A 288,358-nucleotide genomic window follows, 5' to 3' on the forward strand; every position below is an offset into this window, starting at 1 on the left:
TTTGTCAAAGTACTTTTCTTTCTTTTGATAGTTTAGGGAAGTTTCAGGTTCATGACTTATAAGTAATACTGCCAAGTAAATGTGTTAGATTATTGGCAAATTTGGAAAAAAACTTCTCAAGTTTCTCACATGAGCTCTAAGGTTTCAGAGCAATGCAGTTGTTTTGTGCAGTGACTATTGTTTAACTGTCCATGAATTGACCCAACTCTTTGCTTTGCTAGGACCTTTCCCAGAGTCTCGCGAGTGCCTGGGGCAAATGAGAGTGCCTTGTTTAGCACTTGTTTAGCTTCTTGGTTATTCTACCTCTGCACCAGATCCTACCGGCAGGCTCAACCTTGGTTCATTTTCTAAGACCAGTCATGACCTAGCGAGGCTCACTGTTTGCCAGAAGACAACTCTACGCTTTACCCTTTTGGTGTCTGACTGAGTCTCTAGATATTCCCTGATCCTGGATCCCTGGTCACCATGCTTTGCTCAACTGTGCAGACAGAGAGCCCTGTTAACCTCATATAGGTTGCTATAGAGTCCATTACTGTTCTGTGAATACTTCGTTCCGCTGACACCTTGGATGCAGCCTAGACATCTACAGGAGGGCATGTGCCCCCACCCCCACCCACACACCTCAGGCTGACCTAATTCCAGTGGCAGGTCTGGTTGAAGGCCCTGCACCCTCCATGTGCCCGTCCTGCTAGACTTGGTTGGTGAGGCCCTGTGCAGCCTGATCACTAGAAATGACAGTAAGACAAGGTGGGGTGTCATAGGTGGTTTACTTATCCTTTCGGGTCAGGCTTGGGTTAGTGGTAGCGCTAAGGATGTCCGACTGACAGCTTAGGCCCACTCCCCATAGGCCTAAGCCATCAGCCAGACATCCCCCAAGGGCTCCCGGACTGCAAGAGGGTGCAGGCCAGGCTGCGAGACCCTCCCACCCCCCGAGTGCACAATTTTCATGCACCGGGTCTCTAGTGTGTAGATAAGGAAGGATACAAATAGAATAGAAAAATTTGAAGGGAAGGGGATAAAAGAAGATATGTATGTAGGGAGTTTGGATAAGGAATAATATATGAAGGCTGTGGTTGAGCTGAATGAATGAATGCATGAATTTAAATCATACACAGCATCTAGTGGTGTGCTTACCCATCATTTATTTTAAAACCAGTTATTTGCAAATTGTCAAAACAAGCAATATGATAATACAATTACCAACCATGAGAGAACTTTCTGTAATTCAAAGGACTTCAAAAGCTAATTAAAAATCCCAAGGCTATAAATGAAAATATTATTATTTTACAAGTAAGTTTAAAAAATATTTTTCAAAAATAACTTGGTGCATTACAACTATTATTACTTGCAAATAAAATAAATATGTCAAGAAGTTAATAATTAGATAATCCTTCTTTGCTCTTCTGACATTTGGAAGACGTACATGCCATATTTCCTATGGCACATCTTCGATAAAGAATTTAATTTCAAAGAACTAAATATTGTTCATTTTATTTAGTCACTGGAAATGAGCCTCTGCTTCCAGAGTCACTTACCATTTATTATTAAACACATATAAAATCAATGCTGCTTCAGGGAGTATTAAAAGCAAAGTCTTTAGCTTATATCACCCTTTGCTTGTAGGAGACTATTTTAATATCACTTTTAGATGTAGAACAAACTTAGAAACAAATCAATCTTGGAAACAATTCATAGAAACGGGTTCTCCTTTACAAATCACTCATAGGTAGGACACTGCCCATAATAACAGAGGCTTATCACAGTCGCACCTTTGTTTGGATACAAGGGTCTTTCCAGGGGCTGTTGTTTCTCTGTGCACTTTACTGGGAGAACTGGAGAGAGATTTTCAGTTCTCTGTAGCCTAAAACATTTCTCAGCTGCTGAGGACAGAGGAAATGGACTCGGCTGCTTCTTAAATTTTGGCTGTTTTTATCCCATTAGTGAAAGTTATCATTGAACGAAGGGATGAAATTTCATCAGGAATGAGAGGCTCTAGAATCTTTGACCTATTTTCCCCCCTTTCTGTCGACATTTTCCATGAATGTGTTCACAAGCTGTGACAAAGCAAACTTGAATGACAAAGGAGAAAAAAATGAATAATTAAAAAATGTTTTTTGACAAATAAAAATTATGATATATTAGCATCAAACTAAGTATTCAGCAAAGGAGAAATGGTCCTTATTTGTCAAATACCAAACCCCTAAACTTTGAGGTAGGAATGCTGGATGCATGTGGTGACCCAGATCACAGCACCTCACAGCAAAAGGTGACTGTCACCTTCACCTGAACTGCCCTTTCTCTCAAACTTCCTTTAACCCGCAGAACTGGTGTCTCCAGTCTCCTGTGACTTCCAGTAGTTGATATCCTCCATCCATCATTCTTTTATGATGGGACCAGCGATTTGGTGTTGTTGTTTTTAAGACTCAGCAAAACAGTAATTTATGACATTTGTCCAAAAACCAACATAGTTCCAAGTTCAACAGTAAAAAGAAAAAAGAAATCACCAGCAGTTGCTACTTTAGAGCTCAAGACATTGTTTCCTAGAGGATTTCATGTCTACTGTTTGGTTCTCTGTTTCAGAGCACGAATTGCGTTTCAGACAAAAAACCTGTAGTGGAGGGGAGTGTGGGGTGTGTTGGGGGAGAACCCACGGAGGAAGAATGCTGGGGAGTAACAAGAGGTTCATTTCTCTAGTCAGACACCCAAGTGAGGAGGCAGTGATTCTGAGAACATCTCACACAGAGAACGTGGTCCTGATGCACCGAGAGCTGGGGAAGCAGCAGGGGCTGCTTTGTGGTTTGAAGATGACGCAGAGACACTTCTCCAGGGACCTCAGGACCAGGTGTCAGTGCAACTTGACCAGGACTCTTCCCTGATGCCAGAACTTCAAAAGCACCTTGTTACATCACCACACAAGGCAACGCCATGCAAACCCGCACCCATCGTCACTGCTCTGGGGTTTTTTCACTGGCACTGCCATATTTCTCTTCCCAGGCTCTAGAAGGCATCTCCAGCATCGTGTCGGGTCCTGGCTGAGGTTCCAGTGAATGGAACCCCATAACTCTTGGGGAGTACATGGGCTTGTTTTGTGTCCACCTACCTTGTTGGCACACCACACTTGTTTCCTCTAGCACCGTAGGTGCGTCACCTGCATCCTTTGCTTGCTTACTCTGTTCCCTGTGGAGGTCAATATCTGCAGATGACTTGCTGTTGCTGATGGAAAATACACAGAGGAAGCCTTCACCTGTTCTCATGTACTGGTCTTCATGACACCGTACTCCTCTTGTCCAGCTGCATGTCCACAGACAGGCTTCACCATCTATCACCAACTGTTTTGGCAAGAATCCTCTATGGTGGGATCATATTAATCTACAAAGTGGTTCTGGATTGGTGGGATTGTCAGCACGCTTTTCCCAACACCTCCTGCTCCAAACACCACCAGTTTGCACTCAGCCATTTCACACAAGCAAGAACCTCAGGCTCTTGTGCCTTGCTGTGCAAGGTACAGGCATCCTCAAACTACGGCCCACGGCCCACATGCGGCCCGCCGAGGACATTTATCCGGCCCGCCGGGTGCCGCTGCCTGTCCTGCTTAGCAGCCGACTCATCCCGGGCCCGCAGTGCGCATAGGAATTTGTTCATAGTTTTTTTTTAAAACTATAGTCCGGCCCTCCAACGGTCTGAGGGACAGTGAACTGGCCCCGTTTAAAAAGTTTGAGGACCCCTGATAGAACCACCACTGGGAAAAATGTTGGAGACCCCGGAGCCGCCACGAACCGAGATTTGGTGGGTTTTCTCTTGATCTGGGACCCACTTGAGCAACTGCATTGCCTCCTGACTGCCGCTTTGGAGGGCTTTTCGTTTAGATGATCCTCATCGGTGCTTCCACCCTTCAGTACCTATTTCTGCTTGGTATTGCCTTTATTTGGTGCTTTAGATGTGGATTAATTACGACCATAGGGTTGCCAGATGGTATCCGTTGAGTTTTATTGTATTGGAATAGCATTAACAGTTGCATGACTTGACATTTATTGGGATGTGTTTATTGTTGTTGAAAGAAAATGGGGGCGGGGGGCCTTGTGTGAGGGTGGCAGGGAGTGGGAACCAGCTAGGAGAGATGAGAACAGAGGCTGGCCTGGCTGTCCTAGGTGAGGATCATGGCACTGAACTATTGAATGGGTTGAACTTGGTTGAGCACAATGAGGAAAAGGCTCCCTTTCCCCTCCCATCTCAGCCTTTAAACATGCTCTTCCCAGTTCCTCCTCACCACACTGGCTGGCATCTTGGTCAGACTTGATGGCTTTTCACTCACTTTCAGAAATCAGAAAAGTCTCATTTTGAGGTATAAAGAAGTCTGACTCAATGCGAATAACAACTTTCATCATATAGTCATGTCAGAACGTCTCCCCTCCCTGCCCGGGCTGACCTGGGAACCAGACAGGGGAGGGGTTGGCTTGTTCTTTCTCTCTGCCTCCATCACGTTCCCTCTTGCTCTGCATCCTTTCCTCCTTCTAGGTCAGTGGTTCTCTACCTTTCTAATGCCGCGACCCTTTAATACAGTTCCTCATGTTGTGGTGACCCCAAACCATAAAATTATTTTCGTTGCTACTTCCTAGCTGTAATTTTGCTACTGTTATGAATCGTAATATAAATATCTGTGTTTTCCGATGGTCTTAGGCTCTACAGCAGCGGTTCTCAACCTGTGGGTCGTGACACAGATATTTACATTACGATGCATAACAGTAGCAAAATTACAGTTAGGAAGTAGCAACGAAAATAATTTTATGGTTGGGGGTCACCACAACATGAGGAACTGTATTAAAGGGTCGCGGCATTAGAAAGGTTGAGAACCACTGTTCTAGGTTGAGGTCGACCCTGCTAACATTTTTTGGGACACTCAGGGTACACGCCAATCCAGTCTTTCAAAGGGCAAATCAGTCCTTCAGAGTTACAAGGTTACTTTCTCTCTACAACCTGGAATAAAAATAACATTTCTTAAAAAAAAAACTAAACAAAACAAAAAAAAAACCAACAACAAACAATTCCCAAGGCACACAGTTTAGCCCTCTAACATCAGATTAAAAACAATTAACTTACCTTTGGGTTTACCCTGGTCAAATCAATCAGGAAATTGAGCAATTCTGTGTGTTTGCTTAAATTATGTAGACAATTATCTTAATAGACCACATTGTTTTTGCTTTTGTAGATCCAACCCGGATCTGACTTGTGGTTTATTTATTTAAGTCCACAACATTTTGATGAGGCTATTTTGATGCAGCAATATTGGTGCAGCTCTTCTGATGTCAAGACATTAATAAAAAAAAGGGAAAAACCTTGTTAAACTTACAGTTTTAAAACATTACAATACGGGTAGAACAGACATCCCCATTCCTAAGTCTTGCCCCATCTTAACCCCATTCACAATGAAATGTTCCTTCTTTAAAAACAGCAGAAGAAATTTTAACAACTCTGGAGGGAGAAAACAAATGAAAATCAAAGACCTGAAAAAATAAATTCCAAGGAGTAGGACTCTTCAGTTTTTTTTTTTTTTAAAAAGCAATGCTCACTTTTTATTTTTTTATTTTTTAAAAAAAATATATTTTATTGATTTTTTACAGAGAGGAAGGGAAAGGGATAGAGAGTTAGAAACATCGATGAGAGAGAAACATCGATCAGCTGCCTCCTGCACACCCCCCACCGGAGACGTGCCCGCAACCAAGGTACATGCCCTCGACCGGAATCGAACCCGGGACCCTTCAGTCCGCAGGCCGACGCTCTATCCACTGAGCCAAACCGGTTTTGGCGGGACTCTTCAGTTTTAACATTCATTCTTGTAACACCCTCATCAGTGCAAATTTGGGTGAGTCTGTCTGATTTTGTGGAATATTGCTGAATGGTATGGTTCTTCTGTCCTAATACTCTTGAGTCTATAGAAAATTGGGGACAAATACCCTTATGAGAACTTTATACAATAGGCATATCAGAAAATAGAACGCAATGCATATGATGAATATTAACTGTGCAACCTGGATCAGACAAAAAGTACCATCACTTACAGAGTCCATTTATCTCATCCAAATGTGATTCAAGACTCCTGGCTTCTGTTCAGTTACAAACTCCTCTGAACTGCCTGCATCTCTTTCTTTCTGTGAACCTCGTGGAGCCTCTATTTATGCCACCTCGTCTCCTGAATGCGCCCTTTCAATCTCCCTTCTGACAGCTTATCCTGTGCTCTGTAGAGCTTTCTTATTTTTCCACTCATTCCTCCCCCAATTCAATGGGAAGTGGTCTTACTGTTTTCCTTTATTTCTTTTCTTCATTTTTTGTCCCTGTGTGGGTCAGAGATTTCCCATCTCCACTGAATTTCTTCTCCTCGGAATTAGACCTTCAAACTCAACTCTTCAAATGGTAACAGGCTATTATATTAAATCTTTTATTACTCTCTAGTGAAGTTAATTTGTATAATTGCAGTATAAGATACAGTAAAATAGGAGAGATAATTAACAAGTTAATAATTCATCAACAATTACTATGCATAGCACATGAACTAATTTTAAATGTCTGATTTGAATCCACTTTTAAGGAGATCCAAATGTTAAATAAGCAGGGCACATCTCTATAGGTCCATTCTAATAAGTGATTCATTAAAGTCACACCTGTTTGGAAGAATTGTGGCTAAATATACATCACTTGAAAGTTACCGTTTTAACAATTTTCAAGTGTACTGGGGCATTAAATACATTCACATTATGTGCAACCAGCACCCACCTCCCAAACAGAAACTCAGTACCCATGAAACACTCCCCATGTCCTTCCCCCCCAGCCCTTGGCAATCACCATTCTACTTTCCATCGCCATGATTTTGACTACTCAGGTACCTCAAATAACTGGAATTACACAGTACTTGTCCCTTTGTGTCTGGTTTCACTTAGCATAATGTCTTCAAGGTTCATCTATATAGTAGCATCTGTCAGAATTTCACTCCCTTTTAAGGTAGAATAATATTCCATGTATGCATATGGCACATTTTGCTTATCTGTTGATGGACATATGGGTTGTTTCCATTTTTTGGTTCTATAGCCACACCTTTTGAAAAATAATTGAGTTATAATTTACATGCAATAAAATGCACTTGTTTTAAGCTTATCGTTTGATAAATGTATACACCTACATAGTCACTGTCATAATCAAGTTATAGAGTATTTCTATTACAGGCCTCCAGAAGTTTCCCTCGTCTCCTTCCACAGTTAACTCTACTACCCCAAACCTTCACATGCGCCGGGTACCACCGAACTGCTTTCTGTAAACTATAGATTAGTTTTCAGGCCTTATTAGACCTGAAGGCTCTAGGTCAATAATGAGACAAAGAATGCAGAATGAAGGTACATACAATATGTACTTATAGTCCTAAAGGAAGCAAGAAAATTATCCTACAATTTTTCACACTCAGAGCAGCCTCTTCCTCTTGTTTCTTGAAAAAACTTTCCACATTTGTTCTTTGTTCCGTCATAATATGAATAGTAAGGACATGCAGTGCTGACCATCATAGAAAAAAAGAGAACATAGAGGGTTTCACCATCCCAAGATGCCTTGGCACATAGAACACTGAAAGTCTGCAAAAAAGAAAATAATAGATAAAATTTGGTGTATTCAATTCTGCACGCTCTTAATTTCAGATGAGAAAATTAAGAATATGCCAAAGCAGGAATTTAGGCTGTTCAGAGTGTTCACTGCTGCTTTCCATGAGAGCGTCCTTGAAGGTTACATTGTTAGAACTATCCTAACGTTAGGTAAGTGGCTCCTGCTAAAAGTTGTTTCTGTTCATCTTTCCGAGACCAGCATTTGACACCTAGAACGCAGCCAGGCCCGTGTGTGGCAGTGTCTCCCCCTCCCAGCTGTTCTGATACCTTGTAAGGGTGAGGCCATGGCCCGTGGGTCACCTGGCTACGCCCCTGGGTGGCCTGGCACCGCTTCTGCTCAGGATGGTTCCACCTAATCATGACCCTGATCTGATCGTTAAAATGAAGATTCATCCCCATCAAACTTGCATAATTAGGATTAACTATTCTTTACAAATACAAGCTAAGTTGTGATCTCTGACTATGCTAGTTTCTTGATTTTTTTTTGAAATGAGATAAATGGGAAGATAGCGCCCTTTCTTTTTTGTCAAGCAAGCCACCGATCCTTAAATTCTTAACTCACCATGTGGATTTCTAGATTCTTTTTGTTTTTGTTTCATCAGCTCTTTGTATAGCCCTAATCATTGAATAAAATTAGTTATTAGCTTAGCTTTTCTCAAGAAATTTTCACTCGTGTGCCTCATCATTGTCTTACTATTGCTTTATAAGGCTTTCCACATTCACTGTATGTGATACTTCGACAGATATTTTTCTGGTCCTGTATTCAGTAGTTAATTTATTTTTTTGCAGTTGTAATATTTTCTGATTATTTATACCCTTAGATGGTCTATATGCTGAATAATGTACTTTTCCATTTTTGGTTACTTAACTGTCACTGTGATATACTATATATGTGGAAAATTTAAATACATTGTTAAACAAGAGAACTTTTCCCATCTAAATGATTAATATGAACATAATGCTCAAGGGCTAGGAAGCACTCTTTAAAAGTAATTTATATTCTTTTTCTAATTTTAAACCAAGTGCTGAAAATTAATTCTATAGGTTAACTTTTCTAAATATATGAGTGAGCAAACATGTTTACACCTTCTTTCATCTCTTCTCTAGGAGTTGGTGGGAAGTAAAGGTCTGAAATAAATAGATTTGGTAGGACAAATTAGTAGAATCCGGCTGTGTGAGGTATACTGAAGTGTGTGTTGATGGACTGACCCAAGCAGGTGAGGCCAGGCCGGCAGGAAGCCTGTGGCTTTGCCAGATCGGCTGCAATGTTAGGAAGCTAGACTTTGGTGATGGGAAGGAGAGCTGCTGGAAAGTCAGGTAAGGTTGCTGACAGGAAATATTAAGTGAAGGGGTTTAGGGAATAGTAAGTGAGAGCTGGATTCTCTTCAAAAAGCAGTTCGACTCAGGTACCAGGAGCTAAAGGAGAGGGTGCGCATACGGAAATGGGGCCACAGCCTGGGGGGACGTGGTCGATGGTTGTCCTGGAAGCTGTGGGGCAACTTGCAGTTTCCGGGTGCCATGTGGGAGGAGAGGCGTGTGGAAGGCATTGAAGGGAAATGTTGCTACGTTATAATTTACCTGGTGACAAGCATCCTACAATTTAAACTGTTTTCTCCTGTTACTCTTTCATGTTTACAGTAATTATTTAAAATCTACAAAAGCACCAATTAACAATTTGTTTCACACCATAGTTTCTTGCTAATCTCATCACTATCCCCACAAAGTAGTATAATCAGTTTCCTCATAGGCATCTTCCTTTGGAGGACTTTTATAGATTGTGTTGAGCGCCCAGATTACTATAGGTGTGCAAAAATAAATTGACTAAGAAAAGTGATTTAAATCTTGTGTTTTGAAATGGTGTATTCATAATTAAAAAAACAAATCCTCGCCGAAACCGGTTTGGCTCAGTGGATAGAGCGTCGGCCTGCGGACTGAAAGGTCCCGGGTTCGATTCCGGTCAAGGGCATGTACCTTGGTTGCGGGCACATCCTCAGTGGAAGGTGTGCAGGAGGCAGCTGATCGATGTTTCTCTCTCATCGATGTTTCTAGCTCTCTATCCCTCTCCCTTCCTCTCTGTGAAATATCAATAAAATATATTAAAAAAAAAACACAAAAAAAACAAATCCTCACCCAAGGATATGTTTGTATTGACTTGAGAGAGAAAGAGAGAGAGAGAGAGAGAGAGAGAGAGAGAGAGAGAGAGAAAGAGAGAGAGAGAAACATCAATCTGAGAGAGAAACATCAATCGGTTGCCTCCCGTACATGCCCCCACCCGGGATCGAACCTACAACTCAGGTATGTGCCCTGACAGGGAATTGAACCTGAAGCCTTTTGGGATGCTGAACAATGCTCCAACCAACTGAGCCACCTGGCCAGGGTTGCAATGGAATATTCAAAGTGTCTGGGATGATATCAAGTAATTTGAATTTAATTAAAAGTAAAAAGCATTCTATGTGGAAATTTTCACTAAAATAAAATCCTGAGGCCACTAAAGCTAAACCAGTAGCAATTTATGTGTACTAGTAAACATATGGAAAATTTGAGTGTTACATGTGAGTCCTAAGAGTAAGTAATTTTCATTTCCACTAACACATACCGCACAGACAAATGGAGATACCAGTAAGGAAAAAAACCCACAATTTTGCTTTAGCTGTGTACCTAATTAGGAGAGTCTGAGTCACTTCGATACGTTTCCTAACTGTGTGTGTGTAAATACATAGAGAAAAATAGATCTTTGACACTTTTAGACTAGAGCATCACTTTTGAGTAATGTTCAGACAGGTGAGTATCAGCTAAGCTAGAATATTTTCGCGTCAACCCCAAACCTATTAGCCATCGGGTAATTAGTTCTAGCTGCTGGCCAAGCAGAGCACAACATCTGCTCATGAAAATAGAGAGGGAACAATGTTGCCTTTAAATAATTATCAACAGTTTCTTAGGCTCAGTCATAGATGTATTTTGTTTAATATGGAACAAATCATTGAAATAAGAGACAACATTCTTTGGCATAGTAAATAGGAAATTTTGGTATTAACATGTATTCTTGAGGATAGGTTTCCAAGACATGGACAAAGCATACTGAGGAAATCTTATATTATTAACTACAGATTTATTTTTTAAAATATAAATTCATCTTTTATGATTCAGCTACTTCCCACTTCCTAAATGAAGTATGTGATTACTACAGTCCAAAGATATAACTCCGGTCAACCCCGTTAGCCGTAGACCAGCTCAAACCATTCTGTTTGACAAGACCCAGAACCAGAGTTTAAACCTTGGATACGAACTCTTGTGAACCCTTAAAGTGCTACCTGTTAAAACCCCACCCCAAATCTTGGATCAGACAGATTTGAGCCTTACCTCCAGTCTTCTTGCAATCAACTGACAAATAAAGCTCCATTCTTTTCTCTAGTGCCACAGTATTGGCTACTATGTGCTTCAGGCAGCAGATCCTGTCAGGTAACAGTCCTAGGTATATATTGCCTCTATCACACTCCCTTATAATCACACTTACTTTTCTCCCCATTTTCTTTTATTATGGCAATATACACATGACATAATATTACCATCTCAACCATTTCAAGTATACAACTCAGGGTATTAAGTACATTCATATTTTTGTGCAACCATCCATCTCCATAATTCTTTCCTTCTTGCAAAATTTAAACTATATGCCCCTTAATTAGTAACTCTCCAGTCCCATTCACACCTTTTATTTCGTATAAATGGTTTCCTTTGGTCTTATCACTACAACTACATTGTAAACCTCTTGTAAGGAGCAGCTGTGTATTACTTATGTAACATACAGGTATGGTACTTACTGTCAGGCACTGTTCTAAGTGCTTTGCAAATATTAACTTACATAATTATTCATTTTTGCATGTTCCAGAGGGTCTAGCACGAGCTTTGCACGTGGGAGACCTTAGGTATTTGTGGAATGCATTTCGGTATCACTTAAGCATTTCCAACTGACTCGGCCTGTTATTCTGGTTGGAAAGATACAAAAGGAGCAGGTTACCCACTTGTGCATAATCTGACGCTAGGTCGCAAGTTTAAAGAAGCTCTTTATTTTAGCCTCATTTAGCCAGGTATCACTAAGGGAAGCTAAGAGGGAAGCTATTTCTGAATCACAGAGACTACACGAAGTGACTTAATGCAGTTAAGGTTATCCTTTCTATGGGGACCCACGGTCCATCCCGCGAAGATTCTGCAAAGACCCCAGGCCAAGCGGCCCAGGACAGACCCAAGCTTCCGCGCCTGGAGGGGCGGGGCCCGCGGGCGGGGCGGGGTTCCGAGGGCGGGGCCCGAGGACGGGGCGGGGCGGCGCGCGTCCGCACCGGGCGGCGATGGCGGCGGACGGCGACTGGCAGGATTTCTATGAGTTCCAGGAGCCGGCCCGCAGCCCCCAGGGCCAGGAGAACTATAACGCGGGCCCCGAGGCCGGGGCCGGGCCGGGCGGGGCAGGCGGCGGCTTTCCGGCGCTGGCCCGCAGCTTGGAGGAGAAGCTGAGCCTGTGTTTCCGCCCCTCGGGTCCGGGCGCCGAGCCCCCGAGGGCGGCTGTGCGGCCCATCACCGAGTGCAGCCTCCTGCAAGGGGACGAGTGAGTGCGGGCCCGGGCCGGGAGCGGGCGGGAGCCTCCCCTGCCCCTCGCCCCGTCCGCCGGCCCTGGGTCCGCTGCCCGGCGGGACCCCGGCGGCAGGCCCCGCCCCGCGCCCTCCTTCCGTCTCCTTGGGCCTCGAGTCCCGCCCCTCCCTGCTCGCCCTCCTCCCTCCCTGGGGCTCGGCCTCTGCTTGCCGGCGATTTAAATCCCCTGCGGCCTCGTTCCCCACCCTAAACCTCCGCCGCCGCCTCCTGCCTCGAAACCAGCCCAGTTTGGCTTAGGCGGAATCTCCTTGTAGAGCCCGTCGTTAGAGGCAGCACCTCCTCGGGCACAGGTGTAGCCATTCATTCATTCAACTAGCAGTTACGGAGTCCGTTAAATGCCGAGGCTGCTTCGCACTGGGCATACCAACCCTCGCACGCAGGGCACAACCGAGGCTGGGAGCTAGATTTGTAAACAGATATTTGTCTGAGTGTGACACATGCACTAATGGGTAGATGTAGAAAATTTAGGAGATTTAAAAGTGTGCGTGTGTGTGTGTGTGTGTGTGTGGTGGGGAGTCAGGAAAGACTTGATAGAGAAAGAAATGGGAAAATTGGATCCTGATGGGAGTGGGAGTTTGCTTGGCAGGTGAAGAAAGGTTTAGCATTCTAGCTCGAGGGTGCATCACGTGCAAAGGTACCAATGTTGCAGCAGCATTTAAGCCACAGCAATTTATTGGGTCCACCTGACAGCCCAGGTATGGTGCAGGCTTCCACAGAAGCAAAAAGGAAGAGCTGTGGTTATGAATAGCTGGGATCTTCCATTCTGGTGGGGAAAACCAGTACATAAATAAGGAATTATTACCGAATTATATAAGTGTAATGATGAGGAATTCACAGGGTCTTATGAGAGCTGGGAGAAGGAAGGGATAGAATTCCTGGGGGCACTTTAACCACTTTGAATCCCAATTATAATTTGTTTAAATAAGGATTGCAATTATGTACCACGGGACCAAAAGGGGGTTAAAAATGGCGAGAGCGAGAAAACTTCAGCAAACTGTAATAATGTCAGGGAGAGGCGCCCCTGGAGAGGCTGAGGGTGAAATCACTGGAGTGAATAACTGAGGACGTGGGTGTGGATGGGTGGGATGGAGAGAATAGAGTTTAGGGAAGAATCCTCATGAGATAAAGCTCCATGGGCTTAGAAAGGGGCTTCTAGCTTGATGATCTTTCCTCTTTGAGGCAGATTATCAGGAATAAGGTAGGAAGCTTGAGAGGGGGGTTGGGAATGGGTGCCTGTAAGCATGACTTAGCAGTGGTTTGCGCCCAGCTGTATTTGGAGACTATATCTCGTAATTTTACCTGTGTACAGTGCCCAGGTGTAGAGGGAGGAATTTATGATTAGATGTTGTACACAAAGATATGCACTCAGTGGCAATATATGACATTTAAGAAATTCTATTCCCAAAAAGGAGATAGTATTAAGTGTGTGTGTGTGTATGTATACCTGTCTATCTGTAATATAATATGTATATATATGAATCACTAGACTCAGGACATATTCTGGATTTAAAAATTATATTATGAGTTTGGGTTTATCAAGAGTAACTTCTCAAAACAGATTAGTGGTTTGTACACAGATAGTTAAAGTTCCTTATTTTTGTTTCACCTGTACTGTCTGGAAAGTAGTGTATTTTAGCCTTTGCTTAAATCTTAGGATGATGTAAAACTTAAAAACAACTTTTGTTACTCTTGAAAATGGTTTTCAGTAGATGATATCTTGGCAATGTGTGTGGCTTGCTTTAGGAATGCATGAGGAATCTCTCTTTTCCAGGGACTGGGCTGGTTACTCTCATTGTCCCCTTTCTATCGCATACATCTGCTTTGCATTGCTGTTAGAGTCCATTTCATGCTCCTTTCACCAGAGAGCTGAGAATTCTTTCACTCAGATACTGCCTTGAATATCTTCGGGCATGTTATTGAACTTTTCTGAGTCCCAGTTTTAGTTTTGGTTAAATACAGGGATTGTACTTATCTGCTAAGGCAGTGGTCGGCAAACTCATTAGTCAACAGAGCCAAATATCAACAGTACAACGATTGAATTTCTTTTGAGAGCCGAAAACCGACTTCTGCGCATGGGCCACGAAGTTTCAATCGCACTGTACGTGTGTGCCCACATGTGGTATTTTGTGGACGAGCCACACTCAAGGGGCCAAAGAGCCGCATGTGGCTCGCGAGCCGCAGTTTGCCGACCACTGTGCTAAGGCTTTACATTGGAAGGGTCTCCTTTTTTTTTTTTTTTTAAATATATATTTTATTGATTTTTTTACAGAGAGGAAGGGAGAGAGAGAGAAATATCGAACAGCTGCCTTCTGCACACCTCCCACTGGGGATGTGCTCACAACCAAGGTACATGCCCTTGACCGGAACCGAACCTGGGACCCTTCGGTCCGCAGGCCGACGCTCCATCCACTGAGCCAAACCAGTTAGGGCTGGAAGGGTCTCTTGTAGGATTCCGTGTGGTGGGACTTTGACCTTGGAAAGAGCTGTCTCGCCCGTTGTTTATGACTGCTCGTAATACTTGACGATAAGGATGAAGGCAAGTCCTGTCCTAACTGGAGAATTCTAGAAATCTTGCACTTCAGTGGGCCCGCCCTACTTCCTTCCAACTACAATTGTTCTGACCTTGGTGGCGATAGGGGACTATTGATTGTCCTGCCCCTTGTGGACAGATCAAATTCAGTCACAGTTACTTTTGCTAGGTGAGTATTCCAGTCCACTTGTCCTTTTATCACAGCCTCATGTATGTGAAGGGGCAAACAAGCAGTCCCCCAAAACTCTGGACTTTCTTCACCTTCTAGATTGAATATCCTACTGAGGTTTCTGACCAGGGTTAGGTATATACTCAGTGATTCAGTATTTGAAAATCTCGTACCCAGGAAGGTGTGGGCCTCAAACCCAGCAAATTTCACAGTCCAGAGGGTTGCTTCCAGTTTGAGCATGTTGGCAGGAGAGGAGATTATGATTCCAACAGAGAGGGGGATAGGAATGAACCAAGCATATGGGAGATCTGCTGGATAAACAGACCATTTTTCCAGAGCCTTTGGGTTTACATTTTCAATGAGGCTAATGTGAGTTCCAAAGCCAAAAACATCATGTTGGTATTTTATGGTTTTGGCAGTTGTGGTCCGATTGCTTCATCTCTTTAGCACCAAACCCCAATGCGTTAAATCAAGCATGTTGCTGCTTTATTTTGAAGCTTGTGTTCTTATTTCTAGGCCTCTAGGGGTCTTGCTTTTGTATCCTAATGGCTCACACACTTGTAAAGAACCCCCACCTAATTATGTCATGGCTTATTCACAGTTAGATACCCATTATAAATTTTAGGGTGTTTTTTCTTTAAGACATGTATGTGCATACCTCTAGCTGGCAAGTAGCTTATAGATGTAATGTTTAATTTCAACTAAATTTCATGTCATTTATATCTCCAAAGTCAATGTTTTTTCATACAAGGTCATGTTTTATTATGCTGGTTATTACCTTGGTACCGAAACCTGCATTTTGGTCGTGAAATTGGAGTTTGCTGTCCTTATCTAGTGTGCTTTGGGACTCAATACAACTCATTTAAAGCAGGGGTCCTCAAACTTTTTCAACAGGGGTCCAGTTCACTGTCCCTCAGACCGTTGGAGGGCCGGACTATAGTTTAAAAAAAAAAAACTATGAACAAATTCCTATGCGCACTGCGGGCCCAGGACGAGACGGCCGCTAAGCAGAACAGGCAGCGGCACCCGGCGGGCCGGATAAATGTCCTTGGTGGGCCGCATGTGGCCCGCGGGCCGTAGTTTGAGGACGCCTGGTTAGAGTAATTGAGCTGGAAGGAATGTCTGTGTTTCTTGTTCAAGCCTCTCATTTTATAGAAGGGAGGCTAATACAGAGCCGTTAAAGGACATGGCCAAAGACTCGTTTGAGGAAATGGAGACCAGAGTCTATGTTTTCCTGAATATCAGTCAAGTGCTCTATTGCCTCCCACAAGTGCTGCGTGAGGTGGGGTAACTGCACTGTGTAGCACCTGTGTGTATTCTATTTGAACTCCCTTTCTTTCCCCTTTCATTTTATCAGTTTTAGACCTTAGTCTATTATATTACAAATTAGATATTCAACCCTGATCTAACATTACAACCGAATCCTTTTTCCTAGAAGGGATAACAGATCTGCTAGAGAGATTATTTACTCTATGGAATAGTCTATATTGTTTGAAACTTGTAGAAAATTAAAGCACAGTGTATTTACTACCAGGCTGGGTTCTTCATAATACTGGCTTTTTAAAATATTGGTTTGACAGAGAGAGAAAGAGAGAGAAAAACATCGATTGGTTGCCTCCTGCATGTGCCCTGCCTGGGGATCGAACCCACAACCTTCTGGTGCAGGGGGCGACGCTCCATCCAACTAAGCCACACAGGCCAGGGCAGTATTGCTTTTGCGAAGTGAGTGAGTTAATATGTAAGTTGTTTAGAATAGTGTCTGGCACATGTTACCATGGAAAGTGTCAGTTATCAGCCTGGGAGCGTTTTCCATTTCACTCCACCTTCCCTCAGGACTTCTTGTCAGCCAATCACATGTTTTTCATTTAGTCTTATTTAGGATGCTCTACTTTGTTGATGTTTTTCTGAGAAACAGTGGGCCTTTTTTTTTCTTTGATATTTTTTGTTTTTCTTTCACGGTGGTACTGGATATTTATTTAATAAAAGACATACAGAATACTAACTTCCATTGACTGTAGTTTTCTTCTTTTTAAGGATTTGGAACGCCCTGACCGATAATTACGGAAACGTAATGCCTGTGGACTGGAAGTCATCCCATACCAGGACCTTGCACTTGCTCACTCTGAACCTCTCGGAAAAAGAGGTGAATTGGGAATTGGGCCAGTAGTTTCTTTTTCTAAAAAATATATTTTATTGATTGTTTACAGAGAGGAAGGAAGAGGGATAGAGAGTTAGAAACATCGATGAGAGAGAAACATCGATCAGCTGCCTCCTGCACACCTCCCACTGGGGATGTGCCCGCAACCAAGTTATGTGCCCTTGACCGGAATCGAACCTGGGACCTTTCAGTCCGCAGGCCGACGCTCTATCCACTGAGCCAAACCGGTTTTGGCCAATAGTTTCTTAATAACTGAGTCTGATAATGGAACTAACAAGGAGCATTTCTATTGAACCAGCATTCATGAGTGGCCTCTTATTTCCAAGCAATTGGACTGGCCCTCTATTGCCACAAACCACTTATTAACACATCCTCCACATCTTCCCCAGCACACACTCCCTTTTTTATGTTTAGCTAAATTTTCATCACCTGTGTATGAACATCAATAACCAGCCTGTTTTTTTCCCCCACCTTTAACACAATTTTGATTAGCTGAGAACACTCAGTGGGAATCCTAGCCTTTGGTTTAATACACAATCATGTGCTACTTAGTGATGGGGATGCATTCTGAGAAATGTGTTGTTAGATTTCCTTGTCGTGTGAACATCATAGAATGCCCTCACACACACCTGTATGGTATAGCTTACTGCACACCTTTGCTCTGATTAAATCCAGCACAAGAGAAAATGTTGTAATTAAGAGACACAAGAAACATGACATGTATGAGGTATAACCTGGCACACTGATTTACAGCAAACTTTTTTTTATAATTAGAATATATTCTAAAATAATGATAAAAAGTATACTGCAGTAAATATGTAAACCAGTATCGGAGTTGTTTATTATCATAATCAGGTAATAGTACAGATCATAATTATATGTGCTGTATTTTTATACAGCTGGCGGCACAGTAGGCTTCTTTACACCAGCATCTCCACAAACACCTGAGTAATGCGTCACTAGGCAACAGGGATTTTTCAGTTGTATTATAATCTTAGGGGACCACTCTGGTCTATGTGGTCAGTTGTTGACCCAAACATTGTTATGTGGCACATGACTGTATTGAGGTACTGGAATATCAACGGAGTTGACTTTTTGATGAATTTAATGACTTGCTTGTTGTTCAAAGGCTATGTACTGGGGAGATTGGGGAACTTTTGAAAGACATTTCAGTTCTGGGCTTTTAAATGTGTTCTTGGCTAACTGAGGTTGCTGTGTTTGCTTGGTGTTATAAAGTGAAGATGCCTGAGGAAGGAAAATGAGCACAGGTGATAAGGCAGCAAGGGGGACAGAAGAGGGAAGATAATTGCTTTAAGTGGAAAATCACAGTGTTGTTTAAGCTGAGGAGAAACGTAGCTAAATTATGTCAGTTTCAGGGCTGGCTGTTTAAGTTCCTCATCAAAGAGCAGTGCAAATCCAGGCCGGATATTTTGGCGTGCTCTTATTTCATTAGCGTATTTGTGCAGTTATTGGGAGCTTAATGCAGCAAGCCCGTCAGTATGTTAAATAGTATTAAGGTTTTGTGAAAATGGTTTTCTTAAACATGTGATTCAGAAGAGCTTGCTGCCCAGTATTTTCTAGTAAAATACAGAGTTCTAGTAAAATACTTCCCAGTTTTCAGGTAGATGTAGAATTCTTACTGTTTGTGCTAATTATTGACCCCATTAAGCTGTTTCACAGACTGACCTGACATACGTGTAATGAAAAGGAATGCAACCAAATATCTTATGCTCTGTTTTCTGTTTATTTAGAACCGAGCTATCATTTTGGACTTAGTTCCAAGTTTCCCTTCCTCTCTGAAGCTTCCTATTACTGATGTAGCTTTTGCTGACCTCATGGAATTATGATTTTAGACTCGAAAGGGACTTGAAAGAACACTTAATCCAACCTCTCACTTGGGGGGAATCCCCATCTGCAGCATGTCTGACAGATGGTCAGTTAGCCATGGCCTGAATCCTTGTACAGAAGGCAAATGTGCTCCTCTCTGTGGGAATCTGTTACAATTGTGGGGTGTGAAAACCCTACAGAACTTATTGGTCCCATAGAAATTTAGCCGCATTGTCTCCTAGGTGCTAATCCCCACAGACTCTGCTCATGTCTCAAATCACTATTGTGTTTCCTTATTAACCATACTAGAGGCCCGGTGCACAGATTCGTGCACCAGTGGGGTCCCTGGGCCTGGCCTGCACCCTCTTGCAATCCGGGACCCCTCTGGGGGTGTCAGAGAGCCGGTTTCGGCCTGATTCCTGCAAGCCAGGCTGAGGGACCCCACTGGTGCACAAATCCGTGCACCGGGCCTCTAGTATGCATATGAGATCTTTGGTTAATCTCTTGCCGCCCTCCCCACTTCCGAGATTCATCAATCTGTTCCATGTTTCCATGCCTGTGGTTTCTGCTCCTGCGTTGAGCATCTGCCCCCTGGTGGTCAGTGCGCATCATAGCTCCCGGCCAGTCGGCTGGCCGCTTAGGCTTTTATATATACAGTAGGTCCTCGGGTTATGTCAGAGATCCATTCCCACAGCACGATGTAACATGATTTTCGCTGTAAGTTGGAACCCACCTACATAAGCACTTATGTCACTCACATGGAGCACATACACAGCAGTAATGAAGTGAAACAGTAAAAAAAATTTAAAAGACAGATAATTCCTGACCTTTACTTGTGGTAAATAAATAATAAAAAACATAAAGCACATATGTACATACATCGAAATGACGGAACTTTTTTATATATATAAATAAATGGGAGATGGTGACGTAACCATGAAACGACATCGAGTCTGACGTAACCCGAGGACTGCCTGTATAGATGCCTCTGGGCTGTCACGTGACCTCCTCGTGGTGTCTTTGTCTCTTGAGTAACTACCACTGTGCCTGGCATGTCGTCAGCACTAAGACAAGTGTTGGTTTACCTCCTGGAAGCATTCTTTGGATTATTCCAATTGTAAAGGAAGGCCCATAGGAAATTATTTTGACAAAGGGAGAAGAAATTTGCTGGATCTTTAGGCATCTAGTACAGTCCAAATTCTTCTATGGGCACATTATTTTCCATTTGAGGCAGCTTCCTTTTCATAGAGGGATACAGCACCACCAGCTCTAACCCTGGCACTGAAGGAGTGATATTTGGCATGCTTGGCGAAGAGAAGGCACGTTGATGCCGAATGGGAGAGTGAATAATGATACCCATGAAAGACAAGGTTAGCTCTCAAAGTCCAAAAGGGATTCCAGCCCTTAACATGTGTCATCTCTGTGTGGAGTGGGCTTGGCTCCCTTTCTGGAATGATGATCTGGGATCATTATTTCTGTTGTCATGGAAATTTGTTCTTATGGTTTACTGGTATCACTCACATGTTTTGGCAATAGCTGTAAGCTTATTCTAAATACAGGGACTTCTTGATCATGCTTATATATAGAATGCTTCTGAGTCATTTGCCTTAGGAACATCTGTGCCATCCTTCCCCCACCATGAATATTTTTTCAAGGACTTCAGCTTTGTTTATGCACCTTTCTATCTTTAAGACTAGAAACAGTAAGAAGATAATAATCTTCCTTAGGAGTAATTTTCAAATTAAAACTTTCCTTTGCTTATAAGGGGCAACTTATCTATAAGGGGAAAAATAAAACTGTGGTCTTCAAGTTACAACATAGAACAGTGATGGGAGGGAGGCAGCTGTTACAATTTAAAGGTCAGTGAAGGTAATTGTTATGTCTACTCCATATCATCCATATGCCGTTGTGATCACACTATGGAATTTTTCATCTCCATGTCTCCAGTTTTGAAATCAAACATCCTTTCTCATCAAGAGCCTAATCTCTTGACCAAGTATGTCTAGCTCAAAGGCTAACATGGGCCAAATAAACGAGGCATGCAGTCCACGGGCTGCGAGTTTGACATGCTTGCTCTTGACCTTCTTACTTAAAAGGATAACTATTATAGCTTAAAAAGTAAACTAGAACTGTAGGACTTAACATGGAAAAGCACCCTCTGCCCTACTTACCCCATATTTGGTTCCCACTTACCAGAGGCAACCACTTTCAGCTACTTCACCTATTTCTTCTAACAGATAACATATCATTTTATTTGATTTTTCAATTCCCAGAGGGTGAGGGTTTAGCTGTCTCATAGTCTTCCCTCTAACCCCAACACCATAGCCCTCATAAAAATTTACCTTTCCCCTTTCTTCCCAATATATTTATATCAAAACATTGGGTTAAATTAATTGCCATTTATATTGATTATTTAAATATTTACAGGTGACCCATTTTACTCTACATTATGATTAAATTTTCATTTGTAATTTTTTTCTTAGGGTAATTTCAGTTGCCTTTTTGTGATTTATTTAGGTTATCAGTAGCTCACTAATTCAGCCTCAACAAAGCCATAAAAGTAATTTTAGTAATTGAAATACACTAGACAATCTACCGATCTCTCTTTCCTCTCTCTTAATGCTTTTCTTGATGCCCTCAGCATTTAACCATTCTAATCTGAACTAGTTACTCTAGTTTAGCTTCACAGCCATCATTCTGGGATCTTCACTATCATTACAGGAATTCCCTTCACCTCTTTCATGTATTAGATCCCATGACTCCTTCCTTTTTGGTTTTCCTCCTAGTTTTCATGGAGCATGTTCTGCAGTAGCTTTCTGAGAAAGGGTACATGAGAAGTCAATTTTTTGAGAACTTGAATGTCTGAAAATTTATTCTAAATTCTTACCTAGTTGTTTAGCTGGGATTCTAGGGTGGAATTAATTGAAATGCAGAAATTATATTCATTGTTTTCTAGCTTCTGTTGTTGCTGTTGAGAATTGAAGTGACATTTGATACCTGGTCCTTTTAATGTGACGGTTTTCCCCCCCTGGAAGCTTTAGGTTCTTTTTCTCACAGTGTTCTGAACTTCACAATGATATGCAGAAGGCCGTGGCCAGGCCTCCTAGGCTGACGGTGCATTGAGACACAGAATGAGCAGGTGTGCCATCCCTGTGGTACAGCATAGAGCTGCAGTCTGTGGGAGTAGACAGAGCCTGGAGTGCTGACGCGCTGCTCTCCCAGCCTCAGGTTCTGCAGGGCAGCACACCTGCGTTCCTTTGCGTGCCTCACTGGCAGGTGTCTTACTCGGTGGGCTTTGTTCACCATTAAACTTCCCATGGTCCTGTTTGAGGAGCTGGGGAGGAAGCAGGGAGCTACAGTATTCAATTGTATCCTCAATTTTATGTGTATTCTCCGCACTAGTAAATAAAATAACTCTCCCAGGTAAAGCACTATTTTTAAAATTATGTGCCATCTGATAGAAACACATGGTTGCTTCTTACATAGTCCATTGCTGCCCATTTGTTCTTTGGGAACTCAGTGTGTGCTACTCCTTGAAGAATGGAGTTCTAATTTTGGGTCTTTCCTCATCTGAATAGTCATGTCATGTTACCTAGGTGACAGGTAGATGATCACGTGCGCATTTTAATCTGCTGAGTTTTCCGGGCAAGGTCTTTACAATGACTACCAGTACTAAACTCTAAGTCATTAGAAAAGGGGCTGTTTCTGTTGGTATGGACAGGGTTAAGGGACACCAACCAGGCCTGGTGTGATGCCCCAGGCTGCCAATAGCAAGCATACCGGCACCATTTGGCATGAAGAGTTCAAGAGGGAAAGGAGTTACCAGATGCTGGAGAGAGTAGCTGCTTGACAGGAGCTGCGGCCGTTGGTCTGGCAGCAAGGGAGACAGCAGTATAAATGCTCAGCCCTCGTCTTCCCATCTTCAGTCTCCTGCTCGTGTCTCCCAGTGGTCTTTAACCCCCTGGAAGCCCGAGGTCACGGGCATCCTCTGATGTAGTCCATAAAGGTCGGCCTCCTGGGGCACAGAGCAGTGTGGAAAATGGAGTGGGACAGTCTCCAACGCAGTTAGGTGTAAACATGTTTTGGAACCCAGAGATCCTCTTTTTTATTTGGGAGAAGAGATGTTCCGCTGAAAGGGCTAAGTGCTACCCTCATGGACAGTTCCTGCCTGTCAGGGAGTTGATCACTTAGGCCAGTGGTCGGCAAACTCATTAGTCAACAGAGCCAAATATCAACAGTACAACGATTGAAATTTCTTTTGAGAGCCACATTTTTTAAACTTCTTCTAATGCCACTTCTTCAAAATAGACTCGCCCAGGCCGTGGTATTTTGTGGAAGAGCCACACTCAAGGGGCCAAAGAGCCGCAGTTTGCCGACCACTGACTTAGGCTTTACTCTGAATGCTAGAAGTTAGTTTGCAAGTAACTATGTTTTCTGTGGAATGTTAATGTATACCCATCTTACTGTTAGGGTGTTAACTAAGTAACACTTGCTGTCTGCTCCGCATTTGCTGTCATTCTCTGCAGCTTCTAACTAATGCCCTATCCCTCTTTTTGTACTCATCAGTCAGCTCTGATAGCACCCACTCTCGTGGGAAAAACAGCTAAGTGTGTATCTGTGTTGGGCACTATGGGATGCTTGCAGTTTCATTACTTATTCTGTACTGCTCTCATTTGCGTTGGAGGGGAATTTGTAAAGCACTCCACTCACTGCCTGGCACAGAGCAACTGTGATAACTTCTCCCTTTGGAGGGGACGTTCTCAGCTGATGCTTCCTCTGCCATCGTCTTTACCCAGACCCTTTGACTGTTGTGATCTGAAGGTCCGGCCTTTAATCGTGGGTTCTTTTGCTTTTAGATAAGTGACAGCTTGCTCTTCGATACATCAGACGAGGAGGAGTTGAGAGAACAGCTGGATATGCACTCGATCATCGTCTCCTGTGTTAACGACGAGCCCCTCTTCACTGCAGATCAGGTACAGAGGAGAGATTCAAGCAAAGGGAAAGGGAACCTTGAGCTGAAACATGATTTGTTACTGTGGCAACAGGTGATGGGTTGTTGGAATTTACTTGTTTTTCCTATATTTCCTGCTTATGTAGCTTAATAGTTGGCTCCTCCACCGAGAGGAGAAGAAAGTCTCTGAACTCTGAAGCAAGTGGGGTTATAGGAGTTGGAAGATTTTCCAATATAGGCCATTTTCCAAGCTAAGCATTGTTAAAACAGGACAGCGAGTTACTAAGGGAGGGTTATTGCTTATACTGAAATCACAAAAAGTATTGTGATTTTATTTTTTCTTTAGATCTAGCCAGACATGGGTGATCTATAATATATCTGTTAGACATCATCTCGTTTCTCCCAAACCTGTACAAAATCACTGGATGGACATGTGTGCTCTGGAAAGCAGTGGGCATTATTCCTATGGAATGTGCTATAATGTCAGCCCTGTATTCATTTAGAACCAGTCGAATCAGCTCTCTCATTTTCTGAATACTCTTCCCACCTCTTTTGTGTTGTCAAAATGCGATGCAAGAACTGAAATAAACGTTCCATGGCCACTTGGACTGTGACTTCTACCACACTGTATTGTTAGGCTGGGAAAGCAAAGGCAGTCAAGAGATATATTATGGGAGTTCATTAAAAATGTGTCATCTTGATGCTCCTTAGTCATATTTGTGGTTGGATTGTTCTAGGCCTGGGGAGAGAGCGAGGTGCTTAAAAAGCAAGGAATAGGTTAGAGGGCTGAGTGGAGTTGATCGAGATATTCCAGGGAAACGTGACCCCGAGAATCATCGACTCCTCAGTCGTCATCTTGCATGCCACAGGCTTTCCCTGCTTTTAAGAGTTAGAGAAGCAGATTGCACAGCCTAGCTCAGTGCCTCCTCTTGCTGTTTTCAGGGCCTATTTTTGGAAAATATTCTTGCTAATTGACATACTTCCCACCTCCTTCAGGTTTACTTTTGTTCTTCCTTATTATAAGTGTTACATGTGGATTCACATTGTATTTTTTCTAATGTTTTATTTTAAATTCTTAGGTCTGTTTTTTTTCTAACAAGTGATTTTTCTGGTTTTTCTTACATTTTCTCTTGAGTTCTATCTTTTTCTCAACTTGTGGAATCTGGAACAGGACAAGATACTGTTGTAAAATTTGAGCAACATTGCTTATGACAGTAGACAATTGCTTAAATTAAGGCAGATATATTTCTTTTAAAAATACATTTTTATTGATTTCAGAGAGAGGAATGGAGAGAGAGAGATAGACATAACAATGATGAGAATCATTGATCAGTTGCCTCCTGCATGCAACCCAGGCATGTGCCCTGACCAGGAATCAAACTGTGACCTCCTGATTCATAGGTCGATGTACAATCACTGAGCCATGCCTACCCGGCAAGGCAGATATATTTCTGAAACTTTTCTGCTTTTGTGCAGCTTTCTTTTTTCTCTTTAATCTTTTGCATTTTAAGTAACTTTTGAATATCCCTTCACCTTCCATTGAATTAATATATGAAAATTTTTTCCTGCTGTTAAAGGAGAATTTTGCTGCTACAGAGGTAATTTCTGGCTTTATATGTAACTTTTTTATACGGTTGTATTTTCTAAATTTTATGTCAACTTGATGAATTGGCTTTAGATTGAGCACTTGCTTGTGGTAGGTGATGACTTTCCTGTCCTTTTCTTTTGTTTGACTGTAACTAGGGTCTGTTTCTGGCATGTCTGAAGTAAATGTGTTTGCAGCACCATTTCCCAGACATTGCAAGATCTGGCAGGGCCTCCTGAATCATGATGGGCACAGTAAATCATATCCTATTTGTATGTGTTCAGTATACCGTACTTTTGTGGATAAACTGGGTTCATCCTTACAATCAAAACGTGATTACTGAGAGTGCCCACTGCCGCGCACTGTTGATTAATGGAGAATTCAGTGCACTTCTGCTCGGGTGGCCTCACGTGAGCGCCGTGTTTCAGGAGGACCGTTGTCCGTGTACATGTGATTAACAGTGGCGTGTATATTTTGGAAGGTTATTGAAGAAATTGAGGAAATGATGCAGGAATCGCCTGACACGGAAGATGATGAAGCACTGACACAGTCAGATCGGCTTTCGATGCTCTCCCAGGAAATTCAAACTCTGAAGAGGTCTAGCACAAGCAGTTACGAAGAGAGTGAGAAACCCTCCTTAAATCAGTGCTCTTTGTGCTCTTTTGTATGTTTCACACGTGGTGTGGCTATCCCGGAAACCTTTGATTCTCAAGGCTGGGTTGCATGGCCTTCTCCGCTTTCCACTAATGCTCGGGCATATTTTGATCAGGGACTAGGTCATAGTCACCTTTGAATCCTGTGTCATTCAGCTCGGGCTGCTGTAACAAAGTACCGCGAGCTGGGTGGCTGAGACAACAGACATTGGTGTCCTCACAGTTCTGGACGCTGGAAGTCCGAGATCAGGGTGTCAGCAGGGTGGGTTTCTTCCGAGGCCTCTCTCTGGGGCTTGCAGATGGCCGTCTCTCTCTGTCCTCTCCCGGACTTGCTCTGTGAGCATCTCTTAGTCTCCTTTCAGAAGGGCATCAGTCACGTTGGATTAGGGCCCACCCTCAGGACCTCATTTTCAGTTAATTCTCTCTGAGGACCCTCCTCCAAAACAGTCACAATCTGAGAGGTCCTGGAGGTTAGGACTTCCACGACGTCCTCTCTCACATGAGGGGATGGGCTGAGAAAAACTCAGATGGGGTTCCAGTGAATATTCTTCCTTTCGTCTTCGCAGTACTCAGTAACATGCACGCACTGGGGCCTGTGTGATTAAATATGCATTCAGTTTAACTCTTTCAAATGGACGTCTCTCTTCAGAAGTGCGCCAGAACCCTGCGAACTTGCTCGCGGTTTCTTGTCAGCAGGTAGTTTCTGTACTCTGTCAGCTTTTCCCTGTGTTCGTTCTTTCCTATGTACAATTTTTTCAGTCTTGATTGATGATTGATTTAGACAAGTAAAAAAGTTTCTTCTCAGCCCTTTAAGAAATAACTTTGCTCACCTACTTCTACTTTACACCTGCCCACCAGAAGTTTTAGGATTCTGAGATCACGAACAAGTTAATTGTTTAACATGGGTGGGGAACCTTTTTTCTGCCAAAGGCGATTTGGATATTTATAACATCGTTCTCGGGTCATAAAAAATTATCAACTTAAAAGTTACCCTTCTATATTTGGTCAAACATTTAATTAACTCACCCCTAGTGCCTTGGCAGGCCAGCCCAAATGATTTTCTGGACCTTAAATGGCCCACGGGCTAGACGTTCCCACCCCTGGCTTAGAATATGGCATCGCTCCTTGGCATGAAGCACCTGTGTGCTCACTTGAAACATTTTTGCCTTAGCATCTGCTGTGCTTTCCTTTTGGTCATAGGAGTAAAACGGCTCTCAGTATCTGAATTAAACGAACTCCTGGAGGAAATTGAGACTGCCATTAAGGAATACTCCGAAGAGCTGGTGCAGCAGTTGGCCCTGCGAGATGAACTAGAGTTTGAAAAGGAAGTGAAGAACAGCTTTATTTCTGTTCTCATTGAAGTGCAAAACAAACAGAAAGAGCACAAAGAAACAGCCAAGAAAAAAAAGAAACTCAAGAATGGCAGCTCTCAGAACGGGAAGAAGGAGAGAAGTCATATGCCCGGCACAGTAAGTGATGTTTTGCAGGAGGCATGGCGCAGTGGAAATGGTTTCCATGGCAATCCCAGCACTCCAGCCAGCTCAGGGGGTGGGGTACATGTGCAGGAGTGGGGTGCTTCTCCCCAGGGTGCTGATGGGATTCTGCTCAAGACCACCACTGTGTGAAGCTCCTTCAGAGGTGTTTTCATGGTGAAGGCATAATGCTTATCAGGGTAATCCAGTACTGAAATGTTTAGGAGAGAAGTAGAAGGAAGAGACAGAATAAAAAAGGCTGGGATTTTGTTTGTCTTAAAGAAACAAAGCTTTAGAAGTGACCATTTTAATACATCAGAATGTTGTTGGTGCTTATTTATGTATGGCTGGTGCACTTATGAAGGGCGATTTGTTTTCTTATTTTTGCTTATCTCTTATGGGTTGTAGAATAAAAAACGAAAAGGGGGTGCATTGAGAGGTAGCCGAGCTGCGCTGAGCCTAAAAGCACAGATTGGCTTGTAAACAGCTTCCTCCTGATTTGTCAATGAAGTTGGAAAATGCAGGTGGCAGGCAGTTATGTGACATCAGCCATCTGGCTGAGTACTTGATAGACTAGAATATTACTGACTGGTGAAAACAAGTTTGGAATATTTGATTCTTTGAGTCTGTATATTTTTTTGTTTTCTGCTTTTTCATTTTAAATGGTCCTATTTCACTTGATTAAAATTTATCATAAATATCAACTGTCAATTATGAGATGTATTTCCTTATTGATTTTATGCTCTTTCATTTTGCTTTGATCAGTTGAGACCTTGTATATTGCCCCTTCATTTTGTTTGTATGAAAGAATGTTAGTTTTATTTTTAAAGTCTAATGATTAGACAAAGGGATCCATTTTTCTAAAGGGCACATACCTTTTATGGTATTGATAACATGGCAATGCAAATCACCACAAACCAGCTATAATGATTTGTAATAATAGAAATTCTGTCTTTAAGGCTTGATTTGTTATTTCTAAAGAAAAGTTATCAGAACAATAGATCTCCTGGACCACATGCTGATGGAATCCAGGGAGCAGTTAATACAAACAAATGGAATCTTCCCATATATAGCCTCTTCATTATACTGTGTTTGGCCTGTGAGTAAATGGGTGTTTTCTTACTGTAATGTCTGTTTGTACATATAAAGGATGTAACTTACAAACTGACATTGAAAATGTTCTCAGAGAAATGGTACAAAGTATTTTCAAGAAATGGCAGTATTGACTGCATAGGTGTTTGATCACTTCCAGTGGCTACTCTTCGGAAAAAGATACTAAAAAACCCCAAAACATTTGTTTAAATATACAATCATGGAAAGTTTGCTTTAGAATATCAGGGACAATATATCTCTTATTTTAAAAATTGCACCCTTTAAATTACTCAATTATACAAATGTGATTAAATAAAATACTTAGTTTAAAGGTTACATAGCATGGTTGGTAATTTCTGTCTATCTGCTTTTAGAGATTACATGTAAATCCTCTACTTATTGGTGTTAACACTTGGCTTCAGAAAATAAATTTATCCCTAAAGGGGTTTAAAGGCTGCTTCTTATAACTCCCATATAAAAAGGGTTAGAGTGGATTCACTGTGTAATTTTACTTGGCATTTATATTGAGCAGTTAGTTCTTACTTGAACCTTTATTAGTCTTAAGATAGTCATAGTAACAGTAATTTTAAATATTTGAACTTGTGAAGTTGCCTCTTGAATCCTGATCTATTTGTTCAAAACCTTTAATCAGGCTAGAAATGGCATTGCTAAGCTTGTGGTACTCTAGCTTCTCAAACCTAAAATGCCAGAGAAAGACCGTCCCATCTGTGACACAAGGAGCCTGAAACCTGGGATTCTGAAAGTAGAGGTAGGGGGCTCAAAGAACCCAAAAGTGAAAGGGTCAGTTGGAGAAAGAGATCCCCCAGATAATGCCTTCCCACACATGTTATGTACATGCAGTTTTGGCAAGGCAGATCTCTCTGCCTTCGCTATTGTCAGTGATACTAAATCTAAAAATTGGTAGCTTTCCCAGCCCGTGTGGCTCAGTGGTTGAGCATCAGCCTATGATCCACGTACAGGGGTGGGCAAACTTTTTGACTCAAGGGCCACAATGGGTTCTTAAACTGGACTGGAGGGCCGGAACAAAAGCATGGATGGAGTGTTTGTGTGAACTAATATAAATTCAAAGTAAAGGAGCGGAGGGGAGAGCAAGAGAACCCTCCGCTCTTTCGGCTCCGCGGGCCGGATAGAACAGCCGAACGGGCCGGATCCGGCCCGCGGGCCGTAGTTTGCCCACAGCTGATCCAGGAGGTCATGGTTCAATCCCAGGTCGGGCACATGCCCTGGTTGCGGGCTCCATCCCCAGTGTGGGGCAGGCGGAGGCAGCCAATCAGTGATGCTCTCTCATCGATGTCTCTCTCTTCCTCTCCCTTTCTCTCTGAAATCAATAATGGTGACTTTTTACAGATAATCATATGTCATCTGGTTTCTAATTAATTAGTCATGTTTTTCTTTCTTCCTTAGATATTATTTTGTTTTATGAGCAGGACTTGGACTTTTTCCTTAAACATGGAATAGTTTCCTTTCATTTTTCCTTATGTATGTTTCAGTGAAACAGAACATCAGCTTGTAGTTGGTATAACACTTTATTCAGAATTGCTAGCTTGTTCTCTTTTAGCTTATTCTCTTTGCTCTAAAGATACTGTAATGAAATATCTGGGTAGAAATAGAGCAGAGGTAAACTTTGTAGCTGTTAATCTTGGAGACTTGTTTTGTTTCAAACATATTCTACAGTGAAAAAACTGGGGGCTTAGGGTTGCTATTTAGAGCATTAGAAAAATTCCTTGGGGACATGAAAATACGATTAAATATGGAGGAAAGCGAGTGTTTTATAGAATGACATGTTACCTTGATTTGTTTTTAATTTTACTTTTAAAAATAAATGTTGGGTAAACTAAAACAATACTCACTCACCGGCAGATAAGGTGTCTTCCTCGTGCCAGGCATGCTGTCGATGCAGCGCTGAATGAAGTGGCCTCCGGGAGCTCACGTCTAATGAGGGAGACAGGCAATAAACAAGAAAAAGAATGAGTAGACAGTGTAATATTAGGGATAGTAAATGTTACCAAGGAAATAAAAGACTGGGTGAGATGGTCCATAGCGACAATGTTGAGGAGCTGTTTTCAGCAGGGTAGTCACTGTGTCACTGCTCCTGACTGGCAGGGCAGGCTGTCCTGTCCCTTTGCCACTCGCTCTTTGGAGGGGTGGTCGGAGGAGTAGATCTTCTCTTTGAAAAGTGACACCCAAGAGAGCAGGAAACTTTGTATCTCCCTGTCTTGTTGGTCAGCATCTGGAAGAGCAGAGGGGGTGCGTAGAGACTGGAAAGATGCTGCTAGTCAGTGTGCATTTCTTCGAGCTGACTGCTGTTTGAGGCATTGGCGCTTCTGTGTATCCACTGCCTTTTTGTGGAGTGGCCCTCCTTTCTTCTTTCTCTGTACACTTGGGGGGATTTTTTTTTTAAAGCTCATCCTTCAAAATCGTGGTCAAGCATTGTCTTCCTCTCTTAGAACTTCCTCAAGACTCCCCCTCCTCCAATATGGGACTGACTCCTCTCTCCTTTTGGGTTAGTATTACTCCTTTAATGAGTTCTGTTAGCACTGTCACGACATAGTGTTTTTGTTTCGTTTGTTTTCTTGTCTGTTTGTGGTATGGTTTTCTAAGGATAGAAAATGTGACTTTGTTTTCTTCGTATCCTTAGGTCCAACATTAGGAACCTAATACATTTCTGCTGAATAAATGCATGAATGAAAGATCAACTTGCAAATCTGTATTTTACCTTGGGTCTTTTTGCTAGGTGCCAACCCGCTGGAGGCTGAATAGAATATTAAGAGCTGTTGATTAAGAGCTCTGTTTGAATCCTGCTTCTGCCACTGGGTACATACCATACCCTTTTGAGTTCCAGAGGGATTAAATGAAATAATGTATGTACAAGTCTAGCATTATCCTGTGTAAATGCTAGTTATTATATGTCCAATTGCCCACGAGACATTTCTACCTGAATATCTTGTAGGAATCTGAAATTTATCATATCAAACCAAGTTACCATTTTCCTAAAGTTGAAAGAAGGTAGCAGAGAAGTGGCAAAGGGGCTGATCCATACCTGCCCCCTCCTTTTCTAAGTAGTTGTGCTTGAAAGGGTGAAGTTTGCCTTGTACACATACTTGATAAATATTAACACATGTTCAATAATAATTTGTTGATATTTGGTATTACTCTGCATTTTACTTTATTGCAGAGAGCATTCCTAACCATTAGTGTAGGGCTATAAAATGGAAGGCCATTGTAGGGAGGAGAGAGTCATGGCTGTGTCATGTTATGTTTTAATAAATTACACCTATGAATTATGAAGTGAAACAAATTTATTTTATAAAAGATAGCATTACTTAGAGAAACACATATCCATTTTTTAATATTTTACCATTATCTATAGTTTGTATTTTGCAATGGGTTTTTGGTGTATCATGACCCAACAGTTAATGTAATAAAATCAGGAGTTGAGTTCTGATTCCTTGATGTCCTGGAGAGTTTTGTTAATTGTTCGTTAATATAATACATGTTTGAGTAAAGACCATAGTATGCCAAGAAATTGTATTATTATTATATACAGTTTAGAGTATCCGTAAGCATCAGGAAAGAAATTATAAATTTTTAGGATTAGTTATTTTACTCTAGTTTTAGTGTCTCTGAAATGTTTGGCAATACATAATTTAATTAGCATATTTATTAAATTATATAAAAATTTAAAAAGATATCTAGATACAAAAATATTACATTATTTGATACTATTTCACTTAACTCCTAACTGAAAATCTTCACATTACATCTTTCTGTTCTGAGACTGAATTTATAAAATGGTAGTTTAATAGTCAAGACATTTTCAAGTACTTATCTGTTTGGTATAATTTATATTTTTCTAGATCTGATTTTTTGAGAAAATTATCTTTTGTAGAATCTGCATTTATAATTGCTTTATAGTTCACATTAAAATTATTTGATTTGAAGAAGTGTCAAAATAAGCAAAATCAATTTTTACATCTTAAGTAATATCTTAATAATCATTTGAGTAATTTCACTTGGTAATTTTTAAAAAATAATTCTTTACTGTTGAAAGTATTACGTATGCTCCCTTCCCTGCCCTCCCCCCCCCCCCCCCCGCCCCATCCCAGGCCTCTTTCACCTTCCTATTGTCTGTATCCATGGGTTAAGGTCTTTGGTTGATTACCTCTCACCTCCCCATCCCCCCGTTACTTGGTAATTTTTTTACATTTAGCTATTGCTTTTAATTCTGTTTTCTCATGTTTTTTTATTTTAAGAATTTTAATTTATTAAAAATGAAAACTACTGTTTTATTTATTTTTTAAATATATTTTTATTGATTTCAGAGAGGACGGGAGAGGGAGAGAGATAGAAACACCAATGATGAGAGAGAATCATTGGTTGGCTGCCTCCTGCATGCCCCACACTGGGGATCGAACCCGCAACCTGGTCATATGCCCTGACCAGGAATCGAACCATGACCTAGGCTGATGTTCAACCACTGAGCCATGCCAGCTGGGCAAAAGCTACTATTTTATAGTCAAACTACTGACAATGATGTGATTTATAAATAATAATAATTATATTTTAATTTCACTTTATTTTAGAAGTCATGAGTATAAAGAATATTAATGGAGTAAGAGTATAGTTTTGATGCAAAGCATTTCTTAATTGCTTTTCTTAACCTTTTTTTCTGACATTGAGCTTTGATATTGAAAGTTTTAAAAGATTTTCTGGCTAGTTAGAGATCTCTACCAGCTGGTATCAGATGAGGCTAAAATTTGGTAGCAGAAATAGTCTGAATTTCCTGGCTTCCTGGTTAGTTTTGCTTCTTTGTCTTAGATCCTGCTTTCTGTGAAATTAGTTGACCTGTGCTGGACTCGATAAAACAATTAACAAACTACGACATTATGTCTGATTCTAGTTGCCTTTCAGTTTACGTAGAGTGTCCTAGCTGTATTCTTTCTGTTGTTAAGAAAGACCTTGAATTACCTAAAAGGGTTACTTGTTTTCTGTTTTAGCTTTTGGCTGATTTCGGTATTCAGTTATAGACAGTAGTGTCTTTTCTTCATGTTATCGTCATTCCTTAAGCTATGAGACTGTAATCAGGAACTTGTTATTTCTCAGTTGTCATTTTATTCAGTGAGGAGAAATTGAAATACTGTTTTTACTGTTCTGGAGAGAGGTAGAAAGATATGGTTATTTCTCCATGGGAATTTTGTCCCAAATGTTTTTCTAGCCTTTTTAAAGGAATAACCCAGACATTTTTTTTGAGTATTTAAATTTGCTGAACACTTGCTAAAATGCTTTCCCTGGATGATCTCATTGAATATTCACAACAACCCTATAAAGTAGACATTATTATTATTATTTCTGCTCTTTCATAAATGAGTAAGTTTGGATCACAGAACCAGCATGCATGGGAGCGCGGCTGTGCAGAGCTATGCAGGGGCCGGTGCAAGGATGACACCCCCTTTTCAGTTCTGAGTTACGCGGGCCTGTTGTGTATGGGCGTGGCGATCTTGGCTCATTATAGATTTAAAAATAACCATCTGTATCTTGTTTACACGTTGTTGCTCCTGGTTTTGTCTGAGAACAGTTTCTAAAGAATGGCTGATTTTGAGACTTTTTATACTGATGCACCCAGGGGAGGAAATGGTCACGGGACACTTGCGAGTATTCTCAGTACCATTGTGTGATTAAAACCCCTTGTTTGTGAGCCCCTTCCCCGTCACTTTGGCATTTTGTCAATGCCGAGGGGAACAATGAAGTGAATACCGTAGTGCTTAATCATTTTCCTGCTTTAAATGGGCTCCTACCAACAGTTCCATCCCGAGAGGCATGTTGCAGAGCTGTTAGCCGCTCATAAAGATGGGTGGGAGGGGTGGTCTTCCCTCTGGCCCAGTTAAGAACATGAGCGCCTCCTGTCACGGCACCGGCGCTCAGGGTAGTAAATGTAGTCTCTCTAAGTGAGGTGAAGGTTACCAAAAGGTAAACATCATCTGTCTCCGAGGCTTTATCTTTTTAAGATTCATTTTGCCTTCCCAAAGGTCGTGTTGTTTTTTACTGGGAGGTCATAAGGCAGACATAGTGTGCTCTTCAGGGCTCTTTCCCCATTTCTTCCTCGTCTCACCACCGCGTCTTTCCTGCCCTTAATCCGTCTGGTTCATTGATCTTCTGCTTGCTACTCTCTTTGTCATCCTGGGGGTGTGTGTTTCTCAGTCACACTGTCTTACAAACCAGGCCAACACACTGGCTAGTACTTCATCGTACTTCGTTAACCTCGCGCCGACTCCCCGCCAGGCTCTTCAGCGCCTTTTTCAGAAGTCCGTTGTTCACGCCTTTGACAAATTACTTTATATCTTGTCATGTCATCTTCCTCCTGTTCACCCTCAGATTATTTTTGCCTTTTAGCTGTTTTAAAAAATTTTCTCTCCTGCAAGACGGCAAGAGGCCTCATGATACGGTGATCCACAGGCTCGAAGACTCCTGGGCTCTGGTGTTAGGAGTGCGATAACGTTGGCGTAGCGCACCTAGACAGGTGCCTGCTAGGACCCAGGTCCTGTGCCAGTCACTGGGGTAGAGAGGGAGGTTAGTCTTGCTCCTTCCTCAGAGTGTATTCACTTCCTCATCGTGACATGGAGCCTTTGGAGTAGCTGTCTGTGAATAGCGCCTGGCCTTGCCATTCTGTCCTCCCAGAGCACTCACGTGTGACCTTTCAGTCCTCTACTGTGTGTGTGTGTGTGTGTGTGCGCTTTCGATTTGTCTTAAAAAAATAATCTGTCTTGGTTGAATTAATTCATAGATTCATAGGCTTTGCAAATAAGACCCTTAACGAGGATATTTATGCATCTGTTCTCCAAGTGAGGAAACAGGCCTGGCAGGAGGGCCTGCCGCCATCAGTTAGTGGGAAACCTGGGAGAGAGCCCGGATCTCTGATGTCTGGATTGACATTTTTCTATCCCAGTTGACTGTTGAAATATTTTCTGATTCCAAATACGTTTGACTATGGTGTGATCCTGGTTTCACAGAAAAATCTGGACGTGTAGTGGTTGGTGGTAATTGGTGAAGAATTTTGCAGTTTAAGCCAATGACTATCCATCACATGCCTCCTGTGTGCTGAGGACGGGCCTGTGCTTTGTGGGCGTGCAAAAGGAGAAGCCATTATTGCTGGCCTTAAAGACCTTGAGAATTGTTGAATTTAATAAAAAATTACCTATCTGCATCTAACTAAAATTTTTCTTTTTTTCCTCTGCTGTTTTTCTTTACATCTTGTGCCTCATCTCACTTTGACAAAAATATTGTAATTACCTTTTTTTAAACTGTTGTCAGACAGACATATACTGATCTTTAATTATGTGCCAGGCATGGGTGTAAAGGGTAATGAGTGAATCCCAGCCTCCGGGGCGAGCTGCCTGTGGGCTGGGGACCTGGAGGACACGCCCTTTACGACACCGAGTGCAGTGATCCTCGCCCAGGCCAGCTTGCCCACCAGGCGTTAGGCAGTGTCTGGAAACATTTGTCATTGTCACGCTGGGTGAAGTGGGGGCAGTGCCACTGGCATCCTGCTTAGTAGAGGCCAGAGGTGCCATTTAACACCCTGCAGTGCATGGGACTACCCGGGGCAGAGAATGACATACTCAGAATGTCAGTGGTGTCATGGCTGAGAGACGTACATGGAGTGTGATCATTGTTTTTAGTGCTTTTTGTGCCTGGCGTACATTGCTGTTGCCCCCGTTTGGGAGGCTGAGCTGAATCTGCACCCTGAGGACAGGAAGAAGAGTAAGGAGGGGCAGGCATTCTGAGCGTTGGGAGTGGTACGGGCAGCCACCTGGAGGTGACGTCTGGGGACCGCAGGTTAGGGACACCTGGGGGCCACAGGTTAGGGACACCTGGGGGCCGCGGGTTAGGGACACCTGGGGGCCGCGGGTTAGGGACACCTGGGGGCCGCGGGTTAGGGACACCTGGGGGCCGCGGGTTAGGGACACCTGGGGGCCGCGGGTTAGGGACACCCCGGGGGCCGCGGGTTAGGGACACCTGGGGGCCGCGGGTTAGGGACACCTGGGGGCCGCGGGTTAGGTACACCTGGGGGCCGCGGGTTAGGTACACCTGGGGGCCGCGGGTTAGGTACACCTGGGGGCCGCGGGTTAGGTACACCTGGGGGCCGCGGGTTAGGGACACCTGGGGGCCGCGGGTTAGGGACACCTGGGGGCCGCGGGTTAGGGACACCTGGGGGCCGCGGGTTAGGGACACCCGGGGGCCGCGGGTTAGGGACACCCGGGGGCCGCGGGTTAGGGACACCCGGGGGCCGCGGGTTAGGGACACCCGGGGGCCGCGGGTTAGGGACACCCGGGGGCCGCCTGGGAACCACAAGTTAGGACACCTGGGAACCGCACGTTAGGGACACCTGGGGGCCGCAGGTTAGAGACACCTGGGAACCGCAGGTTAGGGACACCTGGGAGCTGCAGGTTGTCCATTATGACTCGAAGTTGAGGGAGGGAGAAAGAAGGAGAGGAAGTAAGTCAAGAAGAGGGTGTGTTAGTTGCCAAATGGAAGCCAGAGAATGGATGGCGCCGTATGCCACGCTGCAGCATTTGGTCTTTATGGAGAGGCTATGGGAACCAAAAAGAGGTTGAAGTGGGTTGTTAAACACGGTCGGATTTGTCTTCGGAAGGGTAACGTCAGTGTTCCAGAGAGAACTAACTGGAAGGAGACAGCGAGGGACAGAGAGTTGATGTGGAGGCTGTGGCAGTCACTCAGGGAAGGAATGAGGCGAGGAAGTGTCAGATAGTTGCAGTTCAGCGATATTGAGGAGGTTGCCTGGATTGGTTTGGGCACCAGGGAAGGGAGGAGTTAGGGTCAGGTCACTGGTCTCTGACTTGGCAAATGCAGACAGAACACATGTTCCCTTTTCCCAGAGGGAGCTCTGCGGTATCGTCCACCGTGACTGTGCCCAGCCTCAGGGCACCGTCTTTGGGGGCTGGCCGCCCTTTCTGTCAGCCCTGGATGCAGCCCCTGATGGTCCCACCCTAACACACCAGCACACAAAGATGGAGAGGGACAGGGCTGCTGCAGTAAAAACTTCGGGGAGGAGGGCGGAGGGACATGTCAGTAGCTACAGTTTTGTGTCCTGCTGGAGAGGAGCAGGACCCTGTGCACTGGCCGCACAGGGAACTCCTAGGTCGGCCAGTTTGGCTGCGTTGGGTTTTGTTGTCGGAGAGGATCTTTTTTGTCCATTGTCCTTTGTAGCTCATCTGGGAGGCTGTGTACGTCACGTTTCAGCTCAGATGTCACCTCCTCAGAGAACTTTCCTCTGACCTCTCGGTACAAAGCAGGCATCCAGTTTTAACTGCCCTGTTGGAGCTATCGGCAGGACGCCGCTGTCTGTGGTTTTCTGTTCATGTGCTGGTGTTACTTTTGCTGCCTCTTACACTGCAATGTCAGCTCATGAGCGTGGGAGGGGTTGTGGCTGATGTGTTCACTTTGGATCTGTAATACCGCGGTATCATCGGGCTCAATATATTTTTTGAAAGAATGAGTAAATGAATGAGAATTATAGAATGCTGAAGGAGGAACAGGTTTCTTATTTTTTAAAAATATATTTTTATTGATTTCAGAGAGGAAGGGAGAGGAGGAGATTGAAACATCAATGATTGGAGAAAATCATTGATTGGCTGCCTCCTGCACACCCCACACTGGGGATTGAGCCCACAAGCTGGGCCTGTGTCCTGATCTGGAATTGAATCGTGGCCTCATGGTTCATAGGTGGACACTCAAGCTTGAGATTTTCTGAATTTATATCTGGTTTTAGTGTGCCCATAGACAGTGGAGTCAGGTAATATAGGAAATTAAGTAGTTTTCTCTTTGTTTTGTTGCTTTTGAAAATAACTATCTTTAATAAAATAAAAAAATGAGTTGACATTTACTTGAAAAGAGTTTCCTATTATTTTTATTATAGATTCTGGAGCCTACGATAAGTCATCTCTTTTGATAGTGTGTTTAAAAAGTGTGAACAAACTATATGACAGCATGTGAAAAATCTACACAGGTGGTTATCTGTAGGCTTTTCTTTTAAAACAAGCCAATTCCATCTAAGGTAACAGACCGCTGTCAGCAGAGTGAAGCATGTGCAGTCAAGGAGTCTTGCCCAGCCCTGATTCTTGCTAAAACGCAGCCTGGGAGGACGGGTTGGGGAAGGAGGGCGACTCAGGAGAAGCACAGCTGAGCGCAGGCTTGTCCGACGTGGTGCTCAGAACCTCAGCAGCGCCATTGCCCTGTGACTAATGCAGGCCCACTCTGCTCCTTCCGGGGTGGAGCCTTTCGGTGGTCTCAGCTTTTTGTTGTCTGGATTTCTTTATATTTGTAACGTTCATTGAAGACCTAAAAGTGCTTTTGTTTATGTAGGCATATTTTGGTTCTATAGGGTATATATTATATATTGAGGTTTATCATATCAGAAATTAAAACTCTTACGTATATATTAATTCATTAAAAATACCAATAAGAAATTCATTAATGCTCACATAAATAATATTTTCATGAAAAATAACTATTTCAAAAAGTTTAGTGAGCACAATGGCATTGCTGTGCATTTTTGTCAGTCTCATTAATATCTGGCTTAATTGAATTCAGCTAAATTTTCAAATCTGTTTCTGCATCCAGTCAGTCATTTGGAATATTTAATTCTAAGTTTTTAGAGAATGAGATTTAAAAAAACAAATTATGTGTTAGTATTTCTAAGAAAATAATTTAGCCTCATGGGCCCCTGGAAGGGTTTCTGGCACCTCATGGGGATTCCTTGGACCACAGTTTGAGAACCACGGGGCTAAACTATACATTTCTTGAGGGCAGAGACCATTGCCTTGGTTTCTTTTCTTCTGTTCCTGGGAGACTTATAAAATATTCATCTTGATTCCTCACATGTGTTTACTGAGTCAACTTTTCCCTATAAAATTGCAGGGAACGGAACCATCCGGTGAATCAGGACTGACCTTCCTTTGCAGGACGCCTTTCCCCTAGTTAGTCATCGTGTAAGAATTAATCTAAATCTTTTGACTCAGCAGCCATTGAGGTGCCACTGACGCTTTTCACTGTGTCTGATGACATGGTAGACTGGCTACAAATCAAGAGAAGACGTCTGGAAAGAAGTATTCCCTTCCCAGTGCCATGAATTCTAGGAAGTCTTGGAGGTTGCTGGGAGAAATAAGCTGGAATTGTTTCCTGGAAACGGAGTGGGAAAGTCCTTGCAGGAGAGTTAGGGCCTGGCTGGCACATGCGATCCACTGTGCTCCTCCGGGTGCATTTCCTGCGCCCAGGCAGGGGCAGGTGGCCCGGGAGCAGGTGGGAAGCTGCAGTCAGCTCTCCAAGGAACAGCATTTCATTTGCCAAGTGCTGTGTCAGGGCTCTCCAAACTCACAGCAGAAATACACAAACTCAGGCTGAAAACACTCGTACTGTTGGCGCCAAGTTTTCAGACTTTTGAGAAAATGTAGGTAAACGATATCAAAAGGTATCTTAACAACTGTGGTAAATTTTGCATAAAACAAATATGTGTGCAACTTGCAATGTTTACATTGGAGCAAATTTACTAACTACGTTAGGAAAAATCTTCATGAATACAGTGGCATAAAAGCAGTTGTTTTTGCATTTGACTTGCAAAGAAATGGAAGCAAGAACCTTTTAAAAATAGCATGAATTTGTCTGCTTTATCTGAATGAGTAGTGGCATTTTCTAACTGCTTGCCTCTTGGGCACGTCCGTTACTGTGGTACATTCTTACTAATAGTCTTTGAACTTCTTTCTCTGTCCTTCTCTTCCGGGCCGTATATTGCTGCCTTTAGCGCTTCAGCATGGAAGGGATCTCAAATGTCATTCAGAATGGCCTCCGCCACACCTTTGGAAATTCAGGTGGAGACAAACAGGTGCTCGGTTATCCTTATTTTCCTCATTCTCTGCTCTCTCATTCTCTGTGTAAGTGAAGGTTCTGAAAGCTGGCAGTTTTACTAACTTACTAAGACTGTTGCTTAAAAGAGAAATGCAAGTTCATAATATTTACAGTCTTGAAAATACATAGAATTTCCCGTTAGGAAAAAGCAGTGTGGACTAAATGCATTCTTAATGCATGTTTCAGAGCTCCGTTTTCCACTTTCACCTCTAAACAGATACTAACATGTACACATAATTAATTGCATGTGTAGAATATATAACCGTGAAAAATAACTAGACTATGCATGCTACTCTAATTCTAAAAGTTTAAGAAACAAGATCTTATTTTTGGGAAAGAGAATCAGGAGTTGGTATCTTTTGGATTAGTGTTCCAGCTCAGAAATGTCTATAGAGTATCTCTTACCTCTTTTTAAATGATACTCATGTGTTTTTAAGGTATATCATATAGTCTGCCAAATAGCTTGTTTACCAAAGGCATGAAACACTTTATACATAGATATGAGTATAGTAACTTGCTTTTTATTAACAAATTTGTATAATGATTTTAGAAATATCACGAACATGGGGAACATCTACATTGAATATGCTTAAAATGACTTTTCACAATTTGAAATTTTCACCTCAAAAAGAAAGCTCTTCAATTTAGCTCGTAAGTGAAGCAGTGAAAGTGCACAGCATGCAGCTTTGTAGGCAGTTTATCCAAAGAGGGCATTGGAGCCTAGGGTTTTACTGGAGGTAGTTCTGTATTCCTTAGGAAGGGAGATAACCAACATTAAATAATCCCTCACATTGACATTTGCAGCTTATAAAGGGGTTCCATGCAGGGACGGTTGAATTTTTAAATTTATTTTGGTGTTTCTCGTCTCTCTCAGACCCATAAGATGGCAAAATAACTTCCAAACTGACCCAGCACATGGGAGTGGGCAGGAAGGCTCGAAGGCGTAGCCGGGCTGGCACGCATGCCCAGGCCAGATTCCGGGTGCTTCTGCAGGTTGTCTGCCACCCTGCCGTTAGTGAAGGCCCAGGAGGGCACGCCTCCAGCTTTTAGGGCCTTCTTCCCAGGAGCTGTGCTCGGTAATGCAAGTGGGCGTCACCTGGGAGAGGTCTACACCAAAACGATGATGGAACACCAAGTTTCTTCAAGATTGAGCAATTCACACTTTTCTACTTTTCTGAACCTAGGGATCTAGTTATTATTAAGTAACTTTATCTTGTATTTTTGATTACGAGTGGGATAAAAATCACTCGGAGCATTAGGAATAAAGCTGAGATGTGGGCAGGGGCTAAATGGTGGAAGGAGCCGAACAGATAGCATGGAAAACTAGTGGATCTCTACATGAGCCTATGCAGACTGCCCTGAACTGTATGTTTTTTGGTGGAGTGGCCAGAATAGGAGAATCTGGACAATAATTTTTAGACTGTGCTTTCATGGGACATAGTTATAGGACATAACTTGATACTTGAGAGCCATTACACTGGTAAAGGAGGCAGTTTGTCTCAATTTCAGACATGAATTTTCATTGTTCATTTACGCTTAGGCCCTTCTCTTTCACTGTTCTCTTTTCCATTAATACCTTCAAACATTTATAACTACTTACACAGTAATTTAAAATAATAATAATAATATACACATCTTAAATTATTTGGGTAAATGTGTCTCTGTTAGTTTCTAAAAAGCTAGTGTGTGTGTTTCATGTGACCATTTTATTCAACCAGAAAAAAAGTGTCCTGAAACAGAATTATTTGGCTATTGGGAATTATTTTGTTTTGCAGAACTGTTACAACTATGCTTTTAGTTAAAATTACTATCTTAAAAATGCGTTGAAAATATGCAAGGAGAATGTTAGATAAGACTTCACTTTGAACACGTTGAACAAGTCATCCTCAGACCTACTCCTCTGAAATTTTTAATAACTGAAAAGTGAAAAAATGGGTATTTATGTTGACATTGGGCTTGGATGAAGCAGATAGAGGTGGGAAAAAATGAGCTGCAGCTGAGACATAAGATATATGTGTCCGTTACTAATGTAACTCGTGTCATGTTATAAAATAGACCTCTGGTAACTGTTTCTAATTTTTGCAGATCAGATAATTCAGATTTAAGTGACACTTCTTTTTTTTTAAATTTGGCAGTACTTAACAACAGTTATTCCCTATGAGAAAAAAAATGGACCACCATCTGTTGAAGATCTTCAAATATTAACAAAAAGTGAGTAAAGACCAAACTAAACTGTTACTTACCTTTGCTGATTCTAAATACTGATTTTAGCTGGCTGGCTACATTGCTGTGGTTCTTGTTTGTTTTATTGATTTAGGGTAGTAAATGATGGATTTCATCCTTTATTCTTTTGAGAATGAAACTATAAATGGTTCTGACATCTAACATAACCCTAAATCTAGAGTTGATTTATGGGTTTTATTTTTTTATTTATTTATTTTCTGGCCTCTTAAAATATGTACAACTTGAACTTTTGGGGAAAAAATGTAACTTGATTCTCCTTTTGTATGCTTAAGAACATACCCATTTATCAGTAAGTAAGGTGCTTCATGGATCTTACGTAAATATCACTCAGTAACTGAATAAGAAAGATTTAGAAGTACAGCTCCCGCTCCCCCCTCTTATGAATATAGACCCCTAGACAGTAGTTATGGGTAGACCATAAATTGATAGTGATATTTTAAGAATATTCATTAATTGAGCAAACATAAGGAAAGACCTCCTCTGTACCAGGTTGTGTTCTGGGCATTTGGGATACTTTAGTGAACAAAGCAGACAAAAATACTCTTAAGCCTAACAAAAGTAACTTGTCAGACTTAACAATACACGGTACCGAGTGTCTGGATAGCCATAAATGAGCCCTGAATTCTGGTTCTGTTCCTGTCATTTAGAGCAGCGGTTGCCAACCAGTGGTCTGTGGACCACTGGTGGTCCGTGAGGTCTGGAAGGTTGGCGACCGCTGGTTTAGATTGGCGACCGCTGGTTTAGAGGGAGATCCTTAAAAGACACTTGCCCTCTCTTGGTCACAGTGAAAAACAAGGCTGAAATAGTTGCTCCATTTACCTCATAGGAAGTAAGTTAATGTACAGGGTGGGGCAAAAGTAGGTTTACAGTTGTGATTATGCAAAACATACTTAAAAACATTTAATGCTTAAATATGGATAAATCAAGTGATGCCAGCCAGTCTAAAATAAATAATTAAGAGATCAACTGGGTGGACAGCCCTCTAATTTTCAGGAAGAATTTACGAAGTTTTGAGTGTCCAAGATCACACGGGAATGGTCAGTTACACGGCTGGACTCTTCATTCCCAGTCTGCTGTACTTTTAATGATGCTGGCTTTTAGTATGTGATTTTATATAGAATGGAAAACAAATTTAAAATGTGATTGGAAGCAGAAGTACTGGACATAGTAACCCTCTAAGATGGGACCATAAATAATGCCTAGAGGTTAGGAATTACTGAGAGGCCCCGCCTTCTCAGGTCAAGGACACACACTTACTTGGTCACACCAAGGCCATCAGAATGTCCTTGGGACGATTCTTAGGTGATATCTGCATAGTCGGACGAGCTTGGAAACTTTGGGTGAGTGAACGTGTGTAGGGTACGTAAGTGAATGTCCAAGTTAATATAGTTATGAGGATGGGTTGAGGTGAAGACAGTCGATGGAAGGATGGCCTCACTTTGAAAATAAGAAAGTGGTCACCTGAGAACTTGGGGAGAACCTGAGCCTCTGCCCCACTACCTGCCGATGGCAGCCACAGGGAGCCCCGGGGAGACAGTAGCCTTCCTGGTAAAAGCTATTGGAGGTGCTGTAATCATTGTTAGAAGAATTAGAATAATGTTAGTTGTATTAACAAATATGGCTAATGCTCACGCAGCATATATTATGTGCTAGGCACTAGTCCAAGTCCTCCCATCTCGGTTAGTAGCTGGACACGCACCACAAGCCTCTGAGACAGGTCTCATTACCGTTCTCACCTGACAGACAAGGGGCTCGGTGCCCTCGGTGGTTAAGGGACTTCCTCCGAGACTAGGAAGCAGCAGAGTCGGGGTTCACCCAGGAAGGCTGACCTGAGTTACACTGTGTGGTACTGTCGTGTCTGCGGGAGGAAAGGGGGGCGTTTTCCCCAGGAGGCTCTGGAGAAAATTTGCGTTGCCAGTCACTGCAGAAGAACAGGATTTGTGGGTTTGTCTGTACCTGTGTGGCCGAGGCTTGTGTTTTCTTAACCATTATAATAGTAGCTGTTTTTCCTATTTTGTCTTTGCTTCGAGACAGAATCCTCAGATTCCCGTTAGGATGAGGCTGATGCACCAGGTTCCTCGGGAGAGGAGGCGGCAGCCTGGCTGCCTCATGGAGTCTGGCCTTCACTTTGGTCTCCTCTTTAAAAGTTTCCAAGAAGGCTGGCAGATACGCTCCTTGAGGACAGCTCACTGTTCATTTATGTTTCTCCAGCTGTGGCGTCTGCAGCCTAGGTTCCTGTGCTCCGAGCTCACAGCCGTGCACTTGACGGGAACCTGCTTCCAGCCTTTATGGCAAAGCTGGGCTCTGTGCGAATAGCCCGGTTTCTCTCCCCTCCTCCACTGTTGGTGAAATCGGGGAAATAACTCTCAAGGAGCTGGGCTATCCTGCCCCGAATTCCTGAGCATTTGCAGGTGTATTCCCTTATCTAGAAGATAATAATTTGCATGAACTGGTTCTACCGTAATGAAGATTAAGGCTAAGTGATAGAAAATAAATGATATTTTGATCTGAATTTAGAATTGTTGCCTTTTCCTTTTCTTTTGTTTCCTAGTTCTTCGTGCCATGAAAGAGGACAGTGAAAAGGTTCCGAGCTTGTTAACTGATTATATACTGAAAGGTGAGTTTCATAATGGCTTCTGTGCAATGGTTGGCAAGTTGTGATTAGTCAGTAAATGCGTCGTCTTGCTAATAGATTAAAAGTAACTTTCAAAAGCACAACCTTCATTAATTTCATTTGTGCTGGGAGAGGATACATGGCTTAATTATGCTACCAACATTACAAATTATGGTTATGTAACATTTACCTTTACCTGAGGTCCTGGGCTGGAAATGATTTCCACGGCTACATTATAAACATCGAGGCGGGGAGTGGAAGAAATAGTATGGAAATATTGCCATAATTATGCGTAATTAGAGCACCCGCTGTTGACACTGGGAGGGTTTGAGAAGGTGGCCTCTGCCAGCTTGGGGACAGTAGGAAGAGGACAGGTTAGTGAGGATGCATGAAGGAGGGAGCAATCAGTTAACCGTTCCAAAGGACTGTAACAGGGATTGGTGTAAGGGACAGGGAGGGGCGCCGGGAAAAATGAAAGGAATGGACTTGCATGAACCCAGGACAGTGAAAAGTGAGCCATAAATCTTAGGAGCAAGATCAAGACCACACAGGATGGCAATAGTGATGGGGCAGATGATCGTTGGAGGAGTGAATGAGATCGCCTACTTTGCTCAGGGAAGAGCAAACTTGGGATGGTAAAGGGGACAGGAGAATTTAGTTATAGGCAAAACTAATACTTTTCAATGAAAGGACGTTTTGAAAAGCAGCAGTTATTCAGGTGACAGGTTTTCAAAGCATCACAAAATGTATCCTGTGGTATCTGGTTCACTTTCAAGAGCAACCTCGTCTGGTAGCTTTTCTTTTTGGGAGTTCTCTCTCTTCTCTACCACTTGTTAGCTGAACTTAAGGCAGGCTGGGATTTCTGAGATGTTGGATAACCTGATGGGACGTTTCCTCAACCATAGCTTCAGGGAGGGAATCCCAGTGGTAGAAACCGGGAGCGCAAAGGGGGTAACATGAGTTTCACCTGTAGGAGACTGGATTGATGGGGAGCCAGCCAGCCATTAGTTAACAGAGGGCAGAAAAGACCGTTTTTTTTTTCCATAAGCTGTTTTTCGATGGCATGCTTTGTCTTCTTACATTCTGAATGTTTAAAAAAACATCTGATGTCTTTGCTTTTGTGTCGTGCTAGCATTGGTATGAAAGCTGGAGGTTCTGAGGTTTGTTCTTATAGACGTGGAACAGGAATGAGATGAACATGAAGACATGTCAATTTTTAATTATCGTGGGTGCCCAGGGCCTTGCCATGCGGGGCAGAGAGAGAAGGAGCTTCTGAGGCATTCTCTAGCTATTGTATCCTCCGACCGCATGGAGGAATTTATGACCCAGAGAACAGTGCTCTGGGGGGAAATGATTTCTACTTTTTTCCTCTAACACTCAGGCTGTCCTGGGAACCTACACCGCATGCCTCAGGGAAGCAGCACCCATCCCTCCCTCCCCCCCTGCTCGGGCGTTGGCTCCTGTGCCCGGGGCTCTGTCCAGTACCCGCACTGCTGAGCTGCTCGTGGGCATGTGGTGGTTTTGTCTTGGCAGGACTGGGTGGAAATGAAGCTGGGGTTCGGATGAAAGTGGTGATACTTGTCCAAGAGAATGAAGGGGCGTGGAATGCTCAGGTGTTCAAGTGCACAGGAAGGTGTGGGTGTGGGGCGATTTCAGCGCGTTTCCACCCATCCGGGCAACCCACCGCCAGCTGGCGGCTCCTCCCCTCTAGGACCAGCAGAACATTTGCTTGCGAGGGGTGTTGCTCAAGGGAGAGCTTGCCGTCCCTTTTCTTGGTGGGCTTTCTCTTAGTTAGTTTAACACCAGTGACTGGGGCTTGGCTGCCTAAGTTAAGGTAACTTAAATGTGCAGGGGAGAAATGCCAGAAGGCAGGAAAGGGGCCTCATTTGGCCCGAGGAAGATGGGACGGGTGCTGTAGGGGCTACCTGAGCGTTCCTCACCCCCGCCTCAGCCAGCAGTTGTACCAAGGCCGGTGGAGTAGCTCCGGCTGCCTCTGTGCTGATCCTGACGCGTGTGCAGACGGGCACCTGTTGGAGTTCCCCGGGGAGGCAGTTTGCTCTGTTACAAGCCTGGTACAGGGCTCCCATGGGCTTCTCTCTAAGGGTGCCCTGGAGGCGTGGCCGTGTGGGATCTCATTTATGGCCGATTGGAACCAATATCTTAAGAGAACTTCCTTTGTTGGGTGTAGCCTTTCAGAACCTTTTTTAAAATTGCTGCTGTAGACCCTGGCATTAATATTTAGTTCTCCTTACTTAATGGTGTTTTTTATGTAGATGTAAATAAAGTGAATATACTTGTGTATACAAAATGAAGTTTTCTTTCTCTCCCTAGTTCTGTGTCCTACATAGGGCAGCCTCTGCAGGAGCAGCCTCTCGCGGCCTGGAAGCCAGATTTCACACAGCATTCCCCCGAGAGCCGGCCACCCTCCCTCCTGCTAGCGGAAGCTCGGCACCCTTGAACTTGGGTTTGTGACGCAGTATTAACAGACCACGCCTTCACCGATTCTTTGTATTACAAACCAAGAGAAACATGGCACTATTTTCAATTCTAGGGATTTTTTTTGGTTGAATATGAACAATTATGAATCCTTCTCCAACTTTTAGAGTCAGGGGGTGTAATATGAACTATGCATGTAACTGACCATATGCCCATTTGAGGTTTCATGGCGTTCTAGATATAAACTACACTGAAGAACAAGTTAAAGCAGCGGTCGCCAACCGGTGGTCCGTGGTCCGTGAGGTCTGAAAGGTTGGTGACTGCCGGGTTAAAGCATTGAGAAATTCATAGCACAGCTGTTCCTCAGTGACGGCAGAAGCCAACACTGATTTTGTAAGAGGACCGTCAGTATACATGTCACCTACCACTCTTGTCCAGAGACGGAAACTAAACTTGGGCTGTTCTCAGGATGAAATGAGTGTTATCCTGGTTTAATCCTCGGTGAGAACTGGAACTGCTGGCGATGACTGGTGTTAGAGGCTGCTGCGGGTTTCCCCATTGATCAGATTTTAACCATTAAGTTGCCATTTACTTTCAGAATCTTGTTGTTTAACTTCAGATGTTTGAGTTTTGTTTGCGTGTCTGTGGAGAGTGTCCTTCCAAGGGAGTGTGTTGTACCCTTAAGGTGCTTAAGAAAGTGTAAGCGCAGCTTTGCCCATTCCCCACTGCTGTTCTGTCTTCACGCCTGTGTGCTTCCCCAAGTACTGATCCTAGAAACAGCTGCTCATGGATACATCACAGCCAGGAAGCACTTCTGCCCATTCCAATCAAGTCAGTGCCCTTTAATAAATGTTGGAAAAAAGATAATGTATGCTTGAGAGCTTCATTTTTATTTTCCGTTTTTGGTGTAGTTTTAACCAGCTGTCTTCCCTTGCAGTGCTAGATTCTTCCCCTTACCATGCACACACTGTCCATCACTACAGGGCCTGAGCTGGGGACACCGCGATCGCCTCCTGACGGTAAGGAGTGTTTGGGGGGAGGGGGCTTTTCTGGAATGATAGGAGCTCTGTTCTTCCTGTGTCTAGGCACAGTCGCTGAGAGAGCATGGCACAGTAAGCGTCTGTGTAGCCGCCGACAACCTGAAAGTAAAGGACAGCTTGTCTTTCTGATCCCAAATGTGGAGTCACTTTGAAAATCACATGGTGGTTTAAGATTAAAAGTGTTTCTTTGTGGCCACGAACCAAAGTGCACACCATCCCCTACCGCCTCGGTTCTTGAAGAACTACGGAACACGCCAGGTGCCTGCCATAGATCTATTTTATTCTTCAGGAAATTATATTTGTTTTTCTTTTACAAGAGCACAACAGGAACCAAAGTAAAAGAGTAATAGATACAGCACTCAGGATAAACCATATCTTTAAAATAATAAAAAATTTACACCTTGTCCTATATCCTGTTAGTATTTTCATAATATGGCCATGATTGAAAAAGCAAGCATTTACAATTTTTTTGATAAAGACTTTTTATGCCAGGAATGGATTAATTGTCAACAAAATTTTATAATAATCAGGCTGATGTAAATCTTATTTTGGTAACATCATATCATTAACAAATTTATTTTGGAAATAGATAAAAATATTGCCCCTTGATAATAAATCTTTTTCTTTCTTTGATGCAAACAGCTAGAACACCTTTTTCTTTTTTTGATATTCTAAGACAAAGAAAATGGTTAATCTTCAGATTAATAAATTAGGACATAATAATAAATTAAAAAATTTTTTAAAGTTCAGCAATCTCTGTCCAAGTATTTACAACAATACTTGAAAGTTCCTTTACAAAACAGAACACATTTTCTTTTCACATTAAGCATACTGGGTATCTGTGTCTTTCACAACAAGCATTTTTAAAAGAAAAAAAATCAATGCACAAATGGGTAATTAGTATAAAAGTGCTAAGAGCTGTTTGAAAAGTTAACACTATAGTATACAGTCAGTTATATTTGAGGCAAACTACAACAAACTTCCAGCTTATTATGGACAATATTCCAGTAGTTGTTTCAAACAGTTGTTTGAAGAAGAAAAAAACAAAAAATCCAGGAGCTGATTGGTGATGCAGATAAACTGCCATCAGTGTTTCTGGCCAGTGGAGCAAATTGAAAACCGACTGAAAGCAAATCCAAATGAGTTAGGAGGTTTACTAAAGGAAGACCTTCTCCACAGCAGGTGTGATGTCACGGCCCGAGGCATGTACGTACACACTCGCCCACACACACACCTTTCTTCCCAATTAAACTGCAGGTAGAACGAGATTTCGTGTTATTAAAAAATTTGTAAGTGATCAAAAGTATTGATATGGAATGCCTGTTTGTCTTTGTTCTGGTTAAAAATCTCATAAAAATACATTCAACAGGAAAACATAAATTGTATGTGTATAAATATATATGTATGTATATATTATATACACACGCACACAAATACTTTTTTTTGAAGCAAAAGATAGTTACATAAATATTCCTATAATTGCTAAAGTTTAAAGAGGCATATTTTTTTTGAGCTTCAACAAAGGTGCTTGAATAATATACAATTAAAATGAAGTAGTTTTCTATTTTGTAGAATCAGTATATAATAAGGAAAAAAAATCCCCAATCAGTCTTTTTAAAAAGAAAAGTTTCTTCTTAAGCTAGAGCTTCAACAAAAACTGTGAACAACCAACAATCGAACAGAACGAAGCAACAGCAGACAATGAAGCGTAGCCCTGGGAATACCTGGCGCCTCCACCCTGCCCCGGGTGCCACGCGTCCTGGGAAAGCTCAGTGCTCGCGCCAAAAATGACTTTGGGTCCTGTTTACCTGCTGACTCGGCTAGGAACTGGCTGATTGGCTTGGAAGAAAACGAAAGCAGCAAAAAGTCTAACTGTAGATATGCTTAACAACCCGCTTCGGAGAAATGCGGTCCTCACCTTTCTCTCGCTTCCTGGCTGCCTACTGCAGCTGTGGCCGGAGGGAAGGAACTGTGGCTTTAGACCTGGGATGGCTATCGAAAGGTTCTGCCGCGCTTTCTGTGCTGCTAAGGTGGCCGCGGCGGCGGGATCACAAGGCCTTTGGCTTCCTGCTCACTCGGGCCCGAGCGCCGCAACCCTGCAGGCTCCGGAGCAACAGGAAGAGCATCCTCTGGGCCCCTGAACTGCTGCTGCTTCACGGGACTCCCCGAGCCAAGCTGACCAATGTCTTCCCAACACCACCCTCCCGCCCACTTCCCCAACCAAACTCGACTGTCCCCACCCCCAAATATCTCTACCGCTATATTACAAGCAAATATGTCTTAGCAACTTGGAAAACTTTGGTTCTAAGAAAACACTTGGTCAGTCATCTTGAGGAAAAGTGGGAATGCTTGTTCTGCACACTGCCGCCAACAGAGCCCATCCCAGTCAGTTCTTAGCGCTGTACACCAAGTTACCATCCAACACACCCCACTAAGCAAGTGCACAAATTCTAGTTTACTTTTAAGAGCAGATCGAGTCGCTTCTGGCTTCTATAACCTCATCAGACTTGCCTCCCTTCACACCGTCTGGTAGAACTTGTCTGCCTGTAGATGGTTCTGTTTCTGCATGCTGTAGAAGCCGCTGAACCTGGCGTCCGGCTCCGCAATCCTGAGCATTCTCTGGGCACTGTCCCCCTGGGCGCGGGCTCCTTTCTTGCAGTCCACAGATACCAGCTGATTGCTTAAGGAAGAAGGCTATTTAGTGAGGGAAAGAAAAACGGCAAAGAATTAGCTGCTTTGCGAATCCCAAATTAACACAAGTCTAGTCCCTGACTCAAGAGGGATGATAGCTTCACAGTAAGTACACTGACGGGCGGACTCTCGGTGGAGATTATATCGGTTCTGGAGCCAACGGCGGCTTCATGAGGGCACTGACTGACTTTACAGGTGAAACGTCAATAAATTAGGCCAAATGGAGTGGACGAAGGAAGGGGGGGGGGCGTGAAATTGGTGAGTGACATGACTGTTTTCGAATCCTTGAAGGCAGTACTTAAGAGGGTTGGAGAATGAGTGGAAATTGAGATAGGCAGAATTCTGAAGCGCTCAGGCTGTACAAAGGCCTGTGTCAGCCCTCCACGCCCTGTGGGAGCGGGGCTCCCTTTCCCGGCTCTGCAGAGGGGACTGTGCCCTGCTCATCCCTGCCGTGTCCTGACACAGCATGCGCCCAGCTCACAGGCTGTGCCCAGCGCATCTTTGTCTAAGGAAAATCGGAGGCAGGATAACCATCTAACAGACTTCATTGGGAGGGGTTATCTAGATGGTAAGGTGGATAAGATAATTATTCAAGGCTCCTTTAAATTCTTAAGGTTGTCTGATTTTTTTTCTGAGGGAAAAACTAAATGTAAAAGGTAGAATCAAGGTTGGAGAGCATCACAATATATTTCCTTTAATCAAAACGAATTGTCTTGCCTTTTAAAATAGGCAGATTTGACAATAAATGTGTCCCCCCAAAATGTATACACACAGTTTGAATAATTACGAAGGCAGGGTTTATTAAAATACATTTCATTTTCAAAATTGAGCTATCGGCTGTTAACGTGTATACATTTCTTGGGGACAGTTTGTATACTCTTTCTCCCTCAATATGAAATCTGCCCCTCTCCCTTGTCTAGTGTCACTTCCTGCAATTTCACCTCTTGCTCCCTTTCCCTCTCTGCTCGCCTCGGACACGTCTCTCTGACCTTTGACTTCTGTATGTCCCATAATCGCTAGCTAGCTCTCTTCCCGCCTCTCCTAACACCCCCTCCCTTGATGATTTCTCTCCCATTTCTAAGTTGACAGATCACTGAGAAACACCAGGTGATCAGTTTTTAATTCCTTATATAAGGACTTAGGAATCAATCCAGGAAGTTGGGCCAGTCCCAGATATCTGATTGCTACAGCTTGATGTGCATGTGAGGCTACGAAGAGCGAAGTAAAAATGTCACTGGCTAATATGAAACATGTCAAACAATTCAAGGAAGTAAGCCTGCAGGCTTTCCTAGTTTGACCCCTCAAGAGGCTGGAACGTTTGCAGGACGATACCTTCGTTGGCGTTCGATACCAGCAAAGCAGGGGTATCCACTGTTTCTTCTGGTTGACGAGCAGGAATGCGATGATGATGGAGAGGCCTATCACGACGGGAACCACGACCGCGGCTATGCTGTCCAGCGAAGACTCTTCCGCCGGGTGCCGCCTGTTGTTATCTCCGTAATCGACCTTGAGGTGACCTACGTCTAAGGAAAATAAAAGGATTGTAAGAGTATTATCTACTCCAGAATTTTTCAGGATTATTTTAATTACATTGCACACAGAAATCAGCAACGTGATTAAGGTCTAGTGTTGATCTGCAGAGCAATTAGGGATGGATGAAAAAAGTACTCGGGTGAGGAGGTTAATAATTGGGCATGATGATGCTCGTTCTAGCTAGTCAAGAAAATTCTTATGTAGACTTTAAAAGTGGCAAAAATTCAACTACTGAAAATATTTCAGTATTAACTTGTTGGCTTCTAACATTTTAAAGGAAAAATATTAGGTCTGTTTACTTGCAAGTAAGAGATTAGACAATGTATATTCTTGGACTTGCTAGGGAAATGGCTAAGACTAATTACTAGAGTAATAGTAAAAATTAAGCCAGAACCAAGAGCTTGGTGTTGTGATCAGTATTCTGGTTTACTGAGCAAGAATGCCTTTTCATAAATTTGTTGAAAAGTCACCAGGCCTATTAGGTCACTTCCTGCCTTGTTATTAATGTGCTGCCAGGGACAACCGCTAGTTTTGCTTATATGCATGCAAGTTTCTGCTCCTTTTAATCACCCTCGCAGTGAATACTGCAGACAGAGATGACAGGTTAAACACATACCAATCAGGAATACACGCTGGAAGTTTCCTTACTTTTGTTTCAAATAAGCCACTGTAGTCAGTTTGTCTAAATGCATCAAAGACCACGTTAGAGGAAAATGCAGGACACAATCAGGAGTTGCCCCTAAAATGTTCTGGAAACGCAGCTCACGAAGTAGCACATTTTTGTGACGTTCAGTGTGTACAGCTTAAAAATCAATTTTTATGAGTACGCTTCTTTGTGTATGTAGGGGATAGGAAGAAGAGAACTTTCCTAATCATTTTAGCCAGTGTAGGGAGAAAAAAGGAACTTTCATCAGCATCAAGAATAATGCCAAAGGTAAAAGTAACATCGATGAATTCATGTTTTAAATACACAGTAAAAGTAATGAATTTTTGGCTTACCACATTTCAAATGATGATGGAAATGGTTTTAGGAATATCTGCCACACAAGATTTTTAAAATGTAAACTAAGGAAAACCTTGGCGAAAGGAATATGAAACTTCAACTAGGGTCTGTTTACAAAATTCAGTTCTTAAGTTCTGTTTGGATGCAAGCAGCAGGCCATAAATTTAGCTTTGAGCCTTCCTAGCAGCCAAAGCAAAATAGAAATGTTGTACCATCAAGATTCATAATATCTTTAAGATTCAAACCAATCTGTTGCTTACGAGAAGCATAAAATTCCCTGCTCCTGACACGTGAGAAAATTTCTCCTATGTACTACATAGATCCTCAACATATTATAGTGAATAAGGCTGTTCTTATGACCAAGCCCAGCACCTAGAACAGGATGTGGCACAGACTAAGCACTAGTATCAATCGATTGAATGAGTATAAACATAATGCTAAAGCACCTCTCAGAGCAATTACACCGGGAGCCAATCACTGTGTCCGAGAGGCTGGCTCTCAGGTCATCTGGCTTGATCTCAGCATAACTTAGAATACCTACTACTAGAGTAACAGACCATTAATCTCTCAAGCAATAAATACTGCTTCTTCCAAAACCTATCATAAAAATTGTATAGCAGGGATCTTGAAAATGTCCTTGGAGTGGACAGGAGGCAGTACTGAGTCATAGCTAAGAGCAAGTGTATGCTATTTGGATCCAGGGATCTGCTTTTACAGAGAAGGCACTATTGACAGAAACGCTGCCTTGCTTTACCACTTAAGTACTGAGAGACAGAGTGACATCTTATACACAGCTGAAAGGACAGAGCAAGGAAAGTATAAAGCACGGAGTAAACCCGGCGAGTGGGCAAGTCACCACGTACCACACTGAACTCCCGTGGAGTGAAAACTACCCAGAAGCAGAGGGTAACCTAATGCATACAAATGCTCAGTACGGAACCCAAAGGGACAGTGAATGATTTGTAAGTCTGTTCACACAAGGAAGTATCACCGATGGCTTAGAAACTCCACCTGGGCCGGGAACATACTTTGTTTCGTCATCACTATGTCTCTGAACATGTGGGGCCAGAAGGAGGCAGTTTACCCCGTGGCCCGCAGACTTACTTTATTATTTGGGCGTCAGACGGGTTACAGCCAAGCAAGCCTTCTCCAGAGCAGTTATCTGAAGGCGGTTTTAAAAATGCAACAAGCCTGGCAGGAGTGGCTCAGCTGGTTGCACTACAAGGTGGCCAGTTCGGTTCCCAGTCAGGGCACATACCTGGTTTGCAGGTGCGATCCCTGGTTGGGGCACGCACGGAAGGCAACCGATGGATATTTCTCTCTCACGATGTCTCTCTCCCTTCCTCTAAGCATGTCCTCAGGTGAAGACTAAAAAAAAAAAATTAAGTAGATGCTACGTCAGACTAGACAGGTGCCAGCGGACTCTGCACTTACCTCTGCGGAGATGGACAATGTCGTTTTCACTAGGAGTGGGCCACCTGGGAACCTGCACGTCAGTCTCGCCGTGACGATTTATCTTCTCAATGGGCACGTTGGTTGGTTCCGGGACGTACATTTCTGAAAGACGGGACGTTTTTCATTAGAGATGGTGGAGGAGCTACTGTTGTTTCCTCTGCCCAAGTGGATGGTGCATTCAGTTCAACACAACATGTGGGGACGTGAAAGATCCAGGTTCTGCTCTAACATTATTGCTGGAGAGTCCCTGGCTTGGCAGGGGTGGGAAGCATATCTTAAAACCATTTAAAAGGAGGAAAAAGAGTTTTCTCTATCAGGGCCAGACACTCTGCTTTTCATGGCTGATGGTGTTTACTATGGTTTTGTGCAAGCATTGGATTGGCTGAAATGAAGGATTGTTTTTACTTTCCATCAGCTAAATACTGCACTCGAATAACTGTTGCTTTTTAACCCACGAGTGTTGAATCATTTACATGTCACAGGAAGTGAAAAAAATGAAAGCTTTTCCCACTCTTTATGCATTTCTTAGCCATTTTCCTCCCAAACTCTCCCCCTCAATGTGAATGCTCTGCTGTCTCATTTAAGTCTTAAACGTTTGCTGTGTTACCACTGGAACCGAGGTCTTTGGTAAATGCATTTCAGTCATATCAACACTTTGATCAATGACATACTACAAACATAAAACAAAATTCTCTGAGAACATTCTTGTTTCCAAATATCAAGCCTTTTTTCTTTTTTTAAGTCAAAGGAACCAGTGAAAAAAGTCAAAGCTCACCTTGGCTCCTACTAATATATTTATATATCCTTACCCCATCTGGCTAACAACCACCAGCACAACCTTCTAAAAAAATAATCCTTGCCCTGACCGGTTTGGCTCAGTGGATAAAGCATCAGTCTACGGACTGAAGGGTCCCAGGTTCGATTCCAGTCAAGGGCATGTACCTTGGTTGCTGGCACATCCCCAGTAGGGGGTGTGCAGGAGGCAGCTGATGTTTCTAACACTCTATCCCTCTCCCTTCCTCTCTGTAAAAAACCAATAAAATACATTAAAAAATAAAATAATCCTTAAGAACCTCTATTTTCAAAACGCAATGATAAAAGTCCCACGTCATCATGTATGTCTTCTTATAATAAGGTTATTCAGCATTGGTAATACTAAATACTAATAGCCTAATTTGGTCCCAATATAAAATACATAAAAAAAGAGTTAATCCTGTCTCCTGAGTGATCACTATCCCAAAGTTACCAGCTTTCAGGAAGTAAGCCATAAGATGAAGGTGAGAAGGAAAAAGCGATAGAGAAGACAGCATCTGCTAAGCTTCCACGGTGAGCTTACTGAGTGTCCGCCAGGGAGATGCACACTGAGAGGTTAGAAGCAAACTGCCCACGGCTGCCCGTCTGGGAACCGCAGAGCTCCGATTGTCCCCGAGATCCAAGTCCCTGTGGCCTCCATCCCAACTCCCGCTTTCTTCCTTAAACTACCAGGCCTCAGACATGGCAGGGCCTAGCCACTCATCCTTCCCAAAGGTTCAATGGGCCCTTGAAAGCTCTAGAAAACTCTAGAAATTAAGACGAGAATTTACTGAAAATGTCACCATTTACAGGAGCCAGGGCCTCTCCAACGTTCCTGTCTTATCTGAATCATCCAAAAGCTTATACACTGTGCTGATTCTCTCCGGTCCTCGTTCGGCAGATCTGGGCTGCGCGTGTCGGGGGACAGTGTTTAGCCCGCCCACTGAGAAACCCCGAGATATGATGTGGAGTGAATATCCTGGAGGGATTTGGGGAGAAAATGAACTTGACATTTACATGGCATGTTTAAGTGGCACTGCACCCCTGAGCCCTCCCCTGCCTGGGCCAGCACAGCCTTGAACCTTCCTAACCCTGCAGGCCAACCTGCCCTGCTCTGAGGCCTCGGCGGAAAGGCCTAAGGTGGGAGCTACTGCGCAGACCTGGGAATGCCAGCAGTGGGGAGCAGGAGGCTCTGCAGAGGCCCCGAGCTGGGGCCTCTGTGCGTTTCACCTCGGGTTTTCCTGGGTGAGAAGCACCTTTGGAATTCTGCCTCCCACCTGTGGATTTCCAGGGCAAGTCTGCCAACAAGAGAGACCGCTGTGTGCATCCTCTTCCCACAGGTGCTGAGAAAGGCTCTACCTGGCAAAGGCAGGGAGAGGTAGGAAGATCTGCCTGGGATGAAGCAGGAGGTCCTCTTGAGTGACGGACTGTCTCACTGTGTCCAGTAAGATTTTCCTGAGCATGTCCTCGGAGGCAGACAGTGGTCTGGCCTGGGGGTGCGGCTGTGACCAAGGCCAACCCTGCCCGCCGGCCTCCATCCCCACAGCAGCTCTCACCGTCAGAGCTCCCGGAGCCTCTATCAGTCTGTCCACTGAACTCATCCAGCTCTGATTAAAGCCCAGTCATACTCTCTATTTTAATCACAAAATCCTTAAAGCTCTAGTTTAGGGCCCTCAAGTCGAAGAAGAGAGGGTCATTTCCCTCTAATGCAAACTTAAACAGGAAACTACCTCTGAGCAGTTTGGCCAAAGATGATGTATTTTTCAGGGAAAACAAACTGCTTGGGGAAACAAGAAGTGGGGATGCTGCTGCGTTTCCATGCCCAGACCTAGGCCTTCCATGGCCAAGGCTGCATCCAACCACCTGTAACATGTAACCCTCCTGGCATTTACAGCCTGCCTAGCTGCCGGCCTCGTCAGGGGACAGGCCCAGCAACTGGAAAACATCATCTGGCCAGGCCTCCCGGGCAGAGTCACAACGACGAATTACCCCTGCAGTCGGTCAGATCTGATATGAACTTCAGAGGAACCCAAGACGACTTAGTGGGGGGTATGTGCCACATTCAGAGGTACCTGACCAGCTGTGAGAGCCACCTTCCTCCCTTAACGTGTCCTCCTCTGGACCATCTGGGCTCCCGAGCTGGATGCTCCGAGCTGAGGCGCCACTTTTTGGAGCTGGAGCCTGAAGTCCACGCCTAGGTTTTCTGCGAACTAGCTGCGTGACCCGACAGGTCACTGAACGCTTCTGTGAGGCGGGACAAGTAGAACCAGCTCACAGGTTCTGTACTTCCACCCAAAGCTGGCAGTGGGGGCAAGGGCTTTGTGAAGGGTGAGGCCAGCTGATATGGTCAGAGGACAAAGCAAGGCAGCAGGGGCTCTCCAGACGCGCACAGAAGCCCGCAGGCTCAGTGAGGAGGCAGGTCAGGGCGTGCGGGGAGAGCAGGGCAGGAGCCCGGCCTTCCTGGCAGGCGACAGATCAAACGTACAGTGGCAACAGCTTGACTGCTGGCCAAATGTGCAGAGCAGCAAGATGGAGAAATGACACATCAACAGTATCAGGTGCAGAAAGGAGAGTCACAGAAATTAAACTTCAACCCAGCAGTGACTCCTCACTGAGAAGCCACTGGAGAAACCTCCGCTAACGAACAAGGATGTTAGCGGTATCTCAGTCTCTCATTAAACCCACCCGCCGAGGAGAGAGAACCGACCTCTGTCCCTACCCCGTCACCTGGGCCGGGCCCTCACTGTCGCACACCTGGGATGTCTGCCCTGTGAGCGGGGATGCCCGGCCTTGGCCTGTCCCTGCTGCACACACCCTGCTGGGCTCCCCGAGCTCCTCTGCCATCACGTCACGCATCTGCTCAAAACGAGCCTCCCCACAGGACTCCGTGCACGCGCTTCACGTGACAGCGAAGGCCCTAAAAGTCTGGGCGTAGCTCTGTTTTGTCCTTCGCTCCTGCTACTAGAACCCCTGTCCAGGGGCATGAGGCCTGGAACTTTCCATGTCAGGGTCTTTGGTCAGATCACCCTCCTCGCTGCCATGAGAGCCCACCTGTCCTTCAGGGTCTAGCTCAGGCCCTCTCCTGCGACAGCCTCCGAGGCCACGTACCGCACGGAACACCTGACGTGAACTCGGCACTCGTGGTCTGGAACAACCACGGTCTCCACTGCACCCCTTCTCCTCCTCTCCTGAAGCCATTCCCTAGACTGCCCGCACCCCTGTACCGGAATGCCTCTGCGAGGGACTGTTACCCTGGAGGGCTCCCGCCTTCCTCCGGCCCTGCGGTTCCTCTGGGTCTCTGTAAACGTGGCCTCAGCAGGGAGGTGCTCCCTGACCCTCCCACGCGAAGCACCACCACCTGCCCCCCTCCCTGCCCGCCGCGTGCTGTGCTTTCTCCGCAGCCTGATCCGCACCCGTGTGCCGTCCACCCACTGGCACGCGCCTGCTGCCATCGCTCCCCACGCAGCCAGGCTCCGTGAGCACAGGGCGGGTCCCTGCTGTGCCCAGAGCCCACACAGTGCGTGTGCACAGCAGGCCTGAACAGATCTTTGCAGGACAATATGGTTGTTTCACCATTTATATCGTAAAACGCACATTCCTAGGAAAACTTAGGAAACCTGTGACACAAAGGTGACACGTACTAGACAAAACAACTCCAAGGAGAAATGCATTCTCATTGAAAACATGTAAGCATTTCATTCCCCACCATGTGCACACTGAGCGATGGCACCTCACAGCAGGGAACCCTGACTCAACCTGTACCTTCAACAAGGCCGCTGGGACGCCAACATGCAAAGTACCCGGCGGACGGCCTGAAAGGGTGTGGCCTCCTGACCTGGCAGAATATCCCACTCTCTTTGGGGGACAAGGAGACCCTCTTAGAGGCACTTCTGAGGGCTGGTCTGCACAGCGCAACAACCGTGATGTGTGCAGGACTCGGTGAAACGGGCCACGGCTCCCATGTCACACTGCACAGCATATGTCCCCTCGGTGGGCGTGACTCCTGGCCCGCTGGGTGGCACGGAGCAAGATTCTCTAATAAAACCGCAAGAAAACACGAGACTCGCGGCGGAGATGCAGAGGCTCCTGACTCGCCCGGACCTCATGGGCCCTTGGTGAGTCCGCTCTTGGGTCTGCATGGTCTGCACTGCCCCAGGCTGTCCTGCCAGGACGCAGGTCCCACTGCTGGGACCAGGGCAGAGGGAGGAGGAGCGGTTCTTATCCAGGAGCCACAGGCATGGAGACTATCAGAAGGGTCTGGGCAGCTGTGGGGGCTTAGGACAAACTGGGAGGTGAACGTAGCTTTCACGAAGGGTGGGAGGGGACGGAAAAACAGGCACGGGGTTGCACACAGGCCTCACGGATCGGGGAGGAACCTTGGGGTCTGCTCAGGTTTCATCTGCAATCAATTTACCGAAAGAGTGGCAGGACGAGGGCTTAGATACCTGGGCATATTGGGCAGCAGCTTCCTTCCACGTTGATGGGCTCCACGCAGGGCAGCGGCGGGCAGCTGACGGTGGAGCAGAGGGTCTGGCCCTGCAGGCAGTAGCAGTGCGTGCAGCTGTCTATGTCCCAGCGCTCCTCGTCAGCGTAGGCCTTCCCGCCGAAGTGGCACACCACCCTCTTCGCGATGCTGTCTTCTAGGGGCAAGAACAGGGCACTGTGGAGTGGCTTGAGGCGACAAAGCACCGTTCTTATTATACCCAAAGGGGAACCGCTCCATACAATCACAACAGGCTTCAGGAGTTCCAGAATCCGGGGAACTTTTGCTCCCCCAGACCCCTTGTGCCTCTTCCCGCTGCTCAGGAGACCCTCGTGTGGCCTGAACCTGACCAAGGGCCACTGCGGCTACGGCACGGTGGTCAGGATTACAGCCGGCCGGGAATGACGCTGAGCGGGGAGGGGTCACCAGGCTGTCATCACAAAACACACACATTCAATCCGGTGTGGCTGCTGAACATGCCACACAGAAACACCGAAACTGAAACAGAAGTAGGTAAAGACACATTCAGAGGTTTTATTCTACCTGGGAAGATTTTTTAAAAAGTCCAGCTGAGTATGTTTATGGAACTAATTCAAGGAATTCCCATTTTTTGCTGATCTTTTTTGTAGATGGTTCAGGGGAGTAGTAAGGAATGGACTGGCGTGTCAGAGCGAACCAGCAGGGTTCCGGGCTCTCCCAGAGGGACTCCTTCATTCCCAGGGATGCCGATGGCGTCCTTCTCCTTAGCAGAGAGATTTACTTTAAAAACCACCTCACTCATTTCAATCTATTTTCCAGTAATAGATGGTTTTGAGAACATGTTTTTAAGAGCTATTTTTAAGTATGAGAACTTACTCTTTTTTCCCTTCATTTCCCTTGCCATTATCACTTCTCCCCGCCACCGTTTTCCTTCAAAGTTCCCCTCTCTGACACAATGCCTTCTCCTGGCTTCCTGAGCTCACTAACGTCCTAGTGGTCACGCTGCCCTAGAGCTTGGGCACCGTGGCTCAGTGAGGCCCCAGGGAGCAGCAGAGCGGAGATGGCAGTCTCTGGGGGCACATGGGCGGGCAGCCCGTCACTGGACAGGCCAGTGACTGGATGACGCCTCAGAACCTGGTTTATGCTCAAATTCCAGGGGCCCTTCCATCACCACTGATGACTAGGAAATGGAAAACTGTACAGGAGTCGGGAACGACGTTCCTTAGGAAAGGAGTGGTGTCCGGGGGTCAGGGTTCTTTCTAGAAGGCCTCTGGGAAGCTCTCGCAGGATCATGTTCACCGCCCAGACGAAGCACGGAGCCCAGGGTGCTTGAGGGTGCAACGAGAGCCGTGCACGCGTGTGGGTCAGGAGCCGCCTCCTCTCCGCAGCCCAGACCCTGCAGCAGAGCGCCCAGGTGGCAGGAAGCCCCTCTGCAGCCCATGCTCAGGGCTCTGCCTTTGCCGGGGGGGGGAGGGGGAGCCCCAGATGGACATGCTCACGGATCTGTCCTCGGCACAGCATCCTGCTCTTGCCAACGACTCCAGCACAGGTGTCTCCTCAAGCGGCCCGGACAACGCCCTGTGTTTCTGCAGACGCATGCCTCAGTCCCTCAGTGAGAGCGCCGGAGCGAATCTACCTCAAGTGTTCAAATGCATAATCTGTTTCTCAGCACTTCCCATAATTTCTCTCATTCCGACTCCTTAAGGTCCAACAAGGGATATCAAGTAATCACAGAAAGTTCTAGTTATAAGCAGAAGTCTTTCCCAATACCTATTAAAACATTTTACTGTATTTGTAACGTTCCACCGAAGGCTTTCTGGTGCCCTGAATGTTCAGTTTGAAAACTCATTTGGAGGCTTTCAAACCAAATTCATGACAGAAGTGTTTGCTAACACGGAGTCCTTAGAGGAGGCAACTTCATCCAGATGTCCACAGCGCACGTGCCAAATGGCCGAGTCAAACCAATTAATGAACCTAATTCTAGTAATATTCTGACCGCCAGCCAACATTTCATTGAGGGCATTTGATTCACCATCAAATCTAGCGTCTTTTAAGCACAGAATTCTTTCTGGAAGAAAGCACTTCTTAAAGCAACACTGCTGATTTTATGCAGAGCTCAGGGGGGCACAAGCTCTAAGAACCACAGGACCAGCATTCTCAGAACTGCCCTCCTTGGAGATCGGAGGTCGGCAGAGGCAGGTGGCCGGCAAGAGAGACACCAGATGGTTCTGAAAGAAGATGCAGGTGCCAAGTCCTGCAGGAGAGAAGTGGCATCTGCTGAGCACCCAGGGTGCCCAGGCGCTGGGCCGAGAGCTGCACGTGGGTCAGCCTCCCGGGAACGGTAAGAGGCTGTGCGTCCCACTGCAGGAAAGCCAGGCGTACCGGGGGAGTGACTTAGTGCGGCACAGCCAGTGAGCAGCGGAACCCGCACGTACCTGGCTCCACCTGACCGCGAGGCCCACCTGCTCACCACGAACGCGACCCAGGGCTCCTTTCTCCCCTTCCTCTTCACGTGGTCTCCACAGCGCCTGGGCCTCGCCGGGAAAGTGGACAACTGTTCGGCTACCCGGCACTTTCGGGGGAAGGCCACGCCAGAGCCACTGCACTGAATTTTCCAGTAAAATGAATGGATTCTTAATTTTGGCAAAACCATGAAGATTCTTAATCTTCTCCAGGGTGGCTCCTACGTGGTCCCTTTTAGATTACAGTTAACGAGGTTTTGGTTAATAAGGCCTTACAGAACGATGTCCGCCTCTGACTACACTTCACCGGAAAGGCAAAGGTCGAAGCAGAGGCCTGGACGCACGAAGAGGATGTTGGCCGCGGAGCATCGCGGTGCGCCCTCCCCACCCCCACACACACGCGTTTCTTTCCCGGATGTGCCACCTCCTTCCACGGCTCTCTGGGTTTACCCAGGAAAGCGGCCAGGAAGCGTTAGGAGCTACCTCGGAGGCACGGTGGCTTCTATGCAATGTGAGGTCTAAGTAATAAATTAATAAAGCCACCGTCTTTTTTTTTGGGGGGGGGGGCACAGTAGAGTCTAATGGAAAGCACGTATAAAAGCATTTTAAGCACTCGGGCTGGAGAGGGTTTAGAAATAGAGACACAGGAAGAGCGACTAAAAGTAACTGGTTTCTATTTGGCTATCGAGTGAGCTGGGCCATTGACCGCTGTTATATTTATCACTCCAACCGGTCTGCTTACACGGACAACAGCGTGGGTTTTATTCTGTAATGCCTAGTAACAACCCTAACTGCCCCGGCTGAGTGCCTGCTCTGTCCTGGGCACCGTGCTGAGCAGCTCACATGGGCCAATTCCATTTGCTCTCATCAGCCCCAGGGACAGGGTGTTAGTCCAATCCCACACAAAACTGAGGGGCAGGGAGATGACATCACGTGGCCAAACTGCATGGCTGGGAAGTGGCAGGGCCGGGCACCAAGACCTCGGGAGGGCCCCATTCCTGAGCAGGGACCCGGGCCACACAACACCTACAGTTCGGTTTCCCACTGCTCGTATCTGCTGGGTCTTGAGGTCCTTGTCTCCCAAGGTACGTTACCCTTCGACTGACTGCACCACACACCTGCCCAGGTCTGTCAGGGAATGGAGACCAGGAAGGGGCCACCTCGGACCCACGGTCCTTCTGGGCCAATCTCTACTTACTCTATTTAGGAACCCTTTATCTCCGAGGAAGAGGAGAGTATTTCCGGGAAACGAGGTGTGACACCAATAATAAAGCTTATTTTTAAAACACACACTGCTGTTTGTCTGCTTGCAGTTATATGTCCAATCAAATGAGGCCCTCTTCTGCGCACTGTGGAGAGCGACAGACACAGCCCACGGCACTGCCCCTGCTTCACGCCTTCGGAATAGAAGCGACGTTGCCTTGCACGGCCGATGACTACAAGAAGAATATGTATGTCTTAACTGTGGTGGAGTTCGGAGAATTCAGTGTGGGTTTTTCTTTTTCTTTCCTTTTCCTCTGTTCTGGTTGAGACCAAAGGGGATGAAAAAGTGGCAAGGCCTTGAGATGCTAACTCCTTTCAAGCCGACATCTCCACCTGCTCAAACTTCTCTCTCCAAGATAAGATGAGAAGCCCGAACAGGCTATCAGCTGGACTCTGCTGCTCCTCTCGAGCTGTGGCACTAATGGCTCTATAACCCTAATGAACACACAGAACCTAGAAATGTGGTGCTTTCTTCCTCTAGAAGATCCCGGTCAGGCCTCCAAGAGGCACTGATGGGGCAGCCCAGGCTGCTCTGCATCGACCATGAGTGGCATATGTTCACCCTGGGAAGGAGAGCGTCTCCAGCCCACCCCCTCCCCGCTTCCTCCGCGGAGAATATAAAATCTACGCTCCGCTCGAATCCATATTATAGTTGGGCTTTTCTACTTCTGCCAGGGCACGGCTTCGGTGTATAAATACTCCAGGTCTAAATCGGGTTGTGTCTGCTGGTGGTGGTCATGTAGTCAGTCTTGGCGTAGGAGTGACTTCCTGGGAGGAAGTCAGGCAGCTTTAGAAACGGCATCAGTTCTTTCAAATCTCCAGCGGACTATTTCGATCCCAATGGCCAAGAAAGTAAATGCAGCTCCCACTCTCAGAATAAGTCCCAGCACAAAATAATCCCACACAGGGCAGGGGTGGGAGGGGAGCCGGCTCACCCCACACACAGCCACGGAGAGCCTTCTGAGCACGCCGTCAGAGGTCTCTGCCCTCGGGAGATGCTTCCTGACCAGGGGCTCCGTTTGTCCTGTGTGACTCCTTGAAAAGTTGTGGAAATTGCAGGCCCTGCTAAAATATTATACTTCAATTTGGTTTCTTAAGTTTGAGGCTTGAGGGACTAGAAGAAATCACTTAGGCAGGCATAAAATGGGACCGGGACCACTACGGGGACATGAGATTAAGAAGAGGGAGTGGAAAGATCAGCCACCTCTCCCTACAGACACGCTGACTTGGGTGAGAAGAGGGGAAGTACTTTTAAGAAGTTTGGCTGATAAACGGAACAACATGCATTAAGGTGACCGAGCAGCCATGGCCCATTCAAGCCAAGAGTGCGCAGGACGAGGCACACCACCAAAGCCTTATTTGAAGACCAGAGGCCCGGTGCATGAAATTTGTGCACTCAGGGGGCGGGAGGGGGGTCCCCTCAGCCCAGCCTGCACCCTCTTGCAGTCCGGGAGGCCTTGGGGGATGTCTGACTGACGGCTTAGGCCGCTCCCTGCAGCAGTCGGACATCCTTAGCACTGCTGCGGAGGCCGGAGAGGCTCCCACCACTGCCACTGCACTCGCCAGCCATGAGCCCGGCTTCTGGCTGAGTGGCACTCCCCTTGTGGGAGCACACTGACCACAAGGGGGCAGCTCCTGTGTTGAGTGTCTGCCCCCTGGTGGTCAGTGCGCATCATAGCAACTGGTCGTTCTGCCGTTTGGTCGATTTGCATCTTAGCCTTTTATTATATACGATGTCCTCGTCCTTCACACGCTTGTCACTGGGATGCTCTGTCCAGGCCTTTCTCCTGCAGAAAAGCAGCAGGTGCTCTATTTGATGTGGAAAACCAGCCTCCGCCTGACGCCCATCACTCACAACCGCTGCACCCGATGTCCGGGGAGCTGTGACTATCCACATGGCGCTTGCCACTCACCAAGCTGTTCACTGTGGATGACTAACTTTCACGGCACGTTTGTGAAGCACAGGACACAGGACAGCATTATTATTCCCACCTTCCAGATGAGGAAGCTGCGTCAGGTCACTGACATGCAGCTAGAATGTGCCCGAGGTGGGCTCATAACTTCCCTTCCCAACACAAGTTATTCATCTAAGAAAACATGTTGGGGACACAGCTGTGAAGACTCTTCCAGTGAATATGCCAGTATAACAACACTGTGGCGTGACAATGTACTACATGTAATTCCATGGGTTGTGTGTGTTAGGGATGCAATTAAATAGTATTTACTAGGTTTGATTCCTGGGCTGAATTAAATGTCCAATGATTGACCGATGTTCCCGAGAGACACTATATATACATTTATCTCCAGAAAAAGATACCTAAACAAACAAATCGAAGCAGAAATGAGTGCTGCATAACGGACTGGGGAGCGAGGGCAGACACTGCCTGTGTCAAGGAGAAATATTATCAATCATTTGCTAGTTGAAGATCACGATGGTATTGTAAGCAATTAGACAAAGCCGTTCACTTCACAAAATTAATCTTCAATCCTATTAATTATGCCTGTGTCACACATTCTACCGAATTAGCACACATAATGCGAGGCCTTCACACATCAGAGAGAGACAATATCACTGCATTAGCGACTTGATAATTTTGCTGAAAGGAACACAAAACTCATAATTACTCTGTTTTTAAAGGATCACCACTTTTCTCTTAGGGAAGAGAAAGGAATCCCTCACAGGGTGACAGCAAGCATGCTTTTGTGTAGGGGTTTTATCACCAAAAAAAGTGAGAGTAAAGGCAGGTTTGAGGTGTTTAGCGATCTCTGGTTGACTAATTAGGGAGGCCAGCAGGCTGGGGGGAAGCACGTGAGACCCTGGGAGCAGATTATCTGGGTCAGGAAGGAGCTGGGCTCAACCTGGGAGAGCCTAGGACAGGAGACGGTGCCAGTGCTGGTCCCCGGTGCCGCCTGGAGGAGCGATCGGGTGCTTTAAGACATGCAAAGCCATGGCTTCCCATCTTTTCTCTTTGCGAGGTGACCTCTGAAGGCGGATACAGGCTTTGCCACGGCGGCATGGTCACTGCCTGCAGGTGTGCTAGTGCCGGGAGGCTCGGTGCCTTCCGTACAGAGAGAAACTGCTAAGAGAACAAGCCTGGAGAGAGGGCGGGAGCAAACGGGAGCCAGAAAATCCCACCCCACAGGCAGGAACTGAACTTGACCTCGCACGCTTGGACACCAGGGGCGAGGACGGGTCAAGGCTAACGTAACAAGGCAATGTATGAGGACTGCGGAAGGGAGTGCGTGACTATTTCAGTAATAAAACAATGTGTGAAGCATTAAGGTGAAGGAGTGAACAGCAGCACACAGCAGGCTCAGCAAACGTTAAGTGTCCCCCAAAATGTTCCCCTGCACAGAAGCCTCAGGTTTATGTGATACAACTACACCCTGCCAGAAAGGAGCAGGGGCAGTTGTGGAGGGAGATGTAAGAGACACAAAGTTCCCAGCACACAATTGTGAACATATCTGAACCACAAGTTAGTGAAAGTGCTTGCACGTGAACTTAGAATCAAAATCACAACTTGGACCAAATTGTTATTTTCCTCCCTACACTAAAGAAGAATGTACAGTCTAAATGATGCAGAAGTTGAAATAGGAAATACAAAGAAAAGAGAAAAAAAAGCAAGGACACTCTATTATGACTTGCAGGCATCTTATCGTATGTTTGAATTTGTTAAACTGGTTTTGTGAGAAAGAGAAATGATTTACTATCATCATTTAGAAAGAAATTGACTAGCTGAGCAACTTACTAATCACAAATTTATCAATTACGTAGCACACCACCACAGGAGCTTTTACCTAAACAAAAGAATCCGCGAACACAGGCAAGATTGACCCGCTGAAGGGAACACGCAATTCCCGGCGCCCTGGGCCCGTTTCCTGAGTGTGACGCCAGCGCCTGGTGGATGCGTGGACCCTTCCTTCAGGACCGACGTTCTGATGTTTAAATGTGGTGACACCGGCTGTCCCTCCGCCTCTCCCGTCCCTGGCCTGACACAGTGGCCTCGGCATACCTCGGATTTAGACCTCACCAAAGGCAGTGCTATTTCCCGTAGGAATTTTGGTCAGTCCTTTGGAGAGGTCAGTAGCACTAAGTTGGATTGTATGCCTTGGTATATTTTTGGCTCCACTTAGGAGCTACAAAGCTCACGGGTATTACCGCCGAACCCAAGGTCGCAGTCATGAAAAGGTGCAGGGGTCCTCAAACTTTTTAAACAGGGGGCCAGTTCACTGTCCCTCAGACCGTTGGAGGGCCGGACTATAGTTTAAAAAAAAACTATGAACAAATTCCTATGCGCACTGCGGGCCTGGGACGAGTCGGCTGCTAAGCAGGACAGGCAGCAGCACCTGGCGGGTCGGATAAATGTCCTCGGCGGGCCACGTGGCCCGCAGGCTGTAGTTTGAGGACCCCTGATGGTAGGGCAACCACATGTCCCCATCTGCTTGGGACACTCCTGGTCTACAGCTCTTGTCCCATCACACAGACCCCCTTTCACTCTCCAAAGAACCATGGTTTGAAGAATAAATGACAGAGATGGTCAACCCATTAAAAGAGAATCCAGCTTTCACACATACATTTAAATACTCCCTAACCATGACGCAGAACATTCCTGAGAGCAGAAGTTATGTTTTCGGAATACCTTTCCATCTCTTGTATACCAACGTGCAGAATGAGACTCAGAGCAAGTGGCCCTCCGTCCAGTGGCCCGAGGCCACAGCCACGGAGAGGGAGCGTCCTGATGAGCTCGTGTCATGGCCTGAGCATCACTCCTGGGCTCACCCATGGCAACTGCTACAAAGCTCCGCGGCTAGATCTCTCCTCCTCAGCTATCACCCCAAAAACATGCACCGACTTGTCTCTAGAAAGCACACGAAAATCTCCAACAGAAGAGTGCACAACGCCTGCAATTAATACAGCTTGCCTCTTTTCCACCTGCTACTCCGAGTAGAGGGGCACCACTGGATGGCGACACACCAAGGTGTCTCACGTGACTTTACGAGCTTTCCTTGGTACAAAAGCAATAAAGGAGAGCTGAGAGCCTTGGGAGCGAGGGCTGCGCCTCTATCAGAGCTGCCAGCGGTCCGCGCATCGCCTCCTGGGCTCCGGGGCAGCACCTGGCTCGTGTCCGGAGGACTGGCTTTGGTATAGATTTCAGGGACTAATATACGTGTGTCCTCTGCTCACGAGCTGTCTCCCCTTTGGTCACTGGAAGGTGAGGGCTCTGTTACCCAGGCCCCACTCTGTGTCCCTAAGCCCTGAAGATGGACAACTGTGCAGCTGAAATGGAACCGATGAAGTGTCAGCAGACAGAGGAGGAAACTGGGAGGTAAGTCGGTATTTTGTAGGTAGTGACCTGAAGGCAGGGGCAAGCTTTATGCAGTAAGTGTGCTGGAACGAGACGGGGATTCCATGTGGAACAGAAGGCCGCCGTGAACGCCAGGGCGGAGGAAGGCAGTTGGGGTCCTGGGAAGTCTGAAATGGCCAAGCAGCCCAATAGGACAGGCCCACACGGCACCATCAGAACATCCTGAGGCATCTGATTCCAGTAAGGCCTAGCTCGGGAGCACGTTTTCCCGCCTGACATGACTCCTCTGACCGTGTGGCACGGCAACCAGAGAACCGGATTTCACAGCAGGAACGGATCCAGGCTCCGGGCTGTCGGTGCAGACGCAGTGGCCCCGGCGGAGCCGAAGGACCCTTACCTATGCAGTAGGGACAACACTGGCCCTTCCTCAGAACAGGCCTCTCGCAGGACACTGCCGGGCAGGACTCGGAGAAGCAGCTGATGAGGCTGTTCATGCAGACGCAGCTGGTACAGACGTCCGGCTTCCAGGACTCGGCGGCCAGGAACATGGCCCCCTCCTCGTTCCTGCAGTAGCTGGGCTCGCTGTCATTGCGGGAGGGCGAAGGCTGGAGAGGCGCGTCTGGAAAACGAACAGGAGGTCAGCAGGGAAAGGTGCTGCAGGCCCCCGTGTCCCACGGAAAGCACGCTCAGTCATGCGGTGTGTCATGGTCCTTAAAAATGTCGCAGTCACGTCTGGCCGGCGTGGCTCAGTGGTTGAGCGTCGACCTATGAACCAGGAGGTCATGGTTCAATTCCTGGTAAGGACACATGCTGGGTCCCCAGTCGGGGGGAGGGGGGAGGGACATGCAGGAGGCAGCCGACCAAGGATTCTCTCTCATCACTGATTCTCTCTCTCTCTCTCTCTCTCCCCTTTCTCTCTGAAATCATTAAAAATATACATTTTAAAAAATGCCTTAGTCACTGAACAGCAAGTCTGATTCCACCAGGGTTTGAATTTTAAAACAAAACGAAGAGGCTCTGTTAGTGCACAACACCCACTCTCCCCCTTCCTTGGGTTTCTGGGGGGTGGTTACGGACTCGAGTCACAATGGGTGTAACTCGAACAGGGCCATCCCTCTCCCTGCTTTTCCAGTTTCCCTTGCAACTGGGGGGAGGTGGGTGGCCACGTCACCTGTCTGTGGCGAAAATGCGACCTAATGGCTGGCCAGCCAGAGGATTTCTGCGACAGCTTCCACTTCCCTAAAAGGAGGGCGGGTGCGATGCCACTGCCCTCCTTCCACATTCTCCTGCCCGAAGGCGAGTGTGTTACCTGCAGCTGTAACATCCTCATCCCACGTGTGAGGGGCCTCGACGCCACGAAGACACTGCGTTAATGCGAATAAACACCTGCCGCCCAGCTTCCTGTGACGCGTGTCAAAGACAGCTCTGCCTGCACGCCATCCTAAGCAATCAACAGCCAGACAGATCCTCACTGCACCTCCCGCAAACACCGCTATACAACATGCCAACGTTCACACTCACAGCTGCAGGATGGTGGGAGACCCCCATCACTCATCAGGATGCGCCCCAGAGAAGTCATAAGCATCTTCCCCTAAAGACGGTGACCGGAAGGTTCCCAGATCCCGTTCCCGCTGGAAATGGACACCCAGAAATCCCTTTGGTCCTGTCCACTGAAATCACGTGACAACTGTAACTTCAAGCCAAAAAATGACGGGGATGGAACAGGGATGAAAATGTGCGTGAGAGATGAGAAATCTCACCATTCGCTGACCGAGGAGGAAGCTCTTCTAACCACTGCATGCCTCGAGAGGCCGCGACGGCCCACCTAGCAACCGTCTCTGCGAGCCTTGTTTCTCAGTGGATACAGGGTCTGAACTTTACAGGATTACCACGTGCTCCTGCCCATCAACGTAAGGAGCTGAGCGAATCAGAAGCTCTGAAGGCCACTCTCTCCTCGCACCCACCTCCAGCAGCTGTGTGATCTGACCACGAGAGCCCTGAGGCCGGAAGGACGTCAGCAAATGAAACGAGCCCACACCTGCTCCTCTACATTTGTAACCACATCGCCTACTCAGTCCCAAGGCGGTCACGACCCAAAGGCAGCCACGGGGTCCCCTGCTCCACGTGCCCGTGTCAGGCCTGGCTGCACGGACCACGTCCACGTGGCGCAGAGACCGAGGGCAGGTTACCCTCTCAGGGGCCTTTCTGGGTCAGCCGTGTCCAGGAATGATCTCTTCTTAGGAGACGGACCAATGCCAACGTTTGCTTTGGCTGGAAACGGGGACAACTCACACTCGAGACCTCACCAGGCTCTGCAAATCGCCACGAGGTTGCTGTGGGATAGGAGAGCTTAGCTCTTTGGAGCAATGCCGCACCGCGGCCTAAACACTGAGGAGAGCGAGCAGGATCAGCCCTTCATCTTTGGGCTGAGCCTCTGAGCCAACGAATCTGGGCCACAGGTGGTGGAGAAGTGCCCCGCCCCCATCCCCCTCCTTCCATCTGCTCCTGCATCTGTCCCCAGATCCTAGTACAAGCGGTAGCGAAGTACTTCCCACGTCAGCTGAAGGTTCCCAGGTTACACGTGCTCCTCGTTCTTTCCTTTGGAGGCGATCCTCTCACTTAGTCATTATTTACGGAAATGTCTAAGACCGGGTTACTGCTCCACAGGCCAGGAGTTGTGCCTGTTGCCGTCAACCTGGGGAACCCCACGGCGCAATACAGGCATTCCACAGCATTTGTAAGACGATGCCCTAAGTGGACACAGATTCCTGATCACCAAGGAAGACGCTGCTCCAAGGGGTCTCTACCCGGAGGACGGGAAGAGTCAGGGTTACGTATGAACACAGAATCATCGGCAGAATTTACATCTGAATAAAAGAGGGATAATGGTAAAAGCGTGGTAGGGACTGGGCCGTACATACCCTAACAATGGAGTACACATGAACTCCTTCTTATACCAGAAAAGATGCTGCACCAATTAAGCTTCTCAGATAACCACGGCTGCTAACTGCACGGAAGATCTTGTACTAAGACGGTCAGACCTCGGCAGCAGCCGACAAGTTAAGTGTGTGGCTATTCCTGTGAGTCCACCTGAGGCAATTCAAACGTGAACCCCGGAAGGGGCGGGGCCCTGACTGGACGGATGGAAGACAGTACGCTGGATTCCGGCCAGCCCACTAGATGATCCAATGTAAAAAAAAAAAAAAGTAGTAAAATGCAAGGGTTGATGTTTTACTGGGCAGGAATGCCCTAAGAATATACATTTAGAAGGTAAATGGTTACTGATTTAAGTTGAAAAGATAAAAGATTAAGCAACAACAAAATAAAACTAGTGAGCTGTCAACTTGGTAATTTTATATACACAAATTACCTTTTGGGAAAAAGTCATGTATTCTAGTATTCTTTTGGAAAATAGTCATACGTTCTAGTGTTAACTAAAGTGCTCCTCTAGTTACAAACCAGTAACTTATGTTTAAAATCCTGACAAAATTTGATTACATTTGTTCCAGGACCATAAACTTACCTGCTAAGGCCAGGTTATGTGAGAACGAGAAGAAAACAACACTGCTCTTTGCACAAGCCCTGCCAGTCACTTAATTCTTTTGGATCTTAAGTTATTAATCATTACAGGTGGGAGGGGGCGAGCATTGTGTGTATTTCAGTGATTCCCCTGTTCAACATTCTCAAAGTACCCTCCCACCCTTACATACCTCAGAGAATTTTATTGATATTATTCATCCATCTCTGCTCTTCCCATTTGTTAAAGACAGAGATGGCTTTTCACGTTAGCGAAATCATTTGGAATAATTGGTGCGGCAGGACTATCTCCTGAGTCTGTGATGTAGGGTTAAAAGAATGAACGGGGGGAAAAAGGCTCCTGTTTCTAAGTCACCTGAGGTACAAGACATATTGAATTCATAAATATGTGGTCTATGGAGGGGATGGATTTATTTATTTTAAATTTACCTTTATTGTTGAAAGTCCCCCCCATCAGTGAACCCCCTCCTTCCCATCCCCACCTTCCCCAGGCCTTCCCCACACCCCTGTCTGTGTCCATGGGCTATGCACGTAAGGTCATTGGTTAATCTCTCCCCACCCCTTCCCTCTGAAATTCGTCCGTCTACTGCATGCTTCCATGTCTCTGGATCTGTTTTGTTCATCGGTTCACTCTGTTCATTAGATTTAGAGGGGATGAATTTAGAAAGCAGGCTGCCAAGTGTTCGTGCCTGGGTTACAGTGACTGGCTCTGGGACCCTCGCACGTGGGGCGCAGCCTGCTGGTCCTGCACAGGGACAGTGCCTGAGCCGCAGCCTTCCCGCCCCGTGCGTCCCGGGGCCCTGCGCAATACCTGTACACTGTGGGCAGCAGGAGTCCTGGGTGCGTGAGGGGTTCTGGCAGAGCAGCGGCGGGCACACCTCCGTCTCACACATCACCCGCCCGCTGTGGCAGGTGCACTGAGTACAGGAGTCTATGTTCCACGTTTCTCCTTCCACAAAGTACTCTCCTCCAGGGGCGTGGCAAATGGAGGGGGCGCTGAGCTCGGGCTTCTGCTCCACAAGGTCATCTGGGAAAGGACACAGCATCCAAACACAAGAAGTTACTCATCAGCAGCCATACCAACGCCGAAGAGCCTGGTGCTGCGTGCGTAAAGGGACAGAGGATGAACTGACTGTGAAACGCCTCCCTCTGTTCTTCTCAAGAGAAGAGAAGGGGAATAGTCCATGCACAGCAATAAACATACAGCAACAGCAGAAGAGGTAGTTTTAGGAAGATTCAAGTGGCCTGAGTTTAAAAACAATGACCAGCCCTGGCAGGGGAGCTGTTGGTTAGAGTGTCGTTCCAATACATCAAAGTTGCGGGTTCGATCTCCATCAGGGCACATGTAAGAAGCCACCAATGAATGCATAACATACATAAGGGGAACCACCAATCGGTGGTTCTCTCTCCCTCTCAAATCAATAATTTGAAAATAACAATGAGGGAATCCAACAGGAGAATTAAATTACAGGAGCGCACTCCGACCACAGGAAAGAGAACTCGAGCCTCAGGGGAGCTCTGTGGAGGTGCAGGACTGTCTAGAATGAAGATGTTTTTCATTCCCTGAGTGCTTGCTATGATGGTCCAACTGCCATGCAACGTGCTCTCCCTACATGTGTTATTTCACTTCTTTACATCGACCTGGTGAGGACGCTCAGGGCTCAGAGTGTTAAGGGCAGACAAGGGATCGGAACCTAAGTCTACGTCTGGGTCACGGGTAGGCCTCCAGGTAAAACAATTTCCAACTGCTCCGTCCTCTCCATTATCCCTGGGACCCCAAGCATGCTGGAGCTTGGAAATGCATCCTGCTGCTGAGCTGGCCACTCCCCGGCCTAGATCCATCCTGCTGCTGAGCTGGCCACTCCCCGGCCTAGATCCATCCTGCTGCTGAGCTGGCCACTCCCCGGCCTAGATCCATCCTGCTGCTGAGCTGGCCACTCCCCGGCCTAGATCCACTGCCAGCGACCAAGCAGGAATGTTCTGCAGAGTCAATGGTCTGGAAACTCTCACCTGAGAATAAACACTTTTTGGGGGAATAGCATCATCAGGAGAGGAGAATGCTCAGAGGCGGGTGATCACTCTGATTTCCTTCCCGGGAGGAGAGGCAATTCTGACCCCTTGATGAGGTGATAATGACAGAGAGGGAATTTAATGTTGCAAATACCTAGGAGGTACTGGGAGTTGCCTCGAGGTTGTGCTGAGGAAATGAGACGTGTGAAGACATGAGCCACATTCGTGTAATCCAAATACAACAAGCATTTCAAGGAGGTGTTGACAGTGTCGAACCCCGCTGAGCGGCAGTCTGGAGACGCACGGCGAGCTCACGCCTGGAGCTCAGCGGAGGCCGGGCCCCAGGAGAACGCCCTGTCTGTGCAGATGCTCGGAGCTGAATCACCCAAGAGCTCACAGGCTGTCAATTTCAAAGGAGTGGCCAGCACCCTGTGCACGCTGATGAGATACATGGCGGGGGCTGAGCTCCAGTTGAGGAGGTCACTCTCCACTCAGCTCCAGCTCAAGGGAACTGGCAAGAATGGAACTCTGACTGAGTGGGCATGAACAGAAACCTGCCAGCAGCCAGGGGTTATATTCCTAAGCCACTGGACCACATAATGTAGGAGGAAAGGAGAGAGGAAGGCAAGAATGAAAATTGAGCTGGGGCGGGAGGACAAAGGGCCTTTCTCGTGGTTTACAGAGAAAACGAAATACTGTTCCAAAAAGCATCAATGAACTGATGCTGGAAGCGGGCTCTCCTCTGGGTCTCATTTGCTAATAACGCCCTTAGATCCGTGTATGTACTATGCACCTCGAGGCACGGCATGCGAGTGGCACAGAGATGGAGCTGAAGGAGAAACTGTAAGGTAAGGGTGAGAAAGAAAACCACCACCAAGGAACAGTATCAGTGGGGAAATCTTCCACCAGAAGGGTTTCGGACTGCTCACTTAGCCCAGAAAGAACAACAGCCGATCCTGGAATAGAAGAGGGAAGAAAATGTTCTTTGAAGGAGGAGACCATGAAGGCAACCAACCATTCTGGGGTCTCTAGTCAGAAGAATCCATATGTGGCAATCCACTAGGGTAACGGTATTTGGGAAAAATATACCTACATATGCATAGACAGGGGTGGGCAAAGCAGGTCTACAGTTGTGAGTATGCGAGGGTTTATGCATGTATTATTATTAATTATTGTATTATTTACTTGCATTAGGTAAACAAACTTTTATCCACCCCTGTATATCAACGTGCATGTGTTTTTACCAGTATACATGCACCCACAGTAACTCGGTGTGTGTTTGCATGAGCACTTTGCAGACCTCTGTAACAGAGAAAACCAGCTCTGACCCACTAACTTTCCGTTCTAGCCGAGCATCTGTCCTCAGACTGCCTGCATTTGCTCCAGCCGGACTCGCTGAGCGCATGTCCAGCAGAGACCCAGGTGCGGCCCGCACGCCACACTCTCTTGCCTATGATGAAAGCAAGGGGTCTGCACTGGAAGGCATTTTTCCTTCCCCAGAGAGTCAACACAGAGTTTTGTTTCACCAAATTGCTCATTGACCTTCTGTTGCCGTGGATACTTGGAGGTTTTCCCCTACTTAACTAGCAGAGCACGTGAAATAGTTTCGGGACAGAGCACACCTGACTGAGCTACGGGAAAAATACATCCAATACTGCAGCCGGTCCTTTCCGGGGCAGGAGGGCTGCCTGCACGGGGGGTGGGTGTGCAGGATCTCAGAGCTGCAAGAGAGGCAGGTGTCCCGCTCCCCGCCCCCAGGGCACCTCCCTCCAGGCTGGGCCTGCCTTGCAGCACGGACCAGGCCTGGGTTCCTGACTACCCTCCCCCTCCCCCCCCCGCCCCCCGCAGAAGCAGACACCAGGACACCAGACCAGGGCTGACCAGAGGGAAAATAGCCACGACTCCAAACTCTGACAAGTACTTTTTAACTTTAAGAGAAACCTGATGCTCCAAGGGGGCCTTCCCTTCTCCCTGCCTTCCTCCCAGCGGACAGTTTCACTCTGAGACAGTTCATCTCTGTGTCTGTTTGACAAGTGAAAACCGGCTAAGTGTGTTTTCCCCTTACTCCAGTGGCCTACACTGGGAAGAAATAATGAAGAGAAGGCTGTCTTGAGCTCCTTGGACAAAAGGCACTAGATGAAGCATTATGGTAATGATGACTGGTACTGACAACCGTAATTCGGACCCCCAGGAGTTATCGAGTCCCTTCTGCTCTTCTGCTAACGTATCTTGATGAGCGTTACTATATTTTAAATGTTCTGGATGTGTGGTCATTCTGAATTTCTCCATTTGGCAAGCATGCCACATATCCATTAATTTATTCTCTCGCCCCCTCGCTCCCCATCCATTACTTTTAAAAAGAGCAATAGCTGCGGACTTTAATACTCCTCTCCACCTCCAATATTACTTTTGTAAATAACAAGCTTTTATGGAACACAATTAATACCAATCTCTTCCAATTAACTAAGACTTCAGCCTTAATCCACGCTCCATAAAACGGACAGCTGGAACTGAAGAAGTGCATCGGCCCACAAGCCTTCACACAAATGTAGTTCAAAGACCAATATAACTGAGTGAGCCATTCAACAACGGGAGTCAGAGCTTTATTTTTCTCTGGTCTCTGGCTGAGCGGTGACAGCACCCGCTGACTCTGTGTCTGTGGCTGACCAGAACCACGGAGCGCTGACCTGTGTTCCAGGCCGTGCCCTGTGCCCTGCATCTCCCCCCACCCTCACCCCCACCCCCAGCACAGAAACCACCTCGTAGGGAGCACACTGGACGGCAGCCGGCTTTTACCTGAGCACGACGGGCAGCACTGTCCTGGGCGGATGGTGGGGCTGCCGCAGGCGGGCACCGGGCAGGTGATGAGCGCGCACATCTCCCGGCCGTTGTGACAGTAGCATTCCCGGCATCCGTCATGCCAGCTCTCCTCGTTTTTATGGTGATGGCCGTCCATGGACAGGCACGTGCCGGACAGGGCAGGTGAGGTGGGTGACGCGGGGCCCTCTGCACGGACACAAGGCAGCCTCGGTAAGTTCGACCACACAGGGCGAACTGCCCGCAGCGTCCCCGCAGGTAACGCTGCCCAGCCACCCAACGCCCGTCCACAAGCACAGTTCACTCGGGAAAAGAGTTTAAGTGAACGTGTCCGCAATGTTGGAAAAAATAACAAAAAACCTGCAAGTATATTTCTGTCCTATTTGTGGGATTACAGGTGAGTTTTTCTTCTTTCATTCAACTTCCTCATCTTTATACAATAAACAAGCATTGATTGCACAGCAAATGTTGCCCATATGTTTAATACATGCAGAGCAATCGCTCTAGAAGTCACCCAGGGGGCGAATCCCGGGCCCCTGGCAGCTGGCGCGGTTTTGGTCAGCAGCAGAGTTAAAGCAGAGACTAGATTTTTGTTTACTCTGACCCCCTGAAACACCATTAAGGTGGTTACTGTCCAACTTTGAAAACACAGAACTAGAGAGATCTTTTATTGCTTCATCTGTGGATCATGCTGACAACTAAAACACAGTGGGGGAGGGGGAGGAGGGCAGCGGGGCTGGAGCTGGGGGCGGGCGGGAATGGTGCCTAGGCGACGCTCAGGGGCTTAGGACCGGCCCTGGGGTGGGAGGGAGTCCCAGACCCAAGGTCCCCGTGATTCTCGCCTGTAACCACGACAGGCTGGCGTGTGCTTACGCACAAACGTCTAAATTCTCGTGGAAACAATGTGAGGGGACTGTTCAGTCACACCCACCTGCGGGGGTCTGACAAGGGATCTTTGCCGTCTCTACTGTACCCATCCACTGCGGACGGAGGGAGACCATGGAGGTCAAGATCAAGGTGCTTCAGGCTGAAGCCCTGAGTCAAGTAAACATGAAGAGCTAAGCAGTGGTCACCTCGGTCGGTGGGCCTGCCCTCGGTGCTTGCTTTAAATTCTATTGTGAGCTTTTCCTCTGTGAAGGTGACAGGACAAGGAAGGTCCCACAGAGAGGGACACCGTGTCCGAGTGGACAGCAATCACCGAGACTGTCATTTGCAGACGCCCTCCTGCCCCTGGCTGCCGAGCCCTGGCCGCCGAGGGGGGAAGGGCCACGCGGTCGCACCTACCTCGGCACCTGCAGGTCAGACAGCCGCGGCTGTCGTTCTGGAATCCCAAGAGGCAGGTTTCATTGCATGGGAGGTCTGGGCACTTCCTGCAGCGGCAGATGTCACAGCCGTGCTTATTCTTCCTGGGTGATTAAAATGTGGTCAGAGGTCAGAAACATCCCGAAGTCTGGAGTGATGCCCAAGCACTCACACCGAGGGTCAGGGACGCGAGATCGTTACTAAGCGGGAGGACCTGACTTCTGCTCTTGAGAGCTCCTGGAGTGGCGTGCGATGAGCTCCCTGTGGCCGCCACCACTCCCAGCCAGGCTCCGGCACGCATGTGCTTCCCCATGTCAGTGTCAGAACCCCAGTCACAGGGCTGTCCATCTAACCAGCAGCACCGGCACCACAGCGACACGGGGTGAAGGTGCAACTCCGTGAGCAGCATGGCGAGGGAAACACTGTCGGTCGGGGTTGGAGGCCAGCGGTGGGGGCAAAGGTCCTTTGGCAAGGGCCACAGGCTTCCTCCCATGACCACGGTCCCTGAGAAGTTGCAGCAAAATTATAACGAGAGATCTACTTATGGACACTTATGGAAGGCGGGAGGCGTGAAGGGTCTGCAGAGCTGGGATGTGACACCAACCCCGACTGGGAATAGGAGCCCTGAGAGAGCCTGCAGTCCGTGTCCAGGAGCTGCTCAGGCAAGAGCACCCACGGGGAGAAGTGCCGCCCGTGGGCGTGGCAGGAGCATGTGGGACAAAGGAAGAGGTTGAGAAACGTTTTTCCCCTTAATAAGCGAGAGCGCCTAAGTCTGTGCTGACGGGAAAGATGATTATTAAATAAATGAGTCTATGTTTACCAATATTATCACATGGTTTAAGTGGAGAGTTTTCTGGGCAAATAATTCCCCCCCCCCTTTTTTTTCCCCTGAAAAAGAGAATACTGACTGTCACAGAAGGAGCTCAATCACTCTGCCTTGAGGCCCAACATCTCATCTACACCCTCGGGGCTCTTCCCAATTAGCCGTAAGTGGCAGAAATAGTGTTCAACCTAAAAAAAAAATTCCCCTTCTCATCTTGGGCCAAGGAAGGGGCTCAACAAGACAGCCCAGTGGGCAAACCGGGGTACACCCCCTGGCTTACCACTGCCCAGGGAACAATCAAACTGCGATTTACTGGGCGAAATGGTCTACTCGTTTACTTTCACACAGTGAGGACAACGAATTAAATGAATTATTCATATTCATTCCACATACTGTGTCATTTTCAAGGCCTGTCAAGGCTTTAACTGATTTGTTTGCTCACTCACTCATTCATCCCGGCCGGCTCCTCCCTCCCTCCGCTCTGTAAGCACTAACATGCAGGCGTGATCACAGGAGCCCCAATGCTGCCCTCATCCTAACACCCCGCTGTGGTGTCTGGCAGGGATTCTCCTTCAGAGGCTGTCCTTGCGGAACAGCTACTCTTCTGGCTGAAGGGGTGCGCATCGTCCACGGTGGTCAACTTGGTCCTCCCGGATGTGCTGACCGACAGGAAGACCAAGGGACATCTCTAATCCTCTAGGACAGTGGTCGGCAAACTCATTAGTCAACAGAGCCAAATATCAACAGTACGACGACTGAAATTTCTTCTGAGAGCCTAACTTTTTAAACTTAAACTTCTTCTAACGCCACTTCTTCAAAATAGACTCCCCCAGGCCGTGGTATTTTGTGGAAGAGCCACACTCAAGGGGCCAAAGAGCCGCATGTGGCTCGCGAGCCGCAGTTTGCCGACCACGGCACTAGGATGAAGGCTCGACTCGAGCGCAGCCTTGACCCTGAACTGTCCTAACCCTGCACCAAGTGGCTGCAGCGACTATAACAATGCTCTCCTCTACATTAGCAGCGAAGCTAAGATATACCTTGCCTATTTTTTAAAAAATATTTTATTGATTTTTTTACAGAGAGGAAAGGAGAGGGATAGAGAGAAACATTGATGAGAGAGAAACATCGATCAGCTGCCTCCTGCACACCTCCTACTGGGGATGTGCCCGCAACCAAGGTACGTGCCCTTGACGGGAATCGAACCTGGGACCTTTCAGTCTGCGGGCCGACGCTCTATCCACTGAGCCAAACCGGTTAGGGCTACCTTGCCTATTATTGGTATCAGATTCATACTTTAGGGTTAAGAACAATGATGATGAGTTTACTTGGGGAATTTTTAAGAATAGTGTTCCCAACTCACGCAATTAAATTGAGAATTAAGATTCCTCACCTCCTTGCTAAGCTAGAATTTCCAAGAAGAATAAAAATGATGACGTTAATAAGATGGGCAAGATATGAAGGCTCTAAGTCCCTTAGGAGTAGTACTGTATAAATATATCAAATTGAAAAGGGAGAAAGACCAAGCGAAGGGAACCAAGGAAAGATGATAAGGTAACATTCTGAAAGGAGATTTTTAAAGGGACCAACCTGATATAAAGGCAGAAACAGATGCCAAGACAGACACTAGAGAACAAATGTGAAGAGTCTATCTCCCCCGCCCTGGAATAAGCTGATTTCACGGGGTTTGGCTCAATCAAAAAGTATTTGGAAATACAAGTCACGATCCTCGTGTTCAAGAAAATTCACAAAATCTACTGCTATAGAAAGAGAAAAAACATTACGAACTGTAGACTAGTACCAAGGTCAGATATGGAGGCAGGGCAGGTGCGGGTGCTCTGTAGTGCAGGTGGGTTCCTGTCAGCCGACCTCCCGAATGGGTTAAACAAGCCATCACAACTGAGTCCCCGGGACAGCTGTGAAAGGTACCCACCTGTCCAGCCCCGGGACTCCCGGCCACCCCAGCCCCTGCAGTGTCCAAGGGCCGTGCCATGGAGAGGTCACCCGTAACAGGCCCCCGGGCAGCGTCCTCACAAGGACACCTTCATAAAAGGGAAGAGTGAACTTGACTCTCATCTGGGGGGACCCCAGGCTAGCCCTCCTTCCTGATCCACCTGACAAAACCAGCACAGACGTTCGGGACTGGGTCCACAGCGGTTCATTCGCAGACACACAAAACAGCCGACAAACACAGGTACGTACCGACGCGTCACCAAGTCACACACCATTCAGAACAGATCTCCCGCATTCAGAAATACGTACAGGTATCCAAACGGGCAGCTCTTGTCACAGGTGGTGGGCCTGCACTTCTTGGGCCGGGGGCGGCAGCGACAGATCTCGCAGCTGTGGGCGTCCGTCAGGAAGCCGAAGGGGCAGTCCAAGGTGCAGCCTCGCAGGAGGCCCCAGCACAGCTCCTCCCCTGCGGAGACAGACAGCGGGTTCCTTCCAAAGAGGACCGGGCCACTCCCCTGCCTGCCCGCCCTCTGCACCCTCCCCGCTCCGCCACCACATCAGAAGGGCTGCGATCCACAGAGCGTGCTGTGCTGTGGTTGTCACCACACAACCCCACGCTCTGTACTAATACAGCAGGTCCTCGGGTTACGTGGGAGATGCGCGATGTAACGCGATTTCCGCCGGAAGTCGGAACCCACCTACGTAAGCACCTACGTCACTCACGTGGAGCACACACACACACAGCAGCAATGAAGTGAAACCGTAAAACAATTTAAAAGGAAGATAACAATTCCTGACCTTTACTTCTGGTAAGTAAATAATAAAAAAACATAAAGCACATATGTTCATACGTCGAAATGACAGAACTTTTTTTTTTTATATAAATAAGTGGGAGATGGCAACGTAACCACGAAACGATGTACGTCGAGTCCGACGTAACCCGAGGACTGCCTGTACAGACAGAATGAAGCCCAAACCTGAAAGCCAGATTATCCTCATCGGGCGCTGAAGAACAGGCTGTTTGCCGTGCGAAAAAAACACTGAGCAAATATTGTCATGAAATCTGATCTTATTAATCGCCTCACACTACTGATTACCATTCATTGGTCAAATGTGAGAATTAGAAACTTACACCTAAAATTTCATTATATATTTTGTTGCTACTGTATGACCATCATCATGCACGTTCTTAAATATTCACACGTTTACTCTGACAAGTTATCACATAATCCTGCCTATTATGTACTGAAGCGTACCCTATTATATACCCTTTTCTTTACAATATGACAAAATATTACACTTAGCTATTCTTCTCCACTACTGACGAACATCCAGGTATTTGGATACACTTAGTTAAATGACTAAAATAGACGTGTGTGCCAAAGGACTGTCCAGATTAAGAGTTAACTCTGCGCTGTTTGAAATGTTCAAAGTGTCCCCTATTGGTCAGTTTTAACTTCGTTTAGAAGGGCGGGGGGGGGGGGGAGGAGGGGGAAGCAATGGTGATTGGCAGGAGAAATTACTACAGATATTAGCTTAGCAAAAGACTTCTAAAAAGGCTGTAAAAGGTATGATACAAGGATTAACAGCTAATACAGAGAATATAAATGTGAAGGTAAAAAAAAGCATGCTTGGTGATGGAACAAAGCAAGCTGAGACGTGTCTGAATTGACTGGGGAATCTGAGTGGTGGCAAACGTCTGGGGGCGTTTGATTATTGTTCTTCATGGATTAGTAAGATGGGAAGCAGAGACGATTTATCGATGAAATAATAAATTAATCTTTATTGTATCTGGACATCCTTTAAGCCTATATATTGTAAATAATGCACACATTACTAGGAAAAACAGAGCACATTAGTCCCTTCCACATACAAATCTTCTAATCCAAAATTAAACCTAAACTACAATTAATAGGTGAAATGAGCTCATGTTTTTACCTAAGTGTTTTACGACAGCATCTTCCATGAATCTTAGCTGGTGATACACAAATGTTTAATTTGCTATCTTTTAAAAGGGAAAATGTGATTTATGGTATAATTTTCTACTTTGTCATGATCATAAACCTTTCGTTACATGTGTTTAATACAACCTCGTAGGTCTGTATTACACTGCGGAACAACTAATTACTAATTTGCATCCTTAAAAGCCACATTCTAAATGCCTCCCTTAAAAATTTGTAATTATGTAACCTGAAAGGCCATCATTTTTCAACCCTCCCCCATTCCCGTAGCAAGGGAACGGAGACGGAGGGAGAAGACCTCACAGTCGGTCACCTTCGTGCCTTTATTTTTCTAGTTCTTTAAAAGAGGAGTTTTTTTGTAGACCTTAATCCAGAATGGGCTTCACCCTTAGGGAAAACTGGTGCATCGCCAAGTTAAAAACATTGGATAAAAAACTAATTCTGACCTTAACCACCTCTGCTTTGCAAAGAGAGAGAATTTCAAGCTATGGCTGCTCCTTAAGCTCAAGTGGACAGCAGACTCGGTGCCACCAGGACGCTGTGGTCTGCTCCCCACGGAAGGGGCTGACGGATAGGGACCTATTTCCCTTATTTACACAGCCCAGGCGCTGGCCTGGTGTGCAGCCTGGAGTGAGTGTTCAGCATGCATTTGCAGAAGGGACCCATCAACCAATGTCCTTGCTATCTACTCCTCCACTCTCATCCAGGCTGGCCATATTCACAGAAAAAAATTACAGAATGAAAAAACTTACTTTAAAAATATATTTTATTGATTTTTTACAGAGAGGAAGGAAGAGGGATAGATAGTCAGAAACATCGATGAGAGAGAAACATCGATCAGCTGCCTCTTGCACACCTCCTACTGGGGATGTGCCCGCAACCAAGTTACATGCCCTTGACCGGAATCGAACCTGGGACCTTTCAGTCCGCAGGCTGACGCTCTATCCACTGAGCCAAACCGGTTTTGGCTTTTTTTTTTTTTTAATATATTTTATTGATTTTGAAAAAACTTACTTTAATAGTATTGAAAACTTTCCAAAATACTGGCACTTGTTAAACATCTCAAAATGCCACCTTTGTAGCTCAGAGACTCGGAACATTCAAGACGGCCTGGGAGGCAGTCCTAGATCCACATAATAATTATGGACTTTTAAAAAGAGAAATATCCCATTGAGGCAAACATTTACATAAAGAGCAGAAGAAAGAGATTAGAAGCATCTTATTCACAGATGGGTGGGGGTGTGTAAGTCTGTCTGAAAAGCTTTAGGACCTCACGTGAGGTGACCCCACGAAGAATGGTGGCTTTGTGTTCGTAATTTTTCAGCATTATATGACTTCACTGTGATCTGTAAGTGCTTTCTAACCCAGAGGGGGAGCTCGGCATTGAAGGGAAAGGTATAAATCACGGCCAAGTACAAGGCCTGTGCGTAGGGCTGGTTGATAGCAGCTACATAAACTCTCTGTTTCCTCTGGAGAAAAAGAGATCTTTGCTCCCAGGGCCAAGACGCGGCTCCACTGCAGGGAGCATGGTTCACACTTCATTCTAAGTGAACACCGTGTAACTCACAGGAGGGCACAAGGTGATGGCGCCCCCAGTTTCGCTGCACTTCTCTGCTACATACCTCACACTGGGCACTGGCAATGCCCACCAACCCACTAGATCCGTTACGTGCAACAGAAATCTCCTGAAACTATTAAAGAAATGCACGACTGTCAATGGGGGCTCCAACCTTGGCCCTAAGTGTTTGCTCAGTTACACGCAATAAACACGGGGAGCCCGCCTCCCGAATATTGCATGCTGCAACCTTCTGTAGATGCCTGATTCAGATAGATAAGCTATAAAAAATACGAAGGCTTTTTCTCCCTGCTACCACCATTCATTTTCTATGTTTGCATCCATTTCTAGATTAAAAGCATTATGAATTCCTAGAATTACAGCATGTTAAAAGTGGGAAAGTTGTAAATATTCCAGCAAATCCACTTGATTTAAAGATGTAGAAAATAAGATGCCAAAAGATGAATGGCATCTGATTCATATAGATGTCACCTGAGCATATAGTTCCAGTGAGCTGAAGCTGACAGCAACAAACATTTCAAGTTAAAAAGCAGTGTTATTAATAGTGTCACCACTATTGTTATTAGAAGCTTATCCAAATGACCTAATTTTTGTTGCCCCTGAACTTTCCTAAATATTTCCCACCCCGTTTTTCTTTATTTTAAATACTAGAGTCCTGGTGCATGAAATTCATGCATGGGGTGGGGAGGGTCCTTCAGCCTGGCCTGCACCCTCTCGCAATCTGGGACCCCTCAGGGGATGTCCAACTGCCGGTTTAGGCCCAATGCGGGATCAGGCCTAAACCAGCAGTCGGATAGCCCTCTCGCAATCTGGGACCACTGGCTCCTAAACGCTCGCCTGCCTGCCTGCCTGATTGCCCCTAACCCTTCTGCCTGCCTGCCTGATCGCCCCTAACCACTCACCTGCCTGCCTGATTCCCCCTAACTGCTCTGCCTGCCTGATCGCCCCTAACTGCTCGCCTGCTTGCCTGACCACCCCTAACCACTGGCCTGCCTGCCTGATTACCCCTAATCCTCTGCCTGCCTGCCTGATCACCCCTAACCGCCTCTGCCTTGGCCCCCGCCACCACAGCTTTGTCCGGAAGTCCAGTCTAATTAGCATATTATGCTTTTATTATTATAGATGTCATTGAGAACATGAGTCAGGGGTAAATTTCTCTGTGTGCACTCTCGATGTACTACTTCGCTTAGCGGTATTAAAAGAAGGGTATTTGTTAGAGGTTCAAAGGAAAGAATCCTCTGCCATCCCTGCCGTGGACTCTGAAGGACATGTTTCTACTGGGGTTTGATTTCAATCTTAGAAGTAACTGTCTAGACAATGCGATACCATCTCACACCTGTCAGAATGGCAATCATCAGCAAATCAACAAACGACAAGTGCTGGTGAGGATGTGGAGAAAAAGGAACCCTCGTGCACTGCTGGTGGGAATGCAGACTGGTGCAGCCACTGTGGAGAACAGTATGGAGTTTCCTCAAAAAAACTAAAAATGGAACTCCCATTTGACCCAGTAATCCCACTTCTAGGAATATACCCCAAGAAACTAGAAACACCTATCAGAAAGGATATATGCACCCCTATGTTCATAGCAGCACAATTTACCATAGCTAAGATTTGGAAACAGCCTAAATGCCCATCAGCAGATGAGTGGATTAGAAAACTATGGTACATCTACACAATGGAATATTATGCTGCTATAAAAAAAAAGGAATTCTTACCATTTGCAGCAGCATGGATGGACCTGGAGAACATTATGTTAAGTGAAATAAGCCAGGCAATGAAAGAAAAATACTACATGATCTCACTCATTTATGGAAAATAAAGAACATTATAACCTGATGAACAAAAAGATAGATACAGAGGCAGTAAAGCACCGAACAGACTGTCAAATTACAGCGGGAAGGCTGGGGAGTGTTGGGGAGGGGGGAAGAGATCAACCAAAGGACTTGTATGCATGCATATAAGCACACCAATGGACACAAGACACTGGGGGGGTGGGATGAGGGCATGCGACAGGGGGTAGGGGAGGCTGGGGGAAGGTCAATAGGGAAAAAAAAAAAAGGAGATATATGTACTACTATACGTAATACTTTAATTTAAAAAAATAAATAAATAAAGAAGTAACTGTCTATAATATGCTTGATTATGGTGCAATATCATTACAACATATTAGCATATTACCAGTATTACCAACAGTAGTCAAGATAAGGTCCATTTTTATCTTTTTCGTATCCCTAGTGCTTCGCACACAGTAGGCACTCAACAAATTCGAGATGAATGGAAGAAAAAAATGAGTGAACAACAAACCAATAAACAGGACAGAAATATTTACTTGGTGCTCCTCTTACTCTAGGAAACCTTGATGCCAGCGGCCTATATACTAGTATACAAGGCATGATCCCTAACAGAAAGCTTAGACATCAACTGTGAGGACCATTGCACGTGAACAGGCTTGTGGTGGGATGCAGAAAAATAACATGTGGGAGAAATTTACACAAAATCATTACTTATCAGGTGGCTGTAATGGGAAAAAGAACACATTCATGCCACCCTTCACTACAAGGAACTTGCTTTTTTCCTAAAACTGGGTAGGAGAAGGAGGGTGTCCTCAGAGACAGGAAGGACCGGAGGCAGGCTGGTGCTGGAACAAAGGGGGGAAGTTGGGGGCTGTCCACGTCAGCTTGCCTAGGCTGACTCAGAAATGGATGCTATACAACAGCTACGGGGTAGAGGAGACAAGTGCCATGTCAGTGAGTAATGCTAGCACTGCATGCGTTCCCTTAGTCCTCAAAATAACCCATTAGTTAGGCCTTCACAGATAGGGAGGGAGGGCACAGAGGCCCCGGGAAGTAAGGCAGGCCACTTGCTGTGATCACTCAGAGGCAGAGCCTGGGAGGAGTGCGGGGTGCATACAACCACAAGAATCTGACAGCCAAGGACCTGGCACACGGTTACAGCCGACTCACCTCCCAAAGGTGTGGCTGTCAAACATGTCGAATAATCAGGACTGCTGCTGGGAGGGGTGGGGGCAGAATGCCCTAGGACCAGACTTCTGATGCTAAGGTCAGGCTGACAAATCCCACGTGGTGTTTAATTATATATTTAGGTAAACGGACGGTGGCAGTGAGTGAGATGGCAAAAGACTAATCCAGGTTGATGAAATGGATACGTGGTGAGAACGGCGAGTCCACAGACAAGAAAGATGTCCAGTGGCATCCCTAGTTCTAATGGCTCCCTGCTCATTCACAAACCAACATCTGCCGTGCGCCGAGCCCCGAGCATGGGCTGGGAGAGGGGCCAGCTACTGCCCTACTCTGGGGTAAACGAGTGAGACTGGATTCTCACGGGACCGAAGTGTCCTCCTAATAGAATTGGCTTGAAATGCTATTTCAGTGGTGTGTCAGGTACTGGTTTTTTTGCTTAGGGCAGGCCTTTCGGTTTATTCATCTTTACGGCTTGAACACCTGCTCCAGAACCTAGAGCTTGGCAGGTGTTGTCTATATCAGGCAAAGGAAGAGAGAGGGAGGAGAGAAGAAAGACTAGACAGCCTTACAAATCGGTAAAATTTGCAAAGAATGCGTGGTGAGTGAAGATTTACATGTAAATCAAACAAACAAACAAACAAACAAGACAAAATGCAACTGTCTCCCTTACAACTACCTTTCTACATGTTAGTGAAATGGAGGAGCAGATATTCCTTTTAGGAAGCCAGCATGAGAGCCAGCATTTTCCTAATGGTCTCAATTTGCAAAAAGCCAGAGACTGGGGGAAACGCCTCTTTGGACGTCACTACAAAGGGCTCATTGTGGAGTGGCGGGGTCTTACGTAAGCACGACCCTGGGGACCAAACGTTGCTGACAGAAAAGCCCAGGTGAAGGCGGTAGGTGGGGTGACTAAGCACAATGACATTTATATTTTTAGACTTCAAAAAGTTCAGAAAAAAATGTCGGTTCCCTCCCATGATCTGAAAGGATGTGTCGCTCAAGAGAGATAAGAAGGATTAAAATATAAAGGCTTCACGATACAATCACTGATCACCTTCTTGTCAAAAAACAAAGTTGGCCATTTAAATAAACAGGCGCGGCTGCCAAGGCAGCTCCCTAATGCACCGGGTTTGGCTATAGAAGGCAGAGAGGTGTGGCCCCGATGACTGGAGGCTTCTGGGAAATTTACAGATGGCAATACCATAGTCACAACAACAGTTCTATCCACTCCGTTTCAGCACCAACTCCACCAGGCTGGCAGAGTGACAACGTGCAATTAAGAAAACTGAATTACTCAACTCCTACTTTGTATCCGAGTATCAAAGTATCCTCACAACGGAAAGTATGGGACAGTAAAGGCGAGGAGGCGCAGAAAGCCCGCGACAGCGGCTAAATCAGAAGGTGAGCCTCCATCTGCGTTTTGGAATTCCAAGTCTCTGAGCCAGGGTAACGATCCCCGGAGGCCCAGAGAACCTGCCGATTACAGAAGCGTGTCTGTGTTTAGGAGAGATCAGAGGGAATGGAGGGAGAGTTCAGAAAACGAAAGGAAGCCCAAAGGTCCATTCAAAAAAAGACAGAGCATTCTAGAACTACAGAAACTAAGCCTGACATTCACAATGGGAAACGGTGCAGGAAGAATGGTTAAACGTGTGGTTTGTGACATTTAGAAGAGAAAGGCCTGGCCACCAGGAGCCAGCGCAGGTTCAGGAAGAAGGAGCCGGGCCCCACTGACTTCATTTTCTGTTTAAAACAGGGTTTCCAGCAAAGGAATGCTTCCAAGACCAGGGACTCTGATTTCAGATAAGATCCTGGCCGCGTGTTTCGAGACTTCCGCGTGGAGATGGAGGCGATGTGTCGTCCGCTTTGCAGGAAGGTCTTTAGAGCGACAGGAATGTGCCCTTCGTTCTGTACAACTTAATTTTAGTCCAGTGTTTTAGAGGAGGACATGTAAGTGATGCTCACTTACATCTAAGCTGGAGGCATTGAGGTATTCAATCAGATGACCAAGACTAAAAAAATATCCCAACTAGTTGGAAAACGGCTTGAAACTCTCAGGATAATTTCTTGTCAAATGTGGCCTTGTATTTATGTTATTAAAGAAAAAACCGCTAATGTTCAAATACAGAGCAGATGAGAACCACCTAACACAGCAGCTGATGTAAGGGAAGCCGCTGGAGCTACAGCTGCTTATGACACAGGGGTCCTCAAACTACGGCCCGCGGGCCACATGCGGCCCGCCGAGGACGTTTATCCGGCCCGCCGGGTGCCGCTGCCTGTCCTGCTTAGCAGCCGACTCGTCCAGGGCCCGCAGTGCGCATAGGAATTTGTTCATAGTTTTTTTAAACTATAGTCCGGCCCTCCAACGGTCTAAGGGACAGTGAACTGGCCCCCTGTTTAAAGTTTGAGGACCCCTGATAGTGTGAGGGAACAGTATGTGATGTGCGAATGCAGACTCAGGCCACACTGGAACTGCACCGACCAGGCCAGATTCCAGAGCATTTTGTGTGTTTCTGGGCCACACGTTAATATAAGGACAAAGACATACTCTAAGGGGGTCAAAAGATGGAAAGGACCAAGGAAGTTCTAGGAACGCTATCACCAGGGGAGTGGCTGAGGGCGCGGAAGGTATTTAAGAATTAGGGGAATTCATAATCATTTGAAACGTGAAGGGTGATCGGTTTTGTGTGCGGAGGAAATGTAACAGACTCTACCAAGTGTCAGAGGTCTCGCTCGGGGACGTGACTGGGCTCCACATGGAAGTGAGCTGGAACCACACAGAGAAGCACATCCTAAGGGTCATGACGGGGTGTGACACCCTGTGTGGGCGACCCCCTTGTCACTGGGTGGCCCAGCAAGGTGATGCGAGAGGGAGAGCAACGGGGAGGTTAGAAAGATGTGCTCAGGGCTCTGAGGGCGGTACCCATGATGCATCTGAAGACACAGAAATGAAGATGAAAAGCCTTTCTTTTTTTTTTTTTTTTAATAAATCTTTATTCAGATTATTACAATTATTTCTCCTTTTTCCCCCCATAGCTCCCCTCCACCCAGTTCCCACCCCACCTTCTGCCCTTACCTCCCCACCACTGTCCTCATCCATAGGTGTATGATTTTTGTCCAGTCACTTCATGAACCCCCCATACCCCTTTCCCCCTGAGAATTATCAGTCCACTCCCTTTCTATGCCCCTGATTCTATTATATTCACCAGATTATTCTGTTCCTCAGGTTTTTAATTCACTTGATTTTTAGGTTCACTTGTTGATAGATATGTATTTGTTGTTCATAATTTTTCTCTTTACTTTTTTCTTCTTCCTCTTCTTTAAGAATACCTTTCAGCATTTCATGTAATACTGGTTTGGTGGTGATGAACTCCTTTAGCTTTTTCTTATCTGTGAAGCTCTTTATCTGCCCTTCAATTCTGAATGATAGCTTTGCTGGGTAGAGTAATCTTGGTTGTAGGTTATTGCTATTCATCACATTGAAAATTTCTTGCCACTCCCGTCTGGCCTGCATAGTTTCTGTTGAGAAATCAGCTGACAGTCGTATGGGTGCTCCCTTGTAGGTAATTAACTGTTTTTCTCTTGCTGCTTTTAATATTCTCTCTTTGTCTTTTGCTCTTGGCATTTTAATTATAATGTGTCTTGGTGTGGTCCTCTTTGGATTCCTTTTGTTTGGGGTTCTGTGCGCTTCCTGGACTTGTAAGTCTATTTCTTTCACCAGGTGGGGGAAGTTTTCGGTCATTATTTCTTCAAATAGGTTTTCAGTATCTTGCTCTCTCTCTTTCTGGCACCCCCATAATTCTGATGTTGGTACGCTTGAAGTTGTCCCAGAGTCTTCTTACACTATCTTCAACTTTTTGGATTTTTTTTTTTTTGCTTTTTGCTTTTTCGGTTGAGTGTTTTTTGCTTCTTTGTGTTTCAATTCTTTGACTCGATTTTTGTGTTCCTCTTGTCTGTTTTTGGGTCTCTGTATAATATCTTTTATTTCAGTCAGTGTATGTTTAATTTCTAGTTGGTCCTTTTTCATATCTTCGAGGGTCTCGTTATATTTATCGGCCTTTTCTAGGATATTCTTAAAAAGCCTTATAACCGTGGTTTTGAATTCTATATCCAGTCGTTTGTTTTCCTCCATTTCTTTCGTTTGTGATCTGATTCTTTGACGCCTCATTTTCACTGCTTCCCTGAGTTGGTAAGGTAGGTTTGTGTGCTAGGTTTCCAATATGGCCCAGTGGGTCTGCCTCCCCAGTTAACCTGAGGTGGACACTCTTGGTGCACCCCTTTGTGGACTGTGTGTACAGCCTTGTTGTAATTAAGTCTTGATTGCTGTTGGTATCACTGGGAAGAATTGACCTCCAGGCCAGTTGGCTGTAAGGATCAGCTGTGTCTATGCTGGGAGAAGTTCGGTGCTGGAGACAGCCTTATAGGATTAGACTTGCCAAATTGCAATAGCCTCTGTGCTCAGCTTGGATGGGGTGGAGTCTCAGTCTTGGCTTCCTGTCAGCCTTACCCTTGCACGCACGTGCGCGCCTTCAGACCTCCACCTTCCCTGGCTCCTGAGTCTCTGCCCGAGAGTCCAGACTCCCCCCACAAGAGCGTGGGCCCCCAGGGGCTCGCCTGGAACCGGGGTTCAGTGCAGTCAGAACTGGGGCCCAGTGGAGTCAGGAACCTCCGACTCCCTTTCACTAGGGAAAGCCTGTGGCAACCCCCGCAGCCTTTGTGCGCACTGGCCCGCGTGCGCCTTCAGACTGCCTTTCCCAGCTCGAGTCTCCGCCCGAGAGTCCAGACTCCCCCCGTAAGAGCGTGGGTCCCCAGGGGCTCGCCTGGAACCGGGGTTCAGTGCAGTCAGAACTGGGGCTCAGTGCATTCAGGAATCTCCGACTCCCTTCTACTAGGGAAAGCCTGTGGCAACCTCCGCAGCCTTTGTGCGCACTGGCGCGCGCACGCTTTCAGTCCTCTGCCTTCCCCGGCTCCGGAGTCTCAGCCCGAGAGTCCAGACTCCCCCCGTAAGAGCATGGGTCCCCAGGGGCTCGCCTGGAACTGGGGTTCACTGCAGTCAGAACTGGGGCTCAGTGCATTCAGGAGCCTCTGACTCCCTTCCACTAGGGAAAGCCTGTGGCAACCTCTGCAGCCTTTGTGCGCACTGGCGCGTGCGCGCTTTCAGTCCTCCGCCTTCCCCGGCTCCGGAGTCTCCGCCCGAGAGTCCAGACTCCCCCCGTAAGAGCGTGGGTCCCCAGGGGCTCGCCTGGAACTGGGGTTCAGTGCAGTCAGAACTGGGGTTCAGTGCGGTCGGGGGCTTCCTTCCCCCTTCCGCCAGAGAAAGTCAGCCAGGCTCTCAGCCGCCCTTCCTCTCTGCGCGCACAAAGACCCTTTGCCGTACCTCCAATTCTCTGTGAGCTTTTCTCTTTCCTTCTAGTTGTAGAATTTTCACTCAGCCAGCTTTCCTGTGGTTCTGGATGGTGTCCGTTCTGTCTTTTAGTTGTAGTTTTGAAATTGTTGTGCGAGGCAGCAGTTTAGGTGCTTACCTATGCCGCCATCTTGGTTTCTCTGTCTTACGTAGCTCTTTGAAAAGCCTTTCTATTTCGCCCCCCATGACTGTGTATTTGTCTGTGTTCAGTACAATTTTTTCTTCTTCTTTCAGGTTGCTCAGAGGATGTCATGAACGGCCAAAGACAGTCAATCACATAATGTGCTTTGACAATATCCAACCAGGCTCAGAAAAAAACCAAAAACCTGTTCCCCGTGTACTTACTGCTTTTGCACTGACAACTTCGACAGCCATTGTGGTCAAGTTTGAAACCGTAAACGCAGTCCTTCTCTGTCAGGGTGCAGTTGGATAGCTCCCCGCACGCTGGTGGATCAATTGTGATGTAGGTTGGTTCTAATCATAAAAGAGAGAAAAAAAAAATCAGCAAAACAGATGATTATCTCTTAGATGCTATTCAGTCTTTGAAATTCCACAGCGCAGTAAATTAACAAAAAACTAATCCATTTTCATCAAATCCTAAGCTTTTATACTTTCATGTCTTTTTTAGATTGAATTTAGAGGTGACATTGGTTCACAAATCATATAGGTTTCAACTATACAACTCAATAAAACATCATGTCTTTAACCTCTGAAAAAGAAAGTTTTTAATTTAGATTTTTGACAATCCAAAAACTCTCTTTATGTTTGAGCAACTTATGCATTTTTGGGTGCCCTCACACAGTACCTCTCTGAGGGTCACCACTATGGGAAGCAGGTAAGAAAGGGTAAGGTGAACGCCACTTAAACTGTTAACTGCTCTTCTACTTCTTCCTGATGTGTTCTGAGTTTACTTTTTTATAATAATCAAGACACTGCTTCCAATTGTCAATGACCTCACTCTCCATTTTGCAACATTTCTGAAATGTTAGCTTTTTTTTTTCCAAGTCACTAACTCAGAGATGTTTGAGAGTAGCTTGAAACATCTAGATTTCTCCCATCTTTCATGTGACAGTCCTTCACCTATTATAGATGGTACAATGGGTAACAGGGCCTAGGAGCTTCTACTCAGGGCCTCGGCTCATGCGTGTGGCAGAGTGAGGTACAAGCCTTTGGGAAGAAGAGTGAGCAGCCACCTGGGAAGAGATACACAGAAAAAACGCCACGGTTGGGCAATGCTTTACCTTCCCTGCCATATAAACAAGAACGAATGTTCTGGGCAATAAGAATACAGGGTCCTGTGTGTCCACATAATGTTTCCAGACCTCTTCATTTAATGCCTTCGAGCCTCATCACATTCCAATGAGATGGCTGCCATCATTTGTCCCATTTCACAGATGAGAGAATCTAGTCCACGGGCTTGCCCAAGGCCACAGAGTGAGTAAGGGGTGGACCCAAGATTCAAGCCCAGGCATTCTGGCTCCAAGGTCACACACTCTTGGCCTCTGTGCAATGCCAAGTCCGCTGTCCTGGCTCCTGCTTCGCCGTCCGTGCAGGGGGAGGGACAGTTTATGTCACGGCAGACGGTGCTGAGAGGGTTGTCAAAGGGAAGAGAGACACTCACGTATTTATGGAGCCTCTTTTCAACCCAAAGATACCCTGAACGTCTTCAGTGCATGCTGGTTCTCACAATATTTTTTAAGGAGCTAAGTACAGACTGTCTCTACCTATGTTTTCACAAGTGGAAAATATGAGGTGCAGAGTTTACATAGCAACCCAGGAGCAGGCTGGGAATAGAACAGCACAGAGGTTCCCGACCTCCTGTCCAACACTCTATCCATTAGTCCACACTGTCTTCTCGAGTTTCTGCCCCCGTTACCATGGAAGGGAGACCAAAATAAGGTTTCCGCAGCCACTGCTAAGATCAAGAGTTCTAAATTCCCATCCATCGTCTAAAAGGGGCCGGTGACTCAGCTCTCCACAGCTCGCAGGCAACGATGACTTTTTAAAGAGATGCTCTGCTCAGCATCCTCTGTGGGAATTCATCTGAAGAAGGCAGGGCACAGTCTCCGTTTTTATCCGAGCGCAAGTTTGGAGACCCTCTCCCTGAAACTTTATGTGAACGTCCCGATGCTGTAACGTTTCTAATTTCCTTCAATGATGACAGCATCCTTTCTGACAGGGAACTTTAGACATCAAAAAGTAGCTTAAGTTTAGGCCAGTTTCAAGACAACAGTGGATTAAAGACAGTAATACTGCTTTCCTACATTCTCTTTGAAAGTGCCATAAACACCTTCCGTTTTGAAACCCATGTAGTTTTTTCTTTTATCATTGCACTTATCGGCCACACAAAATAATGATTCTATTTCAGCATTTAGCCACAGGGCTGCCAAGGTTTTGTCGAAATTATTCTAACCACAAATATGAGAGCGAGCATTGGACCTGCCACATTTAAAGATGCCACACCACAGGTTATTACATTGAGGAAGGAGTCAGGATGGCATCTTAGAGCATTCAACCGGTGCCGCCAGTGTTTTAAAACATGCACTACCTGACCATTTCCTCGTGGGCACGGGCCTCTTTCCCCTTAGATTGTCAAATAGAAAAACGGCAACAGCCGGCACAACAGCCACCCAGTGTCAATGAATCAAAATTATACCTATTTTTTTGGTCAGATGGGCCAAAAAAACCATTTTTTTGGTGTGCCCCAGAATTTTAGTAATTAGTTTATGTGCGCTGTGAGAGACAAAGGTTGGAAATCACCGTTCTAGAGTCACTGGAGTAAGGATCAGGGTGGAGTCAGAAAGTCCAGTGCTGCAGCAAATGGCTTATCTACAGAGACCAAAACCTTGTATTCTTTACTGACACTGGGGTTTATGAGAAACTTCTGCCTTCAAAAATACATTATGGAAAAATATACATTTGGGCAGACTACACTGACACTGGAAATCCATAATAACCACAGGGCAGTATGGAATTTTACTTCGAAGTTTAGGGATTTGTTAAGAGAGTTAATAGTGATGCATGTGCTATTTGGGGGCACATATTCTGATTACTGGATGGGATTAGGATTATGATCTGTGGCCAGAAAGAAAAATTAATTGGTTGCCTGAGGATCAGACCCCAGCGCTGAGAACAGTCCCACGTTCTATCCAAGCAGCTGCGTCGGCTTAGGTACACAGTCCCAGGCGTCTGGCAGCGCAGTTCTCCGGGAGAGGAAACACGTCCAGTCTTTCCCTACAACATGCAGGATAACAGCTTTTGCTCAGTTTAACAAATGGAAAATCGTACATAGAAGGGCTGTGGCGTAGGCACTGGTCCTACAAAGCTGCCCTGTAAACATTTTAAGTAAAACAAGTCCTACTGGGTGTCTTCCGGGCCCCAGAAGAAGCGGTAGAATGCGAGAAGCCAAAAACCATGTGGTGCCTCTAAAACTAATATTTCCCCATTCATTTATGATGCACATGACACGGCAGCAATTGGGAATAGCACACATTTCAAATTCTAATTCCCTCCGTATTTAATATTAAAACAGAGAAAAAAACTCAACAACACTCACAGAAAAACTAAAAACTCAACAAACGTGTATTCATGAAAAGCATCCATTTGCTCTGGAACTATTCCATTTCCTCTCAGTCGATCAGGCAGAACACAACAACACTCACGGTGATAGAGTAAATGTAGAGAGAAGTCTAAATTAAAAAACAACCTTCTAACCCTCCAGTTATTATATTTAGCAAGTAAGTATTGCCTTCCTTTTCAAATACACACTGGAAGAAATTGTACAAGCCTCTGAGGGTGAGATGCGTGTGTTGGGGGCGCTCCTGCTGCTGCCCCAGGTCACTGCAGCCACTGTGGGCGTGTAACAGACATGTCAGCAGCCACCTCCTAACGTTTTATCTGAAGTCATACATGACTGTCCTTCCATCATTCTCTCGACGTTTTAGTGTTCGTTTTCCTACTGTGTTAGGCCATCTATCTGTATTAGATTTCGGTTAAGAATAATATTATGACAGAAATAGGCAACTATAAATTTTCTAGCAAAACTCTGATATCATCGTAAGCAGATCTGGGTTTGCTTTCAGTCCCATCGATTAATATGTAACCTCAGAACTGATCCTATTACTTTTTTGGGGCAATTTTTTAAGGAAGAAGTGGTGTGAAACTCATGATCTTATTCCAGATCATGAATGCCAGACGGAGACACATTTGATACCACCCTGAATTAGAGCATTTAGAAATCAACACTGCGCTCACAGTCCTTAAAGAGTAAGGACCAAGAGCTGGCTAGAGTCTTCGCACCGCTGCTATCCAAGGAAGGTCTTGGTAGGCGAAGAGTCATTTTAGAGAACCCAGAATCACGGTGCCACGGTTTGCTTGTTTCTAACCCAGCTACGTAAAGAAACTGGAGGTCGTGCCTGTGAGAGCGTCCTGCAAGCTGTGCCCCAGGAAGTGTTATTATCCCACACCTTCTCTAGTCGCTGCAACAGTGCTCTGAACATGGAAACTATCCCGGCGGGGCTTGGCCTGAGCACCAGAGGAGTCTATATCCTACATTTTGCTGCTCTTCTATTACATGGGGTACGGTACTGAAATGCTATGCCAGAGAATAGATGCCTTTCTACAAAGACTGAGTGATGGGTTGGGTTAGTGGTCGGCAAACTGTGGCTCGCGAGCCACATGCGGCTCTTTGGCCCCTTGAGTGTGGCTCTTCCACAAAATACCACGGCCTGGGCGAGTCTATTTTGAAGAAGTGGCGTTAGAAGAAGTTTAAAAAATTTGGCTCTCAAAAGAAATTTCAATCGTCGTACTGTTGATATTTGGCTCTGTTGACTGATGAGTTTGCCGACCACTGGGTTGGGTGATTGATTATCAGTTGAAGGAGATTCTGGGTAAGACTCTTGGAGACACGGATGCATCCCTGTGTGGTAGGCCTGCTGCCGGCAGCGAAGGAAACGGTCCCCTTTACAATGACCGGGCAGAGAAGTGTCAGGGGGCCTCTATCGAGGAGAGGCAGGGTCTTGCACGTCCTCACTTAGGAGGACGAGGGGACGCTTGCACGAGGGCAGGGATTAGGTGAGGGGAAATTCCACCTGCTTCCAGGATCTCCCTGAAATTCCACCTCCTCTTGGGCTGAGTCAGCTGAGGGATTAAAGAAATACCTTCAAGTCCTCCACAGGGAGAGGCTGGCACTGCACGGATTCACTGTCTGTGCCTACAACTCTCTCTAAGGGGAGCCCTGGAACAGCTTCTCTGTGGAGAAGAATTCTAGAAATATTTCTGAGCCTAGAAGCAACAAGAACAAAAATGGGTGTTTGCTACGTCTCCATCCGTCTGCTGTTTCCTACCCTGTGTCTGCTGGGGACTGCGCCTCTCCTCAACCCGCTGTTTCCTAGAATGGTTTTCAAGGACTCTCGGCATCTCCCTGGGACCAGCAGAGCACTTTTCCCAGGCCCCGGGGTGGGTGATCAGCCACCAGTTCTCATCCCAGGTCTTAGGGAACAAATTCTGGGAGGAAACCTGTTATTACAGGCAACAACATGAACACATAGTGGTTCATTATTTTACACTTATTTACAAGTTTAGGGAAGGATATTTCTTTCATTTCCTAGGAAGCACAACAAACCCCCCAGATCAGTGAAAACACATCCAGGAAAACGTATTTTTTCAAGATTTAGAGAGTGCCAGGCGCTACATTTCTAGACCACCACCAATATTTCATATTGATGCTCAAGCATTTCCTCAAAGGAATTTTATCTCCTCAATGGGGATATTATCAGAGGAATTCTATCTCCTCACTGTGGTCATAATTAACGTGGCCAACAGTATAAAGTTAAAACAAAAATCATTATTCTTATTCCGAGGCCACAGTACTGGACCATAAAATATATACGTGTTTATTTAGGAGGTATAAATGGGTTAAGCAAATCTAAGTAAGCTCTCTACTTTCTTGCTTATTTTATTTTACGCAAAATTCTCCAAAAAGGAGAAAGAAGTTGAAACTCAAGTTCAACCTTTTAAGAACAGATTTTTAAGTTTTAATGTCGGTCCTATTGTCATATTGGATAGTCTTAACATGTCTGGGACAACAACAGAACAAAAACATATATTTTGACCTTCAGTTATTTAAAAATGTGTTAAATTTATATAGTCACTGTTCTTTTCTATTTCAGGTAGATGTAACTTAGATAAAAGTGTTAACAGGTGCTTTTAACTCCGTGCTCATTTCTATTGCCCCGTTGGGATTCTGGTTTTGAATTAATACATAAAAGGTTCTTCTCATTACCTTGATTATGACCAGCTGGCTATCTCTTGCAAATAATACCAATTATCTCCATTGAGAAATGTGTGAAGTACTCTTTCTGATTAGCAACGCTGGGAAGGCTGACAGCCCTTTAGTAGCTCTTGAGGGTGGGTGGGTGATTCTGGGAAGTGCCCTTGTGGAAGCACTCGGAGCCATCCCTGCTGGGTTTGACTGTTGGGAAGGAGAGGAGCTCTGGGTCCAGATTTCTATTGTCTCTGGGAACGCTTTCTCCCTGAGCTGGGGGTCTGGGCACGTGGCTGGTCTGGAGGGCCTGGTTGCAGGTAGCAGCTGCCCATCAGCACCCTGGATTCCTACAAATCCTTATCAGCGTCCCCACGCACACACATGCACACTAAGAAAAGTCTTTGTGGAAGAACCTCACTACAGGCAAATTTCTAGAAGTCGTCGTTAAGGCAGATCCACTCTTACCTTTCTTTTGAAAGTTAAAAAACGTTAAGTAGAAAAGGATAAATGAAGCTCATTCCTATCTGTCTCTTCTCTCTTATTACCTCCCCCTTGGACTTTAATCATGGTTTCCTTACTTCATGTAGCTCCTCTCTGTGGATTCACAAGCCTGCTTATTTGATTGTGAGAGACTAAGATGAACAATTATGTCCTCTTTTCAGACCTAATTAAGGCACTTTCTTCCTTAAGATTTTTTGGGGTGGGGTAAGGGAGTGGGGGCTGCACTTGGTTAAGCCAGGCGAGTATCTGTTGAGCGGGACAATTCCGAAGCTTCACTCACTTTACGTGGCTGACCTATCAGGCCTCCTACAGCCCACCAGTTACTGGTAGTCTGTCCCAGGGCCATAAAACTGGAGATTAAGTTGGCCAAGACAGAACCAAAGGAGATAGCTTATCATTTTTACTGTCTTCATATGTCATTCTGTTACCACAGTTGCTACTCAAATATGACCGTAACGAGACAGAAAACCATTGGAATAAATCACCAAAATGTCAACGTAATTGCAGCCTGGGAAGAGAAATACTGTAAAGAGAAAATTTTCCCAATTGAAACTGGAGGAAAATCTCTATTAATGTAGACAATAAGAAAAAAAAAAAAAAAGGGAAGATATAAAAATTCCCTAATCTGGAAATGGGAATTTCCATGGTGTATGAATGTGTATTTAAGAAAGTCTCATTAAGTCATGGAAAAACATCTCCTACAGTTGGAGTCTTCAAATTCTTTCAGGCATTACACATTTAGTTATCCTTTTTCCCTTTGTATATATTTCTCATAACAACACCTACATCCTTGTAATTTCTAAAGTACTTATCTCTGAGCAGTTTCTTTATTTTAAAACGAATGGTGTGAAAATGTTCCCAAGATCTGTATTATTTTATGGTCAGATAGAGAAGAAATCATATATTTACTTTAGACCTATTTATTAACTTTGTATGCTTTTTCCAAGGAATCTTGGCGGTTGGAGATATTTTTCTTCCTTTACCAATCTCATATTTAATAGGAAAAGACAGTAGTATGATTCTGAGATTATTATTAAACGGCCACAAAAGGCAAATAAAAAACAAACTTTTTCTATCGAGTGGGATATCGTTTTCCAGGAATTCAGCTTGAGAAGAGCTCAGAAAATAACTGAGTTCCAAGAATAATCTGTGCCTTTTATGTTTGTCTTATATTTTATTCCTATGTATTTCCTGTTCATTTTCATAGAGAACATATCCTGGTAACCTTTAACTGGAAAAACACACGCCGTATTTGTAAGCATGTGTATGTGTGTCTATCTTAGCAACTATATTCAACGGGGGTGTCAGATGGTCAGAATTTGATTCCATTAACCCAACACTCTGAGAAATGGCTGAGGACCAGGGAGGAACGGTCCTCTCATTAGGGGCCATGGTTTATTCACTGTTTATGACATCAGCACCTAGCACAGAACTTGGCCCCAGTAATATTTAATGATGAACAAAGAGGGGGGGAAAGACACCTGTGCACCTTAAAGTTAGGGCACTTTTTTTTTTATGAAGAAAGGTCCCCATTCAATACTGTCCCTGACAAGCTGTCTCTCATTTCCCAACTTGGAGGCCTGGACAGTACGTTCCGTAGGGCCCGCCTCACTGCAGCAGTCCCATGCACATCGTAGGTTCTCAATAAACGAGACCCCCCGACGCAGCTCGCGAGACCAGCAGGCTGTGGTGAAGCACGGAGACTGAGTGAGAATCCCCAGATCCAAGCAGGACAAACTCAGACACTCAGATGCCTAACGTGGGGTAAGTGATGATCTGTACCTCTGACTGTGGAAGGCGGGGAAGTACACCAAGCATCGGAGGTCTCCCTTCAACATGCTTACCACAAAGTCTGACCCCTCCGAAATTTTAATTACCCGGAGAATTCACTTCTGTGACTACCTCGTTCCTTTATGGTGACAAGTAAGCACAGCATTATTAAAAGGGTCCTGAAAACAGCTGGGCACTCGCTCAATTCAGCAACTCACCTCGCACCGGATGCAGGACGAGCACGTTTGCCGACTGCTCAGCAGACTTCCTTCACGGTGAGGCAGAGACTGGCACGAGGGAGAAGGGACGAGGGGAGCGCTGGGACCAGAATGCACAGTGCTGGTGACGGTGGCTCAGTGCCTGGCACACTGCAGGGCTGAGCAGCCCATTCATTTACTCAGTGGGGATGTGGGTGCCACTGGCCAGGGCCCAGGCTCAGATGTGAATGGGGCTGGGCAAGGAGGCAAGAGTGAGGGCAGAGCTGGCTCAGTGGGGCACACCCCTACGTGGGGCAAGCAGGACCAGACGAGGGGGGAAGCAGGCTTTCCCAGAGGTCAAACAGCAAGGTCAAAATTCTAGCCAGAGGTCAGGAAAAGAGCTGGATCAAAGGCGAGGCCACGAAAGTTCTGAATCCCAGTACCTGGGTCTCAGCAATGAGAATGGAGCCAGGAGCAAGAATGGGTTTCGCATCCAAGCCATGATGATCAGGTATTTTCATATTCACGGCCTTATTTTCCTCCTCATTCCCACCCTCTCACGATGGTGGTCTACAGAGAAGCAATGCCAAGGACATGGACTTTGGTGGGGGGGGGGGGGGTGGTCAGAAGACTTAGCTTGAGTCCCTGTTCTCTCCTTATCATACATTTGATGCTCGACCTCTCTGGGCATCTATAAAATGGGAAAACCCATTTTCCCTACCTCACAGTATCACTACCTCAACGATGATCACAAAGAGGGGACCACTCTGTAAGTAAGGGCTACAGGAATACTGCTGGCTGCTTTAGTTATTGTTCTGATGACTATCCTGCTTGCTCAGAGCTAGAACTGGTCTCAGACGATGGCTGAGTAAGTGAATTACGTGCCCGTGTGCAGGCCTCAAACGTTCAGCTGATAAAGGCTATGACAACTGGATTGGCATTCTGGACCCTGTCCTTTGTAACTGAAGCATCATTTTCTATCTCTACTGATAACATGAAAAGCTTCTGGGATGTGGGTGGGCCCACATGGTCTGGTGAGCTGCGGAGCGTGTTAGTGGCCAGCCACTGGCGCCTTTCACATTTGCTGAGTAGCGGTCTGATGCCATTGTTTCGCTTTTTGACTGTGTCCATGGCGTCTCGAAGAGAACAGAAATCTCTTCATAATCAGCTTATCCAATGTGAGTAGGAACAATGGTTCTGTGTGCCTGGCTGGCCCCGTTCTTCCTCTCTCATGACAGGGGCCTGGCTGGGTCTTTGGGGCTGAGGGCAAACTCATCACAGTGTCACTTACACTAGGTTGGTGGCTTTCAGTAGTTCTGCCATCTCAACTTGAAAGAGGAGCCAGAAGACCCATCTCTAAAAGCTGCCTTTGATCAGCAAATCGTAGTTTCAGCACCTCAGGGATCTAAACCTTGTGTCAACAAGAAGAGATGGCTCCCCCAGGACTTTAACAACAACATTTGGGAGTGTTTCACTCCGAGAATAATGTCACCGGACTGTGGAGCGTCCCTACTGAACTCATCCGGCCTCACATCTCCTTGGAACCTTTTAAACACTTGGTTCCCAGAAAGCACGAGAGAGTCAGGGTCTTGAAAGGGGCTGCGCTTGCTGATGCTTCTCAGAATCCACGGCCTGAGGCCACCCCAAACTGACAGCTTATTATCTTTGAACATTTGTGCTTTTTTAGCTTCACTACTGAAATAGAGACTCCCTGAATTGTTCGAAAAAGTGAGCTGATATGCAGGGCCATGGCTTTCCAATTAAAGTGAGACAAGAACACCATCGCTTATCTACCTACTGATGCCCAACCTCAGGGTGGCATGACCTTGGGGTGAGGCAATGGGTAGGCCCCGAATGGATACACAGGCATCACATATACCCTGCCTGATTACAAAGCAGATCCAAGGCGGCCTCAGGCTGTAGCACGTGTGCATACATTTTTAAAGGGAGGAAATGAAGACCAAGGTAAATGTTAAGTAGGAAAGAGTATGCTGCAGCCAGGGAGGTGGTCCCCATACAGGGCACATGTTGGGAGGGCCTGCCTGGTTGGGCAGATGGCTTCACAGACTCGACTGTCAGTCTGCTCCAGGAGTCAACGTGAAAATCACACCCGAGCACTCCATGACCCCGAGGGTCCCCAAGGGCCGGCACTTGTTGGCCTGAGAGTTTTCTTGGGGATTCTCCGTCCTGATTCATGATGGTGCCGCAAGATCAGAGCTGGAGCCTTGACCTGAATCTTATTTTTAATGGGTGACTACCATTAAATTCTGTGGTCACCAATGGTCAGAACACCGGAATTGGGCCCTGTTTCAAACATCTGTGATAATCAAGCTACTCTCTCGGATGGGAAAGTAAAATTCACCTGATGCCTAACTAGGTATATCTCACAGACATAAATAGTCAGTAAAAATTTGGCCTAACGGCTCATTCAAGTCAAGCTCGAAACTGTGTAAAACGGAATGCGTCTCCATCCCTTTGTGCTTCCGACAAATTTCATAGAAGCGCTAAATGCTCACTATCACTCATCCTGTACCCAATTTAGGACTAATGATGGTATAACCCTGGGAAAAAGATGGCCTGGCTGAGTCTCCTGGTAACGAATTTCCCAGTCTGCACACCATGAGCATTTGGGAATCTCAAACGGGGAGGCGGACATGTGGGTTTGATTGGCTCCCTGCCACCTCGCAGCCACCTGTGAGGGGGGCCCACAAATGGGCAAGGGACACGCTTTATTAAACACTTTCATTCCTCCTGTCTGTGCTTTTATATTACAACTAGAGGCCCAGTGCACGAAATTCGTGAATGGGGGTGGGGGTGGGGGATCCCTTCAGCCCAGCCTGCACCCTCTCCAATCCGGGACCCCTTAGGGGATGTCTGACTGCCAGTTTAGGCCCAATCCCGGGGATCGGGCCTAAAACCAGCAGTCGGATATCCCTCTTACAATCTTGGACCGCTGGCTCCTAATTGCTCACCTGCCTGTCTGCCTGGTCACCCCTAACTGCCCATCCCCTGCTGGCCTAGTTGCCCCTCACTGCCCCTCCTGCTGGACTAGTCACTCCTCACTGCCCGCCCCCCCGCCCCACCCCCACCCCCGCCGGCCTGGTTGCCCCCAACTGCCCACTCCCCCTGCTGTGCCACACAGCCTGCTGTTCAGTCATTTGGTCATCCCTCACTAACCCCCCTGCTGGCCTGGTCACCCCACACAGCCTGCTGTTCAGTCATTTGGTCATCCCTCACTAACCCCCCTGCTGGCCTGGTCGTAGGCAGCCATCTGGTGAGGATGTGATGGTCAATTTGCATATTACTCCTTTATTATATAGGATAATATGGTGGCAGACATTTTATACGCCCGTGTGACATTTTATCTTCCACAACCAGACAGACACAGTGCAAAAAATACTTCTAAGAGGGCCTTTAAAAACAAGTTCGCTATCTCTAATGCTAACCCTCATGTATCAAACAGCGTGAAATCACTTTGTTCTTGTAAGATATACTTAAGGCTATGTAAGGAAACAGTTTAAAATGGTATACTCAGAAATGGAGTTTGACAACTAAATATTAGAAATCAATTATACAGGAGTCGCCACCTCTTTTTTATTTCTAAAAAGAGTTATTTCCATAGGGAAATTATTTTAGTCTTATTTGAAAATACATTTGAAAGGAGCACCTGCAATTTCACAAAAACGTTGTCATATAGTATGTGGCCATTTAAAGACATGCCTCTATCTAGCCCCTTGAAGTCATCCACACACTATGCAGGCAGTGAATTGATTTTTTAAGAAATAAACACATCACAAGTTATACTTACAAAGACACGTTACTGCTAAAAACACTCACTCACTCTCAGAGCGCCTTACTATGCCGCAGAAGACCAAATGCCTCTATTTTACTGTCACTTTTGCTTCCTCGGAACAACTTAACCAACTGATCACTCACCTTTGTCACCAGACCGAGCTGAGAATGACTTATCTCCTAGAGTCTGACAAACCTTTACTGTCAGGGGTTTACAAAGCTAAAAATATTCAAAAGATGTACTGCAAGCTCTCACATCAGCTAACAGAGAGGTACCCAAACCCTTGTGAATGATAGCATTTCTGCACTAGCTAGTTTTCCCATATAGCTACTGGAATGGAAGGCCACTTCACTTGAACATGCAAACTGTGATATGTTTAGAAATCATATCATTATGTTCCAAAATCATTTCCTTACTGTGTAGTGGGACCTTGTGTCATAGAAACAAACAAGGTTTACGGGAGAAGTGCTGTCACAGGTGCTTTAAATACAGGTGTGTTGAGACCAATCCATTCCTTAGCACAGAGGCAAACAGCTGAAGGAGATAAAAGATGAGAATCTGAACGTAAGATGGTCTCAGAGAGGCATGCTTAGGTAAAGCAGAACATCTCTTGAAAACTAGAAAATGCGATTACTAGTTAACATGATAAATTCTACGAGGCTGACAAAAACTCCCAGGAAACCAATTCTGCCACTTCTGGCCCACGGCTGTACCAGAAAGGGTCTTGCTTTCTGAAGTCGGCAGGCCTTTTCCGAAGGCATGTCTCTTAATGACCTTCATTAACTTCTGTGTGGTTGCCCAAGAGTTGTCTCTTCTCCAGAAAAGTTTAACACAGGCTCAGTGGAGACCGTGTTTATTTAAGTTTGTTGGAAAAACATTCCTATCATTTCAAGAATGACTAAATATTTTTCATTCACATAGTTAGCATTCCAGACTGTTTTCCTGCCTCTGTTGATTAGATGAAAATTAGCAGGCCCGGGTCTGAGCTATTAGCTTCAATTATTATCTTAGTAGGAGAATTATGAGACTCCCAGCAATAATGCCCCTTTAGGTGTGGGAAACGGAGAGCATGGAAAATAAAGAGGACCCTGTGCCCTTGCAGGCCACGTCCACAGGAAACACGGGGCTGTGGCGGCTGCACATCAGAGCAGAGGGCTGTTTCAGAGTCAGCTCTGAACAATGACAGGCTGACGTTATCTGAAATACCTATAGGCATTTTAAATTACCAGGTAAAACCCAAGCGCCGGGAAATTCACCCACGACAAATTTCTGATGCTTAGGTTCAAGCCCTGGGGTGACACATGCTCATCGGCTTTGCATTTGTTACTCTCCATATGACCTTATTCGGACAAGCAAAAAAACAACAAAAATAAACCAGACTGCGCTACTATGTGTTCACTGCCATTTATGGAGCTAGTTTCCAGGATACGTAGAGTTAAAGGGTGAACCAACATGCCTAAGAGAGTCTGAGATATGACGGGTATTTTATTACTTTTGGCCCACTCGTGACAGCAGTCTATGGGACTGAAGCAATACCACCCATAAACTGAGTTTTGATCCCTGGTATGTATCAGACTGTTAATATCATGTGACCCTGTGGCATCTCTGACTTCACTGCCTCTGGGGTCAGCCCCACTATGCTGGACTCCTCGCCACAGAAGCAGTAACTTAATCACTTGAGATACTGTTCAGTAAGGAAGTCTTCTGGGCTGCAAACATGTTTTCTTCTTTGAAGGAATTCCCACCCAGATATGTGCCTGGTACAGACTTTTCTGGCAGCCCGGTAGAAATCGCATTTCGAGGGCGGCTTGATTCAAACTCTATCATCAACATTTACAGGAAAGGATATAGGGTTCCTATAAAACGAAGACGGAGGAGGAAGAGGAAGAGGAAGGGGGGGGGGAATATTTGACAGCTCACAGACTTCCAGCCTGTTAGAGCTCAGAACACAGCATGCAGTCTCTTGAGTGAATTGACACTGAAGTGGCTACTAAATCCACAGAGTTGTCAAGAAAGGCCTAACACCCTCTCTTCAACACCTTCCTGAGTAGGACCAGGACTCCCCAGGTAAGGGATCCAAGAAGTGAGGGGGCAGGAAGAAAGAGAGCTGACTGTCTGGCTCAATCCCACTTCAGCCTAAATCCAGAGAATTAGAAATAATCCACACACAGGAAACGTCTAGTCCTCCACTTCAGGAGTTGGTTCAGCTCAGTTTCAGGTAACAGCTCTGCAAACACTCATTTCAAGCTTTCATCATGGAAAAATTAAAAAAGAATACTGAAGTACAGAGAATAAAATGATGGACACTCATATACCCATCACCCAGCTTTGACAATCTAAGAATAACTCTTTGATTTCCTGTCTGAAATGGGAAATGGATTTTGCTTGTTTCAGAGAAACAAATAGTAGAAAGGCAACTACCCATTCACCAGCCACAAGTACGGAACTCATTTACTGGCAACCAAATCATAACATTAAATGTTACCCTGCAAAATATTATCTACGTTGTTCTACGTTCTTGACAAGGGGTACTCTTGGTATTGGCTCTGAAATCCCCAGGGTCATAAAAACCACACCTGCTCCCAGCAGGAGCCTGCACATACGAGGCCTGAACCACGCAGAACACAGTGGCCCCCTGGGTGGATCCAGTCACAGCCTCAGGTGAGAGCAGACCAAGCCTGACATCAAGACGTCGGAGTGAGGATGAAATTCTTCTCTCTCGCATCAGGTGGCGCAGCCAAGCTGGCCTCACACCTGTCCACATCGCCTGCATTTTCCTTACTGAGTCATCATCGGCATGTCACATACATCTTGCAACCAAAAATTCCCTCCCCAACACCTTATCTTTATAAAACAAACTTTTTAACGGAAAATGGTACTCTGTCCCTAGGGTCCCTCTGACATTAAGAATCAGCTTAGGTAGCATTTATGCCTGATCTACTGGGGGGGAAAATTAGCAGTTAGCTAACTGTGATGTTAAAATAAAAATCCCCATGCACCAAAAGGTCGAGGGTTCAATTCCCCGTCAGGGCACATGCCCGGGTTGCATGCTCGATCCCCAGTAGAGGGCGTGCAGGAGGCAGCCCATCGATGTTTCTCTCTCCCTCTCCCTTCCTTTCTAAAAAAATAAAAAAATAAACAAAAACATTATTTGAAAAAAATATTAAAACAAAATCCTGCCTGTAGAAGTAGCTGAAATAACAATGCTGTGGCACCTATACACTCACAAGGCATGTCTTCCTGAAAAGCAGTCTATTAAACATGACAGTGAGCGTTCGCCTTCGAGGGCCTGGGGGAGCCCACTTAAACTCTGTGACTACACACTTCAGGGCCCGAATGGGGAGAGAATAAACCACACTTCACAAACGATCCTGGGAGGCCCCCCGGCTGCCGCTGGAAGCGGATGAAAGCTCAGGGCTCTCAGGAGGGGGAGCAGTCAATCTGACGCTAATTGGTCCAACTGGCCTTGGACAGGGGGACCCACGGTACCACACACACTTCATGTAACACTGTGTTCTGTTCTCAAAGCGTGTCTTCAAAAGCAAGTATTCGACCATTACTCTTTCTTCAAGGCCCAAAAGGCCATCAGCATCTGAGGCTCCGGGTAAGAAGCCCCATGTCAGGGCCTGCTGCCTGCCTCGGCGAGGAGTCCGGTGTGACTGCCTATCCGGTCCTCCCCAGCTCGCTCATGCATCCATTTTGAGCACCTATTGACATGTCAGGTGCTGCTTTAGGGATTCAAAATGATACGGTAAATTCCTAGCTCACTCTTCCACTCTACTGGCCTACAGGAGAGTGTCATGCCGTTTGTCTCACAGGCAGTGGGACACTGTCTGCCACCCTCCAGCTGCATGACCTTGGGGAAGTTCCATGACCGCTGTACTTTGGTACCTGGGACGGGAATTTGGGATACAGTATCTGTGAAAGAGGGAAGGTGTAAGGACCCAATGAGCTGATGCTCTTCCAGCACCTAGGCCTGGCTCGCAGTCAGTGTGCAAGAAACGTTAGCCACCGTCCTTCGGGGCTGCAAATAAGACAATGCCAACAGTGCTGGATGCTGAGGGAGACCTAACTGTGCTGCCTTCCCTTCTTGGTTTTTAGTTGTGAGGTAGATTAAGGACGTTAGCTTCCATACGTACACTTCAGTGGCAAACCTCGCATGCTATTCCATGCATGTCCATCCTAGCTCTTTACAAGAGCCAGAAAATAAAAAATAATGGGACTGACGAACAAGAGGAGGAGTAGAGAAAAGGCGGCAGAGCAAGTCAAGGACATGATCAGTGACAGACTTACAGACGGGGTGGCTTATCTGGATACCTGAATTGGGTGTTGACAAAAACATGGTCAGACTTAATCAGGAGAGGACTCAAGTGCCAATTTAAAAAGCACTGAGGTACTTGTGAAGGAGTTAGCTGTCAAGTAGCAGCCTAGCCTTTTAGGGCCCCCAGGCTCACGTCTCCAGGGCTCTCCCGAGCACATTATGCTGTCACTTGGAAGGTATGTATCTTTAATAACAACAGCCACAACAAGGAACTCCCTCCTTGCAAGTCCTAACACACCTTATTTGGGGATGCAGTAATTTATTTAGGAAAAAAAATCTAAAACCACAGTCCTGGTGTGGGGTCCTTTCATATAATTTCAGGCTCTGACTACGCACCTTGGGATTGTAGCTCATAGGGTGAGGGCCAAAATTCGTTATGCAATTGTGCGCAGAGGAATTTATTGTGTGGATAAGCTGCGTGAACACCAGTGTTTCTGTTTTTCTCTAAATAATGCTGGCTGGCTGTTCATTACACATTAACCTTGCTTTTATTCCATCTCCCCTGTTTGCCACTCTGAAATCACTTGAAATCCTTATTTAAGTATGCTGCTGAGAAAAATATCTCCAACTAGTTCTATAGACTTTTAGGTCCCACAAACAAAGTAAGACAATTCATTCACCTGGCATTATTTTGTAAGTTCCTCCTTATTATTAATAATAAGTTACACCTCGTAGCAGTGTCATGATCTTAAGCTGTGCACTGTTTTTCCACCCTACACCAAAAGAATCTGTCTTCCTACTACATCTTAAAATGAGAGGGTACTGGAGAGCAAACACCATCTTACATAAGACTCATTACTTAACTCAGTTAAAAACAAAGAACAAGAAACGCAACATAAATTAGTTCCCTGAGAACTAGACCGGGGAATCTCTGAAAAGGTTTGGTGCAGAGCACGAAGGAAGCTGAAGAGAGCAGGGACCAGAAGAACCTCACAACCCGAGGCCTGAGAAGCAGATGCAGGATGTGTCCCGAAGGCCTCCTTCCTCAGGCGGCAGGAGAGGCCAGGTGGGCGAGCACATCACCAACACCTGGGCGACCTACAAATGGCTTCCTTGCCGAGGCCACACTCCTATCTCTCCCAACACGGGGCCCAAACCAGAGATGAGAGAGAGAGGTTAGCGAGGGAACTAGAAGCCGGGGCGGCGTAAACAGAGCTGACATTGGGGAGCAGGGTCAACAGACAACCATGTAGCCGAATCTGACAGACTTCAGTGTATCCCAGCTCAGCCACATAATGGCAAGCGACCCTGGAAGAAATGATCTAAACCTCCCTGAACTCTTGTTTCTTCTCTCTAACAGGGACTCAGGAGCAGGCCTCCAGCACCGTGCTGCTGTGAGGATTCCCTGGAATCAGGTACACAAACAAAGCACTCGCCCCACACAATCGGAACGTGGACAGCCTTTGTCTCCCGGTTTAAATTCAAACAGCCTAAACATTTTCCGCGAAGCTAACTAGGAGTTGTCCCATACTCATCTTTGTGTCCGTGGTGTACGTGGATTATGGGAGGTTCTTGCTAAGTTTTACGGAACTAATGGCTAACCAGAGCTGTCATTCTTTTATCAAACAGTGGACGAGTAGATTACAATTCTATGCATACGTTGCAGACACCGAACTCCAGGGATCAAACTAGCATTCCCTTGCTATGCCAGCTATAGGGTGAGAATCAATCAGTTAGTTTCACATACATTTATTTGCACTTGCCAACTGCTCTCCTCTCCTCACCACGATAAATACACTAACGATGACGATGAGCACAAAAGAGTTGCCTTCCCTCCCTCCACTTTCAGAAGGGCCCTATACATTTTTTTTTACAAGTTTTCTCAGTTTTGCTTTCCATTGATTTAAGTCTTGTGAAGTTAAAGAGTGAGTTGCTTAGTGGATGCCGTATTTATCATGCACACATATACACTTAAATGTTTCAAGTTGACAACAGATTGTCCCTAAGAACAGATAGTCCCACTTTTATGTTTTGACAAGGCAGGCTTGTAAAGCTAACTGTCCACCAGGCACACATACACATCGTATAAAAATGGAAATGGGAGGACTCCAGTTCTATTGACCTCCCCAATCCCCTCACCGTTCCTCTACGCGGAGCACAGCTGCCACACTTCCGGGCTCCGGCTCCGGCTCCGGCTCCGGCTGAGTGGCAGTCACCCACTCCCTCACGTGTACGCTCCTCCCAGCCCCTGAAGGCAACGTGTCTGTCCTGGCACGCATATTTCTGTCCACTCCTTTTCCAGGACAGACACGTTGCCTTCAGGGGCTGGGAGGAGCGTACACGTGAGGGAGTGGGTGACTGCCACTCAGCCGGAGCCGGAGCCGGAGCCCGGAAGTGTGGCAGCTGTGCTCCGCGTAGAGGAACGGTGAGGGGATTGGGGAGGTCAATAGAACTGGAGTCCTCCCATTTCCATTTTTATGCGATGTTTAAGCTCTTCAATAATGCTAACCCCTCAGAGGTTAGGGAAGCAAGTCAGGCAGACTCTGACGTCTGCGTTTATGGAAATTTAGGTAGAAGCAAGACTTCTTGACGGAGGACTTAGTCTGCTGAATGAATTTCTGAAAAGAGCTGTCAGTTCCTTAATAGCTACTTTTAAAAATGCCAGAAGGATCCATCTTCAACACAGATTAATTTTTGACCCACTTTCGTTCACTTTACTATGCAAATGTGCTTCTTAACGACAAATACTCTCTACTGGGTCTGTCCGTGTAACTATCCCATCCCTTTTCTGTAGTAGCCGAGGTGGACAGAGGGTGAAGACCGACGTAAATCGGTGTGCAAAGAATCTTCCCAGGACGTGGGAAATGGAGGGAGATTGGGGTTCGGGACACATCACCAACACTTGGGCGATCTACAAATGGTTTCCTTGCCGAGGCCACACTCCTATCTCTCCCAACAGGATGACAGGGAGAGAATGTAAGAACCAAGATATCAGTAAAAGCCTGAGGGGAATGGCAAATCCACACTACTGTGAAGTTAGAAATAGAAAGGGTGCTCAGAGTGAGGGCAGCAGGCAGGGAAACCCTCCCCGTGGCTCCCGGTGCCTTTTCTAGCCCCAGGCTCCGGGGCGCCAGGAGGCATGACAAGTCGAACATGCAATGCTGGACTCATGGGCTTGTTCCCATTTTATTTCACTGCACTGACCTTTGGATGTTAATTAGACTTCAAGTGAACGGCATGAAAATGTATACATGCTTGTGCATTATTCAGATTAGCCTATCTGCAGCGGTAAAATAAAGACCCCATGATTCTCACTGTAAACGTGCAACATTTCTCCCAAATGATAAATTTATCTGCTACCGGTAACAGCAGGAAGCAGACGCATGACCGAGGAAATAAAAAACACACAAGAACACATTGGCAGAAGCTCATCCAACACGAGACATACGCCGGGGACTCATTAGAATCGGCAAGATTTACCTTCGCACACGGGGCAGCACTCCCCCGGCACCTTGACGGGGTTCATGCAGCTCTGCCCGCAGACCGTGGCCACGCAGTGGGGCTCCCCATTGATGCACTGACAGAACGTGCAGTCGTCTTCCCGCCACCGGTCTCCGTGGGCGAGGATCTGGCCGTTGGCATAGCAGCCGGCGGGATTATTAAAGGGATACACCGGATCTAAATGAAAACAAGAGTTCCCAGTAAAACCGAGGGCCTTCTGCATTGCTTCTCTGTCTGTTCCTTCAGGCGGTTTTCCCGGTTCTGCGTATCCGCAGTTCTTTTCCCGCTGTGATCCACGGACGCTCAGGGCTGCAGGAGGTGTCTCTTGGGGACCAGCAAAAGCTGCTGTCACACTGAATTCCTGTCCATCCATCCTGCTGCTACACCCAGGACAGGGGACATATGGCATAAAAACCAATGCTTGGTGCCCGGCCAGGCGTGGCTCAGTGGTTGAGCATCGAGCTATGAACCAGGTCACAGTATGACTCCCAGTCAGGGCACATGCCTGGGCTGTGGGCTCAGTCCCCAGTGTGCGATGTGCAGGAGGCAGCCAATCAATGATTCTCCCTCATCACTGATGTTTCTATCTCTCTCTCCTTCTCCCTTCCTCTCTGAAACCAATTTAAAATTTATATTAAAACAAAGAAACCCCAACAAAATAAAAACTCCATCCCCAAAAACAAAGTTGGACAACACTAGGCACAGAGCTGGGGGCTGGTAATCAGAAAACTCCGATCCACTGCAGGCTCTGACCACGCCTTCCGAGTTGTCCATTTATACATCTATCGCCCCGCAGTCTCACGGCCTGTGAGGCGGCAATGCCCGTCTAACTCAGGGAGCCACTGCTACTTCCAGGAGGAACAGAGCTCTGTCTCCTGGTGGCCGGAGGTCGGCGTGGACAACGGCGAGGAGCGGGACGGGCTCTCACTGTGGCCTTGCGCAGAACCAGGCTGGCTGAGGCTCAGCGGGGCCACTGCTTGCGCCTGGTGGGAAACTGTGAACCTCGCCATAGGTCTCCCAGCCAAGCAGTGACCCAGGTTGAAGGACAAAAATAGCCGAGGCCACTGTAACCATGTTTTCTGAGGTTACTGACCAGGACAGACATGCTGCATACAAGACCTCCACATATCATTATCATGAGAGCAACTAGACGAATCACAGACAATCTGGTCTCAACAAGCAAGTGCTGCCGTGCGGGGAGGGAGGTCCACGCAGGTGTGAGCATGGGTCTCTGTACTCTAAGGAGGTAACAGGGTGGTGTAAGCAAGAGGCCAACCCTGAAAATCAAGCAGCCACCGCTTTAGAAAGGCAATCTGCCAGAGATGGAGGCGGCCAAGAGAGCGGAGTCAGATAAGACTTCATACATTTCTTATGAAAAATATTACATGTCCACTCTGAGCCTGGGTCTAAGTCCCAGGAAATGAGACATACCGGGTCCGTGCCCAGACAACTCACTATGCTGATCACACAGAGGTTCCTATCCGTGTTTTCACACCACCCACTGCCGGGTGGTCTCAGAGTCTACTACCCCTGGGGGCGCTAGGGAACTCATCCACGGGGACGGGTCCAAGTTAGATGTGATTTTTAAAAATCCCCATGGCACCTAAAAAGTGAACCACCTTTCTCCCATGTTGGCTTAGATAGTGTCTACTAGGGGAAAGGATTTTGCTGCTATGAACCGTTGTTCGGTGTGAGGGATGCGGTTTGCATACTTTAAACGTTTTCAGATCTTCAATATGGTGTGCTAAATATCGCTCAAACATCGAAAAGGGTTCTAGGAAAACAGAGGGTTCTAGGTGTCACATGGCATGGCACCCTGTCCTCCCATTTCCTGTGTCAGACGAGACGGACACGTCCCGCTGCAGACAGAAGGCTGCGGTCCATCGGGACCAGCGGGCTCGCTGGCCTTCCTACCCAGGGACAGAGGCGTGTGTACAGACCAGAGACACAGGCAGGCAGGGCGTGGTGTTCTGACTTCACTGCAGACTCCGACCAGTGGCTACTTTTCTGAACGTTCGCATCCTAATCCCTAAGAGGCATGGGTTGTAGTAAATGAAGTTCAGAGTTATCATCCTGAAATGTTTATTATTTCTGAATAGCGGCCATGGGAGGGCGGCGCCTGGTGGGCAACATGGAACTATTACTTCTTGGGGGGAAGAAGGGAACATAGAGCAGGCTCCTGAGAGCCTTCTGTCCAGGGCCACACCTGATACTCGGCTGCCACCACCATGCCACAAATGACCCCGAGTTCACCTCCACACAGTCTCAAAGGAGGGGGAGCAGCAGGGTCCTGGTCCCACTGGGCAGGGCGTGGGTGATGGAAAGGACAGGGGTGAGCTCCTCTCTGAGCTGGCTGAGACTATGGGTGACAAGGGCTGCACCTGCCCTAGCTGAGCCATCCCAGGAGAGCAGGAGTGAAGTCTAGAGCACAGCGAGCAGAGGGTCCCCCAGGACTTGCCAAGGAACTGTGGGGACGCAGGGGAGGAGCTGCGAGCCCTCCTGGGAAATCTCCGATGCCCCGTGGAGGTGGGAGACAGGTGACCTGCTGTCTAACCTCAGGGCACAACTTCCTTTGGGGCGGTATTTCCACAGTCTACGTGGCACTGACAACTCCTAAAAGACAGAGCACAGTGTCCTGAGAAGGGAACTCCTATAATAGCCCTCTACTTGGGGGCGAGACGGAACTAGGCCAGTTTTGGTACCAGAACTCTGAGCCAGGAAGACGCGTATTCATCTCTAAGGAGCGCATCCCTCACCTTCACACACTGGGCAGCACTCCCCTTCGGGCACGTAGTACCTCTCGCAGTTCAGCTCCCCGCACTGGGCAGTGAAGCAGATGGCAACGCCGCCTTGGCATCGGCAGAACCGACACTTGTCCAAGCGAAACATGTCTCCGTCGTTGTACTCCACGTTGTTGAAGACGCAGGCTGGCTTTGTTTCTGGAGGGAGTTCAAACACACAGGGCACACTTAGAGTCCCTTCCGAGCAGGGTTCTTTTATGTTTCTCAAACGGCCTCTAGAAAGATCTGTCTCTTAGCAGGGGGTAATAACTCGAAGAAGACTTGCTAAACTTGATATAATTTTTTGTAACCCCAATAAAGCAATGTAAAGTAAAATACAAAAACACATTGTCATCCTCTCTACCCCGAGGAATAGAAATAGAAATTCCCTTAGGGAAATCTACACTGAGCCCCCCGCCCCCCCACCCCCGCCCCGCTGCTCACACACACACACTTGAAATAAAGGGAACCACGTGACCACAATGCTCACATCACCCATCTGTGCTTTAAAGGGATCACACCTGTTTTGTTAAACCATGCTCTGCCTCAAAAATTTACCTAGGTCTTTTTGGAGGCGATATTCTTCTGCCCCTTCCGTGTTCTTACCTGTGTTCTCTTTTCTCTCTCTGAGGCTAAGGAATTTGTAATTTTCATCATGCTTGGCATTAACAAAACTCTTTCTATATGCTTTACTTTATGCTTCCCAGTAACAAAACCTGCTGCTACCCCCAGTTTAGAAGGGAGGGGATCCTAGGTAATTGGCTGAAGTCACACATTTAGCAAATACAGCTCTTCAACTGAAACCTTGGGGACGTTCCATGTGTTCTAATAAGGACTGCGTGTCCTGCATGTAGAATTCTCATCATGACAACAATGATTAAAATCTTTTTCTCTGCCCTGCAAAACTCACCCTAAATTCATTCCTTACCTTCTAATTCTGGTGACTGACAAGAACTCCCACCAGACAAAGATATCACAAGAAAAAGAAAACTACAGATCAGTATTTCTTGTGAATATAGATATAAAAATCCTCAAAAAGTACTCGCAGACTGAATCCAGTAACATATAAAAATGATTAAATAGCATGACCAAGGGGGATTTATTCCAAGAATGCAACGTTGGTTTAATATCCAAAAGGCAATTAATGTAGTATGGCGTGTCAACAGAATAAAGGACCAAAAAATCCATACAATCAACTCAATGACACAGAAAAATCACTTGACAGAATCATATAACCTTTCATGATAAAAACATTCAATAACTTGGGAATAGAAGAGACCATCCTCAACTTGGTAAACAGCATCTTTGAAAAACTCACAGCTAACATCATACTTAGCGAAAGACTGAAGGCTTCCCCCTAAGATCAGGAATAAGACAGTGATATCCACTCTCACCACTACTACTCAGCATTGTATCGAGGTTCTCACTAAGGCAAGTAGGGAAGAAAAGAAAGAAAAAGAATCTAGATTGGAAAGGAAGAAGTAAAACAACTCTAGTTACAAATGACATGATCTTGTATCTAAAAAAAAAATAATAATAATTCTAAGGAATCTACTAAAACATTATCAAAACTAATTTACAACTTCAACAAAATTCCAGGGTAAAATTGCAACTGAAAGAAATTGTACATCTATACACTAGCAATGAACAATCTGGCAATGATGTTCAGAAAACAACCCCATTCACAATAGCATCAAAAAGAATAAAGTATTTAGTAACAGATTTAATAAATGAAGTGCAAAACTTGTACTCTGAAAACTATAAAGCATCGTTTAAAAAAATGAAAGAGGGCTTAAACAAATGGAGAGACATCCCATGTTCATGAATTGGAAGATACTATTGTTAAGATGATAATATTCCTGAAACTGATCCACACAGTCAATGCAATCCCTATCAGAACACTAGCTAGTTCTTTTGCAGAAAGTACCAGTCCATCCTAAAATTCATATGAAAATGGAAGGGATCCAGAATAGCCAAAACAATATTGAAAAGAAGAACAAAGTTAGAGGACTCAGACTTTCTGATTTGAAGACCTACTACAATGCTAGAAGACTCAGACTTCCGGATTTCAACACCTACTACAATGCAATCAAGGTAGTGCTGTACTGACGTAAGAACAGATTTATAGTTCATTGGAATTACTTACATTTATTGACTTTTGACAAGGGTGCCAAGACAATTCATTGAGGGAAAGAACTATCTTGTCAACAAATGGTCCTGGGACAACGGATATGCACATGGGAAAAAATGAGAATGAACCACTATGAATCACGTCGTATAAAAAAATTAACTTCAGATGAATCATTAGAGCTATGATCTTCTTGTCATAGCCACAACTACAGAGTCCTTAGAAGAAAACAGGAGTAAATCTTTGTGACTTTGGAGTAGGCAATGGTTTCTTAAATATGATACCAAAAATACAAGCAACAAAAGAGAAAAAGAGTTAAACTGGATTTCATCAACTTTTGTGCTTCAAAGAACATCATCAAGAAAGGTAACCCACAAATGGGAGAAAATATATGTGAGTCATATAAAGGAGATGCATCCAAAATATATGAAGTACTCTTATAACTCATCAACACAAAAATAATCCAAACTGAAAAACAAGCAAACATCTGTATAGACGCTGTCCCAAATAAGATACAGAAATGGCCAGCAAGCACGTGAAAAGATGCTTAACGTCACGTCATTAGGGAATACAAACCCAAGCCACAGTGAGACACCCCTGCGCGTGCTTAACGGCCGTGATAAAAAACAGAGATAGTGACAAGTTCTGATGAGGACGTGGAAAAATTGGAACTCTCCCACATGCTGGTGAGCATGTAGAGGGACAGCTGTTCTGGACAACAGCCTGGCAGTTCCTCAAAATAGTAAATACAGAGTTACCATATAACCCAGCAATTCCACCCCTCGGTATATGCCCCTGAGAAATGGAAATATATGCCAACATGAAAACTTGTATACCAATGTTCACAGCAGCATTAGTCACATGAGCCAAAAAAAAAAGGAAAGAGCCTCCATGCCCACCATCCGATGCTCGGATAAACAAAATGTGGTCTATATCCACACAATGAAATATTTCTTGGCCATAGAAAAGAACGCAGTTCTGACACATACTATTAACACAAACGACCCTTGAAGACATTAAGTGAAAGAAGCCAGTCACAAATGAGCTATTGTATAAACTATTTATGTGAAATGCCCGTAAGAGGCACATCTACAGAGACAGAAACGTGGATTACTAGTTGCCTAGGGCTGGGGGCTTTGGGAGGTAACAGGGAGGGCCTGCTTAATGAATTCCCAAGTGTCGGGGAAAATGGGCTGATGGAAGTGTTTTAAAAATTGTGATGAATACACAATTCTGTGAACACATTAAAAGAAACACACACGGAATTAACTGTACAACTTCACTTAATGAATTGCATGGTACGTGTTTCAGTAAATCTGGAACCACCAAAACCCTCCCAAGCTGAGGAACGTCTCCTGCGCTAACACGCCCTGCTTAATAAGGTGAGAAAAACCGGATTATGATACACACGTCTCCCATGGGCTCATCTGTCCAACATCATTTCTTAACACGTCACCTCGCATGTTCAAAACAGACTCTCACTGCGTTTTAATTTGAGTATATTTACATTTGTATGGTACTTAAGGACAATGACTTTCTCATTTATAACAATCCTGTAGAGAAGACACAACAAGAATGAACAGCCATTTCTGCAAGGAGGACCGTGAAATGTGAAGCGATTAGGGGACTCACCTAAAGTCACCTAAGTAGTCAGCGCTGAGCTGTGTGTATGTTGACACAGGTTGTGAATGTGTCTTACCTCTTCCCCAGTGCTTACTGGATGTAATATTTCTTTTTTCAGAAAATCAACGTTATTCTAAAAGAAATCGTCTCTTGGATCAGAATTCATCTTTATACATTTGCCACAAAATCTGGGCTGATATAGGAAGGAACTAAGCAGTTAGGCCATAAGTTCCAAAATATAACATGGGGTGGGGAGTGGGGGCAAAGTACCGGACTCCCACACAATGCTGAGCACCCAGTCAAACGGAAGAAAAACGTTTATCAACCCATCCCTAGTTATTCCTCAGGTGCATTCATCAACCACATCTACCACGTGAAGCCACAAGCCTGGTGTAGGAGTTGAAGTTGGGGGGAGGATTCTGGCTAGGGACACAGCGGGTCCCATGAAGCTGTTTTTTCGGTGAGGCGTGCAGAAGCGTAAGCAGGAGGGTGGGCCTGGGGCAGTCAGGTTTCACTAGCAAATGCCCAGAAAGCAAGGGAGTGGGATTTGGAGGCATGGATAGTCCCCAAAAACACGGCCTAGAAAACACAGTCAATCCCTTAGGATTAAAAAATAATAATTAAAAAAAAAATCACACAACGTAATGAAATGGCTGTCTGATGCTGAGAGACGAATAGAGGCTCTTCAGGAAAAGGCATGCCCAAGAGGCGGCTGTGGTCTCTGAGGAGCGGCCAGTCACGCCTTCACCTGTCGGGGAAGGGTGCGAACCTCAGCCAGCGTGGAGCCATCACAGCCCCTACAAGAGGGCCACTTAAATGGCTGCGGAGAAGGAAAAACACGGCAAAGAAGCAGTAACTCGCTGCGTCATCCGTACTCTTATCGCAGAGATGCGTACAAAGTGTCTTTTCAGCGACTTTCCGTGTCCTGTGTCTGCCCAATTAAATGTTGTTTCCCAGCTCCGAGACCTCCTCCTCCTCTCTAATATATTCCAGAACTCCGGAGGGGAGCCAGCCTGGTGGTACTGACTGTCAATAACCAGGACTGCCTGCCAAGTCATGCTGATTGGCAGCTGGTGAGAGGTGTATGATTTTAATGAAGGGAAGGCTGAAATGCAGAACTTGGTATCAGCAGTGAATAAACCCAAAGGGATACAGCGCTGCTTTTTCTCCTCAATCTCCCAGCAGAATCTCTCGGCTAGTGCCTCGCCTCTGCTCTCAGCTCCCGGGGTGAGCCGAACAGGAAGCCAAGTGGGTGGACATCATAAGCCAAAAGAGAGACCACTGTGGTCACAGAGGAGGAACCTTCGAGAATGTCTCTGCAGGTCAACAGCAAACAAATGCTCACAAAGACTGGGTTCACGGATACAAACCTCTCTTTCCCCCTATGGGAGAAGGGAGTTTGTGTGCTAGAGTACGCCAAGCAGATATTCTTTTGGGATAAGAAAAAAGGGAACAATACTTCTAAAGGACTGCTAAATACTGTATCACTCTTAAGCAACATGAGCTTGATAAGGCCCCAGGAACAGGCTGGGCGCTCAATACATGCATATGAGGTCGACTATGTTCTCTCAAAATGCCATATGCTTTCCATTACTCGGAAGAAAACAGTGTGTGCCCAGAAACATTACTGAGCATTATTGCTATACAGACGATGGATTCTCAGTAGATGTTTCTGCACTAATTTTCTTATTAACAGACTTCAGGTCGGAGTTTTCTAGGCCAAAATTTTACAGGCGGGTCACGCTGACTGGGTAAGGTTCTCCTGTGATGGCTCCGTTTTACGTGGTTGTTTCTGAGGCCGGAAGAGTCAGGGATTAGCGATGACTCTCAAAACAAAATGTTCTGTTTTATTTAGATTGTTGTCGTGCACCGTGGACCACTGGTCATATCTCAGGCACCAAATGGTATTTCACATTGGGCCCCTGAGATTTCCAATCCTAATGCCCCCCGGGAAGACAGAGGTGGGCCAGGGTGGGACAACAGGGTGCCCCGGGACAGAATTGAGAGCACATACCCCTCCGAGAGGAAGGCTGTCACTCAGCCAGGTGACGGGCGATGAGCACACCACCGACTGCATCTTCTCCAGTTTCCATAGGAGGAGAGCGTGGCCCTGCCCTTGTTTGTGGGCTGGAGCGGACCCAGAACCGGTTTTTGAAGGATGTCTGGGGTTGCTCCACCCCGGCTATGAAAACCATCCTGTAGGTGATGATTTTGATGACTTCTACGTTTACACAAACGCGGCTCAAGCACACCATCTGCTCCTCTGGTTTCTAAACAACAGGGCTCTCGCTCACCAACACCCCGCGCGTCCTGCCTTCGGCCCTCGTCCGAGAAGAGCAGTCGCAACCTGTCGCTATCTGGCTGGCAACCCTCCCAGCCTTCCGCCAAAACCAAACCAAAACAAACCAAACCGCAACGGGAGGTGATGTTTACAGAGGATGTTCTGTCCCATCTATTCGTCCGGGCGAGTGTTTTCGAAGCTTAGGAGCTCTTGAATTCTCTGTGACCGTTTTGTCACCTTGTGTTTTCACACACAAAAAAAATAACGTAAGCACGTGAGTCATCTGGATGGCAGCTCGGGAACGGAGCACAGCCCTATAACCTCCGTTTCTGCATGTGCGTTTGCTACACTAGGTCACCCGCCGCCCTCGGAGCTGGGCCTGTGCCACGCCTACTCCACCGTGCCGGGGAAATATCAAAGTCGAGAGACGATGCCACAGGCATCTAGGTTCCAGCTGTGTGTCCAAATGATCTCTGAGAACTGCTTTCCCTGAGCTGCATTTTCCTAGTTTGCTTTTGCTTTTTATTGAGAAGCGCAGCCACAGGAAACCGGTCTCCGCACTGGTGTTAGAGTCACAGAGCACACCACCGACTGCATCTTCTCCAGTTTCCATAGGAGGAGAGCGTGGCCCTGCCCCGTGGGCCCGACTCCATCTCCCTTTTCACTGCGGCAGCCGGAGGTCGGGAGCCTGCCTGGCGTTGAACTCCAGCAGCTGGACAGGTAGGGTGCTCACGGCCTGCTTACTTGCGGGCTCTATCTTTTTGCCTTCCACTTTCAGCCTTTATGCACTAACCTGTGGCTCCGATTCTCTTTTTTCACTCATATTTTACCACCACGTTATTGTACCTATTCTCATTGTAAAGTTGCCTCAAATCCTTTGTGGATAAACAAGGCTTTACACACACACACACACACACACACACACGCACACACACACACACTCACACAATAGACCTCTGCTTTTCTAGGTGATGATAATGAATCTTTGATATGCAATATCCTTTACTGGTAAACTTATAACAACAGTCAGAGTTTCCCGGGGCACAAGGTGGCAAATAAACATCCATACACATACGAGTATGTGTGTTTATGTGTATGTTGTGTGTGTGCAAGGCAGGTGTGTGTAATGTGCTTATATATGTCTAAAGAAGTCAAAGACAGATTTTGAGAAAGAATGTCCTTAAACAATATTCAGCCGGACTATGACTCTTCACAGTATTATAGTTCCTACTCTCATCTACAAATGAATGATTACTGGAGCAACAGAGACACTGATAGCAGGACAAGAGGAAAGACGAAGATCACCCAACAAGCTTATGATGGCAAGGAAGAGCGTGCCTGGAAACACTGTGACTGTGCTTTGTCGTCTCAACATCTTCTCCTGGCAGATGGCACGGCCTGTTCCTGAACTCAGAGCCCTATAAAAAGTGAGGCTCTACACAGGGCAGGCCCTGGAGGTGAGCCCAGGTCACTGAGGTGGGGGTGTGGCCACTAGCTGTCCGAGTCACGTCATATCGGAGCGAGATGTGACGTCCACTTCCAGAGAAGAAAGGCACAAGGCTTGGGTTCCTACATCCAAGAAGCAAGGCCACTCAGGGGCCTCAACAGCGAACTGTGTACCAGAGCTAGTACTGCCAGGGGACAAATGACTTAAGCTTAAAGTGTACGGCAGAAGATGGAGGACCCCCACAAACGAACCCCGCTGTGGGCTGGCATTAAAGCAGCCCCCTGTAGAGAGAACTAAGATGGTCTGAGTCAGATCACTCACGCACCCACCCAACTAAACCCGGGTGCCCTGCGTGAGGCAGACGGTGTGCTAGTAGCCCAGATGCGAGGACAGACTGCAAGGACAGATGCCGCCCTCTGGCAGCTCGGGTTCCAGAGTGAGAGACAGACGCCACACTTGCAGGGTGGTGAGCACATCTTAGATGCTGGGAGCCCAGGGTCAGGAGCTACTATTTCCATCTCAAATGGTACGAATTAAATATCCACAGAAAAGCACCTACAATCAATTAAACCGCAGTGGTACCAGAGAAAACGAGTCTGCTGGGCCATTTGCTGGTGTTCAGCAGACACTACTCCTGGCTGCATGACTGTATGGCTATGGAGAAGCATCGAGAAGAGAGGGATGGAGGCACATGGGACCTTTTCTGCACGTGAGGTCATGATTTATAAGGTCTTTAGGTCAGGAAGCTCACCCCACCTTCTCTAGTCCCTGGAATGTCCAGGACAGTGTCTGTGGATGTGAACAGGAGGTAGGAATACAACATAACAAGACTGCTTGCTCTTGAGGGACAATTCCAAGTGCTTCACGTGTAAAACCTCAATGTATGGTCGTTCATTCCATTTTACAGATGTGGAAACTGAGGTCATTTGGTTCCTGTCTATGTTCTCTTTTAACCACAAAGCCATCTTGCAAGTATTTCTTCAAAGCAAAACAAAACACCATGTGACCACTGGACAGAAAAACTACAGGGCGCAAGGGAACAGGACTCAATTGTCCCGAAACCTTTCTTGTGGGGGAGGGGAGGCTTGGGAGGAGGGCGGACAATCTTCGGAGCTGATTTCTTATGGGCGGGGTTGGTATGTGTCAGTATGTGCAATTCCGTGGCCTCTGTCCCAGTCCATCTTCACTTTCCTTGTTGAGTCTAGGTACTGACGAAGCAATGCGCTACAATTATTGACGTCTCACTGGAGTTTCACTCTTTGTGTTTCTTCTGGAAATCCTGATGGAGGGGCTGGTGTTGGGTTCTCCTTTCTTCCAGCATCTAAGTTCAATGGACGCCCTGTCCCCAAACACCGAACCCTCTCACGCAAGGTGAAAGGGAGAGGTGGATTCTATTTGAAGGAATCCGGTGACCGGAGAACCCTATTTCTGGGCCACAGGACTCGAACGGAAAGCAGGCCAATGCCAGTGACCACGCACCGGTCAGAGATGTCCTCTCTGAGCAGAAAAATGTGAGCCTGGGGGAACAATGTCTTTCCTGTTTCAAACTGCGGCAGCTCCCCCGGGTGTCAGTTCCATCCATTGCCTCCTGGCGGCCAGGAGAGGAGGGGAGGATGACAGGAGCAATATCATCACAGGTTCTATGATCTTCTCCTTCTTTTTTTTGTTTAAATCCTAAAATTGCCGTGCTCCTGAAACTGCAGAGTATGACAGCTCCACACCATTTGCTGTTACATTTCCAAAATTCTCTTTCGGGTGGCTGGGATGATGATTCATTCCCTAGTGTCCCTTACCGCTCGGCTGGGACCATAACCAAACCTCCTTTGGGAGGGAGTGTCTGTCATCAAGTCCCTGTGTATATCCCCTGCCCGATAAAAGGCAGAACCGGCTGGATGGAACCCTCCCTCCTCCTCCGGCACCAATGTCCACGCTCTGAGAACAAGAGACCCCACGTACCATTAACACATTCAAAGACATCACAGCACTTTCCAGGAGTCCCATCGCCACGGGAGACTATGCGGGGAACGGATCCCACCTCACACACGGGGAAACCACATAAGCCAGAGAGACACTCGCATCTGAAACCAAAGAAAAGGGAAGGAAAACCCCATGAATAAACAACAACACAGAAGTGGGGAGACCACAAAGTGGCTGTGGCCAGCGAACTCCACGGGATGACCCTGTTCCTGTGTATCAGGTGTCACTGGGGAGGCGGGAGGGGCTCCAACGTAATTTGCATTCCACAGAACTAAGGCTCATCTACATAACATACACCCAGATTTTAAATGTTTACCATTTGACAGAAATGTTCCCAAATAAATGCATGACTTCGTTTCTTATTTAACGAGACCGTATTGAGCATAACATCTTGCTGAGGACTCGGGGCCATTGTTATGGGCATGCATTACGTTACCCCACAAATCACTGAGGCCGCTCAGTCACCACTGAGGCAGGCTCCCCAGTGCCAGACTGCTGCTCTGTTGCTGACCTGAAGGTATTTTCCAGAGATTTTTCTGGCTCTCCTTTCAACTATTAAGTTATTGCTTTCCAGACTTTTTTCTTTTCTTCTTTTTCTTTTCTGTTTGTCTAGTAGCACCCTCAACACACTAATTAATTTGTAATTGTGTCGAACAGACTATCACGGGAGGCTGAGCCCCTCTTTCTAGATGAAGGGCCTGAGCTTCTGTAAGGGGGCTTTGTGATGCTATTTGGAAGAGGACAGTCTTTTTTTTTTTTTTTAATAAATATCTTATTGATTTTTTACAGAGAGGAAGGGAGAGGGATAGAGAGTTAGAAACATCAATCAGCTGTCTCCTGCACATACTGGGGATGTGCCTGCAACCAAGGTACATGCCCTTGAAAGGAATCGAACCTGGGACCCTTCAGTCAGTAGGCAGACGCTCCATCCACTAAGCAAAACCAGTTAGGGCTGGAAGAGGACAGTCTTAATCTGGGGTCTTCCATGCTGTGTGTGCCTTCCTCACTACTTGCACGAATGAGGTGCTCGAGGGCCTGAAGCTAGCTCTGCGGGCTCGCAACCACAACGTCAACGCTTGCTGTGAGACTGGCCTACACACAGGAGAACAGCGGCAGGTAAAAACCAGAGGAGAAAGGACCGTGGCCCACCGCCTGCTGGTCTGAGAGAATGAAACGGGAGGCAGGAAGGAGAGGCGCACAGCAGCAGGGTGTCAGGATGCAAACGTGATACCGGGGAGGAGCAGGGAGCCCGGCCCTAGAATCTCCGGGGGGCGCAAGTGCGGTCAGAGGATGGAGAGGATGGCTAAGGGGGTTCCGAAGTAGACGGCAGTGAAAGGAAGATCTCCTCAGAGGAGATACCTTACAGGAAGTGTGTGGGTGTTTCCCTACGGTGGGGGCAAGAGGCTAAGGTAACGTTGCCAGCAGGGAGGGCTTAGGAGCACATTCATGAACTCTGGTTTACCCCCTTCTTAGGTAAGTGATTACATTGCTCATCTATCGTTCTTGGGATCTTTAATAAATTAAAATATTCCTGGAGTCCACGAGAACCTCAGTATCAGGTCCAGAGGTTTAACTGCATTACTAGTGAACTGCAGAACTAAAAGGAAACAAATGGAAGTTAAAATCCGCATCAGAGACCATTCAAGCCACCGGGAAGGTGTGGAAGACCAAGGCCGGCATCTCAGGCTTCTTCTGCGGGGGTGACGGCTACACTGGATTCCTGGGAGAAGCGGGTGTTAGATAATTGAGGTTTTGCTGCAATGGTATTTCTGCTTATGGTTTAAAATAAACGTCTGCCTGTTTTCTGTGAGTGGAGCTGGGAGCTCTCGAAGTATAATCTGTCTTCCTACAGGACAACCACCTACTGGACCGAGTCAATACGAACTGGGCTTTTAGTCCCTAGTAGGGTTATCCTTTCGTCTTTCATTTTTAGGTGCCCCGCCACCGCAGCATTAAGCACAAAACCATAGCACTGCGATAGTCCAGTAGCAATACACTGTTTACATTAAAATGATTACATAAATTGTAATCATTGGGAGGCCCCACCCAGATCCCAATATCTGGATGTGAATACAATGCAGGAGTCCTACAAGAACAGCTGGGATTCACATTCTTGCCTAATCATTCCAATTTAAACTCCAAAGAGCAGACAAGCAACCAAAAAAATGTGTCTTCACATGTTGTCCTTCAAGCCCTCAGAGACCTTTCTACTGAACAGTATGTGCCCTTATGTGCCTGTCTCTCTGCCAGGCTATTAGAAACCACACCAACCTGAGAACCATGACTAAGTGGCTCTGCGTCCTCTCTTTGCCCTTGAACGTTTGATCCAGGTCCCAACATTCAAGTATCTCTCGTTTTCCTAGAGACTCACCTCGGTTGTCCGGTGTCACCAGCATGTTTCAGAAGACCTGACACTGCACAAAACTGCCCTCGAACCCACTGAGAAAAGGGAAACCCTTTCGCTGAAGTTTCGCTTCTAAACCAGAGTGACTGCATGGGAAAGGGCCAAGGACTGCATGTCCTGGCTTCTGCTTGCTGGCCTCCTCCCGGAACCGTCCCCTTCTCTGCATCTCCCTTGGCAAGCTCTCCCTACCTGTTGCCTTCTTTTGACTTCTCACAGCTTCCCCTGAACTTGAGACTTTATAGATGTTAAAGAGCACCTTAATAAAATTCTTCAGGAAAGGTGAAAAGTCTGAACTTATGGCAGATAACTATCAAGCAACTAGCTCTGGGGTTGAAACCTTATGGAACAGCCAGTTTTTTGCAGGTCGAAAAAGGGTCGAATAGCAATTTCACATAGTTCAGAATGCAGCGGACATGAGTTACCTTATGTCCTCACTCACTCTGTCAGGTAACAAATGGGGGACGCCACCAGGACCCTCATCTGCCAAGGAAATTTATTATGTCTACAAATTAGGTGAGTCCAATGTACTCTTTAAAAGGCTGTAATTATCCCAGATTCTCCGGTTTACCAGCACTGGAGGTAGGCATGCTTCCCTTTTCCAGATGAAAGTAAAGAAGACCTCCTGTCCTGTGTTTTCCACTAGAAGAGACTAGATTTTTTTCTATCAAGTCATGAAAAGGAAACGCTGAATTACAGAACCGAAGCCTGCAAACTATACCTTTTCCTCACCAACTTTTCTCTTCATTTTTATTCTTTTTTTTTTTTTTTGCACCACCCTTCTCCCCTCCCCCCTATCTTCCTCCTAACTTTTATCCCAATGCCTGAATAAAGAGCAAGCAAGGGGATGGAGAAAACGTGGATTAGTGGGAGGGACAGCAGACTAACTCGAGGAAGAGAGACACTTAGTAAACTGATGTCACCCCTTACCCTTCACGTTTGAAACCCTCCCTCCCCCTCAAAGTCTAGGCTCTAACTTGGTCCCCACTCACCCAAATCTCTCCTTTCCCCAAACTATGCCATATCCATCCTACGGCTCAGCGCCTGTACTTCGTAGTCAAAAACCTTCAATTACTCCTCACTTGACTGGTCAACTTCTCAGCTTTGCATTCAAACACCCTCAGGCTCACATAGGTTTCCCCAATCTCTCTCTCCCAGGATTTCTCTTCATTTTCCTTATGCTACAGCCACACTTTTATTCTCCAAACCAGCCCTGGCTGCACCGCCCACCCAGTCCCACTCTCCCCACCCCCTCCTCTCCAGCTGTCTGTCTAGATCCCATCTGTTTTTCCAGGCCAGCCTCAAATAACTCCATCCTTTTCCAAGGCCCTCCTCCCGCTGTTTTGTGGCGACTACACATTCGTCTTCCCACAAGCTCTCTTTGGATCTACCATGTAGATTCGTTAAAGAAATACTTTTTAATGATGAAACAGAACAGGAGATGAGTAAACGGGGGGCAATATTAACTAAACAAAACAAAAGAAAGTGAGAAGGAAAGCAGTGAGATTTCTATATTGTGAACTAAAAAAAAAGTACGCCAGGCATGATACCTTGAAGCAGAAGTGCCGAGAGCTCAAATTATAAATAAAACTACAAAAATAAAAAAATTTAAATAACAGCATTGAGATGAAACTCACATAGCATAAAATTCACCCCTTTTAAGTGTGTTAATTCGGTGGATTATATTCACAGGGTTGGGCAACCATCATCACTACCTAATTTCAGACCATTTCTATCACCTCGAGAAGAAACCCTGGACTCTCCACTCAGCCTCACCAGCCCCTGGCACACACTGGTCTATGTTCTGTCTCTATGGATTGGCCTATTCTGGGCAGTTCCTATAAATAGACTCATACAATATATGCACTGATGGCTTTTAAACAAGAAGCAAACTGTATTTGCAATCTGCCAGAAAAATCAAGCCTCTAACGTTAACCTCAGTATTAAGATAATGATCAATCAAGGTAGCATATCAATAAATGTTTGCATAATGTAATCACAGCTGCAGCCAGGTGGATTGGTTAAGCTGTCTTTTTCTCCCTCAAACAGGTCATGGATTCAGCTCACTGGGCATGTGAGTGCCCCGGAACAATGATGAACAGCACTCAGAAGTCATCGGCCCCTAGAGGGCACTCCCTTCCTTAGGAGGTTCCTGAGAGGCAATGCACACTTATGCTTCTTGTTTGCTCCCTGGTCCGCAGAGTCCCAGGCAGGCCAGAGGCCAGGGTCCTGGCACAGCTTACAAGGTGCTTCTAGTCCAGACTCTCATCTTTCAGCTTCCAGATTCCACGGGTTCCTCCTTATGCCCCACAGCTGAACACAATGGCAGCATGCCATTCACTCCATCTACCCACCCCTGCCCCGTATCACCCTGTGCCACAGCTCAGATGTCCACACGCCTAAAATCCCGGCCTCTTCTTCGCCCCGGTGAAGTCCACACAACTTATGACTTCGTATTCTACAAGGCCATCTCTGATCAATGAGTGGCCAGGCTTAACTTTCCCTCCTCTGACCTTCAGACGTACCCCGGGGTACTGAACTCTTGGAGTGTACCTGCTCATCCCACAACATCAAAGTCCTACTTTTTCTCCCGTGAATTCCCCTAGTGCCGGGGACACATCTTTATTTGTCATGTAAAGGAAAACAATGAATGATACAGGCATCCAAACAATAATCTGGAATGAGTATCTTTTCATGGTAAGTCAGAGATTAGACCATGCATTGGTTTTATAGTTTTTATTTTTATCAGTTTTAGATCGCGAGCTAGTAGGTGGAGGGAAAGACTATGGAATTGGTCTGGAACGCGGACAGCAGAGTGCCAAACACAAAGACTGTTCTTCTGCAAGTGGGGGCCAGGGCTCCAGAATCTGCCTGTATAACAAGCTCTCCAGGGGATCCCGCTGGAATCTGGGACCAACTTTCTGAGAAACTGACTCCTTGCCGGTGCAGGCTCTCGGTCACCATAGCTTAATGTGCACTTTCCACTGGAAAAGGCCAAGGTCAACTAGTTTGAACATCTTAACGAGATGATGATTTGGAGCATTTGCTCTCAATCGTTTACAATAAAGACTCCTTCCTGCGAATCAGGTGCAATGAAGAAAAGAACGACTGAATTTATTATCCAACACAATCGCCTCCCCCCACCCCCACCCCGAACACGGGTGACCACTAGCAAGCCACTTAAACTCTGGGATGCTCTGTGTCCTCAGCCATAAAACGAGATGGTTGGACCACAATGAGCTTTCGTCTAACTATAAAATCCCATGGTTCTCTTATTGCCAACCCCATTCCCATCACTGCCACAGTCCGTTTCTGGCCCATCCCTGCCTACTTACTGCCTGCACCCCGTCCCTGGAGCAGACCACAGCCTCATGCCCCATGCTGGTCTCCTGGCAGCAAGAACCTCGGCCTTCACACCCAGCTCAGGACAGGCCTTCTCTTTGAAGCTTTCTTGGTCTTTTTTTTTTTTTGGGGGGGGGGTGGGAGGAGATGGGAAAGTATACTTACACACTTAGACATCCGCTACTCTTTTTCCTTTCCTATGAAGGAAGACCGAGCTATGCAGGAGAAGAAGCAATATGTCCCGCATATTGTCTCGTATCGCTAGGCTGTCTTCATAACCAAGTTAGGGCTTCATTACTAAGTAGAAGAATCAATAGTTTGTTTTGCCAGAAGGACTAGAGAAACCGTAGAGGACAGTAAACTGTAGGGAACTGCCGGAGGGGCCGTGGGGCAGAAGAGTCCTCTGCTACTCCCATGCCATTCAGCAAAGCGCAGGGGCACCCTGGAATGTGCCCTCGTGGGGGGCGCCGTGCAGAGCTGATAGTAAAGTGTTATTCTAACATCCCCTACAGTTAACTCCTTGGGTAGAGGAGGGAATCTGGAAGCAGCAAACCATCAGACTCCTCACGTTCCCCAAGCACATCCAAATCCCTGCCCTTATCTGGAGAAAAAACGACTCTGTGGGGTCCTCTGTAAACGATGCCTCCCAACGCTGGCTTTCTCCCATGTCTGAACGGAGTGCCTGAGCCCTTCAAAAGGGGAGAACCACTGCCTATAAATCAAAACCACTCTTCATACGTGGGAGGTTAGGTCTCCTTTCAGTCAGGAAACAAGGATAAACACAGAGTTAAAAGGGCAAAGTACTTGTACTACTAGGATTCCACACGGTATATTAATGAAATAACTATCAGGAATGGAAAGTACAATGACACATAGAACATTCCTATTCTGTAAAAAGTAGCTCCAACTTTAATTAAATCTAATGTACTCTCTACCCATTACATTTATTAACTCTTTCAGGAATGTATTGTTTTTAAAAAGAGGCTGCCAAGAAAACATCCAGAAAGAATGGGTTTCCCACCCGAGGCTCAAACTACCATATGGAAAACTGTATTCCTCCCCATGGACGTTTCTTAGGGTTATACTTTTTCTCATGTCTCCCCGGGAGAGATTTACTACTCTCTACGTCACAAACCTCCTTCCCCTTTTCTCAAGCTAATTCCTAGATGATCTCCTTGCATTTCGCCCACTCAGGCAGAAATGGTGCATTCTTCACTTTCCTTTCAGAGTCATCAGCAAAACCACTCTGAATTTTGGGGTGTTATATTTTTTTCCCGGGGAGCAGGCGGGGAGTGGGGAGGGGGGGTTGGAGGATGTGCTCCACTACAGCGGAGGTATAAATGAGGGCTATTAGGTAAAGTGTTCCTTTGTGTTTCCTGGCATTAGTAATAATAACAACGCTCTCCTCTTCCTAGCTGTGTCAAGGGGTCGGTGATTATGACTCCCCGCTCCAGGTTAGGATGTGGCTCAGGAAACTTATGCTAAGGTGCTAAGTTAAAAGCAAAAGTGGTATAAACTGTAGGAGAATGGAAGTTGCAAGCCCACGTGGTTCCTGTAGGATTTATAAAATTATCTTCTAGAACCACGCCCCAGGGTCATGGATGTGGCGATGAGAAAGCGATGACACGCTGCACACGCTGCCCGGCCGCCTGGATGTGACCGGCTGGGGAAGAGAGCTGGGGACGCTCCCAAGGACTCAATCCTGGTGGCAGGAAAACCAGAGGCACAGAAACACGGCTGGAGAGGGACCCCAGGGCCCCGTGGAAAGGAAAACGGGACACGGTGGGCTTCCTGAACCACACTCCATTCAGCCCAACCACCTGTTAACGACCCAGACCCAGCAATGGGCTCTCGGCCTTTCCTTCCTTAGGCTGTGGTGGGCCAGAGGGCCTCAGAGGGTGGAGAGGGGGCAGGGGAGAGACGCAGGAAAGCCAGTCAGAAAAAGGAGGGGAAACTGGCATGGTGCACTCTGGGAAGGAGGAGGAGTGGGTTTGGATGTGGAGAGTAAGTTTTAACAGAGCAACATACAGCGTTCTCCGTTCGGAGCCAGGATTGCCAGCTGCACGAGATATGCTTGCTTTGGAACGTGGGGTTCGCTAGCGTGTGAGCGGGTGATTATTTTGTACCCATTCGCTGAGTGTGGACGTGTAGGAGGGCACTAAACTGCAGGGCGGCTGGGGCCACACAGGTCCTGCCTTCCCCTCAGGGAGGTGTGGAACACATAATCACAAGTGGGGGAACGTGGGATGTGGACTATCCCACCCCTTCCCAGGGCCGGTGGAAAACACCACCCTGACCTCAGGACGACGCGTCCATGAAAGCCTGAGCCAAGCGCTGCTGCCGGGGCTGCTAACGCTCCTCCAGAGCCTGCTGGGCCGGGCAGGGCTGAAACGGCTGCTTTAGGCACGTGTCCACTTGGGTGCACGGGGCTGTCAGGCCCCAGGCCTCTCATCCCTGTCATCAGTGCGGAGTGAGGACCCGCTGGCCTCCTATCCCCGAGGGAAAGTGCAGCCCAGAGTCCTGCTCTGCTTCCGGGCCTCGCCCTTCCACGCCGCCTTCTCTGCCTTCCCGATCTTTCCTGTGTGGACAACCTCTCAACACCTGAACATCACCGCCACACAGGGCACCCCTCAACCCTCTCCTACTCATCACCTGGTTCGCCCTGAAGACGCTGTTTCCTTGCAGCACCTCTAGGGAGACTGCAAACTGCCTCCCGCTCCCCCGCCACTTACTTGTTCACCTGGCTGACGGGAGGTGGACGTTCTCCAAGCTGGCCTCTGGCTAGCAGTCCCATGTGGTTGCTCTCCTGTCAGCCAAGCTCTCCCTTCGGGGTGTTGCCTCCTACCCATTGCCTATGGGGGGGAGGGGGAGAGGGGTTTCCAGAGAAAGCACTCTCACATCAGCCTTAGACTTGAGTTCTGGCCACTGAGGAGCCATATGGCCTTGGGCAAATTACATCCTCTCCCTAAGCCTCAACTGTACCACATGTAAAAACCAAGCTCATTAAAATATGTCCTAGGATTGCTATGTAGATGAAGTAAACGGATACATGCAAAGCACCTCGGACACAGAAGCATTCAACGCCTGCTAGCTATTTCATGTAATTCTAAGCTGGAAGGCTTCATGTCTATGTGGGAAAGGCATTTTCATCACCCTGACCTCACCCAATTTTTGGAATCCAGTGACTCTGGCTCCCGCTCCCCTTCAGCCGCTCACGCCAATGGCCACAACACTCTGAACTCTCTCAAGTGAAACATCCTACTCGCTGATCACAATGGCTCACCCAATTCTCTCATATGTATGCTCCCCCACACTGACTCATCACCCTCACAGCACCTCTCCTTCCCTTTTCTCCTCAGTCTGGGCCTCGTCCAGAGTGTACCTCCTTATTGAGACAGCCCCAAATCCCTGGGGCTGACCTGAACCACCATCCTCATGATGTCTTTAGATGTCCTGCCCCTTTAACCTGCATTTGCATCTGGTCCCTTGACCCCAACCCCAGGTTAGTTAAGCCCGGAGGCGGCAAACCTGAAGTCTGCAGGAGCTGGGCGGGAATCCTGGAACGCAGAGCAACTCCAGATGACTCAAGAGGGCCCCTGCTCCGAGGGGGCATCGCTACTCCTTCCGCATAGGAACGACAGGGGACGTGTTGCTATACCTTCCAAATGCTCCAGGGAAGCCAGGTTTTTACGTGAAGCCTCCCAGTTTTTCAATGTTGATGAGTAATCTAAAGATGCCCCACCCCACCCCCAAAAATAGGCAAAAGGAAACATGTCTAGGGGTCAAATACAGTCCCAAGGCTGCCGATTGCAAACTGCGATTCAAACCAAGGACCTCCTCCTCTGTGCGGCTGAGGGCTGCTGGGGAGGAGCACACGCCCAGCAATAGCTGTCCTACGTCCTCAACACTGAAGCTCCTCAGGTCCATGGCAAACCTCCACTCACCCCCAAGGATCACTTCTCCAGGATGCCTTTTCTGACCAGAGGCCCAAAGACAGACAGCTGATGCTGTGTGTACCCGTGGCCGGCAGTGGGAGGGCCACAGACTGCGAAGTGTCCATCAGGTGGGGAGGCGTGGGGGTGGAGGGGAGGACATTCTGGGAAGAGGGAAAAACCTAGTCAAATGTACAGAAACAAGAAAGGCTGCAGTGTGCTTAGATTGGAGCAAATAGTTCAGCCCACCAGGAGCATATTATGTTGGGAAGGGGACTGGGGGACCTTGTAGAGGGGCCTGCAGGGGACGTGGCTAGAGAGGCTGGCCAGGGATGGGTACTAAGGGATCCTGCATATCACACTGAGAAGCATCTTTAATGGAAAACATCTTAATCAAGGGATGCAGTCTTGCAAAGAGGAGGTCATCTGAGGAGAAAACAATTGTCATGAATTTCATTCTTCTTGAATCATAAAGATAGGTGGGATTAGAATGTTTTAAGTTGCAAAACATATTAAAAGTTTAAAAACCAATGACGCCAATAGCCTAGAATGCCCTTTCCTCTTTCTCCATCTGCCGGACTCTGACTCATTCTTAAAGATTCAGTTCAAAAGTCAAAACTGACAGTTTTCTGAAAGGGAATTAAGATCTCTTTGCTCTGTGAGCTTACTTTTCTCTTTCGCACACTTCTACTGCTCAAGCATGTGGCAGCTTAAATGCTAGTGATTTATTCATGCTCGCCTTCCCTTTAGACTGCAGGCTCCTTCGCATTGGTGACAACATCCGAGTCCCAGCAGGTAGCACAATGCCTGGCACAAGATAAACACTCAAATATTTGTTCCCTGGACACATCAAAACCACTGTGGGATCCTGATGTTAGGACTTGCCACAGGTGAACTGTCTAATAAATGTAGTGAAAAGCACATATTATTTACCTGGGTTAGGCATTATATAAAGTGCATCCTTACCATCAAAAACTACACAATCGCCGTAACTGGTTTGGCTCAGTGGATAGAGCGTCGGCCTGCGGACTAAAGGGTCCCGGGTTTGATTCCGGTGGGAGGTGTGCAGGAGGCAGCTGATCGATGTTTCTCTCCCATCGATGTTTCTAACTTTCTATCCTTCTCCCTTCCTCTCTGTAAAAAATCAATAAACTATATAAAAACAAAAAACAAAAAACAAAAAAACCTACACAATCTAATGTCTTAGGAAGTGTCAGAAGAGTCTTCAAGAAACCATGGTCTCGCTATGGAAATCAAAGCACTTGATCACGTCATCACGAGAGCCATGAGACACAACTTCTTTCCTTTCCAAATAAGGGCAAAGTCAGGAAGAGGTTGTTTAAAAGGCAGCTGTCTGTCTGATACACTGGACTAACTGAGCATGAAGTCCTAGAGAAACTAGCTGTCTCAACCTCTAGGGTCCCAGTTAAGCGGTTACGTATCTACTGAGCGAACAGAACCCGAAGCCCTCTGCACACCGTGTCTACACCACGAGGCGGAGCCCTGTCACTCCCACCCAACGTAAAGGTGCAAATGAAGAGTGAAACACATGCTATGGAATTTGGGGGTGCGTTGGGCATTTCCAGAGGAGGAGGATTTTAACATTTTAGGTTTGCTGATTTGGGATGTGGACAACTTCACAATACGCTTTTGTGGAGCTGCCTGGTACCGTGGTTCTGGTGGCCTGTGTCATGAGGATGATAACATCAATGGAGGTGGGCAGGGTTCATAGGGTCCATGCGGTGGAGTCTGCTTTCCAAGTTTACCGCAAGTGTAATGGAATTCACAGTTGAGTGGCTGTCTTTCAGCGACAGTCAGAGGGCCACGTACTTAGACTCTAGTGACGGCCAGGCCCATTCAGACCAAACTGTAAGCCACCAGAGGGAGAGCCCTGAGCTGTTTCAGGACTGAAACCGTATAAAATAAAACTATACACTATACCCTGGTCAAACCACGGTGAAACACAGGTCTCAGGCGAGTGGGAAGGAAGCGCAGGGCTTCCACATATGAAGCAAATTACTGACAGATTAACGTCTCTGCACGGAGACAGTTCATCTCCAGTGGGCAAGGGCTCTACTTCTAGGAAAGCATAGTTTCCTCCATCTGGGGACACGTCCAACAACAACATGGAATTCCTACAACTATTTTGTTTTAAAAACATCGGAGTTTAATATAGACTCTGGCTTTTTTAGTTATGAGATGACTTGCTCTTTTGGGCCAAAAATTACTGTGACAGAGGGCAACAGAATAGATGTTCTTTTCTTAGTTGAGAAAGAAGGGCTTCGAATACATTTCCAAACTTTCCCCCCAGCATGTGTTTAAAAACAGAGAGAACGCTACCATGATAGCATGTCAGGAGTCAGAGAAATGGTTTAAATCCGTGCTATGCTAATGCATACTTTACATATTGTATAATGTTACGTATCCCCTTAACAGCAGCTGGATAAATTATCCAAATGAACGGAAACCACCAAAAAAAGTGAACTACATGAGAGGAATTTGCCTACCAACAGACTGATCTTTAAACACAGGAAATGAAAACTATTATTGAGTGCCATCTTCTTTGAGACAAAGTTTTGGGAATAGATGAACATGATAATTAATTATAAGGTTTGATAATGTCCTTTTGAAAATGCATCTCTAGGGCCAATTTCCACTGGCTATTCAAGTAGGTATTATACAAGCAATTTAATCACCTAACATGATATTGAAAACATATGGGTCTACAGTATATATTACCTCATGATCTAAAGAGCTTAATACCATCTCAAAGAACTAGGGCGTGCTCCCAGTGCTATGACAAAAAAAACAACTGTCAGTTCCAAGCCACCCTCCGGATCACCCACCTATGTGCCTGGTTGGGCTAATGTGTCCATGTTCCTGTGTAATCTTCAACCCCCCAGCACACTCCTAGAGGCTTCAAACAGCAGAATGATGGGCCCAGGATCTGGAGATAAGAGCTGACTGAGGAGCTCTGGGAAGCTCAACCACCCAAGTGTAAGTAGGTTAGCAAACAAAGTGAAAGCACTCTTGACACTGTCCCCCCATGACTATTACTCAGAAGCAATGGATGACTCAGACGTTACTGGAGCAGAGGAATAAGAAAATCCACCCAGTTCTCAGTACGATAGGAACTGTGTGATTCTAAGATTTAAAAGTATAAGCAAATAGGGAAAGATATGAAAAATTATCATGAGCTATTCTGTTTTCTTTCTTTTTTTTTTTTAGGTCCTTGGTTTCTGACTTTGGACTTAAAGCTGGCATTATTACTTTATGGCTTTTTCTTAAATTCAGGTTTTATTATTTGGTACAAAGCCAGTCCATTAATTTTCTTGAGGGCAGACTCCTCAGTTGGTGTGTGTTCTCTTCTTATGACCTTCCAAAGGTCTGAAGCTGTTTTGAACTGGCTGAGGTGCTATCTGTTTAAGCTGTTGAGTTCCTTCCAGCCTGGGCCGTCTTATTCATCGCCGAACCCCACACCAAGCCCCGTGTTCTCCGTCTTCCATGAGCTCCCCCGTGAGTCGTTGCCATTTAACGGAGCCCTTTCCAATCTGCGCCCTGTTTTCACTCACTGTAGCTTTGAGGTTAGATTCATTCCGATTCAACTCAAGCACTTCTGAAGGGAAGAGATGATCTGCCAAAGATTCCATTCCGCTGGCTTCATCCGGTATGAGTCAACCTCAGGCTGTGAATTCTGGAACCCCTGAAAGCTCCTTTCTGAAATATCTGTATCCTTCCCAAGAAGCAGCGTACTAAGCAATCTGCTAAGATTCCATCATCAAAACACGGTATCGCACCAAGAAACCAGGACCAAGGAATGGGAATGAAGCATCCTCGATTTTCCACGTGAAGCAGCAGTATGAACTTGTGCATGTTACAGAGAAGGCGAGTTCCTCCCTGTTGCTCTGGTTATGGCCTGTATATCTGACCTATCCCAGCTACACTGGGGTTGGCATCCTTCCTTTTATCTTACTTCACTCCCTGGACCTACCGAGTTTGGAGCTATTATGAAAGATGACAGGGTATGAGTTGGAAATTGACTTCGAAAGTGAATGTCTTGTAAGAGAGAAATAAAACTGAGGCTTAAACAAAAACATGGAACTTAATTCAGCAGATTGCTTTTTATCTTAAGAGAAAAAGAAAGTGATGGTCCAATCAAAGTTAGGAACAAAGAATCTAAAACTCTTCCCCGAAGGCAATGCTGTGTGTGTCAATGTGTTTGTGTATAAGTTAGTGTGAAATACAGAACACTCCAAGAAGAACAGGGAAGAGCTGGATGAAGAGGAGTCACAGGGAAGAGAGACAAAGACAGAATCTCAGGGAAAGTACAGCTGGAAGAAGCAAGCACCCAGGTGGGTCCGGGAGCCCCAAGCACAGCATGTAGTTCATGCCAATCAAAGTGTGGAGGTATGAGAATGCTACACATCACCCTCCCCTGAGCACGCCCACCAGGGCAGGCCGACGGCAGGGACAGCCACTTTCTGTCAGAAAGCAGTTTCTGAGAGTAAAGCCTTATCACGTGAATCCAGCCTTTGGTCAAATCGCCTCTGCACCTGCTATATAAGGAACTATCTAATTATAGGTATATTTGAAAACCATAACAGGCAATCTATTTTATTGGATTATCACCCAGCTCTACAATTCAACCAGCGCTGATGACTGTGGTTTAACTCGTTAGTCCAATAGTTTATTTCATTTTGCCCTTTCTAAGGTTTCTTAGTGAAAAAATGAAAAAAAGAAAAAAAAAAAAAAAAGGAACCACAATTCTTTCATGACTTCATTTGGACTTTCTCCCCTTCCTCTCACTCTGCAAATCATGTATTTCCCCATTATCTGTGAGACACTGGGATTTTCTAAAACTTTCCTTCCCCTTCCTTTCCCAGGAGTCTTCTGTTGCCAGCGGCATGGGTTCCTCCCCTACTAAAGGGTTTGGGAAAGTCAACGAATGTAAAGGTCGAAGTTACTTTTGCGATCATCAAATCCCACCTCTCCTCCCTTCTCTCACAGATAAGAAAGCAGTCCCAGAGGAACTGAGAGGCGTGTCCAAGTTCATGCAGAAAGGGGCCTGGATTTTAGTGCTCAGCATCAGCCAGGTGCTCTCTGCACGGTGCCACGTGATGTGGAGGATTCTTCAGCCACTGGACAGTTTGTTCACGTGTACTTCGCTCACAGAGGACAACAACAAAGTAGAGGACATGGACTGGTAAGCCTTCTGAGTGGGGCTGGGGAGGAACTCGGGCTGACGGACAGCCTGGCTCTGCCACTCACCAGGCAGGGCCCTTCCGCAGGTGAGGATCCATCTCTGAAATGGGAGAGCCATGCAACCTGCCCCCTGGTGGAGGGGGAAGAGTGTGTGTGTGAGCGCCCGTGTAAGCGCTATGATTCAGGCTTGACTACATTTCCACTGCAAAGTCACACAGCAGTCAACATTTATCTAACATTATCACAGAAAATCTTTAATTCTTTTGGACTAATTCTTTTATTTTTTTAAAACATATTTTTATTGATTTCAGAGAGAAAGGGAGAGGGAGAGAAAGATAGAAATGTGATGAGAGGGAATCATTAATTGGCTGCCTCCTGCATGCCCCACACTAGAGATGGAGCCCGCAACCCGGGCATGTGCCCTTGACCGGAATCGAACCTGGGACCCTTCAGTCCACAGGTTGACGCTCTAGCCACTGAGCCAAACCGGCTAGGGCTGGACTAAGAAAACGTTTAACATGTTTCCCTATCTTGATTTAAAAATAAAATACAACCTGCCCCTGGTGAAGGGGGAAGAGTGTGTGTCTCAGAAAGCAAGAGATGTAACTGTTGTGGATACAGGTTCTGAAAGAGAACGGGACATTTTAGTCCGAGAGGCCAGAGCCAGGAAGGAGCTTGGGAGCCGGGCTCGAGCAGGAGAAACCCTATTTTAAGTTTGAACACTATAAACAATGACTTATTTCCACCACCAAACAATCCGGTTGGGTTTTTCTCCATAACTTTTAAGAAATGCCTATTTACAGACAGAAATTGATAACAGAATGTTTCAGAACAAAAAGTTTGGGACAAATCTAATTAAAATAAATTTAGAAAGGGTGACTGTCAGTAACATATTACCCTCATTCATCTTAATAAAAATATAAAAATAGTTATGTAACAAATCAAAATGCACAGGATACTAAAAACCTCATTTGAGTTACAGGGAAAGTGAATAATGTAGAGAGGTAATACTGTCTAGATTTTTAACTAGTTAATGTCTACCCTGGAAGCCTTATCTACAAAGACTGGTGAAAGTTACAGAGGTCCAGGGAAGATTCTGTAAAATCGGGCACACACACTGGAGATAGCGAAGAGTGAGGAGTGTAGAGAAAAAAACTGCGACCTGGGCGCTCTCTTGAGGAATAGCCCCGTGGGGCTGAGGGCAGGGCTGGTTGGCACAGGAGAACATGGGACGCCCAGGTGTACAGTCCAGGCTGGGTCTACCCTCTACCAATCTGGTGGGTCCATTTCCCTCAGACAACCATTACTGAATCAACCACTACAGAGGAGAATTTCCATGCAACACCCTTAAAAGGTTTCATTGTGGGTTTGTTTTGGAATTGACTTGGTTTCATTAGGCAGGTGTTGTGGCATTTCCTTCAGGTGATGAGAGTGGTCCATTCCTGAAGGAGAGGAGTTACTAAATGATGCCTAAAGCTGAGGTGGTGCTCCGAGGCTCATCCAGCATGTCTGCTCCCAGGTGAACTGCTGATGGGCACGGGAAGAGAGACCCAGAAAGGCAGGGAAAGGAGCTTAACGACCAGGTTGCTTGAAGGACACCCGAGGACCGGAGCCCCAGGGCCAGAAGGACGTTCACCTTGGGGAAGGGTCACATATCTGCAGCCCTCCACTTTCCACAACTAGAAAATGAAATGGAACGAGCACCTACATGACTAAATGTATGCCATGGAAGGTTAAAAATGGCCACAAATTCTTTGTCTTTCTCCTGTGGGACCTATTGTCTGCTCTTGGAATCGGGGCTCTCCTGGTGACTTGCTTTGACCAACAGAAAGTGGTGGGGGTGGTGCTGTGTGACTTGGAAGAGGTCTCTTAAGGCTTTGCTATTTCCTCTCAATTCTGCCTTCAGGTAACGAGGCCTCCCAGCCATCCCAGCTGAGTTCCCAGACACGTGAGTGACATCATCTCAGACCTCCCAGCCTCAGATGAGGACCTGTCAGCTGACTATAGAAGAACCACCCAGGTCACACAGTCGTGAGAAATAATAAATCATTGTTGCTTTAAGCTATTACATTTGGGGGTGGCTTGTTACACAGCAATGAGTAACTGAAGCATACATATATTGTGTTAATGTATACTATGCTGATATATATAAGTATGTTGATGAGATCTGAATTCATATTCATTGATATAGTTCCTTGACTTAACACACGCACACACACACACATTATCATCAAAAAAGCTGCAGAGAGAGCACAGGCCTTTGAATCAAAGAACCTGGGCTCAAGACTTGGGCCTGCTCTGTCCCTTGTACCAGAGAACATTTGTGATTTTGCACAGGTCACGTATTTCTCAACCTGTTTTCACGTCCATAAGTTCCTCATGGAGCCAGATGACAAGAGAATTAGAATAACCAAAGTGAATGCTTTGTAAACAGCAGGGCACAGTGCACAGGTAAGCTGTCTTTGGTACTGCTACCTACGTGCTTACAGAATTTTTTGTTTTTCCTTCTCTGCAAAGATGCCATTGGGATCAGAGTGACTACCCTGTCTGGGCTGTAAGTTTCCTTGAGCATGGAGGTGTTGGCACGCACACATACAAAAGGCTTTCCGAAGACTATAAAGTGCCATGAGCCACGTGGACAGTCCCATTTCTCCTTCTTGTCATCATGCAGTGCTTAGGCCCAATGTGAGGCCCAGCGCACTCCCTCCCTCTGCCACCGAGCTCCCATCACAGTCCAGTGCCAAGAGAAGAGAAAAGGATGGAAAGAATTGGCAGGGGGCCTGGAAACCTAAACCAAGCCGAGGGAGGGAAGGACTAAAAATGGTTAAAAGCTAATTATATCACACAAGAACACCGCAAAAGAAGGAAACACAGGATGATGGGCCATCAAGAAAAAGAAGAGATGCAGCAAGGAACGAAGGCATAACCTGTGCTTAGAAAGGGCAGAGGGAGGGGGGAAAACCAGAGTGGTCAGGGATAGACACGGAAGGGGATACCCACGTGTGAAAAGCACATCTAGAGGTCAGTGTGTGTCATGTGTGAAGGCTCACTTCATGAATGAATGAATAACTGAATGACTGAACGGAAAACAGAAAACTCTAAAATTAGCAAATTGAGCGAGGACTCACCCCGAAACAGGGCAGCGAGGGGCCTGAACAGGTGATATAATCTCCCTGGGAATGGCAATTCCATTCGGATGGAAATGAAGGAGGGAGAGGATTATTTTTTAAGATAAGGTGGGAGAAAGCCTACAGATTCCTTTTGTAGTCTATGGAAGGCATAATAAATCCTTACAAAAGGGTGGTTACTTTCACCTAAGATGAGTCTCTACTGCCAAACTTCGACATTTCATCTGACTTTGTCCTAACTGCCCCTCTGAATTCTCTACATAATCAGTGTTATCTAAGATGACTCTAAATCAGCCGTGGGCAAACTACGGCCGTGGGCCGGATCCGGCTGTTCTATCTGGTTCTCTTGCTCTCCCCTCCGCTCCTTTACTTTGAATTTATATTAGTTCACACAAACACTCCATCCATGCTTTTGTTCCGGCCCTCCGGTCCAGTTTAAGAACCCATTGTGGCCCTCGAGTCAAAAAGTTTGCCCACCCCTGCTCTAAGTTCTTAACAATGCTCTTTCCAATTATGCTGGTAAAAGTCAAACAATCATAATAGGATTTTACATGCTTATGAGAGCGAATTTTGAACATGGTTCATACATAGGAACAAAGTTACGTCGTTTTTGGTGTTTGTTTTTTTCTCTTAAAATACTACCACTATTACTACCTACTAGGCTCTCTTCTTTCTATTTCCATTTCCACATGATTGTTTGGGTTTTTATTCTCTTGTCAAGGTATGACTTGTCTATTGTCCTCCCTAGTAAGGAGTGAACCTACGTAATATGCTAAACTAGGTTAAGCCACAGTCTGAACATAATCTGTACTTAGCAATTATTCAGTATTTATTGCATGCACAGAGGAAAAGAAAGACACAATTTCTGACCTTAGAAACATCCTTTTGTTGGTGAGACAAGACTTAATGCATGTAACACCAAGAACAATGCAAGGAAGTATATGATGAACTGCAACACGGGAAGGTCTATTTTGGGAGTTCCTACGGGGTGGGGCGGGAGTTGGCTGAAGAATGAAGACCTTTGTGGGTAAAGTGGGATTTAATTGGAGTCCTACAGGATGAACAATATTAGGAAAGGTGGAAGGGAGAGATAAAGGAACCCTGTGCTTTGAAAGGTGAGCTTGGTGTTTGGAATGGATGGTTTATAAAGTATTGAGAACTGGGCCATTAAGAAGGGGGTTGGGGAAAAACTGCAAGGGTTTTAAAGTGAGCCAAGGCAGGAAGATAATTTTCCTCTTCCTCAACATGTAAGTCATTATGCCTAAGAGTGGGCACATTTGTTCGTTCGTTCGTTCATTCATTCATTCATCAATAAATTCATTCATTCAGCCGAAACCGGTTTGGCTCAGTGGATAGAGCGTCGGCCTGCGGACTGAAGGGTCCCGGGTTCGATTCCGGTCAAGGGCATGTACCTTGGTTGCGGGCACATCCCCAGTGGGAGGTGAGCAGGAGGCAGCTGATTGATGTTTCTCTCTCATCGATGTTTCTAGCTCTCTATCCCTCTCCCTTCCTCTCTCTGTAAAATATCAATAAAAAATATATTTAAAAAAATAATGAATTCATTCATTCATTCATTCATTCATACATCAAATCTTATTTCAGGTACTAGAGGCTCTAAAATATTCTCTTCCCTTGAGAATCACACAGAGTGGGAAAAAAACTGACAAAAAGAATCAATGATGTTATGTATTATTAAAGTGCTATAATAAAGTGACGCACGGGAATTAAGTTAAAAGGGAGCAGAGGAGGAACACCTAAGTCATCCGTTAGGGGCTGAAGACTAAAAACACTTTGAAGAGAGGAAACTGCAATCCCGAAGGAGGAGTGAAAGCTGTCGAAGGGGGAGAGGAGTCAAGTGCAAACGCAAAAGGCAGGGAGCATGAGAGCGCCCGGGGAGGGGCCGTGTCAGATGGGAACACAGGATGCGTGTGGAGAAGGGGGTGGGGGGGAGGTGAGCAGGGGTCACCGACTACCTAAAGCACAGGAAACTAAAGAGCTGTGAGAACATACCCCTTCCCTGCAAATAATTTACAGTGGGGCCCTGAATGACTTCCTTCTCCATGTCCCCCATTCCTTCATCAGAGGCACCTTTCACTGACCACGCCTCAGTTCCAAATGCAAAGTCAAAAATCACATCCCTACAATAATCATCATCCTAAGGTTTATGTTTACCAGACTCACGGAAGCTTGGAGAGAAAGACGGACGGCATCTAGCTGAAGCTCCTTTCCAACATCCCATTTCTTCTAAGCATTCCTGGCCGGTGGCCATCCAGACAGAAAGAAACGTCTCCAGCTCCAGGGAGCTCTGTCTACCTCTCAGGAAGCAGCCCAACTCATTACAGCACATCATTAGCTGTGAGAAAACGTTTCTTCTTCAACTGAGATTAAAGAAGTCTTCCCGTAGCTTCTACCCACTCAGCCCCTGGCGTGTCTCCTACGCGCAGATGGTTGGTCCTACACCACCCTGATCACAGTGAGGGAGAGCTGTCCCTTTTCCTCACCGAAGGACTTGTTCACTAACGACTGGCTTTGTTCTGATTAACTGGGTTCTCTAATATACCATGCCACCTTCCTTTTCATAAAGACCTTGAAGGGACATCTGTGGCTTTCAGCGATGCTCCACTCTCTTCCTTTATTGATTAGTAATACCCTATGTTTGCACGATAACTTCTCCCCTTTCCAAGCATCTGCACGCAAATTCTCCTATCGCAGTGGCATAAGAAGGGGCTGTGCCACTATTACGTTATCTTCACAGAAGCCTTTGTATCTGTTTTATGATACAGTGTGAAAAAACAGAGAAGTCATGTCAAATATGTCGGAGAGAATTTCAGAGTCTCGGACAGGACAAAGGTGAGGCGGTGTCACGTATTTTAAGACAAGAAAGAAGAAAGAAGTAATTGTCAGAACAGTCTACTCCAGTTACGGACAAATAACGGGTACTTACCTTCACTATGGACCCGAGATATTCCCAGATGCATAATCACAAGTATTCATGCAACAAACACAGGTGCTAAGTGCCTGGCACGGGGACTGAGGGAGACGGAGTGAAAGGAGGCAGTGTCTGGACAGTAAACGTAGAGCGGAAGTTGAAAGGAATGAGCTGACTTAGTCTAAATGACGTCTTAGTGGCCTGGGGAAGGTCTGGCAGAGGGAGAGGGAGCGTCTTAGAAGGAGAAGCAGGATGTAAGCCCCCTGTTTCCAGGCAGGGTCTTCCCAAAAGCCAAGCCCAAGGGCCAGCTCTACGGTGGTGCTAGGAAGCCCCTCAGAATAGACCTGCAGCCCTTCATGCTCCGGGACGAGCCGATCCTACAGGCTAAGTGGATGTCTTGCTGCTACAACTAGAATGCCAGCTCCTCTTCCTCCCCATCAAGCCAAAGAAAGATGTGTTTGTTACTCCATAAAGTATTGCAAAAACATAGACTCCTCTTTGCCTCTGCAAGCAATAGGTCTGGTAGATATGATTACAAATGTGAAGAATCCTGGCGGGGGCGGGGGGGGGGGGGGGAGAACTCCAGGATGCAGGGTTTCATCCTATTGGTCACAATGGTCAAGCTCCTGTAAGATTCACTGCAGAGGATCAAATGACATGCCAGCTATGGATGGACACCTCCCTGCCTCCCTGGCTACCTCCTGAGGGGCATGTTTGCCTGGACAGTTCCCGGCCTGCAGAAATGCACAGCACCCCGGCATGAAGGATCTGTGAGGATTCGTGACTGCACCTGGTAACACCTGGCTTGGATCCGAGGAACCACACAGGTAAATACCAAGTTGCGGTAACAGTTCAGTGATCTCTCCGCAGAAACGGGAGAAGACCGGGTTTCCCTAATTGTTGGGGAAGACAAACTGCATGCTTGAAACTGTGCCTCCCAGGATGCTAACACACAAGACAGGAGGAAGCTCATAAACTGAGGACAGACCGACCTTGTTGGCAGCGTGCAGCAACCGTCCGCTGTGAGTCTGACTTGAGTTTCGTAGCTATCCAGGGGGCACACGGCCTGCTGAACGGAGGGGCACTCCACAGTGCTGCAGTCCACGCTGAACACTGGAAGGGGCAGACAGAGGCACCGTTTACTGTGACATGTACTGGCATTTTGACTGAGTCCCCAAATGAAACCCTGGCTCGGGACACATTTCTGCAGCGGCCTGGCTTCCCAGAAGCCTGTCCTAACACGGGCATGTTCATTTTACTCAGTGTTCGAGAACGGCAATGCGTCCCAGGTCTTCGCACAAGGAGAGCAGGGGACAAGACACTCCAGAGTTCAGATGAAGACACAGAGAGAGCAGTAAGCCAATGGTGGTTACGTGGGTAGATGCGCTTCTAATAAAACAGTTCAAGAGATGCACAGAGGATGGTTGTGCCTGAAGCATTTACCCAGCAGTTGAAAGAAATCTGACTAATGGTTAGAGATTTGTAAAGAGGAAATCACTATAGCCCAGACCTATTCATAGACCACGCTAGATACACTGCCAGAAGACCAAGCAAGTTAGAAATAACCTAAAGCAAGAAACAGCCGGGGCACCACAGCAGATCACACGTGGCGAAGAAGGTGAGTGAGCAGCCAAAGGTGACTTAGCACATGCTATCAGAGCCAGCAGATGGATGCGGGGAACGGGCACGAGAGAAGACCGGGGCCGAGCACTTCGTTACGGAACGTCTGGCATTTGGATGCATGTATGTACCTAAAAATAACTTCCTGCTTTATGTATGACGGTTATGTTAAATGTGATCATTAAAAGTAACAGATAAATCTGCGAATGAAGGCTCGGGCCCTTTCTGGGGGGGAAGGAAGCAGCAGGTACCATAAATTTTAACCCCACCTCTCCCATCAAGCATACACCGAGGCGGGAAAAGAAGAAGAAAAGAGAGACAGACACAGTCCCTCCCTGGAGGTACTGTGGTACCAGGGAATCACTTCTCTGCTTCTCTGAAGAGGAGGCCAGAAGTCGGGCTCCTATAGCCCAAAGCGACAGACACGCAGCGCACCGATGAGAATGCCCATCTCCACGCGGAAGGAGAGACGGGGCTGCTGCGGAGGGACGCGGCTGCTGAGACGAGGCGCGTGCATACCTGGTTTGCACTCATAGAGGTCACAACACTCTCCCGGCTTCCCTGAGGCCTTGGACACTAGTATGTTCAGGTATCCCGGCTGGCAGACTTTGCGCAGACAGCCCGCAGGGTCGCACACGCAGCGGCTGGGTAAGGGGCAGCACTTCCCGGGGGGAGCGTAGCCCTCGATCAGGACGGAGTCCTCAGGACAGCGCGGGGAGAACTGGACTTCACAGCGAGCCTTGGAGCAGTCCGGCTTCTCTTCTGAATGGGAGAGACAAAGTTTAGCACGTGCCGGGGCGCTGTGGGGCGCTTTCCTCGGAAGCACACGCAGTCCTAACGAACCAAAGAGGACAGGAGAGAAAGAAATCTGGTGAAAACCCTCACAACCATGAAATCTCTCCTGAGATCTGCTCACGACACCAGGATGGGAGGCTGAAGTTGCCTCCGTCTTCACCTTCCCTCTCACTTGTGTGGAACGATCAATGTCCAACGCATTGGCCAAGAAGAAGACAGGCCAACAGGAGACGCCTACACGGCCTGGAGAATCAGAACACTGAACGCAGTCACTGACTGAATGAGAGATCCTTGCACTTAAAGGGAGTTTTGAGGGCTGTTCTCTGAACAGAGTGCACGCTTAAATAACGAAATAGACCCACAAATAAGTCATGGCTACTTCAGGGGCGAGACAAGGTACATGACAATCAGCATGGGAGAGCTCCACCTCCACGCTCTGATTGTTGAGGAGAGGAGCTTATTAAGATTCTATGATTCTGTGATGTGGAATCTCAGCAAGGTGGACGACGAGCCAAATTCCCATGTAATTTCCCTAAATGACATCTGGTATGTTTCTGTCTCCAGCAGAGATCCAGCAAATGTCTCGCATTCTCTTTTCTCTAGTAGGATGCACTGATCTATCGCTGCACCTCAATCTTACAAACAAAAACTGACCAAGCAAAGCCCTAGCTTCCGGAGCCATCATTCCACACCTCAGCTCATTCATTTACCTTTTTAAGAAACTTACACCAACATGAATGAGGTCCTTGAGGAAAGACTGAAATAAACCAAAAGCACATCATTGTAGCCTCAGGACCTTGGGGGGGGGGGGGGGGAAGGAGGAGATGGTACCATGTAGTATCAGGGTACGCTATCGTAAGCTCTGTCTTTCCTCGTGTAAAACCCACATAGAATCACGAAGCAGGGTTAGACCTAGTTCACAGTCTTCTCGTTTAAAAACGTTCACCTCTTTGTAGATAAAGAGGCTGTAGCCCCGAGTAGACGCGATCCGCCCGAGGTCAGTGGTAAACCTAAGGCGAGAATCCCGGTCTCCTCACTTTCAGGTCTCCTGGTGCTTCACAGCACAGAAGCAGATCTATTTCCCAAGCCACGTGTTCCTCGGGTTGTTTTCCACCTCAACTGCTGTATCTTTCATTTTACCGTCCATCTTCCTTATCTAACTCCTTCATACCCAATCAAAACATAGTACAGGAAAGTCTTCCTCCTCATAGCTGTAGTCCATTCATTCAAAAATCCGTATTGAGCTGCTGCTGTTCCAGCAGCCTGGGGTACCCCATAAAGCAGTGGTTCTCAACCTTCCTAATGCCGCGACCCTTTAACACAGCTCCTCATGTTGTGGTGACCCCCAACCATAAAATTATTTTCGTTGCTACTTCATAACTGTAATTTTGCTACTGTTAATGAATCGTAATGTAAATATCTGTGTTTTCCGATGGTCTTAGGCTCTACAGCAGTGGTTCTCAACCATCGGTAAACACAGATATTTACATTACGATTCATAACAATAGCAAAATTACAGTTATGAAGTAGCAACGAAAATAATTTTATGGTTGGGGGTCACCACAACATGAGGAGCTGTGTTAAAGGGTCGCGGCATTAGGAAGGTTAAGAACCACTGCCATAAAGAGAAGAAACATAGATCCCTGACCTCAAACAACTTACAATGCAGTGGAGGGTGACAGAAAATAAACAATAAACAGTATGCATAAGCAAACTACAGAGATAGTAGAGGGTGGTAAGTGCTTCAGGGGAAAGAAAAGAACAGAGCAGAGGGGAATGAGGATGCAGAGAAGAAGAGGGAGCAGTGAAAACCTGGGGAGAACAGGTATCGGTGGGAAGCTGATATGAACAAAGACCTGAAGGAGTGAGGGCTGGGCCCGGGAGAGGGCTGGGAGAAGAGCATCCCGCAGAGGTAGGCACACCCGTGTGTCCCAGGACCGCACGGGGGCCGGGAGGCAGCAGCAGGATAGATGGAGGATGCGAATATCTTCTTTTCATACAATAAAACTACAGGCAACTGCTGTGAGTCGTAAAGAGGAATTCCACTGTTGGATCCCGGTCAGAATGGGCAGAACAGAGCAAAAGGCTGAGGAGGAGAAACTGAATCTTGACTGTATGGGGACTGACAGAGATGGAGTTTGTAAACTGCACCTAGGAGACAGCGTATCTGGCTGACACAAACACATGGTCTCATAATTGATAAGAGTTCTGTGACTTCCATTGCAAACAGCTCTTAATTCCTACTCTTGTTAATGGGCCAAAATTAATTTTTTCTCTATCACATTTTATTACATTCTAATCGTGTAAAATAGTTGGTATCTATAATCACTTTTCAAACATATGCATCAATAAAACTTGTTTTCATTAAAACCCAACTTATTAGATCTTCCTACTTTGCTCTTTATGTTTCGTTAAACAGTCCCAACATTGTCATCTATTGATGTGTGTTTTGCAGGCAGGGCCTTAAGAAATTTGTTTACTTCTTAAGAACTGCCTTTGTAATATACTGGTGCAAAAAACACGCCTCGGAAAAGATTTAAGAATGTTAAAAATGAGGGTTAAATCTGATTAACTGCTTTTTCAACTATTCTCAAGATGATCACACTGGCTGGCTTTCCCTTTAAAAAATGTATAAGCTTGATTAATATTAACCTGTAGCTCTCTCCTTTGTGTGTGTGTTAGCTATATCCAGTCTTATTTTCAGAGTCACACTAACTTTTTCAATGAGCTGTTTCACAGTCTACCTCTTTCTCAGCTATAATATAGGAATTTTCTGTTTTATGATGTTTTCATAAAACCCACTTGTGAAACCATCTCAACTCAGTATTTTTATTTTAAAGTAGGAAGCGACAGATTTCTTCTTTGACTATTATTCACATGTTCTACCTCTTTTAGAATAATCTTCTCTACTAACATACTTTAGTCAGAAATTCTATCTGATTCATCTAGATTTTCAAATTCATTTTAGGCTTTATTGATCAAACTTTCTTATTTGTAGTTTATATGTTCAATACTTTTAAATTTTTAAATTTTAAATTTTCTTCCTTCTTTGCCTTTCTAACTATTTCATTGATTTTTCTTCTGTAGTATTTTAAGGTTAATGCTTAGTTTGCTTTTACTTTATTTCCTTAGAAATGTTAATAATTTTACTACTTTATTCAAATACTGCTTTGCATTCTAATTTTTTATATACATTACTCTCAATGTAACTCATTTCTAAATAATCTATAATTCAACTTTGGTTTCTTCTGTAATAAAGACTTTCTAGAAGAATGCTGTTGAATTTCTGCATCAATGAATTTTTCTTGGGGGGGTGGCTTTCCTTTCGATTTTTAATTTATAGTTATATTGTCTTATTGCCTGAGAATGTAGGCTATACAATGTTCTACACTTCTGTGAATTTTTTTATGTTTTGTTTTTTTGTTTGTTTGTTTGTTTTTGGCATGTGTGGTCTATGGCCAACTTTAAAATACATAGATATTTATAAAATACATTGATATTTATAAAGTTTGGATACAAACTTACAAATCTATCAAATCAAGCTTTTCTGACATTCAGATTCCCTGTATCTTACATTTTTAACCTAATTTCCAGGAAGGATCTAGAAAAATCTCCCACTATGAACCCGTAACTTCTCTTTGGACTGTTTCTAACATTAGGATTTTACTTTAAATTTTCAAGACTGGGTTGTTTACTTTATGACTAGCAGGCATAAGATTCAAGTTATACAGCGACTTGGCAAATTGTAAAATAATGCTTTCAAATAATTTAGATTTCTAAGATCTCTACCTTTCTTTTTATTTTGTAATTGTTAACCTTAGTTTTATTCTTCTCTTCCTTCAACCCTCTATTCACCTTTCAATAGAGTATCCAGAACCCTTACTCACCCAGCGTCTTCCCCTCCCCCAACCAGTCAGCAGCCTGTCACCTAAACCCAACCACGGTTACCACAGCATCAGGAATTGTTTTTCTGATGCCTTTTTTTCTCAGCCTGTTTCTAAATAAGTCTTCCAGTACATTTCATCTCTTCCATGGAGAAATTGAGAAGAAAAACTACAGCCACACCATGTATTTTCCATCATTAAGAAGGAAATTTTAATTTTATCCATTTGAGAAGCCTCTTCTCTCCTGACAGTTCCCCTATGATGTCTATTATAATACTTAAGTTAATTAACAAGCTTTGCAGTCTGGTTGCCCTGGCAACAACACTTTGAAACTGGAATCTTTAATAATAACAACAACAAAAAACACAAAAAACAAAAATACCAAAAAAAAAAAAAAAAAAAAAACCCACACACAACAACAAAAAAAACCAACAACAACAAAAACTGCCCTAGATATACCAAGACTAAAGTGGCAGTAGCACTTGCAGTAGCGGTAATTAAGGAACCATCCGCTGGTTTCATTATTTTAATAGTCTTCCTATAACAGGTTAGCCCTTAAAATATTGACAGGGTCACTATTATTAATTACAATAATACTGGAGAGTTCATACCACTCTTAGTCATTTTAACTGGTCTGACTACAGGTTGGCCAACTGTAGACCTCCAGGTCCGTATGTCAACAGGGAAAGTGTAATCATGATCTGTGCAATAAATGCATTCAAGAGTATTCAGTTTAAACACAGATTTAAGTAAAACCGAAGTCAAATGAAATACTACTAGATGGGAAGAGAAAAAAGAAGAGAAAAATTATACTGCCAGATTCTAATTATATCTACTTCATTTTTATAGAATACCACACATTTACCACCAAGTCTTCCTCCTCTTTCAAAATCTCTAAAAACAACAACAGATATGCTAACCACTTATTAATGGATAACAGGCAGCATAAAATGGGCTGATAAAATTCAGATAGGCAGCCACCAAGTCGATGCTGCTGGGTACTCGGTCCTTTCCTGAAATCCATCCTAATTCTCTCTCTCTCTCTCTCTCTCTCTCTCTCTCTCTCTCTCTCTCTCTCTCTCTCTCACACACACACACACACACACACACACACACACACACACACACACACAGTCAGGATCATTCTGAGATGATAGCTATTTCAAGGGACCCCAATTTGATTAGACCAGATAATGTCAGAATTTGGTAGGCAGAACACAGAATAAAGAGGGAAAGCGTCTGCGATGTTTTCCCCACACCTCACTCTGGTAATCTCCCTCCTTTAAAATCTGGAGTCCCCGAGTAGCTGGGCATCAGCCCTGGGTAGCACAGGGGTCACCTGGTGGTCCTGGGAGATAAGTCTCCTCAGGGTATCAGCTGAGGCGCAATCAGTGACGTCCTCTCCATTCCTTTCTCTCACTCATTCAACAGATACTTACTGAATGACCTCCACGGGCAGGAAATGAAACAAAGGCCTCGCCTTCCTGGATTTTCAATTCCAGAGGAGTTAGACAATAAACAAAGAGCCACACAGCCTAATGCCAGGTGGTGATCAATGCTCCGAAGCAGAAACAGTGACGAGGGTGGACTGCATTCGCCTGGCGGGTGAGGGCAGGTGTCTGAGGACATGGCACCTGAGCAGAGACTTGAACGAAAGGAGAAGGCACACAAAGGGCAGGGTGGGAATGTCCGGGTGCGGGGAGCAGCAAGAATGAAGGCGCAAAGGCAAGAATGAGCCCTAGCCGGTTTGGCTCAGTGAATAGAGCGTTGGCCTGCGGACTGAAGGGTCCCAGGTTTGATTCCGGTCAAGGGCATGCACCTTGGATGCAGGCACATCCCCAGTAGGGGGTGTGCAGGAGGCAGCTGATCGATGTTTCTCTCTCATCGATGTTTCTAACTATCCCTCTCCCTTCCTCTCTGTAAAAAATCAGTAAAATATATATTTTTTAAAAATGATCCTACTCTCCAAGTACAAAGATATACCTTATGACTATTAAGGAGAAATCTAAACTAGTATAATTCACCAGTAAAAATATATCAATAGAAAAATATTCTGATGGGCGTTTCTTATTAAGAATTCAATTCTCATAACATGCTAGAGAAATGAAAGCAATCTCTACTAACTGGGCACCTTCTATGTGTGAGGCATCATGCCTCTACTTGCTGTCACACCCCTATGCACTCCCACGTGAAAAAGAGATGCCATCTAGTTGGCAGAGGAGGAGGCAGGCACAGAGAAGCTAAGAAGCTTGGCCTAGGTCAGTGGTCGGCAAACCGCGGCCCGCGAGCCACATGTGGCTCTTTGGCCCCTTGAGTGTGGCTCTTCCACAAAATACCACAGCCTGGGCGAGTCTATTTTGAAGAAGTGGCGTTAGAAGAAGTTTAAAAAATGTGGCTCTCAAACGAAATTTCAATCGTTGTACTGTTGATATTTGGCTCTGTTGACTAATGAGTTTGCCGACCACTGGGCTAGGTCACAAAGCAAGTGGCAGACTCCCAAGCCCACCACAGTCTTCCCACGAAGCCCACCATGCTGGAAGCAACAGGAACTTCAACTTCCCTAGTCAGCTCTCCTGGAATTGGGATGCTTAGTCAATGGTTGGATTTTTGCTCACATACAGAATACAAAAGTGACTTTGTAAAGAAAACCAAGGTTCCACGTCTTGGGTGTGTCCTCATCTCTCCCCGGTGGGCCGCCCTCCCAACCTCATCGGCTCCCTGGCCTTACAGCCACCCCACAATAAAAGGAGGTATCCAGGATTATTTTGTTCTCAAAGCTTCTGTTACAAACGCAAGGCATATGCCACCCTTGTATTTTAAAATTTAGAGACTGACTCCTTTAAAGTTACACTGGGAATTCTTTTCATTCACATTCCATGATTTTATCATAACCTTTTTTGGCAAGCTTCGCAGTGAAGACTTGTTCCGCACAATCATAACCCCGAGGGGAAAAAATTAGGCTTGTTGATACAGTCCCAGAAATATTTCATATTTCAGCTCGTTCAGAAACCCCAGCTGTACTTTCCCAGCATTTTCTTTTACTCTGCTTTTAGGATTTTACAGCGATAGAACCTACAGAGCCTTTTCTTGGTGGTTTTGCTCAAGATGCCCTATTACATTGTTTTCAATGACCTAATGAAGTTATAGTTTGCATCCTAGTAGAACATAAATTAGCCAAATAGAAATTTAAAAGTTATGTGATTTGTAAAATCGCAGCATGTGACACTTTAGTGGTTCCCAATGCTGGCCGTGCATTAGAATCACTTATAAGACTTTGAAGAACCCCCCTCTCTGGATCCCACCTTAAATCAAACCAGAATACCTGGGGGAGGAGCCTGGGAATTAATATTTGGCTCCGTCGCTCCCTGGAGATTCTCCTGTGATCAGGGCTGAGAATCACTGTGTTAGTCCTGCGAGCAACCTGGGAATCTGTACAGTGAAGGTCCCTATTGACAATAGAGCTTGGCCAAGGGCATGTTCCAACGGCAGCTGGCCCTCCAGCTCTCTGCTGCCACCCCCGAGTGCTCCATGCTGTACGCTGAGCCCCGCTGTCCCTCTAGGAATGGCCCAGGATGTTACTGAACTCGGCTGAAAATGATGCTTTAGATTAGAGCTTTGCTACCAAAGGATGGCCTCCGGACCAGCCACACCAGCCTCCCCAGGGAGCTTGTGAGAGCTGCTGAGGCTTAGACCCCCGTGCCAACCTACTGCATCAGAGCCTGCATTTTAGCAAGAGTTCCAGGTACTTCAGCAGTTGTCAAGATTGAGACAAACTGCCTCTGGTGTGGTAGTAGCTCTCAAACTGTGGGCCATGGACCAGAGCATGAGCATCTCCTGGGCACTTACTGGAAATGCACATTTTAAGACCCCACATCAGACCTCAGAATTAGAAACTCCAGAGCCATGTCCAGCAATCTGAGCAACCCACTGCCCCACCCCCCCCACACACACACGTGATGCTCATGCGTGCTCCAGTCTGAGAACCACAGAGCTAGAATAATGATTCTCAAACCTGGCAGCATACTAGTATACGAATTCCGCCCCCGCCCGGGGAACTTTCCCAGCATTTTCTTTTACTCTGAAAAAGTGTTGGGTCTCAAATGTGCACGTAGGTATCCTACTGAATCTCAAATCACAGTTTATGAAAATTTATTAGAATTTTGAGCCAGAGACATTTTATTTCATTATCTGTTCATTCCCACCAGGAACGCGTATTCAATTTACTTCTAAAGGGATTTGCCATTCAAATAATTACATTTCTATATTCATACACAGCAACAAATTTTCAAAATGTAGCAATGTTTAAAAATCTGGCAATAAAATAGGCCAAAGGATGGTTTGGATAAATGTACAAAGAAGTAAAGGTTGACTTCAAAAAGATGATATTTTTACCTAATACACTACAGCCTTCTCTAAATACCTGTCCCCCCCCCCCCTTTTTGTGGTTCCCCACCCCTTTTTTGGGCCATAAACACAAGCCCACAAAAAAAAAAAAAAGGAATGAAAGGTATGAGAGAATAGGGCAAGTGACTAATGAGGAAAAACTTCAATGAACGAAATGTGTATAGTCAGTTCAGCGACATCTGAAGAGGAATCTTCATCAACAGCTTGAAAATGTCATAAAGGCATAAACACTCGGAATGAGGCACTCCGCAGGGTGGTGTTTAAACGGAAGGCAACATCCATTACAGAACACAAACAAAGCCTCTATTCTGCTGAGTGATTATGTGACTCTGGGTGGGTTCCCTTCAAATACTTCAAGGTTTCCTCCCCTGAGGAAAGGGATGCTTCTCCCATTGTGTAATGATGGCACTGATCTGAAAAAAATATAACCAAACGCCAGATTTTTAAGACGTGAGAATGAAGGGTCTGGTGTTCTTCACCTGCAGTTTGTGGATTTCTTTGACGAACATCCTCCAGCCAGAAGTGTGAGCCCTGCCTGTGGACTCAGGCCCCAGGGACTCCCAAGCCCTGAGGAGGACCAACCAATGATTTTTTAATTAAAGGAGAAGCCAGTTCTTTTTTCTTGAAACTCCAGTATTTGTTAGTACTGTGGAGTTTTAGCAAGTACAGTAGAAATGTGATCTTATTGTGATTCTAAAAAACGGAACAGTTACACCAAGGGTATTGTCAGTAACATTGTCAATAAACTCCTGAGTCCCTGAGGTGGTGTATGGATTTCCAACGTCTTTAGAAGGACTCCAAAGAATATTATGCACTGATCTGAGGTCTTCAGGGGTCCCTGGAAGTGACTACACTTACGCAATTAAAATGAGACACCAAGAATAAAAAGGGTGCTGAACAGCATGAAGGAAGGGCAGGTAGAGTACCGCAGAGCGCTGTTCTGTCGGTGCTGACAGCAGCAGCCACAACTGAAGAAGAGCAGTTACTTCACTGCTCAACGGTAGTCCTCATGAGGGTTTGCACATCTGAGAAAATCCCATAAGGATAAAAAATTTGAAAGTAGGCTTTTGAAAGAATATTTTGGCTGCTTCGTTTTTTTTTCTTCCTCCTTCCTTTTTAATTTGTTTTACTAAAAATAAGTTACTCCTATGTTGCACCACTCATTTGCAACTTAACAAGGGTTCCTAAAGGCCAGTGGTCGGCAAACCGCGGCTTGTGAGCCACATGCGGTTCTTTGGCCCCTTGAGTGTGGCTCTTCCACAAAATACCACGGCCTGGGCGAGTCTATTTTGAAGAAGTGGCGTTAGAAGAAGTTAAAAAAATTTGGCTCTCAAAAGAAATTTCAATCGTTGTACTGTTGATATTTGGCTCTGTTGACTAATGAGTTTGCCGACCACTGCTTTAGGCTAATTTTCATCTTTTATATGAGAGTCAGTGTAGTTACTAGTTGACAACAAAGGTTTCAGAGCCAGAAAGAACTATGTTCAAATCTTGGCTTTTTTACAACTAGCTGTCTGATCTTAGGCAACTTTCTTGACTACTCTGTGTCAGTTTCCTCAAGATTTTATAAGAGGTAAGTGAAAATATGTACATGGCAGGTAGCCATATGCCTGCCATATCTAAGTGTACAACAGATTGTTCATCATCAATTATTAGAAGTCGAGGCTTTGAGTCAGATCTCAGAATACTCCTATACTCATATAAATACTTATTCTACAAGATTGTTGGGGGGATTAAAAAATATACATTCTTTGACATAACAATGTTATACTTATAGAATATAAAATATTACATTATAGAAATAAAAGAATATTTCATATATTTTATATGCATATATGGGGTGGGCAAAAATAGATTCACAGTTGTGAGTATGGGAAACAGTATTCTTGTAGTATTTATTAATTACCGTATTATTTTTTCATATGAACACTGTAAACCTACTTCTGCCCACCCCTGTATGTGTGCATGTATGCATATGTAGACACACACACACACACACACACACACACACAGGGGGCACTCTTAGACCCTCATGTTAGCTCACTTCTCCCTCTCAGTTCATTTTAATAATTTTTTTTATATTTTATTGATATTTTACAGAGAGGAAGGGAGAGGGATAGAGTTAGAAACATCGATGAGAGAGAAACATCGATCAGCTGCCTCCTGCACACCTCCTACTGGGGATGTGCCCGCAACCAAGGTACGTGCCCTTGACCGGAATCGAACCCGGGACCCTTCAGTCCGCAGGCCAACGCTCTATCCACTGAGCCAAACCGGTTTCGGCTCTCAGTTCATTTTAAACACACTATCCCCAATATAACGTACAGCATCCCCAATATAATGCACAGATTCACATCATTAAATGTTTGCTATTGTTGATAAAAGTGAAGTTGAGTTATAAAATTCACACATATATCATATCTCCCTCCACACACACACACACACACACAATCATGTTAGCATGCCAAAAGTTTTCAAGTGCTGCTTTTCTGCCAGCCTCCAGTACTTTCTTAATTCCTTTTTTTTTATAAAAAGGGCTACTCTTTGAGAAAGCAGTCTTTGATCTGCCCAGAGAGAAGGAAGTGCCTTATACAGGTCGTTTTCCCTGGAGATTCTTCCCCAGCTGTTTCTGCATTCAAGATGTGTTGATGAGCCCAGCCCGGCTTACAAAGTCATCAAATGGACTAGATGGCGTGTAACGGTTATGAGTGACTCCCCACACAGAGGCCTCCTGACACTTAGACCTATGCAGTGAAGGTGCTCCCTGGTAAGAAAGTACTTCTTCATCGCCAACCACCTCTCAGAACAACCCCGTTCCCTTCCCACGACTCTTTCTCTGACCCACCCTTCTGACGGGTCCTTGGGCTCCAGCACCAACTTCCTAATCAGCCTCACTGGGGGCCAAGCCCCTGCAAAGGCCCCAGGTTTCTATGCCTTCTTTGTATTCTTTGTGTACCCACGGCGTCAACCCTAGGCCACTGCCACTGCCAAGAGGGCACCTGGAGACTACAAATATGCGAGCTGCAGCTGAGCAAAGGGATGTATTTACTTTCCACCCTGAACTACAACTTGACCTGCAGCAAAAACAAAAACACTGCAATGCTGTATTTTTTCCCAGAAATGATAATTATAGTACTCCAAACATTTTTAAACTTCAGCTACCAAAATGGAAAAAGCATTTCAAAAAATAATTTATTAAACAGGCACTTATATTCTTGGTAGCCCTTACATGGAAATTCTACCTTTTTTCCCCCCTTCATAGCCATTAAAGGGCTTGGCTCCTGGCTCGAAACCCTCTTCCAGGGTGAGGTGGGGTGCAGCCTGCGGAGCGGAGAGGTAGATGGCTAAATAAAGAGCCCTTCCCATTCCTCAGTCAGCATGGGTTTTAGCTCCCTTTTCCACATCAGAAACACGGTGATGTAAGAACCCCAGTGTGTACGTGGGGTGATACAAAGGCACTTCTGGCTGAAGACACACCTGAATCAAAAGCAGGCCTCCTCTCAGTATCACGTAAATCCCAGCTCGTTTGTACTCCTGTTTCCTCCCCTCATTCTCCACCGGGCCCTTTTCCTTCAGCCCAAGTTTTCCTGGACCCAGTATTCCGGACCTCCACTGCACTCTCAAGCTTTCCAACGCTCCGTAGGTCACTGGTTCTCACCTGAGCATGCTGGAGGACTTGTCAGGCACGGAATGCTGAACCTGACACCAGAGTTGCTGACTTAATTGGTCCGCCTTGGGACCTCCAAATGTGCACTTCTAACAACGTCACAGGTTACTGATGCGGCTGTCCAGGTATCATGCTTTGACAACTACTGCTTTTGACCAGAGCTGTTTGAACATTTTAGTGTCTCATAAGCTCTATCATCATCTCCCCCCACCACCAAGCCCCGTAGGCAGAACTGCTTCTGTCTGTGTAAGCCTTTGTCTGTCTGTCTTTACACATGCACTAGAGCTGACTCTAGGTACAAGAGGACAGTGACATGCTTGATGAACCTGACTGATGTAAACAATAGCAGTCCAGCCACTCTCATCCTCTTCTATATGAAACAGCAGTGTGCATGGAGCTGCAATCTCAGGCCTGAGATAAAATTCAGAGAGTAGCTTGTGCAGAGAGCAGGCAGACTGCTCAGCCCCATACGCTGGGCATCGAAGAGAAGTGAGGGCTGCTGCCACAGTGAACACTTGCTTAGTGTTGGGGCTGTTCCCACATTTCAGGGATACAGCTTATTTCCAAAACTTTTCGAATATAACAAAGGACATAATGATCCCATAAATAAGGCTAGCAAGAATGAATTAAAGGAGACAACATAGTCTGTGATGAGCCAATTCTCACAAATTCCTACTCCAGGAATTAGGAATTTGTGGGAATTTGGAATTAAGAGTGTCATGAAACTCAACTTTGCAAGTATTGCAGACACTGGGCTCCATAAAGTTGCTAGACTTAAGTTCCTTTTATTGTTTTGCTCCTCAATACCTACTGTATAGCCCTTACCCATATAGTATTCCAACCAGTGGGAAGGGAGAAAAGTGGAAGGGAAGGGCACAACTCTAAATGGCATAATCTGAAAAGTTACACTATTGAGTCTGCTCCCTTCATATGGCCGGGGCTTAGTCACATGGCTACACTTTCCAGCAAGGGAGTCTGGGAAATGTAGTTTTTATTCTGGGTGGCCATATCTCCTATTAAAATTTTCTATTTATGGGACAAGGGAATGATAGACACATGGACATGGGGACAACAAGAAATCTCTAAATCGGTTTCCTAAGAAAATAAACTGTGTAAACAAGGGAAGCACATTGCCCTTTGAAGAATGAAAGTTAAAGAAGCATCCTGAAGAATCACTTGAGAAACACTAAAATAAGCAGCAATACATGTGCTTCTTACCGAACATCTACATCAATGTGTTAAAAGCACCGGAAAGATTCTTAATCATTTAACAACTCCACAGACATTTAATCATCAACTACCATGTATGAGGCACTTAATGAAAGCAAGAAGATATTTATATATATCTATAACTCTTAGCCATTATTGAGCTAGATTTTCCATACTTATAAACTTTAAGCAGAAAGTCTGGGCTTCTTTTGAAATGTTCTATAATTGAAAGTTTTCAACAAATTAATCTAATCCTTCTTACAATTAAAGTATGAAAAAAAGGATTAGAGATTTGAAGATTTAATTACAGGGGATTGGAGGAATTAATATGCCTGTTCTTGCATATAAATGTTGGAACAGTTCAATCTATAGGACTTACTTGTCAAAGAACCAGTTTCTTTGTCAGAAATTCTGAGCTGTAAGTGGAGCAAACGGTGGCCTAGAGAAGACAATTGTCTTGGCCAAGGGTCACTCGCCTAATGAATGTTGGGGCAGGGCCAGAAGCCAGGTCTCCTGGAGAATCCCACGTCAGTTCCACCAGGACACAGTCGCCACCCCACCTTTCTCATCCTTTGATCTGCATCTTTCCCTGACAGTTACTCATCTCTTTCATAATAATTAATATTGCTTAGAGGCTAGCTTAAAAATCTGACCACAAAGCCCCTTTATCATGGTATCAGCTGAATATACAAACGAAACCAAACCCAAACTAACCCGTGGTAAGTGGAGTGACTAAGAAAGGTCAGAAGAGCAACCTCTGGTCATAGGGTGGCCGTGGTGCTGTCCACCACTCAGGTGCTGATAGGCTACGCATCCACACAGGCAAAGCCTTGCCCTCTGAGCCTCAGAGAACAAACATCCAGGGAATGGGTGGATGGCAGGCCTGCCCAGATGGACTACAAGGGCAATCTGTGTGCCCACAGGAGCCTTGGGACAAGACCCAGAAGGAGACAGCTCCCATGGGGTACACCCTAGTGCCTCATACCACATGCTTCTCTGTAACAACCTAATCCCCAGCAAGTAGACCTCGGGCAATTTCTCCTGGTCCAGTGGTCGGCAAACTGCGGCTCGCAAGCCACATGCGGCTCTTTGGCCCCTTGAGTGTGGCTCTTCCACAAAATACCACAGCCTGGGCGAGTCTATTTTGAAGAAGTGGCATTAGAAGAAGTTTAAGTTTAAAAAATTTGGCTCTCAAAAGAAATTTCAATCGTTGTACTGTTGATATTGGGCTCTGTTGACTAATGAGTTTGCCGACCACTGTCCTGGTCCATTCAGAAGAAGAGGCCCAGCCAGAGAAAAGTGGGAACTTTAAGATCAGAGGAGCTGGCAGTACCAGACAGGGTCTCTCCGCATTAAGGACAGGAGAAGCCTCGGGTGGAAGCTGAATATGGGCTTCGAGGACTTGCTTGGTGTAGCCTGTACCTGTGAACAAGCCCTTCATGCTGCCACAGCTTCCTCACCTTTTACACAGCGTTCTGTGCTCTTCGTGTGTGTGTGTGTGTGTTCTTATTGTTGTTGTTTTTCTAATTTATTTTTTAAAGTTGATTTCAGAGAGAGGAAGGCAGAAGGAGAATGGGATAGAAACATCAATGATGAGAATCATTGATCGGCTGCCTCCTGCATGCCCTCTCCTGGGGATCAAGCCCACAACCCAGGCGTGTGCCCTGACTGGGAATCAAACCATAACCTCCTGGTTCCTAGATCAACACTCAACCACTGAGCCACCCTGGTTTTATGGGGACCTGACTTACCTGCACCTGGTGATGGCTGAACTCTACTGATTTGCGTAGCCTCTGATATTTAGACTCTGCCCCGTTACTGAGAGGAGGCTTCCGCCTGCCCAGTCTTGTCAGGACACGGTGGACCCGTTGTCTAGCAAATGAGAGAGCCAGTCTTTTCTATCCATTCTCCACTCACTCCTCGTCCTTTTCTTACTAGTTTCCTGTTGTGCATGCACAGCCATCCTCATCCCTTGAAAGCCACTTATTAAAAGTCGGCGTTTATGTTAGCCCTGTCTTTTGTCCGTGTTATAAATGAGAACATAACAACTTGCCTTGGAAGGTGGAAAGGGAGCCTCGCAGAGGGTCAGATATGAACAAGTGGGAAAGGTAACCCCACGGATTTTCTTTGGTGATAATGGGAGCTTATGGCTGCTGTATGTGGATTTCGAGTTTCAGTATTAAAAAACCAAACACACACACACACACACACCCCTCAGATGAAGCAGCCATCCTTTCTCTCCGAGTTACTGTGCTATCTCAAAACCTCAGGATCTGGGTGGACTATTGTGCCAATTTCTAGTTCTAGTTGGAGATCACACTGTTTCCTTGCCCTCTCTGTTCAAGATGCTTTCTTCCTAGGAAGCTAACAGAATTGGATCGGCTAGATGTTCTTTTAGAAAGCACAGGCAGTATTTGATACAAGTGGCTATGGACATATGCTAGATTTTACCTGAGCTTAAAGCTTTAAGTAACAAGAGATGTGAGACATCTCAATTGACTTGCAAGAATAATGGTGTGTTTTTAAAAGGCTATTTATTCAGTCACCACAGCATTACTGGGCCTCCTATAAAAAAAGAGATGGAAGTACAGAAGAGACTAAGGATTTCCACAGGAGAATTCCCCAAGTCTTTGCAGACACGCTAATTGGTGCATCCTGCTGTATATTACAGCTGCCCAAGAATGCGATTTTACATGTTGGCCAGTACCCTCACGGAGGTATTTCTAGGAATTACTCTTCCTGCATTTCTGAGATTCAACCTACTGCCAAATACAGCATACCAGCTTTTTAATTTGTCCCAGATTTCAGTTTTCTCGTAAGGAACCATTATTTCTAAGACCTCTTTCCTCCTCTTCCCTCTTACCACCCGCCCTCGCAGCTGGCTTTCTTTTATAAAGAAAATTGTTTTGACCAGTTCATGAATGCCTACATATGCGATAATGAGCTAAGAACAATTGGGCAGCTGGCTTGTCACCAGCTAAGTGATTTGCTCCTGCTTAGGTACTTCACAGCACACCTGATTCAAATTACAAATTACTACAAGTAACAGATCTTCTGGGTCACTGTTTCATGAATAATTGAATTCGTGAATGTTCAATCAATGAATCACAAGGGTCTACTGTGTTGATTTCTGAGAAATGAATCTTGCATAAGTCATGGTTGTTCTTATTTAGCAATAACCTCAGACCGAACTCTTTCACCCCCTGCCCACTTAACAATGCACCCAGAAGGCTCCACCTCTGAGCCTCTGATGAGAATGTTGGGGAAACAGAGACTGTCACCAGGAAGTCTCCTTCTGAGTCAGAGAAGGATTTCTCACTTACCGATTCCAAGGGCACTGCCGGATCTAACTTCCATCCTCCCTTATGTCACCGCGAAGTAAAAATTATTAAATTGAGGAAACAATTTTTTAAAAAACATTATTTTTCTTGATTTCAGAGAGGAAGGGAGAGGGAGAGAGAAATAGAAACACCAATGATGAGAGAGAATCATTAATCGGCTGCTGCCTCCTGCAAGTCCACACAGGGGATCGAGCCCACAACTCGAGCAAGTGCCCTGACCAGGAATCGAACTGTGACCTCCTGGTTCATAGGTCAATGCTCAACCACTGAGCCACACTGGCCGGGCAAAACTGATTTTCTTTTACACTAGAAAAGAACTGAGACTAACTTCTAATCATAACTTAAAAATAAGCAGCCTAAGTTTAAACTGCCAGAAATATATAAAGCTGATGGATTTATTCAAGTGAGTTTTAAGTAAAGTAATGAATCTAACAGCCAGCCCCCTATAATGTATTCCTGGTAAAACAGTTTTAAGCAGGAAAACCTTGTCTTCTGACACTATTTCTGAACAAACCTATCTGATGGTTGAGGTCTTCTTACTCTCTGTACATTTAACCTCCTCAATGCCATTTTGTGAGTTGGGAAACATCTATCTGTACATTAGAGAGCCAACGTGGTATTCATTATTTCATGTGCAAATGTTTCTGGGAAACTCTGTAGCCCACAGTAAGTGGGACACAGGGTGTCTCACCTCCACTAACTCACTACTGAGTTTGGGGGAGAACAGATCATCAGTCAGCATGACTGGGTTCTGCCACAGACTCAGGCCTGAGCTTGCACTACCTGCTAAGGGATCTTGCACCATCCTTCTCATTTCTTTGGGCTTCCACTTCCTCTTCTGTCAATGGAAGGTGAGACGATGGTAATTCCTAAGGTTCTTTCCACCCCAAGGAGCAGAGAGCAATACAGGGCAAGTTAAACAGCAACACAAGACAGTAATTAAAGAGGCGAACCACGGCAGTATGTTAAGTGACAAGTGAGTGGCAGAGACAAAGAGGATGGTGACTTGAGAGATGCGTGGCCTCAAGGATAAAGTGTCATGTCTACCAAGGCCCTGAAACAGGAACAGGATTTAAAGCAGGTGGAGCGAGGAAGTTGGGAGCAGAGACTGCTGCTGGCAGGGGATGTGGTCCAGGTGAAAGGAGAGTGACCTGCGATGGAGACACCAGTCCACTCCAGACACTCGCCTTCCGAAGGACACACCCCAAGTCTCACTGAAGAGCACGCATGCCCTGCTGCCTCTGTGCTTTCAATGAGCGGTGGCCATCTCCGCCACGGCTCCTTCCCCACATCCCCAGCTAGCCAGACTGCCCCACCTACCCACGCAACGTTTACTGAGCACTTAGTACATCCTGGGCCCTTGGCCAGAGATGCACAGATATAATAGCATTCTGGTCATTTTCAAGCAAAAGTCATCTCCTCCATGCCCTATACCTTCACCTCTGTGTCCCCCACAAGTCTGGTTCCTTCCTCTAGTCCCGTGGTTGGCAAACTGCAGCTCACAAGCCACATGTGGCTCTTTGGCCCCTTGAGTGTGGCTCTTCCACAAAAAACCATGGCATGGGCGAGTCTATTTTGAAGAAGTGGCGTTAGAAGAAGTTTAAGTTTAAAAAATTTGGCTCTCCAAAGAAATTTCAATCGTTGTACTGTTGCTATTTGGCTCTGTTGACTAATGAGTTTGCCGACCACTGCTCTCATCTATTTTTTACAGACTCTGCACTATGTCAATTCTATAAAAATGTTCACATTGCATCACTAATTACTTATATTCGTATCTTGGCATTCCATGATCCAACCTGATTTCCCTGAGGACTGGACTTCTGAACCTTGTACTTCTGGGTTTGCTCAATGCCCAACGTAATACCACAGCAGGCAACCAAGGAACCATTACTTCTCTCACTAATATCCCTGTAGTGTCTCTACTTCCCATCTGTCTGCCTGTCTCTATCTATTTACCTACCTACGTATATAGTTCTAACATTTACTAGTAGTGTAACCTCTCTTGGGTAACCTGTAACCTCTCCTAGTTTCCCCACCTGTAAAATTAGGATAATAAAAGTCTCTACCTCTTGTGCTTGTTCAGGGGTTTGCCGGTAAGTGATACACAAAGACCTTATATTAGTATCTGGCATATAAGTAAGCAGCTCTTGTTAGCTCTGATTAGCATCAGCTGCTGACCTCAAAATAGTTACAAAAGGCTCTGGGATCTTTTTATAAGTTATGGAACCACACCAACAATGTAAAGTCAAAGAATCAAATGATATAAGGGTAAAGGACTCAAAAAAATTACCACAAAAGTCAGGTAGCACCAACCCAAATTAAGCAAAAATGTACAAGTTCCCAAAGCCTCCTTCTTTAGCTATACAACATTAGCAAAAGGCCGGGCTTTCTAATAGGTGTGTAATTGTTGTGTTACTTTAACACTGTCTGTGACAATGAACAGCGTATTACCATAATGCTGTACTTCGACCACACTGATTTTTAACAAAGGAACCATGTAAAAATGATACAGTGCTTAAGCAGCTGAGCAGAGGGTGTGTCTCAAGGTACAATTAACTTTATGGACTTTTTCAAAGGTCTCCAGATGGTAATTATTTTAAAGCGTTTTAAAACATGCTCTATCTGGCCGCTATGGCACAGTTGGTTGAGTGACATCCCCTGCACGGAAAGGTTCCTGGTTCGATTCCTAGTCAGGGCGCATACCTAGGTTGCAGGCTTGGTTTCAGGTCAGGGTGCATGCCGCAGGCAACCAATCGATGTTTCTCTCCCTCCCCTATCCCCCACATCTCCTCTCTCTCTAAAATCAATAGAAACATTACAAAACAAACATACCACCACAAAAAACACGTGCTCTATCAAAAGCCTTAAGTGGGCAGTGGTTCAGTGAGTCCTGGCTAACTCTGGCTTAGGGCACCCCAGCAAGACACTCATTACTTTAAGAAGTCAATGGAATTGTCAAAATCAATTCCAAAAACAAACTGCCTAAATTTATTTGTAATTTTTAAAGGGCTTTTAACATTGACATGAATTCTTAAGTACTCAAAAATCTGATTTACCCAATGAAGAGATTGTGTAAATACTCTAGCGTGGAAGTTTTTCCTTTCGTACCCAGCACTCTAAATATTGCTCCCATTACATATACACATGCTTAAAAGTTCATCAGAAAGAAAGTTAAAAAAAAAAAAAAAAAGGCTGAAATTTGATAATGCATTGCCTTGCTGTAACTAGTCCCCGAGTTGGACATATTTAAGGCAGCTGAGAAAATACGACAAGAAAAGACAAGGGACAAGAATCAAGAGAACACGTTTTTAGCCCTAGACCCATCACTGATTCCACAGTAACAGAACAGATCCTCGAGAGAACAAGGGTTTCCAAAGTATTAACTGGAGGATGCGGGGAGCTGCCCTGAGACAATCACAGAATAAAACCGGCTTCATTACATTTGGGATGAGAAAGTAGGGAAAGGGCAGTAGAATATTTAATTCATGAAGCTGACTTATTCAACATTATGTAAGAAATTTTTACCGCAGGTATTAGGACATTGTACGTAATACCACTGACTAACCAAATCTTTAGTATCACAGACTCAGGAACACAGCAGATCCCTTTCCACGCAAGTATACTACTACTTCAAGCAAGCATGAGCCGGAGGAGGGATAAATAGGGATATAACGTGTCCAGGATAATCCTCAGACTGTATGGTTATCAGAATTCAACAATCTTTCGGACATTCAGAATTTCAAATGGCACTTACAACTATTCAATTACACAAAGGAAAAAGGTTCACCCACCCACCTCCTACTTAGGGGAACTTTAGTACGTGGTACAGGCCTATCCCCACATGTAGAGCAACACACTAGCTACAGTTCAGAATAAACACTTAGAGCTATTCAAGTATCCTTAAGTTCTTTTTGAATTAAAACATCTTAACTACATTGAAAGTGTAAGATATGACAGTAAATAAAAGGACAAAGCCTGAGGGACAAAATGACCAGACGTACACATACATTTCAATCCTGTTGTTCTTCAAAGTCACCTTAGAAGTTATACAGTTATTCGGATTCTGCCATTTCTCAACACTTTTCTGTAATGTTTTTTTTGACATTTTCTTTAAAGGCAGGTCATGAGATATACAATAAAATCAGCCTCAGTGCCTAATAGTTCTCAGTTATGTTTTAGCAAAAATAGAATTCCCCAAAGTGTTCACCTATTTTATTAATCAGATATGACTCCATATGCCTTTTGGCTATTTCCCCAAATAAAATCTAACTTCAAAGAATGAAAGTTTGCCATTACCAAAGGCATTCAAAAGAAAATGTGGCAAATACTGAAGGCAACAAAAAACAAAAAGGAAGGGAAGGAGAGAGGGAGGGAGGGTAAAGGAGAGAGAGAGAGAGGGAGGGAATAAAGACATTTATACAGGGAATGCCTCACTAGGACAAGCGCATGGGCTTCCAAGGTAATGACGACAAAAGACCATCTTCTAGGCTTTAAAATCTGTTTGGAATTTGTTTTAAATAGTCCCCACCTAAGAATCTCAATGTGAGGTATGCCTTACTACATTTTATTCTACTTTTGTTGCCAGTTGGTAATTCCCTTAGCCAGAAAGCATGGGCATTATATTAGCATTCTGATGGAAATATTAATACCTTCTGATTATTTTTCTGATGGAAAGTGGGAAAGCAAGAATGAGTAAAAACAAACAAACAACTGGGTGCATATCTAATCATCTTGTTAAGACCAGAAACATGACTAATAAAATGTTTATGGAAAATAAAAACGCCATCGAGAAAGATGTTTGCTCTGCGAAGGTTAATTTTAAACAGTAATTAGCAGAAGTAAACAGCACTTGAAACAGCATTGATTACAGCTCTCCACAATGCCCAAATGCTTTTTCATAGCATCACTTAAATGCACAATTTCTCAAAAAGAAAAGCTGGAAAATTAATTAGGAAAAACAAATCATAATTGCATAAAAGCCATACTTTTAAGCTTACACAAAAACTTCTTTGGAAAATATCTCTGTATTAATCTTACAAGTTAAGGATATGAACACTGAAATTAAATATTTGTTTATAGCTCTGGGTTTCATTTAATTGCAGTTGTGTAGGACCAAGGATCAAAAGACTGTATGAAAACACTAGTTTTTACAATGCCACGGCAATAAAATTTCCTCTAAGCGGATCACTCGGAGTTCACAGCTACTGACTGTCAACACCACCATGGAGCTCCCAGGACTGCCAGGGCCTTCCATGGAACGAAGAATGGGGCCAGGAGGGATCTGAGGAGGTAAACCACGGTACGGTCCCACCACCTTCCCCATGACTGAAGAATCAAGCCCCACTCTGAACCTTGGCATCTGGGCTCCACAAGTCCCACGACACATCACCACCACCTGCCTCCTTCCCTTCACCCGTGCAGGACCCATGCCCGCCCCAGGTGCAGAGTGGCCACTTGCTCAGCTGTCCCAGGTTCTGTCCTATCTCATGTCTTTATGCCTTCTCTTCCTTTCCAGCTGGCAAACCCTCACTAACCTTCAAATCTCAGTTCCATGAAGGCGATGACTTCCCTGACTTTTAGAAAGAGTCATCTGGCATGCACAGGTCTGATGGACGTACCTGCACGTGCCTCTCAGCAGACTTTCTGAATCCAGCACTGCAAGAGAAAGGGGCCTTTGCTATAGTTCTCATGTCTGTGTCTAGCATGGCACCGTGACATCACTGGTGATCATCCAATCTTGATGGACTGAACAGACTAGACAAGTAAGAGAACTGATGAAGAACATGGGATTGAGAATGACACCATTTAGTTCCCATCATGGCTCTGCCTGTACCTGGCTACGTGATCCTGGGCAAGTTCCTGTAACCCTTCAACTTAATTCACAAGTTTTGTGGTGAGGATTAAATAAAATCATTTCTATAAAGTGCCTGGTGGCATCTGGTACAGAATAAATGTGCTGGAAATGTTAGTTACATTACATCATAGGTCCATTCTCAGAACCAAGAGACTTGTTTTTAAACAAATCAAACTAATACAGTTTGCTGGTGGGCAGGAGAACATTTTAACCATGGGAGAGCTGAAAGTCAAGATATGGACAGAAGAAAAAGGGCAGGAAAACAGAGACAGAATACATAAGCAAGCTAAGGGCTCAAACATCTAAAGAAAGACTAAGGAGAAATAGAGTCAGGAGTAAGTGATGAATGTTTAAAATGAGCAGAGGACTGAATGGGATTTTATAGCTGCAGGGTCTGTAGAACAAAGAAATCCATCACCTCACTGGGCTTTATTGCCATCGATTTGGTATAGATTAAAAATATTTACAAGCTGCCATCATGGTTCAATCTCACAGTGGAATATGTCCCCCGTACATGACTACATCCAGGGACTGAATATGCGCTGCTCAGAGCAGCTGGTGCCAGAATATTTCCAAAAATCCTTCTTTGATTTACTCGCCCATGAATTTCTCATCTTTAAAGAATAATTGGCTCCAGAGAAGATAAAATGAAGCTTCATGCTCAGGTTCTAACATAAGCTGCAGGGATGAGAAAAGCACTACTGAAAGAGCCAGCTGCCCTGGCACAAGACCTCCTTCGTAAAATCAGTGCATTCAGGCTCTTCAACATGACAAATAAGGTGTGTGTACCAAGAACTTGGCACATTACAAAGGACGTGGTATGGGAATGGCCTGGGTGCAGCCTTAACATGTTGCCAATATCAAAACTATGTGCTCTGGGATGCTAGTGGATCTGTTTCAAGTGGCAAGAAAATGTGCTCTTGTCAATGATGCAATAAGGAGACTATACATACTAACACAAGTACCTCATGGGGCTGCAGTTTTTACCAAACCATGTGGTCACCCCGACATCAGTCTCAACTTTCCAAAGAGGTACTAGATGTAGTCAAAAGGATGATTTAAAAAAAGCTATTAGTCCTAGCTGGTTTGGCTCAGTGGATAGAGCATTGGCCTGCGGACTGAAGGGTCCCAGGTTCGATTCCGGTCAAGGGCATGTACCTTGGTTGCGGGCACATCCCCAGTAGGGGGTGTGCAGGAGGCAACTGATCAATGTTTCTCTCTCATTGATGTTTCTAACTCTCTCTCCCTCTCCCTTCCTCTCTGTGAAAAATCAATAAAATATATTAAAAAAAAAAAAGCTATTAATGAAACTGACTGAAGTATAGGTAGGTACGTTTTGATATTACAGAGAGATGGTCAAGTCCTCTCTCCACAAAATTGCCATGCTGCCCTAAGAGCAAAGAGCATGCATATGAGTGGAACTTTAGCTTTAAACATTAGGAGACCTGCCCTGTGTTAGCAGATGAGGCAAGGAAGACAGGAAGAGGTGAAATGACTTGCCCAAGACCACAAATCCACAGAGACCTGGGGACAAGGCAGAACGGGAGCCGACGCACAGAAAGTCTGGGAACGAGGACTCAAAGGCAAGCCTGCTGTCCCACCTGGGGCCGTCCACTCTTGCTTTGGGCCTTGAATTTCTCCCTCTCCGCGGGCTCTTTCCCTTCTGTGTATAAACATGCTCCCATTTCCAAAGTCTAGAGAGTGAAAATCACTCTTCTTTTAGCTCTTACATTACCCGCAGGCGATCATTCTAGCCTACTCCTGTTCCTTCGGCCACCACCTTTGAAAAAGTGCAGTCGGTGCTCGCACCTGTGCACCGTGCCCACCACTCTGAGCCGCCAGATGAGCACCCCCCACCGCGGCCCCCCTTTATCCTTCTCCTCCAGCTACAGAAATCCTGCCCATCCATCCTTCAAGGTTCAAGGAAAATGCCACCTTCCCTGGGGACGGAAATTAGACTGATGCTCCCGGTGAGAATGTCACTCCTTCCTCAGCACTCCTGTCAACTTTTCCTACCTCTACAGGAGGAAATCACTTAGCTCCTCACACTTTCTTTCTGAATTGTTTCCATGCCTGTCTCCCCATGAAAACTGGATGCATGAGAGCTAGGGCTACATCTTATTTCTTAGTGTATACGACTGGTAAACTCTTAGTAAGAGTTTAACTCTCACAAACGTATGCTGGATCTTCCTGTTACTGTTTTTAAGATACCATGCAGGGGAGATAGTTTTTTATTTTTTACCTTTGAAGACCCTACAAGGATCCCAAACTCCAACCACCCAGATAATAGGTTCCTGAAATAAAATAAATGGAATCCAGAAGAAGAAAAACAAGGAAGTTACATAAATATATCCTGCTGTAATAGTATGTTATTTTTTCAGGCTACCAAGGCTGCCATAAACTGCATCAGCTTTGTTAAAACTGATAAATACTTTTAGGCTGGCAAAAAATAAGTGAGGTGCATGAATATTGCTGGAAATAGGCCAACATAAGGCTATTTCACTGTGAAGGGGGAAAATGCGATGGTAGGGGGAGTTGGAAGGCAAACAGACATAAGAAGAGGGAGGAAGGGTGGGAGGAAGAGAGGATAAGGAAAGAGAGATGTGGGGGGAAGAAAAGCGCGTCAGGAAAAGATACAGAGCAAATCAATCACTGTAGACACAGGAGCTAAGCGGGCTGGAGAGAAGTTAAGAACCAGCGCGTAAGAAAGAACGGCAACATCTACATAGAGGAACGACCCACTTCTGAAGGGGACCTGGTGTCCAATGAGCGCGAAGGGCTCTGATGAGAGGAGCTGCATCTCTGTTATCAGCTGAAATGCCTAAATTGACTTGGATGCTCTGACCACCACTCCGCTCCCCGCGCACCCCGTCTGCCGTGCTGAGGAGGGAATCAGAAACAGAGCCCTGGCAATGGCTTCGGCTGCGCAGCTGGTCACGCTCTGAAGCCAGAAGCGACTGGGCTGAGGAAAGAGGCTTTTCAACTACAGAACAGATTCTCCCATTAATCAGGAATGGCCATGGGAGGAAGAATCTGAGCCAGTCAGCTACTGGTCTGGATACTGCTAATAATTTCTCTCTCTGGTTTCGGGAGGATCTGTGCCAGGGTTTCTTCCAAGTGCATGCATCAAGCATGGTTTTGCCTTTGAATTTGAAAAAACTGGCAGCAGTAATACCAAAAAGCAATGTGACCAGGGCCAAGAGGGTGAGATCAACGAAATGAGGCATCAGTAAAATCAAACGACAGGTCAAAACATACTAACCCTACGCTGTCTCTTCCTTTCAGAGGACTTACAGAGTATTTATTATAGGGTGAGTTAGTGTCTTGTTTTCTACCAGCTGCAAATCTCCAATAAGGACACACTTCTCTCCTTGTCAGGCCAGCAACAGTCCATGTTCACGGTCATGACCCCGAAGTATTTCCGAACTCTGAATGTGTTTTGTACTTTAGGATACTTTCTGACAACCAATCTGTTTATAGTGTCACTTGATTAACGGTTTGCAATCAAGGAACCAGAACATCCTAACCTAATGCCCTTACTTAAAAATCTATAATGGATCCACAATGACTACCATATAAAGTCCATTTTTTTAGCAGGTCATGAGTGATCTTTTATAATTAAATTTTAACCCGTCATTTTTCAATCACCAGACATTTATTCATTACCCGCTAGGTGCCAAGTACTTGCTCTGCTTTAGGGAATACAGACAGGCACACGGAGTGTAGGATACGGTTTAAGTTCACAGCCCCAGAAAGGATGACGAGGACCTACCGCCCTGAAGCACGGTCCTCGGTCAGGGCATGGAGAGGAGGAGTCAGACAGTCTGGGGATTCCTGGGAAGCTCGGGAGGGCGCATGAGGAGATGCGAATGCACTTCCCACCGGTGGCCTTGCTTCCCTAGGATTCCAGTGAGAGAACAAGCATGCCTGAGACAGGGATGCTTGTGGTCAGAAACTTAAAAACCAATTTCAAAGGGAGGCTAAGCAAATCGGGGCAGGGGATTTGTTGACAGGCTAACAGTGGGAGAGAGAAACACCGCCTAAGGAGAGGGAGAGGATGAGAGGGTCAGCAGAAGACCATGCTGAGGAAACGCAGCCGCCAGCCAGCATGCGGGAAGCTTCAGAATTGTGCTCATGTGTTCCAGACAATGAAACACTTCCATGACTTAATTTCGAAATATCCCTATCTGAAGAGAAGGCCTGAAAATAACCCCTTCCTTGATACACTTGGATGCATTTCACAGGGTGATTTTTGTTGTTGATTTTGAGAGAGAAAGAGAGAAACATTGATTTGTTGTTCCACTTCCTTATGCATTCACTGGTCGATGCTTCTATGTGCCCTGACCAGGATGGAATCTGCAACCTCGGTGCATCGGGATGGCTCTCTAACCAACTGAGCTGCCCGGCCAGGGCTCCCAAGGGTAATTCTGACTCCATCCAATTTTGGCCCAGTCTTCCCCATCTCAGGAAATGGTACCCACTGCTCAAGCAAGGAGCCTGGTGTCAGTCTGGAGTCCACCTCCTAACCTGACCTCCAAATTTCGTCAGTTTGAGACTTTTCAACTATTCCTGCCTTAACTATACACACTGCACCCACTCCCTTTCCTCCAACTCTTATCTGGCCACACGTCACTCTTTGTGACAGTCCTTCAGAGACTCGCCTACTAGACCCCCTCAGGTTCCATGCTAGCCTCCTGCTACAAGACCATATTTACAGCCAAAGTTGATCTTAAAGAGGGTGTCCTATGGGCTCTATCTGAAGCTCACAGCTTTGAATGGATTCCAAGTGCACGTAGAATAAAATCCAAACTCTTTACCTTCTCTTCTGTATGATTTGTCCCTCTCTCCCGCCCTCTCTTGCCGCACTCCCCTCCCCCTCACTACACCACAGCCACAGGGAACCTCTGGTTCCCCCAAACACAAAGCTCCTTCCCACATTGGGGTTGCTGAATACGGGTTCACTCTGCCTAGAATGTTCTTCCCTGGGCTCCTTGCACAGCTAGCTCCTTTTCAACTTTCAATTCAACTTAACCATCATCTCTTCAGAGAGACTTTCTCAAGTTATCCCATATTGGTCTCAGCATTCTGTAATCCCACTGTACTTATATAATCTTATTATTTACTTTATTATTTCTCCCTTAACACTGGAAGCTCAGGGGGACTGGGACCTCATCTGTCTTGTTCTCCTTGCACCTAGCAGTGTCTGCCACACAGCAGGTGCTCAATAAATATTTGTTAAATGAATGAATAAATGAATGAATTAGGGGAAACTTTATAGGTATTTGCTAAGAGTAGGTAATTATCCCCCCTTCAACCTGCCTTTATATTTTCAATATATAAACTTCAGAATAAACATGCTTTTGTGAGTCAGAGGGCTTCTGAAAACGACTTTTAAGGCTACTTTTAATTTTAAATCTGTTAACATCTGTGCATAACAGCACTGGGTCCTCACTTTTTCACGTCAGAACTATACAGGTGGCCCACAAGCACTCGTGATGCAAAGACTGAGGGTGCCCGGCACAGAATGGCCGAGGGGACCCATGTGAAGAAGGCACAGGCTGCCACCCAGCGCCTACGGATAAAGAGCGTCTAAGAATCGCTGTTGCGTACGGTTCACAACCTCAAGAAAAGCTTCCAAACACAGAAATGTACTGGAGATAAAGCTGAGAAAACGTGAAAACAGGAAGATGTCCCCGGGGTACTGTTCTGATGCAGGTATTTAAATGAACAGGAAGTCAGATGCCATTGCTTTGCTGCCTTGAGCTTTGAGTGGCCCTTCCCTAGTGATAAACAGCAAAATGACTGCAATACTAACAGAGCTGAAAGAAAGCACCCACGTCAAAATATACGGTAGGCCCGTCACAGGTCCTTTGATTAAACTAGTCTCTTCTTAGCTACCAAAGACACTCCCGAAGAAACATCATCCAGCAGCTGGAAATCCAGATGAAGACTCCAAACTGCAGTATGTACAGATGAATGTCTTGAACACAGGGGCAAAGATTCACCAGGTTCAAAATCGGGGCATTGACTGCAATAACTTTGGAGTCTACATGCACATCTTTATATGTACGTTTGTAGGCGTCGAATTTCACACAAAATGTGTATTCCTGCGGGATTCTGTTTGCTTGCTTTTTGGTTCTAGGCTCTCTCTGAAAACAACAAGCCATTCAGCGAGGTGCTGCCACTGAGCACAGGGCAGAAACATGTTATTGCTTTTGGCCTCACGACTGTCCTTTCCCGCTTCGTAAAAAGCCTGTGTTGACTGTACTGTGAAAAAAATTAAAGGAAAGAAAAGCCCTACTGTTGTAACGGTGCCAAGAAAGTATAAGAAAACAAACCCAGATGCTAGAATCCGAGGCATTTCCTCTGCTATGTGACTATGTCCTTTAACTGAAGGTCAAAAGAACATGAAAGAGCTGAAATATTTTAAAGCCTGAAATGGATATTTCTGTGGCCCTCTCAGCTTATGCATGTCAGTGACACACATTTCGCTGACATTTAACAAGCAGGATTTATTCAGAAGCATTCAAGAAAAATCCTGGTATCACTTTCCAACACGATTTATTTACATTTCTGGTGCTTTATATTAATACGGATTGGTTCATTTCCCTGACAGCCCAAGTCCTTCCAAAATGGCAGTAAGTGAATCAAGTCCTTCTTAGCCCATTTCACATTTACTACCCCTCATCCTTCAATACATCCATGTGCTGTCACTTTATAACCTCTTTTTCTGGGGACATTTCATTTCTTTTTGATGCTATGGATAATAGTAAATAATGTGAGATTAATCTTTTTATTTCACTTCTTAGGAGGTACTTGACATAGATTTATAAAGAGCAAATGTGTTTTCTGGTAATAGGAAACAGTACCTCAGCCCAAGGGAAATAGAACACAATCAATCATGTTATATTATGTTAAACACACACACACACACACACACACACACACACACACACACACACACACATCAAATGGGCCACCCCATTTGGTAAATGTGACTGATATCAGTCAAAGTTTTCAAAACACATTTAAACAAAGAAAGAAATGCTCTTAAAAATCTTGATGGAAAAGTTAGTATGATTGAGAAATAGACAACACTAAGTCATGAAGTATCAATTAGTGTGTGATTTAATTAAAAATCCATCTGAACTGAACAGTGATACAACTGTAAGATGTGGCGAAGATTTAATAAAGATCTCACATCAATCAGAGAGCCGTAAAATACAGCAGCAAAGTCCCACTGCAGAGCCCTGAATGGCCAAATAGGGAGGCTCCTGAAAAATACTACTTCCCTTGAGAGTGGTCCAGAATGAATGAATCTCAGTAATGTGGAGACCTTCCTGCTACCCCGGATCCTTACCTTCTTCCCTAGCGTTCTTCTTTCCATATATAGAATTGGTGCAGTTCATAAGCTTTGTGTTTTAGTTATCAGAATTCCGAGTTATTTGCTGGAATGTTTTAAATAATTCTGTTGGGAGTCAGCAGGGTTACTAATGGACATACCATCTAATCATGACCCATAGCAGCTCTTGTCCACACAGAGGAAAAACAAGCTCTCTGACTTGTTGCTGTAGAAATGTCAACATAAGGAAGACAGTTTTCAACTTTATCTCTCATATTTCCTTTGCTACTCAATAGGGTCAGCTTCCTGGCATGTGGGAAACAGACAAAACAGCTCAATAGCAAAGCGGGGTGTGGTTGTTATAGTGATAAGGGAAATGAAAGTGGAAGGAGTTTGAATAATATTTACTTGGAAAGTCTTCCCTTTTCCTCCATAAGCTACTCACAAAGTACATAATATTACAATGATTCTTAAAAAACACACAACACAACCTGTTGGAATGTATAGCCAGTATTTAGACTCTATGACTAATTTCTACCATCGAATAAGAGCATAACTTTCAGGAAATTCCTAATCAGAGAATGGAACACAATTATCAGTACTGTCATATTTAACAACAAATAGGTCACTGCAGACATGTCCATATCAGGTAAGATAAAAGTAATCATACGGTAGCATTTATTTCCATGTACAAACTGTTATGTCACCATGTCTGTCTATGGTGCTTTCCATGTATAAACTGTTATGTCACCATGTGTGCTTATATAAATTCACACATGCACATGGGACATATGTACATACAATGTATTTCTTAGCACAGGACATACACAAATACATTTGTGACACGTATGCTTTTTTAAGAGAAAACAAACATGTTCCGTATGCACATGAACACACACTGTCATAAATGGTATGGGATACACTCTCTGGACTAAAGATGTTTGTTTAGCTATTGACATATCCAAAGGACCCCTGAGGAAATGAGGCTTGAATTTAGGCCCGGCTAGGTCAGGAGGCACAAAAGAACACATAGGTAACATTTCTGGGAGTTCCATGCCGCACTGAGGTGTGACACCACTGACTGATTTCATTGGAAAAATTCCTGACAGCACAGCAACAAGCTGGCTCCCAATCAGAAATCATTCAGAAGATTCCACTGCGATTAGCAATCAGAGTGCCAAAGGGCACGAAGAACGTCTAAGTGGAAGAATGTTGTATGTTCTTTTTCCTACTGCAGGGAGAAATCGTAACTTTAAATATGATAGGGAGGCTTACGAACCTCACTAATTGCCCAGATCTGGGTCAGACACAGCGGAGACCATTAGATTTTGTTCCGTGCCTTAGAAAGGAAGCCAGCGAGGTCCTCCGAGGCCGCGGCAGGACCACCGTGGGAGCGGTCGCCAGGGCCCTGCTCAATGTGGTCTCGAGGATACTTCAGAAGCCACTTTAAATGCACCTCTGCCACCAACTCAATCTGCATCAAAACACCGAAACAGGCGTCCTTTCATGTCCACTGTTGCAAAAACACACCCCTGATATTTATAAACGCTCTGAGCGGCCGATTGGACCTTTTTTTTTTTTTTTTTCGGGGGGGAGAGGGAGGGGAGGGTGTCCAAAGCAGAAGAGTAAAAAAATCTTTTATATAATAAGTACATAAACAAGATCAGAAGGTATCCTAGACACCTTTAAAATGCCCTTCTGTGAAGTCAACAACTGGCGGCCTTACCTAGCGTTCTAACTTTTAGGACTTCTACTCTAAACAACAGAGCATGGGAACAGATTTGAAAGAGGGGAAAAAAAAAAAAGGTTCCTTATTTCATTTTCCAAACTGGGTAAAAGGAAGAAAAAAAAAAACAACACCTAAAAATACACAATAAAATATGAGCTCATTTTACTGCCACGCAGCTTTTCTCTACATCTATAAAACTTGGATTTTTATCTCCTGACAAGTATATGGATATGTTAAGAAAGAAGCATCAAATTTGTAACATTATTAATTCCCGTGTTGTTCCTTTGTTATTGGACCAGGAAAAGAAAGCCTACTGATAAGGAGGAAACACTTTACTTGCTTTTCGGGAAATTAAAAAAAAAAAACTCAGTTACAGAGAAAAGAATAATGAAGTGTAGGAAAACTAGGAAGTTGTCAGCCAGAAACAAATAAATTAAAAAAAACAACACATCCACAATTTAAAGGAACATTCCAGTCTCTTAAAAAGTCACACAAATATTAATTCATCACGTGTTAATGCCGCCTTCCCTCTTCCAACTGCCCCGGCAGTGCTCACAGCTGCTGCTTCCTCCTGGTGCAAAACACACTTAGCCACGGAGACTTCGGGTCAAAAGCAGGAAGGCACCGGATCAGAGAGTGCATCCCGAGCCTGAGAGAACCATCCACCCACAGGAATCCATTCTTCCCGTCTCAGAGACTATGCAGCTTCGAAAGAATCCGCTCATAGGTTTCAAAATAAATTACGGCAATGCCCAGAACAGCATGCTTAGTGAAGGCCAATATGAACCAAGGGATGAGTCACATTTTATTTTCATTGGAGCATTTCTTTAAAAAACCCAAATACTGAATTTTAGTGCTCTGTAATACCTTCCTTGAGAAAATTATACATTCAAAAATAGAGGCACCAGTCCTACAAGTAAATATAATAATATGTCTATGACTCGTAAAATAGCTTTTAAGCTGATAAAAATACGTTTTGATTTACTTTGACCAGTATCTTCTAGACTGCCTACCATGCCAGCACTATTCAGACTGCGGATGGCTCCTCTGCTCTATGACAGACGCCTGGCCTGCCTGTTGCCCTCTCATCTCCCCACTAGACTTCCTGGGGAGAAGTCCTTTCCATCATCTCGATGCTCTGCCCCCAGCAGCTTCACCAGCCCCAGGTCCATGCTCCCCACAGGTGCGGAGCATAGTCAGGAAGGGGCAGGATTAACTTTGGGGACCCTTGCTTCGTCCTGAAAGTGCTCTCCCACTTCTGCGGTGAATGCCCTGAATAGGAACTGCCCAACTAGAAAAGATTAAAATGCAAATGATGCCTGAAGTAACAACATTCTAGAATGTAATCAATAAAACTGATTAATTTTTTCTTAGAATATAGGTGTTGATGATAAAGAGAGAAAAAAAGAGGATGCTGGGCTTTTGGGGTGGGAAAAAGGTAAAAAATAGGATGGGTGGCCAGAGAGAAAAAGACAAATTTGGCAATCTTCACCATTTTGACTTGAGGTTAGTTCTACTCAACTTCAATAAGTGGTAAAAAGCATAGCTCTGTCTAGAGATACATCTTTATGTGTATATAGTACACACTGTCTCCTATTAACATTTTCTAGCTTTTTAAAAAATTAAAACATTCAAAGAGTATTTGAAGGATCTCTTAATCAAGGTACTAGTAAACATAAAATACTGGCAAGGGTGGGAAATGGAAAAAACAGTATCTAGCGAGAATCCTTACCTATATTGATACATGTATAAGGACATCTGAAATGATCACTTTCTGATGGAATGTAAATTCCTGCTCAAGTGATTATACTCCCAAACTGTTTCTTGAACTTTCCTTCTAAAAGACTTTTTTTTTTCTAGAAGCAGAACAAATATAAACTACCATGCTTGCCCGAGTTGTCCAAAATCCCAGATTATGGTTTTGGACTACCAATTACACTAATTCATGAGGTTTTAATGGCCTGAGCTTGGGAACAACAAGCTGATGGTCCCCACCCGGTGGATGGCGGACGGAAAGAGCGGGCCTGGGGCCGAAGGGACAGCTCCCACTCCTCTCAGGAAGGGCCCTGCCATGGGGAGAGGGTCCCCACCAGCTCCCTCGGCAGCAGCTGAGAGGTCTCCTGTGCGGGGACTCCTGATCCTCTGCTCACGTCAGGAAGAACCTTTGTGGGCCAGGGTTTAGGCAGACACAGCTGGGCAGAGCGGCCACTCAGCAGCTCTGGGTGAGAGAGCATGCGCCAAGCCCTGGGAATAACCGAGAGGTCACCTACAGCCAAGTCAGAAACCACAAACACGCAGGGACTGCTCGGGGCTACCAAGAAGCTGAAACATTAACCTTCTAAAGGCAGTCCTCCCACACCACACCATTCCAGCACCCCTGGAAGACAGAAATAGAAGGCGTTAGGGTGCTTTTAACAGTAACAGCAAGTATGTTTTTAAACATATGTACTGAGGATGTGGTAGTTAATCTCGAAACAAGCACACGCTTGTAACAAAACTGCTCAAGGACACTTCCGGAAGTCCTGCACTAACCTGGGCCTGGGCCTAGGAAGGCGAGAGCAGATAGCTGGGCTTCACACAGTGCGGACAGAAGAGAGGGCTGGGCAGCACCGGTAACGAGTTAAAGCAAAGAAAGGGGGAGGTCAGCAAACGGTGCAGGATGTTATTGGCTGTTTACCTATAATTGTACAGAAAGCACCCTTCTAAAGGTCAGGCTGAAAATTTGTTTTTACACCATTTATTGATTGTAACTCCAATGTGGCTAAATAAAATGCTCACACACACACACACACACACACACACACACACACTCTCTCTCTCTCTCTCTCTCTCTCTCTCTCTCTCTCTCTCTGCACTAGGATATAAACGATTTAACTGTGACTTTTCTGCTGGGCACAAGAAGTCACAAACAACCAGAAGGTCACTGTATGACTTCCAACAGTTAAAATGCAGGTATAATTATTCTAGCAACTGCTCCTCTCCGGCTGGTCTTAGGCCAAATTCCTTGAGTTTCCTGTTTTGATTTCCCAGATCGTCAAATCTGGTATCCGCCTTTTGGTAGGCCTTGTTTCCCTCTGTACCAGTTATGGAGACATCAAAACAACAGTTTGTACCTAAAACACGGAATTCTACAAGACTGATTTGGCTGTCAACCAGAATGAAAAGTCTACGGCGTATGAAAATAAATAACTTTGTCTACACTTTCTTTCCCCAGGACATTGCTGGAATTTAAAATGAAACACATATATTTAAGATTTCCAAGTCACTTTATCTGTATGCTCCAAAAGAGGGAAGATAAATCATATTATCAATCTGTGGTTACTTTTACAGAGAGGGCGACAGCAACACAGATTTAAAGTTGCGTAAGGGCCTGGCTGCCGTCCGTAACCAAGTCTCTGTAATGGCACTTGGACAGCCCCAGGAAAAATCCAATCAGCTGGGCCTTGGTGGTAGAAAGGCCCTTATCCACCTGGAAGATCAGGTTAAACAGCATCTTATTTGGCCAAGGGAAGGACTGGTGTTTCCCAACTTGATAAGCAATGTTAACTGAATTCCTCAAAAATGCTTCAAAAAAATAATACGCAGGAGCTAAAGTAATGCATTCAAAAGCGTGATACTGGTGTGGCTGGCCTGAGAAAAACAGAGTCTGTGATGAGTATGCAGCACGTGGCTAACTTAGAAATTAGGAATCGGTGCACATCACGTCCTGCAGCAGACAAGGCCCAGAGGGTCTTGCTTCAGGATAAATAAGAAACAGCGATGGGGAGGGTACATCTTTCATTGTTAGTGATGTTCATATACTCTATTATCAAGGATTACATAACAACTTCCCAAAGATGTTTGTCCCCCTAACTATATAAACCTCATAAAATGTACAAAACCCACCCATATCTACCCACCCTTCCACGGATATGTATAGTACCAAATAGCTGTAAGGACCTTATCAATGTACCCCTGGCTATATCATCATACAGTCCACAGCAGTCACATTTTGGGAGAACTCACAATTTGACTCTCAGTATATCTATCTGATCCTGTGGCAATGATTACACTGAATCATTGTTAGTATAGTTAATACCATAGGAAAGATTTGGGAATAATGACATTGAATACCATGCAGATCAATAGAACTGTAAAAAAAAAATCCACAGACAAAACGTGTTAGCCATATTTCTTATGTTTAGCAAAGTGCCAACAGGTACACTTATAGAAAGGGTCATCTCCACTAACCAACAATTTCCCAGCATCCAGTCTTAGGATCCGTTTTGTTCCTCACCATGTGACCCTGTACATGTGCTATGAAATGCCTCAATTGGGTTTTAATTTATTTTCATATTTACTTGGGAAAAAAGTTTAAAGACTTGCATAATGAAACCATGACTAAATTAGCCTCTGAAGTAGAGCAATTTATAACAAGTGCTTTGCTTTTAAAAAGGAAAATAGTGGAAATCAAGTCAGTCCAAGGACCACTTAAAGGCAAGCTGTTGTCTCACCCCAGCACAGCGAATACCAAGCGAGGCTGATTCACAGAAACCCTCTGTGGCTTTACTCAAGTCCCTGGAAAGCCCAGCAGTGGGACTTCTCCTGGGGGCTCGCTGGGGATACAGATGCCCCAGTCCAAGTCCAGTTCCGGTAAATCTGAGTCTCTATGTGACCATCAAACTCTCTCTCACTGAAGAAAACTAGGAGGTTCCCTCTGTGCCCGACACCCAGGCCTCACCGTGGACCTGAAGCCCCACGTGGGAACACAGGTCGGGCGGAGCGGGTGCCGCCGTCGTCCCTGGACTCAGATCAGGAGATGGCAGCAGGCTGCTTGCTATGGGTCAAGAGGGAATTCTGTTGCACCACCTCAAAGACGGAACGAATGTTTCGCTGTCACATCCATGTTTCTCTCTATATCCCTCTCCTTTCCTCTCTCTCCAAAAATAAATTTTAAAAATCTAAAAAATATAAATAAATACAAAATAAAACCTCCATCACATGGAACACATGCAGTCCGATTCCGTACCAACTCCATGCTGCTGTTGCGTTTATCTACAAAGCTTCTGGCTCAGGGTTTCTCCCCTATTCACTGCATCTGTCTCCTTCCCAGCATCGACTGCGTGGTCAGTCGCTGTAAGTACTCTCGGGCATAGCCCTCAACCTCCATGGCCCTCTCCTCTAGGACTCACCAGGAAAAATCTAAACCTGGTTAAACCCACCTCTCCTCCTACAAGACATGTGCTGCACTGCCGGAGAAAAGGCACACGCCTGTGCTGGCTGAGCTCCCTTCAGATGGGTAACCACTAACCTGGAGTAGCTGTGGGCGCGAGCAGGCGAGCCTAATGCATTTCCCTGCTGCGTTTACTCATCCTCTCTCTCAGATGCCTGCCTCGCATTTTCTCTCCCTCTTCAACTTTTCATACCTCTTCTTCCACCTCACCGTCAGCTGACCTTGTTTCATTCATCTCTGAGACACAGGAACAATTTTGCTCCTCTTCCTCCTCAAAGACTCTGCTCCTGCAATGACCATCACCTTTCTTACCTTACTGGTCTCTCCTCCAAATCATTCTTGTCATCATTCAAACAGGCTGTAACACCTCCCGTAGTTTTAAAGTCCCTCTGGACCAGCGGTCGCCAACTGGTGGTCTGGGGACCACTGGTGGTCCGTGAGGTCCAAAAGGTTGGCGACTGCTGCTCTGGACCCTATATCCTCCCCCTAAAACAGCCACCCCATTTTTCAGTTCCACCCTATCACAAATATCTCAAAAGAGTTTTCCCATTCTGTGGGAAATCATTCTTCTATGATTTCAGGTTAGGAACCCCAGAATCATCTTTGTGCATTTTCACCTTTCCCTCAAGTTAGATGACACTGTAGGTTTTTCTGTCAAAGTGCTGTGTACCCACCTCCTCCGTGCTGTTTCCCTGATATACCCCTACTCTCTCCTCCTGTGGCGCCCCATCTAAACAACTGAAGCTGCTCTCCAACAAGCCTCCTCACTGCAGCCTCTCACCCGCTAGCATCACCCCTCCAGCCCCAGTCTGCCCAGCACTGACTTCCCCATGCTCTGCTTCTCCCTGCTCATAACCTGCAATGGTTTCTGATAGCGCCAATGACCCGGCTTAAGTTCCCTGCACAATGATGAAGTCATTTCACAATCTGGTCCCAGCCTGCCTCCCATCTTTATTTTCTATTAACTATCAACATAACACCTTGCTGTTTTAGACTAGTTCCCCAAGTGTCTTACGTGGAAGTCATGCAAATCTCACGTCTACATTTTATTCTTTTGTCCACATTATTTCCCTTCCTGGATCCCACCACCATCCAAATTTCAAGTTGTTCCAAGTGCATCTCCTCCATGATGCCTTGGAGACTATTAGTATATAACAGCCATGAGGCTATCTATATAATAAAAGCATCATAAACAACCATTACGGCGGAACGACCAGAATGACCGGTCGCTATGATGCACACTGACCATCAGGAGGCAGACACTCAACACAGAAGCTGCCCCCTGGTGGTCAGTACACACCCACAGCGGCGGTGGTGGGAGCTTCCCCCGTCTCTGCAGCAGCACTAAGGAACAGCAAGCTGAGTGGTAAGGAGCAGCGAGCAGAAAGGAGCAAGGGATCCCGGACTGCGAGAGGGCGCAGGCCAGGCTGAGGGGACCGACCTCCCCTTCCCCCCACACTGGGCCTCTAGTTAGTACATAATTCCAGATCACAGTTTTTGGCCCTAAGCTCCTATAGCATTGCTATTAATGATTGAAACTATATACAGTACTCTATTTCCACTAATTCTCTCATTTGCAATGTATACTTAAATAAAAGTAGAGCTTTTTCTTCAAAATTGTTTCTCAGAAAAGGGAAACCCCCTACAACTGACTTCTTACAAGAGCTCAAATACTGCAGGGTGCTGTATTTTGAAAAACAAAGTACTATTTATAGAAGATACATTAACTTTAAGTGACCTCAACCAATCCTATTTCTGTATTATATAGAGGCCATCTGACAGAATCTGTTAAAAAGCGGGGGAAAGGAACAGAAATTTAATCAGCTATAGCAATTATTCCTGAGAGAATGATCTCAGAATTGGAAGTGCTGTATCTTGTAAACAGCCTTTTTAGAATCACTTTGAAAATCAATGCAGTTAAATCTCCACGTTGTCAAGACCATAAATATACACCTAACTAATTAAAAAATGCAACAGTCCTGGTTTTATGTGAAAAGATACTGTGTTTTAGGACAAAACTTCTTGTGGTAACATGGATTCAAAATCTGCTGTATCTCGTGGATTCAAAATCTGCTGTATCTCGACAACTTAAGATGGTAGCGAGAAGGGTATGCCCAGAGATTGGGTGTCAAAATGACTTGGAAGGTGGTCTAAGCCAAGGCATTGACAGCGATGCATTTGAAACATTTGAATAACACACTTTGGTGAAATGTAAGAATGGCAAAAACCAATCATCTAAATTGTTGTAGTATTTTATACCATATGGTTTTAAATATGTATGAGTAACTGACTTTATCATTTAAATAGACATTTGACCACTGCATCTACATCCTTGAAAGTTATATACTTGGCAAAACCCTATTTTTGGCAGGAAAGCGGGGTGGGGACAGGGGTGAGCAAAGAGTCAGACAGTAAAAATGAGTTCGTTAACTGACTGCGTTGTCTAATGTCATGATGTGACTGAAGAAAGACTTTACATGGTTAGTCCCAGGCTTCTGAGTGACCTGCTGTGTGGAGCTCAGCTATCCCATTTCCAAATTCAAGGACCAGACTAAATGTTATCTAAGACCCATTGTGGTTCTAAGATTTTTACGCCCATTTTTTTCTACTATATTCTCCTTTAATGACTCCACAGCACTGGTACATACAAATAGATGTTATCTACAGACTGTTACAAGTTTCTTATTCGTTATTGCCATTTAACATGACCTGGAAACTTAATGTAATTCAAGACGAAAGTCCTGCTCTACTGCCCTGATGGGTTTGACTTTGGACCTTGGAAATCCTTGGTATTTCATTTCAGAATGGCATCATTTTAGAGACAAAAGGTATATTTAAGCGTGTCTCTTTCAGTCCTCTTTTCTCCCTAGAAGAACCTGGAGCAGAGAGAGAGTTCAGTGACCAAGTGGTACCCAAGCCCAGGCCTCATCCTCTGTTAATTCTGCCACGGCACCAAGCTCTTGGCATGCCACTTGAGATGACTGTAGCTAGGAATCATATTTTCAAGTCCTCAATCTTTCTTCTAGGTAGCATGCAGGAATGTACAAGAGTTATGAGCCATATTCGTGTAATTTTCTTGTTATTTTAATATGATTCCTGACTTCATTCTAGAGGTGAAGTACCCAGCGATCCATCCACACCCATGGGGCAAAATCAACCAAAGCCTTCAATCGTCACCGCACAATTTTCCCACCCCAGCTCAGGAGTGGATGCTTTCTTGCCAGATGAGCTGCATTTCTAATTAGCACTCTCCTCATGGAGCATCTTCCTGTGGTAAATCAAGCAGAATGGACCAGGGGACAACAGATGCTGATCTCAAGCACACCACTCGCGAAAGCTCCATTACGGGGAGGTGACCTAGGCAAGCTGGCACCAATTGCCTTATTCATACAACCATAGCATTATCGGGCCACGGCTCCCAGGACACACACACACACACACACACACACACACACACACACACACGTGTGCGCACACACCCCATCACGTCAGTGCCTGGTCAACTTGATGCATCTTGTCTGGGATTATAAAAGCTATCCATCTCTGTGAGCTCGTCTTTGCCTTCCCAGGCTCAAATACTGTCACTGCTCAGGTTCCACGATGCTAAGCTTACGATTGTGAAAATGAGTACTTACCCTGAATCCTCTTTAAAGCTGAAAGACACAGATCCTTCCTTGGAAACTCAAAGGGGTTGTTGCAGTTCCGAACGGTGACACATTCGCATTTCCCATTGATAATATTGCAGCCGGAGACAAGGTTTTCTTTACATGGTTCAAAACCAAGCAGTTGGTCATCATCCCAGTTCTCATCTGTAAAACAATTAAGAACCACATAATGTTTGCCTGTTAGCTTCCTTCAAAGAGAGGCCTGTTGGAAAGCAAAAAATGTGCAAGGCTGTCAAGATTAGCATCTGATTTGGGCACCTCAATTTACGGAAGGCCGTCTGGCTGCAATTTTACAAATGAATGAAGCCCAACCTCCTGATAACTGAGGAGACTGAAATATAGCCGCCCATGTACTAGTAGACAAGCGTTTGTGATAAAAACCACTGCTTCTCTCATGTGTTATTATGATCATTGACATTCCTTTAAGATTTTAAACACAGCTTCCTGGATTTTCCCATGTTCAATCAAATGACTAGGGGTCACATTAGTCAATCTACAAAAGTATTCCCCAAAAGCCCACAATTTTTTACGCCATCTGGTAGAGACCACCTTCGGGTTTAAAATGGCTCTCAAACTTAATACACCAAGGCAGGTAATAAACATAAAAAATCAGACACCAGCAAAAGAGTTAAGAACGGGATACAATGGCGGAGACTCCCTTCAGTGCATTTCAGGAGAGATGCTAACATCCATCACTAATCACAACCAAAGCCAGAAGGACAACAAAACCGAGGACTACAGCCTGGTGAGAGGCTGAGCTAGTCCATTTCCGAACCCAAGACCAAAGAAGTGTGCTGGTCACAGAATGGAGGCTGGAGGAAGCAGACTATGAAACCCAGCTTCCACGGGACTCAGCTCAGACAAATGACACAAAAATGACAAACCGTAGACAGACCCAATCCTAAATAATATTCCTCGGAGTTGAAACACCTCCTATAGGAAACCAGATTATTTCTCTATGAATCTCTGGGATGTTATGTGGGTCTCCCCACCCCCATCCCCCCTTTACGTTATCTTTACTAGATACCTTATCGCACCTTTAAGTGGGTACTGGCTGTTAAAGAACATGTTTCTGATACCATATCTGAAGAGAATTTTTTAAAGTGCTTGAATTTAAGATCCCTTAAACCCGTTGCTCAAACAAAGGCAGGTAGAAAGCCATCTTAAGAATGTGTTTTCTCGAAGATGGTGCAAATGAACAGCCATGATTCTTATGGGGCTAATTTTTACTTCGGGTGACATCGCTGATTTATTGTATAAGTTAGGCAAAAGACTTTCTTTCCTACACTGAAATCAGTAACTTTTTGGTCAAGGGGTCTTTGGAAGGATGTCACTTACAATGTAAAGAGCTGCAGTACGATTCTTTGAAAGGCGAGGATAGAAAACCTCCTGTGTTTTAATTTCAGAAGCTCAAGCTCATAGGAGATCAAAGGCTTAGCTCTTCGTGAAATAAAGATTTGAGAAGCTTAAACAAAACCACAGTTTATCTGTTTTAATGTTTGTTTTCCTATGTATCTGGTCTTCAGAAATGACCATGTATATATGTATATATAACATGCACACACAAAGGTATAGTCCTATCATCAAGACAACAGCGAAATTACTAAATTACTCTGAAAAGGAAACCAGAAAAGAATACATTGAAACAATTCAACATGGAAAAGTGGGTGATCATTTCATCTTCAGTTCTGATAAATAACAGAGCAGCACATGTAAATAATTTATCTCTATATTTAACTGTGGACATGCTATTCAGTACCACCAGCCTCATCCAGGTAAGTGACATTTGCCACGAAGGAATTTTTGAGACCGTATATTTAAATGTGTAACTCAAATAAAGTTCAACACCAGGAACTTAAAAACTTCTAAGAAATTCAAGTAACGTTTGAACCACTGAAAAACCATACTTCTCTTCTTTCCCCTAGTCTGAGAAAAACTCTTTATTACTATGTTTATAAATATGTGCAATTAACACATCACCAAACTGAGTGGATTCTGATGCAGATTTTCCCGCAGAATAAACATCCCTTCCCTTCATTGTAACTGGAACTCCCTGAAGTCATCCCTTTCCTGAACTACAACACCCTCAACAACCCAGACCCCCGGCCACAATTCTCCCGTCCCTCCGCTACCCCACCATTCCCCACACTGTCTGTCACCACAAACATCTTTCTCAAAAAACCAAACCTGCTCAGTGGTCCAAACTTCTTACTGAATATAAAAAGAATAAAAACATAAGGTTCTTCATGATATGTCTTGTACCTACTTCTAGACTCCTCTTCCGCCAATCACCCCCATGTCCGCGGGCTCTAAGCCCACTGAGATCCTCACTACAAACCCTTAATAATGCTTCCATGCCTTTGCTCATGGAGTATCATCCGCCCAGACACCTCCTTCTCTTCGTCCTCTGATAGTTCCTATTCATCCTTCAAGACCCAGTTCAAATCCTACCTCTTTGAGAGTCTTGTCCAACACTGAGCCACTCCATCCTCCATACTTCTGCAGACACCTACAAAGACCTTTGTCCCCTACGGTGATGATTTTTTTTGTTGTTAGGCCAAATTTCCCCTCTAGACAGAGTCCTGACAAACAGAGCCACGTCTTATCCAACTTTGAACCCCGTTAACCGCAGAATTTAGTGTAGTGTTCAATATCTATCTATCTAAACTTTCATGTCACTGGTATGGTCAATGCTGTTACCTATGCTTTTTCTTTTAACAGAAAACGTTTTGTTTAGGAAGTATGTCTGCATATACATGTACACTCAGACATAGAAAACATCACAAGGAAAACTATGTTTCAATGTAAAGAATATGTCTGCACAATAAACATCGCATTTAAAACGCGGATTAGGAAGGCATTCACGAGGCACGCATTTTGAAGAAATGCTTGGGCACATTTTGGCACCTTTCTCACAAGAAATCATCTATCATCAGGCTGCTTCCCATTGCAGCTCTATGACTCCAACCTCTTATCTCCTGGCTGGCATCGACGGCCCTCCCACAGAGTCCATCTCTGAGCCAATTTGTTTCCACTGCCAGATGCTTTCTCGGCCTCCCCACAGCAAGGCCCTTTCCCCCGAATGTGGAGTCAAATGAAAAGGCAGCTGCCCTTCATGCTCTCCCTGGCTCCTCACTGCTGCCGGCTTCGCTCGCAGCCGAAGCCTCTTGGCGATCGTGACAGCTGTCTTGAAGAAGCACGGGAAGCCTGAGGTCCCCTCAGGAAACGCCCTGGCCACCCTGGCCGGTCAGGAAGCATCTGACTCTGAAGCCAAACATGTCTTATATGTCGGTGTTCTTTTGGAGAGAAACCCTCTCCATTCTATGTCCCCATCCTAATCAATGTTCTTCTTCTTGGAAAATAGTTCCTTTGGCAACCACCGCCTTATAGGATCAAACACAACATGCTTCTGAGACAAACGCTATTATGTTTTCCTATTACAGAGCATTATACTTTAAAACCACTTAACAGCCACAACGTAGCTGAAGGTTTGATCACAGAAATCAACGCTGAGCCCAGTGGAGCTGCTGACAGCACTTGGGAAATCTGAGGTTTTAAAATCTTTCTCCCCAAGTAAATCATATATATACAGTGCCCGGATCCAGGTTCTGGTTCTCTGTCAGATTCCTGGTTTCTCCATGGACCTGTGGGGGTGGGGAGGTAGAAGGAGTTAAAAAACAATAGTGTCTTCCTGGTACATCCATGTGACAAAAATTCTCCCAGCCTGAAAGCTCAAGGCAACTGAGATAACTCTGCAATTGTTTTTTTTAATATATGTTTTCCATTGATTTTTAGAGAGGGAAAGACAGAAACATCGATGTGAGGGAAACACATGGATTGGTTGCCTCCTGCACCAGTCCTGACCAGGACCTGAGCTACAAGTGTATTTTTAAGCGTGTAACTTCCGCAAGATGCCATATGAGGATGTTATTTTCTCTAAACAAAAACATGAGAGAAACCTAATAATTTCATGTATGGACTGAAAGCCGTGCATGTTCCAATAGGTCCCAATATGTGGGTACTACAGTGAAGAGCCAGTGATATCTGGCTGCTAACCTAACATCGCCACTTGGGTGATTACAACACACCTCGAACTACGATGCTTCTCTCTCGAGGCGGCCGCCGTGCTCAGGGAGGCCGCGGCAGTGACGCCACGTGGACGTGCCACCTCATTCCAGGGAACATTCGTAAGATGTGTCATCAAAGGCTGAAATTTAATGACTTGTACCGCTTCAATCACGGAAATTCTTAAGGGAAATTGATTTTTTTAATGCTGTTTATTATCTTGTCAGTAGGATTTACTACAAGTGCGTGGCGGGGACAAATGCAAGGACCGACTGGCAGAATTTATACACGTGCGCTCTTAAAACAAACAGCATCTCAGCTTCTATGCGTGCTAAGATGCCAGCCGTTTTACCACCATCGCTTTGGCATCACCTGTGCAAATGCTGACAAAGAATAAAAACATGGAACATTTAATGTGACTATGAAATACCTTTGACCTCACTTTGGGGGCCCACACTTTGAGAACTGCTGTTCTAGAACAAGAGCATGTCTTACTGGTATACCTGGGCCAAGGCAAATAACAAAGGACACTCTGGGTACCTCTTCCCTGAAGTTACCACTGAACCATGTGAGTTTTTTAATATATATTTTTACTGATGTCAGAGAGGAAGGGAGAGGGAGAGAAACATCAATGATGAGAGGGAACCATTCATCGGCTGCCTCCGGCACACCCTGTAATGGAGATGGAGCCCAGAATGCTGGGCATATGCCCTGATCAGGTATCGAACTGCAACCTCCTGGTTCATAGTTCAAAGCTCAACCATTGAGCCATGCCAGCCAGGCAAAACACATATTTCTTTCGTGTGAAGTAGCTGATACAGAACTGGTAAACAGGAAAAGAAAGGCAGGATAATGCAGAAGTTGATGTTGGTTCACAATGTGACTTTTTTTGCAAGTTTTCTCATGATTAAAGGAAAAGCCTTAGCAGTAAGTGGCCACCTTTAAGAAAAGCTTGATAAGCTTGTTTAAATTCCTCTCTTTAGTGCAAGAAATGGCTGCTCTGGTGCCTGAACCTTCCACTACATTAAACTGCCCAGGGAGGTTACAAATTAGAAAAACAAAACAAAAAAACGAGCCATTTTCTCCGTATTTAAAAATAACGAGGAGAAACTACCCTTGGATTTTACACTCATTTCAGATGAACCAGGTCTCCGTTAAAAGTGAGTGACGTCCATGCTCCGTGCCCCACAGGAAGAGCGGCATGAGCTCGGGCGTGGCTAAGGCTGTCCAGGATGGGCTGCCCAGGCTCGGGGTGCAAGGGCCACCTGTGGCTCACACCTTTGTCGGTGTTGCTATGTGAGTTCCTCTTTATATTTATCCTCTGTGTACACAGTTCCATGGGTTCTGAGCGACCTGCCCAACCCTATTTTTCTCAGCAGCTCTCCTGTCTTAGCGGAGTGAATGACTGCAGAACATGCTTTTTTGTCTTAGAAGCACACCTGTGGTGTCGAAGCAAAAACACCTGTCCTTCCAAATAGGCACATTCTGTCCTAACCTGGCCTCGGTCTTTCTGCCCACAAAGTCTGTTCCGACATTTCTACCTTCCATATTTGACACAAAAGGTTTTAAAAGTCTTAGTGGTAGTGGAGAAGAGCTTCAATCCTGAGTAGGAAAGGGGGTGTTGAAGAAGAGGGCGTGAAGGAAGAGGCATCTTGGAGCAGGTATGAAAACACATCCGAGCCCAGATCAGGGAAGCCGCAGTTCCAGGGGACATACCCCTCTGTACCCTGCCTGACTACTCCTAGATGCCACCTCTGGGCCCTTCAAAAGACCTTTCCGTCTGCTTGCTGGTGTCTGAACTCCCCCTAACGGAGCAAAACACATTGGGTATGACTGCACTTGCTGGACCAAGTGCTGTGTGTTCATCCGAAATAGGGCTTCCTGAAGGCAGAAGGCCTTTGTAGATGCCGAGCCTTCCTTTTCCTACCTTGTATCTGCGCAGGTTAATGGAATTTACTCCAAACCGAGGTATAGCCACGCCCCATTATGTGGCAATCCACTCACCAGAAACATGGGACAGCAGATATTAAAAGGCAAGAAGCAACTTCACAGTACACACTCAGAAGCTCACGGTAATGGAATTCTGTTGGCGGGGGAAAGGCTTCTGGGAACATATATCAAATTAATTCTCCAGCTGTGCACATATCCCCATGCCTAGAGCAAGATGCAAATAGCTAATACTGGCATCTCTTTCCAGGCCGGCCTAGAAACTCCAGTGTAATGTAAAATCGTGGCTCCTAACTCCCCCAATTTCTGGCGGGCTGTTATCAGGCATTCGGTTCTGCTCAAGGAGGAGTCGGATGCAGTGAGCTTCCATTCTCTCTGCTCCAAGCTTAAGGCCAATGTTCCAAAAGCGGTGCTTCCCTCCCCTCGCGGCCTTCCTGGAGCTGTAATCAGTGCAACGCAGGAAGGCAGAATTATGGTTATCAAAAATGATGCCTGTTACAAGAATTTGTTTTACAAACATTTCCACAAAGTGAAACTATGTTGGGCATATGTAATCACACACCAGAATGGTCAAAGCCAGAATCTAAAACAATGGAAATACTAAACTATGCACACAAATACTGTTTCAAGAGTAACTCTTAAACCGACATGAACCTCTAAATTATAACAAACATGATCCTTGATTCATTTTATATCCAAGTGGGGAACTCTTTAAAAAACAGTACTGATCCACTATACTATATCAGCTTACAGTAAAATATTAATGATAAGCAAATGTTCCATATTGCTGTAATTTTTGTCAGATACCTGAGCAATACAATTAACGGAGGAGGACCAGAGATGAACTATATAGGCCGTAGATTCTTCATTCATCCTTCCTTTCAATCATTCATTCCTCAAGCAGATATTTGACTTTCGATTGTACACCCAGAACTGAGCACGGGTGCTAAGGATTTAACCCCCCAAGTACAATTTTCCATCATTCTAACCAAAACCGTACCAAGTATGTGAATAAAATGTTTCTAGGAATCCTGAAACGGAGGAAATGGTTAAGTAAGGGACGGATAATTTCCTATTTGGTTGCAGAAGCTAGTGGGGAACAGAGAGGAGTTTAAGACAAGACCAGCAGTGTCTCCAAAAGCAAGGAATTCATGGGACAAGATGAGGACAGACTGGCACTATAGAACCCCAACTCTCTGACCTCACAAGTCTACCTACACTAGGAACTATCCATCACCCTTAAGTAGAAAACCAGACAGAAGTGGGGCAGGCCATGGTGAGGGCGCCGGCCCAGGAGACCACAACCTCAGCTCTGCCCTTAGTTCACAGAGCAACCTTGAACGAGGCATTTGGCTCTCTCGGCTCCAATTCTTTCGTGACTAAAACAGAGGTGGAATGATTAATACAGGAGGTCCCGCTACTTTCTCCTCCGGTTTCCTCGATTCTTGCATCTTCGCTGAAACTGTACAATGCTAACAATTTATTATTGGGGACAGTGTGAGAGAATCACCTGCTGATGGTATTTGACGGACAGGTCTTAGACTGCTCATGTGAATTTTTCCCACACTACAGTTATTTTGACTGTACCCTATGGTTTCATTTCCTCGGCGTTGAGAATAGATCCCAAAAATTTTAAAGGAAAAACTCAGGCCTCTTCCCCTGCCCAGTGTTTATGTGGTGCTGTACTGGCTGCCTACGCAGGCACACACCATTATTAAGCAATACAGTCCTCTCAGAGCTTAATATCCCTTAAGATATGTAAACTCCTTGTCTAATCAGCTTGTAAGAATATTGGTTTTCTGTTATCAAATGTACTGCTGATTAAAAATTAATATATCAAGCTGAAACCGGTTTGGCTCAGTGGATAGAGCGTCGGCCTGCGGACTGAAAGGTCCTGGGTTCGATTCCGGTCAAGGGCATGTACCTTGGTTGCGGGCACATCCTCAGTGGGAGGTGTGCAGGAGGCAGCTGATCAATGTTTCTCTCTCATCGATGTTTCTAGCTCTCTATCCCTCTCCCTTCCTCTCTGTGAAATATCAATAAAATATATATTTTTTAAAAAATTAATATATCGCCAAAACCGGTTTGGCTCAGTGGATAGAGCGTCAGCCTGCGGACTGAAAGGTCCCAGGTTCGATTCCGGTCAAGGGCATGTAACTTGGTTGCGGGCACATCCCCAGTAGGAGGTGTGCAGGAGGCAGCTGATCGATGTTTCTCTCTCATCGATGTTTCTGACTATCTATCCCTCTTCCTTCCTCTCTGTAAAAAATCAATAAAATATATTTAAAAAAAAAATTAATATATCATGCCCTGGCTAGTGTGGCTCAGTTGGTTGCGTGTCGTCCCATGCACCAAAAGGTTGCAGGTTCGATTCCTGGTCATGGCATGTGCCCAGGTTGTGAGCTCGATCCCCAGTAGGGGGCGTGCAGGAGGCAGCTGATTGATGTTTTTTTCTCTCCCTCTCCTTTCCTCTCTCTCTCAAATCATTAGAAACATAATTTTAAAAATTCATATATCTTAATTGAGGGGGAAATTATCATGGAGATTGTTTCATTCATATTTCCTCTCTTCACCTAGATATTAAAAAGCCATCCCTGAATAAAGCCAGGTGATTAGTCATCCCTTACGTGCCTTGTTCATCGTGTTTTATTCTCCTACAGAGGTGTGCTAGTGTAAATAAAACTCAGGGACGGGTGTTATTAAGACCAGCCCTATCAAACTTCTCAAGGATAGGAAGTTGGGAAGCAACAGTCTACAAAATAAAATCCAACATCTGGCCATCCAAGTCTTTGGCATGGAATTCAAAGCCTGTTTAGATCTGATCCCAACCCACTTGATCAACCTCATCTCGTCCACTCCTCCCCCTTACTCCAGCAATACTTAATGACTATATGCTCCCGAACTGCCGGGACTCCACGGCTCTGCACAAGCTGTCCTCCTTCTTCTAGAAAGCGCCTTCTCTTGCCTTGCTTTGAAAAGCCCTCCTCCGTCTTTAATACTTTCTCCAGTTTCATTCACCTCTAGGGACTAAATTAAGTTCTATCTCCTCTGTAGGGCTTCTACTGTCTATTAAAATTAGCTCACTCAAGGCAGCATGAAATGGCTCTTCTAATCTCCACCACCAGAAAGTGGCTTCACTGACGCTGAAGGTCGAGTTTGACTCTTCTGTTTGTCATTGTGCTGTTATAGGGCTTAGCAAATAGTAGCTTGGCAAAATAAATGCCTGCAGAAGGAATGAACAGGAACAGGGGTGAGAGGATAAGGGGACTTGATTTTATTCAAGGCAATCGGAATCTTTAAGTGCCAACCTTTTTCTGGAGAGCAGGTTGGGTGGTAAGGAAAAACAAGTCCATTGTTCAGAAATAACAGAAGCATCTTTGGCTCTCGGTCTTCCTACTTGTGGAATATTAACACTAACTCACGTTTTCTTTCTACCTCAACACTATTAACCAACACTTCCATACGTCAATAAATATTTATGACATGTCCAATAAGCGAATAAATCTAATATTCCTCAACCATGTCAGGTAAATAACAAGTAATAAACTCTATTGTCTTCCTTTCTACACTTCGTCTATCATGATCATCATTAATGTGACACAAGTTAATGCCTCTTGCCAGAAAGGGACCTGTGGGTATAAATAATGTACCACTGTATAAATATGAATGTGTGCTCTAACTTAAAATCAGCTAGCCAAATGGCCAGGAGCAAAACAGAAGACCAGATATAAGAATGCCTTTTTTTTTTCTAGATTGCACTCGTCCCAAAGTATGAACCACTACAGCGAAAACCATAAACGTGACCAGAATTTCAAACAAGAACAAAAATGAACATGGCCCTCTGAAAATAGGCACTTGGAAGGATAAAAATTTTTCATTCTACTAGCTGAACAGTTAGCACAGATAATGAAGCACATTCCACCCCCCACGACGAATCTTCTGATCACAGTTCACCTTTAGCGAGCCACAGTGTACACGCCAGAAATCACACTGGGTGCTCTCCACAGACTCACATGTTTGGCTGAGGAGAGAAGCTAAGCAACGTAGGTCTGAATCCCATGGAGGTTATCATCAAGCACAGGATGGGGAACTGAACAAACAGAAAAGTGGGGTCGTCAAAGGATTGGGCAAAATTTCAGGTTCACGCGAGTCCAGGGGACATGAGCATCAGGGAGGAGGAGGAGGAGGGAACACTGCAATTCTCCCATCTCAATGTGTGAAGCCCATGACATCGCAAGTGGATATGGTTTAGACATCCCACTGCCGACGGTCATTACCACAGGGCAGGAGGAGGCCTCTCTCTGACACCTTCTGAGCCAAGAACAATGGGCGTTGTAAGAGCACCTTTGGAAGCATCAGAAGAACAGAAAATCCAACAATATAAATATCATCTCAACTATTCTAACATGCAGGAAACAAGGGTTTCTTTGCTAAGATGACAATGTCTTCATATACAGTGCAGCAATATTCCTGAGTCCTAAACAGCGATTTTTAAAACGTATACTCCTCTGTAAGTAGCATTAATGAACCTTTTCAGGATGATGAAATTGGGTAGCAGTTCTTTTGTAAGGAATGTTTTAACAAATCAGCTTGACACAGCTGTGAACTTTGCCTTTAATGATTTATCTGAATTCTTTGAAGTATACCAAGCGGAAGATAAGAAGCAAAAGAAGTGATCAAGTTTAACAATGCTATTCCTGGCTGATCCTTACCACTAACTCCAGTACTGCTCTACAAGGAAGTATCACCCTTAACTATCATGCTGAAAAACCCAAACCTCCAAATTCTTCCATAAAGTGTGTGTCTCTCTCTCCGTTTGATCTTATTTATTCTTACACATTCCCTGAATGTCCTGCTATCTGCTCCCAGCCACAAAGCACAATTTGCCAGCAACAGTCAATGAACACGTGTACGTGTGCGCGCACGTACAATTCATAATTTCCTACTGTTTCTCAGTCTCATACGTGAAAGTTTGATGTGTATGTTGTCTTTTTTTCCCTAAAACACCATTAAAATTCACATTGCTCCTATATGTTTATGTATGAAGTACTGCTATAAATTAGAAATGAAAATTAGAGAGACAACTGTGGTCTATTAGGGGCCTGTCTGATACATTCATGTAAAGGCATCAAGCCCTTGACATTCATCCTAGAACTCTCGACCTAGACACAAATGTAAAACTGGGGACAATGGCAAGCGGGACTCTTGCCTCAGGGTAGGTAGGTCAAGAACGAATACTAATATATTGGGAGGACTTGATTTACACAGCAAGGATGTGATCCGTAAGATTCGTGTGAAACAGATTGTATAAAGTAAATGTAAGACCATAGAAAGACTGTATGAAGTCTTAAGAACATGTTTGAAAAATACACTTGCACTTTTCTCACACAAATGGAGCTGTCTTTGTGTAGTAATAGAACCTCTACACCTAAGACACTCACCTCGCAGTCACTGAGCACTCAGTTGTGGGAGGAAGGGAGAGAGGGATAGGGGATCTCAGTGATGACCATGCTCCCGCCTGCCTGGAGGGTCAAGTCCGACCGTTCCACTGATCAGTGAGGCAGCGCCAGCTCACCTCCCAGCGACTCCCCACTGCACAGCCAGCAGCTCTTTCCTCCCAGGCCACGAAGCCTCAGGGCCTTGGCCGCAGCGTTCCCTCCCCCTGGAACATTCTCCCCCAGGGATGTGCACGGTTCACTCCCTCACTCCTCCAGGTCTCTGATCAAACTCAACTTCTCAGCAAGACTGTATGTTACCACTCCACGTATTTAAAAGTGCAAACCAAACACCAGTGTCCCTCCAGGCTGGTGGGGGTTTTCGTCTCTGTTGTTCGTCGCTACACCTTCCACACCTGGACAGGGCAGACCATAAGGTAAAAAACACCTTGAGTAGTGAGACACTGGCCTCCTTACCTGCTGCACTGCCTGCTGCATCCCACTGGGCCTCACTGGTGGCTTTTGGATCAATTAAGTGGAGGAAGGGGAGCCACACACCCCGGTTTGCAGGCCCAGTGAATGAGTGTAGTAGCCAAGACATTTTTGCTTAGTACCAGGTCCACTGTTCTCAGGGATCTGTGAAATGTCATGTGAGAAAGGAGGAAGGGGGATTAGCACCCTCCCTTCTGAGAGGATGTGGCATGACATCTCCTGACCCTCAGGACAACCCTGGGCACAGGAAGAGTCAACTGACTCAGCGTGGAGGGCTCGGGCTGCAAAGGAAATCCAACGCCTTCAGGTATGGCAGCAGCTGGGATCTCTCTCCTCAACAGGTGTCTCAGACACACTCTGCCGCCTATCATTTCTCTTCTTTTCCCGTGAACACGAAAGAAACATAATTTTAAACATCCCCCATGAAAAAAGCTGGCTTGCCTCCCTGGCAAACCTCGCGTGCCGTTTGGCAACAACTCGGCTCGATTGCGGTTTCTCGAGGGTTTGTGGGAGGCGGGTTCAGGCCCAGCTCTGCAGCCTTGCTCTGCCACAAGGGAGGAAGGGAAGCTGAGGACACCAGGGTCCCTTTTCCGGCGGAGGGGCAAGGAGCTGGTGGGGCCAGCATCCCGAGGCTTGGCCTCGAAGTTCAGGAGAATCTCTGAGGGAGGTCACTGACCTGATGGAATGCCATGGTCCAGGGGTTCCACCACTGACAGAGAAAGGGACAGGCAAGTGTCAACCGGCCTCTCAAATGAATGGGCAACCACCCCCTTTACAATCCTTGTCTCAGCGCGCCTCTGTCTCACCAAGGGTTACCATGTTTAAAAGCACTGGGGTCTTACCTGGCTGGTGTGGCTCAGTGGTTGAGTGTCAACCTATGAATCAAGAGGTCACCAGTTCAATTCCCAGTCAGGGCCCAGGCCCAGGTTGTGGGCTCCATCCCCAATAGGGGACGTGCAGGAAGCAGCCAATCAGTGATTCTCTCATCAATGTTGCTGTCTTTCTATCCCCCCGCCTCTCTCAAATCAATAAAAACAGGTTTTTTAAAAAGTAAAAGCACCGGAATCTCAAATTGGGGTGCAGGTTTCCTTAGGAGGGTCTTTCCCACCTGTTAACATTTGGCTTCTAACGTGACAGATGTGTCGTCGGCACAGTGGCTGGGCATGCCTTATTCCACCTTCACCTTGACCACCCTCTACAACAGGTTCCTGGGCATCTGCTCTGCGCCTCCCTTCCTCTAAAATCCTTTCCTCCTGACCCCATTGCCCTGACAGCTCACCCCCTGGAGCACAGCTCTGCGGGAGGCCCCACCCATGAAACCGCCTGTTCAGTCCGACAGCCCTGCACACCCCCCCCTGCCCACCTGGTGGCCCTTGTGGTGGCCATCAGCCAGGCCTCCTGGGGCGGTCACACTGCTCGGCACTTCCTTTCTCTCCATCCCACCCCGAGGCCAGGGGGCACTCCTCCCCCTCCCTTGAGTCCTTCCTGTTTCCCAGGCAGGTCCATCCAGGACACTCCACTGCCAGGGGTCAGAGTGCCACATTCCAGTGGCTTCACACCCCCATGGGGAGGGCTCCAGATTCCTGCGTGGGGGGTGAGGTGGGGCAAGGAGGCAGGCAGGGAGGTAGGGAGGGAAAAGTTCAGCAGAGGTCCACTGGGCCTGCTGGGCCCACTGCTCTGGGACCGAGGTCACAGGGCAGGGAGGACACCAGGGGCCACACAAGCTCCCTCCAGGGTGGGCAGGAGCAGGAGAAAGCCCCTCAACCTCTCTGGGTTTGGAAGGAAGACGGGGCCATCCTGCAGGCACAGTAGAAACTGTAAAAAGCCCACGAGAACATGACCTACTGCTTCGGGCCTTGGTTCCCTCATCTGTAAAATGAGAGGCTGGCCCAGAGATGCCTTCCGAGAGCCCTTTTAAGTCCGTAATTCTCCAGTTCCGGGTACAGCAACAGTTCTCCGACCTCAGGCATTGATGTGCTTTTGGCTGAAATAGAATGCCACTTTCCCTCAGAAGACAACACATCGTCCTTCCCCTCTGAGAGCGAAACTCTCCTCTTCCGTCCTGGCTTCCTCGGCCTCCTCGGACGCACTTTCTCCTGTGCTCTCTGTGTCCTTTGCCCTGGCCATCGTGGGCCTCCCACCAAGCCCTGCTTGTAGGCCCTCAGGCTCACACAATCAGGCTCCAGGAAGCACATTCCAGCAAGGTCGCCCTCGGGACCTAGGGCCACAGCATGTTGGGACTTGACAACTCAGGCCCCACCTGGACCCAGGGAGGGGCCGGGAGAATCATGACCCAGTGCTGCATCCTCAAACCCAGACCTGGGGAGGAAGGAGGAGTGGAAGCCCAAACTGGCCGTGAATAAGCTAACCAGTGTGGGTGTGGTACCTCCTGCCCCCCGCCCCCCAAGACAGTCAAGGTGACTGTCCTCTCCGTAGGATGGGGGAGTGGGAGAACCTGGCTGGACTGGCATTCGGGACCGGAGTCAGCCACTCACCGGCTATCTGACTGATGGGAGGGGAGGAAAAGAGACAAGGTGCTGGGGCGACGGGGAGAGGGAATAAAGGGAGTAACGGGAGACGAAGCCACTTAGCGCTGCCACTCATGCGTCGGACAAAGTCACCAAAAGCACGTTGGCCGGGTCTGCCTCTACAGGACACGGTGAGAAAACATTCCGAGTGGTCAAAGCCCACCAACTGGACTTCGCAGTAAATGCCCCTCTTTTCCTTTTTTATAACCACCCATTGCTTTTCACAAAGTCAAGTCTGTGGATAAGATGGTAACAATGATTCTACAAAAAGGTATCCTGATGTAGAGTCATCTCATTTGAAACAATTGCTTTTACTGAAAACACACACACACACACACACACACACACACACACACACACACACCCAAACACAAAAAACGGACTGATTCTCACCATCTTCTTGCCAAGCCAGGACAGACAGAACATTGCCTTTACTTACTAAGACCCAGACACTAGTGAGAGAACATGCCTTCCATGTGGTGAATCATCTGGAACTAACCAGGATTTGGACTTTCCCCCCCACGTCCATACCGCCTTTCCTAAGAAAGTGGCTCCGTGTCCTGTGGCGCAGGAGGACCTGCACATGAGCGCCTGCCAGGCTGCCCTCCAGGACTGTCGCAGATGGTCGCGCAGATGCTGGCACCGGAGCCCCGGGTGGCGCTCCAGCGGAAGCTGTCAGATGCCCATGACACCGCAGCTCTTCCTTTGACGGAGATCAGGTTTTCAATGGGCCGCTTCCATCTGGGTGAGAGAGACGCGAGAAAGACGGATGGCAACCGTCTTCTCTGTTCTTTTTATACACGAGGAATCCTTCAAACCACCTCTGACATAATCTTGCTACACAAGAACCATACTGCACTCGTTTGCATTGAAATCCATTTGTTTTTGTTTTAAAAAGCCAGGGTAAGTTGTGTTTGAATGAGCGCATGTGCGTGCCTGTTTAAAGCTCTTCCAATTTCTCTGTGGAGAAAGGATTGTTACTATTGTTGTGATACTGTTACATAAATCATTTTCTGAATCAGTATTTTTTAGAATGAAAAGCAGCACTTACAAAGGACTTCAGGCTCATACTTTTGCCACTTTTGTGAAACACTAATTTTTCAAACTGTAATCTCCAGGAACTGGGTCAAAACTCCTGTCCTGAGGATCACAGTCCCTATCAAGAGCACAGAAGGATGTATATTTATATTCTTCAGTTCTTGCTACAATTTGAAATATTAGCAAAATTTTTTAAAACTAACTTTAACTTAAAAAAATCACTAGCTTACCTCCTTTGACCACAGTTAGAGCTGTGATCATCCAGAGTAGGGTCTAGACCAGTGGTCGGCAAACTCATTAGTCAACAGAGCCAAATATCCACAGTACAACGATTGAAATTTCTTTTGAGAGCCAAATTTTTAAAACTTCTTCTAACGCCACTTCTTCAAAACAGACTCGCCCAGGCCATGGTATTTTGTGGAAGAGCCACACTCAAGGGGCCGAAGAGCCGCATGTGGCTCGCAAGCCGCAGTTTGACGACCACGGGTCTCGACACCTCAACAAAGGTGACTGGCAGCACCCTCTCCCCACCATCTCATCTAGGCAATTTGGGGACCATTTGTTCCTTTCATGGTAGGTAAGCGGTAACTCTGAGAGCAAGGCCTCAGTCCAATGCCCCACAGAAAGAGAGAAGCAATCATATTAGGTAGCACCTGCCTGGGGGTAAACTCAGGAACAAAACTTCCTTATTGCCCAGCCATCCTGGCTCAGTGGTTGAGCACTGACCTATGAATCAGGAGGTCACAGTTCAATTCCTGGTCAGGCCACATGCCCAGGTTATGGGCTTCATTCTCAGTGTGGGGCATGCAGGAGGCAGCCCATCAATGATTCTCTCTCATTACTGATGTTTCTATTTCTCTCCCTCCTTTCCTCTCTGAAATCAATAAAAATATATTTAAAAAAAACAAAACAACCTTCCTTATAAACACCTTCCAGCCATCAGTGTGGTAAGTGAACAAAAGAAAAAAGTCCCATGATTTACTCATTAACCGAAGGCATTATTTACTGAGCAACTACTGGCAAGACCCCATGCTGGGCACTGAGTGGGCTACAAAGAAGCAAGAATATATTCAATTAAAGAGCATCTTTCTACCCATTTCCCACCTTAAAAGCAAACGTAAGTTAGGAAGCAGAGTGAACCCATCAGGAAAGGGCAGAGCCTGCTTAATATTGCCATCAAACAGGCTGGGGTTTGAGATGTTCCAATAACAATGCTTACTGGAAATAAAGCACCTGATTAAGCTGTCTTTGCCCTTTCAAAATTACCTTGGGAGCCAGTCAACATTCATCAAACTTCGGACACTAGGTACACGTTAGGTCTGATGAACAAACCTTAGGCCCACGGCGACTGACGCCGACTACGGAACGTCCTACGCCCCTGCCCCCCAACCAAGGGGCAAACGTCCTCGTGCCTACAATGCTTTCCTGCAACCAAGCAGGCCTTTTATTTTCTGTTAAGAGATGAGGAATCATTTTTCCCACCTTCTGAATATTACTCTTATTCCACAAAACATTTAATGAGGACCTATTACATATAAACCATAGTGTTCAATGCTGCAGACACAGATACAATAACTAACATAGACCATGTGCTTACTATGTACCCATTCACCGTTCAAGTGCTTCACATTCACTTAGTTTTTTCTTACAACAACCATGACGTGGTAGATACTGTTATTATTCCCATTTGACAGATGGAAACTACACACCGAGGTCCAATAGCCTGGCCAGGAGAACGCAGCAGGCAGGACTATGAACTGACTTCGGAGCCAGAACTGTCACTAGTGCACAGTCTCACCTTTTGTAAAGAAAATGTCATTTCTCCTTAAGGAACTCATCTACATGCCTCCTGAGGCAGTCATATCTATCCTCTGGGAAGTTCTTCTTGAGATGCTCCCTGACAAATGGGAGCAACATGTGCCAGCCATACATGTGGGTGAGGAGCCCAGTGTGCCAGCCATACAGGTGGGTGAGGAGCCCCGTGTGCCAGCCATAAAGGTGGGTGAGAAGCCCAGTGTGCCAGCCATACAGGTGGGTGAGGAGCCCCGTGTGCCAGCCATACAGGTGGGTGAGAAGCCCAGTGTGCCAGCCACACAGGTGGGTGAGGAGCCCAGTGTGCCAGCCATACAGGTGGGTGAGGAGCCCCGTGTGCCAGCCATACAGGTGGGTGAGAAGCCCAGTGTGCCAGCCATACAGGTGGGTGAGGAGCCCCGTGTGCCAGCCATACAGGTGGGTGAGGAGCCCAGTGTGCCAGCCATATAGGTGGGTGAGGAGCCCAGTGTGCCAGCCATACAGGTGGGTGAGGAGTTCAGTGTGCCAGCCATACAGGTGGGTGAGGAGCCCAGTGTGCCAGCCATACAGGTGGGTGAGGAGCCCCGTGTGCCAGCCATACAGGTGGGTGAGGAGCCCAGTGTGCCAGCCATACAGGTGGGTGAGGAGCCCAGTGTGCCAGCCATACAGGTGGGGGTAAGGAGCCCAGTGTGCCAGCCATACAGGTGGGTGAGGAGCCCAGTGTGCCAGCCATACAGGTGGGGGTAAGGAGCCCAGTGTGCCAGCCATACAGGTGGGTGAGGAGCCCAGTGTGCCAGCCATACAGGTGGGGGTAAGGAGCCCAGTGTGCCAGCCATACAGGTGGGTGAGGAGTTCAGTGTGCCAGCCATACAGGTGGGTGAGGAGCCCAGTGTGCCAGCCATACAGGTGGGTGAGGAGCCCCGTGTGCCAGCCATACAGGTGGGTGAGGAGCCCAGTGTGCCAGCCATACAGGTGGGTGAGGAGCCCAGTGTGCCAGCCACACAGGTGGGTGAGGAGCCCCGTGTGCCAGCCATACAGGTGGGTGAGGAGCCCAGTGTGCCAGCCATACAGGTGGGGGTAAGGAGCCCAGTGTGCCAGCCATACAGGTGGGTGAGGAGCCCAGTGTGCCAGCCATACAGGTGGGTGAGGAGCCCAGTGTGCCAGCCATACAGGTGGGTGAGGAGCCCAGTGTGCCAGCCATACAGGTGGGGGTAAGGAGCCCAGTGTGCCAGCCATACAGGTGGGGGAGGAGCCCAGTGTGCCAGCCATACAGGTGGGGGTAAGGAGCCCAGTGTGCCAGCCATACAGGTGGGTGAGGAGCCCAGTGTGCCAGCCATACAGGTGGGGGTAAGGAGCCCAGTGTGCCAGCCATACAGGTGGGTGAGGAGCCCAGTGTGCCAGCCATACAGGTGGGGGTAAGGAGCCCAGTGTGCCAGCCATACAGGTGGGGGTAAGGAGCCCAGTGTGCCAGCCATACAGGTGGGGGTAAGGAGCCCAGTGTGCCAGCCATACAGGTGGGTGAGGAGCCCAGTGTGCCAGCCATACAGTGGGGGTAAGGAGCCCAGTGTGCTAGCCATACAGTGGGGGTAAGGAGCCCAGTGTGCCAGCCACACAGATGGGTGAGAAGCCCAGTGTGCCAGCCATACAGGTGGGTGAGGAGCCCAGTGTGCCAGTCACACAGGTGGGTGAGGAGCCCAGTGTGCCAGCCATACAGGTGGGTGAGGAGCACAGTGTGCCAGCCATACAGGTGGGTGAGGAGCCCAGTGTGCCAGCCATACAGGTGGGTGAGGAGCCCAGTGTGCCAGCCATACAGGTGGGTGAGCACAGTGTGCCAGCCACACAGGTGGGTGAGGAGCCCAGTGTGCCAGCCACACAGGTGGGTGAGGAGCCCAGTGTGCCAGCCACAGAGGTGGGTGAGGAGCCCAGTGTGCCAGCCACACAGGTGGGTGAGGAGCCCAGTGTGCCAGCCACACAGGTGGGTGAGGAGCCTCAAGACTCGAGTGATTCAGGTCTGGGGAGCAGGGCCAGCACTGGGAGCGACCAGCACCACAGTAATGGCAGCAGATGAGCAGAGCTGCGGAGGAGCTGTGGTTGGGTTCTCTGGGCACTGCTGGACTGTCCCCAGGCTGCTAACAGCAGACGGTACCTGTATGCAGGGTTGGGGTTGACCAAGGCAGTGGCTGGATGAGGGCCCTCCTGAACCCACCTGGGGGGATGCAGGGCACGGGGTTCAGACCAGTCCAGGGGAAATAGTGACCAACCCACAGACAGACAAGAGATGCGGGCCTGGGGCCGCGGAGTGGCTGCCCTTGCTCTCTTGGTGCCCTGGAGACCGTGTTGCACAGACAGGGCCGCAAACACCACATCCCACAACTCCAGCCCTAAATGCTATATGGGTCTAGTATTTACATACTGCCTTTTCCCAAGATGCTGTTGTTCTTTTTTTGTTTTTTTTTTTTTTATCAACTCTCCTGGCAGGCCAGAAAGTTGTTTGACTACAAATTCAAAAGAAAGGAACCAAAGTGGCTGTGGCCAGTATACTGGGGGAGACCGTGGCAACACCCACCAAATGAGATCCAGACGCCGAGCGGCGCCCCTTGGAAGCACCGACTCCCAGAGGTAAACGCGTAAAGCTGCTATAAACAAATCCATCATAAACAAATCCATCATAAACAAATCCATGCAGCGTTTACCCCAGGCGAGAACCTCGGAGTCTGCGACCTCCCTCAAACTATATTTATGCCTTCTCCCCAGTCTCACATCTCAACAGCCAGAAATAAACCCAGGGCTCTCAAACCCCAACCTCCCCGCTTCCCCTCTCCTCTGAGCTGGCCAAGCTCCAGGGCTCCGTGAGCAAGGAAAAGCAGCTCTCTCTTCTGCGGGAACATTCTCCCCAACTCAGGGGTTTCACTCTCCACCCCCTGGACAAGGAACAAGCAAGCCAACGACAGTATCCATGGACGGAGATGTTTAGAATCGCAATGTTAAGACGCTGCTGAAGAGAAAACACAAGCGATTTTGATTGGTAATGAAGAGCAACTGATTAATGATTAACTGTGTAGTATTGGAGATGATGTCTTGAGTCCCACCTTGAAATAAAGTCGTAAAATGGTTACCACAAACGCATAGGAGAGCCCCAGGCCCCCTCCCTCTCCACAAACCTTTCCCCAAGAGTGGTCAGCTTTCCCACACCTTTTTATTCATCCCAGAGACACAATTTCAGCATACATGTGCTGGTGGTGGTGGTGGGTGTCAAAGATTTGCTGAGTATTATTGATATAAATATCTACTAAACTCTGTGCTTTCATTATTTAAACAACTGTTACACACTTGTTGACTTTAGTTAATGTTACTGTCCCATGATAGAACTGAAATTCCACAAACATCCATGGTTAAGTTATTAGATGTGTGATTCCGCCTTCAAATTGTTCAATTCAAAGCATGCTTGTGTTGAATCAATGCGTTGGCCCAGAAAGGATCTGTTACATTCCAGTTGTGCACACACATTGGCTTTGCTACGTGATGTGGCTTCTAGGGGTCTGAACAGGCACCGTCTCCAACAAAAAAGCAGTCAGGTGAAGGGCCAATGTCTCCTGGATCCTAAGTTTTTAACTGGTAGGTACCATCCATGGTTTATAAAGTCTCAAAGATTCATAACTCAGAAACAGTCATTTCATATTAAAACAGTAATCAACGTTTCGTCCTTCTTTTGATAAACCAAAAAGCACTTAAAATGTCTACAACATCTATCTGAAGCATGGCGATTTCATGTTGCAGACTGTTTGCACAACTGGTTTTGGGTGAGAATTTGTATTTTTAAATGAAGATTACAGAAATGAATCTGAAATAGTACAACAGATGCTATATAAACCTTTGGAATATGAAACCAGTATCTTGAGTTGTAAAAGTTACTTATCAGTACATCAGCCAATAATAATAAGGGGAAAAATGTCTTTTTTTCCCCTCATAGAATTTCAACAAACTTAACCCTGAAAATGATCCAAGTTTTTCCAAATTTTATGTCTGTGCTGCTGGATAACTCCTGAGCCTCTGGTTTTCATTTGCAAAACGGTGGAAGGGGAAAACTATTTTAAATCCTCAGATAAAGTCCTTGGTAATCAGAGCATATGTCACCTGGATGCAAAGCACAAAGACTGCTAATTAATCTTGAAATTAATAGCTAGTCCCTATTTCGGACGCAGTTAATTATGTCCATTTTCATACTAAATAAACATTTGCAATCCAATAAGGCACTACAAAAAGAGTAACAGAATTAAAACATACCAAGTGGGCTGGCTATTTGCACAAAGCCTACAAATTGTTACTTAGCAGAGGAAACGGTTTTAAAAAACACTTCAATGTCCTTAGAGTCAGAACAGTCCTGGTGGTAGCAAAGATATAAGACCAGATAATGAAGGGCCACAGTCCTGTCCTCAGGCCACAGCCCCGCTCACGCAGGCGCGGACACTCAGGTGCAGAGGGGTCAGGTCCTTAGAAAGGGGACAGGAGACAACTGTGGTCATCTGCTTGGAGAGCCTGGGCACTCAGGAACACAAGCTAAGCTGCACAGCATTTTCTCTTAAATTCACCTGGAATGACCTCCTGCCCTTCCCTGTCCGCCCCGCCCCCTTGCCTTCTTCTCCCCCCCTTTTCTAGAGTCCTGAAAGCTTTGAAAGGTGGAGAGGAAATAGAGTTGAAATATGCAATCAGCACACCTTCATTAATCAGCTTGAGTCATAATGAAGACTATATAGCAACATAGGAAAATGCATTCGATGTCGTTTTAAGTGCAAAAGGGCAAGATACAAGTTTATGATAAATAAAATATGTGTTGAGAAGGAGACTAACAGAGTGTGTGTGTGTGTGTGTGTGTGTGTGTGTGTGTGTGTGTGTGTATAAAACAAAAAAACAAACAAAAAACTAGTTCTTGTGTTTGGAACAAGAGCATTTTGGATCAGTTTCTCTGTTTCCCAAACTGTCTAGTAAAGTTATGTTGCCTTTATAACAATTTTCTTAAAAAGAAGCTAGAGGGCCTAAAATTTCCCCAGAGGACACATAGCGAGTCATGGGAAATAAGATGTGCAAGAAATAAAACCGCCGAGAGGGAAATTCAGGTAACACCTTTCGGAGCAACCGCTGAAGGGACCTGGGTGGGGCTCTTTTTACAAGGCAGGGCCCTTTCCCACATGCATCCAAGCTCCAAGAACCTTCTGCGTATGGGAAGTCCTACGGCACTTCTACAGCAGTCCTTTAGGACGGCCCACCTTTCTCAACGCAAGGCCCGGGCAGGACATCTGCACCTATACACCGGATGCAGTGCCTTACTGACTGCAGAAGAGAAGACACAGGGGCGAGATGCCCAGAGCTCTGTGCAAGCCGCTCAGGAGACAATCTACATGTACTTATCTATACAAATAAATGAATGACGGCCAGAGACAGACCTTTGTTTTCTGTTGGCATTCCCTACAGCTCCTAATTGGAACCTAACAGCTCCCTCCAATGAGATGAACACACTATCATGATGGAAGAATGGACCTGATAGAGAGACTGTCAGAACAAGAACATGGATCCTGTGAGGGTTTTTTGGGGTATGTGTGTATGTTGCATATATGGATGTGTGCGTGTGCACACACCACATGATTTATAAAGTGTGCACAGCTGTCCACTGTAATGACATACTTTTCCACCATAATGAAAGACAGACAGAAAGAAAATGTCTATGTTTCCATTAACTAAATCGCCCACAGACTCGGGGACGCCTTCCCACTGCATTCTGCCAGTCCACTGGCTTCCCTGCAAGACTTTCCCGGGCAACTTCACTTCCACCCCTCAGAGAGCCCCATCTGCGCGCTTCCTCCAGCACAAATGGGACCTTTTCTCCCCAAGTGCTGTCTCTGGGTCCAGCTGTAGGCATGGCAGGATCGTCAGAGGCCGGTTCCAGAAACGCTCTTTTCCCCCAACCAGCTCTGAGAGGTTCTTTCTCTCCAATCGCCGATAGCTGATAGTGGTTCCACTTCGCACCCACTCCTCCGGCTCTCCTCTGCCAGGAAGTCTCCTTTCCAGTTACAAGCACTGTTTACCTTGGCTTTCAACCTGAGGGGCACTCCCTCCTTCAAGTGTGTTTCCCAGTCCTCCGTCTCCATTCATTTATTTTATTAAAGACGGAGGGTCACTGTGCTACAGTCCAGCAGCAAAAACAGCTCTGGGTCCTTCCACCGCTGCCTTCACGTAACCCAGGAAGCACAGGCTCTGGGATACACTCACCTCTGACTTGGGCACCATAGACCATCAAGTTAAATTCTCCTCCTGCTGATGAAGTCTTAGGGAGGGCAACAATCCAAGGAGAACTAACTGGGTGCTGGATTTTAAGTTTCCCATGCTCACGAGGCCACATGGAAGTTTTAAGCAGGTACAGGAAAATCAACAATGGGCCCTCAAGAAATTATCTTGCTTAGAATCCTCCCTGGTCAGGGCGTTATAGAGGAGGAGATCACTACAGCCTTCACTTTACTGGGCCATCAGCTCCAGCCTGCCCACCTCCCCAACACTTTTGTTAATGACAGTGGCAATGAATAAAAGGCTCTAAAGTAGGTTACTACAAAGCCACCAACCATGACAATAACATTAGGAACAGTTAGCATCACGTGTGAGATGAGCATCTCACATGCGGAAAAGATGAAGCTTTTTCAGCAGAGACATCCACACGAAACTTGCCCTAAGAAAGTGGGACTCTCTGGGCACATTCACTAGGGATGAAAGGATAATAGGTGCCCAAGCTTATTATCAGGATAACTGTGTATATGTGTCTGTGACTCTGTAGATTTTTTATCTTGGCCAAACCTCCCCCCTTTAGCAGCTGAAAATCCAGTGCCAAACGTATCATCCACAGGTTATAGTTTGCTGTTGCAGCCCTAAGTGGCTAGTGTCTTACTGTCCTAATTTGTAAACCACCTTGAGACCTTTGGAAAGTAAACAAACAAACAGAGTTCATGACTGCCGCTGAAGGAAAAACAACTCCGTGCTGCTCAATAACAAGTTGGGACTCCAGCCATGAGTCATCAAGAATTCCTCCGTCCCTGAAGTCATAGGGTTTGGAGCGGATCCAAATGGGATTTTGCTTTTTAAAATTCCTTATATTGCATTCCTGTGGACTTCCTGTTCAAACCATTGTGTGAGGCACTTTTATTATTCAGTCACCCGCTTCCACTCTTCTGTCGTGGGCTTAGGATTTCCTTCCCCAAAGACATTCCTGAGGACTTTGGGAGATCACCTGGAGCAGAAAGTAAGTTGTGCCATTCATGGGCATGGCACTAAAAATTCAATACATGCCTGTTAAATTAAACTCCCTCCTGACCAGTCAACATACATGTGTAAGACCCAATCCTGGATTTTCTGAAGGTATAAAACACTGTTTTATTATAATCAATCAGCCATGTGGCCATGTGAAGCACGTCTGTACAGGAATTCATGATTGTTTATCCGTTGTTTACAAGCAGCTGATCACCATAGCATCTCACCAGCACTAGATCCCGGGTGGCAGGAAGGTTATAAGCAGCCACCCACCCACGGAGGAAAATTCTTAGGAGCTGATGAAGGGTTGGTGAATGAAAGATGACACCTTTATGACAAACGGGCAAGAAGAAAAGTCCTCACAAATAAAATAAATACCTTTACATCGTTGCCAAAATAAATACAGCTGAAACTAACCCGTCATAGCAACACTGGAAAAATAAATTCTAAGAAGGATCCGGGGTAGGGGCAGAGGAAGAGGACACGGGCCCGGTTAACCCGATTTGAGCGTCCTTCTGCCGTGACGGACTTCTCACTGGGATTCTCTCCACAGGTATGTGTGTTGTTTCAGTTTCCACGATGCGAACCCAACAGCTCAGATGGAAAAGTTTTTGTACGATATCTTGGATGACCTTGAGTCTAGATTTAGTCAACAAATGTGCATTGAATGCTTCCTGTCTGCCAAGCGCTAGAATAACACACAACCCTGGCACTTGGGTGATGACAATGAGGCAGGGGTTCAGCAATGTGAACTCTGACACAGTGTGAACAGTGCTATTTGTGGTCACTGGGGGTGGGGGCAGGGGGTGGGATGGCATTATTTTTTCCTGGGCAGGGCAGGAAGGCTTCACAAAGGAGCCAGCAGAGAATGGCAAGGTTGAAAGGACGAGAACACATTTAGGTGGATGTTAAGGTAACTTTGGGAATCTGAAAACCGACACCGCCACACCCATTCTCCAGTTGCTGGCTTTGTCCCCCCTCCCCGCACCCCCCCCCCCCACACACACCCCTTTGGTTGCAACAGAAATTAGACAATATGTGTCGCATCTCCCTCCTAATCTCTGAGTTCTCTCTCCATCTAAGACGGACTTGAAATAAAGTTGGAAAACCTAAACCTCAGGAGGATAGTCAGGGACTGAATTTAGGAGTCTAATTTCTCCTTACCCGTGGGCTTTTTGTAATAACATGCAAATTACTGAGGCTCTCGGGGAAGGTAAATGCTTCTTATACTGAGATTTTTTTTAAGGTAAAGTTGGGATCATTATGCATATGAAATACAGCCCTTCTAAAGAAAAAGGTCACTGTTCGTCTTCACTGGCAGCCGGCCCGTTTTCTCTCTGTGCAGCTCCTAATACCTTCTACTTTTCCATTCTCTCAAGAAATAGTATCGCCCAAGCATTTCCGACTCAAGGGCATATGCTTACATATTCACACACAGTTTAAAAAATATAATACGTGGACTATGTTCAGTGCCAAATGTAGCTGTAATTATATATTTCTTTTGGACATGTTTTAGGTTATTAAAGCATGTAAATACTTTATCTCCCTCAAGTTTTCCAGGACTCTATTGGCAGAGAAACCTTTTCCTTTTTCTTTCCAGAGCATCAACACACTTTCCTGAACACACAGTCCATAAACCTGCTTGCTGAGGGCTCACCTTTTCCCAGCACAGTCTTTGAAAAGAATTTAACCTCCTTCCAACAACAACTTCTGGCTTCGCTTCTTTTGCTTATTTCCCTACAGAGGTATTCCATTTCTCACCCTAAGTTTCTGTTTTTCCTTTTTGCTATCACATCTGAAATTCCTATGTAAGGCCAAAAACTATGTTTACTGATAACCTACCAGGAAAAAAAAAAAAAAATCATCCCACACTGCCTTCAGGGTAATAAAACTTTTTGTCCCAATCCCCCCCAAAATGAAATCAATCCGTGATCTTACTGAACTCCACTTGCCTACATAGAGATCTCCCAATTAACCAGGCAGTTTAAAAGCCAGAGCACTTTAATTAGAATTGGTGTGTGTGTGTTTTTCCAAATGTTATTAGGACAATGCACAATCTTTATTTATTGAGAAGTCATTTTCAGTTTGCTGATCTACAGAGTAGATAGGATACTTAATTTGCTCCTGGCATTGCAAGTTGTTTTCGGCACAGCCCTAACACACAATGCCAAGTATTCTTTATCTGTGCCGAGCCCTCAGCAGCAAGTGAACACAGGCACGCACACACTTGATGTCCAGAGGCACAAAGGTAGGTAACTACATCTTGAAAGGAGGAATTATCACAGCTTCCTGCCTAAGTCCTCTCTGTAACGGCACCAGGGGCCTGGCTGCCGATGCTACGATATATTTTACCATCTTGCGCACGTGTCTGCGGGCCAGCAAGTCCACCCCTCCTTGTAAGGATCCTTGTTTCATGACGCCTTATCACTGTCTGATCCCAAGTATCATGTCCCACTGTGTCGAATGAACATCACATCCCCTCCAAACATCTCTGCAGAACTCTCCTGCCAGCTGTTAGTGGAGACACCATTACTGCAAGGGGTCCTCAAGGATTTGACGCTTGGCAGCAACTCTTAATACCTGGGTTACAGATAGCTGGAGAGCCGCATGCAGCCGTGCTGGGAAGAACGGGGAGGCCCGTGAAAAGACAGATGGAAAGCAAGCCTTTCCAGTGGCTTCCAGGGCACCTGGGATCCAGCCTGCCCTGGGTGGTGGCAGGGATTTGCCAGGGAAGGAGGGTCAATGCGCAGCCAAAGATGCGGGCCTGGGAGGAACCACAGGGACCTTCTAGCCCTGTCTCCGAGGGCAGCAAACTGCACCCTCTGGCTGCTTCCAAGAGAGAAGTGTTGGCTCAGTTAGTCAGACTCTCATTACCGCCCGCACCGTTTAAAAGTTCTGAAGCTCACTGCAACCAACCCAGCAGGAAGGGAACCAAAGAAAGACCTATTGATATACCAAAGGCGAGTCAAGCAAACCCATTTAGGCAAAAGCTCCGGTTAGTAAAAGAACACCCACCCCATCCACGGTTATTTCAATCGCCACCACTATTAGCTATCCCGAAATCTACCCTGGAAAAGAGAGGATAAGATCCGGAACAGGATTTCACTTCTGATATTATCTTTAGAAAAGAAAAGAAGGAAAGAGAGCACGCCACAGAACTAGAAGTGTTTTCTGTTAAACAATATACAACGTCTACCCTGTTATTAGTAAGCTGAGAGCAGTTGTCCGGATTTAAAAACAATTTTAAAAATCTTTGGAAGAGTAAAAAGCAAAATATCACAAGCCTAAGAAATTCAAGAAATTCACATGGCTAAAGAATGGCAGCTTAGGTAATTGAACTGAAAGTGAGAATCATGGAAGAGATCTACATAATAATTAGCTGCTGCGTTTTCTCATGTCGCACACTCCCAAATGGAGCATTTAGCATTCAGGAGACTTATTAGCGGATAAATGCCCAACTGGAATTAACTAGCACCTCATTCTGCAAGGCTGCTCTTGGCAAAAATGTAATATCCACAAGGCAAAGCAATTTGATTGCTGGTGAGGCTGTGCCGAGCCTCACAATCTTTAGAGTACCACAAATTACATCACATTTCAGAGCCACAGGTCCACACCACCTCGCTGCACGCAATGCCCTGCCAATGGGTAACAGGCGAAGGAAGAGTCAACTTTCTGGTCCCCAACAGACCCCTTTCCAAGCTTCATTGTTGGCCTGAACTTGAAACAGAGTGGAGATCTGCTATCCTACAGGCACGCCGAAGAGCTTCCCGGTCCCAGGGCTCAGTGACACAGGGAGGGTGTGACGCAGGGAGGGACAAGGAGCTGGCCAGAGGGCAGCAGGTCCCTCTGCGGAGACTATACTCATTTCGTCCTCCAACATGAGGCACCCAGGTGCTCCCCGCGGCCGGCCGGCCGGGGCCTCTCCTTTCACGCACTATTCCTGTTATGTTTCTTTAAATTCAGTCAGCTCCTTAAGGAGACTCCCTGGCAAGTGAAAACAGCAGCAAAGGTAAAAGAATGCTGAGAATTTGGCTGCTGCCTGCAGTATTAGGAGAGACAGCAATTACTCAACTCTCCTAGTGTCAGAGGCAGAAACGAGCATGTGAATTTCTGCAAGTTTTGGCCTGTCTTTGCTCAAGCTTCTCCCTTTGCATATCTGTCACCCACCTACCTCACAATCCTAATAATGGATGAAATGAGAAAAATGGAGCCAGAGCGAAAGCAGCAGGCCGGCACAGAGAGGCATACGTTCTACCTTGAGTCCAGATTAGGCCAGTTAATAAAGCTTAAAGATTGCCAGCACTTGAAAGATGCCACTAACTTCCCGAGAGATAACGATGTTTTGCTGTCTCCGCCCCATCTACTAAACCTAACCATGGGAGAACTCCTGATGGTTTCCCCCAAGCCCTTCTGTCCATAGCATTGGGCCAAGAATCCATGCACGCACCACCACCTTCTCCTTCCTTAGCTCTGCAAACAAGGTAATATTCCACTCCTGCCCAGCACTCCTTTGTAATAAAAACACAGGTCTTAGGACCCGAAGGGCCTTAAGAAACCTGGTTCAGTCCCCCTGCCTCCAGGCAGGTAACCATTTAATGCCCTTTTGACAAATTAAGGCAAAGTCAAGTCAAGGGAAGTCCAGGAGGTTTTATTTCTGTTACTGAGCTACTAAGAAATGAAGGGGGATCTGGGAGCTATGGCTCCTCCCCCCTCTTCCCCCACCTTTATCAAGCCATTCTCATGCACAAGAATTTTGTGATATGTACCTTTCAGAGCAGCCTTAAATCCTCCCTTCAACAAGCTAGGACATGCACAAACCCACTTATTCTTTTGATTAAAATATAGAATTTATTTGACCCTTCACTTTGTCATAGATAGTGGTGACGAATGTCCTTAAAATTTGTCCACAATATGAGAACTCAATGGCTCTGAAATAGAAACAGCACACCCAATCTTCCTCTAACCATTTCATAATCTTTCCACGCTGGCTTTCAGAGATAAAACTGTCTGCAATCCATCCCTGTTCCTCACTTCGGAATGTAAACGCCCATATCTTTTTTTAAAAAAAGGCAAAGCTCCAAACTATGGAAAGTGCAAAACAATAGGAAGGTTTTCAAGATCTGCCTCTGACAAGATGATGGGATGTTCTTCCTCTGCAGGTTAAACACACCCTCCGAGGGGACGACAGAGCCCACACATCCCGTGTGGCTGATCCCTCCCAGTTCCAGGGCTGCAGTGGTCCTACTAGATATACAAGGTCTTCTCAATACCGCAAGTCTAGTTCAGGTCACACTTCCTCCAGGTAGCTTTGCCTCATGTGGGCAGGTCTTGGGCAGCTTAAAAAAAAGAGGCATCACAGCCCTGCCCTGTGGAGATGCCTTTTGTTGTATCACAGCTGCGAACCGTTTTTGCCTTGTGGCCTTTGGATGAGAAGCTAAATAAGTTACCTCTGGTAGACCAGGACTTTGCAGGCTCAGGTTTCATTCAGCCCTGCCAGAAATTCCTTTCTGTCTTGAATCTGAGATGTTTGTTTATGGTTTTTGTTTTGAAATGCTAACTAAGACAGGCACACAGTCCCTACAGTATATCCTTTTTTCTTTTTAACCTGCTGTAGCCATAGGGTGTTAAATACATAGCTAAAATTCCCAGAGAAGACTCCTCAAACTATATTCTCAGAAACTTAAAAATGTAAAATAACAACACCTTTAAATAGAATTAACACCTAATGTTCACAAGACAAATGTTTCCAGCACATTTTCATTTAAGGTTTATTTTTCAATTTGACAAATATATACTTAAATGAAACCCTGAAATTTGAAAGTTTATCACATTTTGCCTGTAAGGTTTCATGTTACAAAATACTAAAAAAAAAAAAAAAAAAAAAAAAAAAAAATCACATGATCTCACTCATTTGTGGAATATAATGAACAACATAAACTGATGAACAAAAATAGATCCAAAGACACAGAAGCATGGAACAGATCGTCAAACCTCAAGGGGGCAGGCGAGAGGGGGTAAGAAGATCAAACAAAGGACTTGTATGCATGCATATAAGCATAACCAATGGAAACAGACAGTAGGGGGGTGAGGGCCTGTGCTGGGGGGCAGAAGCTGGCGGGGAGAGGTTAATGGGGGGAAAAGGAGACATATGTAATACTTTCAACAATAAAGAATTTAAATTAAAAAAATAACTAGAAAATCAATTTCTACTGTGTGATAAGAAGGTTTGGTTGTCAAGAAGAAAATAAAAAAGTTATCTGCTATTGACCCCTAGGATTTTTATCTTCATCCATTTCTTTCTCCTTGTTCCATAATGGCCAACGTAAAGATTTGCCTTGTGAGTTCTCCGACGCCATTACTCCGAAGGCAGGCATGAAGAGGGACAGTTGTGTCTTCCTAAAGTGGGACCAAACCCACATTAGGAACAGAGGCGCTGAGATATTTCCATTCTAGGTGTTCTTTTCTAGCCTTGCATTGTTGCACAAAGACTTCCCAGGAAAACCACACTAAAAACCCACAGGGAGGCTGCAGTATCAGCCCACATGAAAGATGGATGGAATGCATGGGATCAAGAAGAGCAAGACTTGGACCCCGGGCCGGCCACAGCCTCCTGGCTCACTCCCAAGCCAGCCTGGTGTCTGAGTCGGCCGGGCTTGCTGCTTCCTTCTGTACCCTCAGTCATCCCAACCTGGCCTTGGCGACATCCCGGGATCTCCGGGATCTCCAGGGATCCCTGGAGACTCACGGAAAACGGTCTAATAAAAGGAAACGTAATTCGCTTACACAAAACCATATGCCATCAATATTAAGATATGTCACCTTTTAAAAGTCTTCCCTTGAAGTAGTTCTCTGGAAGTCAAGGAGTCAAACCACAAAATCAAGCGAGTGTCCACACTGCGCTGAAGGAAACACCAGAGGGGCTGGGAGTTACAGTCGAGTGGGATCGGACGAATGAATGTTTCCTTGGTCCCGAAACCCTGGACTCAAGGCCCCCTGCTCTCAGCACTTCACAGACCCGTTCTCTCTGACAAACACCTGAGACCAAAATCTCTCTGGCTGAGTCCTCTGTCAAAGAGACTTAGTTAAGTGGGGAGGAGGTGTGTGTGTCCACGAAGTTGCATTTTAAAAAGCTTATACATAGAGAGAGAAAGCTAACAAAGAAGAAAATGAGAAAGGATGGAAATTAGAATTAATGTTCTTTTTACAATCTATTTGGTAGCAGGAATACTAGCCATTATATGCACATATATATGTGTGTATGTATGTATGTATGTAATATATATGTACACTCATTCTCACCAATCCTTACTGTGATACCTACTTGATAGAAAGCCATTAAAATTCCATTTTCACAGGTGAGGAAATTGAAGCCCCAAACAACTAAGCAAGCTAGCTGCTCGTAGTTGAAGCAATAACCAAGCTTAGATTTGAACACAGGTTTACCTAACCCCAATGCCTATTTTCTATTTCCTAAGGCATCGTGCACAGGAGGAGGGAGGAAAGGATACCCTCGGGCCTTGCTTGGTGCTACGCCCTCCACTAAATTCTTCCTCGTGGTCAGCATCCGAGTTTGGGCCCCTCTTAGTCCTCCTGAGAAGCCAGCACTTCCATATCTCAGAGCTTGGCAGTATCCGTCTTGGACTATAATTAACTGCCTCAGCTAGCTACCATTAGACCATGGCCTCTGTGAAAGCAGGGCCCCTACCTTATTTATTGTGGTAGAAAAGGGGTTATCCTGATAGCAGGTCTTAGATGCCACACTGTGCCCATGTACTAGCTAGCTAGCTTTTCGCTACTTACAGGTGAGGTGCGGGACCAGCGGCATTGACACCACCTGGGCGTTTATTAACAACGCAGAATCTCAGGCCTGACCCAGACCTTCTGAATCAGAACCCGCATGTCTAATAAGACCCCTGGGCGATTTGTATGCACATTAACATTTCAGAAGCACGGGTTTCTTTCGTTTTTGACCTCACCACAAACATAGGTGGTACCTATTACTATTAACAGGTAAGGAAACTCAGGCTTAGAGAAGTGGTAGCACCGCCATATAGCACAAAACCCAGACCCCACAGTAGCTGCTCAGTAAATACTTGTGAGGGGAAGGGTGGCAAGGAAACGGGGAGGGCTAAAAGGGCACAGAGGAACAGACTGGTTAAATGTCTGGCCTCTGCTTCTGCCTAGCTTGTACCCACCGTGGCGACAGGTGGGAGTGGGGCCCCATGCAACACAAGCTGTTTCCTTAGCTCAGTGGTCGGCAAACCGCGGCTCGCGAGCCACATGCGGCTCTTTGGCCCCTTGAGTGTGGCTCTTCCACAAAATACCACGGCCTGGGCGAGTCTATTTTGAAGAAGTGGCGTTAGAAGAAGTTTAAGTTTAAAAAATGTGCCTCTCCAAAGAAATTTCAATCGTTGTACTGTTGATATTTGGCTCTGTTGACTAATGAGTTTGCCGACCACTGCCTTAGCTCAAGCCGTGCCACATGCAGTGGTATCCATCAGTGTGAACACCCCGAGAGCTAGGGGCAAAACCCTCCAGAATAAAATGTGACGGAAAACGTACATTACTGACTATAGCAAAGTTTAGGTGCCCCCCCTTTCCCAAATAAAACAATAGCCCACAGATAAATAGTTATACATTTACAATTCCTACAATTTAATGAAGAAAATTACAGATCCCTCCTTCTTTATTTTGACCCAAAATATACGAACTTGGTAGAAACGATTCAGACAAGGTATAACAAATGGGCAACAGGAGGGAAAGACGCAAATAACTTCAGAGGCCTTTAAATGAGCTTAAACTCAATGCACTTACGGTGTTTCGTTTCGGGGAGGAGGAGGGACTTGAACTCAATAATAGATCACTCCCTTCCTAAGAACTCAAACTCCTTAACGACTGATGAGCAATTACTCACATAGATGAGGATAAAGCCCAACAAGAAAATGAGTCCATATCAAGTTGTTTTACTTATATGAATAGCAGCTTCATAATTATTGTTTACCACATGCCATTCATTCTTCTACGTGCTTCAAAGGGAGGGATTTATTCACTATTATTAACCCACTACACAGATGAGAAAACTGAGACGCACAGAAAAAACGGGAGTGCAAATTTGACCCCCGAAACCAAATTTCTACTACAAGTATTTCACACTGGCAATTAATCAGGGTTGGGGGAAGGGAGGTAAAGATGTGAAAGCTGTTCATTTTGTCACAGGTGAAAAAGGGGCCTTTTTTAAATTTCATTTTTTTCATGCGGGCCCAACATGAACACTTGCTAGTGTTTACTTGGAAAGCTTTCTTAAATGTAAGTATATTCAACCCCTCCCTGTGTCCATAAGCCGGAGGCGGCCTTGTCTAAGCACAGAGGTTTTCCATGATTTGACCAGGCTAACTGGCCAGGACAAGCAGCCGAGAGTGGGAGAAGCTGGCAGATGCTGATAAAGGGCCGCACCTCTCAGTTCACTGCCCACACTCATCTGCCTAGTGGAACAAGCCAGAACAAAGAGGATATCCCTCTCAAAAGGCAACCTGCCATTGTGAACCCCGGCTAGTAAAGGGTTAAGAATGCAGCCTCATTCTTAGATGTTGGGAAACACTATTTTGTATTGCACAGGCTCTAAGGATGGGGAGGGTACCCTCCTCCCCCACCCCAAAGAACTCCTACTCGTACTGTTAAATTTAGTACAAATTTGAATTCTCCTTTTCTGCTTTGCTACCAGAGCTTGAAAAGATCCTCCCAAATCCTGTGATTCCTAGAGCAAATTTTGGCCACATCTTTCACTCACCAACTAATCACATACAGACTCCCAGAATTACTTCTACTTGGCTCGAACTTGTATTATGAGGTAGACTTTTTAAAGGTCTTGCTGCCTAATTCTTTATCTTGATTAAGAGTGTCAAGAGTGGGGAACGCACCTATTATTGAGTTCAAGTCCCTCCTCCTCCTCCTCCTCCCAGGCTCTCTGGTTGCTCCCCGGCCCCGGCAGAGGGCCTAGTACAGAGTAGATGATCAATGAATGAGTGACTGCTTTCCATGCAAAGACAAGTCACATCTTTGAAAATCCCATTTTGGAGAATTCAGTCTCTGAGAAGGAAGACTTTTAGTTATGCATGCATGCTTGACTAGTCCACTGTTTCTTCCCTAAATAATTAATGGAGCTTTATTAGGGCGCCTCCAAAATCCTGATGCTGCATGTGCTGTATGGAACACAGCGTCACAGGAACCTGCTTCACCAAACATATTTACCTTGCCCTCACTTTACCACATCCTATCTGATGGTATGTACACGCCAAGGCAGCACTGCCATCTCTCATGTCAGTGCCATAGCCTGAAAGACGTTAAACACACCCACATTTTTCAGGAATTTCACAATTAATGTCTGGAATGTGTTTTGGATTATTCTTCAAAGGATGACATAGTTGCCCTAAGATGAATTCAATATTTTCCCCTTCTCCCATTTGTCATTCTTTAGTCCTCCCACTCCATTATCTTTTTCGGATCTTCTGTTTTACCTATTTCCCCCAACTTCATATTGCCTGTCCCCTTGTGTCCCCCCTCAAGCTATCCCCTTGTTCATGCAGATCACTGCATGTTAATCAATCCCCACAAAACACAGAAACCTGCACCAAATCATGAAACACCGCCTACACCTGGGTATAGTGCCCATCGTTAAGCATTGTTCAGAACAATTTTCTTCATAAATTAACCTGTCTGCTTGCAACTGTACTGCCAACATATTGCTTGTAGACCCTTGTAGACCGTCCTGGTCACTGTTAAAATATGACTTAATGGCTGCAAATGTCTCTAGACTTGCTGGTGTTGCCTTTCTGGTCCTATGCAATTCCTTTGCCAAGTGTTTTTATGTGACCAGACTCCTCAATACCAGTGAGGACGGGGTTGCAAGCTTGATAGTCCTAGTGAAGGTCAGAAAGTCCTGTCATCTGTATATGTGCAGTGAATAGTCTCTCCGAGTTTTGTCAATATTTACTTTGGGGAGGAACTAATTATTTCCTTGTTTACTTGCATTAGTTTCTCTTCCCATACCCTATGAATGTATTTTTATAGGCCCTCTGCTTCAGTTAGCTCATGCTAACTGAAGACTTGGAGGGAGAAAATGAAACACATTATGGCAACAGTATCAGAAAACCAGTCCGTTCTGTGCTGTAAGTACCCAGAACATATCCTTGATTCTTGTACTGGCTGCCCTCTGAAGAGTGGAGAGAAGGAACATGTAAAGCACCTGGGGAAATAAAAGGAGGCAGTTTTTAGACAGTAGTGGTGAAAATACTGAAGTTCCATAAAGAGGACATAACCACAGGAAAGAAAGTTGATGCTCAACTGCGATCACCTGGATCTAATACAGCCAAGTTCTCAGGGCAAAGCCACTCAACAAGCTTCCGCGTCACTGTCCACACACCGTCAGACACAAGCCATCATCTGCCCTTTATTACTTAGAGAGGCAAGACTCTCCTTGGCACCTCTCCCCAGCCCTTACCAAAGTGTGAGTACTATTCCACATTAGGAGAAAAAAAATGGTCCTCACCCCCTTATCTCAACATATAATCCTCACTGTCCAGTCAGAACATTCTTCCTAGAAAATCCCACTTCAGTCGCTTTTCAACACTCTGTCTTGGATCTCCCGAAGAGATCTCCTGTCCAGTCTTCTTGCTCCAGAGTTCAGAATGCAAACCTGTTTCTCTGGCTTCCCGGCGATTTACCTGGAGGCAGGTAGCCCAGCCAAGAAACAGGCCACTTAGGATGTTGCCAAGGGCACAGGAAGACTCACCAAATGGCTGGAAACGGGAAAGAGAGATGGGTCTTCCCCAAGGCTAGCACTCATTTTTTTTATTTAATATTTATTTTTGTTGATTTCAGAGAGGAAGGGAGAGGAAGAGAAAGAAATATCAATGATGAGTGAATCATTGATTGGCTACCTCCTGCACAGCCCCCTCCCTACCGGAGTCAAGCCCGCAACCTGGGCATGTGCCCTTGACTGGAACAGAACTCGGCACCCTTCAGTCTGCGGGCCAATGCTCTATCCACTGAGCCAAACCAGCACTCACTTTTTAGACTGAGAGAAAGCAGAGAAGACCATAGGTGTGTGGTTCTAGGCTCAATTTTTAAAAATGCAATTATCCTAAAACTTTTTTATTAATAATTTAATGAGGATACACTTAATAGCAATCTAAATTATGCCCCCGTAAGTTCGAGTGTCCATATCATGTGAGCCACGGGACCCAACTCTTCAGATTATTTAACCTTTCAGAAAATATTTTTTCTTCAGTATTCTTTTTGTAGAGAGGACTGTTCATTTACCCAATGCACGCTTACTGAGAGCCTACGATGGCCCAGTGTGCCTTAAAAACCTAAGGCACTGAGCCACAAGTTGGAAGGGGTCCATTTCTGCACTGCTTTATCTAACTCACTCTGTGAGCTGCAGTTAACAATATGATCCCGCACACACAAAACCAGTATGGGAAGTAACACAAAAATTACTGCAAGTTGGCAAACAGAGCAATGTAATTTATATTTAAATTACGTCACCAAAGCAGGTAAGGATAGTCATGATAATATTTCTATACCATGCAATATGTTTTCTCAGTGGAGCCAATTAAATAAGAAGTTTTTCAAGAGTTTTCATTAACAGATACAACCAGTAGGGGTCATTTTAGTGCAAAAATTGCAGCAAAAGAGACTTCAACATGAATAAAATATATCAATTCCTATTCATGTTAGTTATGATAATCATGTTTCAGTGCATGACTCTGAATAAAAATGGAAACTGAGGGAAACACTGGCCATTGAGAAGTTTCTTGCAAAGTAACAGAAAAACAAGAGAAAGTCAGCACCTTCTAAATAATTACTGATGTGTAAAGGACTCCTCTAATTCTAAAAAAGAAGAAAAAAGGTTACTCGCTTAAGCTAGGTTTTGCATAAATCTTGTAGTAAAGTGAAAATACTGGAAATTGTAGATACACTTTTGAAAGTATCTGTTTAAATCCAACCATATATCATGCCGGGTAACACTGTCCTTCCTTCTAACTTTGGTTTCCTGGGTTCAGAATGTAACTTGATTGCTGCTTATAGAATTCTAAAAAAAAATAAAAGTGCCCTGGGCACACCATTTTGGTAGCTGAAAACAGGCCTGCTAAAAGAAAAGTGATGCTAGGGAACATGAATTCAAGTATAATCATGGCAGCAATGATTTTAAAGGCTAATACCAAGTGCATGGGGTGTTACCAGAAGAAGGGAAGCTATGAGGGATCGCCTCATTTCAGAGGAATGAAAGGCTCACCAACCAACTGCCAAAATAACTACATACTGTGACACGGTGCTATTGTTGCCAAAACACTTGATTACTGTTCCCTGGGCTCCACATTTCCTCCACCAGACATATATCCTGAAGAAACAAGACAAGGGTGAGAATCTTCAGAACCCCTCAAGTCCTTCTCAGAGCACAGCAGTTTCCACTGCCTTGAAGCCCGGTTCACGTGGCCTGTTCTTTTTAGATTTATGAGGGGCTGGCTTAAGTAAATTGTACACTCCAAGTGGCAGGGTTCAAAGATGCATCTTTTAGTCCAAGGCATAGAGGATTACCCAAGTCAAACACATAAAACTGTATCAGAAGTTCATCTCCTGGCGGTTTTTTCCCCCCCGATGAGAGACATAAAAAACAAAATGGGACTTAACACCAGGTGAGAGGCGTTTGCATTTCAGGCAAACGAACTCTTCTAACCCAGTGTCTTAAGGGGGCAGTACCGGGCCCTTCTGAGAAGTGTTCCCTCCACTCACTGCCCGCTAGCTTCCAAACCAGAAAGACCTCCCAGATTTCCCTGTCCAAAATCTAAAAACAGCACGTATAAGTAAATATGCACATCTGTGTATTTAAAGGAAACCGCAGAATTGAAGCCTTTTAATACACCCATCAAATCCCTAAGGTTGCTACCCGCTTTCTAGTACCTAACACAACCAACACACACATTACTTAAGGATGCTTCAGAAAAAACCCTTCTTCCTTCCCTGTTTTCCTAGGTGCTGGCTGTGAGCAGTAAGGAAGGAATGGGGAGGGGGGAGAAGGGGGGGCGCCAGAGTGCCCCTGTCCCTCCCCCTCGCCTTGCTGCTCCTCTGCTCAGACACTAGGATGCCCCAGAACAGCATCATCACCCCAACGTCAGCCGGAGCAGCGATCCCACTTTCAACTGGTGTTCACGAGTCCTGCCCATCAGCCAAATAAAAAGAACTCACTGCCTGTCTGGACCCCAGACCAGACCAGGCACCCCGAGGCCGAGGCAGGCGGGCCGAGTTTAAGGCCAACACCCTCCAGCAGCGGTTCTCTCGGGGAAGGGGAGGCTCCATTAATCCAATCTCTTTCTCCCTCCATCAGCCTCAACACCCCGTGCACAACGCTTAGTGGAGAACAATCCTCGCTGTCAAACAAAAAGGAAACCGGCAGGCAGCGCGATAGGAAACACGCAGATCCCCGATCTCAAACAGCAGCCACGAACAGGAACAACTTTTCACTCCCAGAGGCGAGCCCCCTTCCCCCCCTCCATTCAGCACAGAAAGCCTTCGACCGTTTTCAATAGGCAAATAAATAAATGAGTAACCACCGTATGTAACTTCCCCCGGGCTGACAGGCGCCTGGGCTGAAAGTGATTTATATGCGAAGGAGGAGGACGGGGGTGAAGGAAGAGCGCAAGGGGAAAATAATAAGGGAGTCACAGGGAGTGAGATGGAGACACGTCTCCTCCGCTCACAGATTTCGCGGCGGGTGTGCGGCACTCGGTTCCACACTGCGCTACCGTGGGGAGGGCGACAGGGATCGGCTTCCCCGAGGGGCTCGCGACAGCCTCCGCAGTGCCCCTGCCCGCGGCACCCCCACCTCGGGGCGCAGGGCCGGACCTCCCTCCACACGCAGCCCCAGCCCGAACGGCCACACGCGTGCGAGTCTGTACACGGCCGGAGGGAGACCCCTCCACACACACACTCCCCTGCCTCCACCCACGAAATCCAACCTCGCCGCGGCAGGCCAAGCGCGGGGGGGAGGCAGCGAGCGGGAACGGAGGGGCGCGGGGCTCCCTCCCGGGGGCGGGGGCCGCCCCTTCTCCCGCGGAGTCCTCTCTCCGGAAAGTCTCGGCCAAACTTTGTTCTGCGCCGGGGGACGGCGCGGGCCAGGTGGGAGAGGGCCGTGGCGCAGGGCCCTACCTTCACAAACGCCCACTTCGTATTCGGTGATGGAGTCGCCATTGAGCGGGGGGCGGATGACACAGCGCAGCCCCCGGTCGCAGGCTCCGTGGAGCCCGTAGGCGCCGCCGCAGCTCTCGTTCCTCTGGCGGGCGCACATGTAGCAGCAGCCGCAGACGCCCTGCACGATGCTCCCCGGGCAGTTCCTGGGCTCCTCGCACTTGGAGTCGTCGCAGGGCAGGCAGACCAGCGCTCGGGTGCCGGAGCGCGCCAGCAGCAGCAGCGGCCCCAGCAGCCAGACCAGGAGGTGCCCGCAGCCGGCCAGCCCCCTGCCCCCCGCCACCAAGTACATCCTCCTGCGCCGCCGCCGCCTACTCCTCGCAGCCGGGCCGGGAGCGGGGCGGGCGCCCTCCCCTGCGTGGGGCACACGCGCCGCCGCCGCAGCACCCGCAGCCCGCGGTCCTCGCCGCCCCCCTAGGGGTCTCCGGGGCGCGCCTCCTCTCGCGGGGCGAGGCCCCCGCCTCCCGTGCGGGCCGCGCCGACCCCGAGTCCACTAGCGTTGGCGCCAGCAGTGGCTTCCCCTCCTCCTCCTCCCGGGAGGGAGGAGAAAAAAAAAGAAAAAGTTTCCTCTCGGCAGCTCCGGTTCAACCCAAACTTCTGGCGGCAGCGGCGGCTGCGCTCAGCTCCAGCCCGGGCTGGCGGCGCCTCCTCCTTCTCCTCCTCCGCGTCGGCCGGCCCCGCGGCGCTAGCGGCGGCGACGGCGCAGCCCCCGGGCGGGTCCCCGCCTCCCGAGCCACCGAGCGGGCGCGGAGCAGCAGCGGAAGGTTCGCGGTGTTCGCTGCGCGCGCCCCGCTCCACTCACTCCTGCGCCGCTCCTCCGGGCGCTTGTTTATGGCTGGAGCCTCCGCCGCTCGGGCTGCGCCCTCCCCCATCCTACCTCATCCCAGGCCTCGCCCCCCCCCGCCCCGCGCGCCGCTCATTGGCTGCCCCCGCCACCCTCCCGGCCGGCCGGCCCCCTCCCCCTCCTCCCGCCTCCCTCCCGGGCGGCCGGGCCCTTCCTCCCTCGCACGCCTCCTTCTCCTCCCCCCCTCCTCCTCCCCTTCTTCCTCCAGGAGCCCGAGCACCGAGCCGGCCTTGAGGCCGAGCCTTTGCGCGCCTGTTTCCGCGGGCGCTGCGGCTCGGGGTTTGGGGCGCTTCGGCGGAGCAGAGAGAGTCGCACGTCCCGAGCGCCCGCCGGCAGCGTGGCCTTCCTGGGAGCCCCGAGGGCGAGACCTCCGGGGCCAGTTTTGAGTTCGGAGAGCGACGGGGTCCGCACAATCTCGGGGCCGAGGGGATTGTGGCAGCCTGGGCTGGGGCGCCGTCCGGATCGAACCCCGGGAAAGGGAAGTAAATGCATGGAGCCTTCGTAAAGTGGATGCGAATCCATCTTTCACTCGAGCTGGGAAGAGACTTTGTAAAAGATATTATGTAATGGAGTCTCGGGAAGCTCGGGGCGCCTCCAGCTAAGCTGCTGGTGAATTAATTAAGTGCTTTAAAACGGTCTGGGGGTAAATATACCGCGGGGGAGGGGGGTCTGCTGGGGGCTGCGGTAGCTTCGGTTGAATTGTAGCTGTCCACATTCTGTATGTTTGGTCTCTCTGCTCGCTGCCGAGGTGCTATATTAGGGGAGGGGGTGAATGGAAAGTAACAGAGCTGACTGTTCCTCCCTTGAGTAAGGCGGAATACTGGATTATCACAAGTCTTGACGTGACTAGACCCGTATATCTCGTGCATCGTTAATGTCATCTTAGAGTGCCCTTTTCTTTCCCAACCTCGTGGACAAAAATGGTGGGTTTTAATTTTTTCATTTGTTGTGAATATATTAATAAAGACGACCTATGGCCCTAGCCCAGTAGCTCAGCTGGTTAGAGCATCGTCCTGATACGCCAGGTTGCGGGTTCCATCCTGGTCAGGGCACATACAAGAATCAACCAATGAATGCATAAATGACTGCAACAACAAACCTCTCTCTCTCTCTCTCTCTCTTTCTCTCTCTCTCTCTCTCTCTCTCTCTCTCTCTCTCTCTGTCTTTGTCTCTGTCTCTCTCCCCGCCTCTCATATCAATAAATAAATTTTTAAAAAAATAAGTCGTGTGCTTAACATTCTTTATGATAAACCAGGTTTTAAAACAACAGAAATGATGCAGAATGTGTCCTGTGGAGATTGTTTCTCCTCTGTGGCTGTCAGAAAAGGTTCTCACAATGATCAGCTCTGTAGTGGCCCACCATTCATTCACAGGATGTGCACCAGAGTCAATAAAATGAGTGAATTCACAAAAACTGACGTGGATCGGTGTGGAAAAAACAATCAGGTCCTGCAGCAGGTGTGAGGTGGGAATGGCCAATGGACTTTCTTACCCAAAATGGTCTGACTGGAGGAGGGTGGCAGCCAAGTGGGCCCTGAAAATCATGACTAATGAACCCAAGTGAATAGCATGGCGGTGTAAGGAGAAAGGAAACAGAGCTGCCTTTGAAATCCTCTGTTTGCGGAACAAATTTATACTTATTATAAATATTTTGGTTTAACCACTCTAATCCTGAACGGAAAAGCCAAAGTTACCAGTGGAATATTCCCCAGTCGCTGGCTTCAGAAAACGAAACCTTTCTACAAGTATATGTCTTTGTCCTGAGGAGGGCAAGAGGCTCATTAATGATCAGTGATTGTCAGCAGGTAATAGAGAAGAAATAGTAGAAAGGGGAAGTGAGCATCCCATTTTCTGGAAGGCAAACCCTTCTAGAGCTGTTGGGGTGACTAGTTTCCAAGGATGTTGTAGAGACAATTCCTGCAATTGTGTAGGTCAGCTTAGATGACCTCCGAAGGACCTCATACCCTAAGGTTCTAAGTCATTTAAAATATGCTAGATTTTCTAGTAGCAAAATTCAAGGAAAATTAGCCACACAACACTGTGAAATATAGCTGTTCCTTGTACCCCAACTATGCAGCAGCGCTTCACGTGGGATTTGCCAACAAACTGTCATCATTATGCTGTGTTAAAAGGCTCTTTCCACTCTTGCAGAGGAGGTTATCTGTATTTCTGTTCAAATGGAAGTATAAAGCCATTTTTAAAACAGCAGATAACATTGTAGGACTCAACAGGAAAAGCCAAGGTCAGGTGATGGGGGAAAATGCACAAAAAAAATCACTTTCCTTTGACAAAAAAGAGTAGTAATCTTTGTCAGAGTCTTGTTTTTTATTTGTGGTTTTTTTTTTGTTTTTGTTTTTGTTTTTTTACAATATATTAAGGGTTAGGGAAAGCTAGAGATTGAACACAGGCAAGGGACTATATGGAGGTCCCCATCCATCCTTCTTAGGATTCCAGAGGATTCTAAGATCCTATCTTAGGAAGGTATAGATACTGGTTGATTTCTTATGGGAATTCAAGCCAGACTTAGAACTGGAGAGTCTTAAAACTTAAGATGGATGCATCAGCTCCAAAGACTCAAGTTACAGGCAGTCCTTTGCCAGAGAATAAGTCAGAGAAGCAAAGGAGAAAACAGCGTAATGACTGGAAGCCTAATAACTAGTGGCAAATAAACCTGCAAGGGCCTGGTAACTTCTGGAAACCAGAGTGTGAACTAGGAGCTCAGTTACAAAACAGCTGTTTCTTCCAGAAGCCCAGGCAGTGGAATCGATGCTCAAACACAGGAGCTCCTCATTAGAGACCAGACTGAGGATACGGAAGAGACATTGGGTGGTCCCAATGTGGTGCCATTTGGGGGTCAAAGGAGAAAGTGGACTGAGAGGGATTGCATAGACCCTGAAAAGTACGTACAAATAGAAGAGTTAGAGTAATACGTGAGCCATGATTCAATGCCCCCTCCTCTGGGAAGCGTCTTGAGCTTTTCCCCTGATGTATTCTATAGCATTTTGTAAGGACGTCTGCTTGTAGCATTTATGTTATATTACAGATTGTTCTGTAAATAGCTCAGAACCCCATTAGATTGACAGCTCATCCGAGGGGGCCTAATTTATAAGAATACATGCCTGTGTGAATGAGTTGGAAAAGGGAGAGAGGGAAGAATCACAGACCAAAAGGTATTTAAACATTCTTGTCTGTGGCCCTTGTCTCATGGTTTTAGTAAATGCCTCTAAAATGAACACTTGAAAGGATGGTTGGGGCAAGAGGGAGTCTAAAAAACTGAAAACAACAACAACAAAACAAACACAAAACACAAGAAAACCCACAAACAGTAACAACAACACAACAAAACAAAAACCAGAACACAAAAGAATCCCACAGGTGGGAAAGGAAAGGGAACTAGAACATACTTCTGATGGAAGTCTGCCCTCTATCGGCCATTGAGGGGCTTGGATGGGAGGGGTTTGCTGCGTTGTTGAAAATGTCTGAAAATCAAAGTGCCCAGTGGGGGGCCCAGCAGAAAGTGGGCATGAGAGGGCGTGAACAGAATTCTAGCATTCGAGCCCTCCTCCCTGATACCATGTCTAGTCCAGCCTCTCTAGTCACACTGAAACAAAAAGAAATAATGTAGACGTTGACTTTTGAGTCTGGTACACACACATACACTTAGAATTGAGTTGCACAAGAGGAAAAAGTCTTGATTTTTAATGTTATTGCATACATAGTAGAAAGATCTATGAAAAAAGCAGGGCAACAGGTCTGGCTCCTTACATCCTCCCACCCCTTCCCCTCACCCCCACCCCTCCACACACACACCATCCCATCTCTGGTTCCCTTCAGCTGGAGTCACCTCTACATGGGTTCTCACTTCGTCTTGGCTTGTGCCATTTCAGTGATGTAGGGGGACACTTAATTTGGGAACTCAGCCATCTGATCTTGAGTGCTGGGTCTGGGACCTGGGCTGTCTTATCACCACTTAGTACCAGTTGTTCCTAAGGGAATCTCTGCCTTACCTCCCCAGTCCAGCATGGCAGCTATACCGGAGCTACTGGAAGAGGCATATCACAGAACACAGGTTCTCTTTCAAGCTGGGCCTAGGATTCCTCTCCCGGCTTCCCTCACAAGTCTGAACAAGTTATTTATCCCTTCTGAATCTGTCTCCTCCTGTGTAAAACGGAGACAACAATACCAAACACACAGGGTATTGTGTGACTTAAATGGTTGTTCTCCTTCTCTGTTGTTATTTTGAGAGTCCTTTTAATTGAGTGTCTCCTCAAGGTTTACACCTGAGCTGGGATCCCTGCTGAGTGATATCTCAGCACCTGTGAATACACATCTGCTGGCCACATATTTGATTTCCTTTTTCCTTTCGACAGTCTTTCTGTTGGTCCTACGTTTCAGTTTGTCTAGTCTTGGAATCATAGCCTTTGGGATTTCTTTGGGAACTTATTCCAGGCTAAGACTTACTTTAAAGGGTAATAGTTAAAAATAATGATAATAATAGTAGTCGCTTAGCTTTATAGAGTGCTTGCAAATAAGCACTTCACATGGGTTAATTTAATCAATCCACGAGTAGCCCAATAAGCTTAGGCCTTAGGTCATCTCCAAGGCCTTCCATTGTCTCCATTTTGTGGTTGAGAAATCTGAGGCCAAGGCACAGAAGGTTGTGAGACTTGCAAGGTCTCAGAGCTCTGGGGACAACTATCAGGTTTGAAAACCCATCCTATTCTGCCTATAGAACCTTTGTATTTAACTGCCCCTGGTAGTACATTGGTAACGGTGAGTTGCTTTTCTATTCTGGTTTATTGCTTTCTGTGGACCTCAGTCAAAATTAACAGCTGTATGACAATATCTTGCCTTCTCTGCTAATTTGCATATAAAAAGTTAAAATAGTGATTAGTGCTCTCCTCGGAGTGGAAATATCTCCATTGTTTTCCTAATCTCCATTGTTATACTGATTCCCTGGGTGTATTACCACATCTGATCCTCACTAGACCCTGATGAGATAAGTTCATAATTACCTGCATTTTACAGGTGGAGAACCTGAGGCGCAAAAAGATTAAATAATATGCCCAATGACACACAATTTAAAAGGAAAAATTGGGATTCAAACCCAGACAGTATGGCTCCAGAATGCATGTTATGCAATACTGTTTCTAATATATATCTCCTTTACAATTACAAGCTCATTGGGGAAAAAATAAGAAAAATACAAACAAGTTTTTTTAAAAAGAAAGATCACCCCAAATCTCACCATTGAGATATAAACCACTGATAACATTTGCTATACATTCTTGAAGACTTATTTTTTTAAAAAAATATATTTTATTGATATTTTACAGAGAGGAAGGGAGAGGGATGGAGAGCTAGAAACATCGATGAGAGAGAAACATCGATCAGCTGCCTCCTGCACACCTCCCACTGGGGATGTGCCCGCAACCAAGGTACATGCCCTCGACCAGAATCGAACCCGGGACCCTTCAGTCCGCAGGCCGACGCTCTATCCACTGAGCCAAACCGGTTTTGGCGAAGACTTATTTTACACAATAAAATATAAAATGGGATATGCATCCTACTTTATAACTCCTTTTTCACTTATAGCTATATATACATGGCTTATTGAGCTTTAGGATCAATAACTGTCTCCTTTTTACCATTGAATATCATTCCATTGAGTGGATATACCATATTATATTTAATAATGCCATAATATGCCTTTAGGGTTTTTGTTTATTTATTTTACACTAGTGGCCCAGTGCATGAAATTCGTGCACATTAAAAGGGGATTAATTAGAGGAAATAATTTAATATTGCTACTTGCCCTTTCTCTATAATAGAAGTGTCAGAGAGGAAAGAAAATTAGTAAAATGTATATGAAAACCTTCCTCCTGTCAGAGTCTGGGGCGCATCATGGGACCCAGAGTCAAGTCCCCGCCCACCCACATGCACCTCAAAATCGCATGAAACCCAGACCCGGCCGGCCCACCCCCACTGGGCTAGATCAGCCGTGGGCAAACTATGGCCCGCGGGCCGAATCCGGCCCGTTGGGCTGTTCTATCCGGCCCGCGGAGCCAAAAGAGCGGAGGGTTCTCTTGCTCTCCCCTCCACTCCTTCACTAGCAGCAGTGTTAACATGGCAACGTCAGGAAACACGGCCGCAGCTCCTTCTTCTGAGTGGGCGGATTTATATCCACCCATTCAGTAGAAGGAACAACCTCTCAATCTTCCAGAGGCTCCTTGTAATGCCCGCTGACGCGTCCTCTGACATCACCCTGGGCATGCGTAGACACGTTATCGTGGTGATGTAGGGAGACACGCCCCTGGAGAGCACAGTATCAGAGCATTAGTTAAAAAGGAGACCAACAACACTGTTCTCACTGAAGTTGATGTTTTAAAGACCAAAAACCTTTCAACCCAGTCTACATTGCCATCTACATCTACGTCCCGGGCATAATTTGGAAGTTGCACTAAAGAAAATGTTTAATTTACTGTTTACACATTTTGTTCTTTTCTGTTTGTTTTAGTTTTAAATTATTTTATTATATTTAAGTTTAATCTGAAAGGCTTTTGTACCTTTCCTTTGTTAGGCAATTTTATTTTGCCTTTGCCATCTTCAATATAAGGTATGTTATTGTGCTATGATTCCTCCATTTTTTGAAGTGTCAAATTATAATAATTAGTGTTTACATTCTTCTTGTTAAAATGTTTGAAATGAATAAAACTATTGAAATAAAAAAAAAAAGACCGTACCCTTTTATGTAATGATGTTTACTTTGAATTTATATTAGTTCACACAAACACTCCATCCATGCTTTTGTTCCGGCCCTCCGGTCCAGTTTAAGAACCCATTGTGGCCCTCGAGTCAAAAAGCTTGCCCACCCCTGGGCTAGATCCAGACCCGGCCAGTCCCACCTTGTCAAGCCCTGCTGGGCAGGGGGTGTAGCCTCAGGTCCCCTGGACCAGCACCAGGACAGGGGGGCATGGCCTGAAGTCCCCCAGCCCATACCAGGGCCTTGTGGGGGGGTGCCTTGAGGTCCCCCAGCCCAGCACTGGGAGTGGGCACAGCCTCAGGTCCCCCATAAAGCTGCACCGGCAGGGGGGCACAGCCTCAGGTCCCCCGTCAAGCCCCGCTGGGTGGGGGGCATGGTCTGAGGTCCCCTGTCAAGCCCCGCTGGGTGGGGGGCATGGCCTGAGGTCCCCTACCAAGCCCAGCCAGGCAGGGGGGTGCAGCCTCAGGTCCCCTGGCCTGGTGCTGGGGTAGGGGGTGCGGCCTGAGGTCCCCTGGCCTGGATCTGCAGTGGGGGGAGCGGGGGGGGGGGGCGCAGCCTGAAGTCTCTTGTCAAGTCCCACCTGGTTTGGGGCGCGCCCTGAGTTCCCCCGACCCAGCACTGGGGGTGCACCTTGAGGTCCCCTGTTAAGCCCAGCCAGGCAGGGGGGTGCAGACTCAGGTCCCCTGGCCCGGTGCTGGGATAGGGGGCATGGCTGAGGTTCCCCGTCAAGCCCTGCTGGGCGGGGGTGCGGTCTGAGGTCTCCCAGCCTGGTGCCAGGGTGGAGGGCATGGCCTGAAGTCCCCTGTCAAGCTCCACCTGGTGGGGGGCACAGCCTGAGGTCCCCTGGCCTGGTGCTGGGGCGGGGGGAGCAGCCTGAGGTCCCCTAGCCCAGCACCAGGATGGGAAGCACACCTTGAGGTCCCCTGTCAAGCCCTGCCGGGCGGGGGGCATGGCCTCAGGTCCCCTGGCCTGGCGCCGGGGCGGGAGGCATGGCATGAGGTCCCCCAGCCTGATGCCAGGGCAGGGGGTGCGGCCTGAGGTCACCTGTCAAGCCCCACGGGGGCAGGGGGTGGGTGTAGCCTCAGGTCCCTGCTGATTGCTTGTTAAGGCTTCTTATGGGAACTTGGCCTCAGCTGTGGGTGCAGCCATCTTTGTGATGGAGTGATGGTCAATTAGCATATTCCCTCTTTATTAGATAGGATTTTCACTGTTTTAAATGAAGCTGCAATGTATTCCCAGGTAGCCAAAGTTTGAAACAATTGTCCAGTGATTTTCTTTGGTAAATTTCTAAAGTGAAATTGTTAATTGTGCATCAAAAATCTGCCCATCTTTCACACACGTTGCCAGATTGCCCTCCAAAAGGTTAAATCGGCACACATTCCCTCCAACATCCAATGAAAGCGCCCATCTCCCCTGTGAGGAGGCCCTTCCAGTTAAAAAGGCACCTGTTGTTTAAAAAGCACCTAACATTGCAAAGCTTTTTCCCCCCTTAAAAAATGTTCAACATTTGGAGGTTTTAGCTATGAATCATCAAATCGTTTTAACCTGAAAAATTACCAAATCATGTAACCCGGCAAATTGTATGCAGTGTGCTTTTAAGGGAAAGTGTATGTCCTCAATTAAAAATTTTCCCCAAGGAAGGAGTGCTTTTATAAAACTGAACTAATAAAGGAAGTAAATGATTGAGTCTCCTCAAAAGGTGAGGCTATTCTGGCTGATGTTCTGTGCTTGCAGGCATTCTTCTGGATAGCTGGAAAAAGCTCGTGGAAGAGGACCCAGCCCCGCATGACAACAAGGAGGAGGAAGTTCCACTTACTACATTGCTTCCCAGCTCTCTGTGCTCTCTGTCCACCCAGCTGCCTGTTCTACCACATGGTTTTAATCATCTGAAGAGTCATAGATCCAAATTGCAGACACTTTTTGCCAAATTTACATGGCATCTATGTTAAGAAATAAAATTACATTTGTTTCAAAAATGATGGCATTACTCAAAACATTCTTATAACGTTTATCCTGGGATTACCTTGTAGTCCCATGAGAAAATAGCCTCAACTCAAGAAGATGATATTCTTCATTCACCAGATTTGTCTCTAACATACTTAAAAAAAAATCCTCATTCGAATATATGCTTTTATTGATTTTTTTTTTTTAGAGGCAGAGGAAGGGAGAAAGAGGGAAACATTGATCAGTTATCTCCTGTTCACACCCCGACTGGGAATTGAACCCACAGTCTAGGTATATGTCCTGACCTCAATCAAACCCACAACCTTTCTATGTACGGGTTGATGCTCCAACCAACTGATCCACCCAGTCAGGGCTCTAACTTACATTTTATCATCTCTTTCAAATTAATCCTCAAAGGATGGAGCACTGTTAGGAATATTTAAAAGAATCAACCCATGCTCCAGAAAAATATCAAAGAAAGAGTTTTATAAAAATGGTAGGCATCAGTTCTTTCCATGGAACAAGCACTGAGGTTTTCCAGTGACTTGTGACAAGGAGACATCACTCGTTTGAATGTAAATTCTGATATGATCACGTTCATTAGAATGCTGATATTTTTGTATTCCTGTTCTATATTTCATACAGCTGTCTTTTCATTGAAACGAGATATCACTACCTAGGTTACCAATAGCTATATTCCTTCTTTTCATTATGGACACACAACTAGATACACAGCTATCTTCCTTGCAGTTGGATGGTGCCATGGAATGTGGGTGGAAAGGATGAGATCTTGTCTAGGCCAGCCTCTGAAACCTCTCCACAATCCTGCATATTTTTTATTGTCTGCGCTGATAGGAAGCACTAAATGGATAGATCCTAGGTCCCTGAATGACTACATGAAGCAGACCTTCCACGTATGACATGTTCACACACACACACACACACACACACACACTCACACCTCATTACATCTCAGTGAGATTTGAGTGAGAAATCAGTCTTTACTGGGATAAGTCACTGAGATTTGGGGCTTGTTTGTTACAACAGTTAGCCTGTCCTAACAGACTACTTTAGCTTGAACAGAAATAACATTTTACTGTTTATTCAGGCCCTAACTATTATTATGTTCTCAGACAAAATGCAATTTTGACATAAACTTATAACTAAGTTGCATTTGTTTGTTGACTAATCCTGGCATTTAAAATATTTTCGAGAAACAAAGATGGCAGCATAGGTAAATACATAAACTGCTGCCTTGCACAACAATTTCAAAACTACAACAGAACGACAAAACAGACATCATCCAGAACCACAGGAAGGCTGGCTGAGTGGAAATTCTACAACTAGAAGGAAAGAGAAAAGCATACTGAGACTCAGAGGAGCTGCAGGAGGCAGAGGTACTGAGACGCGTGTGTGGAGAGGACTGGCAACTGAGTGCGCGGCTGTCTTTCTCAAGCGGGAGGGAGAAAAAAGCTCCCGGCTGCACTGAACTCCAGTTCTGGGTAAGACTCTGGGGACCCAGACTCATACGGAGTGAAACTGGACTGTCAGGAAAGAGAAAAGCACACTGAGACTCAGAGGAACTGCGGAAGGCAGAGGTACCGAGGCATGCGCGCAAGGAGAGGGCGGGCAACTGAGTACGCGGCTGGCTATCTCAAGTGGGAGGGAGACAGAAGCTCCCGACTGCACTGAACTCCAGTTCCGGGTGAGACTCTGAGGACCCAGACTCATTCGGGGAGAAAGTGGACTGTCTGGCAGCGGGTGGAACTCGAGGGCAGCTTTCTCTCAGAGGTGCTTGCAGTGATTACCACGGGACACTGAGACACAGGGGCATATTAGGGCAGGGCTGATGGGAAACCAATGCTGTCTGCTCCGCCCTGAGATTCCGCCCCATCCAAGCTGAGCACGGAGGCTTTTGCAATTCTTGTCTCATACGGGTGTCTCCAGCACACGTTCTCCCAGCATAGACACAGCTGATCCTCACAGCCAATTGGCCTGGAGGTCAATTCCTCCCAGTGATACCAACAACAATCAAGGCTTAACTACAACAAGACTGTGCACACAGTCCACAAAGGGGTGCACCAACAGTGTCCACCTCAGGTAACTGGGGAGGCTGAGCCACTGGGCCCTATAGGACACCTAGCACACAAAGCCACTCTACCAACTCAGGGAAGCAGCCAAAATGCGAAGACAAAGAAACAGATCACAAATGAAAGAAATGGAGGAAAGCAAATGACTGGATATAGAGTTCAAAACCACGGTTATAAGGTTTTTCAAGAATTTTCTAGAAAAGGCCAATAAATTTAGTGAGACCCTCGAGGATATGAAAAAGGACCAACTAGAAATTAAGCATACACTGACTGAAATAAAAAATATTATACAGAGATCTAACAGCAGACTAGAGGATCGCAAGAATCAAGTCAAAGGTTTGAAATACAAAGAACCAAAAAACACTCAACCGGAAAAGCAAAAAGAAAAAAGAATCCAAAAATATGAAGATAGTGTAAGGAGCCTCTGGGACAACTTCAAGCGTACCAACATCCAAATTACGGGGGTGCCAGAAGAAGAGAGACAGCAAGATACTGAAAACCTATTTGAAGAAATAATGACCGAAAACTTCCCTCACCTGTTGAAAAAAATAGACTTACAAGTCCAGGAAGCCCACAGAACCCCAAACAAAAGGAATCCAAAGAGGACCACACCAAGACACATCATAATTAAAATGCCAAGAGCAAAAGACAAAGAATATTAAAAGCAGCAAGAGAAAAACAGTTCGTTACCTACAAGGGAGCACCCATCGACTGCTAGCTGATTTCTCAACAGAAACTATGCAGGCCAGACGGGAGTGGCAAGAAATATTCAAAGTGATGAATAGCAAGAACCTACAACCAAGATTACTCTACCCAGCAAAGCTATCATTCAGAATTGAAGGGCAGATAAAGAGCTTCACAGATAAGAAAAAGCTAAAGGAGTTCATCACTGCCAAACCAGTATTATATGAAATTCTGAAAGGTATTCTTTAAGAAGAGGAAGAAGAAGAAAAAGGTAAAGATAAAAATTATGAACAACAAATACATATCTATCAACAAATGAATCTAAAAATCAAGTGAATAAAAAAATCCTGATGAACAGAATAAACTGGTGAATATAATAGAATCAGGGGCATAGAAAGGGAGTAGACTGACAATTCTCAGGGGGAAAGAGGTGTGGGGGGCGCGGGAAGAGACTGGACAAAAATCGTACACCTATGGATGAGGACAGTGGGGGGGGGGGGTGGTAAGGGCAGAGGGTGGGGTGGGAACCAGGTGGAGGGGAGCTATGGGGGAAAAAAGAGGAACAATTGTAATAATCTGAACAATAAAGATTTATTAAATTAAAATAAATAAATAAATAAATAAATAAATAAATAAAATATTTTCAATATTATAATTCTCCAAGAAGACTTAGCATTTTGTTTGTATTGATTAAAAGCAATTAAAATAGGTAGTATAGGAACTTTCCACTTACTCAAATGAGAGGGTGGCCATCTACATCGTACTACCCAGTGAGTTTTATTTCTGAGGCTCCATACTCTCAGACCATCTCTGCCCATGACTTTACAGTGTGTTACCGAAGTTATATGCACTCAAAGGAGAATGAGGCCCTTCAAATCCTCATTTTTCTCCTTTTCCCCCAAGTCCTTCAGAACATATTACTTCCTCCCCAAGCCTCTTCTGTAAAACTTCCCATGTGTGCTCCCCTTTGAGGCCTTCATCACTAATATCATCCTCATTGCATCAACGTCCATGGATTTATTATGAACTTTAAACCAGTAGCTCCTTATATTTGTCATTTGAACTTAAAGAGTATTTTAATATTTTGATATTGGATTCTAAGGTCATCATATCCATCTCCTTTATTATTAATTTTCTTTGAGAGCTTAATGTATCTTGGTCACTTTATTGGCCACAGTGGTAGTTTTTTGCCAGCTTTTCCAAGCTCAAACTAAAGTTTATGCAACAAATCAAGTTCCTTGACCAAATGCTAGCTGCCAACAGGCTGTGTCTGTGTAAATGACTACTGGTCTGAGATTAGCAATAAAACTGTAAGAGTGAGCTCATAAGGCATGAAAACATGCAGGAAGAGGATATAAGAAAGAGATTCCCAGAGTGTCTCTATCATTAGCTGATTATTGCCAAAGATCACGTCATGTTTTCTATTTAGATTTGCTAGGGAGAAGAGCTAACCAGCGATGCCAATCACAGGAGTTGGAACAAGAGGGCTATCCTATTTTTTCCTTGTCAGATTATTGTCTAAATTAGGAATGTCCTTCATGATGGTGAGGCGTTGTGCCAAAAAGTGCTCTAATGGAAAGAACATGATCTTGGGAATCATGTTGACAGGATCAAGTTTTGACTGTGTTCATCCCTGTTGTGTGACTTTGAATAAATTTTGTGTTTTATTTTTTTCATCCGTCACTTAGGGAATTAGCACCTATAGGATTCTGAGCATATAATAGATACTTAATAAGTCTTTTAACATTTTTAATGCTGAGATTTTTTAAAAACCTGTAATAGGTTCAAATATTCACTAAATGTTTGTTAGTTTTAAAGCTTGTGAGATGAGATTTAGTCAATGGTTCTAGAACATAGTAGTACTTCTGGCCTGTGTCAGGATCAAATCCATTATACTCCCCCACGGTCCATATTTTCACAAAAATGCTACTTTTCACTCTGTCTCTCCACTTAGGGTAGGAGATGCACTATCAGGCAGGATAGGGCCTTTGCAGCCAGGCAGCTGGATCCTACATTCCTAATCACTAATGATAAAAATAAACGGCACTTTCCTTGTGCTTGAAGGTCTCCTGTCTAGTATGGGCAACTGGTAAATAAGCAGTTTTAACATAGTATAATATAAATTTACATGAGAAAATTGAAGAAAGTTTCACAAAACTTTTTCATGAAGGAAAAGATAATTGAATTGAATCTTAAAGGAAGAATAGATACCAGGTTTAGGGTCGAGAGAGGAGGAGAAGAGATTGCAAGCAAAGGAAATGGTGAAGTGCCTACCATAGGACTTGGCACATAGTAGGTGTTTAATATACAGGGTGGGGAAAAACTAGGTTTACAGTTGTTTGTATGGGAAATAAGACAATAATTAATACATACTAATTCAAGAATAAACTCTGTGTTTTATGTACTCACAACTGTAAAACCTACTGTTGCTCTACCCTATGAAAGAAAGCACATATGCTTTTGCAATGGAAAAAATTAATGTTTGAGGTAACTGGATGCCTGGTGGCTACTGACAGGAGACAAGGCCGGGAAGGTGGACTGAACGGCCAAGGCCCAAAACCTAGAGCAGATAGTTTAGACTTCATTCTATAGGGAAATACTTGGAGCTTTGAGAGACAAGTGACTTCATCAGATTCTTATTTTATAAAGACAGCATATCTTATCAATTTCAAGACCTTTTCACAATATTTTAACAACTCTGAAGGTGAGGTGTATCCCACAGTTGATTTCATGTCACAGTTTAAGCAACAGTTGTTTACTTTCTTTCCCAGTGGTTTATAAAATAACTAGAGGCCTGGTGCACAAAATTCGTGCATGCAAGGGGGGGTCCCTCAGCCCGGCCTGCACCCTCTCACAATCCGAGACCGCTGGTTCCTAACCGCTCTGCCTGCCTGCCTGATCACCCCTAACCGTTCACCTGGCTGCCTGATTTTGCCGCTAAAACTCAAGCTTCTTCTTTTTTTATTTTTAATATTTATATTTCTTCTTTATTTTTTATTTTAAAAGTCAAGCTTCTGGAGAATATGAGGCGTTTACCATTATTCCATATTCCTTACAGAGAGCTAAGCATGGTAAACACAGCAAATACTTAATACTTATGGGCTTCTATACAAACACTTTCCAACCAGGAATGTTTTAATAGGCAGTCTGCAAAAACTTGAACTGGAAAACCTAAAAGTAGAGTGCTCAGATTTCAGGCATCAGGAGCTATTAGCAGGATTTCTATCCCAATTAAACTCTAATTCTTAGCTCTCCACAGTGTGGACAAACTGCCCTTCACTGTCTCCAAAATTTCTTATTGGTCACTATCCCATTTTCATTTTTTTTTTTTGAGTTAATGTTTTATATCCACATCAGTATCAACATACCATACAAAACCCACCTGCCAGCCTAGCTGGGCAGGCAGGAGGGGGGGTTCCATGGGAGCATAGAAACCGGGGTTCTTGTCCCAAAAGAGGAGAAAATGGGTTTACAGACAAAGAAACAAAATCAGAACCCAACATGATCAAGAAGCCTTGAAACTGCATCGCGCAGAGGTGCTGTGGGCAGCGGTGCATCTCGGCTGGCCCAGGTGTACCTGCAGCAGCCTCGGTTCCTGGGAAGCCTGCGGTCAGATAGGGCCCAGCTCTTGAGGTTATTTTTAATAATTTTGCTTTTGGGGGAGGAGGGCTTCTGGGCAGCAGCTCCATGTGGGGGTAACTGGTGCGGGTTTCACTTCAGGGTTTGGAGGGGAAGTTGGGTCTGTGGGGCGGGATCCACCTGGCCCCAAATGTCACAGCTGAGGTTCTTGGAAGTGGCCCAGCAAAGTCCTTCCTGCCTTCTTCCTGCCCTGACCAGGTCTATGGCTTAAAAATCAGGGCACCAGGCTGGGACTGAGCACCCCAGGGGCCTTTGTAAACATGGCAGGTACAGGCAGGGGGAGCTTGGGGGAACTGTAGGAACTGGTGGGGGCAGCCAGAGCCAGGCGAGGGCAGTGGCAATGGGGAAAGGGGACATGGGGTGGAGGAGGTCTGCTCCTCTAACAGAGACTAAGAGAGACAGACAGGAGATGGAGATAGAGTGACAGGGAGAGAGAGTCTCAGAGAAAGCAAGAGAGAAATTGAGACAGAGAAAGATTCACAAAAAAGAGAGACAGACAGAAAGATGGAGTCCTGCTCTGTATGAGTCAGCGGGCTGTGTGTGTGTGTGTGTGTGGGGGGGGGGGGGGGGCGGGGCCCAGGGCTTGCACGGGATGTGCCAGTGTGACGGTAAGTGCATCGCTGTGTTGCACGAGGGAGGTGTGCTGGTAACGCAGCACCAGCTCCTTCAGGGACCCGTACAGGCTGTAGGGCTCCGCATTACCCAAGCCAGTGGCCGAGGGGTAGATGACACAGTGCTTGGTATCACCGTCCACCCCACAGAGCAGGCACAGCACCCCCGCTGGCTGCTCTCACGGGTGAGGAAGGTACCATCCCGCTGGCCGTTCAGCATTTCCTCAGCCTGCGTGTGGTGATCTTGCCCACACACCAGGTTGGTTCCTCACGGTGGGGGAGGCCATCCTCATCCTCCATCAGCGCACACTGGTCTTCAGTCTCATTTTTTATTCCCAACCACTAGTTGGTTTTCTTCTGCCGGGTGCCTTTCTGGGTGAGCCATACCACGCACTGGTCTCGGATCTTGCGCAGCTGCATGAGGTCTGGCTTCAGGCTGTTCATGCGCTTATCGATCTCCCGGTTGTCCCAGGCCTGTGTCCGCAGCTCCTGCTCCAGCTTCGTGCGGCTCTCGTGGATCTCGGCGATGCGAGACTTGAGCCGTTCTGAGTTCAGCGGGATCCTCTGCATCTCTTTTCCATTGCCCTCACGCCGGAAGCGCTCCAGACACTCCTTGCTGCACCTCTCTTGAGTCTGGCCCTGCTCTTGGAAGACCATGATGGTTTCACTGAAGGCTTCGCTGGCGGTGCGCTTCACCTGCAGTTCCTGGGAGGTGCGTGTGTACTCCTACGAGAGCTGGGCGTCCTCGCGGCTCTTGTCCTCCGCTTCAAACCAAGGTAACAAAACCTTGAATTCTGATCTTCCTCCGGCAAGGGAACAGCAAACCTCAATCGAAATAATTTCCCGCCAGAAGTCACGTCCAAATACTGCGAGGCTGAGGACCATAGGGCTGAACAGGTACATGCGCAATAGCAGGCTCACGTTCTGGCCACAGGCGCCCAGGCGTCCTCCACAATCCCACAATCCTCTGGCCGCACACTTCCGGTTTTTCTAGCTCCTCCTGGAGTGGTGTTTCCTGCAGTCGCGTTGCAGCGTCCAGGGCCTCTAGTGGGAGAGGATGTTTCTGTTCTTTGACGTTGGTAGCTGTTTACTATTTGGAATCAGTGAAGTTTCGGGGGGACTGCCGCTGCCGTGAACATGTCGGTGCCAAGCGCACTCACGAAACAGCCGCCCATCCAGTCCGTCTGGTCGCAATGAGAAAGGTACTGTGCTGAGCCGTGTTCCAATCGGATCTTCCTCTTCCTTCCCCAGCACAGGCCAGACCTACTCCGGGCCGGCCACCCCAACCCCGCAGACCCTTAAGGCCTTCCCCCCTGTTTCTTCCACTTTCCCCCATCAAACGCGCACCCTATCGCTTTGCCTAGGTGGTTGGCAAACTGCGGCTCGTGAGCCGCGGTTTGCCGCTCTGTTGACTAATGAGTTTGCCGACCACTGCAAACTTATCCATCTCCGGGTTGCCAAGGGACACCCCTAACCGCTCCCTGGGGGGCGGGGCCAGCCTGGGCAAGGGGCCGTGGTCTGGTCTCTGGTCCCTGGTCCTTAAGTCGCTGGCTTTTTATATATACAGATGTTGCTGCTTGCATGTGATGGTATCTTCTATTTAATAAAAAGTTGAAATTATGGCAGCAGAGGAACCAGAGGGACAATGATTGGAAGCCAGAAAACTCGTTGGGAGACTTACCAAATAGCATAGCTATGGGATAGTGGGCTGTGATGCAAAATGTAATATGACGCAGTAGATTTTGAAATTCCAAAATAGATTAGGGCTCCCTGAGTCTAACAGGTTAAACAACTTTTGGGTGTTCACCTTGTTTTTTACCGCATGGTGAGAATCTAAAAAAAGCTCCTCGCTTTTTATTAAAACCACATTTTCTTAGGCGAATAACTTAATCATAAAGAGTATCATTTAGCATCTATTAGGAATCAACATTTTGTGAGGACAAGTACAGGCCCGTTGAGCTGGAGGCCCCTTGAGTGCCCTACCCAAGGGTATCTGCTCTTTGCCCTGAACTTTCTTACAGAAATAAAGTTTAAAGTCCTGGAAGAGGCTTCAGATACCCCCTGTTCAACTCCTTCATTTATGGACGAGGAAATGAGCTCCTGATGACCTTAAATTTGCAGACTCTTAGCGGCCTCATCCACGGAGGTTCTAGCGTGGACCCCCACCGCTACCCCTCCACATTGCAGGTTCCTTGTTTACCTGCCTCTGGATGCACCCTGACTCCAGTTATTGAGCGGACAGCACGAAAGGACCTTTTGCCTCTAATTGCCACAGTTCAGAGTTAATCCATTTGTTATTAGTTCCCCTGTCTTTTTTGGGATTCATTCCATAGCTGGAATCTAATTCCTTTTGTCCAGGGACCTGGTTGTCGGCATCCAAACCTCAGCTGATGAGTGGTGGGGTCTGGGTTGTGGTCTGTTGCCTGGGCATTTGCTGCCTGAGTTTCTAATGGGCCCCACCTGTCGCTCTGTGCACCAGCTCCTTCCACACCACCCTGAGGCACTTCACCTGGTCCCAGAGTAGCAGTCTCTAGAAAACAGAACTCCCTGCCTTACTGTTTTTTACCCCTCCATCTGACTCCAGACTGATTATATGAGATGCTGGATGGAGTTCTGTTGAGTATTTTTTTCTTTCTCCAAGCCCCAAACTCTGGAACACTTATTCAACATGAACATCCTCCACCCCCCCCCCCCCCCCCGCCCCGCCCAGGACTGCATCCTTTCTTATGGATTAGGCCCAACTTTTCTATTCATTGGGGATCCCTTCTAATTGGCCTCATTGGTCAGGTGCTTGTTCTGGTTTATCAGTGCCCACGGAGTTTAGTTCTTAAATAATTTTAAATATATTTTATTGATATTTTTTTTCAGAGAGGAAGGGAGAGGGATAGAGAGCTAGAAACATCGATGAGAGAGAAACATCGATCAGCTGCCTCCTGCACACCTCCCACCGGTGATGTGCCCGCAACCAAGGTACATGCCCTTGACCGGAATCGAACCCGGGACCCCACAGTCCACAGGCCGACGCTCTATCCACTGAGCCAAACCGGTTTCGGCTAGTTCTTAAATAATTTTAATGTCTTCTCTGGTTCCTAGCAACCATTCATTGAGCACATGGAATGAACTATATGCTAAATGCTTTGTGTATCTTAACTCCTTTCATCTTCATAGCAATCTCATTGTAAGGTGTGATCAGATATCTCCACAGAAGAGGGACTGAAGCTCAGAGACACTACATAAATACCCCAAGATCATAGGCCATGTGCCCGAGTTAAGGTTGAGACCCAAGTTTGGTGAACGAATACTTTATGCCTCATTATGATACTGTAGCACCCCCTATCCAGTACCAACTCATCCTATAGTGAGTCTGGCCTAGTTACCTTATTCCAGAATTAAAACATCGCAGTGGGCTGCTGGGGCCTCACTTGCAGATTAGGGCAGTGGCTGTTCACCTGTTCAGCACATTGAGTTCACCCAGCCTTAGTGACCAACTGAGCTTCCAGGGTTTCCCACCCCTTCAGCGTCCAACTCGCCCTTGTCCTGTTTCTCAACTATCTAAATCCTGCCTAGGTGATGCAGAAACTGTATAGACCTGTGCAAGAATTAGAACATACATTTTTATTCTCTTATTACATTCGAAAAGCCACCATAGGACTAAGGCAAGAGTGCCCTTTGGTTTCTGATTTGTATCTCACACTAGAAATCTCTCTTTTATTTTTAAGTTCTTAAAATGAAATTTGAGGAGTCTGAATATATCACCAGGACAGCTTACCTGCAAATAGAGCAATAAACGTACATTTAAGCAATGCCTTAAAGTATGCCTGGTGGTCTAGGTTTGAGCAGGCCATGAAACCACACAATATTGCACTTAATAATAGCTATTAGATAGCCGAGCCCTAAATGTTCTTGGTTCTGTTGTAAATACTTATGTGCATCCTCTCATTGAATGCCCAACAGCATTGTGCAGTAGGAGCTATTATCATCTTCTTCTTATAGATGAGGAAACCAAGGCTCAGAATAGTTAAGTAACTTGTCTTAGGTCGTCATCCAGGTCCTAAGTGAAAGATTTAGGATTTGAAGATAGGCAATCTGATTCCAAAGTGCAGGCTCTTAATCAAGCCTAATGATTAGAATGTTTTACTTAAACAAATATATAAGAATCGAATATAACATTGTCACTTTGGGAAAATAAATCTATTTTCTAAGAAAGTTGCCATTTCTCAATATATTTTTGGAACTGACCTCTGATTCAATTGCAAACCTACAAGGAAATTAGACTCATTAGGCTCATACCTGGGTTTTGATTAAAAGCAGCATTAACATTGTATAAAAATACTTCTATTAATCAATAAAAATGATGAACATTGCCTTCCCCAAATGGAAACAAGGACAGGTAACTTCCAAAAGGAGAAATATAAATGACTGATAAACATATAAAAAGACGTTCAAGTAAATATAGCCAAAGACATGCAAATTAAAATAATGAGAAAACACTTTTCATCTATCAGATTGATAAAATTTTAAAAAAATCCTCTCCTAGCCAGAGCTTGACATTTTTTTATCTAAAAATTTTTTAAAAAAATATATTTTATTGATTTTTTACAGAGAGGAAGGGAGAGGGATAGAGAGTTAGAAACATCGATCAGCTGCCTCCTGCACACCTCCTACTGGGGATGTGCCCACAACCAAGGTACATGCCCTTGACCGTAATCAAACCTGGGACCCTTCAGTCCCAGGCCGATGCTCTATGCACTGAACCAAACCAGGTAGGGCAACAAACATTTTTAAAGATTGGCTATATCCAGGATTAGCAAGATGAGGTCCATAAATACCTTTCGAATTACTGGCAGTGGTAAAACTTGGTATAATTTTTCTGAAAGGCAGTTTAGCAATACACATCAAAATATTAGCTGGAAAAATCCCTGATCCAGATATCACAATTTTAAGAGTTTATTTTAAGAAAAGAATTCTTATTCTAAGATGTACAGATTTTTAATAATCAGGATGCCAATTATGGTGTCATTTATGGTTAAAAAATGGAACATAAACTAACTGTCCGTTAATGGAGTTTTGAGTAAATAAATCTATGTAATGGAATATTATAGTTATTAAGATATAATGTGGTTCTATATTGATTATTTTGGAGAAATATTCACAATACAATGCTCATTTTTAAAAAGCAGGTGCTAATATAACAATTACAGTAGAATCTCAGCTTACCTCATTCTATTTGTATCCATCTGTATTTCTATACCTATCTCTCTATACACAAACACATATATTCTGGAAAAGCTATTCACCTAATACATTAAGATTGATCATCTGTGTGTGTTAGGATTTCATACATTTAAAAAAATATTTTTCATGCCATTATTTCACGTAATGTATTCTTATATTGTTAAATTTTGATTTTACAATATTCTCTTTATAATTAAAAAAATAAAAATATTTACAATTTTGGGGAAAAATGACTATGACTTAGCTAGATCATTCACAATCTTTACCAGACATGGTTTGCAATAATTTTGGAGTGTATTATAGATAAGAAATACACTCACAAATGAAGTGAGCTGGCCATAATATTTTGTTATGTGAAACGGAAACAATCTCAAAAGAGAATTTATACAACTATTTCATAATATCATTGAGACGAGAGTCTACCAACGATGACAACATTTAAATGCTCAACATTTATTTGAAGATATAATTCTGGACTGTTTGTTAACAAAATCATCTCCCCACTTTTACTGGTGTGCCTCATATACTCTATTTACTTCAGTTTTAATAAAAAAATACGAGAGAGCTGAGTCCCAAAGAAATTCTGTCCCCTGGTGGATTATCAAGCTGTAATTTCTTTAGCTTTGGCATGCATCTGAAAATAAATGCATATTTTTACTTGCTTGACCAAGCTCAGGAATCTGCAGGTCTGCTAACGTTGCATTATGTGGCTGGTGCCCTGCGTAAAACCAGGTGCCCCGTAGCAAAAGCTGAGGGTGTGCTTGTGGAATTTATTTTATTCCGATTTATGAGGACTGCTGCACACAAATAGATTATTGTAGTGTCTGTGATTAATGGGACACCACACGGCTGCGTGGACTTCATAAATCATTGGATGCAATGTCTGAGTGAATTTTACTTGCAAAATCAGTTTCAATCAGCTTGGCTTAAAAACCAGGGAAAGCAGAAGGATGTGTCCAGTTGTGGGAGGTATTGAAGTGGCGGAGCAGTCACTACGGGGTCCAGTTTTATGCTTCCTGTTATCAGTGATGTGGAAGAGTGAATAAGCAACACGTTAATTAAATCTGCAGATGGAATTGGAAATGTCACAAATGTGGAGAAGGCCAGGAAAATGATACAAATTGGCTTAAAGTGATAAGTAAAGGTTGGAATAAAGGCCAAAAATACAATAGACCTGAGCGTGCATGCACACATGTACAAACACTCATGAATCATAAATGATTTTTAAAAATTAGTTAATTCCATTACTCTTTTAAGAAACCAAATGGCATCTGAAAAATACAACAGATGAGCATGAGTGCCCACTCATACACACACACACACCAATCAATAAGTGATTAAAGAAATCAGTTAACTTGATAAATCTTTAAAGATCCCAAATATAATATGAAAGTAGTTTGGGTGTAATGAATATTAAAAAAGAATGACTGCAGGGCTTTCTTCTAAGATCAATAGCATTTGTTTTGTTTGTAAAATAATGGTTTTATTGTTCATTTTTGATACATAAGTAATACATATGCATCATAACAGAATCAGAAACGAAAGACCAGCAAAAATAATATTCTCTATAATCCCATTATTCAGTGGTATAATCATATACTGTATATATATACAAAAAAATATGAGATCATATTGCATGTTCAATTTGCAATCCAACTTCATTCATGTAAGAACACTTTTTTAAAAGGCCAGGTTCCTGAGAGCCTTACTCTGTACCCACCTTTCTCTTGCTCATTAAATTTGTTCCCTTCGATCTTAGTAATTAGAAGCTCTGAGAGAATGACAAAGGGCTAATATTTGTAAAGGATAGAAAATAAAAAAGGGAGTTTTCTTTGAGGATTCTGCCTGCTCCTCAGAAAGCCTGACCACACCAGCTATCCATTTCTCCTAGCCCTCACGGTCAGCCTTTCTCCAAGGAGCCGTCACAACCCCCCGTGCCTACCTTTCCTGACCCGGGCTGAGGCTGGCCCTCTGATCCTGAGAACTGTTGCCATTGCAACAGAATCACTGTTATGAACTGAGGAGCACTCCTATTTCCATAAACAATTCTAAAGGAGGAGGACATTCCCTACACGATAGATTATTCACAAGGCAGGTAGTAATCTCAGACAAATGTCCTTCATGGGGTGGAGTCAGGGGAGGATGAAAGGAAGAGTAGTTTGCTTTTTTCACTCCTTGAAATATAGCTTGGAGCTCACATGAATGTATGTATAACATGGAACTTCATTGCAAAGGAAAACTGAATAAATGAAGTAAAAGTCTAAGTCAAACAAACATGGGCAGAATCTGAATCCTACTGTGACTCAAACCTGAAAGTATAAGGAGAAGGTTATAAAATCAAGGGAGACCAATGCACCAAAAGGTCCCAGGTTGGATTCTTGGTCAGGGCACATGCTGGGGTTGCAGGCTTGATCCCTAGTAGGGAGCGTGCAGGAGGCAGCTAATCAATGTCTGTCTCTCTCTCTCTCTCTCTCTCTCTCTCTCTCTCCCCCTCTCTCCCCCTCTCCCCCCCTCCCTCCCTCCCTCCCTCCATCTCCTTTCCTCTCTCTCTAAAAGCAATAAGAACATATTTTAAAAAATTAAAAAAAACAAACCAAGGGAGACCAGGATTCTTGGGGTTGATCTAGGAACACTGCCTTTGGCATCGAGTAGACTTCCCCTTTCCCAGCTCCCAGTTCTTGGTGAGGAGGGTCACACAGGCTGGCTTGTGTTAACCTGTCCTGGCAGAAGCCAGATAAAAGAGAAAGAGCTGTGGGCAGGAGCCCATTGACACCAGTTTCCAGGTTTCTTACCACCCACCTGGCTGCCATGACCTCTTTGGGTCTCAGTTTTCTCGTTGATGAAATGAAGAGTTTGCTCTGGATCATCTCTAATGTCCTCTCCAATAGACCCGTGCTTCTAAACCTCGACCACCCTTAGAACTACCTTGGGAGCTTTCAAAATCCACTGTGCAAAGGTCTCCTGCCAGACCATGTGTATCGGAATCCTTAGAATTGGACAGGTGTCAGTATTTTTATGCTCCCCAGGTAATTCCAATGTGCCACCAAGTTTGGGAATCTCTGAACTATATTAGATGATTTTTTATTCTTAAAAAATTAAGAATAATAATAGCTTATATATATTATTTTTAATTGATTTTTAGAGAGGGGAAGGGAGAAAGAGAAAGGTTGAGAGAGAGAGAGAGAGAGAGAGAGAGAAAGAGAGAGAGAGAGAGATGAGAGAGAAACATCAATCAGTTGCCACCCAAATGTTCCCAACTGGGGATCCAACCCAAACCCAGGTATGTGCCCTAGCTGGGCATTGAACCCACCACCTTTTGGTGTATGGGACAATGCTCCAACCAACTGAGCCACACCGGTCAGGACAATAGCTAATATTTTTGGGGTGCTCACTATATACTAGAAGATTTTTACATATTAAGCCTCATTTAAGGACCTCAGGAGTTAAAATTACCATTTCTACGAATGCAGAAATCAAGGCCTAGAGTGCTTAGGCAATTGTCTGGGCTTACCCAGCAAGTAAATTGTGAACTAGAATTCTAACGTAGGTGATTTGATCCCAGGATCCAGGATCCTGCCTCTTAAACCATACTGATACACAGAAAAATGAGCAGCCTCTTATAGATGGAGTTAGCTTTGGAAGTTTTGTAGAATTACTGTTTTTTCCCATAAAATAAAACTGTGTGAGGACATTTTATTCCGGTTCTGTGCCCTGTCTCCCCTTCTAATTTTGTAATTCACTTTAATTTTTACTGAGAGCAGTGCAGCAGGGGCTGCGTCACGACGCATCTGCATAGATATTGCCATCTGTGCTGATAACTAGCCTCACACGCTGCTTACATTGTGCTAGCCATTATCCTAAGTGTGTGTGTGTTTTCACATATTTGTAAAGAATGACCACAATATTGTGAAGCTCCTCTCATCAAGAAGTTAAGTCTGTTTCTTTACCTCTTGACTCTGGACTTCACCATATGACTGGCTTTGGCCAATGAGGTGTCAGCAAAGGTGACAAAAGAAAAGGGTTGAAAGGGGCTTTGGTACTGGTGTGTGCCTACACATTTTCAGCTTTAAAAGCCAGCCAGTAACTTCAGTTCTAGCTACACAGATAAATGCTGAAGATGCATGGCTCAGCTACTCAAGCCAAGAACAAGACAGGCGAGTGTGGCCACCTGGACCAAGCAGCCCCTGCTGACCTGCCAGCTGACTGCCAGCACGAGAATGAGCCGGGGAGACCAGCAGAACCACTTAGAACCATCTAGCTGAGCCCAGCTCAAGTTGTCAACTCAAAGACTCATGAGCTCATCATTTTTTAAAATATATATTTTTAATTGATGTCAGAGAGGAAGGAAGAGGGAGAGAAAGATGGAAACATCAATGAGGAGAGAGTACCATTGATTGGCTGCCTCCTGCACACCCCACACTGGGGATAGAGCCCACATCCCGGGCATATGCCATCACCTGGAGTCAAACAGTGACCTCCTGGTTCATAGGTCAATGCTCAACCACTGAGCCATGCCGGCCAGGCTAATAATTGTTTTAAACTATTAAATTTGGGGGCAGTTTTTTTTTTAATTCATCAAAAGCTAATTGACACATATATTAACTCTTAGTTCTCATACAGCACTATGAGGTGAATTTTTATCATCATCTCCATGTTACAGATGAGGAAACTGTGGTACAGGAAGGTTAAGTGATTTGTCCCAAGTTCCTGAGCTAGGAAGTGGTTACACCAGGATGTGAACCCAGATAGACTGGCTCCAGAATCATGCTCTTAACCTCCATGCTATCCTATCTTATACGTGCTTATCTTATACTTACCTTATAAATGTGTGCATTACTGCATTCATTTCCAATGACTCGGACCAAGAAACAGCACCAGAAAAGGAGAGGAATTTTATCACATTTTCCATTCCTAACGTCACCATTCTAATGTTTCCTTCTCTTTCTTTCTTTTACCCATTTTTTTTCTTTCACCATTTATTAAGCCTCTACTATTGTCCAGACTCTGTGCCAGGCATTAGGGCTATAAATACACATTTCCTGCCCACAAGGAGATCAGAGGTTATAGGAAGAGACAACTATATCAGTAATTACAACACAAGATGAGAAGTGCTATTATACGGATCTTCAGAAAGTACTGTCATGGAGAAGGTGAAATGATTAACTTCGGCTAAAGGGTAGCTGGGAAGTCAAAGCTTGTCACACCACGAGCATCGTTACTTATATTGTTTTTGTTTTTCATACCTTATGTATTTACTTTTAAAATATGGAGACATATTTTATTCACATTTATTTTATGCGTTTCATACCTTCTTCTGTTCTTCCTTCCTTGCATGCTATCTTTTTCAAATAACCTATTGAGAACCTACTTTGTTGTCAGGCACAGTTTCTAAATGGTCAAGATAGAAAAGGTCTCTGCTTTTATGAAACTTATACTGAAATGAATGGAAACAGCCCATAAATAAGAAAAAATATCTTATTGGTATTAAAAGTGCTTTATAGTGACTCAAACAGATGATGTGATGGTCATCTCAGATGGACCAAGTGGCTGCTTTAGATGGAATATTAAAGCAGATTTCTTTGAATTGGTAATCTTTAAACTAAAATATGAGTGACTATAAGTGAGCCATTCAAGTATGAGGCAGAGGAGTATTACTGGCCAAAGGAACAGCTAACGACAGTCCCTAGGCTGAGAACAAACTTGGGGACAGGAGGACATTGTCGGGGTAGGAGGTGGGATGGAGGAAAAGAGGGGAGAGACATACCTATGAGAAAGGGGCCCATGGAGGGTTTTGGATGTTATGCTAAGGAGCTTGGACATTATTCTGCAGAAAATCGGAAGTCTACAGGAGTTTTGAAGCCGAGGATAATATCAGTTTTGTTCCTTAGGAACATAACTGGCAGCTGTGAGGAAGATAGGCAGCAAGGTGGCAGACAGATGGCAGCGAGGACAGTGTGGGGACCTGTGCTAATGGGCACCGCACCCGGAGGCTTCCACACGTAGATGTCACCCTCGCAGGGAGGTCAGGAGGAGCCCTAGGCAGGAAGGGAGGTCGGAAAGGAAGGAAGACCGTGGCTGCCGTAAGTCAGCAGGTCGGAGGCTGAGCCCAGCAAGCTGAGGAAACGTAGGAAGCAATATGCAGGTATGGGGCCCTGTCCAGAGAGCTCAGTGGAGGCTGGAATCAGGAGCCTAACCTGGGAGAGAAGAAGGAACAGGGACAAGAAACTCTGGGGCAGGAATCCAGGCCAGAGGGCCTGGGGAAGAGGTGAGCAGGCTTTGGGCAAGAGGTCTGAATAGTAAATGGCACGGGATAGCAAACACGCCAGTGCTCCTGAAGATGTAGTGAACATCAGAGTCACCTAGAGGCCTCGATTCAATGCAGATTCCAGGGCCCCGCCCCCAGAGATCCTGATTCCTTAAAGGTGTGGAGTCGTATCTAAGAATCTGCATTTCTACAAGTGCCCGCGAGATGTGGATCCTCCTGGTCCACAGCCTGTATTTTGAGTAACAAGGTTCTAGGGCAGTGGTTCTCAACCTTCCTAATGCTGCGACCCTTTAATACAGCTCCTCATGTTGTGGTGACCCCAACCATAAAATTATTTTCGTTGCTACTTCATAACTGTAATTTTGCTACTGTTAATGAATCGTAATGTAAATATCTGTGTTTTCCGATGCTCGCGACCCTCAGGTTGAGAGCCGCTAGCAGGGTTGCCTAAGACCATCGGAAAACACAGATATTTACATTACGATTCATAACAGTAGCAAAATTACAGTTATGAAGTAGCAACGAAAATAATTTTATGGTTGGGGGTCACCACAACATGAGGATCTGTGTTAAAGGGTCGCGGCATTAAAAAGGTTGAGAACCACTGCTCTAGGGGGACTGCTGACTCGGGTATTATGCATGAGTGTCAGGATTTGAAAACATCTGACCTTTCAGGTGTAGACAGTAACCAGGCTGCAGAGAGGTCTGGGTGGTGGAGGAAGTCCAGTTCCTGACAGATCAAACGTACCATCCAAGAGGCACCACCAGGGCAAAGCTGGCAGCTGTACACGAAGGCCAGAGGAGGCTTGATAAAAAAATACATTGGTCCTTCTGCTCTGTAGGTAGTTGCTACCAAATGGGACTAATGATTGTTTGAGGGAAAGTGAGAGAAGGAGGCAGGCCTCAGCAAGCACCACGTGTGCAGACACCGTCTCTTTGGAAATTGGATCTGTCAGGCCGGGAGCAGGGGTTCTGCCGGACCAGTCCTTCCGGGCGCCTGCAGTCCGCACAGGGAACAGCCCGCTTTCCCGGGCTGGCTGAACTCAGCTTCCATGAAGCTTTTCTGGGGCCCTTCGAAAATGAGAATGAAGGATTTGGTTGCACTATGAAAAAAATGGGTGAAGATCATAAAATTCTCGAATTGATGAAATTAGGGTGCATCTTTTTAAAAAATATATATTTTATTGATTTTTTTATAGAGAGGGAGAGGGTAGAGAGTTAGAAACATCAAACAGCTGCCTCCTGCACACCCGCTACTGGGGATGTACCCACAACCAAGGTACATGCCCTTGACCGGAATCGAACCTGGGACCCTTCAATCCACAGGCCCACACTCTACCCACTGAGCCAAACCAGTCAGGGCTAGGGTGCATCTTTTAACACGACAGACTGAAGAGGCTTCCAGAAATTAGGCCAACTTTTCTGAAGTGCTGCCAGTAATCATATGGCGTGAATACATATATAAGCAAGATTGTTCTTTTCTGACTTAAGCTGTGAGGGTAACACTACCACTGAAGCCGTGCCCTGGCGGGGTAGCTCAGTTGGTTAGAGCGTCACCCCAACATGCCAAGGTTGCGGGTTTGATTCAGCCTTAGGCAAACTACGGCCCGCGGGCCGGATCCGGCTGTTCTATCCGGTTCTCTTGCTCTCCCCTCCGCTCCTTTACTTTGAATTTATATTAGTTCACACAAACACTCCATCCATGTTTTTGTTCCGGCCCTCCGGTCCAGTTTAAGAACCCATTGTGGCCCTCGAGTCAAAAAGTTTGCCCACCCCTGTCTTAGATCCTACTCCAGACCTTTAAGGATACATACTAGTACAAGAAGCAATAAAGGAATGCATAAATAAGTAGAACAACAAATGGATATTTATCTCTCTCTTCCCCTCCCCCTCTCTCTCAAAAACAAACAAACAAATAAAAAAGACACCCCCCAAAAAAATAACTCCCCAAAAGACAAACAATCACTGAAGCGATAACCAGTACAACCCAAGCAACAGGTGGCAATTTGCTTACATTGCGAGGTAGATTTGAAATTAAAATAGATTAAAATACTAGTGCCTATGTTAGATGAAAAGGAGTTGACTGATTTTCCAAATATGGAAATTATTAGTCAGTGAATCAGCTAGTTTTTCAGTAGGTATTAGCACATACAAACACATTCCTCTAAAATTCTTACCTATGCGACATACATTCCTTTAGTTGCATAAGCAAACACTCCATTTCCACATCCGTGAATAAGCATAAAAGGTAATCAGAGCAATGCCAGCTAGAACAGTGCAGGTATATACTAGGGACTTAATATGCATTTACTTAACCAATGAGTGAATGAATGAATGAGTGCCAGAGAAGACGGTGGGGGTAATTGGCAGCCTGGCACTAGACCGGGACTACAAAAATGGAGAAAGTGTTCATTGTTTGGCTGCAGAGCTCCACATTTAGAAAGCAGGAGATGCGGAGGGCTGGGAGAGGTAGCAGTGGGGGTAGAACAGTAAAGCCTGGATTACTAGTGAGGGGGTGCCTAGGGACTTGTAAGATCAGCATAACAGAGACTGTGAATGACTGAACCAAGGAAAAATACTCTAACAAAGTAACTTCAGACAAGAACTAGAATAAAATCAGCATTGATACAAACAAGCTCTTGGTTATAATTATTTGGCAGCAACTGCTTGCTGCAAATCTCCAAGGTGAGTGGGAGAGGCCAATTGGCTGGATCAACGGTTCTGGAGTTTATTCAAGCCATTTTGAAGGCCCTTAAGGAAACACATGTGGTGAAGCTTGAAGAGTTGAGGATACTAAATTAAAACAAAAACAAAAAGAGTTGAGGATACTGAATTTTTCAGAAAGTGTTTATTGATCTACTATGTAGAAATCTTTTGCATGGCAAAAAAAGTGAATATGATGACATGCCTGCCCTCAAACATCATACAGTCTATATAGGGAGATTATATATGTTCAGAAATAATTATGTAATAGAACAAACTGAGATAAATGCCCAGAAGTATGAGAATGAATGTTCATTCATTCATTTCTTAGAGAGTGTGCAATTCAGTGGATTTTAGTATATTTATAAAGCTGTACACCCGTCATCACAGTGTAATTCTGGAATATTTCACCACCCAAAAAGAAATTCAGTTGCCATGTGTAGTTACTCTTCATGCCCCCTTCCTCAAGCCCCTGACAACACTAATCTATTTTCTGTCTCTATGGATTTCTATATTGTCAACTGATTCCCCCAAACAAAGTGGCCATAAAATGTAAGATTTCTCAACTCTGATATCTAGTCCGGTGATGTTTATGCCTACCCTTCTGCCAGTACCACGCTGTCTTGATTACTGTGGCTTTATAGAAAGTTTTGAAATCAGGGAATTTGATTTGAGTCATTTAATTACGTTCTTTTTTTTTTTTTTCAGATTGTTTTGGCTTTGTATTTTTTTTTTCAGATTTGTTCTGAATCGCTTACATTTCCATATAAATTTTATGATCAGCTTATCAACTTCTGTAAAAAAAACTCAGCTGGCATTTTTGTAGGGATTCCATTTAATCCGTATATTACTATCAGATTACTGATTACTATTGTGAAATTATTTTGTGTTTAATTCTGTGAGATTTTGTTTTGTGTATTTTGGGGCCCTATGATTTGGGAATTTTGAAAAAGGGAAAAAAATCAGGAAATGTATATTCCCCTAGATTAGTGATGTTCAACCTTTTTCATTTCATGGCACATATAAACTAATTACTAAAATTCTCTGGCACACCAAAAAAAATTTTTTTTTTGCTGATTTGACAAAAAAAAATTTTGATTCATTCAGTCCAGACAGATATTGTTATGTTAGCTGTTGTCATTTTTAAAATTTGACAGTCTAAGGGAAAAGAGGTCAGTGCCCCTGACTAAATAGTCCAGGTATTGTGTGTATTAAAAATTCTTGTGGTGCACCAGCTGAAAATGATTGCCCTCGCGAGCCGCGGTTTGCCACTCTGTTGACTAATGAGTTTGCCGACCACTGGACTAGACTAAATGTTACCATGTAGTTGGAAGCTGTGAGGATGAGGCAATTGTGGCATATTATGTGCAATGAGGTAAAGGGTAGTATATGACAGTGGTCGGCAAACTCATTAGTCAACAGAGCGGCAAACCGCGGCTTTGCCGACCACAGCCCTAGACATATACAAATACACAGACCATGTATGTGTGTACTCACACACACATATACACACACACATATTTTCCTCTAAACAGCTTGTTCTGCCTTCTGTGTTCCTCAAGAAACACTTAGGAAACTGTTAGGCAACAGTTTAAAAAGTTGCCAGCTAAGCACCAAACAATTCTGTTTTAACTAGACACGTTGGAGCAAAGAATCAGGGAGGTGGGTGGAGTGGAAGACATAATTATACACTTTCTATTACATAGGAAACTGTATTGCAACATCCATGGGTAAAAGAAGGAAGTTTCACCTCAGTAGTCCACAAAGCTAAAAGGCTGTTTGAACTGGTGTGTTTTCAAAATTATGTTTAATATTCCTAAAGAGACTAGGGCATGTCTATAAATGAGGTTAAAGCACTTGTCTTCCAGGGTCTGACATCCTCCAGGCACACAAGGATTCTTTACCTGTCAATGGCAGATGAATATGATAGAAATACATGCATAGACAGTTACTTATACATATATTTATCTTTCATGATTTTACCTCAAAAGATTAGAGATGTATCCCAGACCTTTCTGATAGAAAAATTTCAGGAATATATTTAAACTTTCATTGTATTGATTTTTATTTTAATTAATACATCTTCTTAGGGGGGTTGTATTTCCTAAATTTGTTTAGTTCTATTTTTCTAATTAGCTTCTTGATTTGAAAAGTGGCCCAAAAAGATTACCGAAAATTTTATATAAATATTGTGATCCTCAACTCAACATTTGATAAATATTAAGTGACTTGGAGTTCAAATTACTCATCTCTAATATGAAAAGCACCAGGTAGAAGCTTCTGTAGATATTGTTTAAGAAGAGAGCTGTGAACTCTTCCATTCAGCAGAGCTGGGCATAGGGTATACACCGTCTGAGGAAGGCTGAAGAACACAAGAAAGATACGTGCCTGGAATAAAAAAATGGTAGTACCTCCCTGGTGCCCTGCCCATCAAGACAAGGAGAGGCAATACCACTGGTCTAGGCCCAAACTCTCCTCTGAAGTAGTTTTGGGTTCACTCCAATTTGCTGAAGAAGGATGATCCTAAAACGTTGGTTCCTAATTATGGCCACAATACTATCAGTCTAGAAATATTTTATGAGCAGTAACCAAATGCCCATATGGACCATAAAGTAAGTAATAACTATATATGGTGTGAGATGGGTACTAGATTTATTGGGGTGATCACTTCATAAGTTATATAAATGTCTAATCATAGGTTGTACACCTGAAACTAATATACTAGTGTATATCAAGTGTAATTTAAAAATAAAAGTATTTTATTTAATTTATTTTTAAGATATATTTTATTGATTTTTTACAGAGAGGAAGGGAGAGGGATAGAGAGTTAGAAACATTAATGAGAGAGAAACATTGATCAGCTGCCTCCTGCACACCCCCTGCTGGGGATGTGCCCGCAACCAAGGTACATGCCCTTGACCGGAATCGAACCTGGGACCCTTGAGTCTGCAGGCCGACTCTCTATCCACTGAGCCAAACCGGCTAGGGCTAAAAATAAAAAGTATTTTAAAAATAATTCAGTAGAATACCAATAGAATGTATTACCTCGGGCAATCTAAAAATTGCCTTCCAAATGTACACCCAAGCCCTTGAATACATTATGTTGTTCCATAGGACTTCAACCTTAAGCCAGTGAGTTTTGGTGCTGTGGACTTCTTTAAAAAATGATGTCTGGGATTCAAACTGTTTGTGACTGTTTGGAATAGAAAGTAGGGACAACTGTTTATTAAGACTAGTAAATATATGGCAAGAATATGAAGCCATCTGCATATGTGCAAATGCTAGTCATTATTTTATTTATTGTTTTGAGGATGGGGAGCAAGGGAATGCAGGCACCCAGGTCATTAAAAAACAAACCATCTGAAGATATTGATTAAAAATAAGGAAAGTCAGATATGTCCTTATTTTATCCCATTTGAAATTATTAAATTATTATTTCTTCAAAAATATTTTGTTAGCAACCCTATTCCTAACCATAAGGTAAAATGCAGACTTTGTATTAGTATTTTTTTTTAATGGAAAATCTTTATTGAACTAATGTAGTGTAGACCATCATTGACTGGTCATAAAGGCAAAAGTGTTTTTGAGGGCAAACTTATATGTTGCTGTTTTAGACAGGTTTTATTTTAAGGTGAAAAAAAAACTATAGACAGTAGAGAAAAAAACACTAAAGTTTGCTTGTTCTTTGAGTTGAACAGGTTCAAAATTCATCAAGAAGAAAACTACTGTATTTGGAATTGAACAATGTATAAGGCTGTGGGTTGGGACAGGTGTATTCTAATTCCAATCAGGTAGAGACATGCCTATAGAGATAACAAAGAGAGACAATTTACAAATTGTCAGGGTCCACCATTCAATTTTGTGATAAGAAAGATTCTCTGGATCTTCTTTGGCATGAGCTTTTAAAAATCAACTGTAAAATATCATAAAATTGTATCAGCTCCCAGGTAAGAAATGGGCAAAATTTGGGGCCAGTTAACCTTTAGTTTATAAAGTTGGAAAAACCAATTATCTCAGGTTTCCACTAGAATCTGAGATACTATAAATTCTCCCACAAAAATTCTTCCAGTTATTATTTTCTAGGATCTTTTTTCATTATCTGTTTTGGTGGCCAAATTCAGTCATATTTATGATATCTGGCTTTTAAAAAATCCTCACAATGGAGTTTATAAGAGCTAAATTTGATAAATTCTCGATGGCTTCCCAAATTTTTGCATGTTACTTAAAAAAATGTCCTGCCCTGGCCAGTTTGGCTCAGTGGATTGAGTGTCAGCCTGCGGACTGAAGAGTCCCTGGTTCGGTCAAGGGCACATGCCCAGATTGTGGGCTCAATCCCCAGAGGGGTGTATGCAGGAGGCAGCCGATCAATGATTCTCTCTCAATGATGTTTCTATCTCTCTCTCCCTCTCCCTTCCTCTCTGAAATCAATAAAAATAATTTAAAAAAAGTCCTTGTCAGTTAAAGCCAAAGGAGGCCAAATTCAAAATTTTCTGGATCTCACTTTTCAGAGATAATCTATTGATAAGTGGAAGAAGTAGAAATCCCTTTCTTCAGGCACTATGGAGTTTTAAATGGCTCCCGGATAGCAACAGATTACCAACATAAGCTGAAATTTCCTCACTTCATTATAAACTTCTCATTTCTCTAATTTCCTCAGTCCAATTAGGAATATAGATGGACAACTGGATAGGTCCACCCAGCTGAGGTTTGAAAGGGAACCACGTGGAAATGAACTCTGGCATGAACTCAAAAGAATTCAACCACAAAAAGCCATTGGTCCTTTGAAATCTATTGGGTTGGATACTGTGCTTTGTTTCTGCCTTTCAGATTCCAGATTTGAACAAATCATTTTTCTCACACATCAGAATCACTGTTCCTTTCCACTTGGCAACTTCTCTCCACTGCTCAAATATTAATTTTCTCTGTGATTTAACAATAAGTGGATATGTGCCCAAAAAACTGGGGTATTGGACTCAAAACCAATGAACAACTCAGTTTTTTCACAGCTTATGAATATGGAGGAAGAAAAAAGGCCTTTACAAATGCTCAAACATATACACACACATGCACATCATTCATTGCTCTTGCTATTAAAGGCGTCCTGGTGACCACTAGGTGTCACTCTGCACAGATGTCTATACTTGGAGATGCAAAGGCTAGAAAACTTGATTCTTTGGTAAAATTGTTCTTTTCTTTAGGAGATAGAGAAAAGAATTTGCACACAGTGAGTTTAATTTCCCCTTTCTCATCAGTGAAAGTTTTCAATTTGCCTTTTATTTAAATCTGAAAGAAAATTTCCTTCCCTTGTGTCAATCTTCCATTCTTTTGAGCTTAAAGCAAGAAAAAGTTGTTTTGGTTGAAGAAATACATGTTGAAGGTTAAGAATTCCATGTTGTATGGGCATTGTGGAGGTCTTCCTTTGGAGGTTACATAGCCAAGTCCAGCATCTCCTCAGACTCTTGATCCTTTTGGGGCAGAGCAAGCTTTAATGGGGGGCACATTTAGAGTGTGATTTGAAGGTATAAATGTGAGCATTTCCCTTGCCTCAAATAGTTACTTCATTAGGGGTCCCTCCTACCTGGAGTGAAGTTCACACTAATGAAATCTTACCCCTGATTTAGACACATTATGTAAATAACATTGTTATTCAGATGTATATTATTTATACACTCCCCTGAAAAACACAGAATAGAATTGAGGGTATATGTTTCAAATAATAAAGAAAAAAGGATGCCTGGCCAGTGTGGTTCAGTGGTTGAATGTTGAACCATGCACCTACAGGTCTCTGGTTCAACTCCCAGTCAGGGCACATGCCCAGGTTGTGGGCTTCATCTCCAACAGGAGGCATGCAGGAGGCAGCAGATCCATGTTGATGTTTCTCTCTAATTCATGTTTCTATCTCTCTGTTCCTCTCCCTTCCTCTCTCTCTAAAATCAATAAAAACATTTTAAAAATTTTTTAGAAAAAGAAAAAAGGAGGGACAGGTGTTGATCAAGACAATCAAATTGGACACAGGAAATGTAGCCACAGGAAATGTAGAGAGGTTAAGTTTATCATGGAGTGAGCAGGGATTCTCCTTGCAGTCCTAATAAAGTAGATGGCCATGTTAAGGAAGCCCATGCAGTAGGGTTTATAATATCTATTCACATTGTTGTATATGATTTCAGTTCCTTTCTATGATATGAGTCCACTATTTCTACACAACCTTTTACCAGTGACAGTAAACCAAATCGCCCTCGATTTCCTGCTCTGATCACAAACAATGTCTTGGCAAATATCTTTGCCCACATCACACTATGGAATTTGAGCACATGGGGTGTATGCCTGGGAGTGGGATTACTGGGCCATATATAATATGTTACTAAATTTCATTAGGTACTCCCAGGTTGTTTCTGGACTGGTTGTACCACTGGTTTATGCCCACAGCAGTGCAAAAAAAAATCTGACTATATAATTATCATAGTACCCAAGTTTTTCTCTCTCCCAAAAAACGTTCTTATTAAGTTTGAAAGCTATCCTAGTCATCCAAGTTTTGAAGACATTCAAAGACATGCTTTTAAAGATGAAAAATACAAATACTCAAAAGTTCCAGACATTACTGTATCCAAATTAAAAGAGAGGTCATTATCTGAATTTGTTGTGGTTCATTGCTGTTTGTGTTCTCCATCAACCTCCTCTCTCCTGATTATGAGAGGAAGCAGGGGTGTGGGGAGAGGGAAGTTTGGAATATTGTATTGAAGTGTCAGGGAAATAGCTATATGTGTATGTCCGTGTGTACACATAGAATGGGAGAGAGAAAGAGAGGCTGAGAGACAGAGGTAAAAGGGAAACAAGAGTGACATGTATAACAAAGAAACACGTTTTCTCTTTAAAATATTGGTTGGGACCAAAGGTGATAAGGGTAGGAGACAACAAAGGGAATTTTAAATATGAGCTTCTATGTATGTGTGTGGTGAGAGGGGAGGAAGGGCCCCTGGCCAACTTCTGCCCCATCAGGCTGCTTAAGCCATCTCCATATATAGACTGAGCATTGGGGCTGAAATGCATCTAAAGAGCAATAATTAGTGCTGCCGTGTGCTTGGGGGGAGGTGGGGGAGAGACGAGGAAAAGGTAGAATACAACGATGGAATTAAGGACTGATGTCATGGTCATGTCAGCATGACCAATTTCTTCTTTGCTTTCTTTCCTTTAGAGCTAAATTGTCCAGTTGGAAAAGGAACTTGTAACCAGAATCTCCTCATCACCAAATATTATGTTTTAATTGCTAGGCATGCCAGGTTGAAATAGATATCGCTAAATCTGCTTGTTGAAAGCATATAAAAAGCAGGCTTTCAAAAGAAATTAAGGCCTGTGTAGGTTTTTCCTGACATATTTTGTTTGAGAAAGTATTGAAAAACAGCAATTTCTCTTTTACTGATTTGATGACTGATTGACATGTAACATCTTATGAAAATCAGCAGCAGGGAGTATGAGTTATAGTTAAGTGATAATCTATGCTAATGGGAGGGTCTGAGGTTGCAATAACTGAAACCAGTGGTTAAAAAAAAGTGCACATACTTTTGAAATGAAGTCACCTAAACATTTACTCACACCTTGCAAACACCAGCCTGATTCTCTCAGGGGTGTGGTCCCCTCTCTGTCATCTGAAAATAAGGCCCAACTCCACCCTCCCCTGTATGAGTGTTTTTGATGGAGCATTAAGTATACTAGGGGGGAAGGTTCTAGAAGGACTTTGAAGATCGTCCAGTTTCAGCCTCCCTCTGGTGCTTGATTCTCCTCAACTCTGTCACGTGGCTGTCCAAATTCTGTTTCCATATTCCTATTCTTTATATCAGCAATAAATAGAAAGACCTAACTTTTGTTTTATTTAAGAAGATATCTGCACTCATTTAGAATCTTCCTCTTAGTCCTGCTTCTGACTTTTCGGATAACACAGGAAGAAAGTTACTGCTTATTTCTAGTGACAGCATTTGGAAGGCATCCCTCACTTCAATCTCAAAGGTTTCCCTTTGTAACGAAAAAACATTTCTAGTTTTTATAAATTTTCTGTGTCATAGTTTGAAGTTTATTTCCTATCTTGGTCATTACCCTCTGGACACCTTGTTTTCTAATGATCACTAAAGCTTAGCACTCATAACCAAGGATGATACTCACAGAATAAGAGACAGAGCAGACGGGAAAATATAGAATAAAATGGGTCAGGCAGCGGGGTAAGCATAAGTCTTTTAGTGTACATTTTAAAATCAGAGATGATTGTTATAAATAGATTAAATGAGTTTTTTATATTAATAATTTTAAAAATTAGCTGCATGATAGAAAGTTGACATACAGCTAAACAAAATAGGATCATGCAGCTGACATGAATAGGATCTCTCTTGGCATCTAATAGCAGCACCCAGAAGGTGACCTATAAAGAATAAAGACAAATGCTGCCTGTCCTACAACTTATTGATGGTTTAAGACATGAGCTGCCATTGGTCAGGGGTTTGGGGTGGTAGTTAATGTGTTAAAATCTACATAATTTGACTTGGAGTAATTCTGATACTACTTACTTGCCTAGACTGGACTCTTGAATGCATTACCATACTCTGTAGGTATACCTGGTTACCTCTGTAATCATCATGACCCTGAGAATGGCCCACCCATCCATGAGGCCCGTCGGACTCCCATGGGTTTAGCATGCGAAGCTCTCCCGTCCCCTTTCCACCAGTGTTGATGAGAACAGGGTGCACTTCCGATTCAGAGAAGCCAGGCAATGCCTGTGTGTGGCCAAAACTGAGGGACATGGGACAACTGAGCACCAGTGGGTGACGAAGAGGTGAAAGGTGAGAGGTGAGGTTGGTGAGTATGAATTGAGGAACAGAGGAAGCAGATCACAGAGAATGAAGAATGAATGAATCAGGCAAGAGAGGGAAACAGATGAGAAACAAAGACGACGGCGCGTCTGGATTTCCAAAGTATTTCCACTCTCCAGTTCCACTTGGATCCGGAGGCCTAACTTCTTTCCTGACGAACTAGCTGGAGTTAGGTTTGGTTATTTGCATCCCAACGTGTCCTAAGTGAAACTCCATTTCTGACATTAGAGGACTGAGGATGAGAGAGGGTGGGCCAGCGCCAAGGCCATCAGGTCCCCAGAGAGCTGTGGGGAGGTCACAACTGAAGTCCCTGCCTTAGAGCGATGGCTTTGTATAAACAGGAGAAAGCAATTACTCGGGACTGCTAGGGATATAAAGCCTTGCTGAATCATCCAGGATTCATTTAGGTGGGCAGAGGGGGAGGCTTTGGAACCTCTATGAAGCAGGGGACTATAACAAAAAGCAATCAGGTGTGCATTGTGCTCCTTTGCTTACTATGGCAGTGGGACCAGACTTGACTGTGGCTTCTTTCTGGACACTTTTCTACATGTTAACAATCATGGTGAGGCTAGATAACAATGAAGTACCAGGACGGGGATGAATGCTTTGACTAACATCTGTATTGTGCTCTACAGTTGACAAAATGCTTTCACACACATGCTAGTGCTGTAATTTATGGAGCACCTATGGTGTCCCAGGTGCTCAGTCAGGCTTTGTACATAATAGCTCTGAATCCCACAACCACATCCAGAGGGAAGCATTCTCATTCATTCTCAATTTACAGAGCAGGAAACCGAGGCTCACAGAACCTAAAGGACCCACCTTTGAATATTCAGGGTTTGAACTAAGCCTTTAGGCTGAAGTTTGTATTCCTTTTGCCATAAAATGATACTTTTCCCCCTTTCTCCATTTTACTCCACTCATCCATACAGATCAGAGGGAATAATAATACACTTTCATAAAACTGGGCACGATTAGGTCAAAGTAATGACAAGGGAAGTATTCAAAAAGAATTGAGAAGTATAAAATAAAAGTACAGAACAACCCAATGAAGTCAAGAGTAAAAATATCAGATCAATTCCCATTCGATTCTCTCTGGTGGAGGTGAGAAACGAGACTCTTATTAATTTTAATTTAATTTCATTATTTAGCAAATATTGAATGCATTGGCTACTTTTGCCAGGTATTGTGCTAGACACTGGAGAAAGAAGTTGAAAATACATGGCTACAATTCACAGTCTTAATGGGCTCTTGAACCATTGGGAGACAGATTTATAAGCTATCCCACAGCAGTCTCTTAAGGGCATTGAGGGAGGTAGGATATTTACAGGGTGCAGCAACTATTTGTGTGTATAAAATGTTTGTTTTTGCTGAGGGTAAGGTTTAGGGGACATGGAAGGTAACACAGAAGTAGTGATTGGGCTGGGATGTTAAGGAGGAGTAAGAATTTAAGTGAGCAGGGAGGTATTGTTGGTGAAAAAGATCACTGCCTTTTTATTTGCTTCAAGAATGCATGTGAAGGCAAAAAGTTTGGAATTTCCAGAGCTGGTTTCTTTACCAGCATGTGAATTCACTTTTCTTGGAATGAACATGGATTAGAAGAAGGAGTTGAACAGGGAGAAGGAGTTAGAAGGTGCTGAGTTCTACCTCTGCTAGGATAGAATTTCCTGTCCTAAAGTTACCATATGTAGCTCTTCTACGTGTGTGTGTGTGTGTGTGTGTGTGTGTGTGTGTGTGTGTAACTTCGGGATTTTTTAATCCTGCCATTGCAGGAGGGGATATAGCAGCCACTGAGATGATATATAATCTGATAAAGCTCCAACTATTTCTGATGATATTTCTTATTTTGTTACCACAATTAGTATAAAACATTATGTGTGTGATACTATATATTTTCATTTACATGTTTAACTTGCATATCAACCATGTGCTCCTTGAAAATGCGTTATTTATTTGTCTATTTTTTTTGTTTAACTGTTTTTAAACAGTTGTTTCTATATGAAAACTATCAATAACACTTTATTAGAAATTTTAATTTGGCTGTGAGGTTGACTAATCAGTAAATAACATTTAAAACTCATTGCTTAATTGCACTGAAATGCTCCATGATACCTTGTTGCATACTCTGAACATGGCTTAAATGTTGTTGGGTGGTATAAAAATCTAGAACAATAGTGTGAACTTTGTGAATTCTTAAACACTCAGGTTTTTCAGATCAAGTGAGATCATTCAGTGCAATACTGATTGAAGGTGATTTATTTTAATCAATGCATTAACAACTGGTGACTAAAGAGCATGTGAATTGATTAGTCCATCTGTCCAACACATTATGGGGTAGGCTACTAAATGCATATAGATCATGCATTGATAAAGACAGAGCGCTTTCCAAATGTGAAGGTTATATGCATTGTGGCCAACATAGTCCCAGTGGGAAACATTCTCTGAAATTATAATCAAAGTCATCAGGTTAGGTTATTAGTTTTTAAGGTAATTGATTTACATAAAGTCTCAGGAAAACATTGAGTGCCTAATGCAAAACCAAAGCCACATATTAAATGTGAACAGCCTCTGGTAACTCAGCTTGCAGAGTTTAACCGAAAAAGCCATCAGAAAAGCTATATGCCTGTGATGTGGGGTTATACGTGAATAAACACTTAATTGGTTAAGTACAGTTAAGACAGGATACTTCATGGTCACTCCAGTCATTCTGTGAAGAGCTGATTGTATCAAAGGCTTTAGTCTCTTTCAGGTAGTTTGCTGAGGGAAAAAGCACTGCAGACAATAGTTTCCGATCTCGATGGATTTTATTTCATTCCTCATGGCATTACCCATCAACAAGAAGTGCTTTTTATACTAGTACTGACTGCATATCTATCCACTTGGGTTGACATTGTCAGCAGATGACATGCATATTTTATTTTTTATCCTTATTTAAATTATAAGCATTATCAAGTTTGCAGATACCACCAAAATGGAGGGGCTTAACATTTCACAGCTCACACACAAAGAACACAGCACAATCTTTTGAGTCAAGAAGCTTGAGAGCTGTTACAAATCCTTTTCAATGACCCGACAGTATTCTGTGGCTTAGCATTAAAATGAGCAAGTACAGCCCTGACTGGTTTGGCTCAGTGGATAGAGTGTCAGCCTGCGGACTCAGGGGTCCCAGGTTCGATTCTGGTCAAGGGCATGTACCTTGGTTGCGGGCACATCCCCAGTAGGGGGTGTGCAGGAGGCAGCTGATTGATGTTTCTCTCTCATTGATGTTTCTAACTCTCTCTTCCTCTCCCTTCCTCTCTGTAAAAAAATCAATAAAATATATTTTCTTAAAAAATAAAATGAGCAAGTGCAGGGTGCGACCTTCTGTAGAACCCATTGAGTTGTAAGAATTATCTACATGACGTTTTGTTCCATCTCAACAGCTTCTCATGATCCAGCACATGATGGACAATAAAGCCTTGTAGAGACCTCTCAGGCTGGCTCCAGGATGTGGGCTATGAGTTATAAAAATAAATGCCTATAAAAATCTCTCCACCCCTATTCATTTTATTCATAACATGTTGTCTTAATTAGTAATTAGAAATTTATTGAGTTTACTAGTTCTATAAGTACAGTGACTATATCTTTTTATAAATTCTCAATATATTTCCAGTATCCAACACTTAATATGAATTCTGTACTTTTTGAAAAATAAATGAATCACATTTATATTTACTGATACTTCCAAAGAAGTCCAGAATTCATGTTCATTAAAGGTTCCAGTTGGGATCTGAGTTATGCCAGCTACTGGGTTCAGATGCATCTGGGCTTGTCCTCTTGGAGGGTGGGAAACACACAGGAAGCCATACCTACTTTATGGAGTTCACATACTTGGAGGAAAAGGAATGGACATGTGGCTGCAGAGCTTTCTGTATGGAGTGTTATGATGAAAGAGGTGCATGAACTGAGGGATCCACGAAGGCTCTGAGAGACATGTAACACACATGGGGTTTGACATAAGCAGGTGAGAGACAATCCCCCCATTGCTCCCAGGGCCATTTGGGTACCCCAATGGTTGGCAGCTGTGGGAGGGTACAGGTGTCACAGACATGACTATTCTCATGAGAGGAGCAGGACCAGTGATGTAAGAGTCACACTCCATGAAGTGGACACCAAGTAGAGGGCAGAGGAGAAGAAAACGTGGCAGAATGTGTACTTCACAGACTGGTTCCTGATCTCAAGAAACATCTTTGGGTGTTACCAATACAAGTAAGGGAGGTTTGGACCCCTTTAAAGTAGATGGGTAAGAGCCAATGAGATGTGCAATATTTCTGCTTCTGTGCTGCCATCTGTACCCATAGGATCAACAGGCCTGGGGGAGCACCGGTTACATTTCTATCAGGAAGTTTTTATACTTCTCTAGTCATTGGTTGGCAATCTTTAGTTAATGTGGCCAACTGACATGTTTAACTGTATCTCATTGCCTTTCAAGTTTCTGATACAAAGAAAGTTCTGGGTTGGAGATTCCAAGGATCACTGAAAACCCATCCCTAATTGGTCATGTGGATGTTCTAAAAAGAGGATCAATAATCCTCCTTGGATTCCTATTCAAGGAGGCTACATATTCTGGGTGTGAACTTCTAGCCTCACTGGGAAGCTCCAGGAGGCCAAGGTTTGTGTCTTGTTCACTTTTGTGTCCTCAAGTCCCAGCCCTATGGCTGGCATAGAGGAGGCACTCAGGAAATATTTGTTGAACAGTTTTAACTTCATAACCCTGACCGGGCAGAGTACATATAACTTGACTGTTCAAAGAAAATCATTATTTTCATGAACAAAGAGAAAGGAAAAGGAAAGGAGGGTTTCAACAGATTCCACAATTCTAAGTTTCTGATTTTTTTTTTCTTCTTAATTCATTTTCTTCCTCTCTGCTCTTCACTCTAACAGCTGTGGCTCTGATCTGCTGCAACCTATGGCCTTGAAGGCACCATGCTACGTGTCAGCTGGGCTCATGTCAGCAGGCAATGCATCCTGAGCAGGGAACATTCTGAAACATGTTCAGTGTCTTTTTCCTCTCAGTGCCATTCCTCATACTAAGCAACTGAGTTGTGCAAAACAAGCTCACCCCAAAGAGGACATACAGATGGCCAACAGACATATGATGCTCAACGTCACTAATTACCAGAGAAATGCAAATTAAAACCACAATGAGAGATCACCTCACACCTGTCAGAATATCTGTCATCAATAAATCAACAAAGAACAAACTCTGGCGAGGATGTGGAGAAAGGAAACCCTTGTGCACTGTTGGTGGGAATGCAGATTGGTGCAGCCACTGTGGAAAGCAGTATGGAGTTACCTTGGGGGAAAAAAAAAGGAAATGGAACTGCTTTATTCCACTTCTGAGAATATATCCAAAGAAACCCAAAACACTAATTTGAAAGAATATATACATCCCTATGTTCATTGCAATGTTATTTACAACAGACAAGATTTGGAAGCAGGCCAAATGCCCATCAGTAGGTGAGTGGATAAAAAAGCTGTGGTGCTTTTACACAACAGAATACTATTCAGCCATAAAAAAGAAGGAAATCTTACCGTTTGCAACAGCATGGTTGGGCCTGGAGAACACTATGCTAAGTGAAATAAGTCAGAGAGAAAGACAAGTACCATATGATTTCATTCGTATGTGGGATCTAATGAATAAAATAAACAAAATAGAAACAGACTCATAGATGGAGAATAGACTGACAGTTGTCAGAGGGGAGGGGGACTGTGGGGCTGTGTGAAAAGGGATTAAGCAAAAAACAAACAAAACCCAAACTCATAGATACAGACAACAGTATGGTGATTACCAGAGGGAAAGTGGTCATAAATGGTGATGGAGGGAGACTTGACTTGGGGTGGTGAACACACAATACAATATACAGATGATGTATTATAAAACTGTATATTATTATTAACCAATGTCACCCCAATAAGTTCAATAAAAAAACCAAATGAAATTCCTGGCTAGGAGGCTGGGTTGACACCTACCCACCGCACCCTGCCCATCCTCACTCACTGTCATCTCGCTTCTTTACAATCATTCAAGCCTCCATTTGCTGCTAACTTGCTTCTTTTTTGAGAAACAGGAAGTATTTGGGACATCACAGACTGCCTGATTCTAATAGCTGTTTTGATATCCTTCTATAATTAAGATCATAAGTGCTGGAAAGAACAAGGACTGAAATAACCATGCAGAATTCCTTTGGTTTCATTGGTCTGGTTAAGCCTATAGTATCAGAATAAGAAATGTGTCCATCTCCTGACAAAATTATAATGGTGCCATGTTGCCAACATGGTCAGTCAATGGGAAGGACTATCTGGGCTGTATGTGCCATGGTAATGGGGCATGCATGGCAGTCCTCCCAGAAAGAACACCCCATTAGATGTTGAATAGGACCCAGTGATTGACTAGGAGCTGGTTTTATTTTCTTCCCAGTGACGTTAGCATCCAGGCGGTGGTGCCAACCCAAGTTATGGTTGTTTATGCTCTGCTCTGAGCCAAGGCTTGGGCAAAGATTGACTTTTTTCTTATCTTCAGTGTCATAGTGTTTGGGTTAAATTAAATGGAAAGTTCCTTGTTCCATTTTTAGTTTTATTTATATAAAATATTTAAGTAAGAATATTGTCATGTAATACTTTTCTTGACCAAGATATATAAATTAACCCAATTAATTTACCTAGTCAGTACATATTTATTGAGTCCCTACTATGTACTAGATCTTCTTCTAGGCCCTGGAATAGGTCAGTGAGCAAATTTTTAAATAGATCAGAGTTCTGGAAGTCAGTAAAGTTAAGTTTCCACTGTTTTGGAGGGATGTAATCTCTAAGAGAGTGGAGTTTTATATTGTAATGGGGTTCTGGCTTTGTTTTCTTATTGTTCAGTGTTTCAGAAACACTGACTCAATTGTATCTTACATTTTCCTTTCCCTTCCATTCTTAAACTTTTCTCTTTCCTCCTTTTCCTCCCTCCCTCTTTCTTTCTGTTTTGTTTTTCCTTTCTGGTGATATTACTGTGACACAAACATAGAAAAGACAGTGACTGACAATTTAATAAAAGAGAACTAAGGCCTTGAGATGTCACTAGGAAGTAGAGAAATAGGAAGCTAGAGGCACACATGCACAGCCATCTAAAACCTGGAGTTCTGTCTGCACTTGTTAATTTTTTTTTTTTTTTGGCTGTTTGCTGACCTGTACACTCAGCAATCATTAAGGATACATTTACTGTATTAGCTAAGTGATAAATGGTCTTAGTGATGCAGTAGCTGTTAAGTGGCAAGGCCATCTGATTCTTCCTTTCTGAGAACCTCCTATCTTCAATCTACCCATCAATTAATATCTACAGACACATGCATCTTTCCTGACAGAGAGCATGTTATATGGGGAGATGGATTGACAGGGACCAGGCCCGGCTTTAATGGTAGGAGATGTTGCTTTTGTGTCAGTCTCTGTAGAGATGGGAGAAGGGGCATTGCCACGATTTGCAGCATCGATTGACTCTGAGAAACTGCCAAGCAACCCCTGTCTACCAGAGGTGGTAGGCAGAAGTACATCTTCCTGATTTCTAGTTCCAATACATCACCCTTTTCGACTCAGAACGCATGGCCTCATTTCCCTGGGGCCCTTCATTACCTCTGAAGCACACCTAGCGATGGCTTGGGAGGAAGATGAGCAGCAGGATGCGGGGCTGTGCGTTTGCCTCCTGGGAACATGTGGCCTGCAGAGGAAAGCGGTCTGAAGGCCAGGAACCCAACTGCTCTGGACACCACAGGGGTTACATACACTGTTTGTGATTCTTAAGTTTGTATTTCTTTATGATCACGTGTTTCTTTTGCTACTCTCATTCAGGCCCTATTTAGTTTGAATGTCTCTCAGGGTTGGGACCATCGTAGTGTTTTCAGATTTCAACAGATACAAACTAAACATTTATAAAACAACTGTCAGTCACAGGAGAAAGAAAATGAATCCGTTCCCGCCTGTTTTCTTCATTTATTTAGTTGTTCATTTTTTATTCATTCGGTCAACAAATACGTAGTGAACACCTACTTTATGCCATCCATTGTTGTAGGCCTGGGGATGCAGCAGTGAACAAAACAGACAGCATTTCCTGCTGTAGTAGTGTAGAAGGTGAGACACACAATGGACGAATAGGCACACAGTATATCATGTGACGGCAAGTGTGATGGAGAAAAATCCTGCATGACCAGAAATTGCAATTTAAAAAAATTTTCTGGAAGGTGTATCTAAGCTAAAAAATTGAATAACTGCCCTAGTCGGTTTGACTCAGTGGATAGAGCATTGGCCTGCAGACTGAAGGGTTCCAGGTTCGATTCTGGTCAAGGGCACATGCCTGGGTTGTGGGCTCGATCCCCTATAAGGGGAATGCAGGAGGCAGCCAATCGGTGATTCTCTCTCATCATTCATGTTTCTCTTTCTCCTTCTCCTTTCCTCTCTGAAATTAAAAAAATAAAATTGAACAACTAACTCTATTTCCCATTCTGCCTGGAAGGTATTATCTCCAATCTCTATGGCTATCCGTACCCTACCTGGCCTACAAAACCCAGCCTCACGGTAGTCTGGTTAATACTTACACTAAAAACCAGATTTGTTATTTATTTGAAATTCAAATGTTACTGGCATCCTGTGTTTTATCTGGCAACCTTAGCACCCCAGTGCTTCCCCCCAAATGGAAATCTTCCTTCTCTCCTTTGAACCGCCAGGTTGCTTTCTTCTCCTCTTAAGGCACCAGTGTCCCCTGTGGCATCACACTTATGTGGAGACAGATTTTTATCACATCTCCTCTCCTCTAATCACATTAAAGTCAAACCTTACCCGATTCATCTGTTCATCCCCACAACATTCAGCGGAGAACTGACACTCAGTAGATGTGTGTGCATTTGTTTAATGGACGCACAGGGTGTTTATACAGATTGAAACGAGAGCATTCCCTACATCGGCAAGTTCTTCACAGCCTTTTATCTGAAGGCAGAATTAGCTGCCACCTAACGTCTGTGCTCCCCAGAGTATGCGGTAGGCTCCTGAGTGTCTACGCCTTCTGCTCCGATGCTCTCTGCTCTCCGAGTATGAGCCGCACTTGCCTTGTACGTCGTGTTTAGGCTGCTCTTGCCCATTAACATAGCTGTTCACTGACACAGAGAGAGATATATGTTTGGCAGGACTCCCAAGGCTGGATAGAACTAGATACCCTGACACGCCACGATTGATCTGAATTCCCGGGGAGGATCGCTGAGGACTTTGATCTGGTTGGAATTAGAGAGTTCTGCAAGGAGCACTTAGTCCAAACATCTCTGGCTTCCCTGTGTACTGTCTTCACTCAGTTATTTGTCAGCCTGCAGAAGCCAAGTATTTCTAATAGCATGAACCATTTGACTGTCCCACTGTTCCTTACCACTTGCTGCCTCTTTACTCACTCTCTCCAGCAGTTCTAGCCCTCCCAGAATGCTGAGCCTTTTTTAAAAAAAATATATCTTTTGCTCTAGTCGGTTTGGCCCAGTGGATAGAGCATCAGCCTGTGGACTGAAGGGTCCCGGGTTCGATTCTGGTCAAGGGCACATGCCTGGGTTGTGGGCTCGGTCCCCAGTAGGGGGACGTGCAGAAGGCGGCTGATCGGTGATTCTCTCTCATCATTTATGTTTCTATCTCTCTCTCCCTCTCCCTTCCTCTTTGAAATCAATAAAAACACTTGAGAAAATACCTTTTTATTGATTTCAGAGAGGAAGGGAGTGGGAGAGAGAGAATCATTGATCGGCTGCCTCTTGCACTCCCCTACTGGGGACTGAGCCTGCAACCCAGGCATGTGCCCTGAGCAGGAATTGAACCCAGGACCTCTTGGTCCATGGGATGACACTGAGCCATACCAGCCGGTCTCAGAATGCCGAGCCTTTGAGGGCTCTACTGGGCAGGCCAGGTCTCTACCCCATCTCTTCTGCAAGGGTCCCCAGGGCAGCTTCCTCTGCTCTGTGCTAACTGTGAGTCAACACCATGTGTGCTTTCTGTCTCAGGGAAATTTGTTAAAAGCTATCATCTTCTGATAGCTTTCATCCTCTTCTTGCTATACATTTATAAATTTGAAAGAAATCTTTTATAGTTTTTTTTTTTAAAGAAGGTCCTGGAAGAAAGGCATTGAGCACGCACGTTCATTCTGCCAACTTGCAGGAGTCCCCAGTGCAATCTGAAGAATCCTGTGAGATGACTGTCTGCCCTGAAATATTTCTTAAAGCAACCCAGTCCAGCCATGCTATCCTCATTCCCTGGGAGTAACGACGGTTTCTTTAGAAACCGTGTGGATCGTGGAGTATTCCGGGGTCTGCTGGAACTCCCTCAGCCAATCTGGACATCTCTGCACAGCTCTGCCACATCGGTGCCTTGAAACTGGCCACGGTGGGAGTATTTGCACCGTGGGAATGGCAGATGACGTAAAAGTGGACTCTTTCTCTCACACTCCCCACACACCAACTGGTGAGCCAGTTTACCAGCAGGTCTCTGAAGCTATTCTGTGGGTCGGGGGTTTGTGTGGGATGAAACCCATTTCTAGTAACACTTGGGCACTCATTATACCTCAGCAGAGCTACTTTATCAGCCTAGCTAAGCAGTCCCTGGAAAGCCAGGGAGTAGGGACTGAGAGGACCTGATAAGACTCAAGACAGGACATTTTTAACTGTTGAAAATCAGGTCTTAAAGGCCCAGAGCACAGCAGATTCCAAGGGAGGTGTGAGGAGGGCGCCACCGCGAGCAGGCATTGCTCCGTGGAAGCAGGAGAAAGTGGCCAAGCCACCCGCACAATTGGCCACATGAACATCCAGGATGGTGCTTAAGGCAGAGGCAGAAAGTTTGCTTTTTCTTTCTTTAAGGCGCTGACCTTGCTGGAGATGGAGGAGGGGGCACTCATTTATTTCACCCTCTTCCCTCCCCGCAACAGGGACCCGACACAGATGCTCAACTACCAGGAACAGCAGCGAGTACCAACACCTGCCGGCAGTGCTAATTACCCAAGGCCCCTCGGGATGCGGCCTGGGTTGCACACCTGGGCAGAGGTAGCTGACTCTGTTAGAAGCGGAGAGCGATGGCTTTGCAGTCAGTGTAGATGCCCGGATCATTAATCAGAGCAACGGGCGCTTTGTACCTGGGAAGCAGGGCCAGAGAGAGCCTTTTACTGTCCATTAGCGGGTGTTTGTTACAAAAAGAACATAAACAGAGTTCCTTCGCTTTGCTGAGGCGAACACTGACTCCTCCCGAGAGCCCGATGTGAGCTCATTTGTATTTCGGTAACATTTGTTGCTCGAAGCATTAATGCAAGGTGTCCTCACCAGGTCGCCTCCTCCATAAAGGACCTGAGTACTTTTTGTGATCAAACTGTGCATCCATTTACTATAGACCCAGGCACTTTGATCGTGTGGGCAAGGCAGTGACCATTAAAAGGCTTCCCTAGAACACAAATAACTCTCCTTCCCTTTTCACTATGCCATAAAGCCTTCCCAGTGTTTTTCTAATTTATTTATTTATTGTTGGAGAGATAATAAGGGCCAATGTGAAAAAAAATTTTTATTTTATTTTATTTTATTTTAGTATTTTCTCCATGCTATTGTGCCAGGCAGTGTGTTAAGGGCTCCATAAAAATTACCTTGTTTAATTCTTATACTAATTCCCTGTGGAAGGAAAATTTCCCCCCAAATTTACCTTGGAGAAAAATGAGGCTTAGAAAGAGGAGAAGATTTGATGAAGGTCTTGTCTCTTTCCATCTGTCTGGCCTGTCTGTCCATTTTGATGCTTTTTTAAAATATATACTTTTTAAAAAATACATTTTTATTGATTTCAGAGAGAGGAAGGGAGAGGCAGAGAGGAACAGAAACATCAATGATGAGAGAGAATCATTGATTGGCTGCCTCCTGCATATTCCCTACTGGGGATTGAGCCTGCAACCTGGGCATGTGCCTTGACCAGGAATTGAACGGTGACCTCTTGGTTCACAGGTCGATGTTCAACTACTGAACCACACCGGCCAGGCTATTTTGATGCTTTTGAAGTTATGCAGGGGGTGGGGATGTTCTGACATTCCTCCCGTTTTGACTGTCATACCTTAAGTTCTTCCCTCACTCAGCTGATTGGTGGCCAGGATCTCCTCTGGGTCACACATGGCCTGAACTTTCTAGGAAAAGAGCTCGTGTTCGGTGCCTGGGAGCGCATGCCCACTGTTGCAATGCACAGGGGAATCATATCAAGATCAGATACGGATTTTGAGTTTAAAGCAAGTCATTGTTTTTCCAGTTCTATGCTTACATTTCTTTATTGATATTATTGTATGCTGAGGCAAAAGCGTTAGTAATTTTCTATTTGTCTGCACTGCAGATATTTAAAGGATTTTTGTAGCTGTTTTAGATAAAGAAAAATGAGGAAGTCTGTGTCTTCCATTCAGGAACCTGAATATAATTTCCACTTTCAAGATAATGCAACAGGAAGTATATTTCATCTAGGCAGCATGGCTAGGGAACAAAAAGGTAACAACGGCAGTCTTTTAGAACAATTAATCTTCCTCAGAGCGTCTGTATTGAAGACATAATCCAAAAGCAGCTTGGTTATTTATCTGCTGCCATTGAGGCGATAACTAGAGTTCAGATTTCCTTGGAGCAAGTGCTAATCACACAACTTCCATTCAAATGTTTAAAAACTAACACAAAACTATTTTTAGAAAATATTTGTGACCTATTTAAACCTCTTTGTATTTCCTGGGGTGGAAGAGATTTAAAATGAAGGTGATGGAGTGCAGAGGACTTTTAGGACAGTGAAACATCTCTGTGTGAAACTGTGGTGATGGATACATGTCTGATGTGAAACTGTAGTGATGGATACATGTATGATGTGAAACTGTAGTGACAGATACATGTCGCTGTACACTTGTCCAAACCCACGGGGTGAACACTTGTGGAAACGATGAATGCTGGGTGATCATGATGTGTCGATGCAGGCTCATGGGTAATAACAAATGCATCACTCTGGTGCAGGTTTGCTAGTCTGGAAGGCTGTGCATGTGTGGGTTAGTGGTATATGGGAAATATCTGTACTGTTGTCTCAATTTTAATGTGAACCTAAAACTGTATTTAAAAAAAGAAAAAAAAAATCAAGGTGAGACTTAATTGTGCTGAGTAGTGCTTCCCTAAATGTGGGCTCAGATCCTGCATAACAAATGCAGGTTTGAAGGTCCCCACTAGGCCTACTGAACCAGAATCTTTGTTTTTTGGGGGCCCAGAAATTTGATATTTTCCTTTTTGCCTCCAGAGCTACTGGAGTAGAGAAAAAGGCCTAAGCTCTACTGTCTGGCAGACTTGAATCTGAACTCTGTCACTCTGTAGTGTTGTGACCTTGGGCAAGTTCTTAACTCGTCTCTTTCCGTTTCTTCTCCTGCAAAGTGAGAATAATGCCGTTTTCCTGGGAAGGTTGGACGTTATGTGGAAGAACCGCCTAGTACAGTGCCTGGCATATTGTAAACACCTAACACGAGCAGCCACGATTCTTTCTCACGGATCACCACAGCCTTTCCTGATGCCGACAGAACTGAGAGTCCCACAATAAATCCTTTAACATTGTCCATCAATTGACTTTTCAAGAAGTTACTTGAAGTAGAAGGAAGCAATTGATGGAATGGGTCACATGGGAACACGTCATGTGGGAAAGGTCTTCCATGAAGCTGTAGGCAGCTGTGCCTTGAGGGTTCTGTCTCTCAGAACAGTGGCTCCTAACCTCAGAAACCACCAGAAACTCCTGGAGTGCCTGTTCTACATACAGATTGTGGGGCTCTATTCCATGCTTGCCAAATCTGACTTTTGGGGTGGAGACCCTGAACCCGTATAGACGATAAGCTCCGAAATTGATCTTTAGGGAGCCAGTGAAGCTTTTTAAAAAATATATATTTTTATTGATTACAGAGAGGGAGGGAGAGGGAGATAGAAACATCAATGAGAGGGAATCATTGATGGCTGCCTCCTACACCCCCCCCCCCCTGGGGATCGAGCCTGCAGCCCAGGCATGTGCCCTGACTGGGAATCAAACCATGACCCCTGGTTCACAGGTTGATGCTCAACCACTGAGCAACAATGGCTGGGCCAGTGAAACTTTTAATCATAGACCAACTTTTGCGGAAACCGGGCCTAGAGTGCACGACTATTTTATCCTCCTGATGTTACTAGTATATCACTCTTTTCTTTCTTCCCATCCGAACCCTGAGCTCAGGGAATATGATTTCTAGTAGCAGCAGCAGCAATAATAGCTAACATTTACTGAGCTCTTCCTGTGAGCCAAGCATTGTTCTCAACTTTAAATGCATTAACTCATTAACCCTCATAGCAGTATTATAATCATCTACATTTTACAGAGAGAAAACGTAGGCACAGCTGTGAAGTGCAGAGCAGATCTGGGAGGCTGTTCACTTGATTAACGGGTTATACTGCATTCAAGGAAAGATAAATTTGAAAGTGGACTAAGACGGGAGAAGCCTTTACCTCTTCAGTTTAAAGGAGCATCCAATGAGCCTTTTGCTGGTTGGGATGAGGGAGGGGGCAGGTCTGAAGCCAGGCTAGCTTCTGGGAAGAGGAGGGTGGGAAGGGAGAGGCCCGGCAAGCAGCCTGTGTGCCCCGGCCCCATGTCCTCAGGTGGTGTGGACTGGCTGGCATGCTGCAGGAGCCACAGAGAACGCCCAGGTCTGTGCTGTTTTCAGCTCCTCAGCGTGATTGTCAGCTGAGAGAAACTCGTCTCCCAGGCTCAGCACAGTATTCCCATCAGGAAACATAAAGATCTTTCTGCTTGGAATTCCCCTGGGTCATTTCTCAGGCCCTGGAGGCATTTTTTTGGGAAGCCAAGGGGCCCACGATACATTTTTCTCTCTTTCATGACTCTCCCTTTAAAAATGGTAAGTTAGTCCATCTCCGGTGTCCCTGAAGATAAGCACACACACTTTTCATTCTAGCTCTTTTTATTAACAGTTGCTAGAAGGGACTAGGAAATGGTGGAAACTAACTCTAATGAATGAACACAGTCACAGTACAAAGGGGATAAGAATCTCAGGGGTTTCCAAGCCTGTTGATGTACCTGGGATTGTTCCCAACTCTCTTTCTTGTAGATTCCTCAGATCAGGCTGTCTTCTTTTATTCATTATCTCACCAAACCTCTGTGGTCCCTCAGCCCTCGGATGCTCTGGGCAGTGGTTCTCCGTGAGAGTCAAGTGGAACCCCTGAGGCTTCGGTATACTTTCTGGGCCCAAGGCCTGGAGTAGGTCTGCAGTGGGAATGAGAATTTACATTTCCAGCTCACTTTCAACGTGTGGCTGAAGCTGCTGATGCAGGAACCACACTTTGGAAACTACTGCTGTGGTAGACGCAGGCCTGAAGATGTAATTCAGACAGGCACACCAGTCATTTAAAGGGGGAGAGGTCACCAGATAAAATACAGAATGCTCAATTTTTAAATTTCAGATAAATCATCCTTTAATGTATGTATGTCCCAAATATTTCATGGGACAGATTTATACTAAGCTTTGTTGCTTGTCTGAAATTCAAATTTATTGAAACAAAGAAGTGTGGAACAGACTGTGGAACCTCAGAGGGAAGGCGGGGAGGGTGGGTGGGAGGAGATCAACCAATGAACTTGTATGCATATATGCATAACCCATGGACACAGATAATAGGGTGGTGAAGGCCTGGGCTGGGGGGCAGGGGCGGCCTAGAAGAGGTCAATGGGGGGAAAAAAGGGAACTTACGTAATACTTTCAACAATAGAATTTTTTTTTAAATGTAAAAAAAAAAAAAAGTATTGGTGTATCCTGACTTATTATTTGCTAAGTCTGACAACTCTATTTCAAGGGCATGATATTTGCCAGTTTCCTGATAGCATAGTAGCTATCTCAGTGACTCAGCTGAGATATCTTCTCAGATATTTTCCTTCCACCACCTGGCCCGCAGGTTCCTGAAATAGATTTTCCAACTCTGACATGGGTAAATCCTGTCCTGACCTTCCGCTAGGACCTACCTGCTTACTTAGCGTATCTCACAGTTGACTACACTACATTCTCCTGGAGTTTTCTGTTGCCATGTGTCCTATGCCTCTTTTGTATCTGAGTCTTTTAATAGGCGTGAAGAGTGGCGATTTGATGCCGAGACTGGCCAAGTGCCCCTGAGAGGAGTCCCCAGCAAGTTCAGAGAGGGGCAGGGCGTCTGTCGGCCAAGCAAGCCGGTCTGGTGACTTTGCCACATGGAACAAACTTACATATACTAGTAAGTGATGCTTCTAGGCAAGGTAAGGACTGCAATCTGTGCTTAATTTTAATATCCCCTTATTTTCCTATAGAGTCATTTCTGAAGTTGGACAAGCTTGCTTACTTGGATATGCCAACTTCAGAATATTGCTCCTGAAAGGAGGAGATTCTTAGACACCATTGACTATGATAATGATGCTAATGATGAGCTAGATAATGAAATGATTTGAATGGAGACCATTCTCATGAGCCTTAAGATTAGCTAGAGTTACCATCCGGGAGTTTTCCCACCACTTCTGGTCATTTCCAAGAGAAGCGCCCGTACTCACACTCACAGCCCAGCATCGTCATGAAGACTGCCGAGTTTGGGGCTCACATCTTCCTGCACATTTCTGGCATAACCATTTAGAAGGACACCATCGTTCTCTTCTTTCAAATATTAATCTTGAATCAAAGAGCAGTAACTTGAAGTGCTTTTCCTGTAAGGCAGGCCTATTTCCAGACAATCTAATAAAGCTAATCAGAAGCCTCAGGCTTGGTTCTTGTTTTTCTCTGAGAAATGGAGTCCTGTTAAGTATTTGTTTGTTTTTCTCTAAAACTTGCCCTTGCTTGAGAAACAGATGTTAGAAGAGAATGTGATCAAAAGTGAGAAGAAATAACTATAGCTGAGAACAGATAGTTACTTTTACAAGTTATACTATGTGTCCAGTGGCTTCTTAAAATCATCAATGAATGAAAAGTTAAATAATGTGTCTTGTTTGTGTGCAAGAATGTTATTACTCACCCACCATTAGAATTGGCATGCGTTTTGTGTGTTTTTCCATTAGTCCTGATGTACTTGGACAATGTCACTCATACGCTTTTGCCACATCGAACTAGTAGTCAGTAGCAGGTATATGCCAAAAAAAAAAAAAAAAAAGCCATGATTTCCTGGTGTTCTTTTTGTGGCAAAGGGCTGGATTTCTGCTCCACCAGCACTGTGTTTTTGCATTATGCCACGCATCTTACAATGTTTATGGCAGTGGTTCTCAACCTTTCTAGTGCCGCGACCCTTTAATACAGTTCCTCATGTTGTGGTGACCCCCAACCATAAAATTATTTTCGTTGCTACTTCATAACTGTAATTTTGCTACTGTTGAAAGGTGTCATACATTTTCTTACCAGGAAAGCCAATCTACTCGATCCTCTGCATTCAGACTGCCCCTCTTCAGGTGCTGACTGTGTCACTTATTTGTGCTGCGAGTGCAAGTGACCTAAGCTCCCTGTGCCTCAGTTTCCTCCTTAGTCAAGTGGAGGCCATTTTATCGCCGGCTCTTAGAGATGTCTCCGGCATTCAGTGAGATAATGCATGTGAAAAGCCCAGCACAGAGTGAACACTCGATACATATTAGCTAACAATAGAATAAAATCAGAGAAAAAATTAAAGTCTGTTCTCAGCTAATCCTGGACGGATCTTTGATTATATTTTGCAATTACTGCATGAAGTAGAGATTATGTTGGCTACCTAATGGAATTTAACCAACGAGTTGAATTTTGGAATAATCACATCGTATACACTAATTAAGGATTTGGTTGGCTACCAGTAGAAAATGCATTAAGGGCACATTTAATAAATCAAAGACCCCTTTATATTTTAAGACATCATTCTAGAATAAACTTTTGCTTATTGTCTAATGCAATAAAGAGAACAGTACAGAATAAATAGAGTTTTATTTAAAAATGGTGTTTCTAATCTTACTGTTTTTACATTTATTATGAGGCTTTGGATTTTTAAGCAAATTCTCTAGGTCTATGCTTTTTGGACTTGGACAGTGTCCCCAGTAAGCCACAGGAACAGCAGTGAATGGAAATAGTGCAGTCTTCGAGGATGTGGTTTCTGTGGTCTGGCTCGCTCCGCTGCAGCAGTCCTTGCTTGGTGGGGAGCGAGAGGAGGCAAGAAAGGAAATTGGGCAAGGTAAGTGACGTGGTGTCAGTGGTAATCTGGGTGTTTAGACCACTCACACTGTGAAAATTTAATGTTGGTGCTTTCCTGCCTGCAGCAATTTGCTTTGATGGAGTCCCCGGTTTCCATGACCAGAGAGGTTCAAGCATCAACAGATAAGAGTAGAAGG

The 288,358-nt window shown here is 45.3% G+C and overlaps 2 protein-coding genes across 7 annotated transcripts; one reads left to right on the top strand and one right to left on the bottom strand.

Annotated features, from left to right (window-relative positions):
* The first annotated feature begins 11,952 nt into the window (after nt 1-11,952).
* On the top strand, nt 11,953-48,824 carry FEZ2 (fasciculation and elongation protein zeta 2). 2 transcript variants are annotated; one of them, XM_080686664.1, is made up of 9 exons: nt 11,953-12,240; nt 17,018-17,126; nt 23,825-23,941; nt 25,986-26,127; nt 27,358-27,626; nt 40,558-40,638; nt 42,797-42,872; nt 45,457-45,522; nt 47,851-48,824. In XM_080686664.1, exons 1-9 carry the CDS (start codon nt 11,987-11,989, stop codon nt 47,865-47,867), a joined length of 1,131 nt encoding a protein of 376 aa, XP_080542790.1. In that variant the 5' UTR covers nt 11,953-11,986; the 3' UTR covers nt 47,868-48,824. The 2 variants fall into 2 exon arrangements, with proteins under 2 accessions (XP_080542790.1, XP_080542791.1); XM_080686665.1 differs by lacking the exon at nt 40,558-40,638 and having other exon boundaries at nt 47,851-48,811.
* A 429-nt stretch (nt 48,825-49,253) lies between these two features.
* Nucleotides 49,254-230,757, bottom strand: CRIM1 (cysteine rich transmembrane BMP regulator 1). 5 transcript variants are annotated; one of them, XM_080686659.1, is made up of 18 exons: nt 230,294-230,757; nt 190,471-190,644; nt 149,918-150,160; nt 148,771-148,891; nt 126,824-126,945; nt 117,365-117,547; nt 114,588-114,785; nt 94,666-94,794; nt 82,711-82,867; nt 79,611-79,732; nt 78,306-78,515; nt 74,311-74,526; nt 70,360-70,581; nt 60,915-61,109; nt 55,657-55,779; nt 53,019-53,209; nt 51,507-51,689; nt 49,256-49,666 (listed from the first exon to the last, which is right to left on the bottom strand). In XM_080686659.1, exons 1-17 carry the CDS (start codon nt 230,622-230,624, stop codon nt 51,513-51,515), a joined length of 3,114 nt encoding a protein of 1,037 aa, XP_080542785.1. In that variant the 5' UTR covers nt 230,625-230,757; the 3' UTR covers nt 49,256-49,666; nt 51,507-51,512. The 5 variants fall into 5 exon arrangements, with proteins under 5 accessions (XP_080542784.1, XP_080542787.1, XP_080542788.1 ...); XM_080686658.1 differs by having other exon boundaries at nt 49,254-51,689; XM_080686660.1 differs by having other exon boundaries at nt 49,256-51,689; nt 60,915-61,106.
* Nucleotides 230,758-288,358: the final 57,601 nt, after the last annotated feature.

The sequence above is a fragment of the Plecotus auritus genome, assembly GCF_963455305.1.
Source record: "Plecotus auritus genome assembly, chromosome: 8".
NCBI classification, from domain to species: domain Eukaryota; kingdom Metazoa; phylum Chordata; class Mammalia; order Chiroptera; family Vespertilionidae; genus Plecotus; species Plecotus auritus.

Coding starts and splice junctions, on each gene's coding strand:
- CRIM1 (XM_080686658.1), bottom strand. CDS start 230,624: ATGTACTTGGTGGCGGGGGGCAGGGGGCTGGCCGGCTGCGGGCACCTC. Junction 126,946..148,770: donor TGCTGCACGCTGCCAACAAG/GTCGGTCTGTCC, acceptor CTTTGGTTTCAG/ATGCGAGTGTCTCTCTGGCT. Junction 51,690..53,018: donor GGTATCGAACGCCAACGAAG/GTATCGTCCTGC, acceptor CTCACTAAATAG/CCTTCTTCCTTAAGCAATCA.
- FEZ2 (XM_080686664.1), top strand. CDS start 11,987: ATGGCGGCGGACGGCGACTGGCAGGATTTCTATGAGTTCCAGGAGCCG. Junction 17,127..23,824: donor TGAACCTCTCGGAAAAAGAG/GTGAATTGGGAA, acceptor TTTTGCTTTTAG/ATAAGTGACAGCTTGCTCTT. Junction 42,873..45,456: donor TCTTCAAATATTAACAAAAA/GTGAGTAAAGAC, acceptor TTTGTTTCCTAG/TTCTTCGTGCCATGAAAGAG.